The sequence below is a fragment of the Xyrauchen texanus genome, chromosome 32 (assembly GCF_025860055.1).
Source record: "Xyrauchen texanus isolate HMW12.3.18 chromosome 32, RBS_HiC_50CHRs, whole genome shotgun sequence".
NCBI classification, from domain to species: Eukaryota; Metazoa; Chordata; class Actinopteri; order Cypriniformes; family Catostomidae; genus Xyrauchen; species Xyrauchen texanus.
Window position 1 is genome coordinate 34,639,308 of NC_068307.1, and position 288,358 is coordinate 34,927,665.

Consider the following 288,358-nt stretch of genomic DNA (forward strand, 5'->3'; position numbering starts at 1 on the left):
AAGTAAACATAATGAAGCGTGGCATGTTAAATGAGCTTTCGTTTCCTGAAGAAACGCTGACCGTCTTCTGATGGTCATTAACCTCTGAGAACATGAATTAATGTCACACGCACCTCTGCATTACAAATGTATGGTTTGAAACTCGTTACAGTGTTTTGTCTCTTTTACAGGAACAGAAAGGTGGTGAATTACTCCCAGTTTAACGAATCTGATGATGGAGGTAATCACTCAGCAGTTCGAAACATTTAAATATGTGTTGAGAATGCGTCTTTCAAGTTCATTCGACTTTCACAAACGTTTCCATTTGCTCAAGTTGGGCTTTATTCATGTAACACCATTTTTAAATTGCTTACAAATCAATTCTTATGGTTGTGGAAAAAGTCATGGAAATTAATCAAATCTCAAAAGTCATTATAAAATGTTCTACAAAATATTAAACCAATATACAGTGGCTTAATATTGCTCTTTTATGATGTTGTGATGTCCAATAGTGAGTGAATTATCCATTAGATTCAGTTCTATTCATTCAATAAATTTGTCAACATTTATCAAATGGGTCTAAATTATTCATTTGCAAATCATTCAGAATTTTATGCAATAAAATGTTATGCAATTTTACGTCAATTAAAAGCCCCAATTAAGTATCCTACAGAAACTTATTGTTCTGTGATAAAATCATATTCTCATTACTGTAATGCAAAAAATAAACAGACCAAGTATAACTGAAGGTATGCATCATGGAAGTATCTGTTGTACTGATTTTAATTGATGCTAATTTTCATAAAAATATTTTGTGTGAATTAAACCGTAATGAGAATATTGTGATTTCACAATGCAAAAAATCAGATTAGTCCTAATTTGGCTTCATTATGCAAAGATTAAAGCCATTAATCAAGTGTGCAGCAGGCCAACTTGGTGACTTTTTATAGACTGTTTGGTTAAGAGTCACAGATTGTGCAGTTGTGCATTTCATTGTTTGATCCATCTAGTTTCTGTTTCCAGATGAGGGCTATGGCAAAGACAAGGAAACTGTAAAGAAGGTTCGTGCTCCCCCTCGTGAAGTCAAGCACAAGAAGCCTAAGATCTCGAAGGATGACAGGCAAGAATCTCCAATTTCAGAACTATGGTGTAAAACTGTACTTGACAAACATATTGGAAGTAATGTATTTAATATGATTTCATGTAGATTAAATAGTGTGTGTAAATCTCAAGAAAACACGTCAAAGTCATATTTCTACCCAAAAGGAAAGAAAAAAATTAAGACCACCATTAGGACAATTGTCATTATAGTAATTGTTATTTATTTTACTTTTGTAATTCCCATTTGTCAAATATGATTCTCATTAGAATCCTCATAACTTAAAATACTTCTTATTTAAATAAATACTACACCAAATACTACCATTTTGTGTAACTATTTTAAATGATAATATTTTGCATTATGATCTGATTCTCATTACCATAATGCAAAAAAAATACTATGATGTGAATTTCTTTTAAATAAATAATTATGTAGATTTAAATATTTAATTGCAGATTTTGAAAGTGTTGAAATTTGACACTATATACGCAATTTTGGTGTAGAAATACATTGTTCCTATTTGAAAAGAAAATGCAACAATGTTTTAGTAACATTTTCTTAAAGTATTCAACAGTATAAAAGTAACATCAAATTTTTCCCAAAGTCTAAGTAGGAGAATGACTAATTGAAAGTGAAATGGGCCGCCATCTTGGTTGTTTTGGGTTGAATGTATCACATGACCGCATCATAGGACAACAAATATAGTTTTCAGATATCTCCGTCTTCCCCGTCCACACTACAACGTGAAGACGCCATTTTCAAATATATCCACTTGGCAATGCGTTTTCAAAAAGCTCAGTTTTCGCTGACAAAAAACGCTGTCTCTGGGTGGACGGAAAGACATAACGTAAAGAAAAAGATGAATTTTCAAACGAAAACATAAGTGTGGACGTAGCATTAAATTCAGTTGCAGCTTTATTTTGAGAAAATACTGTAATAGTGGCTATCCGCTTTAATACAACAAATGTGAAACCACAATTCAATTATTTGCGACACTTTCAGCTCCACATAAAAGCACTAGCAATGAACGTCCTGTTTTGCTTTAAGCAACTGGCATTGATGGGGAAATGCTGATGCTTCTCTCCAGCGGGTCATGTGTTTGTGTCTATCATAAGTCCCACCAGGGTTTGTTTTGTACCAAAAATTACAGTTAAGAGTTAATTTGGTAATTGACATGGAATTGTGTAGTGACTGCTGACACATCACAAAGGTTCTGACTTTGCTGTCAGTCGATTATTTTTTTTTGTAGTTAATCACGTTTAATACCAGATTTAGAAAGTGCTGAAATTTGACACTATAGATCTGACACTATAAGTCTCGTAAACTCTCATCCTCCACAATATTAATCTGCCAGTAGACTGTGACTATTCACTTTGCTACAATCGTGAAGCCACGTTCATGATTCGTAGAAGGGCAGCAACATTACAAATGTCCCACCCTTCAAACCAGTGTTTATGCTGTATTAATGGTAAATGTGTAAATCACGATTAAGAAAAATGTTCAATGGTATGTTCTTACAGGTTTAATGAGATTCACCAGTTTGGTTTGTTGATCTCCAGGGATAGTGAATCTTTTTGAGATAATTTCCTTCTAATGACCCACATAAGTGGCGGTTAATTATAACTAGCAAATAAATCCCATGTACAAGGGTGTTCTTTTGACAAAATCAATCTGACGTTTCTGATAACCTACAATTGAGTCTTTCTCTGTTGTTTTGCAGTGAGGATTCAGATGACAAACTCTCCAAATCCAAAAATGATTCTGCGGGTAAATTGCTATTGTTTCATTGAAATTTAATCCATAAAGATTTGTAAAAAATTATTCAGTTCTAAAGTTATGTTGTCTGTTAGATGACTTGGGTAGTGATGAAGACAACAACTTTGGAGAGGAGGAAGATGGAGGAAGTGACTATGATGATAAAAAGGCCAAAAAGGCAAAGAAAGCAAAGGTGGAGAAGCCTGGCAAACGGTCACTGAAGAGGAAACGAGGTGGAGGTAAGCAACAACTAAAATTATGACCATAACTTTTTGCTATTAGCTATAAAGGAATGGTTCACCCATAAAGTCACCATTCACTTTCATTATATGGAAAAAGGATGTAGTGATGGTTACTTAGGATATCATTCTTGCTAACATCTTTTGTATTCCACTGAGGAAGAAAGTTACATAGGTTTAGAACTATCCCTATTAAGTTCCAACTGTTGGGGTGCATGTTGTTGATGTGCATGTTTATTTCTCTGCAGATGACAGTGATGATGATGATGATAAAGAAGTCAGCAGGAAACCCAGACAGGTGAGGCAGGCTGCGTCGAAGGCTGTGTCTAAACAGAGAGAAATCCTGCTGGGAGACGGAGGCAGTGAGGATGAGGATAAAGAAGAGGAAGAACAGCAGTTTGTGGACCGTGAGTGTCTAGCTTTAACTGTAACCTCGCAAATAAAAACCCTAGCAACTAGGGCTGGGTATTGATACAGATCTTTGGGTGTATTTTGGTTATAATGTCAGTTTTGCTTGCATGGAATATAAATTCTCCCTCAGCTAATGTTTTTAATGGTACAGGAGACAACTTTGTCCATTACAAAAATATGAATCTTCCCATTCTTATTTTATCATTAGTTTTTCATTTGTCACATTTTAGCTTTCTAAAATGTATATATTCCATGTGTGCCATCAATAAATATGATGTCTTAAAAGTTTCATATACAGTATTATATTGCATACATATAATATATATTACATGTTTATTGTACACATGCATAATTTGTACCATTTACAAGTATTTACATTGATTTGTAGAACAAGGTGTGTGAAATCTGAATATTTACCAGCCAATGTCTCATGACAGACATTTTTTGTCGCATAGATCAGAATTTGGTCCCATATAAGTCAATTAACTTGCATTGTAGAGGGTTAAGTAAAAAATCATTCTTGGAGTTTAGGAATCAATACAAATATTGTGATGCATCATTAAATCAAAATTTTTAACCCAGCCCTTCTACCAACACCCGAACAAGCATCTTCTCATCAACAAATTTTGCATGGTCAGACTACCGCTCCCTTATTTTCTACAGGAAAAGTAAATGTTTTCTTCACATTCACTATTTTCTCTGTTGCAGAAGAGTCAGGCAGCGACGAAGACTTCATGGTTGATGACGATGATGACAGTGACTACGGACGTTCCAAAAAGAAAGGCAAAAAAGTGATTCAAAGAGGAAGGAAAGTGGAGAAGAAAGAAAAGAAGTCTCCTAAACCCCGTCTTAAGGCCACAGGTAGCTACTGGCACTTTAAAGATAAAGGAGTTACAGTGTCCCCAAAACAAAGTATTTGAACACTTAAGTTACACTTAAAATGTCTGAATGTCATTGCATTCGATAACAAAATACTGAACCAAGTGACATCTGCAAACAAAGGACTCAAGCTTTTCTCAACTAGCTTCACTTTCCTGTGCCATTTTTGCATTAACTTTTAATCGACTGTTGTCAAGGTGATTTTTAGTGTGTCCTTTGTGTCCAAATACTTTTTTGGCCACTGCGCATGCATTGAGTAAAGAGAGTGTAATCTTTATGTACTTAGTTTGTTGGTTGACTCACATTGCATGTTTAAAAAAAGTTTGGTTGTTCTGGGAATACTTGAGTACTATCAGTGACATCTGTGGCATGCTGACGTTTACACACAGAAAACTAGGACTTGGTTGAAATATAGATTTTCCAAAGAATCCCGATCTTCATAACTTATTTTTTTATTAATATTTTTATCAAAAGCTAAAATGCAAGATGTATAACTAATGAAAATATATTCAGTAATTATTTTGTATTATATGTAACCAAAATATACACACAAGTCGATATCCAATCGAGAGCTTGTGAATTGGAATAGCAATACCCAGCCCTACAGAATTTTTTTAAATATATATATATATATATCGGCCACCCTGCTCTCTAGATATCAGAATTGAAGATTTCAATTCGATTATTGGTCGACCACTAATTATGTTTGAGCGTGATTTGTAATTATTAATTAGCATTAATTATGTGACTCAAATTAAATTAGAGAGCATTGGTGGAAGGAAAGATTTTCAGTGAATAACTTCTATTTCAGTCTGTTGCTTTCACAAAACTATAGTATGGCTTCAGAATATTTAATTGGAAAATATAATATAAAAAAACATCAGTTTTCATTCTATGGAAAAGAGTGGCTTGGAAATTATTAGGGGTGTAAATCGGACGTTTCATCACGATACGATCTTATATTGATTCTCTTGGCTTGCGATCCGATATTTGCAGATACTGCAAAGTCTGTCACAATTTCGGCAATCAATGTTCTGATATTATGTGCCTATTTTGCACATTCAATTAAAAAATATAAATTTGAATATTTTATTGAGCTCTCTGAAATGTGTATCCTGATGGGATACTCATTTTTTTAATGTGGGACATCTTCAACAAACCAAAGGACTTCAGATGTTGAAAAATAAAAATCTCACAAGTGATCATCAGTCATTTGATTACAGTTGAATCCAGTTAAAAGTACTTAACCATGACTTGTTTCCAACTTCCACAGTTGTAGTAAATAATTCTGTTACAGTTAACTGGGATAAATGTTAGTAAGGGTGTTGATGTGTAGATGTATAAACTCTTATAACTGGAAATAACTTATATGCTGGAGCATAGAAGTTGTAGTTTAATACTCAATCTTTAAACACATCTTGAGATCCTTTAGTTCCCATTTGTGCTCCTTCAAGTGTTTTGAACTTAACATGTCTGTTGTGGGTTGTTTTCTTCACTGTATAAACTGTGCGTTGCTCATACAGCTGAAATTTCACTTACTGCCCTCAGGAGTAAACGGGTGGTATTTAGCTTGCCGTTCTTATTATGGTGCGATTTAATTGCGTAAATTTTTTAACGTGTTATTTTTTTTTTGTCAAATTAATCGCACTGAATTAAGGCGTTAAATCGACAGCCCTAATAAATATATATATATATGCGCGCGCTGTAGTTCTATTTTGGAGAATATAATTATGACAGTCCAGTGTGAGATAATAGATTAATAAAGTGCAGTGCTGGTGTGTATTGATCATGAGAGATGAAGTGTTCAAAAGTCTGATTGCTTGGGGGAAGAAGCTGTCATGTAGTCGGCTGGTACGGGTCCTGATGCTGCGATACCATCTGCCTGATGGTAGCAGTAAGAGCAGCCCATGATTCGGGTGGCTGTCATCTCTGATGATTCTCTGAGCTTTTTTTCACACCACCTGTTATAGATGTCCTGGAGGGAGTGAAGCTCACCTCCGATGATGTTACTGGCAGTTCGCACCACCCTTTGCGGTTGTTGGCGGTGCTATTGCCGTACCATCAATAGCATGATGCTCTACAGTACTAGTGTAGAACCGTGTGAGGATGTGGTGGTTCATTCCAAACTTCCTCAGCCGTCTGATGAAGAAGAGGTGCTGGTGAGCCTTCTTCACAATGGCCTCAGTGTGGACTGTCCATGTGAGTTCCTCAGTGATGTGGACACCGAGGAACTTGAAGCTGTTGATTCACTCCACCGGTGATCCATTAATGGTGATGGGGCCGAATTAATCACACATGTGAGCTCACATTTTAAGGAGCATACAGTTGATGTGCTCGCACAGATCTTGTCACTGGTCTGGAGCTCGAGTTTCATGGGAAGCATGGTTAACGCGCGTGCATGTATAGCATCGCGCAATTTGGCTTCAAAGACCCGCGTTCATCCGTGTCCCACATGAAAAGCGTATTTAGCACTCGTAAAATTAAATGAATGTAATATGGTTGCTTCATCGCCTGATGGAAATGCGTACGGACATGGCTGACCGAGTATTAAAATAAAGGTGCATCTTAAAAGAAATGTATATCGAAATTTACCTGTTGTATCAATAACATTGTAATGTTGGTTATTGGATTGATGCATCGATCACAATCGATGGATCATTACACCCCTTTTGTGTTCCACGATAGAAAGTCATACATATTTTAAAACAACTTTTAAGGATAAGTAACTAATTAACAAATGTAAAAAAAAATCTGACCTGTATCTACATTTCATTTGTTTAAATTATCAACCATATGAACGAAACCCCCCCTTTTTGCTCTTTGTTTGTCCTTCAGTGAACCCCAGCCCTGCAAAAGGTAAAGGGAAGGGTCGCCCCAGCGCAGCTAAAGCACTGGAGAAATCCTCGCCTAAAGACGATGAAGAACCTGAAAGCCCTCTGGAAGACGAGGAAGATGATGAGGTGGAGAAGAAAGAATCTCTGCCCAAAAAGACAAAGGAAGATGCCCATGAGGATGATGATGATGAAGAGGAAGAAGATGGTTCAGAGGAGGCTCCATCCGGGGAAGATTAGCCATGTTATTAACAACTTCCCCTTCTCTTTCTCTTAACACTTTTTTTCCTTTTTTTTTTTTTTTCTAGTTATATTCTTTTGTGTGTGTTTCTTGTGGCCTGGCTCAATAGTTTGAACTTTTTTTTTTTTTTTTCTCACATTGCCTATGATTTCCATATCACAAAGGACATTTCCCCAGAACTTGTGATCATATATATCTATATATATTATTGAGTAAAATGTGTCCGAATGTATTGATGGGTAGCATATATAATCTCATGGGAAACCCATTTTCCAACTAGTAGGGTTGGTGCTCGCCCAGGGAAATAACGATGATCTGCTCCCAAAAACTTGGTCAGCCTTTGCGCAAAAGCTCATATATTTGTTTTCATAACATTTTTAAAACTTATCGTCCACTGTCATTGTTGTGACCAATCATTAGGCCTTATTCATGACAAAGTCAATTTGTGCTGTCAGTTCAATGTGGCAATTTAAGTAATGCACCTCTTTCATGAAAATCTGTATGTAAATCTTTCATAATACCATTCTTACGTGAATTGCGTAAAATCATTTGTAATACGATTTCTGTGTGAGTTGTAGGTAAAACAGACAATTTTGCATAACTGTGGTTTATGAACAATTTACACAGAGATTTTTGTTACATTTCATGAACAGGCCCATTGTTACATAAATTGTCTTATTTGATTTGTTAGTTGCATTCTTTATGTAAAGTTTCTTTTATTTTTATGTTGGAACCTTATTCTGAACTATTTCTACAGGAATTTTCATGCATGAGGCCCAATTAGTTTGCTGTGTCGTGACATCTCTAGAAAGGCATTTGTTACACAATTTCACAATTTAATTTTTTTTGTTCGAATTTGAGGTGTTTTTTTCTGTTACTGTTGGCCAGGGTTCTCCCTTATCCCAGGACTTAAGTCGTTTTGTATTTATTCAATGTGCGCTACTAGCTCCTTTTTTAACCTCGATCAACCGCTGAAGATGGAGAAACGCATCTACACCGAGAACTAATGCTCATGGTTTGAGAATAACTTGTACCATATTACCCTATCGATCCCCAGTTTGAACTATACCATTATGCATTTTGATATTTCAAAGGAATATTCCAGGTTCAGATCAAGATTTTGGTATGCTGTTGATTACCACAGAAATTATTCGAAACTCATTCATAGTTAGCACTTATAATGGAAGTCAATGGGGCAAGTGCACAATGGTTGCCCCATAGACTTCCATTGTAAGTGTTTCGACACTTGTTTTGTTTGTTTTTACAAACTGAGCTACGAATCCAATTTTCAGTGGTAATCAACACTTTGCTGCAAAAAGAGCTTAACTTTAAGGAATTGCATTAATTTAGCTCTGTCCTCCTATAATGTGGGTTTGTTTGCCCCTTTTTTTCTTCTTCTTCTCCTTTCTTTGTCCACTGTCATCTCGTATAAAGGCTGCAGTACGAATGCTATCATCTCTTTTGTCAAAGGAGGCATGCATGAGCGTGGTGAGACCGGTCCTGAAAAGCAGTTAATTGTACGGAATGTGAATTTGAGGTCGCACGCACTGTTGCCACCTTACGAAGCCTTTTTTAATTTTTTTATATATATATACATATATATATATATATATATATATATTAGTGCACCGCAAAGTTAAGCATTACAAATCAGTGCTAGCTATGACACATACCTGATTTGTCCGGAGATTGTATTGCCGAATGTTGGGGGGGGCTCTTCAATTAAGCAAATTACGTTTCAAGTCAAATATTGTTGCTATTGGATCGCCCTGGAACAAATACATTTGTAATGTCATGACAGAGATTGGCATATTTGCGCTGTGATGATGGAGAAGAATTGTACCATTCATACCTTATGTGTGTTTGCTCGTAAAATATATATCTGTTGCTGCTTGTTTTTAATTTTCAGACACACATGATGTGTATCCTGTGATGCATTTTAAGGGGCTTTTCCGTCTGCAGTGCATAAATGGCATCCTGACATGGGTCGATCCTTCTGCCAGGCATCTCTGAATATTTTCCATTTATGCTGTCTAAATTGGTTTTTAACCTTGCAGTCCAAAAACACGTATGAATGTTTTGTTTTGTGCTTTTAAATTTTTTTTTTTTTTTTTTCTCCAGATTTTTTTTTTGTAATGTTTGTTTTTTTAAGAAAAGAAATAAAATGTATCTTCATTTTAATGACAAACTTTGTGTGTCTTTTACTGGGATAGACTGCCTTTCTTCTGGACTACATTTTTATATATTAAAATATTTACATTTTAAATTATTATTATTATTTAAGCACTTATTGTGAGTTGGCATTTCACTGCTCACAATTTCAAAAAGAAATCCGTTATCATATATGATACAATAACCATTAGTTCTTAATCAAAATGTGTGTTCATTGCAAAGGTCACTACTATTAGTTCCTTTAGTGGTTATACTGTAATTCCTGTTTCCACATTGTTAAATGATAACATTATTGAATCACTGATTTAGCCAGTTTTAGGAGGTTCTTGATGCTTCTGTATGCTTGTCTGACTCCTATCTGTTCACTGGAAAACACTTTTGAGAGGAACTTTTTTCATCATGAAATGCACTTTGAAAAATCTGTAGAATGCTGTCACTGGCAGGCTCTGCATGCAATGACACCAGATAACACTAAAAATAGGGTCTCTATTCAATGCAGGAAAATGCCAGTCACTAAGTAAAGCAACAACATTTTTACACCATTCTACCTGATTGGTTGTGATTCACATTTATTTTTATCACTCATTTCATCATATATGAACAGTTGTTACTGTATGCCTAACATTCATACACATGGTGTCACTGTTTTCACAGTTTAAAACCAGATTGCCTTGAGCACATTTTTTGTTGTTGTCTGGAAGTCAGTGATTTAATGCAAAGATATGTTAAGCATATTTTATTAAAAATTTCTAAAGATTAAGCATCTTTTGAAAATTCACTATTGTAACTAGTTTCTGTAAAATACCATTACAAAAGTTCTTGCTACTACAGTAAAACTAGTAGGACCGAGTTAGACTAGAGTTGTGCATTTTGAGTGAGTTTTTGGGTATTTAGACCTTTTTACCAATCCTCATAAATCATATACGTTTGAAATCATAAAGTCTCAAGAATCAAACTTAGGTGTGCATTTTTTAAAATATATGAAAACCAGATGAAATTACAATTATAAACTCTAGGTGGCTGCAAAGAGCTTCTTATTCATCCCTGGTTGAAGAAATTATTTCTAGGTTTTGTCAAGTTCTGCATTTAGATTTATATGCAGAACTAGGGCTGTCGATTTAACATAAACATTAATTCAGTGTGATTAATTTGATTAAAAATAACGCGCTAAAAAAATGTACGCAATTAATCGCAATGCCCCAGACCCTAAAAAAAGGATTCCTGAGAAATGCAAGCTTGTAGTTCCACCTGTTTACTCCAGAGGTCAGTAAGTGAAACTTCAGCTGTATGGGCAACATGCAGTTTATACAGTGAACAAAACAATCATCCAGCAGCAGCACAACACAAACATGTGTTATGTTCTTGTGTTCAAAACACTTGATGGAACCACTGATCTATCTATATAATATATATAGATAGATCAGTGGATGGAACAGAAATTCGAACTAAGGGATTTCAAGATGTGTTCTAAGTATTAAACTATATTTAACTTGACACAGTGACCTAAAAACTTTTATGTTTATGACGCAACACTTTACGGGAAGCTACACAAGCATGTCTGACACAGGTGTAAATTAACAGGTCCTTAAACAAGCCCTCATAATAAATCTCAAACTGATTGACAAATTCACTTGTGAAATGGATTGCTTTGAACTGTATACCAATGACTGACTTATGATCAATAATATGGTAGTAAACAATACATTGTATTCTAAAGCCGCTTTTTGTATTGTCTTATCAATGATTAACTCTTCTGCCACAATAATGTAATGCATTTTAATTACCTGAATATTTTTTATTTTATATATATATATACGTTTTAAATATTTAAAGATAACTACGTATAATTATTTCATCATTATCTATTGAATTATTGTTAAATGAGGGGCTTTCTCAGCAAATATTTGTATATGCGATTAAATGCGATTAATTAATCGGGACAAAATGTAATTAATTTGATTACAAATTTTAATCGGTTGACAGCCCTAATTTAAACATTATCAAATAGTACTTTTGTCAAAGTTTAGCATTTTGTTTGGTTTGTTTGAGGTTATTATTTCAGTTTTTGCAATAATGCCATATTATTATTACTGTCAACCCTGAATAAGGACCAAATGTCTCCACAAGGATAGTAAAACCTGAGATCACCTACCTTGTGGGCCCCAGCCAGCGGTCCCCACAAGGGAAATGGGTTATTAAACATACTAAACAATGTCTTTTTGAAAATGCAAAAAGGTTTCTGTGAGGGTTTAGGGTTGAGGGGATAGAAATTATCGTTGGATCTATATAAAGTCCAAAAAAAGCATGGAAGTCTATGGAGAGTCCCCACAATGATATAAAAACAAGTTTGTTTGTGTGTGTGTGTGTGTGTGTGTGTGTGTGTGTGTGTTTTGCACTCTTGATGTTTGCTAGTCTCACCCCTTCATGTCTGTGTGTGCTTTGTGGCTGTTGTTTTAGATTATATATATAATTAATTATGCAAAAAATAAATTCCCATTCATTTCCATTCAAACTTTAGATTTTTTTCTTCTTCTACCACTTTGAATGATCAAATCACATGTTTTGTTTGTGTGTTCAGATATGAAATGGACGAAAGTTCTTGAAAGAAAATAAAATTGAACTGCCCACTTCATTTTTTGTGTCTATTTGTCTGTTCTTGTCCTTTGATTACCATCCTTTCACTTAAGACCTGTTGACATGTCGAGCAGACAGCGGTGTTCTGCAATGATTTTAAATATTTGTACTGAATAAATACAACTTTATTACACAATGATATACAACTATATTTCCACATTTATTGTCACAACCTTCACCTGTCACAGAAACACTATCAGACTTACATATTAATTAATATTTTAAATGTATTAAACATATTACTTTAGTGCAAATAATGTACTTAAAAGTAATTACTTTAATCAAAATTTTCAGTTACACTACTTTTTGATTCAAAGTATTTAGATTACAGTAACACATTACTTTGTAATCATATACAATCAACACTGGTAGAAACCATGTTTTTGTTTTTTGGTGGAAACCATGGTTTTACTGCATCAACCCATGGTTAATTTTGTGGTCACTATGGTTTTACTGCATCAACCCAAGTTAATTTTGTGGTCACTATGGTTTTACTGCATCAACCAATGGTTAATTTTGTGGTCACTATGGTTTTACGGCATCAACCCATGGTTAATTTTGTGGTCACTATGGTTTTACTGCATCAACCAATGGTTAATTTTGTGGTCACTATGGTTTTACGGCATCAACCCATGGTTAATTTTGTGGTCACTATGGTTTTACTGCATCAACCAATGGTTAATTTTGTGGTCACTATGGTTTTACGACATCAACCCATGGTTAATTTTGTGGTCACTATGGTTTTACTACATCAACCCATGGTTAATTTTGTGGTCACTATGGTTTTACTGCATCAACCCATGGTTAATTTTGTGGTCACTATGGTTTTACTGCATCAACCCATGGTTAATTTTGTGGTCACTATGGTTTTACTGCATCAACCAATGGTTAATTTTGTGGTCACTATGGTTTTACTACATCAACCCATGGTTAATTTTGTGGTCACTATGGTTTTACGGCATCAACCCATGGTTAATTTTGTGGTCACTATGGTTTTACTGCATCAACCAATGGTTAATTTTGTGGTCACTATGGTTTTACGACATCAACCCATGGTTAATTTTGTGGTCACTATGGTTTTACTGCATCAACCCATGGTTAATTTTGTGGTCTCTATGGTTTTAGGACATCAACCCATGGTTAATTTTGTGGTCACTATGGTTTTAGGACATCAACCCATGGTTAATTTTGTGGTCACTATGGTTTTACGACATCAACCCATGGTTAATTTTGTGGTCTCTATGGTTTTAGGACATCAACCCATGGTTAATTTTTGGTACGGCATCTACCATGTTATTGGGTCTTTGTAGGACATCAACCCATGGTTAATTTTGTGGTCACTATGGTTTTACGACATCAACCCATGGTTAATTTTGTGGTCTCTATGGTTTTAGGACATCAACCCATGGTTAATTTTGTGGTCACTATGGTTTTACTACAAATACCATGGTTAAACTAAGGTTACTGTTGTAAAACCATTGTTAATTTTTGTAAGGTTGTTATATATCTAAAAAATATTTTCTTCTTAGCTTCAATGTAGTTCGCTACTTTTTGTTAGTACCTAGAGTGTAGTTACTTTTATTAAAGTGGAGCTTGACTGTAGTTTACCCACTTTAAGTTATGAGTAGCTTGAAGTTTGGGAAGCTACAGTTTCAAAGTCACTTCCCCATCACTGCTGAAATAAACGATTTCTTTCTTAAATTTAGGGTTAGGTTAAATACGACCCAGACATGTTCTTGGAAGGTTTGGCTATAAAATGTACACATTCTCTTATACATATAGGCTATTTAATAGAATATTTGTATTGGGTATATACTGTAAGCTATTTAATATACATATCATTTTAACATAATTTATTATTGTTGAATTTTGATTTAATAAAAGTTAATCTATGGATAATTTTAGAAACTTGTTGATGTAGCAACATAATTATGGACCTATTATTGGTACCATTAAAATACCTTAGCTTATATAATATATATAGCCCATACGTGATATATATACATAAAAGGAAATATTGTATTAAAAAGGAGACACACCTTTTGTGACGTACTCAAGTACACCAACTCATTATTAATATGGAAAAAACTCTTTAAGAATGTGGAATGGCAAGCAATGTCTTTACGATGAGGCTTTCCAGTCGCATGTGTGTTCACACTGTTTACCCTCCCACTTCCTGCTACACAATTGGAAACTGCTCCTCAACACCGTAATGATGTCAGTACTGTGTTGCACATGTTCACATGGGAACCAAGACAGACAATAAATTACCACAAAAGAGGAATATTGAGATTTGACTTTACACTGTATTTACAGAAGGAAGAAAAACGTATGTATTTCAACTTTTGTATACTGTTAACTTTTACGACAGATTATTTCATGACATAAGACTCAGTGCACCTGTGGTTGTCAAACAAAAAAATTATTTATTGATATTGGTAACTGATGTTGGTGCAGTACATACCATGTATTTCTGAGAGCTAAAATAGTTGACAAATAGTTGTGACTATTTCTGTTCCTTTACAACAACAAAATAGAGAGATAGAGAAATAGGTATTTATAACTTAACTGTAAAAGTAAATTAATAAATAACTGTTAAAACTGGTTAATTTGCATATATTAATTGGGGATTCTTTAAATAATAAAACTAAACAAAAGGTTCAATGAGACTAATTCAGTTTATCTTAGGTGTATTCGTACAATTACCAGTGCTCTCAGTACCTGAAGTGACAAACGTCGTGTCAGGTAAGATGTGGCTTGCGTGAGTGCTTTTACCTGCCTTAAACATGTTTTATACAACACAGGTTATCCTAACGACTTTTTTACTTTCAAGCAAGGCATGTGTCAAATGTATTGAGTTAACAGGAAAATAAAAGGGAGTACCTAAATTCAAATGTATTTGTGCATGTTGCATCTAAAGATATGACTGCTTCCTTCCCGTTAATCTCTCAACGTGCTGTTAGAAGAGGAATTTAGCGGTTAGTCATCTTAAAAGTTCACAAGAAAACATTGTGAACTTAAGTGACCTCACAGTATATCTATACAAAATCAAGATTTTAGGATTATAAATTAACTGAGCTCTGCAACATATGCAAATAGTGTAATAGTGTCTTAAAAAGACAAAACTTTTCTATTAGAGGGAATCTCACAAAAACATGCATAATTAAGCACATCTGCCACCAAATTATCATTACTGTAATGCGTGTACGGTCGGACATTTTACTTTTGAGTTCTTTGTCATTTCCATTAGTTTTAGTGGTGATAAGCAACTAACTCATTTTCAGAGGTTCCATTTTGGCGTGAAAAACAAACCTGCCATTTTCTTGATGGGTTTTGTGAGATTCACCTGTTAAGTGAAATGTGAGACTTACTGTATGGTTTACTAAATGGACTACATTTAAATGGGCGTCAATTCCAATGTATCTGTAGTTCATGCCAATGTGAAGTTTATGGGGATCTCACATTTCTCCAACCAATGGAGAACGAAAATATCACTTAAGATCACCAGTCACTTAAACTGGAAATGACTAAAGAGAACAACGTACATTGTCTTCCACAAACGGATGACTTGATTGTTGTAGGCTACTTGAAATCAAAAGCAATGCAAAAAGTGAAACTGGCAAAGTGAAGAAATTGCACACACCATGGGAAAATCATGTCACATATGGTGTTTGATGATATTAATGTCTATTAAAATTTTTATAACAATCAAGATGATATTGTTATCGGTAATATTGGATCGTTTTGAATAAATGCAAATTGTGTTCCTGTAGCCAAGGTTATGGGTTTGATTTCCAGGGTATGCACATACAAGTCAAATGTATAGCTTAAATGCATTTTAAGTCACTTTGGATAAAAACAACTGCCAAATGTATAAATGGAAATGTGGTACATCCACCATAATCTATGAAAAACCTGCTTTAATAAGATTTGCCGTGATTAGCAAATAGACCCACGTAAAATAAAATGCATGATCTCTCTTTAAAGTCAAAGATGATCGGTTGTAGAGTGTTAAGAAAGTCATTATTACTTTATATGTACAGAACAAACACAGAGTATGTGTTTATGCCATCTGCTCTGTGTTGACTAAAGGGGTGTCATATTATGTACTCACACATCCTGGTACTCAGTGGACACAATCACATGCTTGAAAATCAGCATCAGCAAGTTTAGTTGTTTTATATCCCACTAAAATGTAGTTATGGTCAAGCATAAACCTAGCAATGCAAGGTCATGGGTTCAATTCCAGAAAACACACATACTGTATAGACATAATGTTGGATATATGCATTAATGCTGAGAGTATTTAGGGAGGTCAGATGGCTAAACAACTTGTTTCACCATTGAAGAGGAAAGAAAAAAAGAGATAAAAGAGTGGAAAATCTGGACATGCATGGCAGGATCTCGCAGTTGTTCTTGATTAATGCATTAACGTTTGGCCTGGAGGTATGCCTGGCTGCTGGGACCATCTACATCCCTCCAATGCTGCTGGAGGCAGGAGTAGAGGAGCACTTCATGACCATGGTTCTGGGTAAGTGACTCAACAGGTGGGCTGATATAATGAACATTTATTAGTGGTGTTTATGCAAAAAAGTAAAAAGGAAAGCACTGCAATTATTATAACAGCCAATATCTAAGTGATTATATCACAAAAACAGTTTAAAGCGGAAACATAACTAAAGAAGGAAAAGTTTGTTAAGACAAACTTTGATGTTGGCTTGACAACGCTTTGTCTAAAGGTTAAAGTTTGATGTTTATGCAGTCATTACAATAAAATAAAAAGCCAGAAAAGCTAGCTTGCAAGAAAGATAGTGAGACAGACTGATCTTGATAGATAGACAGACATATAGCAGTGTTGTAGTCAAGACCACCTTAACTGAGACCAAGTCAAGACCAAGACCAGAGTGTATCGAGACCGAGACAAGACCAAGACTTTGAGGGGTTGAGACCAAGTCGAGACCAAGGCAGGGTGAGACCGAGACAAGACCAAGACTTTGAGGGGTTGAGACAAAGTCAAGACCAAGAGTCCCACACTGCATGACACACTTACGATATTATGTGGAACACACGCAAAACATAGGCACTCCTCAAATTGATCTTAAAGATCCACATTCTGTAAAATCACCCACAGAAAAAAAATTAAGTTTCCTCTTCATTCACCTCTTTTATTGTCATGTGTGTGTATCAGTGTACCATGAGAAATGTCTTGATAAAATAATCAAAACGTATTGAAGAGATGAATTTTCCTTAGTTTTCTATGAGCAAACAAATACAAACAAACACTAAAGAGCTAAAATCAACTTAACCATCTTTATTCAACACTCCTTTTCCAAGTTTTACCATCCACCTAAAACAATAACATTTTTGGGCAAGCATCACATCAGGTTTTCTGGACGACTCTTACCCTAGAAACCAACATTAAGTACAGAATATATCAAACAATTATTCAATACTCAAGTCTTCACTTTTCTCTGTCTTTTCTTATACAATATAGTAAGTTTTTGTAAGCCTTGTATAAATGTGTGCAATTTGCTAACCACATAGCTAAATCTAGAAAATAGAACAAAGAATACTAAACATTAGCAAAGCAGCTTATTTCAAATAATAATATATAAATAAGTCATATTTTCATAAAAGTGGAGGCATATTACTTGATCTCCACTCTCTGCTGTCCCATCTCTAGCTCTCTCACCCAAGTGAGGGAGTGTTACCCCGGCGTGTAGCGTTTATGTCGGAGCTGATATTAGCTAACGCTGGTGTAACATAACTTTATATACATTAGCTACATAGCTTTATGTGGACTGTCTTGTCATTGCTTGTCAAAGGTCATTTGGGAACAACAATTTATCACTACATGCCGTGTCCCCTCAATCTGTCATAAAGTTAACATTCCAGTGTCAGATGCTCGGAAGATGACGTTAAAAGAAACAAAACTGCAATGCTCCCGATAGCTTAGCGGGTGTTTGACTGTCACCAGAGATGTGTTTAAATTTCCACACGACTTTCCAAGTTGTAATTACGACTTCATGTGGCATTCCATTGCACTTTTACCAGTAGGAATTTGGAAAATCCCACTTTCAGAATTGAATGGAATGGAGCAAGAGGCAGATTGCTAACGTTAGCTAGCTAGCTTTGCTAACATCGCTTACACTTAGCTTACCTTTATCATGCTTTACTATGTTTGATGTGGTCCCAGCCATCTCTTTAAGCATTGCATTGCATAATTTACATACTGATGTGTGTTTTAATTTGGACACTTTTTGACAGATGAATTCTCCATGTTTTCTGTCTGTCTTAGTAGTGTGAACTCGTAGTGTTTGAAATTCGGCTATGCAAAAACGCAAAAAACATAGTATGAGGTCACAGATGCCAGCGCTAATTGGATAATGAAAGAAACAGCAAAGTTGTGTCTTTTCCGATTTGTAGATTTGTTCTTGCAAATTAATTCTTTCAACAACACAGCAAATCCATTTTTTATCATTTATTTATTTACTGCATTTTCCGGAAATAAAGTCACACCGGGTCAAAATCGTGTTGTTGATAGAGAAAATAAAAGCATGTTGCATTGACAGAGGTTGGATCCAGCAGGCACTATGACCCGAGAGCAGCCGCCCGGCCGGTTCAGATGTCAAACATGCTCCTTGAAGATTACAGTACCTTAGAATCTACACATCGAATCACAGAGTTTTTGGACATATTTAAAACAGTTTTAGTAATCGGGTGTAACAATTTCTCATATTCGGTTTCATGAGATAAACATGACAAGTAAACCACATTTGTTCATAACATCTGTAACTCTATGCTGTGCACCAATACACAACTTTTAGTCTTTGAGTAAAACAATAGACCTGTTGTATTCTATACATGCATTCGGTTCACTGACTGAATGTTTTTACTACAAGTGTGATGATGAAGCATAATTTTGTGAGCATGTGAGGAGTTGCTTTTGACAGCGGACTAGTTTGTTAGAACAATAATGTTTTCATAAAATACTTTATAATGGAAAATATACTGAATTGGTAACTTTAAAACTCTTCTACCGTCTCTATCCCTTCACTAAATTCCATGGCACACCTGACAATCTTTCATGGCACACTAGTGGGCACATTGGTTGGGAAACACTGGTTTAGGTATGCCAAATTGTATTACAGAAGATTTGTCTGACATCTCTCAGACAGCCACAGTTTCTACTCCCTTTCTTGGAGTGCGTGTGAATGCGGGCGGTGGAGTGACAGCCTTTAACAGTAACAAAAATAGTCTAATAATATAAAAAATGAGTCACGTTATTGTTCGCATTTGAAGCAGGAAGTAATGATGTTAACAAATAAATCAGACAATGCACAGGCAATTTAGTGATATCCCTGCAGTTGTGGTCTTGAAATAAAATCCTGAGTCCTCTTTGCTAAGACCGAGACAAGACAGGGTAAAAATGGTCTCGAGACCAAGACCGATCTCGAGTACTGCAACACTGATGGATGGATGGATGGATGGATGGATGGATGGATGGATGGATGGATGGATAGATAGATAGATAGATAGATAGATAGATAGATAGATAGATAGATAGATAGATAGATAGATAGATAGAGCAACTTAAAGCAGATCAAAGGCCTTGTGTAGGTTTTTAATAGAGAGTGTTCTCAAAAGTCTCCATTTTTAAAGGAGGAATACGCTGTTCTAGTGTGGATGAGAGGCGTAAATGTAGCCAAATTAATGCATTTTCAAATGAAAATATATAAGTGTGGACATGACCTAAGTCAGAAAAGTCTGAAGCAGGTCTATGCCAAGCTTGGTGGATGGAGCTTGTAAGCTCTAGAAGAAGTTACAGTTGATCTAGGTTTAGGGATTTTGGAAAAACCTGAAGAATAACAGTATATTGGCTTAATTATATAATTAGAAAGTCGAGACTTTCCCTTTTGCTTTATTGGATGAAACTCAAAATATGTTTCTTGGTTAAACTGACTCAAAATGATGGTCAGGTCACATTCTATTCCAGTATATTCTTGTTATATAGGTAACATAAGCAAAGTTGATGATCACTGAGGAATTAGATTTCTAACCCTATTTATGTATGCATATTTATAAATGTTCTACGATTTCATTTTATTTGTTACATTTTTCAGGTTTGGGGCCTGTGCTGGGGTTGATCTTTGTTCCATTGATTGGCTCGTCAAGTGATAGTTTGAGAAGTAAATATGGTCGTCGACGACCCTTCATCTGGGCATTGTGCATGGGTGTCCTTCTTGGACTCTTGATCATCCCTCAGACGTCCACCCTCGTTACCCTGTTTACAACACAAGAAAGCCATTGGCTGGAGGTCCCACTACTGGTTCTTGCCATCTGTTTGATGGAATTCTGCGGCCAGGCCTGCTTCACTCCTTTGGAGGCCCTGGTATCAGATCTCTTTCCTGGTGAAGATGAGAGCCACAAGGCCTTCTCTGTGTACTCCCTAATGCTCAGCCTGGGTGGATGTGTGGGCTACCTGCTACCCGCAGTTGACTGGACCACTTCGGATACTGTGGTCTACCTGGGTGGTCAAGAAGCCTTCATTTACGTTGTGCTTACCTTTATCTTTCTTGGTTGTTTGATGGGTACAACCTTTATCTCTGAAGAGCACACTGATAGAAAAACGGTCGGAGAAGTGGAGGTATCAAGAAAGCCTGCAAAAACTAAAAATTGTTGGAACCCCTGTGCAGGATTCCACAGGGTTCTTTTCTGCCGAAGAACTCTCTCTAGTGTCCTATCTGTGTTTCCGCGACTCTACACGCTCTGCAGTCATATGCCAAAAGTCATTGCAAGGCTGTTTGTTGCTGAGCTGTTCAGTTGGATGGCCCTTATGTCCTTTATGATGTTTTACACAGACTTCATCGGAGAAGGACTGTATGATGGGGTGCCCAGTGCAGAGCCTGGTTCCCCTGGAAGGATACGCTATGACGAAGGTGCAGTTATACCTATAATATTTACACTTACATATATTTTAGCCTTTTCTTTTAGACTTAGACTAAATTTAGATGTCTATTGACCCGCTCCCCCATTCAGATACCAAACATCCCGTATAGAAGGCACTGTGTCCCTCAATGAAGCGGCAAAAAGCTCAAGCATTGCATATTCACATGATGAAAAGTTGTCAACCTTACAGTGAATACAAATGCTGATAAAATATAGCTGGAATGCACTGTAAGTGATTTAGACATAAACAACAGCGAAACGAATAAATATAAATGTATTGCTATTTTTTATGGAAAATTATTTGTGTTACATTGCATTACCTTATCTCGCCATCATGCTCTCTCTCTTAAAATTGGTAGTGCCCGTTATATTTTTTTTACCGTAGACAACTGTTTGTTCGCATAGTTTCCTTGCAAAGTCTACACCCCTGTATAGACATCATGCCACTTGCCGTGTGCTTAAAGGTCCTGTAAGCAATTTTAGCTTTTCTGGAACTTCCACGAGACTGAGCTGTAAAATTAGACATGCCCACTTTTTCCAAAACACCACCCTCCAAAGATAGTGTTGAGACCGTCACTGAACAGTAGAGCAGTGCATCTCCTCAAGGTTGTCAAACACAACAGAAGCAAAATTGTAAAACATTACATTAAACACTTCTGATGATCATTTGATTAAGTTATTTACAGAATTGTGTGCCTCTTTGCCACTCCAGGTGTACGAATGGCGAGTCTGGGACTTTTTCTGCAATGTGTGACGTCTGTGGTCTTTTCGGTGGTTATGGAGCATATGGTGTTGCAGTTTGGTGCTAGGAAGCTGTATCTGAGCAGCGTGGTGATCCTGGCAGTGAGTACAGCTATCATGACCGTCTCTCGCAACATTACATTAGTCACCATTATGGCTGCTGCAACAGGATACACCTTCTGCACCCTGCAGATTCTGCCCTACACGCTAACATGCCTTTACCACTCTAACACACAGGTAAGGGGTTTAATTACAAGTGATAGTTTCTTCCATGTTTAGGGATGATGATCATAAGGATTTCATACACATGCGTTTGCAAAGATGCAAACGTTAAGTACAGGGAGATGTACGTTTTTTAGCCTCTCTAGTCCTAAGCAATGTGTTTATAGGAGTACATTAGTTAAACATAGTTTGAAACTTTGAAAACCGTGTATTGAGATCCTAGCATGGTCTAGATGTTTTTAAGCACAAATGCGCATCTGCTGCATGCTCATTCATTTGACAAGGTGTGTTGCCTTTTCAGCTAGGGTGCTGAATGCCCCCTACTGCATCAAGGTGGTACATCAAACTTGATTGCTCCGACAGTCTGACAATTCTTTATTACAGAATTACGTACAGGTCGGGGACATGATTAATTGCGTACATTTTCTAACACATTATTTTTCATATAATTAATCACACTAAATTAATGTATTAAGTCGTCAGCCCTAGTAACAACACAACTCTGTTCCGTGATGCCGGCTGGTCCATAGGGGGGTGCTGTATCGCAAACTAAGTTAACGCTTAAAACTTTAAATTCCTCAGAGTCAGGCATATGTGGTATCATTTGAAATCTTAGAATCTGAACTTTTCATAGAACAACAACATTTATGCAATTTTGTTACATTAAATAACAAAATTAGAGCTGAAATAATTCGCATTGCAAATAAGCAGCATCTAAAGATAATGTGGTAGAAATATTAATCTAATATATTCTTTCACGTAGCACTTACTTGGACAAGTCATACATCAAATGAAAGCTCTCATTCTCAGAAATGTTAAAATATTTTGTTATCCTTATTCCACAGTTCAAATTGTTTCACAAGAATCACAAAATGAAATATGATTTTTGTAAGACGTCAAATAAAATCGTCTCTTTTATTTGCCAATAACTGCTGCTTTCAAACCCAAGTAGCCACAAACTTCATATCTGCTCTTACGTAAGGCAGTTTTCAAAATTATTATTTTTTTCATGCTATTTCTAAGATGTTCAGAACAATATATGCAGTCCAGCATGAAAAGCATGCTAAACAAATCATCTGGAAAATATGTTATTGACTATTGGTGATAAAACCATCTAGTCCAGCTTCTGAGCTTATAGTCCACTCAGAGGACGAGATATTCGACGAAACAATGGGGGTGATGAATTAACTGAAAATTAGACTGAATATCTATGGACGAGCACATCTGTGAAGGCTGAGATCCGTTAGAGCAGTGGTTCTCAACCTTTTTTTTGATGAACACCTCCTTCATTCCCTTCATCTACAGAGCCATACAGGTGCATTAGCGGAGGTTGTGGATCTTGCCTGTGTATTTGATGCTGCTAAACCAGATACTTCAGATGCGTCGCTAGACTTCAGATGAACCAACCCGTATAATTGAGAACCAACTGATATACACCAAATCTAGATAAACTTTTTAATGCAAAGAGGAACTTGATGATAGATTTGATTATTATAACTGATAAACGCCCCCCATTTGTAACCTAACGCACCACTTTCTTCTTTGAAAGTCCCCATTGAGAACCCCTGCATTAGAGCACCACCTACATTTCAGATCTGCATATCGTGATGGAAGTTGATAGAGGGAAAAAAAAAAAATCCTAGTACTTGCTGCCATTTAGTGGAAAGAAATAACACTTTTTGCATGAAGATAGAGTGAACTGAATTAGAATTACATGCTTACAAAATTAGTACAACACATTTTCTGTTAATCAAAAGATTGTAAATATAAAATATTATTTCTGAATAATTGAAGGGTTTTTTGTGTTGGGTTGCAATATACCACAGTATGTGTGAATAAAGAGCTTTTAAATTTGAATGTGAAAAATTGCAGGCAGCAGCAGAAAAATGCACCAGAGTTTAAGGTAAATGACTAAAAAATATGTTAGTGGAAACTTGTTCCATTGAGTGATAAGGACACAGTATTTGAATCAGAAATATTTCATAAACCAACCATATTTTGTTTAATCATTTCTTTGCTTCAACAACTCTAAAACAAATATTTGCACTTATTTTTCAGGTGTATTTTTCCAGTGACATACGCAAACATTATCTCAGTAAAGATGATCTGCGTTTGATCAAGTCTGCAGGCATACAGTCCTTGACCAAGCAGAAAAGGAACATCAACGGCTACCACAGTGACACGCCCAATATGATACCCTTCCAAAGCAATGTAGCAACCTCAAAACCACTTGATCTGCATGTGTCTGTCTCCATGGAGTCACAACCCACACCCCTAGCCCTCAGAGGCATGGGTACAGACATAGCCATATTGGACAGTGCCTACCTGCTCTCTCAGGTAGTGCCATCTCTTTTCATGGGCTCCATTGTGCAGCTCTTTAACAGTGTAACTGCCTACATGGCCTGTGCGTCTTTGATGAGTATGGTGGCTGTGTACTTCTCCACTAAGATTGTCTTCGAAAAGGCTGATTTAGACACAAGATGACAGTGATTTCACCTATAGAGACAAGGACTCTGGATTGTGACAGGAAGCTTAAAAGGCCACGTAAGGCTTCAGAAATGTACAAGGCATCTGGTTCTGTTTTCACTGATATATACATTTATATGTGTCTAAAAAAAAATGATAAAGAACTTAAAATGTAAATGCAAGCACTTTATTTTAAAAGCATTGCTTGTCAAATATTTGGGGAAAAAATTTGGCCTTTAATTTCAAATGGCGTTGGCCTAAATTATATTATCATTCTTATTATTAATAGTGCACAATTAATTTGACAAAATGATAATTATTTAACCACTAGTGTCTTGTTTCATTATGCTTCTGACATTGTAATTGCAATTTTGCACAATTTTATACCCTTAAAGGAGAGCAATTACAAAATTTACGATGAAGGTATTAATAGATGTGTGTGTGTTGAACTCTGCAAGGGGTTAAAAGAGTAAAACATTTTGCTCTTTATCATGATTTGTGCTAAGTTTAGTGGAAAAACAGGTGTCTATTATGTCTCAATAATTTATCTATGCATTTCATTTCATGTGTCTTAAACAAGTTATTCTATTGTTTTATTATATATTAAGTACATTTACTATTTGTTTCAATTGAGATAAAGTTGCTATCTCTCAAAATAGCAATGTTATCTAAAAGATAAAAACTATCTACAACACAAATATTGTGTCTTTGAAGTTGGTTAGTTTGAAGTTGCGGATTATTGTTGATTTTATTAAACACTATGTTGACTACGGTATGTTAATAATGTGTTCTCCAATGATTTTGGAGGTAATCCAAATATGTTTAATAAAAGTTTCTCACTGCACTGAAGAAATCCTCTGCTCGCATGTCACCAGCTTCAACCAGGGCGTCCAACTGCTTTTTAATGTCAGAGGCAGGCACGGATTTAGAAAGCAGAGGCCCCTGGGCACCAAACCTTGGAGCGGCTTCCGAAGCGCCTGCTTCGGGTTTGGTCTCAAGCGGAGTCGGAGACTGTGGTGGTGGGGGGGCACTTGAACAGGAGCCGACTTTTGAAAAAAGTGAAGATGGTTGGAATATTTCTCCTAATGAAATCCTCTCTGCTATCCTTCTCCCTTTTAGCTTTCCGTTTTGTGGTTCCACTGCTCCACTGTTTTTTATCCATGTTGTTTGTTTTTTCGATGTCCTCAATTCTCTTTTTTCTCACTATCTTCTACCGCTGGTCTTGCCGCTATCAACAGTTTCCGCGGTAACCTGACTCATTGTCATCATCAGACACAGCCGACACAGCCAAAAAAACTGATCATGATACTTTTTTGTGAGCAAATAAATTATTGTTAACACACATACACACAAACATTAATTAATTTTATTTTAATTTAATTAAAAAAAAAAAAAAAAAAGGTCTTGCAGGCCCCCTACAGGTCGGAGGCCCCTGGGCACTGGTCCAATCGGCCCGGTGGTAAATCCGACCATTTGTCAGAAGGTATGAATTATTCCTCCAGCATGGCCTGCAAGACTTCTCTCAGGTCATGAATGTGCAAAGCTAGGGCCGTGCACAACAGAATGATAAGTAAAAAGTCTTGTCAGATTCGGAGCTTTGCTTCACAAAAAAAATCGCTAACACTTGGTGTGGCACACTTACTTTTAGCAGCATCCACATGCTTTTTTGTACGAACATGCTTTGTGATGTCGGTGCGGCCTCCATGAGTGATGGAAAAGCAAGCTCCACAAATCTCACAACTCACTTTTACTAGGCTCTATCTATCACTCCTTTTTGAGAAATGTAAACTCTTTTTGGAGATCCTCATAAAAAAAAAAGTACATGCAAACTTCCTTGACATTTTCCAGCCGCAATTTCATCTGTGTGCTCTTTCAGACTGACTCTTCAATCAGTTCACTAACTGGACATCTATTGATAGGGGATTTTATTGGCTTTACAATCCGTATCCATGGCTACCTTTGATTAGAATACTTACGTGACTGAGAAAGCTGCATAGTCGACAGAGACATTTTAGGAGAGGGGAAATACGGGACAAAACATGTTTTTTTCCAGAATTAGCTGGGACACAAGAAAAGTGCTTAAATACAAGACTGTCCCAGAAAAAACGGGATCTCTGCCCACCCTAATACTACCATAGCTATGCAGTATTTTGCACATGCAGTTTGCAAATGTTCTTTTAAACATTTGCCAAAATGCCATACTCTCGATTTGAACTTCTGAATGGAATACTAATACTAGTTTACTATCTTGTCAATATTGTGCAGAATATTCTGTGTACTAACCTATTTTTTTTTATATCATAATAATGTCATTATGCAACTATAAATGTTTAACCAGTTATATTTGATATTGTTGTCACATGACCATCACATCGCATATGAGCAGTTTTCTTGCAAACTACAACAGATATTTAAATGTAAAGTCTCTTTACTTTTTGGTAGTCTGATAGAATAATGAATAAAAAAATTAAGTTAAAACATATTTTACAGCAGATGTATGTTCAATAGGCTGCAGAAATAGAAATAGTATGAGTAGTAGGTTGTTTGCTATTCTGAAAATAGGCAAGTTTTCCACTGTCTTGGAGGATTACTAGGTTCTTTTTTTAAGCTACTGCCATCTTGTGGTATTATAACAGCAGTTTTCATTTATGCAGCTATTGCCAAAACTGATAGATTTACACTCACATAAGCTTATCGTTGCTATTATCTATTTAAAGCATGGCTACTTTGAGGAAGCTAAAATATAAGATAAAATATTTATGTATTTAAAAAATATAAATATAAGTGTAATACCCATACTACCATTTGTGCTATTTCAAAGTTTTGAAGACTTTACTATTACTCTAAAATGTGGAAAATAGTAATAATAAAGAATGAGTTGGTGTGTCTTATATAACTTTTATAAATTTTGATTGGTAGTGTAAGTTCTAAGACTTGTTATTCGTGCATTCAAAGATAAAATGTAAAAAAATGAATAATTCAAATTATAAAATGGTCAAAACACCATATGCTTGTTCAAAACACAGCAACATGTTAGGCCTACTTTTAGAAATCTGTAGAGACTAGAAAAGAAAAACAAATTACAATTAATGTCTTTAGGAGTTACACTTTTTTAATGAGAATGTTCACCTTTAAATATGTATATTTACACTTTTTAAATATTAAAAGTATAATAATGAAGAAACGCCTGTATTTAAATATGCACTGCAGAAATGCATAGTATCGGGGTATTGTTTTTAATTTTTTTTTTACATATCTTGCTCTCTTTTGGATGTTTTTCGAGTGCTCATAAATAATTCATGATTCGTTTACTCCAACCACGTACTTAGTTTCGGAGCGAGCCCCCGTCCGCGCCACCAATCAGAGGCGAGGAATCGGATCCGTGCCCTCGAGTGCATTTCGATGCGTGTCATGTGACAGGCCTCGCTGAAAAATGCCAACATGGATCCGTGGCAAGGACGATGTTCTTTCCAGCAATAATAGCGAAAGGGACATCGGGACTCATCCTATGTCGCATATCCACAGTTTGGTCGTTTCAATCCATATTAACTCAAGGTAATGTTCTAGAAATATACAAATGTAATTGTTGGCAGGCCTGTTTTCCTGCCCCGCTGACGCACTTATCTCAAACACATGTCTTGTGCCTCGTGTATATGCACGGTATAGTTGAGAATTGGTGTAATATACAGTCAGTTTCTTTTTGGGTATTTGCTTGTGCAGTTTTCCCGTTGCGTACTGTACTAGTGTGCACGGAAATCCTGAGTGTTTTTGTGTTGTGATGGTTTTTTAAGCAGCCCCTCCCCTTTTAGCGATTAAACCTCTGTGGTTTAATCTCTGAAAGCATGGCAATGTTTCTAATAGGTACTGGGATTGTGTATGCAAATGCTGGCCCCAAAAAGTATTTGGATACTTATGACACACTTTTGAATATGCATTTTCATTGCATTAGTTATATACACAAAATTTAAAATCAAGTGGCACATGCAAAAAAAAGTGATCCTTATATTAATTTTAATAAAAGGATCACAACTTGGTTTGATAATTAGTTATGCTATTTTGAAACCTTCATATTTCACCACGTAATTAAAATAAATATGTTGTGGTATTATGTTCATGACAATTTAAAGCATTTATAAGTCATGCTGTTTAAATAATAAAAAAACCCATTGTATTACAGTATTGTTTTCTGTAATGCAGTGTAAAAAATACTGAATTACAGTTATGAGAATCATTATTGAAAATAATTGTAATTACAAGAAAACGTTTAAAACAAGAAACGTCATAAATTTTGTATGAAAAATATAATTTCGTAGTTTTATTCTTTTGAGTTTGGGGTGAAACTACTGTGGAGAAAATGTTTTTTGTGAGATGAACTTTAAAGTGTGGGTAAAATGTAGACACATTTTGGTTCCACTGTATATGAATACATTTTCCCATTTCTTACTGTCATTTTGTTGTAGTGTTTACAAACGTGGCGCTCGTTGGTGACCCCTTCACCCTTCTTCTGAGCTGCACACCAACAAATGGTCTCCATAAGCGACAAAGCGGTGGCTACTGCTAATGAATTGTTTGCGGACCATGTCTTGGCCACCATACCCTTCATAGAGGTGGGTGGCAGCGACAGCAGTGAGCAGGGCAGTTCCTTCTCTTGCTCCAGTCCCGAAACCATAGATGCTGCAGCTCAGCTCAGCTTCAGCCCCGTTGAGGAGTATGAGGAAGGGCCGCTGCAAATCTTTTTTGACTCCACTGAGGACTGGTTGGTCCAGCCACCCAAGCTGCCTGATTTTATATCGCAGCTCCCCAGCACCTTCTCTCCAACCCTGGAGGACATTGAGGAGTTCCTATTGGAGAAGATGGAGCCGGTGAAAGATGCTCCTCCAAGTCCAGAAGAAGGGGCGAAGGACAAAGTCCCTCCAGTGCAACTGTCTTTCACTAGTGACCACAGCGATGCAGGTCCGAAATCTTCTACACCAACGCCACCTGCGACTCAGAGTGTTACCGCCACATCGAGTGCTGCTCCAGTGCTTGTTGGGGCTCCATTGGTGCTGCAGTTGCAACCTCTCCAGCTAAGCCACGCCCTTCCGCAGCCAGACACTCAAAGTGGCGTCTCTAATGGGATCCGATTGGCCCACCTGGTGCTTGGTTTCCATGGGGCACAGAACATTACCCTACTTTCACCACAGGTGCACTCTACTACTTTCTTCCCCATCATGGGTGAGGTTGTGAACCAAGACCAAAAGTATGTGAAGATCGCCCCCCTGCCGATCACAGTAAGGGCGGTTGGAATTGCGGGCACAAGCCTGGTCAAAGCCATCACACCGCGTCCATCCAGGTCCTCCACAGAAACCCTGAGGGTACATAAGTGCTCTCACCCAGGGTGTGAGAAGATGTACACCAAGAGCAGCCACCTGAAAGCTCATTTCCGTAGGCATACGGGTGAGAAGCCCTACCTGTGCAGCTGGCCAGACTGTGGGTGGAGGTAAGTATTGTTGATACTTTAATTTTGTCATAAAATGTAACTACTTGAAAGTCAAAAGTGAGTCATTTACTTGATGTGAACTCTAAATGTGTTATTTTTCAGCTTCTGTGTCATACTTTTATGATTATGTATCCCTTCGCTAAGATTTACCCATCTTGTTTACTTTTACTTGCTCTGAAAAGTTTTATAGAATGTCTCAAGGAAATAAATTGGAGATTTCCATAAAAGCGTTAATTTTCGATTAAATGTGCTGAAAATGTTAAAAATTTAATGTATATTACTTATATGTGGGCTGGAAGGAAGTGTGACATTGTGCAGCATTTTATATCTGCTCTTTTTCTTTAAACAAATTACGCAGAAAAAAATACTTCATACATTCTCTCTGAGTGTCTTCGGTGAGTTCGGTGGCAGGTGGCAACAATATTTTACCATATTTTGGGGTAGTTTCTGTAAAATTCAGTTTCAAACATTCCAAAAACACAGGACTTTCATAGTCTTCACGTCATGTCGTAATTACGAGATTCTGACTTGTAAAAGCAGTTCACGTCATTTCGGAATTATCGCAATTGCAAAATTCCGACTTGTAAAAAACATTCAAATCATGTCGATTACTGTAATTACGAGATGTTTAGTTGTAAAAACCATTCATGTTATGTCAGAGTTACTGTAAGTATGAGATTCCATATTATAAAAACATTTATGTTTTTGTAGAAATTATGATTACAAGTTGTAAACTCACAATTCTATGAAAGTTGCAACTTGACCATTGTGACGTCATATAAAGAACCTCAACATTAAAGGTAGTTTAGATTTCTGTTTGATGTACAAAAAAAAAATAGCAACTGTTACTTAAACACTTTGCGAAAACATATAGAGGTGAATTCATGTTGTGATTTAAATATTTTGCTGTAATCAACAACAAAGCCACACATGGATAAGTTTTGGGGATACAGTGCATCCGGCAAGTATTCACAGCACTTTTCCCACATTTTGTTATGTTACAGCCTTATTCCAAAATTGATTAAATTGATATAAAAACAATACCCCATGACGACAACGTGAAAGAAGTTTGTTTGAAATCTTTGCAAATTTATTAAAAATAAAAAACAAAAAAAATCACATGTACATAAGTATTCACAGCCTTTGCCATAACTCTCAAAATTGAGCTCAGGTGCATCCTGTTTCCACTGATCATCTTTGAGATGTTTCTACAACTTGATTGGAGTCCACCTGTGGTAAATTCAGTTGATTGGACATGATTTGGAAAGGCACACACCTGTCTATATAAGGTCTCACAGTTAACAGTGCATGTCAGAGCAGAAACCAAGCCATGAAGTCCAAAGAATTGTCTGTAGACCTCCGAGACAGGATTGTATCGAGGCACAGATCAGGGGAAGGGTACAGAAAAAATTCTGCAGCATTGAAGGTCCCAATGAGCAAAGTGGCCTCCATCATCCGTAAATGGAAGAAGTTTGGAGGCACCAGGACTCTTCCTAGAGCTGGCCGCCCGGCTAAACTGATCCTGGGCCTTAGACAGGGAGGTGACCAAGAACCTGATGGTCACTCTGACAGAGCTCCAGCATTTCTCTGTAGAGAGAGGAGAACCTTCCAGAAGAACAACCATCTCTACAGCACTCCACCAATCAGGCCTGTATTGTTGAGTGGCCAGACGGAATCCACTCCTCAGTAAAATGCACATGATAGCCCGCCTGGAGTTTGCCAAAAGGCTCCTGAAGGACTTTCAGACCATGAGAAACAAAATTCTCTGGTCTGATGAATCAAATATTGAACTCTTTGGCCGCAATGGCAAGCGTCATGTTTGGAGGAAACCAGGCACCGCTCATCACCTGGCCAATACCATCCCTACAGTGAAGCATGGTGGTGGTCACATCATGCTTTGGGGATTTTTTTCAGCGGCAGGAACTGGGAGACTAGTCAGGATCGAGGGAAAGATGAATGCAACAATGTACAGAGACATCCTTGATGAAAACCTGCTCCAGAGCGCTCTGGACCTCAGATTGGGGTGAAGGTTCATCTTCCAACAGGACAGCGACCCTAAGCACACAGCCAAGATAACAAAGGAGTGGCTACGGGACAACTCTGTGAATGTCCTTGAGTGGCCCAGCCAGAGACCAGACTTAAACCCGATTGAACATCTCTGGAGAGATCTGAAAATGGCTGTGCATCGATGCTCCCCATCCAACCTGATGGAGCTTGAGAGGTCCTGCAAAGGAGAAACTGCCCAAAAATAGGTGTGCCAAGCTTGTAGCATCATACTCAAAAAGACTTGAGGCTGTAATTGGTGCCAAAGGTGCTTCGACAAAGTATTGAGCGTTCAAACAAACTTTCACAATGTCATTATTGAGTATTGTTTGTAGAGGAAAATAATTAATTTAATACATTTTGGAATAAGGCTGTAACATAACAATATGTGGAAAAAGTGAAGCGCTGTGAATACTTTCTGGATGCACTGTGTGAGTGCTGCCATAGAAACAAATGTCAGTGGACATGAATCCACCGTGAACACGTAAACGCTTCACGATTTTACTGTTTTCAATTTCCAGTCTCCGGTGTTTTCACTTGCATCGTTGTATATATTTAGTTGGTTGTGAAAAGTTTAAGGTGTTATATTTGTAAAAAGGGTCAAAAAACAGAGTCGAGATGACCATTTCTTTAAAGACAGTGCCTCACCTGAGTGTGTGTATTACATGAAGGGATGGTCCGAGTTTATTTATATTGATATCATTAATTATTCTGAATATGTCAGCCAACAACTGCAAAAGTTGAGTTTGAAGTAACTCTTAAATGGTGGTTGTTCTCCTCTGGATTGCTCGTTTTAGCTGTTTTTTCATGGTGTCTCAAGAACAGAAATAGAAAACAGGCAATTAGAATCATCATGGCGCTGCCCAGTGCTTAGGAAAACTGTGGATAGCTCTTGAGTTGAATCTCAGAGTTGGCATTTCGTATTTACTGTAATTCCGACACGACACGAACGCAGCATAACATTAGAAAAAGAGAATAAGTTTTTAATGCTGGCTTAGTGAAGGGTCAGTTTAATATACGTAGTGCACAAATTAACATCAAAGACTGTAATTGCGCCCTTAATTAATTAAACAAACAAGCAAGAGTATCTTCCAGCATGAGCTGATGTTTGTGTTTTCCACTTCAAAGGTTCTCTCGCTCTGATGAGCTGTCTCGCCATCGGCGCTCTCACTCGGGAGTCAAGCCTTACGAGTGCACAATGTGCGACAAAAAGTTTGCCAGGAGCGACCACCTATCCAAACACACCAAGGTGCACCGGGGTCCATGTGCCGGCAGACTGGTTCGGGCAAACATCTGACCCTCGGATCAACTGACAAACCTGGAGTCTCTCAATCGTTCAAGTTCTAGACGGAAAGCTATGGTATCGAAACGGGCTCACAAGCTGTAACCCTTCGCCTTCATTTTTGTCTCTCTTTCCTCCACCACTTTTTATAGTTTATCCAGATGTTTGTTTTTCTTGGTGCTGCAGTCAGCTAACTTGAAACTCAGGGATGTGATTGTTAAGCTCAAAGCGGATATCTGGCTTTAGCGGTGGGCTAAAGTCAGGCTCACGTCCAATTTCATCACATTTTCGTCCATTATTTGTGGAAAGCTACAGGTTTAGCTACAGCAGATTTTGGGATTTGCCTTTAAATAGATGTTACAGAAATTGTGGAAATGTAAAGGACAAAATGGAAAATTATTGGAGAATGTCTTTTAGTGTATATTTTGTGAATATTGTGTTATAGCCTAGGTCTAACCAGGTGGAAATCTAAACAGTTCAGTATTTTGGTTGGCTTTAGTGTGTTAACTAAAGACAAAACGCTGCAGAATTTCCCTTACTTTTCAATTAAATTGAGAAAATATGCACTTTGATTTAGGCTATGATAATATTCATTGTCATGCATAATATTGGTGTCATTATGCGCTGAATCTCTTGAAAATGGTCAAAACATGCTCGGGTCATATTTCACCCCAAAATCGAATGAAGTTAAATTTTTCTTTAAGAAAATTAATCCTGTTTTAGGACCATTAGATTATTATTATTTTATTTATTTGTTTGCATTGATTTCATAAAAATTCAGTATATGTTAGGGTTAGATAAAATAGAGAATTCTCATTACTGTATTGTGAAAAACAATATTCTGTAATGGTTTTTTCTATTAAATAATTTTTTCAAATTAAAGTACATTTTTAAAGTAGAAATATACGTGTAAATCATCATAGTATTTGTTTTACTGAATTTAATTTAGCTGATCTTAAAAAAACACAAAATTGTGTCCTGACAGTATGATTTTTATTACTGTATTACAGTAACGAGAATGAGATTTTAATCCACATTGCGGTAATGAGTTTGAGCAAAATGTGCTTAAAGAAATGAAGCCTTGTGATGATATGCAAAATATGTTATTATTTTATTCTATTGTTTAAAGAAAATGCAGCCTTTTTTTTAGCACTGCGAAGATTTTTTTGCTTTCGTAAAACTTAGCATATGTAAGGGTTATGCAGAAAAAAATATCGTAAAAAAATTCTCATTACTGGAATGCGAAAAACTAATTCTGTCAATTCTTTTTATTTTTGGATTATTTCATTTGTAAAGTAGATTTGTAAATTACAGTTATTAAAATATTCAGACAAGATGATTTATGACTTTATTACGGTAATGAGAATATTTATTAGCATTAATAACAATGAAAATCAGATTTCGTTAATGAGAATTTTGATGGAAATGTACTTAATTTCACAATGCATTTTTTTTTTAATGGTTCTAAAAATAAGCTCTTAAAATATTTATATGAATATTTGGGGTTATCTATAACCTGGACATTTTTTCATTTGATTCATTATAGGTCCTTCTCAAAAAATTAGCATATTGTGATAAAGGTCATTATTTTCCATAATGTAATGATAAAAATTAAACTTTCATATATTTTAGATTCATTGCACACCAACTGAAATATTTCAGGTCTTTTATTGTTTTAATACTGATGATTTTGGCATACAACTCATGAAAACCCAAAATTCCTATCTCAAAAAATTAGCATATTTCATCCGACCAATAAAAGAAGTGTTTTTAATACCAAAAAAAAAGTCAACCTTCAAATAATTATGTTCAGTTATGCACTCAGTACTTGGTCGGGAATCCTTTTGCAGAAATGACTGCTTCAATGCGGCGTGGCATGGAGGCAATCAGCCTGTGGCACTGCTGAGGTGTTATGGAGGCCCAGGATGCTTCGATAGCGGCCTTAAGCTCATCCAGAGTGTTGGGTCTTGCGTCTCTCAACTTTCTCTTCACAATATCCCACAGATTCTCTATGGGGTTCAGGTCAGGAGAGTTGGCAGGCCAGTTGAGCACAGTAATACCATGGTCAGTAAACCATTTATCAGTGGTTTTGGCACTGTGAGCAGGTGCCAGGTCGTGCTGAAAAATGAAATCTTCATCTCCATAAAGCTTTTCAGCAGATGGAAGCATGAAGTGCTCCAAAATCTCCTGATAGCTAGCTGCATTGACCCTGCCCTTGATAAAACACAGTGGACCAACACCAGCAGCTGACATGGCACCCCAGACCATCACTGACTGTGGGTACTTGACACTGGACTTCAGGCATTTTGGTATTTCCTTCTCCCCAGTCTTCCTCCAGACTCTGGCACCTTGATTTCGAATGACATGCAAAATTTGCTTTCATCCGAAAAAGTACTTTGGACCACTGAGCAACAGTCCAGTGCTGCTTCTCTGTAGCCCAGGTCAGGCGCTCTGCAGCTGTTTCTGGTTCAAAAGTGGCTTGACCTGGGGAATGCGGGGATGTTTCTACTCCAGACTCAGTCCACTGCTTCCGCGAGGTCCCCAAGGTCTGGAATCGGGTCCTTCTCCACAATCTTCCTCAGGGTCCGGTCACCTCTTCTCGTTGTGCAGCGTTTTTGCCACACTTTTTCCTTCCCACAGACTTCCCACTGAGGTGCCTTGATACAGCACTCTGGGAACAGACTATTTGTTCAGAAATTTCTTTCTGTGTCTTACCCTCTTGCTTGAGGGTGTCAATGATGGCCTTCTGGACAGCAGTCAGGTCGGCAGTCTTACCCATGATTGCGGTTTTGAGTATTGAAACAGGCTGGGAGTTTTTAAAAGCCTCAGGAATCTTTTGCAGGTGTTTAGAGTTAATTAGTTGATTCAGATGATTAGGTTAATAGCTCGTTTAGAGACCCTTTTCATGATATGCTAATTTTTTGAGGAATTTTGGGTTTTCATGAGCTGTATGCCAAAATCATCAGTATTAAAACAATAAAAGACCTGAAATATTTCAGTTGGTGTGCAATGAATCTAAAATATATGAAAGTTTAATTTTTATCATTACATTATGGAAAATAATGACCTTTATCACAATATGCACATTTTTTGAGAAGGACCTGTATATAGCCTAACACTATTAAATGACTTTTGTGGAATATAGCTCTTATAATTCTTACTTATTGCAAGAATAGGTCCAAGGCAATTGTTTGTGAGACGTCACAATATTTAAAAATATATTTAAGGTTTTTATGCTCTTTATAATATTTTTTTAGTCCCCGCCCCCTACCCTGCGCAAATCCAATCACAATCAGAAATGTTCTTGGCTCAATCACATCCCTGCACCAGCTGAAAAGTATTTGTGCATCAAGTTGCTTTCCACATTTACTTGTGCCTCATCTCTCTCATTGTATTGAGAGTAAATGCCAAACCAGAATCCTGCCTGTTTATGGGACTATGGAATACTTATGGATATAGACATGGATGGATATTGTGGATAACAATGTAATGGATAAAATCACTACATGTAAGAACGAACTGATGTTCTGTAAAACATAAGCTAGAAACAATTTTCTCTAAGATTTGTAATCACGCAAAGAAAATTGTTTCCTTTATGACTTCGTAATATGCTTTGCATAAGATCAATGCATTTTCTACTTAGTGCCGTCACAGTTGATAAGCTAAATCACTGGGGACATGTGAACTGGTCGCAAAAAAACTGGCATCTTATCGCTTCCTGATGAAATGCAGCTATCTGGACATCATATAACCGATACGTCATTGAAGACTTCATCCTTGGAACAATGCTCTAGTGTCCAATTTGAGAAGTTTCAAATTAATCTACCACATGGAGGTGAATTTCCTTTTTCCTGTCAAACTCTTGACATTTTGCCTTTTAACATCTGGTCTTAAAGAGAGAGTTTACCCAAAGATGAAAATTCTGTCATCATTTACACACACTCATGTTGTTTCAAACCTTGTGCCACTATTTTAATTGCCTCAGTAAGAGTGTTTTACTGTATTTTTGGACCATTTCTGAAAAAGACTTCGATAGTACATCCGTAGGATTACCGTAATTACGAGATTCTGACTTGTGCAAACCATTAACATTATGTGTCAGATTTACTGTAATTCTGATATTCTGACATGTAAAAACCGGTCAAGTTTTGTCGGAATTATCATAATTGCGAGATTCCGATTGGTAAAAACTGCTCACAATATGTTGGAATTATCATAATTACGAGATTCCGACTTGTAAAAACCATTCACATCATATCGAAATTATGAGATTCCGACATGTAAAATCCATTTACGTAATGTTGGAACTACCATAATTACAAGCGGGGTGGACTGGGAAGAGAAATCGTCCTGGGATTTTACATAGAAACTGGCCCAAAAGTTGTTGGGTGGCGGGGTGGGGTCTCTTTTCTGCATATCGCTGTCCCCTTAGGCATATAGCGGTGCCGTTTTGTGGCCCATTCTGCATAACACGGCGGCCCATTCCGCGGATGGCCCACTGGCCCTCCCGGTTCTCCCGATGGCCAGTCCGCCCCTGATCGGCCCCAAAGTGGGCCGGCCCAGCGGAAAAATGCCCAGTATGCCAGATTACCAATCCAGCCCTGATTACAAGATTCAAAACTGATCATCGAAATTACTGTATTTACGAGATTCCGACTTGTAAAAACCGATCACATAATATCGTAATTATGAGATTTTGACTTGTAAAGACCGTTCACGTCATGTCAGAATAATTGTAATTACAAGATTCTGACATGTAAAAAACATCCATCTCTTCATAGAACTCATAATTACAAACTCAGAATTCTATGGAATCTTTGACGTGGTCATCTGGACATCATGTAAAAAGAACCAAAATGGCAGCGGCCTCAACTCCTGTTGTTCCAAACCTGAACATAAAAGTTTCCATGGAACATAAAAGGTGCATTTTTTTTCAAGTACTGTATAATTAATAAAAAAAAAGAAAATGTACCACTTCTATACCACAGAAAGTCATACAGGTTTGGAACAGGTGAGTAAATGATGACGGTATGTTCATTTTTGCATGAACTATTGCTTTAAGTTCAACTACTATATGCATTTTATGTTCTGTTTCCGCAGATAACTGGGTGCTCTACACTCTACTTAGTATCTGGAATCAATAATACTCTAACATTTGTAGCTGTTGTAAGATTTCTGAATGATCAAGTAGGAACATCATCCTTTTCACACCAAGAAAACTAGTGTTTCAACTAGTATTATCACGCACTCCTGTTTTTATATGATATTTTCCTTGTTCTCTTCTTTTTTTAAGAAATCTGTCTGTTTTGGGAATTATGACAAGGGCTCATCCTTGATTCTCTGCTGTCACCCTCATCTCAATAAAAACTTTAAATTATTTCCTTTACATGCAACATCATGTTAATGCATTAACAGGTTTTATTTACCAGCCCATCCAACTATAGCTGCTCTCATACCATATAGTTGGTCAAATTTAGGCTATATATTGGAATGAAAAATGCTATTTTCCTATGTAAGAAAATAAAGTAAAAAAAAAAAAAAGCAATCTTTTGAATAAGCTGTGACATGTTGCTTTTAAGGTCTGGATAATTCTAATCAGAAATATTAAATTCATATTCAAGATGTGTGACATGCTATTTTTACCCATCTCTCAATTTGTAAAAACATGCAAAAATCGAATTTGCTGAAATCTACTTACAATGGAGAACTGAAATAAATGTTATAATGTTTTGGTTTGTAGCCACAATATTTTAACCTTATCCATGTTTACATGAGACTAACGTAAAAAAAATAATCGCTTACTAACTTTGTGTAAAGTTATGTATAATTTCCCTGTCATGACCATGTAAGTACAGTAATTTGGGATTAAGTAAGGGATGTGCAGTATGATACCAGACAAAAACCTCTCTGCAGGAAAAGAGCGTAACACTCGGGTTCCTGAAGTAAATATCCCATTCCATTTTGCCATAGGCGATTCATTCTTAACAGTAACTTATAAACCTTTCAAGATGGACTTGCTATGAGCTCAGAGGTCGTTGCTTCTATTGGTATATGCTTCTATTATAAAGTGAATTGTTCCAGTGCTGGATGCTGATTAGTCAACAGCTGTGCTTTATTCACGATAAAGCATCTCTCTAAATAGTTTCTGAAAAAACCTACAAAATCTATATTTTTTTAATGAATATTTATGAACCCTTAATATTTTGTTTGACGTGAAGTGGAGCACGACCTCTCATGCCTTATTGCTTAATTAAAGCCATCTGTCCATGTTATTTCAACTTCAACTTTTAGAAATTGTGTTTAATAGCAGAATTTCTGGTGAAGAACTATACTAGCTATGATCCTGAAGAGAGTGATACACCAATCAGAGAATTGCAGCTAAACAAAGCTCAGTAAAGATGCTGAGACTACCACACCTGGAGTCACAAGTTCGAATCCCGGGCATGCTGAGTGACTCGTTAGGCTTCCTAAGCAACCAGTTGGCCTGGTTGCTAGGGTGGGAAGAGTCACATTGGTTTAACATCCTCGTGGTCGCTATAATGTGAGGATCTCGCTCTCGGTGGGACGCGTGGTGAGTTGTGCTTAGATGCCGCAGAGAATAGTGTGAAGCCTCCACATACGCTAGGTCTCCGCGGTAACGTGCTCAACAAGCCACGTTATAAGATGCACAGATTGACTGTCTCAGACGTGGAGCAACTGAGATTCGTCCTCCGTCACCAGGATTGAGGCGAGTCACCAAAGCGAATTGGGCATACCAAAATTGGGGAGAAAAGGGGAGAGAGAAAAAAATTACAATTTAAGTGATATTTTTAAGTAGTCAAGTTTGAATGTACAATGCAGTTATTTCCTTACAAATGCATATTGTTAATGTTAGAACACATTTTTGGCCGATAAACACACAAGAATGTTCCAGAAAATGTTACGAAAGCATCCATCACAAATTTTGTAAGGCAGGAATGTTGGCTTTTTTCTGTATGTTTTTTTTCTTCCCCCCCAGTGTTGGAATCTGTTTGGAAGGCGTGGTCACAGAAGACTGAATTAATTTACACTTTTATACTGCCACTTTTTCCTATGCACTTGACAAGAGTGTATCAATGAGATCGTTATAAATGAATGGATGTGTAAATGGAAATGGTGCCCTGAGGGTTCTTCTGCATATGTCTGTCTATATGTCTGTCTGACTGTGTGTCTGTCTGAATGTCTGTCTGTCTGTCTTTCTGTTCACTGCACTTCACTGGTACCAGTTAGTCGCTCATGAGCTGCAGAACCTTCATTTAGAAGATACTAACGCTTTAACCATCTCATACTGCTTGGACCTAATTTATGAACCCTCAGCCATTATTATTCAGTGTGTCTATGCTCTGTCGGAATGAAAGTGTTCTAATCTGGTGGTCTTGATTCTTGTTGCTTCCTGTTTTTGAGGCTGCAGCTAAAAATAAGAGTACGTGAGATGGAGAGACAGTTACTTTAGCGTTTCCTTTGTCTCTTTCTTTGCCTCCTTTTTGCGTTTTCGTTTGTAAATACACCAAATAACGTTTTAAACGCGATTGAAATCAACTCGTTCAATGCGTCTGAACTTTGATAAGACTACGTTAGATAGCAGGCTAGCACGCTAAGCTAGCTGACCACTACATATCTTTACACGATGTAAACATACGGTTTTCGGCTTCTTATATGAATGTATATATTTTTTCTTTCTTTTTTGCTTTGATTTGTCGGAAAACTGCCTATGAAGAAAACAAAGCCTCTCAGGTGAGTTTGACAAACATCAGCTCGATGCTATTGTGCTAAGTTCTAGCAGGTTGCAGTTTACTTTTTTTGTGTGGGTGTGTGGTACATTCAGGCTTGTTTTTTATCATTTTGTGGTTTATTTGAATTTGGAAGTATAGTTCAGGATTTGCGGACTACTAATATTCGTAGATTTTGTACTTTGACCCGCCTGCACGATTAAAATTTGACTGAATTGACGTGGAGGTCTTGTATTAGCAGCTCAAAATGATTTTACTGCATGATATTAATTTTTACAGATAAACCTTACCCTTGGACTTTAGAAAGACATACTGGTCTGAAAGTCATAAATAGTCAGATTTTTACTGTTCTGCCAGCCTCTGATTTTACAATGCTTGTTTGCATATACTTATTTAGGATGATAGATCTGGAGTATAGGCTATGTAATTGTAGACTAAATGTGGTCTTAAACTTGGTTTAATCCTTATGCATCAATACACATTTTTACTCAGAGGTCCTTAGAGGAAAAAAATGTTCACGTTAAAAAAATGCTATCATAATATTATGTATTAATATTATTTTCTACTTTCAATGAGAATTTTTTTTAACCAACATCAGTCCTGATAATAATGACCAATATTCATTCATTTTCAGGATTTTAACCCTTTGAATTCCAGTTTGTTTACATAATGCGACTGTTGTACACACACACACACACACACACACACACAGCAAACAGAAAATATGAATAAAGCTTGTATTTGCGGCGTAGGTTAAACAGGAGAAAAATGGCGCTATCTGGTGGAAAATATAACATTTTTAAGTTTGGGCTCCAGAAAGAAAGTATAATAGAATAGAATTCATGATATTATTCTTTATGGCACTGGGATCAACTATTGTAGTTTCAGTGGGGACAGTTTTGTCCTTAAGGTCCTGAGTGTAACTATTTTGTGTACACAGGAGATGTATTACCTAACCTTTGGCAAAATGTATGCCGTTGGCATTAACACAGCCAAAATTATTGAAAATAAATAAATGTCCCGAAGGTCACACAAGGATTAAGAGATAAATGCAAAAAAGTGAGTTTGAGAGGTCTATAACTAGTGTCATAGATTATGGATTATGCAATGAATATCAGCATGCAACATTCCATAGTTTTGAACTGCAAGAGAAATGATAATACAGTCAAGATGATAATTCAAGGCCAAGAACATTCAGGTTTATCTGTAATTTCATTTTTTTAAATGAAAGATTTAGATGGTAAATGAAAAAAGTTGCCTACATTACCCAGAGGTGAAAAGACCAGTGTGATTTGTTTTGTAATTGAATGACATATTTAAGTGGTAAATTAACTAAGGTTTAGATACATGTTTAACTACAGTATAAAATGGGTAACGCTTTGGATGTTTTTGTTAACATTAGGTAACAACTACATTAGTTAATACTTGTACAGCACTTAATGATGTTGGTTTTTGTAAATTTAAACACTAATAGTTGTATTAATTACAATTTGTGTATGTTAACATTAGTTAATGTATTATAAGCTAACATTAACTAGTAATGAGCAGTTGTATTTTCATAAATTAACATTAACTGAGATAATTAAATGCTGTGAAAATATATTGTTAATTATTCATTTATGGAATGTAATGCATATGTTAATGTTAACAAAAATCACCTTGTTGTAAAGTATTACCATAAAATGTGATAATATTTATTGCAATGGTTCTGAGCATGCAGCAAGCCAGAATATTGAACTTAAAGAAAAATCTAGGATCAATTTTGAATACTAAAGTATACTATAAAATGTGACAATTGTTACTACATGCATTATATAACTCACTTCATACATTTTGTACCACCTTTACACTGTTTGTAAAGACTAAAAATACATAAAGTACATTTAAGTGTAAAGAAATGACTCTTGAATGGTTTTCAGCCTGAATTCAATGACTGTAGGCATGCAACATCCCACTGTTTTTAACTTAAAATATAATTATTGTGACGATATATATAGGGTAACTTTGCCCTAAACTCGTATATTTTAAAATTCCCAAACCCTACAGTCTGAAAGTAGCTTTCATGTCTCGCCTCTGTATTTCTATATTTGTTCTGTTAGATTGTATGTGGGAGAATGTTTTTTTTTTTTCACTCTCACAACTCCCAGCTGGATATTGGATGAGTCAAGGCAGATTTATATTTTATTTAAGCTGCTCTCACACACACACACACACACACACACACACACACAAACTACAGTCAGTAGTACTCATCAACATGTCAATACCATTTGCTATTGAATATGGTGTCAATATTTGACATGTTTTTATGGACTCAGGCACTCTGTATTTGGTCTGTTAAGCCCAAATGTAGTAAAAGCCCATGTCTTTGATGACACATTTGGCCTTCGCAACAATAATTTTCATAAAGTCAGTAATGGTTGTTTGCGTATTCTCCATGAATGCGTTGACATGCACATCAACACACTACTAAAAATCAGCATATTTCAAAAAATTAGATAATGCAATAAAAGTGTTTACATGAGATTTAAAATCATCGAGTTGTTCTCTGCTATTGATGTCAAACCATATGTCTTGCACACATTGGATGAGCTGGTCAGAATGGTGGTAAACCCAACTAACAATTTTAGGTTGCCAGAACGTTCTGGGAACGTAAGGTTTTCTAACATTAACTTTACTGTAACTCCTTATGTCCCAGAACCTTTCTGCAACCATGCTGCGACGTCAATAAACAGAGGAGCCATCGATAGATAATTAGTTATTGTAATCATCAATAATGATTATATAATCAACTATAATTGCTTATAGCAAATCAACATCAAGTATGATAGGAAGATAGAAGGCACAAATTATATGATTCTTGTATGATTTTCAGAAAATTTACATTCAAATGCATTAAGAACTGTGATCTTTATTTCTACATTTAATTAAATGTTTAAATGATCAAATATACAGTATTATAATGTTTTGTAAAAATGTAAATGAAAAATAAAAACTTAATAACCATTAGAGAACAATTCTGTATAAGTTTGTCTTGGTTGTCTCACAAAAAACTCCCTGCAATGTTCTGGGAAGGTTAGTTTATGGTTATATAAAAAAAAAGAACGTAAAGAGAACGTTCATAGAACATTAGGAATTGGTTCCCAAAAAAATAACCAAAGGGAACCATATGCTAATGTTTGTTAAAAAATTTTTGTTTGCTGGGAAGGTGTTTAAATTCAACGCAAAATCGTGATAAAGGACAAAAATATAAATGACCTTGATCTACATGATCTAGATGACAAATTGTCGGCTTATTAGCCTAATTTATGTAAACATGCTTGGAGCAGCACAGCATTTTGAGTGACCGCTTAATAAACCAATAACATGTAAGGTCATATAAACCCCTTAAACTGTTTTCCTTTATCAGGGTTGGGTCAAAACGGTTTAAGCAAAAAACAATCGGCACATAGTTTTGCCCTTTGCTCTGATTTCGTGGTGCATGTAAAAGCCTTTATCGTGATCTTACCAGCTTATCAATGTGCACATGACTCTTTATGCTTTGACATCAAAAGCAGAGAATAATGTAAACACAAGTTAATACAATGTCAGGTTTTTTAAGCTGATCAGCATATTGCTGTGCAAGAAAATGCACTGATAATAGCTCCTGAATATAATGCCTCTCCTTTGCTAGCATTATCTGTTTATTTGGTGAGTTTTTAATGCAGTAAATAGAGATACACTGGTGGACAAAAGTTTGGAATAATGTATAGATTTTGCTGTTTCGGAAGGAAATTGGTACTTTGTGATCAGCTGAATGCCACTTTGCTGAATTAAAGTATAGTCAGGATATTAGTGATGTAACAAACAGCACCATTACTATTTGAAATAGTGGGTTTCACAATCATTTTTGATCTAACCTAGACAGGCCCCATTTTCAGCTGCCATCACTCCAACACCTTATCCTTGAGTATTCATGCTAAATTGCTAATTATGTACTAGAAAATCACTTTCCATTATATCAAACAGTTGAAAGCTATTTGTTTCGTTAAATGAAGCTTAATATCGTCTTTGTTTTTTTTGTTTTTTTAGTTTATGACTTTACAGTATGCAATAGACTAGCATGTCTTAAGATCAATATTAGGTAAAAAATTGAAAAAAAACTTCTTTCTCTAGAAACTCGTCAGTCAATCATTGTTTTGAGAAATGAAGGCTATACAATGCTTGAAAATTCCAAAAAACGGAAGATTTCTTGCAGAGGTGTACACTACAGTCTTCAAAAACAAAGGACAACAAGCTCTAACAAGGACAGAAAGAGATGTGGAATACCTGATATACAACTTAACGAGAGGATAAGTACATCAGAGTCTCTAGTTCGAGAAATAGATGCCTCACATGTCCTCAGCTGACAGCTTCATTGAATTCTACCCACTCAACACCAGTTTCATGTACAACAGTAAAGAGAAGACTCAGGGGTGCAGGCAATATGGGAAGAATTGCAAAGAGAAAGCAACTTTTGTAACAAAAAATCAAAAAGTAAAGGTTAGAGTGGACAAAGAAACACAGACATTGGACAACAGATCATTGGAAAAGAGTGTTATGGATCTTAACCCCATTGAGCATCCCACACCTTGTGGGATCAGCTAGACTGTAAGGTGTATGAGAAGTGACAGACAAGACAGCCACATCTATGGCAAGTGCTACAGGAAGCGTGGGGTGAAATGAGTATCTGGAACAACTGACAGCTAGAATGCCAAAGATCTGCAGAACTGTCATTGTGGAGTATTTTTTTTGAAGAGAACTCTTTGAAGTGGTTTAAGAAGTTCTGATTTTTTTTTTTAATTAATGTAATAGTACATTTTCACGTTAATAATGTCCTGACTATACATTTTGATCAGTTGAATGCCACTTTTATGAATAAAAGTTCCCATTTCTTTCAATAAGAGTAAAATCTACATTATTCCAAACTATTGGCCGACAGTGTATTTTAATATAATATCTATAAAGTAAGTTGACCTATATAAACCTGTTACAATTTACTTTTAGCAAGTAAGATGCACACATCATTGCTGAATTAAAATGGCTCAAACTCAAAATTCAGAAAAAGAAATGTGCTTTGTTCTGTTGAATATCCAATGCGTTATATGGCATAGTTATCAGCTGTTGACTCTCATTCTAAATGGCCAAATCAGGCCGATTAACTGGACAAAATTTGACCATTTTGAGATTATCATTCACATATTGCTCTAACCTTGATCATTTTATCTTTCAGACTTTGTCAGGAAATTTGCTGCAATATGACGTGACGTGTGTTCCTGGCTGTGAGCATAAAAAGAATCGTGCAACATTTCCCACATCTCTCAGTCACGGAGAACATGGACAGCTCGGTGACCTTGTGGCAGTTCCTACTGGAGCTGCTGTTGGACTCCAGCAATGACCACCTCATCTGCTGGACAAATGAGGATGGAGAGTTCAAACTGCTGCAGGCAGAAGAGGTGGCCAGATTGTGGGGTGCCCGCAAGAATAAACCCAGCATGAACTATGACAAGCTCAGCCGGGCTCTGCGTTACTACTACGACAAGGTGCGTAATATCATCTAGCACAGATTTCTGAAAAGACTCGTTAGGGAAAACGTCACAGTTCAAGGAATAGTGTACACAAAATTAAATTCAGTCATCATTTACTCATCTGTATGAAGTCTTCTGATGATACGATAGTCTTGTGTGAGAAAGTTGTTATTTACTGAAATGTTTCTCACCCTCCACCTTAGCTCTCAAATCTCATTTGCACTTCTGTTTACTCAAACTTGGTGCTTTATATTCAAGACAAGACACCTAACAAACAATTCCAAACTTGGTGGGATGTATGATTTTTGTTAAAACTAACACTTTTATTTTTTGTTATATGAATATCACAGTCAAACTGACTGAAACGTATTTAAAGCTTTAATTGTTTAGCCTGGTCCCGGACCCAGACTTTCAATATTAAACTTTGAAAATTCATTATATTAGAGGTCAACCGATAGTGGATTTTGCCGATACCAGTAATTAAGGTAGTGGGAAAGGCAGATGACCAATTAATTGGCCCTTAGTTTTTAAAATCGATTTATTGAATCGAAAGCTACAATGTGCTGTATTAGAACACTAACATTAGCCCAAGGCTAATTTAAATAATTTTTATAGCTTAATTTTGAAACATATCGTCAGCATTCTCTGGGTTTGATCAATTAAATAAATTGCTAGATGCAAAAAAACCCACAACATTAAATAAAAAATATAAATTAACAAACAAAAGAATTATATAAATTACCAAAACAAAACTTAAAATTAATATATGTCTAATGTAGGGCTGCACGATTTGGGGAAAATGTCATATTGCAATTATTGAGGTTAATATTGCGATATGCGATTGCGATATAATAAACAAATAGTATCATGAGTCACCTTGCTTGGTTATCAAGGAAAATGCAGAAATAGATTACTCATAATGCTGAAATGTGTATTTTTCCAACTCAAACATACAAACTAGCAAAAACAACAACTATAAATGCACAGTGTTTTCAAACTAAAATATTTTTACAAAATTAAATAATATCTTTGCATTACTGCAAACTTGTTATTTTCTCAATATTACACCTAAATAAAATAGAACAATAAATAAGAACATACAAATTTTCACTAAAATAAAATTGTCTAAAACAAACAGGGACATTTAAGCAGGATGTAACATGTACTTTGTATAAACTCTTTTGAAAAGGAAACTGGATATAAAAGTGTGGTTCACTCAATCAAACCACTAAAATTGTTGTTGTTGTGTGTGTGTATATATACACTCACCTAAAGGATTATTAGGAACACCATACTAATACTGTGTTTGACCCCCTTTCGCCTTCAGAACTGCCTTAATTCTACGTGGCATTGATTCAACAAGGTGCTGAAAGCATTCTTTAGAAATGTTGGCCCATATTGATAGGATAGCATCTTGCAGTTGATGGAGATTTGTGAGATGCACATCCAGGGCACGAAGCTCCCGTTCCACCACATCCCAAAGATGCTCTATTGGGTTGAGATCTGGTGACTGTGGGGGCCATTTTAGTACAGTGAACTCATTGTCATGTTCAAGAAACCGATTTGAAATGATTCAAGCTTTGTGACATGGTGCATTATCCTGCTGGAAGTAGCCATCAGAGGATGGGTACATGGTGGCCATAAAGGGATGGACATGGTCAGAAACAATGCTCAGGTAGGCCGTGGCATTTAAACGATGCCCAATTGGCACTATGGGGCCTAAAGTGTGCCAAGAAAACATCCCCCACACCATTACACCACCACCACCAGCCTGCACAGTGGTAACAAGGCATGATGGATCCATGTTCTCATTCTGTTTACGCCAAATTCTGACTCTACCATCTGAATGTCTCAACAGAAATCGAGACTCATCAGACCAGGCAACATTTTTCCAGTCTTCAACTGTCCAATTTTGGTGAGCCCTTGCAAATTGTAGCCTCTTTTTCCTATTTGTAGTGGAGATGCGTGGTACCCGGTGGGGTCTTCTGCTGTTGTAGCCCATCCGCCTCAAGGTTGTGCGTGTTGTGGCTTCACAAATGCTTTGCTGCATACCTCGGTTGTAACGAGTGGTTATTTCAGGCAAAGTTGCTCTTCTGTCAGCTTGAATCAGTCGGCCCATTCTCCTCTGTCCTCTAGCATCAACAAGGCATTTTAAGCCCACAGGACTGCCGCATACTGGATTTTTTCCCTTTTCACACCATTCTTTGTAAACCCTAGAAATGGTTGTGCGTGAAAATCCCAGTAACTGAGCAGATTGTGAAATACTCAGACCGGCCCGTCTGGCACCAACAACCATGCCACGCTCAAAATTGCTTAAATCACCTTTCTTTCCCATTCTGACATTCAGTTTGGAGTTCAGGAGATTGTCTTGACCAGGACCACACCCCTAAATGCATTGAAGCAACTGCCATGTGATTGGTTGATTAGATAATTGCATTAATGAGAAATTGAACAGGTGTTCCTAATAATCCTTTAAGTGAGTGTATATATATATACAGGTGAAACTCGAAAAATTAGAATATCGTGCAAAAGTTCATTAATTTCAGTAATTCAACTTAAAAGGTGAAACTAATATATTATATAGACTCATTACAAGCAAAGTAAGATATTTCAAGCCTTTATTTGATATAATTTGGATGATTATGGCTTACAGCTTATGAAAACCCCAAATTCAGAATCTCAGAAAATTAGAATATTACATGAAATCAATAAAAAAAAGGATTTTAAATACAGAAATGTCGGCCCTCTGAAAAGTATAATCATGCATATGTACTCAGTACTTGGTTTGGGCCCCTTTTGCATTAATTACTGCCTCAATGCGGCGTGGCATGGATGCTATCAGCCTGTGGCACTGCTGAGGTGTTATGGAAGACCAAGATGCTTCAATAGCGGCCTTCAGCTCTTCTGCATTGTTTGGTCTCATGTCTCTCATCTTTCTCTTAGCAATGCCCCATAGATTCTCTATGGGGTTCAGGTCAGGCGAGTTTGCTGGCCAATCAAGCACAGTAATACCATGGTCATTGAACCAGGTTTTGGTACTTTTGGCAGTCTGGGCAGGTGCCAAGTCCTGCTGGAAAATGAAGTCAGCATCTCCATAAAGCTTGTCTGCTGAAGGAAGCATGAAGTGCTCTAAAATGTCCCGGTAGACAGCTGCGTTGACTCTGGACTTAATAAAGCACAGTGGACCAACACCAGCCGATGACATGGCTCCCCAAACCAACACAGACTGTGGAAACTTCACACTGGACTTCAAGCATCTTGGATTGTGTGCCTCTCCATTCTTCCTCCAGACTGTGGGACCTTGGTTTCCAAATGAGATGCAAAATTTGCTCTCATCAGAAAAGAGGACTTTGGACCACTGAGCAACAGACCAGTTCTTTTTTTCTTTAGCCCAGGTAAGGCGTTTGACATTTGAAGCCCATTTCCAGGACCCGTCTGTGTGTGGTGGCTCTTGATGCAGTAACTCCAGCCTCAGTCCACTCCTTGTGAAGCTCCCCACACATTTGAATGGCCTTTTCCTGACAATCCTCTCCAGGCTACGGTCATCCCTGCTGCTTGTGCACCTTTTTCTTCCACACTTTTCCCTTCCACTTAACTTTCTATTAATGTGCTTTGATACAGCACTTTGAGAACATCCAACTTCTTTTGCAATTACCTTTTGAGGCTTTCCCTCCTTGTGGAGGGTGTCAATGATGGTTTTCTGCACAACTGTCAGGTCAGCAGTCTTCCCCATGATTGTGAATTCAACTGAACCAGACCGAGAGACCATTTAAAGGCTCAGGAACCCTTTGCAGGTGTTTAGCTGATTAGAGTGTGACACTTTGAGCCTACAATACTGAACCTTTTCACAATATTCAAATTTTCTGAGATTCTGAATTTGGGGTTTTCATAAGCTGTAAGCCATAATCATCAAAATTATATCAAATAAAGGCTTGAAATATCTTACTTTGCTTGTAATGAGTCTATATAATATATTAGTTTCACCTTTTAAGTTGAATTACTGAAATTAATGAACTTTTGCACGATATTCTAATTTTTCTAGAGTTTCACCTGTATATATATATAATATTTTCTGCCTTTTTTCTTCGAAATTTCGGTGCATCCCTAATATATCTATATATATATTAGGGATGCATCATATATGTATATATATTAGGGATGCACCAAAATTTCGGCCGCCGAAAATGGCACTTTCGGTTTTCGGCCGAAAGAGAAAAAAGGCAGAAAATATGAGCCGAAAATATATACCTCCTCGCCCCGCCCCTCAGTGCTCTGATTTCAATCTGGATCGATCTAGCCCTTATCACAGCGCTACCCAACAAAGGCCGATCATGTCAGCGGTGTGGAAATTCTTCAAAGTTTCTGATAAGGACATCAAATTTGCGATCTGCAGTGTTTGTTCAGCAGAACTTTCAAGATATATATACACAGAGCTCAGCAAGAGATTCTACAGGAAAGTGCCCCGATCCACAGCAGTGCCACACCTAGCGCTGCTACAACACAACTTGAGACGTATCTAGCTGAACTACGCCAGAAGCGGCAATCCCCTTGACTACGGTCGCATAAACAAAGACCACTTTCCTTTGCTTGCGCGGATTGCGCACAGGTATTTATCTGCCCAAGCACCAGCACAGAGAGTGAGAGACTGTTCAGTGCAGCATCTCATGTTCTTGATGAGCTTTCTGACAGGAGAGACTGTCAGAAAATTTAGCAACTTTTGTTCTTGAAGAGAAACCTGTCACTTGTAGTTAAATAGAAAGCGGTCCAATATGATGTGTATAGCAATTACATTACACTTGTTCTTCACTTGAGGATACATCTGTCGTTTACAGTTGCCTTTGGATTTAGTTCAATTACTGCTGTTTTGCACTGTTGTTTTGCACAATCATTTTCACTTAAAGTGTACATATGTTTACATAAACAGAATAGAGCACTGATCTATATATATAATTATATATTATAGTTATATATAGATCAGTGGAATAGAGGCCCTCTGCCATTCTGTGTTCTGCCTTTTGTTTTAATTAAAATTACGGTTGCATATTAAACTTTTTGAAAGATGCTAGCTAAGTTCATTACTTGACTGTTGTTTTTCATATAATAGTTTTCTAAAACTTTACATTATTTGGATAATTGTTAATAAAATCTGTAAAATTAGATTTTTACAGAACTGAAAGAAGAATAATATTTAATATAGATTTAATATGTTTTGTCCAATTTTGGTGTTACTTTCAATAAAAGTGTGATTTATTTTATTGGTTTGTAGTTTTTCAATTCAGATTCATTAAATTCATGAAATTAATGAAAAAGTATCAAATTAATACAATTATACACAAATGTTTTTTTTTTTTTTAAATAGGTAAAAATTTCGGTTTCGGTTTTCGGCCAAGTGCATCCTGGATTTTCGGTTTCGGCCCAGAATTTTCATTTCGGTGCATCCCTAATATATATATATACACACACACACACACACACACACACACACACATTTTATTATTTATTATTTTTCACATAAGATTGATCTTATGATGATATCATCAATGATGCAACACGTTGCGAGCTGCAGACAGCGGGAGTGAGAGACGAGCGTCTTGTGTTAGAGTGTGCATCAGCTGGCGGAACTTTAAATCGAATCGGTTACCTAACGTAACCTCGGTTCTCTCTAGATGAGGGAACGAGTATTGCGTAAGCTAGCTTACGCTACGGGAAAGATTCATCTTTTCTGAGATATTGAAGCCAAAATATTATCCTTAATTTTGTATCATTTGTCAACGCAGTGCAGCAACTGCAGACCTTGAGCGGGCTAGCTAGCGAGCTCATTGGTTGCTCTGCGGCAACTGCTGCAGCCTATAGAGCGAACTTGAGCGAACTCGCGTCCAATGAGAGGTGTCAGCGCTTACTGCATCAAAGCCCGCCAAAATGGCCGTGGCTAGAGTGCATATAAGCGTGGTTAAGTAAGCTGGAACCCTGGTTTTCATTGAATGAAGCGAAAGTAAGCTGGTAGGCGCGAAGCACGGCGGCTACGCAATACTCGTTCCCTCATCTAGAGAGAACCGAGGTTACGTTAGGTAACCGATTCGTTCTCTTACGAGAGGTTCTCTCGTATTGCGTAAGCTAGCTTACGCTACGAGAACCCATTGTCAGCGCCGTCGCGCCAAGCATCCACTGCATGAGCCCGGGGTGGGGGGACCGGGGAGCCCTTGTGAGTGGGGAAATAATATTTGGCGGCCAGAGTGCGGGCCAGTGTGTGTGTAATACATAAGCACATAGTGGGAAGGAGCGACAGAGCGGCGGTGCGGTCTGTGTGGAATGAGTCCCATCAGTGCAGCTCACCAGGGGAGCTGTAGCGTATTAAACCGCTAATAGTTTTGCCTGCAGGGCGGGCACTTCCAGATTGTAAAATCTGACAAAGGTGGAGGAAGCCCAGCCCGCTGCCACACATATGTCGTGAATGGAAATCCCGCTGGACCATGCCCACGATGAGGCCATGCCTCTAGTGGAGTGAGCCCTAATGCTCAACAGGCATGGCAGGTCTTTTGGCGCGTATCGCGGCAGCAATAGCGTCCACTATCCATCTAGACAGTGTCTGTTTCGAGGCGAGACCTTTGAGTGCGCCCTCGAGCGAAGCAAAAGCTGCTCAGAGCGTCTGAAAGAAGCGGGCGCGCAGTGTACAATCTCAGTGCTCTGACTGGGCAAAGGAGATTGGCGTCGCGTTCAGCTATCGGATGCTGGCAGCGCCGATAGGAAATGACCTGTGCTCTGAAAGGAGTACCGATCACCTTGAGAACATAGCCGTGTCTAGGCTTTAAAATGACCTTGGAGTCACTTGGTCCGAACTCAAGACGCATGGCGCTGACAGACAGCGCGTGAAGGTCTCCCACGCGTTTGACTGATGACAGGGCAGTCAGAAAAGCGGTTTTGAGTGAAAGGTATTTCAAATCCACGGATTGAAGCGGTTCGAAAGGGGGCTTTCATAGTTTCGAGAACTATAGAAAGATCCCAGATAGGAACCGATGGAAGCGCGGGGTTCATCCTTCTAGCTCCCTTGAGGAAGCGGATGACCAGCTCGTTTTTCCCAGTGACTGGCGTGCAGGGGTTCAGCGAGCGCCCGGCGGCCGCCACATACACTTTGGCGTGGATGGGGATCTGCCCTTATCCAGCAGCTCTTGTAAAAACACGAGCAGCGGCGACACCCCACATGTCCGTGGGTCCAGGTCTCTGTCGGTGCACCATTTTGAAAACACAGACCATTTTGGCGCATAGAGTCTTCTGGTGGAAGGGGCTCTAGCGTGTATGATGGTGTTTATTACCCCTTCTGGCAGAAGCGGCGGGTAGTCGTTGATCACCCAGCGTGCAGCCCAGCGCTCTGGGTGGGGATGCCAGATCGTGCCGAAGCTTGAGAGAGGAGATCTGCTCTCACTGGGATGGGCCGCGGCTGTCAGTGACAGCTGCGTAAGCTCCGGGAACCATGTCTGATTCTCCCAGCGGGGCTATGAGGAGCACCGGTGGCGCGTTCCCTGATCCTCTGCATTACCTGTGGCAATAGCGAGGCGGGAGGGAAGGCATAAAGCGGCGGTTGGGCCAGTCCTGGGCCAGCGGCGTCCTCGCTTCGAGAAAAATATTGGGCAGTGAGAGTTCTCTTCTGGCGCTAAAGAGGTCTATCTCTGCTCTGCGAATATGCGCCATAACTTCTGGACTGTTTGGCGTGCAGGGACCATTCCCCTGGAGGAATATTGTCTCTGGACAGTCTGTCTGGGCCGTCGTTCAGGTGGCCTGGCGCGTCGCGTCGCCCTCAGCGGCGCAGGTGGCACTGGGACCAACTCAGTATGCGTTTAGATCAGATGGAAGAGGTTCCTGGATCTGACACCGCCCTGGCGGTTTAGGTAGGATACCACAGATCTGTTGTCGAGCGGACCAGGGCGTGGTGACCCTGAATGACCGGGAGAAAGCGCTGGCGTGTACTCGACCGCTATCATTTCCAGACAATTTATGTGAAGGAGCTTTTCCTGAACTGACCATAGGCCAAAAACCGGAGAGCCCTCGCAGACCGCGCCCCAACCCGTGTTGGGCGCGTCTGTCGAGATGACTTTTGGCGAGATACAGCTCCCATCGTCACTCCCGCTGATACCATTCGGCCACTGTCAGGGCTGCAGAGCTGAAATACAGGTCTGAGTCACCTTGATCGGCTGGCGGCCTGTGGCCCAAGCCCGGCGAGATGCGCGGGTGTTTAGCCAATGCTGAAGCGAGCGCATGCGCAGTAAACCCAGCTGAAGTACTGCTGCGGCTGAGGCCATGTAACCTAGCACTCTCTGAAATTTTTTCAGAGCGTGAGGCTGTTCATCTGAAAGGGCGCGGCTAGTCAGCTGAACACGGCCGCGGCGCTGTGTAGATAAGCGAGCCGTCATTGCCACGGAGTCTGGTTCTATTCAAGGAAGGAAATTGCCTGACTGGGCTGTAGTGAGCTCTTGGTCCAATTGACTGCAAGACCCAAACTGTTCAGATGGCTGAGGAGAACTGTTCTGTGAGACAGAAGCTCCGTATGTGACTGTGCCATAATCAGCCAGTCGTCCAAATAGTTCAGAATTCGCAAGCCCTGACTCCGCGGGGAGTGCGGCGCCGCATCCATGCGCCGTGAAAGTACGAGGTGCTAAAGACAGGCGAGCGGAAGGGCGGTGTATTGATTAACCTGGCCGTCGAAGGCGAATCTCAAGAATGGCCTGTGGCGGGGATTTATCTGAATCTGAAAGTAGGCATCTTTCAGATCGAGAGAGATAAACCAGTCCCCTGGCGCGTATCTGTGAGGAGTTTCCTGATTGTAAGCATTTTGAGCGGTCTTTTTGCAAGCACCTTGTTCAAACCCTTGAGATCTAATATTGGTCTGAGGCCGCCGTCTTTCTTGGGAACAAGAAAATAGCGGCTGTAAAACCCTGACTAAGCTCAGTGAAGCGGCACTTTCTCTATGGCCCTTTTGCACAGAAGGTTTGCTATTTCTGAGCGAAGCATGCAGGCTGCTTCCGTGTTCACAATAGTTTCGAGCAGCGCTCTGAAGCGGGGAGGCGGCGATCGAACTGTAGCAAATAGCCCTGTTTTATTGTGCTTAACACCCATTTGGATATCCCTGGGATAGCTTCCCACGCTTTGAAGCGTAGCAGCTAGAGGGTGAATGGCCAAATCGCCCTGATTGCTGCACACAGCGCACTGAACAGAATGTGTGGCGGCTTACTGTGCTTATGCATGACTGCTTCGCAGACAGCAGGGACAGGCTGTTCTGTGAGTGACTTCCGATTGAGGTGAATGGGGAAAGAGTCACATCTGTTAAGTGATCTTGTGAGCATAGTCACGAAGCACGGGACTTACATACAGAGAAGTGTTTGCTGGCCCTGTGACAGAGCGGGCAGAGAATGGGTGCTGCCGCGTATTCGTGGCGCGTTTATTGACTCTAACACTCGGCGGGCTGTGTCCGCTTTATGTGAGTGGGCTCTGATCGGGACACGGGAAGTGTAATGCTTGTGTGTAGAGGTGAACACTGGATTGTGGGCACATTTTCTACACATAAGGCATGTTTGCTCTTTACAAGATTTCTTTGGGTCGCCGTGAAAGCGGCATTTGAGTGCAGAGCAAGCGGGCAGTATCACCCGGCTTGTTGGCTGCTGAATCCACCACTGTAGTAGCCTGAGAGAGGGGACTGACAGGGGCGAAGCTTTGGCGGTGGTCGGCGCGGCGGGACTGAGCCGTCGTTTTTTCAACAAGGCTAGGAGGACTTCGGTTGCTCAGGTTTCAGCGCAACCTTAGACCGAGGCCAGCGAGCGGCGGTCTGCGGCGGCTGTCTGAGCCTGATCGAGGCGGCCGCCCTGTCGGCGCTGAGAGTCTGACTTTGTTGAGCTGGAGCTGTGAAGAGGCTCGTGCAGGAGGCTGGTCACGTGGGCGGCCTGCAGAGGAGCTAGCGCGACGCGGCAGGAAGAGGTTCATGGCTTGGGTGGCTTTCTGGACTTCTGGCGGTCAACAATGCCACTCACCGCGAGCCGAAGAGACCGGTCAGAGAAGGCGGTGCGTTGAGAGCGTGGGCGCTCTGCTTCTCCCATGTCGGCTAGCGTTAGCCACAGGTGTCTCTCGGTCACAGTCAGCGAGGCCATGCACTTCCCTAGAGCTTGGGCTGCAGCTTTGGTGGCCTGAAGGCGAGGTCCGTCGCGCTTCTTAGATCTGTAACAGCCTCTGGGTGCCTGCCTTTCTCATCCCACTCCGAAGAAGGTCCGCTTGGAGGATCTGTAAGACGGCCATGGAGTGCAGAGCAGATGCGGCTTGGCGGCGGCGGAATAGGCGCGACCAACATAGGCGGAAGTCAGCTCTGCAGGCCTTAGGCGGGAGCACTGGCTTAGACCGCCATCTCGCGGAGGCGGGCAAAGGTGTGCTGCTACCGAATCCTCGACCGGGGGATGGAGGAGTAGCCCTTCTCGGTGGCGCCGTCCACCGAGCGAGAGAGGTGGAGGCGTGGGAGCGGATCCTGGCGAGAAGCGCGTTCCACGACTTTTCAAGCTCAGTGTGGAGTTCCGGCAGGAAGGGAGCGGCCGGGCCGCGGGTGTTCGTGGCGGCGGCTCTGAAGAAAGCAGCCGTCGAGTCTGTTGGGAGCCTGCTCAGGGGCGGTGACCACTCGAGCCCGAGGCGGTCGGCGGCCTGTGTGAGGCGTGTTAGTTCCCGCCGACTCTGGCGGGTCCTGCTGGATTCCTGGGCGAGGAGGGCGTGGGAGCCTGACCACTCCTCGCTGTCGAAGCCATGATGGAACAGCCCTTATCCTCCGCCTCGTCCTCCGAGATGGCGCGAGTCGCGGCCGCTGAGCGGCAACTGCGGCGTCCGGGGCGGGGAGGGTGAGGCGATGCTTTCGAGGGAGAGGCTCGGCGAGGCAGTCGCTTCTATCACCGGTTCTGGCAGCCTTTGGGGCGGCGCTTTTCCTCGCTGTGCGAGCGGAAGGTGGCGGCAGCTCGGTTCTGGCGCCGAGTCGAGCCCGCAGGGTCGTCATCGGAAGCTCCTCGCAGAGGTCGCATCCGCCTTCAGCGAGGGCGAGCTCTGCATGCCCCAGTCCCAGGCAGAGAGCGCAGATGATGTGGCGGTCCCCGGCGCTGAGAGTGGCGCGGCATCTTAAAAAAGACGCTCGTTACTCTTTTGTGAAGTTCGTTAAGAACTAGCTTGCTCTAAAAAACGATACGTCGCCGGATGGCGTAGCTCGCAGGATGGCTGAAGGTGGCGGAGACGGCCGGCTTCTTCGAGCACTGTCCAAGCTTGCTAGATGCCCCTCGAACGGCGACGCGGCTTCCAGTTCAGAGATGCGAAGAGCTTCGCTGAAGAGATGAAAATCAGGGTTCCAGCCTACGAACTACGCTTATATGCACTCTAGCCACGCCCATTTTGGCGGGCTTTGATGCAATAGCGCGGACGCCTCTCATTGGACGCGAGTTACGCCAAGTTCGATCTATAGGCTGCAGCAGTTGCCGCAGAGCAACCAATGAGCTCGCTAGCTAGCCCACTCAAGGTCTGCAGTTGCTGCACTGCGTTGACAAATGATACAAAATTAAGGATAATTTTTTGGCTTCAATATCTCAGAAAAGATGAATCTTTCCCGTAGCGTAAGCTAGCTTACGCAATACGAGAGAACCTCTCGTAAGAGAACTTCTGGTCTCGACTCCCGCTCAGATTTGGTCTCTTCCGCGACTGGTTGAAGCAGCTCTGACCGCACAGAGAATGACAGTTTTGGAGTTTGTGCTTATTTACATGTCACACTCCCGTATTATATTAACTTTAATTATTGATCAAATAAAGACATATCGCCAAGCTGTGATCTGTGTTTCTGTGTTATTTATTCTGACCACCAGTTCAGTGTCGGTCTCCTCGGCTTCCATCTTCACCTGATTTCCATGCTGAACACCGGAAACTCGCATGACCACACGTGCCACTCCCTAAACTGAGACTGACTGGTCATCTTTTTATTAGCGGTATAGAAAATGGGCAAACAGCTCTCGGAGAGAATGGGCTGTCACGTCCACACATGCACTTATTTATTTAATAAAATCGCAGCATTTGCCGTCATATAATCGCACAGGCTGAATTTGCAATTGCGATATGATTAATCGTGCAGCACTAGTCTGATGCATAGTTCAATTTTTGAAATAATTGCATTTAAGATTAATTAAGTTAAGATTTTAAATCTTCCTCTATTCCCATTTGCGGAGCAGCTTCATCAGCAAATATATAACGCATAAATGATCCTACTGCTCTAAAATATATTTAGGTGGCAATATTAACATGCGTCGTTAAAGGTTCAGTTCTATTTAATGCGGGACACAATAACCTACAGTTAAGATTGTGATGCATTCGATTAGAATGTTGATATGATTATTCAAAGTATTTAATAGTGGATATCTGTTTTACTGACCTTTTTAGATTTTTTTTCTCCACATGTGAACGGATAATCATCGTGTTTTTTTGGACACGTCTTATAGGATTTCACAACAAACATTTCATCTTGGCAATCACCTCACCACTCGTGTTCTCCTTCGCTGTCCCTTCATTCATTTTCACTATATGCCAGTTGATGTAAGAACAAAGAGACGAAACACAAGCATGTAGTTAAGTCAAGCTTTACCGCAATCTTAACTCAATAATAGGAAGCGTGAAAACAAAATGTGAAAGTAACCGTCGCATTGGAGATCGAACATTACTGCTAATGTGCTGCTAGATTTGAAATTAGTATATTCTTTCTGGTTATATCAGAAATTTCATCTTTCATTCATTCCAATAGTGTTTAACACTGCTTAACATGTGGTGAATCATTGCATTAAGGTCCGTTAACAGGTGTTTTGCCCTTGATGGAGCGTTAGTGGAGCACTTTTGGAGCGAGAGAAAACAATGACGCTCCGATTTTTTAAAAACACGCTCCTCGCTCCATGCAAACTCATGCTGCTCCATTCCTCGCTCCGCTCCCACTCTGCTCCGCTCACATACTCTGCTGTAAACACAGACACGAAGGACAGGCTGGGAAAGCTGCAGCAGTTTCAACAGCGGCAGGACATCAGTCTCTGGATAAATGTTTTACTGTTATCTCTTTGGCAAAGTTGTTTGCTTCCTATAATGCTTGAAAATGTTTTCTGGTAGGTTTGTTGAACCTTATATTGGTTATGTTTTAATGAATCAAACATTATTTACCAATTGTGATTTGATATGCTACATTTTCTGGTGAAGATACTGTAACATGTATACTAATATTATTGACTTCCGGGTATTTTATAACAGTGCTGTAATTTTGAGGTTCCATAAATGTGTGTAAGTGTGTGTGCGTGTGTGTGTGCTGCACACTTCATTGGATACGGCATCTTACAAATGTGAGTTGAATGCTTTAACATCACCCCAAGCTGTGTGAATATGTACGTTATTTGAGATACAGGGGTTGAACTGAGGTTTTCTAATGCGCTAAAGCTAACGGCAACATATCACATGCACTAGAAACATCACGTCCGTCAGCTGTTAAACGGCGAATGCTTCTGTGGCGTGTAGTAAAAAAAACTTTAAGTGTTCCATTTGGGAAAATACTACACTTTGAAAATTCATACACCACATGGCTGAGTGCATAGTATATTTTGTAATTGCGTAGAATATAGTGTGTCCAGGGGGTCTGAATACAGAGGAAAAACTCACCAGGGAGGCAAAGGGCTTCTGTGAGAACAGGGCACACAGATCCTATCACGCAATTAAAATCTACACCTGAAACAACACAACCAACAGTGAAAGGGCCATAAAATTAATTCATTATTGTTCCTTCACATCTGCATTTCTCTGTCCCTCTCTCCCTCCTCTACACTCCAGCTCAGAGTCACCTAAGACTCAACTAAACCCTGTATGTATAAAAATATCTCATTCTATGTAAACAAAGAATTTAACTAGAATGGTCTTCATACCACATCTGTAAAATGCATGATAGCACTGTTTTTAGAATTTAGAGGAATTCTGACCACTACTGGGGGGCGTCTCCCTCCTTGGTCTTTCATCAGTGTTATCTCCTTAATGCAGATAAAGTGTGACCCTGGGAATGTAAAACCTATACACACCCAAATCCTTATTGTTAAACCATTTGGTCTTTAATGTTTGGGTATTTAAGGAAGGTTGACAAAGACATCAGGGAATCTGTCATTCAGATCTCCCACACAATCGCTGTGTGTCGTTTTGCTGTCAGGTATGCTTTTGATTTTCTTACTTACATTTTTAGATGATTAGTATTTTATTGATGAAATTGATTTGATTTATTCTAATTGAATTGAAATGTATGTTTTACCTACCTGGCTAATAAATTGTTAAACTTGGTTTTATTTTGACTTATTCTGAAATTCCTGGCTTTAGTAGATTGTTAAATTACTGACACCGCAAATCTGTGATCAGGGTTAATACATAATAAGACACAGCATTTGATAGAGCATGTAGCACATCAACTGGGATTTTAAGCTTTCTGATTAACCATTTGGCTTTAGTTAAGTGTAATAGAGTGTGAAGGCTAAAGAAAGTACTATCTGGCACAATGTAATTTTGATCGACCAGTCCAGATAGCACTAGTCATGACCCCTGTTTAATGCTAATATTATTCTAGTCAGGTGTGATAGGAAACTATAGAACTAAAGAAAACTACTATTTGGGTAATGGTATGTTGGTCAGCCTTAACAAACTAGTATTATTCATTTACGTCTGTCTAGAGATATTACATTAAATGTATACAGATCTATAGAAACAAAGCAAAACTTCTCATTAGAAATAGATAATCTGCAATCATTAGTAATCATTCATTTTAGTATAAGCCATTTACCTCTGGCTAAAGATCAAACTGACAAGTTTGTGACCGTTGGATCCATATACACGGCCGGCATGAGACCCTAAGCGACAGCATTGCGAATAAACAAGTGTAATTTAAAAGTATAGAATTAACTAGAATAACCAAGTGTCTAATACTAAGTTCTACTAACAATGATCAACATAAATAAGATCTCTGTACAACAGCGAGATTTGTTCATAATTGGAGTCAGATGAAATTAGTAAGAGAATCAAACAAACTTTTATGAACTAATTGTAATACTTCAAAATGTTACTACAGCGTATCAGAAAAAACATTAACACGCAGAATCCCATTGGATACTGATGTTGGACTAGTGGGTGGTCTTTACAAGTGTGTCATTTGGGACACAGCTAAGGTCTTCTGGAAAGGTGGGAGAATGATCGCACATACAGTTGAAGTCAGAAGTTTACGTATACCTTAGCCAAATGCATTTAATCTCGGTTTTCACAATTCCTGACATTTAAATGTAGAAAACATTCCCTGTCTTAGATCAGTTAAGATCACTACTTAATTTTAAGAATGTGAAATGTCAGAATAATAGAAGAGATAATTATTTATTTCAGATTTTATTTCTTTTATCACATTCCCAGTGGGTCAGAAGTTACATACACTTTGTTAGTATTTGATAGCATTGCCTTTAAATTGTTAAACTTGTGTCAAACTTTTTGGGTATCCTTCTACAAGCTTCTCACAATAAATTGCTGGAATTTTGGCTCATTCCTTCAGAAAGATCTGGTGTAACTGATCAGGTTTGTAGACCTCCTTGCTCGCACACACTTTTTCAGTTCTGCCCTCAAATTTTCTATCGGATTGAAGACAGGGCTTTGTGATGGCCTCTCCAATACCCTGACTTTGTTGTCCTTAAGCCATTTTGCCACAACCTTGGACTTGTGCTTGGGGTCATTGTCCATTTGAAAGACCCATTTGTGACCAAGCTTTAACTTCCTGGCTGATATCTTGAGATGTTGCTTCAAAATATCCACATAATTTTCCTTCCTCATGATGCCATCTATTTTGTGAAGTGCACCAGTCCTTCCTGCAGCAAATCACCCCTACAACATGATGCTGCCACCCCCATGCTTCATGGTTGGGATGGTGTTCTTCGAATTGCAAGCCTCACCCTTTTTCCTCCAAACATAACGATGGTCATTATGGCCAAACTGTTAAATTTTTTGTTTCTTCAGACCAGAGGACATTTCTCCAAAAAGTAAGATCTTTGTCCCCATGTGAACTTGCAAACTGTAGTCTGGCTTTTTTATGGTGGTTTTGGAACAGTGGATTCTTCCTGGCTGAGCAGTCTTTCAGGTTGTGTCGATAAAGGACTCGTTTTACTGAGGGTATAGATACTTGTCTACCATTTTCCTCAAGCATCTTCACAAGGTCCTTTGCTGTTGTTATGGGATCGATTTTCACTTTTACACCAAACTACGTTCATCTCTAGGAGACGGAATGATGGATGACTGGTCCCATGGTGTTTGTACTTGCGTACTATTGTTTGTACAGATGAGCGTGGTACCTTCAGGCATTTGGAAATTGCTCCCATGGATGAACCAGACTTGTGGAGGTCCACAGTTCTTTTTCCTGAGGCTGATTTCTTTTTGATTTTCCCATTATGTCAATTAAAGAGGCACTGAGTTTGAAGGTAGTCCTTAAAATACATCCACAGGTACACCTCAAATTGACGCCAATTAGCCAATCAGAATCTAATTGACTAATGGCCTAATGGCTTGACATCATTTTCTGGAATTTTTCAAGCTGCTTAAAGGCACAGTTAACTTAGTTTATGTAAATTTCTGACCCACTGGAATTGTGATATAGTCAGTTAAAAGTGAAACTGTCTGTCTGTAAACAATTGTTGGAAAAATGACTTCAGGTCATGTCATGCACAAAGGAGATGTCCTAAACGACTTGCCAAAACTAGAGTTTGCTAATGAAATCTGTGGAGTGGTTAAAGAAATTTGTTTCAATGACCTGTATGTAAACTTCTGAATTCAACTGTAACTTCGTTATTCCAGCGTATGAAATGTATTCAAAGTCAAACCAGATTAAAACATACACGAGCATCATCTTCTCTTCCCTGTTGTTCAACGTGCTTCTTTGGGGTTTTGATTTGCAGAACAAATCATTCACACTACTTTTTGAATCTGTTTGACCTATTCCAGGGAATCAAATTTAAAAGAAAGGACTCAAAAAAATTTTTCACAAATCAGACATCACTGTCACCAGTCTGCATGCAATTTACACATACAACAATGTTATTTTTTTTTTGCATTCTTTAGTTGCAAAAATAATATAAGCGTCTGGAAATATTTATCAAAGTATTAATTTTCTTTTAAAAATGTTGTGAAGTAAATGTGAAGTCAACAGAAATATTAACAGTATACTCAAGTAAAGTACAAACTGTACTTAAGTTCAGGAAGAAAGCATTTGTAATTCGTTTATACACACCTCGGATTCCACGGAAGACAGAAAGTCATGACAATAGGGAGAGTTTACTGTACATTTTTAGGTGAAATAGTCCTTTCAAGCTTTTCTGATTGATCAGATGAATAGTTTTATGTCCTGTTGTCCTATATTTAAATCAGTGTTTATTATAATTGTTAGCTTTCGGCCCTCTCACCTCTCACCACCTACACACACTCTCCTCTGGTTTCGATGTTGTTGTAAACACACCGCAATCAAGTGTTCGCCGCCAGAACTAAAACAAAAGGGTCAGGTGCATCTGTTACCGCAGTGGGCAGTGTTAAGGAAGTCAGTAGGGGTTTATTCCTGAGTGGGAGCCGCATGTTTATGGGTTTTGAAGAGCTAATGCCGTCTTTAAGCCTCTTCTTGGCACCCCAGGCAAGGGCTATCTTTTTTTCACATTCCTCCTGTTCTCTTAAATCGGGCCTATTTACTTAATTGCATGTTATTTTGTTTAGTCAAAAAGGAGAACACCACTGATTGGCTGTTAAAAATGAACATGTGTGGGTGTGCAATGAGGGTTTTTTTTTTCAGTTGATTTGTACAATTGTTTGTTTTTTAAGTAGATATATCATATATTTATAATGTATTTTGTGCAATACATTTATTTTAATTGTGTTTTTTCTAATTCCTCCCACAGAATATCATCAAAAAAGTGAACGGTCAGAAGTTTGTGTATCGATTTGTGTCGTACCCTGATATCTTAAAGGGGGACATCCTTTTTAGAACAGAGACTGTAGATGGGGGCTCTGGTGGGCCTCTGCCCCATTCCGACAAACCTGCAAACATCTCCAGAGATAAAGAAAGCAAACTAGCCCCGGACCGGATCAACGGACTACAAGGCCAGTATAAACCATCCAATCGGAATGACTACATCCACTCCGGCTTGTACACATCCTTCACTCTGAACTCTCTGCAGTCAGGAACACAGCTCTTTAAATCCATCAAGATCGAAAACCCAGGAGAAAAGCTCTCAGAGAAAAAGCCAGCCCAGGATTTGCCCCAGCCGCACTCAGTCATCAAGTTTGGGACCATGAATATGAGCAGACCAACCATACAGTCCACAGCAGAGAAGTCTGAACTTCCAGGTCACCCTGCTCAAGCCCAGCTGCCCACTCCAACAGACTCCGAGATAAAACAGACAGGTGTGCCGCAAGTAGTGTGTGCGTTTGTTGATGCTCCGTCCACAGAGAATGCCATGATCGACTTTCCGCTCTCAGGAATCTCATCTTCACTGCTCTCTCGTTCCGAATCACCCTCTTCTTCTCAGATGACGGATTCACAGGAGCTGGTGATCGACAGTGAAATTGATTCCATCTCTTCTCAGCCTTCAGATTTACAGCTGCAGGTATTACATACACACAGCGCTGATGCCAAAATGACAAAAAATATTTTCTTACTCCGTATTTTTGTCTTGTTGTCCAGTAAAATGTCTAAAGATCTTTAGATTAACTTGAGACAGAAAATGACGTTTAGTCTTGTTTCAGAGGAATCTTAACAAAATTTTGTGAGGTTTTTGCTTTAAACAAGAAAAAAATATTTTCCAATGGGGTTTTTAAAAATATTTAATTTTTTCCTTTTGAATTAATATATATTTTTTCACTCCGATGGCAAAAAGCACCAAGTGCACCAGTCCCTCCTGCAGCAACGCACCCACACAATATGATGCTGCCACCCCCATGCTTCACGGTTGTGTTCTTCAGCTTGTAAGCCTCACCCTTTTTCAGACCAGAGGAAATTTTTCCAAAAGTAAGATCTTTGTCCTCATGTGCACTTGCAAACTGTAGTCTGGCTTTTTTTTATGGTGGATTTTAACAGTGGTTTCTTCCTGGCCGAGCAGTCTTTCAGGTTATGTCTATATAGGACTCGTTTTATTGTGGATATAGATACTTGTCTACCTGTTTCCTCCAGTATTTTTACAAGCGTAGTCCCATCGTGTTTGTACTTCCGTACTATTGTTTGTACAGATGAACGTGTTACCTTCAGGCATTTGGAAATTGCTCCCAAGTATGAACCAGACTTGTGGAGGTCCACAATTATTTTGCTCTGGTCTTGGCTGATTTCTTTGGTTTTCCCATTATGTCAAGTAAAGAGGCACTGAGTTTGAAGGTAGTCCTTAAAATACATCCACAGGTACACCTCAAATTGACGCCAATTAGCCTGTCAGAAACGAATTGGCTAATTGCCTAATGGCTTGACATAATTTTCTGGAGTTTTCTGAGCTGCTTAAAGGCACAGTAACTTTAGACTTTGTGTGTCAATTAAATGTGAAGCAATCTGTCTGTAAACAATTGTTGGAAAAAATACTTATGTCATGCACAAAGTACAAAACTATAGTTTGCTAATATGAAATCTGTGGAGTGGTTAAAATGTGTATGTAAATGTCTGATTTCAAATTTATTTCACTAGATGAGGTTTATTGATAAGGAATAATAATAATATTGTTTTTTAGAAAAAACAAACAAACTATCGATATATTTTTGTTGATGACTGATAGTTCCAAAAAACAGCTATCGTCAATGATTAACATCATGCACTGTTTGGTAATTTTTGACCAAAATCAATTTTATTTCTTCAATAAAACTGGTTTCCTTTATCTGTCGGGAACGAGACTTGGTAACATTTCCTCCATTTGATATCCTAACACAGACTAAGAATTAGAGTTGATTCGATCAGACTAAGTGGTAATAAAAAAAGAATTTACACTTTTACGGTTCCTGGTCAAAAGTGACTGCCATAGGAAATGAATGGGAAACACTAAAATTACAGATTTGTTTTTTCATTATTTATTATACAAAATCTAAAAAACAGCCACAATGCTGAAAAAACACACACAGACACGAAGGGGTGAGATTACCAAACATCAAGAGTGCAAAACACACATACACACACACAAACAAACTTGTTTTTATATCATTGTGGGGACTCTCCATAGACTTCCATGCATTTTATGGATTTTATACAGATCTAATGATAATTTCTATCCCCTAACCCTATCCTTAAACCTAACCCTCACATAAACCTTTTTACATTTACATTTTACAAAAAGACATAGTTTAGTATGTTTAATAAGCCATTTCCCTCATGGGGACCGCTGGCTGTGCCACACAAGGTAGGAGATCTCAGGTTTTACTATCCTTGTGGAGACATTTGGTCCCCACAATGTAATATAAACATGCACTCACACACACACGCACACACATTTCAGGTATGCAAAAACTGACAAAACGTATCCTCAAACAAAATGCTAAACTTTGAGAAAAGTAGTCTTTGATAATGTTTAAATATATATCTAAATGGAGAACTTGTGTAAAAAATCTTGAAATCATCTCTTCAACCAGGGATGAATAAGTAGTTCTCTGCAGCCATCTAGTGTTTCTAATTGTAATTTCATCTGGTAAAATCATTCCATTTAATTCCCAAAATGCACTAGTGTTTTTACATAATTTAATTTAGAGTTGTTACATGTATTTCATAATAATTTAAATAATTACACGTTTATTGTTTGTTGTCACTTTTGAAGTCAAAAGATTTAACAAAAAGCTGTTTTGTTGCCATGAGACAAAAAAAAAAAAACAACATTACATAGGGTCTCAAAATTTCATGACTCTTTAAAAATATATATTTATTTTTTCCTTGAAAAAACATGTTTAAGTTAATTAAAGTAATTCAATATTTTTTCTTTCTTTCTTTTTTTTTTTTTGTAGAATATAAATAACACTAAAAAATATTCCAACATTTATGAAACCAACATGGACACACAGATTACATTTCTACAAACTTGACATGTGTTTTTAACAAATGTGTTTTATCACCTTGGACAAACTTGTTTGTGAATGATCCATGTATTCACCTGAGGATAATAATGTGTCTTCTACATTAAGATTCACCTATCTAGGTGTGTTAATCTGTCATCCACTTCAATTTCATTAAAATACTGCAGTGTATTAAAAGAAAACACTCTCTCTCTCTCTCTCTCTCTCTCTCTCTCTCTCTCTCTCTCTCTCTCTCTCTCTCTCTCTCTCGTGTGTGTGTGTGTGTGTGTGTGTGTGTGTGTGTGTGTGTGTGTCTCAGGTCCAGCCCACATCTGTTTTCAAGGACATAGTTTCATTTTCTGATATGTCACAGTCTTCACCCCACAAACATAGCGGGAAGTCTAAGAAACCCAAAGGCCTGGAGTTGATGCCTGCGCTGCTGGTGACTAGCTCTGACATGAGCCCTCTTAATCTGTCCAGCCCCTCCCTCCCTACAGCCTCTCTGACCCCAGCATTCCTGCAGGTCAGTGCTCTCCTGACCTCCCCACTCTCAACAATATGCTTGATTTTTTGCTATTGTAAGATTTTGATTTGTTAGAATCATAAACCATCATCAGTTTCTAGGTCACCTTTTCCATTTCATTTAAAGGGTAGCCAATCTTAGTTTGACTGTTCTTTTTTCTTTTTTTTTTTTTTTATATGGATATATGCATGGCACGTAAAACCAGGATATACAGTGGTCCCCAACATTATTTGGGCAGCAGCAAATACTACATTTGCATCCCCCATTTGCTCCAACAGAAAAAGTAAGAAAGAAAAACTGTTACGGTTCCATGAATTTAATGGAGAGATAAGGCATAAACGCACAATCACAGTCTGTGTGAAAGGTCCATTGAGTTATTTTGAGCGTTCTTACATTTTAAAAGCACTAGAGGACAGTAGTGCACCACTTTAACCAGATTTGCAGAGGATTTCAAGACATCCATTGGTTATTACATGAATGTGATCATATGGTGAGGTTTAGGTGGATGCTACTTTGATAGATCACCTCGTTAAGACTTCCCAATCTATGCATTTATTAGCACTCATTCAGCTCACCCCAGAGAATCACCCAGTGCCGTGTGTTCTGTGAGATGAAAGATGAAATATACTTTAATTTAAATCTATTATTTATAGTTTTCATGAATTACAGAACCCTTGCCCTGTGATTAGTTCTTATGGCTTTTAAAAGTCTCGTTAAGACACTTTTAATTAAACATTTATATATTGAGGTTATGCCTCTTGCTGATGCTTTGTAGTATGATGCTGATGAGCGAATAGAGAGTCACTCTTAATGAATGCGGACTGGAGACAAATTCTGTTTGTGTAAAAGTCTGTTAAAATTGTGTGTTTGTTGCAGACACCCCTGCTGCTCACCCCTAGTCCACTTCTATCCAATATCCATTTCTGGAGCACACTTAGTCCTGTTGCACCCCTCAGCCCTGCCCGAAGACATGGCACGCACACCCTTTTTCAGGTGAGTCGCTCAAATTCAAATTATCCACTGCCATGAGGATTTAATCTCATCAAACCATTCTGGGTGTTTTCACACTTCAATTGCTTGGAACAATGAAACAGAGTTTGTTTTACCTCCCTTATTTTTGGGCTTCGAATCTCCAAACGAGGGCGTGCTAATGCGTGCCAGGGCCAGTTGCATTCTCACTGTCACTTCGCACTGGCCGTTAGTGGAAAAGCGGCTAATGTGTACTTGCGCACAGGTGTTTTTTTAGGGCTGACAAGAGAAAAATGTAAATTGTTCTCAAAAGACATTGTTTCAGTTAATGGTAAAAAGCTATGAGACATTAGTTACCACCAGATTTTAAATCAACGTTGTCTCCAAATCCACAAGAGAGCATGAATAAATTAATAAATATAAACTGAACAGCACCATTTTATATTGCTTTTTGCAAAGAACATACCAGGCTGTGAACAAAAGTGCATTCCATTTTAAACTAACGTGCATAAAATGATAAAATCATAAGATTTAGCAAGATCATATTTTCAAATCTTAAGTAAAAAGTAAAATGAGAAAAGAAACACTTCAATAGACAGTTCTAAGTTAAAACAAGATGCAACCGTTCAAGACCTCCACCTACGACTTTGTCAGTGCATGGCACACATCCAAAATTTTAATGCACATTTTTAGCATTCGAATGTGCATATTTGTCTTAAATTCTATGAATATTCCTATTTTGGCACAGCTCTAGTCCAGATGAATCGTAACCTGGGGCCGGTTGCATAAAACTGTTTTAGACTTAGTCATCTAAAATTTCTAATTATTTCAGTCAGTTGCATAAAACTTTATATCGGCCAACAGACCCCTCGGCTAACTTTCTATGTTGCCATGGAAAATAACTGTCAGCTGAGCCAATGGGGGCTTCAGTTGAGGGCTGATATGGGCTTCAGTTGAGACTTTGTAGAAGACTTTGACTTAACGATGTAACAAAATGTTGTGATTTTAACCCAAATCATTCAAAAGCACAATTTTTTTTAATTACAATCAAATTTGAAGCACTGTAGCCCTCTAAGCAAATATTTTCAGCAAATGAAAACTGTAAAAACTGTAGTTCAGTGTCTTACTTTTCCCACAATGCAATGCCAATTAGACTTACTAACGTTACCCACGTTACTAAAGACAACTGTGAGCTTGTTTTATGCAACAGGCTTTCTATGGCGTCTTTAGCTAGTCAGACATATTATTAGATGCAGTCTTAAGTTAATGGCTATGTTAATGCAACCGGCCCCTGGACCATTTTCAAGTCGACTTTCATGTGCGGTTCCTTGGTGCACACCAACGTTCAGAAAACAGCTTTCACTCAAACCATATGAATTAAACTCTGAAGTCAAACAGACTTCAGTCTGCGCCAAATGCTATAGTGTGAAAACGCCCTCAGACAGACCATTTACAAATCGACTCGTGTGATTTCTTAATGCACACCACAATTTGGAAAATAGCTTTCACACAAACCAAATGAAGCAAACTCTGAAGTCAAACGTACAGTGACCGGGAGGGGACATGTTCGGTTCACCTAGTTTTGTCGTGGCCACGACATATTAACTCATGGGAACGTCATATTAACTCGTGTGAATGTGAAAATAAGTCGTGAGATCTTATGTTGAGGGAACGACATCCTTATGTCGTGGCTACCCGATGTTAAGTCGTGGCCTCGAGATCTCATGTTGAGGGAATGACATCCGTCACTGTAACCGTTGGAAATTTGTTGGCTTGAATTAAATATTCGGATTCATCATTGACCAGTTGAACGTCCCGGACGCCTCCACGGATACCGCACTGCGGTTGAGTATATAGCACAAGACTTGTTTTGGGGAGTAAATATTCAGTACTTTTTATACAGATTAAATTATCCCTATAAATATATTAAACTCAATGGTTTGACCTAGAAACATTAAACAATTGACATTAGACAACTGTGCTATATAAAGAATAATATTCTGAGTGTGTTAAAGTTGGTTTAATGTCTCTAGGTCAAACGGTCATTGAGTTTAATGGAATTAGATTATTTTAAACATTTACACCACTATATTTATTTGAAAACATATAGAATGTAAATTTCACAAACAAAGCCTTGTGTCATGAAAGAACATTTTATATTTGTTGTGATTTCATTATATCAAATGGTTAAATAGTTTAATTGATTTATAGAGCTAATACATTTATATATATAAAAAAAAATTTATTCAGCTTTGTGCTAGGCAAAGAAAACCCATTCATGCATGTTTAAGTTGGTTTGGCTTGAAAATGTGATTAGCACGGAGAGTTTAATGAGTATTGTCGCGAATGTAAAATATAAAACTAGCTCAACCGCATTGCGGTATCCGTGGAGGCATCCGGGACCATTCAACTGGTCAATGATGAATCCGAATATTTAATTCAAGCCAACAAATTTCCAACGGCAAAGCCCATTAAACTTAAGAATGCGCTTCAGGTGTCTTTCACTTATAACGTACCCATGTATTAATGCCAGAGGCCGCACTATATCTTTATATGACAGTCCTAATTCAAAGTAAAATGTTATTTCATTAGCCATCTCCATCTCATGCCGACTGCTGTAGCATATGGTTACAGTGACGGATGTCGTTCCCTCAACATGAGATCTCGAGGCCACGACTTCACATCACATGGCCACGACATAAGGATGTCGTTACCTCAACAAAATGATATTGTGGCCACGACTTATTATCACGTTCACACGAGTTAAAATGACGTTCCCACTAATTAATATCTCATGGCCACAACATATTATCACGTTCCCATGAGTTAATATGTCATAGCCACGACAAAACTAAGTGAACCAAACATGTCCCCTCTTGGTCACCGTACAAACGGTCTTGAGTCCATGCCAAAAACTATAGTGTGAAAACTCCCTCAGACACATGCCAAAAGTCTGACAATAAAATACCAATATTTCAGTAAAACTGCTTCCAATTTTTTATTCTCTCTTTTATTTTTCCATGTATCAGTTTCCTTCTGTTCTGAGTTCCACCCAGTTCTCTGTACCGGTGCATACTTTCGATGGCACCAACACGCCTGGCCCCATCTCCCCCGACCCACAGAAGACATAAAGAGGAAGAACAATTGCCACACTTCATCTTTGCCTCTTAGTCAATCAGATCAACCTCATTCTGTTAACCTGATCTGCCCCTGTTCAGGTCAAGAAGATTTATGACCATTGATTGAGCATCAAGAGTATCCGTTTGACTCTTGAACTTCTATTATGTTACAGATCCATTTGGATACTGTTAATTTGTATGTTCAATAAGCCATCGCATTATGTATTCGCATCCTGCAGGACAAAGTATTTATATTTTTTCTCTTTGTAAATATGCTAATCTTCAGGGATTGGCTTTAAGGGAATTACATTGTTGAATAATGGAAGATGGCTGTCGATTTAAACAGCTGTTAATAAGCTGCCAATATGGGAATCATGTATTTTTTTATGGCAAAACAACCAGAAATTGGTATGCTAATGGAATTTTCTTGTGTTTTGTTTCTCGTTGATCTTTTTTGGAAGGATTCGTTCAGACACGGAAGAAACTCTCGAATGACATTTGAACCATGTGTTTGTACGATAATATCCCTGTTTAACGGTGGATAAAGTGTGGTCATTTTGTACATAATCCAGCAAGTTCAACTAGCCTCAACCCATGTTTGCCTTTAGTTTGGGAAAGCACTCAAACCAACCTGCCTTGCCAAGCCAAACCGCCCCTTTTTGCCTTGTGATTTTGATAATTGTGTTTTATCTCGTACCTTTCCTCATGCTGCACTTATTGCCATGTACTAAACGTGTTTGTCACTTTAACCTCCACTTAAAATACAACCTGTACTAGGTCTTGTTAAGGACACTCCCCTCTTGTAAGGTAAAACCTTCAGTCAAGAGCCACATAACCACAATCACTGCATCCGAGATGGTTATGTATATGCCCTCCTGTTTTAATATGGAAGATCATTTAGGCCAGAAACATACTTTAATGGTATATTCTGGGTTCAGTTAAGCTCAATCGACAGCATTTGTGGCAAAATGCTGATTACCATTCAAATATTTTCAACTTGTCACTTCTTTACTTGGAGAAAAAAAAAAGCAAAAATCATGGGTACAGCAAGACACATAGAAGTCAATGGGGCCAATCTATAAATGCTAAAATACACATCATTTCATAAGTATATCCACAAGATGTAATCATGCTTTTAGTAGGTGATTTTATCACACTAAAACTGTTTACACAATGTTTAGATATTGTTGCTATACTTTTGAAACAGCGTTTATTTCAATGTTTATGGACTGGCCCCACTTCCCTTGTAAATGCCTTTTTGTAACTGCAATTTTTTTTAATAAATGAGGAACAAGTCAAAAATATTTTCTGTGGTAATCAACAATTTGCAACAAATGCTGTCCACTGAGCTTAACTTATATTAAACCTGGAATATTTCTTTAAGAATTAGTTTACAATATTGGAAAACAGACTTCTGCATCATCATAATGTGTAAGTTTTATGTTAACACCAATGTTTTTGGTGTTCTAACTAAGACACATTTTTTAGAGGGCCATTTAGTAGGCCAAATTGTCGCCATCATTGCTGCAACGCTTGATGGCAACTGTTTAATGAAGCGTGTTTCCAATCACGCCCCTAATGCCATCAAACCATAATACTGCCATATATGGAGCTGCAGCGATGCTTATCATGCAAATCTTTTCGTAGAAACCATTTACCTTCTCTGAAGACTGGAACCCATTAGGAACGATTTCAGTTGTGTGAAAATCAGAAGAGTTGCTTTACTCCTTTAGACTGCTGATTCACCATTAAGCTAATGGAGTGTACACGGCATAAAATAGATTGGAACGGCATCAGCTCAGTGCTTAAAGCAGTTCGGCCTCATTCCACCAGTAGGACAGTTCATTTGGTGGAGATTGGTTGTAAGTGTTTTCGGAACTGTACAGCTGCCTGTAGAACCCAAGCCAAATGCTTCAAACCATTCCTGCACTTATCTTGCTAAATGTCTGTACCAAATCTGTATAGAGCCATTGGATCTGATCTCAGTGCAGTATCGGTTTGTTCTATCATGGAGAGTTTCTTTTGTGCAGTGTTACATCTCCACTGATAAACCAATATAGAAAATAATTTCACAATTATTGCACAATTTATAACCCTACCTCTAAGAGTACCTATCTCTTAAACAAACACAAGGCATGATCTATAACTGACAAACATTAGATGCAAAACTGGAACAAAGCTAAAATGCTGACTCTCTTTAACAAAGCAGAAACTGAGCTCCCTGTAGGACCACTTAAAGTGCAATGATGATTATAAAAAGGGAAATAATAATAAAAACAAACAAAAAAAAAGTGTTGATATCATCAAAACAGGAATTGCATCTCATATCCAGGTCTCAGGTATTGTAAATGATTACCCACAGTCTTTTCACAAAGCGTTATGTGCACAGACTTCTCAATAACAGCAAACTCCCTATATGTGTCATATTGTGAGGTGAAATCCAGTAGAAGTGTTTACGTGAATGGAGAATTCACACACATGCTAACATGGTGCCTTGTCCTGTTTTCTATTGTTAATAAAGTGAAATTAGGCAACAGTGTAGTTATTTGTTTCACTATGCTGAAAGGCTAGCTTATTGCCCTCTGGTGCTGAAAAGAGCTATGAACTAAATGTAACTTCAGATATTTGAATAAATGTTCAGGGCTAAATAGCCTACAACTTCGGCTCGCAGTTTAAAAAACAAAACGTGCTAGTACACCCTTTCAATGGAATTCTTGTAGGTTGATTTCTCTCAACACTAAATTATTTTGGGCATGCTGTCGATAGTCCAAGTTGTATTTAAAGGCTAGGGCATACTTTGTTTTTCCATGTGCGGTTCTCTCTCTCGCACAGCCTTTCATGGTAGGCCTATACTCATTTTACCGCAAGCCCATGCGGACGTGTTTAATGCATGCAGACTGCGTTACTTTTTGCGATACTATTTTAGTACTGACAACGTTAGGTGAAAAGACACAGACTGCATGTGTCTAGAGAACCTCGGCTGCATGTGGACAGTTCGCGATTACTGTGCTGATGACGAAATTTGCATTGCGTTCAATGTGCGCGAGGTTTAGCGGCACGCGGAAACTTGAACAATGCTTCGGCTTTAACGTGGAACAATTCTTCATCTCTTTCTTTTTTTTTATAGTACTTTTTAATAATATAAGATTAGTATTTTCAGGCTGTACTCGTGGATCATATCAAGCATAGACACCTTTACAACAATGTTAAAGCCACTCGTGATGCAAAGCGTGCAAATACCTTTCCAACTGCAGCACTCATATTTAAATTAATTAGTAATTTTGCGAGATGTCAGAATTAGCTGGAATTAAATGTTTTTTGATTTGCATTCCTTTTAGCGTTTAGAATTGTGAGCTCTGCACATGCAATTGTTTTCTAATTGAGGGCATATCTAGTTGCTTAATGCCTTTAACATTTTTAATAATGGATTTTGTGCAGTATGCAATGTTGTTTTTAACCTGTTTTTTCACTCCCTTACTCGCTGTGTGTCTTTGTGTTTGGGGATCTTTTTACTTTAAATAGTCGTTTGTTTAAATTGTTCTTGTAATGGATAAAAATGGATGTGTTTTATGTGTTTAGCTTACAAGCAATGATGTTTTGTTTTATTCCTACTCAGTTTTTTTTTTCCCAACTTGAGTGTATTTAACTATTATAGCCATACCGAACATATGTTGTACCTAATGTGAGTCTAAAGCACTTACATTTTTTTTTCTTCCTATTTCCTCTTACTGGCACTTTGTATTTTGTAGAATCGTTGAAAAATTAATATCATTTTAGTAGTGATTTTCCTTACCCCAAACACACACAACTTTATTTTCTGGATAAAACTTTAGAAAACTATGCATTCAATAATTTTGCTGCACATAGTGAGACTTAAAAATCATTTCCAGACCAATTTTAAACTCTTTTGTGGTCATTTTAGCTTTGTTAATCAGTTTTTTGTTTTCATTAAAGATTCTTACACCAAAATCAAGTCAGAAAGCCCTATATTTTACATTTACAGACACTGCCCTATAACTGTATTATTTTTATTTTTTTTGCCAAGTGTAGACACAAATCAAGACTGCACTGTATTTGGAACACAATGTTTGTTTCTCATTAGCAAAAATAGTATAGTATTTTGTAAAAGAAAAACAATTCTAAAATCAATTGTGTGAAAAAAGTGTTACTTTTATGGTACAAGATTTACACCAAATGTTTTATTCAATATTTTTGTGCAAAATGTATTTTTGTCTTTAGCAGCTCAAATGTTTACAAATGTTTATTGGCATACCTGTTGTACTAATCTTTGGATGTTTATAGGTATGGAAGATTTCTAAAAAAAAATAAAATAAAAAAATTATAGTTTGGCTTGTGTTTCCTTAAGCAAACGGACCAAATGTATGCTGCAATTGTGTTAACATTAATGTGCTAGATACCTGCATAAATTAGAAAAACAAAATTAGCTGACAGCAAACCTCCAACAATCAGGTTTGCCCACCTGTACATTAAGGTCAACATGCAAGAAAACTTTTAGAGGATGACAGTAGGATGTCCATTTGACTTCAGTTTATCCACCACAAAAGTGTTGTGGATGTTACTGAATTTGGCAACTGATGTATGAACAAGACAAATAGTCAGGCGAATTTGAACGAGAATAGAAAGGAGAGTATGAGCCCAGTAAAATTCCAAACTCTTAGATTTACTTTAGAATAAAAAGAAAAATACAATATTAAAAATTCTGCCTTCTTAGTATTGACAATTTGATCTAATGAGAAACCATTTTTTCAACTGATATTAAAGTGATGATTCTTGGAAAAATGCTGACCAATGAGCACAAAACAATTTCCATTTACTTCAAGTTACTGTATTGCGCATATTCAGTGACATTGGATCCATTAAACATGATTAAATTGCGATGTTTGTGCAATAACAAATGTAATTGTTCATTTATCAAAAATAAATCTTTTTAACATTCTGATATGCTGTCCTTGGTGGCCAAAAAAGCTGTACATTCAAAATTGTCATTGATTTGTATCATTGTCCAAGAATATATTTGGTTGCTGCTGTTAGTTTAGCAATGGGAATGTCTCAAGTGCCCTGAGTCAACGACTCCATCCCTTTACTGCAGTCCTCTCTGCATCCATGTTCTCTCTGGATACCCTCAGACTGTCATTGCTCTGGATCGATTGATGCTTTCCACTCTGAGATATCCCATGAGTTCAGTACTGCACTAGAGCAGGTCTTGATCCCATTCTCCTCAAGCCTTTCTACAGGGGGATTATTGGGTAAAACTGCACAAAGAAAATTCCAGAAGATACATTAGAAATTGACCTCTGCATCTTTTCGAGTGTTATTTGTGTCTAAACTGTATTAGTTTTAGATGAGAGACGAGAGTTAGCTAATATTACAGTCAATGTCAGAAATGTACTTTTTCATTAAGGAGCAATATTTTCCCCTTGGTTTGATTTTCAGGTGAATTTCTTTACCTTTATTTGACCTTTTTTCCCCTAACCACTTAAAACAAACAGTGTCTCATCCATTGACTTCAATATAATCAATGAATTAATACAGATTTTCAAGAATAAGAATTTATTACCTTTTATCTCAAAAATAAAGAAAATCTGCTATAATATGCATATCTTGGACTATAATGGACTGCCAGGCAAAAAAACCTGCATACTCTAATATTTCGTTGGACCATCTTTAGCTTTGAATATGCCGCACATTCGTCGTGGCGTTGTTTCGACAACCTTTTGCAAAGTCACAACATTTATTCCTGTCCATTCATTTTTAGTCGAACCACTCCACCACATCCCAAAAACTTTCAATGGGGTTAAGATCAGGACTCTGTGGTGGCCAGTTCATATGTAAAAATGATTCCTCATGCTCCCTGAACCACTCTTTCACTCAGTTTGAGCCCGATGAATCTTGGCATTGTCATCCTGGAATATGTCCATGCTGTCAGGGAAGAAAGAATCCATTGATGGGATAGCCTGGTCATTCATTACATTCAGGTAGTCAGCTGACTTCATTTTATTGCTGCATAACGTTGCTGAACAACTGACCAACTGAAGCGACCCCAGATCATAACACTGCCTCCAGAGGCTTGTACAGTGAGCACGATGAATGGCGGGTGCATCGGTTCCCTTCTTACCATGACACGCCCATCGCTTTGGTATAGGGTAAATCTGGACTCATCAAATCACATGTCCTTTTTCCTTTGCTCTACAGTCCAATCTTTATGCTCCCTAGCAAACAAAGTAATTTTTTTCCGATTCGTCTCACTAACAAGTGACATTCTTGTGGCCACACAGCGGTTTAATCCCAATCCTGTAAGTTCTCGATGCATTGTGCGTGTGAAAATGCTCTTACTTTCACTAATAAACACAGCCGTGAGTTCTACTGTTGATTTTTTACGACATGACCAAGCATTTTAGTGATCCAATCATGTTTTTTTTCAACCACATTTCTTCCGCGAAGCTGACGGTTCAACACTATCCTAGGTTTTAATAATGCGTCTCACAGTTCTTAACCCAATTCTAGTGATTTCAGCAATCTCCACATTTTCTTTGCTGGATGCAGACCAATAATTTGCCCCTTCTGAAACACAGTAACATATTTTCCACGACCACGGGATTTGTCTTCCGACATGGTTGTTTAAGAAATTAGAGTAAAGACGCTGACTACCACCACTGGAGTCTTAAGTTCGAGTCCAGGGCGTGCGGAGTGTCTCCATCCAGGCCTCCTAAGCAACCAAATTGGCCCGGTTGCTAGGGAGGGTACACTCACATGGGGTAACCTCTTCGAGGTCGCGATTTGTGGTTCTCGTTTTCAATGGGGTGCGTGATAAGTTGTGCATGGATCACGGAGGATAGCATGAGCCTCCACATGCTGTGAGTCTCCGCGGTGTCATGCACAGCGAGCCACGTGATAAGATGTGCGGATTGAATGTCTCAGAAGCGGAGGCAACTGAGACTTGACCTCTGCCACACGGATTGAGGTGAGTAACCGTGCCACCACGAGGACCTACTAAGTAGTGGGAATTGGGCATTTGGGGAAAAAAGGGGATTCAAAAAAGAAAGAAAAGAAATGAGAAGCTACACACTGTATTATTTAGGGTTTCAATCATAGGCTCTTAAATATCTGCTTATTTAAATCCAAACAGAGAGTTTGTTTTGGCCAGGCAGTGTAGAATTAAGTATGATTATAATAGAATATTAAGGACTATATCAGATTAATTACAAGGGCAACTTTGGCCCCCATACTTCGAATTTCTGTAGCATATTTATCAATATTAGTGGCATTGTTTTTAGCGGGTTTGTTTTTAGAGTTTTATTTAATATTATGTGTCCACACAGACTAGCATATTTTTCTTACACTTTCTCTGCTGCACTACAAAAAAATCATTGTTTAAATCAGTATTTTTGTCTGTTTTCCAGTAAAATTGTTGAAAAATCATTAAAACTGCATAAGATATTAAAACATGAGATAATTTTTCTTAAATAAAGATATATAATATTTTCTTGTTTTTAGCATAACTCTAACTAAATGTATTTAAGCTTTGTGCAATTAAATATCTTTATTCAAGATATAGTCTTTGAAAGCAAGTCATATCTTATAAAGTATACCGTTTATTATTTATTTGAATAAATGAAAAACAAGACAAGATTAAGAAAATATTTTTGCCAAGTGTTTGTGGGGGGAATCTGTAGAATGGATGGCCTGATTATATGAATTCAAAGTCAACAAACCTTCAGTGAAGTTTTTGTGATTTTGCTGGACAAAGAACAGCAAAATGAAGAAAATGAATGCCATGCAGCCAAAGACCATTCCACACAACAGGAAGCTGAAACTGCCATGAATGTACATCACCTGTGACAGGAAAGAATCTCAAATTAACATGGTTATAAAAACAAAGCACTGCCAGAGCAAGCAAAGCATCGATAAGCAGAGCCTTACCGATCCTACAAGCACCTGTAGTAACATCTCTCCCATCCCAGCACTGGTCACCAGGACTGTAGTGGCACAACCTATGAGACGACACAAAACGCAACAAGCTTAAGATGTGTATGATCACCCTTTAAGGCTTGTGAGTTCACCCAGAAGCCATCATGACAACTCTAAAGAGAGCTATTTTTATCTACACAACAAGCAAGTACAGCTCCGAAATGGCCAAACCTGCCTGTCAAGATTACGTTTCAAACAGGGCTGTTGATTTTACATGTTAATTTATTGTGTTAAAATAAATGAGAAATAACGTGAAACAATCATGCCCCCGGACTGTGCGTTAATTCCGTAATAGGGAATGTTCATACTATGAGAGCAATTCAAGCTTGATATACTAACATTGTGTGGCAGTAGGGGGCAGTCAACACAACTACAGCTGTACAGCCTTCCACAGATGACACGCGCAAAGAGAGCTGGACCGAACACAACAGAACGCAGGTCTCTCAAGATGCATTTTTTCATTTCTAAACTACCGGTACCTGATGAGCCAAAAACGTTATGACAACTTACAGGTGAAACAAGTAACATTGATCATTTACTAACAAGGCCACATTTCAAGGTCTGGGTAGATTAGATGTACAATGTACAATGAGTACAATCAGTTCTCATAGTCAATGAGAAATGGGCAAAAGTGACAACCTGAGTGATTTTGACAAAGGCCAAATTGTTGTGCCATATGACTGGGTCAGAGCATCTCTGAAACGGTGATTGGTGAGTACCTACTGACAGTGGTCCGAGGAGGGACAAGCCTGACAACAGGGTTTTGAACAGACAAGGCACATCGATGCATGAGGGCACTGAAGGCTATCCTGTCTGGTCCGAACCGACAGAAAGTCTACTGTGGCACAAGTCACCGAAAATTCGAATGATGGTTATGGGAGGAATGTCACAACACAGTGCATCGGACCCTGCTGCATATGGGGCTTCATAGACGCAGACCGGTCAAAGTGCCCATGATGACCCCTGTCCACAATCAAAAGTGCCAACAATGGGCACATGAGCATCAGAACTGGACCTTGGAGCAGTGGAAGAAGGTTGCATGGTCCAATGAGGCCCGTTTTCTTTTACTTCATGTGGGTGGCCTTGTACGTGTGCGCCGTTTAACTGGGAAAGTGATGGCACCAGGATGCACTCTGGGAAGACATCAAGTCAGTGGAGGGAGTGTGACGTTCTGGGCAATGTCCTGTTGGGAAACCCTAGGTCTGGCCATTCATGTGGACGTCAATTTGACACATGCCACCTACCTAAACATAGTTGCAGGCCAGGTACACCCCTTCATGGCAATGGTATTCCCTGATGGCAGGGGCCTCTTTCAGCAGTATAATGCGCCCTGCCACACTGCACACATTGTTCGGGAATGGTGTGAGGAACATGAGAAGATTTCAAGGCGGCTCCACCTTGCAGCTAACAGGACTTGAAGGATCTCCTGCTAATATCTTGGTGCTAGATACCACAGGACACCTTCAGGTGTCTTGTATAGTCCATGCCTCGGCGGTTATGCGCTGTTTTGGCAGCACACAGAGGACCAACTTATTAGGCATGTTTTGGCTCTTCAGTATGTATATATACATACAAAGCCTTTGTCTATATATATATTTTATTAATAAATAATAATATATGAGTTTAATTGCGATTAATACAATTCAATTGTCAATGTAATTCATTTGATTCAATTTAGTCAATTGTCCTAGTTTAAATACCATGTCAATAAATTCTGAGAACAATGGTATCATAAATGTAGCATCTTTAAGCGAAATCTAAGCAAAATCACTGTAAAAAAAATAAAATAAAAATGCAATCCAGACTACATTAAATACAGGTTAACTTTATGCCGATTGCAATGCCTTTTGTGTTGTGAATTATTGGCTGCTGAGAACACATGATCATCAAAATTTAAGACATATAAAATGCTAAATTGTCCATTTCTAGTCAGCCTATGTCATGGTAATTATTTTGCATATTGTTGGGCCTTTGCAGTTCAAGGTAATATTAATACATGTCTATTTTCTTTTTTTTTATAATACAGTTTGGTGCTGTGTTGGGTCACCACTTGATGTCCAAAGTCAAATCTGTGTCCTGAGGCTAAACCAGCTGAGATGCACTATTCTAGAGTACATAAAGGTGATTGGCGATTTCAGTCAGAACTTCCATTCCTAGCCGTCATATTGAGTGTTGCGAATTCTCTCATTAATTTTTCAACAAGTGGGCCGTCTCCTCATTATACCATCTCTCTGTGTGCGTTTTCCCACATGATTTAACAACTACAACCAGTTGTTTATTCAAACTCCAAACCCACAGGCACTGGTGGGACTGCTGACATTCATTCATTACTGATATTTTTATTGCTTTACCCTATCAAATCCCACAGAGCTGTAGTGTACAGAGGGCAAATAGTAATTAGCCATTTATTTCGCAATGATTCCTCCCAGTGGCTTTCACTACCGAGTTTGAAAGGATTGTCTTTGCTGCAAGATGCAAGACCTGTCAAGCAGAACGTGTAAAAGGCCAACAATGGAAAGAATTAAGGGTGCAGATGGGAGTGCCGACAGTAACAGAGGTGAGCTCAGCAATAAACTTTGAGTAAATACTGATCTGCAAAAGCATCAATGGTTACTGACGTATTGATGAAACCCACAAATAAAAAGCAAATGATTTAAAGGATTGGTAACAACAATAAATGGACATTCTGTCATCTTTATGTCTCCAAGCCTGTTTGACGTTGTTCATCCTTGGAACATTAGTGGAATTCAAGCTTCAAAAAGGATGCAAATGCTCCAGATTTATTATGTTATTCAAAAATACATTGATAATGCAATTCACACAAAACAATAACTTGAATACATATCTACAATGATGAACACGTTATACATTTATAAATGTTGGTGTAAGTAGTTTTGAATAATAAAATTTACTACTGTTTCATAGAAAGATAATCAGTGAACAATTTTTGTTAATAATAATAATAATATTTATATATTATTTATATTTTTATAACTTTTATTCGATTAATATTTAGTTAATAATTGATAATACTGTTGTTTAAAATGTTTTATCCAGAAAAAAAAAAGTCAGGTTGTGTTACCAAGAAGCAGGTAGCATTTTATTGTCATGTGACAAAAAAGCCATAAAACAGTACCTCTTTAGACCCTCATAACCAGGGCTGGACTGGGAAGAAAAAAATCATGGCAAGTGGCCCAAAAAGGGGGTGGGGGTGTGTTCTCTGTCCCTTTCTGCATATCGCAGGCGCCGTTTTGTGGTACGTTCTGCATAACGCGCCAGCTCAGTTTTGCTTATCGCGGTCCATTCGGTACGTTGCGTGGCCCGCTAGGTTCTCCCGATGGCCAGTCAGCCCCTGAATGGCCCCAAAGTGTGTCGGCCCACCAGGAAAATGCCTGGTGTGCCAGATTATCAGTCCAGTCCTGCTCGTAACTGTTTGTTTTAAAAAAAATATCAAATATTTTTTTATTTGTATGAAAAGTTGCATTTTGTTTGGGTCAAACGGAGTAACCATAACTGTGCGTTCAGACCAAAGGCGGCGAGAGCATCAAAATTCGCTCTGGCTGCCCTGCCAATAATGCTATGGAAGATTCGTGGACGCTCTGACGTAGTTTAAAAAAGAGGCAATGTTCATTCATAATGCTTGGTTTTGTGAACTCTAAAGGGGCCGCAAAACATCCAGACATGTCGACTGGTATCTTTTTGGCAGACATATCACAAGTAGCGTATGTCCTCATGAAATATTTTAATATATTATTATATAAACCATAATATCCACTTCATCAACTCACCTGTCACACCAACAATTTCAGACACCTTTGTCCACGCATCGTTTTTTAAAATTATCTATATACCTGTAAGCAAACAGGGACAGATCATATATTATAGGAAAACCCGCACGCAATAATCAGTTTCTCCTCCATTTTGTCTTCAGAACTAATGTTTGGTGGGAACCAAAGTTTCACTGTTGTGTTCTCTAGACTTCGCTAGAGCGGAGCACTTCTATACACCAATAGGTTTCCGCCGAACCACGTCAAAGCCTTAGCTGTGCCAACCGCTGGCTGCCATAGAAAATGAATGACTTCTGGTCGATTTGACTCTCTTGACGCCTTTGGTCTGAACGCACCATAAGAAAACGTTTTGACATTCGTGACTCAAACATTCAACACATTTGTATAAAAAAATATTTTTTTTACCTCAAAATATATTTACTTATAATAAAGCTGTGTACACATGTATTCAAGGAGCATGGAAAGTATTTTAATACCTTTTACTTGATGGTTAAATCACTTGAAATTTTAAAGTATCTACATTATTTGGTTGAAAATGCAATTAAAAAAAAATTCAAAAATTTATGAAACCAACATGGACACAATAATTACATTTCTACAAACTTAGCCATTGTTTAAATCTAGATTTTTAAAAGATTTCAAAAACGTATTTATCCAATGACCCATATTCCAAGTCTCCAGAATCCATACAATAGAGCTTTGTGTGAGGAACAGACCATAATTTAAGTCAATATTTTATAATTTAGGTCACCTTAGCTCTCCTCAGTACATTCAAGAGACTTCTTTAGAGAAGAAACAATATCAGAAGTGTAAATGAATCATTCTTTGGAGTCTTTTTAATGAATCAGTTGATTCGGTTGACAAAACCGATCAGAAAGATTCATTCATGAATCAAACTTATCTGCATCTCAAGTTTAATTGATTCAATGCTTCAGTTGCAGAAGTTCTCGAGTTAACAGCTCACTAAAGGAATGTAACCAGTAAATATCGGCTTAAATTTCAGTCTGTACCTAACACAAAACTATCGTATGACTTGGGAATAATACACACAAGTCATATAGACCTGCTTTCATGATACTTTTATGGTGGTTTTGATTTCTTTTAAAAAAGGTTGAAAGCTCCAGTCTTCATTCGTTCTAATCGCATGGAAAAAATGACCAGTATACTCTTGAAAATTTATTTAATTGTGTTCCACGTAAGAAACAAAGTCATATAGGTTTGGAATGACATGAGGATCCATAAATGATGACATACATTTTTGGGCAAACAATTCCTTGTACAATGCAAGAAACAATGACATTTTGTTGTTGTACTGTACCTTTGTATTCTAGGATGTCTTCGGTGAGTGCAAGCATGCAGGGGAAGACACTGCTTATGAACAGACCAAGACAGCAGGTGCCAATGAAGAGGAACACACTACTGTTAGAAAAAAACAGTAGGAGAAGTAGTGTGACTATCACACCCACCTACAAGAGAGAACAGAATGGAAAAGATTAGCAATTGGACACGCTTCACCAATGAAGCATTTGTTATTTGAGGTGAACACCCTGCTTTTTCTCCTGAGCAACGGAAATTAAGAGTCATGCTGTCATAAACTTTGAGCAAATAAAACTGTGAACTGAAAAAAAGAGCCTCAGCTACAATTTAGGCATGTCAGATAAACAAATCTGCCAACTGGCAAATGGACAGGGCAGAGCAGGATAAGGGACGAGGATGTTTGTTCCTGTCCAAAGTTTCCCTTAGTGCACTTTAATGGGTGGCACACCTTTACGGCCATGGTGACATTGCAGGTTTTGCATAGCCCATTTTTAAAGTCTAACTGAACACAAATCTGTCAAGTGTATTTGAGGTTTTCTGAGTCAGAATGGACAAAATATGTTGTTTTGCAGTGTAAATCCAGTACATAATTTTGTGTTTGTGTGTGTGTACATTAAGAACATTAATCTTTGGGTTATATTGCTCTGGCATTAAAAAAAAAAATAAACACAAAGATATCAACTTTCTTTTTGAAATTTGTGGAAACACTTTTTTGCTGTTGGAGCAAAACTAATATTTGCTGTGACCACAATAGAAATGGATCCCGCTACATTTTACTTCTGAGTTCCAAACCTGTAAATGCGAAAAGGAGTCGATTGAAAGCAAAAAATATTCAGATGAAGGACTGTTGCTTCATTCATACTTTGAAAATCAGACAGATTAGTCTAATATGTTTTCATTTAAAATTGCATTGATTCGCTATGTTTACACCTTTCATCCACACTGGAACACTCTCCATTAATGCATACTTTGGAAAACGAAGATGTTAAGAAACTTAAAACAGAGTTTTCAAATGAGAACAGACTAATATGTTTTCGTTTGAAAATGCATTAATTTAGCTAGATTTACAGCTCTCAACCACACTGGAAAGGCACTGAAAACGGCACAGAGACTTTCGAAAAAGCTGTCCATTAATGCATACTTTAGAAAACGATGACCTTAGGAAACTGAAAACTGAATTTTCAAACGAGACAGACTAGTAGGCTACGTTTTCGTTTGAAAACATTCATTTTGCTACGTTTACAGCACTCAACCACACTGGATCAGCACTGAAAACATTTTCAAACACTCTCCTTAACCAGATACTTCGGAAAACCTTGACGTTAGCAAACTGAAAAGAGTTTTCAGAGATTAAAGAATTAGTGTGGATGCGGCATGAAACATTTTTACAAATGAATACGCTTTTTATTACTGCATACTTTGGAAAAATATTAAGTTAGGAAACTGAAAATGGAGTTTTCAATCTTAAAATGTAGTTGTGGCCTAAAAACTGTTTCACGAAATTGAAAACACTCTTCATTATCGCACAGTTTTAAAATCGCGAGTTTTAAAATGAGACAGACTAGTAGGCTACGTTTTCGTTTGAAAACACATTCATTTTGCTATGTTCGTGGCAGAAATTATTAAACTACACCTGGATTAATTATTGACTAAATCCCAAAGTAATGTGCAAAGAAATGTGTGATGGAGAGGCTTGCTTCAGAATCAATCATTTTGAACAATTAAGCTTCTTCATTATTTTCTTTCTTTTTCGGTTTGGATGAAAAATAACGATGCAGATAAAATAAAATTAAGAATTGGTTTTAAATAACTAAACAGGTTATAGCCAGTGTTGAGGGTAAAGCGTTAAAAGTAATGTATATTACATAATCAAATAGCTTTTTTGAGTAACGAGTAAAATAATACAAAATTTGTTTTATTTTAGACCATAACATCAGTGTTACTCTTTAAATAAAGTAATGCATTGCTTTTGTACACCTCTACTTTCCCTGTAATGTGAGGAATCAGGAGTAAAATTGTGCAAACTTCGGGGAGACGTAGTGCATGATGGGCATTGTAGTTCTATAGAGTGTGAGGCCAAAGACTATTTAGCAGAGACGAGTCACTTTTATTTAAATGAATGGGAGAAATTGGAATGCCCTACCAAGAAGCTCTAGCACCCAACATTCAAATGCCAAAATGTATTTATAGAGCACTATTTATAAATCTGGTGTTGACCAATGTGCATTACAACAAAATCTATAAAAAACATAAAATTGTACAGTAGAATAAGACATAAAAAATAATAAAACTGTAAGCCATACACACATTAGACAACATTATAAGCCAGAGAAAATTAATATTTTTAGCAAACATTTAAAAACCAACAATTTCGGAGCAGATCTTATTTGTATTGCAAACTGTTCCAAAGCTTGGATCCAGCTATGGCAAAAGCACGTTCACCTCTTTGCTTCAGACTAGACCTAGGTATGATAAGCAGTCTTTGAGTCCTTGATCTAAGAGCTCTGGAGGGATTATATATATATAGTTGAGTTGTAAGTTGTTTAGGGACTTATAAACAAATAAGATAATTTTAAAATCAACTCTGAGTGGACTGGTGTAATGAGATTCAGATAGGTGTAATGTGTTCACGCTTCCAAAGACCTTTCAAGAGTCTTGGTCCGCATTCTGGACCATTTGTAGATAAGACTAGAGACGATGAGTTTATTCTGTAATACAGAGAATTACAGTAGTCTAAACAGGATGTAACAAACTCATGGATCGCTCATTCAATATCTCTTGTAAAAACTTAAGATAAAAGATGTAAATTAAAAAACTAGATCTAACAACTGAGGTTATCTGTTTGTCTAATTTAAGATCGCTGTCAAATAAAAATCCCAAATTCTTTTTTTGGGATTTTGTTTGGGAGGCAAGGTGGCTTAAATTATATTAGTGGGTAGCAGTACCGTCAAAGGGACCCCCCCCACTCACAGAAGATGTGCTACAGAGGACGTGAAGTTACTTGGGCTGATTGAAAACCTTCTATCTGTCAGATAAGAATGAAACCATTTGAGAACAGTTCCCTTAATACCCACACAGTGCTTGAGATGAGAAATGAGGATGTTATGGTTGACCATAATAAATGATGCACTGAGATCTAAAAAAACAAGGATTGCATTATCACCAGAGTCAACAGTTATTAAAATATCATATAAAACATTTAACAAAGCAGAGCTGTACTATGAACTGCTCTGAAATCTGACTGAAACGTCTCAAATATAGAATTTGCATTCAAGAAAGATTGTAATTGTAATAGAACTGCTTTTTCCAAAACTTTTGAGATGATGGGCAGATTCTAAATCGGTCTATAATTTGTTTAGTCAACAGGATCAATGTTCAGTCTCTTAAGGGATGTATCACTACAGCGTGCTTAAAGTGATTAGGTAGGGTACCCGTGTTAAGACATTTATTTATTATGGAAAGAAGTCTGGGCCCCACAGTGTCGAAGAGCTACTTGATAAGAAGTGAAGGGATAGTATCATGAAAACAAGACATAGGCAATAATTTCCTGAAGAGTGGATCGAGAGATGGACTCAAACTCACTCAACCAGCAGTACAAAAAGGGGGTTCAGATGGATCATAGGCAGCTGGCAGGATCTGTGATCTCCGACCAGCAATCTTATCAGTCAACAGCACCTGGTTGTCACCCACCCGTATAAATGAGGCCAAAGCCAATAGGAGTTCTGTCTTTAAGGAAAGCACCCACATCTCAACAGATGCCAATGGCACGAAAGGGGAGTTTGTGAATGCCTTCAGCACTAGATTGAAGTCCGAAGTCTGCACCATAGCAAGGCGAGGGGGGCTCAAACGCCTCCCTCCCATAAGGAACATTACGACTAGATTATGTTTGCCTATTAGAGCCAGCCTCCAGGGTGTGTTATGCTGAGATAGTCGCTATATAAACCTTAAGCATTGATGGGGTAATACCAGCATCCAGCCGCTCTTGAAGGAATGTCAAAATCTCACAGGCCTTTACCATGTGAAGAGCACTAATTTGCAAACATATGCCATTTAAGTATATTGAGGCATCTCATGGACTGTACTCTAGCCTGTAAAATAGTGTTAATCACCGACTGAGCCAATTCTGGCCCGTCCAATGTGCTCCGTTCAGGGGCCACATGTGTAGGTTCCACAGCTCTGGTTGGGGATGCCAAATTGTGCCTTATGCTTGAGAGAGCAGGTCTCGCCAAGGCCTTCTTTCCCATGGAGGGCTGTCTAGTATTTCTATCATCTCCTGAAACCAGGACTGATTGGGCCATTTTGGCGTAATTAACAGAATTGTTTCACAACAGAATGGTACCCATTGAATGTCCATTCGGACTTTGCTGATGACAGAATGGAGGCGCACTGGTATATGCATACTTGCATTTCGCCGGCCATTTGTGAGCCATCACATACACACACAGCGGGGCTTGGGACATGGAGTACCAAAGGGGACTGTGGCCATTCTCCGTGCAGGCGGATAGGTCGGCATATGCTTTGCTGAATATTTCCCTAATCCTCATCACTGTCTGAGGATGAAGTCTCGATTTCCCTGGTAATGCTCCCTGGCGTGACATAAGATCCGCTTTGAAATTCAGATGAACTGGGACATGTGTTGCATGCAATGAGAGGAGATGACGCCCACTCGATTGGAGGACGGATGCGAGATAAGATCTATTTCTGATTTAAAATTTTGAATGGGTGCTTCGCGAGCAAGCGATTCAAGCGTCTCAGATATAGAATTGGATGAAGCCCCAAGACAGCAGGCTTATTGATTCACTCTCTATAGAAGATAGAGCGCCGCTCAACATAGGGAAGCAGTTGAGCGTAATGTGTGGGGTGTATGATACATGAAGAGGAAATTTTCCAGAGAATGTGTAAGTGTTCCGTGTTTGTACATTGGGTACTTTTTTCTCTTTTGTGAGAACAATCTTTATTTGAGTAATTCACACAGAAGTGAGATTTTGAACAATGTCCCGTTACCGATGAACAGTTTTGAGGAAGAGGCGTGAAACACTGTGTGCCTCGAATCGACCCTTCTTCGGCAAGCTCTGGGCTCATATTCACGGGCTGGGCATATCAGGAACCTTTCTGCATGGTGTTCGCTTTAAGACAGCAGGTGCTTACGCTTGTGCCACAGTTTGCATGGCTTCACAGATGGCCTCAGTAGTAGCTTTCAGCTGTTCTGGGGCAGTGAGAGATGGATTCTTTGCCTGCCTTTGACTGTAATTAGATCGGTAGCATGCCGGGAAAGGAGAAGTGCTACTTCTATTTGGCAGAAAGTGTTTCATCACTTAAGACTGCTTTCGTGCCGCGATGAAGCGCTCTGAAAAGCCTTCCTTGGCGTTGCCAAAGAGACCGTTGTGCAACACCGGGGTGTCGAGATGGGCAGCTTTCTCTGAGTCATGCATCTCCATAAGCGTTAGCCAAATATGCCAGTCCAGAACCACCAGGTTGCTCATCACATTACCACTGTCCTGAGCGGTAGCTTTCGTGGCTCACAGCACCAAATCTGTACAGCTCTGGATCGGGGACTTGCTCATCCATTTGTTTGAGGAGCTTAGCTCGAAAAACCTGGAGCACTGACATGCTGTAAAGTGCTGAACAAGCTTGGCCCACTGCTGTATAAGCTCTTCCAGCCACTATGGACATCAGTCGACACAGCTTGGGATTTCCATCCCATGGAAGTATTATGGCAGAGGTACGCTGCAACTGCCTGTTCCTCCGGAGGAAGCTTTGAGCAGCCTTTTTCCTCAGCATGGTCCACTTTAGTGAGGACGGCAGCACCTCCGACCTGAGTGCGCAAAGAATAGGGAGCATGCCAGATCTTTGTGAGCTCCGTGCGGACCTCTGGAAAGAATGGTGCGCTCCTCCGACCATGGTCTGTTAATGATGGCCGGTTTGCAACCATTCATCCAGGTGAGACTTCTCTGGCTCTTCTGGAGGGGACCACTCAAGACCGAGCTCTTCAACCACCCTCGCAAGGACGTGAAGAAGCTTCTTGTCTGTGGCGTGTGCACGTTCTACAACCTCGCTGGGGGAAGGGGTGGCAACATCCTCCGTGGACCACTCGCCTGAAGCTGCAAGTGACATAGCATATCATCCCCATCGTCAGAACCGCCAAACGTAATCTGGCTGTTGATGTTGGGAAACTAAAAACAGTAAGGAAACTAAAAACAGAGTTTTCAGAGATAAAAGGATTAGTGTGGTTTTGGCCTGAAATCAGTTTCCAAACGAAATTGAAAATACTCTCCATTATCGCTTACTTTACTTAAAATGATGACTTTTCAAACAAAAATTAATTAGTGTAATGGTTTTCATTGGAAAATTGATTTATTTTGAGATGTTTACGCCACTCATCCACACTAGAGTGGCACTGAAAACAGAAACTTTAGAAAACGCTCTCAACAAACGCATACTTCGGAAAACACTGATGTTAGGAAACTAAGTTTCGGTGATAAAAGGATTAGTGTTTATGTGGCCTGAAAACTGAGTTTAAAAATAAAAACGCTCTTTATTACCGAATTATTGTATTGGTTCTCATTTGAAAATTTATTGATTTGCCAATGTTTATGCCTCTCATTCACACTGGAACAACATTCTTCTATACAGAATGTTTTTTTTTTTCTAAAAAAAAACAGCCTAACACCTTGTCTACATTAGATGCGAATAGCGCAACACGGCAACAGTAAATAGCCATTTTGTGCAACAATTGCTCCCTCTACTCCTACCAACAAGATTTTTTTTTTTTAGAAAGTTCAACATCTTTTGTGTCTGGTGTAGACAGGAAGACATTGTTTGACTGACAGTAGTTTGAAGTTTAGGTTGGTCTACTGTCTATGAAATACCACAAAAGTAAGCTAGTGTGGTAAAAACACATTTAAATAATTCCATTTAATTTAAATGAAATGCTTGACCACATTCAATTACAGGTGTAAAGACACTCAACTATGTTAGTAATTAATTATGTGATGATGTTGCGCTATAGTTATCCATTGTTATTGCGCTGTGTTGTCTGTTCTTGCCTTTTTCTGTTAATTCAGACATCACAATGTGAAGAACACAGCAGACACAAGTTTGCAATCTTGTCACTCGAACAATAAATAATATCCCATGAATATTCCATTGGTTTACACTTGTAATATCTCATCTCTCTCCTGAAATCCTCACTCGCTCACATCTCTGTCCTGTTGTCTAATCACCTGCGACACTCACGTGAAACCAGTCTTCACTCACGCATTTCAGAAGAGAAGTATATAAAAAGTGCCGAACATGAGATGAATATCAATAGCTTTGCTTTGGCTACCCAAAATGTAATGAAAAATCAATGCAGGAAAAACCCTGACTATTAAAGTGATAGAAAGCATTTAAATTATCCATTAATGTTTTTAAATTGAGCTAAAAGACAGTAATCATAGCCACTGATGTAATACAGAATTAGTGTTTTAGATTTTGTGCAGGTAAAAATCGGAGCTTCATCCGATTTGACTGCAACATTTAAATGCAATCCAGCTAAAGAATATCCAGATACTATCCGGATATGATACGCATGTTAATGCAAGGTCTAAATGGGGCCTAAGTGCTTCAAAGAAAATTGCCCATCTTTTAAAATGTTGCTCTCTAAGGCAGAGTCAAACTGCTCATTGGCTGGTTGATTATAGGGAGAGGGGAGTAACATACCTGATTGATGATTAGGAGTTTTACAGGTTTCAAGCGGTAAGACAGAGGTATGGCAGATAAGCGTCCCACGGTAATGGCCGCCCAGAAGATGCACGTCAAGTAGCCGGCTGTCTTATGAGGTAGACTCAAAGGGGGCGCCACTGCGTAGGTGTAGACGAAGCCTGTGTATGAGCCCTAAGGTATGTAAAATTAAGGTATTCATGAATTCAAGTAATTAAGCTAATACTCTTTAATTACAAAGCTTGATACAGCTGTGAAGTGATAATCCTACTTACCACTAAACCATCGTAAAAAAAGAGCACCAGACCCCCAAGGATATGGATACCAAAGAAAGACAACGGAAGACTGTGCATGTTGCCAAGGAGACAGCAGCTGAACAGTTCTATATGGCCTGCAGAGACAGCATAGTAAGTCTCGGATATACGGGGGGAAGATTACAAGAACATCCTTTTAGGCTGCTTCTCACATCTTGAATACAGACATAGTATGTACAAAGAGACTACTATGTATGCTTGCAATTTTAACATTATTTGGCATATATTACTTTCATGTCAGATCCAAAGCAGTAATTGTTTCGTCAATGTCATTGGTATAGAAGTGAGGTGGGTGTACAAGCTGAGTGGAAAGAGCTTCACATGCTCTTGCCTTAAAGGAGCAGTGTTTAATCTCTGCATCAACTGTGGCACCAAATGGAATTGCAATCTGTTTGTTTGAGCAGCTCGATTTAACGACACTGGCTCTACCAATGGCATGAAATTTGGGTGGCACTACATGCTGGGGGAGTGTTCAGGAAACCTGTTTGCAAACAATTATTAGGGGTTCCAGCAACGAAGGTCAAGTCATTTAGAAGCCAGATAATGTTTTGGCTGTGGCCCAAATCAACATATTTCTTCCAAATCTTCATCATGAAGACTTTTTTCAAGGGTGCAAGCCAAATTTCGTACAGTTCTACAACTAAAAACCAGTTATTATAACTCCACAACAGTTTGGTTGAGGATGTTAGAATCTGGCATTCATCTTCTTTGGGTCAAGTGCCAACATATCCTTAAAATACTGATTGGCCAACTCAACCAAAATGGCTGCCAGCAGTCAATAACATTTTAGCAGCCAATAACTTGCGTTGTGAATGGCTGATAATTATGAAATATGGCATCTACTTACAGGTTGCCAAAATTAGGCTGTATACCAAATTTTGTAAGAATCGGCCACAATATCTCACTATAATAAGCTAATATATATATATTTTTTTGGCATTAACTCCAAAACTGCAATACCTAGCATATTGTTTCTTCTTCTTTTCTTTCAAATTCAGCAATTTTGGTCATTTTCTCCACTTTTCCAAACTGCTTGAACCCTTATAATTGCCAAAGTATGTAATTTCTGTGCCACTAATAGCAATAAATGGAATTCCAAAATTAAATGCAGTCGTAAACGGTGCAGAAATTACATACTTCAGCTTTAATTCTTACTTTTAGGATCCTCTTTCTGATTCCCATTGTCTTCTGACTGTCCTGTGGTTCCCCAGTTTTTTTTTGCCAGAACGTCTCCATTTAGCAAACGGTGACTGGGGGAACCACATGCAAACAAACGCTCCCGATACATAAGAATGAATATTCCGATGGGTACAGGCAGCTACACACACAGAGAAGAGAAAGTTACACATGCATTTAGACATGGATGAACACACACCACCAGTAACAATTAATTATGTCCACAAAGGAATAATTTATTTGAACTGATTCTTTTTCTATTTGCAAAGCGGTTTTACATAACTGAAATGTGAAGGGTATACTTTGTTTTTCCGCGTGCTGATCTTTCTCACGTACGTTTGAGCGCTCTAGCCTTTTTAAGTATTCTTTTGATCGCATGCCATATGGATGCATTCACAGCATGCGCAGACCACGAATACATTTGTAGATTGTCTGCGTGTCTACAAAAACTGTACAGTACACACGTACTGTGCTGATGAAAAGATTTATGTCATGCACACTGTGTGTGAGACATAGTGGTACGCGGAAAACCAAAGTAGGCTTTGGACAAAAGGTACAACTTGAACCATAAACTGTACAAAATTTTATGCAATATATTTAACCTAATCAAATCACAATGATAAAAAGTAGTATTTAACTAAAATATATTTTTAATGAAATTTTATTTATTAATTTAATTTATTAAATGGAAATCGTTGAGTGATGAATCAAACAAATCGTTTTTGAATTAATTCATCAAAAATATAGTTTCAAATGGAATGTAAAGTTTTTGTACCAAATTATCAAGATGTGTGCAAAAAGTTATATATTGTAATTGTGTGTCCATTATTATGACAGTATGCTATTACTATTTATTTAATTCAGGCCAAACACAGCCATAAGACATTATACCCAATTTGTATGCAAATACTATTGGATGGAAGATGGTTGCCAAGGAGACAATCTCGATTAGTTTCTCGTATTCAAATACCCTCCCAGCTGGCCCTTAGTCTGACATTAGAGCTGACAGAACATTTAGTATGCAGACTAACTGCACACTACTTTAATATTATGTTGGCATTAGTACTGAAATCCATTGGTTACTCTACTAATGGCTCAATCAAAAATGTTTGAATATGGATTTAATAAACAGTTTAAAGGGAAAGTTCACCCAGAAATCAAAATTGCGTCAAAAAGGACACAAGAAAGACCAGCCCTACGTTGATGAGAGCCATGATCCAGAAAGCGTAGGAGACGTTGGTCACCACTTCGCCCTCGGTGTGGAGGTGGACATTGGACACATTTTGTATTTGTCTGCCTGCGAGTGTGTTCCTCAGATGACTTAATGATGTTGTATTGATGCTGCTGTTTCCTATTACACAATTGGTATCAGACAGGAAGGGGTCAGCTATAAGGGGGCTCATTAATGCCCCGAGACCGACAAAGAAGTGTAGAGCCTGTGAAGAGATCAGAGAGAACCAAGACAGTTAGGAGAATCAGTAATCCTGCTATGATACTGCTTTAAAAGTTTAAAAGCAGCGTTATAAAACTGATGGTACTGACTCTATAATATGCATATTTTATTAACTTTATCCCCAAAACCCAACCCTAAAAATTAGGGCTGTCAATAGTTTTTTTTTTTTTTAAACTGATTAATTAATGGAATTAATAACAATTAATCATAAACCAACATTTACTGAGAAAGGCCCCCAAATAAAGGTAATTTCGAATAGTTAAAATAATTATAAATATAATATGTATGCCTCAAATGTATTAATTCAGATACTTAATACAAATTCTTTACATAATATTGTGGCAACAGACAAGTGAACCAATTAGACAAAACAAAAATAGGCTTTAAAAGTGAAAATAATGTTTGTTGGATTTCCATGTCATTGAACATAACCCTATTGTTGACCTACTATCCTCTGCTCTATTTTAATTGTTGGTCTATCCACTCATGCATCAGATGGACAATTTTGGAGCATCTCACTTTTGTTGCATTGCATCTCAATAGTTTTCAGTGCCTCTTATTATAAACACTATACTTTTAAAATGCTGTGTCAAGATAAATGCAAAAGCCTATCTCAAGATCCCTGCATTCTGTTGTGCTTGGTCCAGATGTCATTGAGTGCAAGAACGTGTCATCTGTGGAAGGCTGTGCTGCCTGCTCGCTGGTTTGCGAAGGAGTGTTGCCTGTACAGCTGGAGTGCTGACTGCCCTCTACTGCATCAAGGTGGTACATCAAGCTTGAATTGCTCCGATGCAAGGAACATTCCTTCTTACAGAATTAATGTACAGGACCAGTACGGCCACTCCCTATACGCATATAACACAGTCTGTATATGGCACCAACTCCCTATATATAACACAATATTACACCCTCTCTACACTGTATGTGGGCGGCACCTTGCATTGCGTCAAAAGCAATAGAACCCTATTATAATCAATGATGCTGTTTACACTGGAATCGTCCAGTGCAGTGCGTCTGTCGCACCAACATTAAACGGGTGTTCCATTCCATTTTGCGTTGCATGTGCTGGCGCCACTACTACCAACGACACCAATAAACGGTTTAGAATGTTTGCATTGACGCATCCAGTGTAGACAGCCTCTAGCAATTACGGCACATTGTGAATCATCAACAGACAGGCCCAGCGTAAACAGGGTATAAATCTCCAATTTCAAACAACCCTCCTCTTTTTGTTTTTGTCGATTTGCATTCTTCATCACCAACTCGGCAGGGAGGAGAATTTATGGTCAAAAAGGACTTAAATATTGATCTGTTTCTCACCCACATCTATCCTATTGCATCTGAAGACATAGATTTAACCACTGGAGTCGTATGTATTACTTTTATGCTACCTTTATGTGCTTTTAAGAACGTAAAGTTTTGGTCACCATTCACTTGCATTGTATGGACCTAAAGAGCTGAGATATTCTTCTAAAAATCTTTGCTTGTGTTCAGCAGAAGAAAGTAAGTCATACACTTCTGGGAAGGCAAATGATGAGTAAAACATTTAAATTTGTGGGTGAACTACCCCTTTAAGCCTTGAATTATCCTTAACCAGTGTCGAGAAACCATCCCGCTGACCACGTAGTGAGCCAGTGCCCACCTGCAGGAAAACTGTAGAGTCTTTCTGGTAGATCTTCACCAACTGCAGGTTAGATATGGTGTCAATGATGCCCATGGCAAGACCAGACACCGCCATGGCGAACGCCAGCAAGAGTAACTTATGGCATAGTGGGATGATGGCAAAAACCACAGAGATGATGAGGGTGGACACAGCCAGAGCTGACAAAGAGCTCACAAGCCTACGACAAAGGAGAACAAGTCATTATCCTTTAACAATGATGCGTTTCACAAAACTGCATCAAAGCAAGAGCACAAAGTCATTTTATGTTTATGTTTCACTTTTATTAGGCTACTGATATGACTGGATTCGTCACTTCATGTTCAGTGTGAACATCATTTTAAACACATTTGTCAAAAGCACAATTCATATCCTTGGGGGGGAAAACTTAATTACAGTGGAAGTTATTTGCACCTTTAATTTGCTGTGGTGTACAATATACTGGTAAAGAATAGTTACAAACAGATCACACCTAAAATGGCCTCTGGTGAGTCTTTTGAAATAAACTGGTTTCTGTGAGGCATTTATCTGTGCCGCCCAAGGCATCAATATCACTGACTTCATTTTCACCTTGGCCCAGTAAAATTCTGTTTACATGGCTTATCAAATATTGGTAATACAGCCACATGATAGTGCGTATGTAATGCACCTACACTGGAAAAAGGGAAAGCAGCTCTATTTAAAATACTAAACCAGAACACTTAAAATCAACTCAATACATTCACGTGTGAGATGAGTACATAATTATATTGTGTAAAGTCCAAGTGATATGTAATAGTCATCAAAAAGTAATATGGATCACATTGCTATGCGATTATTTTTTTTTTTCATGGATTCAGATATCTAATGGATGTTGTTCACTCAACTGAACTTTTACTGCTTGCTCAATTAATTTATTTAAAATTAGTTAATGCAACACAATTCTTTAGCATTTGGTCTCAACTTAATTTAATTGTGTATAATCCATCTATGTTCACTACATTAAATTGTGTTAGGACTATGTGAATATTTGCTGCATCAATGTATTGTTGAAACCAGGCAGGGGAGTTCCAGTTCCCAGCATGCTTTGCTTTGCATTGGACTGGAGTGGGAGAGTACATTTTAAAATAAAGTGTTATTTAATAAAAATAATATATATATATTTATTATTATTTATTTTTTTGCTACCTAGCAATAATCTGCAAAGTTCAATAGTTATTTCAGATAAAATTTAAGTTAACTCAATTAATTTAGGTTTTCGCTACAAAGATTTTCATTGTGTGGAACCAATGCCCACAATTTAAGTTAAATCACAAGTTAAACCAACATTATATAATAAATTTCAGTGTTTCAGTTTTCTTTTTATTAAGAGATAACATCTGCCCCTGGAATTGATTTTGAGGGGATTGCAGAGGGCATTTATTTTTTCTAACCATATATATATATATATATATATATATATATATATATATATATATATATATATATATATATATAACCACACAGCATGCAACATATAAAAAAAGAGAATGCACAATGGAGGCATTTATTGCCACCCACATTTTTAATAAAAATAGCATTTTTGCCATGAGCAAAATTTCTTGCATTTTTGCCTGGCAAATTTCTTACCCTGTAATGCACTATTACTTTCATGCCAGCTTCCTCCTCGCATAGTGCATTGGTAGGGAATGCAAATATGTTATTTTTATGTTGTTACAACTTGTAATTTGCATGTATCCCCACACACACACACACACACACACACACACACACACACACACACGTTGTGTTTCCATGTTTTATGGGGACTTTCCACAGACATAATGGTTTTTATACTGTACACACTTTATATTCTATCCCCTAACCTTAACCCTACCCCTAAACCTAACCCTCACAGAAAACTTTCTGCATTTTTACATCTTCAAAAACATTCAATTTTCCTCATGGGAACCAACAATTTTCTCCCAAAACGTCAAACATTTTGGGTTTTACTTTCCTTGTGGGGACATTTGGTAAACACACACACACAGACACACATAGACACACGCATAATCAGAAATATTCAAATCCCCAAAGTAAGGAAGAATTTATAACTTTAAATATTTCTGCAGAGCTAGATTTTGCTTTAAATTAAGTCTTTATCAGTTGAATGATAGATCATATGAACAAATACAATGAATGATGTAGTATTTTAGAGTAGCAGGACATTTTGTTAATACTGCCTTGTCACAATTATTCAACCCCTAAATAATATTGCTGATTTGAAAACCTACTGCTAGTCTGTATGACCTAAAGTTTAGTTAAAACATGATTAACCCACTGGGAACTGAATAACGACTCTTAATTTGCTATAGCTGAGAGGTGTTTAAATAAACACGACCCAGGGATGTGTTCAAGGCGTGTTGCAATCATGGTGAAGACTAAGGAGCCATCACAAAAGCTGAGAGCGGAGATCATTTCATTGCACCAAAAGGGCTATGGGTAAAAGAAGACTTCTAAGACCTTGAACATTCCTAGAGACAATACTGGGAGCATTGTACGGAAGTTCAAATCCTATGGCACAGCAGCAAACCTGCCTGGCCATGGGAGAAAGCCCAAAACTTCGTAAAGAGGCCTTAGCCATCTCATCGGGACAATGAAGAAAAACCCCTGTGTTCCTGCAAAAGACAGGATGACCTGATGAAGGCTGGGAAAATGTGTCAATGGCAACCAAAAGAAACTCACTTAACATCCAAGGACTTCCTGGCTTGACTCCACAACCACGGCACTCTTGACTAAGAAGCACAAGAAGGGTCGACTGGAATATGCCAGAAGGAATTTGGACTCTCCAGCAATGCAGTGGCTGTGTCTGATTTCGAAGGCTAGGTAGGATGCGTCCTTTGAAGGCTGCAGTATACCGGGCGTCCTCTTTTAAACAAATCTCATTTAAACGAGACGGCCTTCGTAGGACAAACGGAAACGGAATGTAACATGGTTGCTATGACAGCACGCCACTCTTTAACAAGTGCGAGCGCTTTGAGTGAGACTGTAACAAAGTTCCTTTAGAAGGGAATGTAGGCCTATGAGGTACATTTTAGGAGAGATATAAAGATGTAAAAAGAAAATAGATTTTACAGGTGTACTTTTAGTCTAATACTTTAATTATATATTAATATAATAATGCATATTATATACTTTGCACTCATCTACTGAGGTACTTCAACTTAGGAATTAAAAATACTTGCGTTTGAACATCATATTTACTAGCAAATTGGCATTTTTTTTTAGACATTTCCATTGAAGCAAAGAATTGTGGGTTGTGAGTGCCCACAAAGGATACACCTCATGCATCCTCTGAATTCCTGTAAAAGAAGGTCGCATTCTAAGGCTGCATTCAAAGTGTGCTACTCGCTGTTATGAAATGAGACAGCCTCGATGACGTATGCGGCCGACAAATGCAGCCCCCGGAGGATGCAGCATTCCAAATGAGGCACAGCCCGTGATCCCAAGCACACTTCCAAGTCAACCAAAGCTTGGTTAAGGAATAAGTCCTGGAGTGGCCTTCTCAGTCTCCAGATTTAAATCCCATAGAAAATCTTTGGTGGGATTTAAAGAAAGCAGTTGCAGCACGGAAGCCATCAAACCTCAATGAGCTGGAAGATTTTGCATGAGAAAAATGGGCAAAGAATGTCAGCAATTACTGAAATTAGAGTTTATCAAGACAAAAGGATGTTCCACCAAGTACTGAGGTTGGGGGTTGAATAACAGTGCACAAGTACATTTGTCAAGAGAACTAGATGTTTTTCATTTAAACTCAATATTATCTTAACTTCTGTATCAAAATTGCTTGTATGCATCAAATACTCTTTATGTGTTTACCGAGACTTGTTGTATATATCATAAAATTATATTCACATCAGCATAACACTTTTTAAGGTGAGGGGGGTTGAATATTTTCGATTGCAAGTGTATATTTCTACACACAACACAGTGGAAGTATCAGTCATACAAAACAAACCGTACACTAAATAAGATACTGATTATCAGTAGAAGTAACTATGTCAGGGACGTATTTCCTCCTAAAGATAACCATAAAATTCTAAGCAAATTAAAACAGTCATTGAAACATTTTTAAAGTTCCTGTCCTGGAATTTTTGATCTCTAAGAAAATAAGCACAGATGCCAAAAAAGAAAATGTTTAATTTGTTTATCATATTTTCCATGCAAAAGAACAACCAGCATGTGTTTATATGGCTTGAGGACCAGACTAACTGAATAAGACTTGAATTACTTTAATGAGCACATGACCACAACAGGGGTTTCCAAACAAAAACAGTGGCCATGGATGGGTCAGATCTTCTTTTACTTAGAAACTCTACAAATTACGTCTTTTTTGATTGGTTAGCAGTTATATTTAAATTTCAGGAGGAAACATTAAGATGCCAAAACAAAATGCTTCATGAAAAGACAAAAAATTAACAACTCTACAGGATAAAAGACAGTATCAAACAAAAACAAGTTTGAAAAGTATTTGTTTTCAGTTGTCATACTTTTTTTTGGCATTAAGATTACTGTAAATGCCACAAGCACCAATAACACTGAAGGGGACAAATCTTTCCCAATGCTGAATATTTGGTTACATAATTGTATGCTTGTATAAATATCTATGTATTTTTCTCTAAAGTTGTCTGAGAGAGGGAAACAAATACAGATAATTCAACTTTTAAATGTATTTGAAATTTTATTAATAATTTAATTGTATTTCGTAATAAAAATAACGTCTCTTATCATCAATGGAATCACATTAAAAGCTTAATACACTGAATTTAACTAAATATAGAAAACACTGAAATACTGTAAACAACATTAGTATTAAAGGGAAGTATTTATTTTGAATGACAATTGGCTACTTTTTAAAGAAGTAACTGAATAGTTCACAAATGTAAACAAAAGCTGTAAAGTCAAATATAAAACCTAATCAACAACATAAATAATATAATGTTATAATTAAAGGCTAAATATAGTTTTTGTATAATCTTTTCAAAAGTACTCACGTTTTACTGAAGAATCCTCCAATGGTGCTTCCAATAAAGAGGAAAAACTGCTGGGAGAAGAAGACCAGTGTGATCTCCTGTAGGGTGGACTGGGTCTGACATCTCAGGTCCAGGATGGTCGGACCCAGAAAAGCGACACACAGTCCAAAACTGAAGAACACACTCCAGTATGTTAAAGTATGCTGCCAGTTACTGCGGAATAAAGAGCAGGTCCGTTCATTCAGCAGCGGCTTCATGCTGGAAAAGTTTCGCGACGCAGTTTTCGACCTGTTTCTTCAGCATTCCACAGTTGGATTCATACCAAACGTGAAAAAACTCACTCACGGAAAGACAAGCATGTGTGTGAGTCCAATGAGTTGAAAGTGTGATGATGTTTGTCTGGTTCGCGAATGAATTATTCCGTCGAATCGGTTCTTTTTAATGATTCGGCCGAATCGATTCTCACAGCGTTTGTGAATCACTCGAATGTTTGGTCATAGAAAGTTACTTCTTTCTCTCTTGTACACTTCTCAGCAAAACATTATAAGCTTTGAAGTGTTACTGAACAGTAAATAGTTTAGTTATTGTATGAAGTGTGTCTTATTAATTGATAAAAAATATAAATACTTTTTAAAAAATCCCATTTGTGGCATTCACGTGCCTAAGGACAATTCCGAAATTACTTATGTATTTCTGAATACATGAAATATTAAAAATGTTATCGAAAACAAAGCCGTAGTGGTAATCGGTAGTTTTAACTAAAATGTACATCGAAAAAGACAAGTAGCGGTTTTAACCACCACGCAAACCACGCAATTGCGTGGGGCCCCGGACGTCGGGGTGGCCCCTGCCCCAGTAGGAAAGCTCCGCAAAAAATGCTTGAGGGGTGACGTGGTTCTGGGTTCATGTGCGAATACGCTGTTGTCAGCACTCATGGAGCGATTCACGTTAGAAGCCGCTGGGGTCGGGACAGCTGAGTTTTTTAAGTAGGGTTTGAGTTAGTAATTTATTAAAAATATATAAAGGCCATACAATGACTAAATAACAACTGAATTCAAAATTTAAATTTATTTTTTTTTTTTAATTCATTAATTATCTTTAACTAGATTTTTATTTCATTAAACATTTCTGAATGTACTTGGCTACAAATGGTGATAGGATGAATTTATAATGATTATTTAAAATACATTTTGTGTAATTTTTAGGGCAACATTTTCAAAATGGGGCCCCAGCCTGGTCGTTTGCTTGGGGCCTCAGAAATCGTAAACCCGCCCTGTAAAAGACGGAAACTGCCATATGAGCATACTGAGTGACTCAAAGTGGTGAGTCGTTTTTAGATTCAATTCTTTGAAACGAACCGATTCGCTAAACATTGTCGAAAGGAGATTAGTGTTTCACAGGTGTGTTTGCAACGGGTTAATCCTCCCACAGAATGCATTAAAGCAAAATTACACTTGAGGGTAAGAAATCACGTGCGTGTGCCTGGGATGACTACATATTTGGAGTCGTTTTGTTATATATTTCATTTGCAGTCTACCGTTGCAATTTACAGGTCTAACTAGTTCTCGTATAGCTTATCCTTTATAGACATGTTGACATTGCGTTTTAATCACAGATAGACACCTTTAAACGCACTTAAACACGTTTTTCTGGCTGTGTTATCGACATATCAGAGGACCAAGGCTATGTTCGAAATTGCATACAACCATCTCTATTGACTCATGTGATCTGACTGCCAAAATGAAAAACATTTGTACACAAAGTTGGATAAAATTTTTTATCTTTTTATTTCCAAGTTCATCGCACTTGCTGAATCAAACATACAACATAATGAGGTCATGTATCAAACTTGTGTTTGGAACATGTTTAATAAAATATAAAGTATACATACTGCACTTTAGCCTATATACTGCGTAGTATTTAGTAGTAGCCTAAGCTAGTATTAATTTTCGAACAAAGCTCTCGAGACTACATCATTTAAAATGTACTTTGAAGTGTACTAATGACAGACATCTCCATGCAAGACAGTAAGACTATTGTTTGAGATGAGGGAATTATTCTCATGATGAGAAACACTGCATTGGCCACCATGGTCCACCCCATTGCCAAAGAATAAACAAACTCTTTGCAATTTGTGTAACTTTACAATTTATTTAGTTGAATTACTGTTTAATTACTTTTGGCATTTTCCCAGTCACAATACATTCAGCTTCGGAATATCGTAATAGAATAGACAAATCACACAAAATATTTAATGTCACATTTCATACAAAAATCTAAATCTTTTATAAAACATTTAGATGTCATCTAAGATCATGTAATACAGTAGTCTCTTTTTTTCTGGCATAAACACACTGAGAATAAAGAAAACACTTGTCAAAATACATATATTTATATATTAATTATTTTCAATAGAGTATTTAATATATTTTAATTTACCACAAACCACATAAATTAGTGCCACTGCTGCAGTCAAGTGCGTAGATTGGGGAAGTGGGGGGTTACAGTGTGAACAATTTATATGTTTCCATTAATCATGGTATACATAGTATGTTGTTCTTGCTTGTTTTTTTATTTGTATTATTTACCCCATTCCCCCTGGAGTCTACACCCCTGGCTGCAGTCATGTCAAATAATGTATTACAGAATTGGCTCTGACCTCTCATTCTCTCCATCAGTCATTCTAGCCTAGAAAATATCGGACTTTTATTTTCGTCAACTGCAAAACTAGTATATTTTGCTGCACAGCGTCATTAACAATAAAAATTCATAGTGCTTTATTTTTTAAACTACAAGGTACAGTAGGAGAACAATATAAAGTCTAAATTCAAGAGGACACTTGCATGCCATGTGCAAATACAGTTTAGCAATTAATATGTGCAATTATACTTGAAAGGAACAAAATAATTGAAGTAGATTGTATTTTCCGAAAGTCTAATATTTATCTCATATGGTCTTCAAAAGGCACCTTTTGATGATTTCGTAAAATAGTAACTAGAATGTTAAAGATGCCGTAAGCAATTTTAAATACGAAACATAAAATGTCACTATTACCTGACAAATATCAGTGAAATGGGTGTGAAAAACACAAGGAAAACATAACCAATCAGAATCACTCTCTGCCTGTCTATCATTTTGGATGCTTGGATTTGCAGACATGAGGTCTATGCTAAAATCGCATACAGCACCTTTAATATCTGAAGTTCAATGGCAACATGGCAGAATTCAAGTAATTCTCAAGAAGGGTTCTCTACTCAATGGCTCAAATGTTTATGATGGAATTTAAATTTGTAATACATCTCAACCCTTCCAAATATTATAGTATTGAGCAAATGCTTGCGAAATAAACTGTTATATGAGCTTGTGCAATGACTCTTTAAACACATATGGCAAAACAAGTTCAAACAAAAAGGAAATGAATGAAATTTCAAGCAATGGGAAAAGTGAGACATGTAGCTACCATGTTTCTTATACATATACTGCACACACGCACACACACTTAAAAATACTAAATATATAATTCTGAACACCTGAAAGTACTACAGATCCAGTTGAACTTGAGTTCAACTCAAGTCTCTCTTATGGATAAATCTCATGGCAAGTTCGAAAATAGCGTACTACCATACTACTCTAAATATTTCTGGTGTATCTTCTGTATATACTGCAGAAATAGTAAGTGTAGAATGCTATTTCAAACATAGCACCAGTCAGTACTGTCTTGGGCCATTTTAAATATCAATTTGATCAGATTTTGTGTTTTGTGGCCTTCACTTATAAAATATAACTGAGGCTGATTCAGATTTATTCAGTCAGTTGTCCGAGCTACAGCCAACAGTACTCCATGTTTTTGGAGTGTATAGGAACTGATGCATGTATGCACATTTTGGGGTGATAAATAAATCATTCTGTAACACAATAGGCATGTACAGCTGTTTGCTTCAAAGTGATTTTGTTCTGGTGATGTGATCTTCATATACACCACTATGATTCTTTCCTCAGAATATGCTTTGTCTGCGGTTCTTCCCTCGACCTGGAGAAAACAACCCATTGTTAGACAGATCCACGGGTTAACGGGTAGGTATGTAATGTGTGGTTATTAGAGACTATGCATGACTACACAGGATCAAATTGCGGTCTGCAAATAAAGAGACTGACTGAGTCATGTCAAAGCAATGGAACCGAATACCTGGAGGCTGGAATACTGAACTCCTATGTCCTGGATCTTTCTGTAACTGGATCTCCCTCAGTGAAAACACTGTCGAAGCTAGAGAATTAAAGACAGGGAGGTTAAAAGACAAATGGGTGAGGAATAAAGCTAAACTATTGTCCACGTTGTCTCTTACAGTGACCTACAACCTTGACTGTGTTTTACAGGTAAAAGGTAAAAAACAGATAAGACTCGTGTAGAGCTGATATTATACGAGAAGACTTTCTATACATGTAAAAACTGTATTTAGCGATGAACTCACTGTCAGGTATAGAGTGGATGTTCTCGCCCAGACTTAAGAAGTAAGAGTGTCTCAGAGACAACTCGGCTGAAATCCTTTGTCTGGTGTCGAACTGAAGAGAAACAAAACAAAAGAGGAAGGGAAAACACATCCTTAAAATATGCTTATAACATAAAGTAGCCCATCCGCCTCAAGATCCGACGTGTTGTGCATTCTGAGATGCTATTCTGCAATTGTACAGAGTGTTTATCTGAGTTAATGTAGCCTTTCTGTCAGCTTGAACCAGTCTAGACATTCTCTGTTGACCCCTCTCATCAACAACGTTTCTGTCCACAGAAATGCCGCTCACTGGATGTTTTTGCAGCATTCTGAGTTAACCCTAGAGGCTGTTGTTTATTAAAATCCCAGGAGATCAGCATGTACAAAAGTACTCAAACCAGCCCGTCTGGCACCAACAATCATGCTACAGTCAAAATCACTGAGATCACTATTTTTCCCCATTTTGATGGTTGATGTGAATATTATCTGGAATTTCCGACCTATATCTGCATGATTATATGCCACACGATTGGCTGATTAGATAATCACATTGAAGTACTACTTGTTTTTCAGCAGGGGGCAGTAAGCGGAACTCCAGTTGTATAGGCAACGCACAGTGGTACAGACAACAAAAACTACTCAGGCTTGAGCGCAGTTCCAAATGCGGTGACCTCTAGATGTGTTTTTCAGTTTCAAACCACATTTAACTTGACATAGCAACCTGAAACCGATTTATGACATGACGCGACCAAAGTGAGACGCTCCAAAAGCGTCCGTCAAATGCATGTGTCCTTGGAAAAGCCCTTGACTTACTGTGGACTATAGGCCAATGATATATTCATATTTCCAATAATATGAAAATAATATATTATTTTCATATTATTGGAAATATATTGCTTTCTCAATAAAAAAAACAATATATTGCTTTCTCAAGCCACTTTTTGTGTTGTCTTAGAAATGCTTTATCCGTTTGCCATAATGTAATGCATTTTAATTATAGGAATTATTCTATTTATAATATACTTACTATAATACTATAATTATTTTAATAATTATATTGAATAATTCTATTTAAATGATTGTTATTTGAGGGCCTTTATCAGCAAACATTTATATATGTGATTAATTTGATAATAATAATAATGTAACATTTAAAAATAATATAACATTTAAGATTTATGTTCAGATATAATTAAGAATTAATACAATTGTCATTTCAGAACAATAGAAGAAAAATTCAGTGGTGAGTTCAGGGTTAGAAACGTGTGTTCACTTAAATAGTTCACCCAAAAATGAAAGATTTGTCATTTTTGGGTGAACTATTCCTAAAAATCCCTACGCGTTTGCTCATGCGTAACGCATCACTCGCTCGATTTTGCGCAATACAACAAATACAACTTGCTTCCGATATTTCTTGTCGTGTATGCTCTTCACTATTGTGTCGATTTCAGCATTACTCCTCTGACTTGTTGATCCCTGAGCTATACAATCTTTTAAATAATGAAGCACCCATCATCCTGCTGTTGTCATCTCACACAAAGTTATAAAATTGTCTCCGGCAAAGTTTGGCACAGTTTCATGCAGGCGGAGCGTTGAGAGTGAATTGTGTGCCTCTGACAGCGCGATCAGTCAGCGGGGTTTGATGAGAAACAGGTGTGCGGTTCGGACTCATTAAGGGCGCTGTCACCATTAACGAATCCAGTGCTCTGCGGCGCGCCTCGGTCTTTCATCATAATGACAGGTCAGCGCACTCACGCTGCGTGCGCGCCATCAGAACGCACAGAGAGTAGAGAAATGCGCTCACATTTCATATCTGCACACAAAAATCTATTTTCTCAACATGCACGCAAACCTATATATCTCCATCTGACTTCCTTTGTTCTTAATTTAAGCTTGGTAACTACACCCAAAGACATCTTTTGGTATTTTCACATTTACAAAAATTTGTTTTGGGGCATGTATCATGGCATTATGTAAATTAACTTCATTTATAAAAAAGATAATATAAAAATACTATCATATATGTATATGGTAATTATTCAGTAGCTTCCTGTGATACTGTATATCAAAGAACCATAGTATTAACATCTGATTCCACCAGGCCTATTTTAAATAGGACAATATGATATCATAATTTGATCATAAGACGTTTCAGGTGGTTTTATTGTATTTCTGAGGAAATTCTCATATGTTTTGCTCTCACAAGTAGCCTACAGTTTAGTGAAAAAATACACCCATATACATTTACCTATCAAACTGGAGACTTTATGTGGACCTTATTGCTCTTAAATTAAATTAATTAGAAGTAGACTACACAAACAAAAAGAATCATGATGCTACTACCAATGTTTCTGGACATGGTAATACCATGGTATACGATTATTAGTACCATGTTGTATAGTTTATCAAGTACTATCTGATCACTGTACCATATCACCACTGTACTTTTGTAAGAGTAACTCTACCACATACAGACACTTTTGGGCACTTTTAGATTTTAATAAATGTTGAATAATTATTTATTTATTTATTTTACAAACGAGGACCATCCAAACTGAATAAATAAATATATGTTGTGGTGAAGTAAATATAGCAGAAAATATTAAGTACTTTCTACGTTGAACAACTCAGTTGAAGCGTGAACTTGAAAATATTAAATAAATTCTACAATTTTACAATATATACTTATAAGTAAATAATATTTATGATTGTTTGTCATCTTTACAATGCATCACCATGTATCAATCTTAAAGTAGAAAACCTTGTCATATTTATTCACTAATTTGAGGATATTTCACACGTAAGTAAAATAAGTAAATTGTACCAGGCTTTAATCATTAATGAGCTTGCACTGTTTGCAAGTTTATATACACAGTTTTTATTGTTTTATTTTCCTGTTATGTTTGAGGACTTCTTGCGTCGTGAAGTTCATTTTGCATTTAAAATTACCTGTTCACAATAAAAAAAGAAAATCTGTTGATTGTTACCATTATCATGTTTTGCGCATGTTTTGTTGTACATTGTTTAAACATTTCATTGATTAAAATTACATGATTAAACATGTGTTTATAAGGAAAGTTAAAAATGTGAAGTGTTCCAGTAAAATGTTCATTTAAATTTTACTAAATGTACATCAGATTTGTAAGTAAAAGCTATCATTTAACTTAAATGTTTAAGTAAAATTTACTCACTTTAATCAATATTATGTTATGAAGTTGAGTAGATTTTACTTAATTTTATAACATAAAAATGTTATTAGAAAAACTATGTGACTTAATTTTATAACATAAAAATGTTATTAGAAAAACTATGTGTAAAAACTTTTAAGTAAATCTTACTTGTAATATTTTTAAGTGCACAAGTAGGTTTTATTGTATTTCTGTGGACATTCTCAGACATTTAGCCCACACAAGTATTGTAAAAAATAATATTAGCATAGATGCCGTTCAATTTTGTGCAGATTTATAGATCATGATAGATGTTTCTGTTCTTTGCTGTAGAAGATGACATAACAGTACATCCATCGAGAGTCAAATAATATTTTAGCGGCTTATTTTTAGAGGTTTTTGGTCCATTAATTAGTACCTCTGTTTTGTCGGAATTGAGCAGAAGGACATTTCAATCTTCAATCAGGCCATCCAATCTTTGATTCCATTGATACTTTCTGCTAATTTGGAGAATTGTGAATTTTCTTTGGGTTTAGAAGAAATATAAAGTTGGGTATCATCGGCATAACAGTGGAAACTTATTCCATGATACCTGATAACATCTCCCAGGGAAATTATGTATAAAAAGAAAAGAAGAGGCCCTAAAACTGATTCCTGTGGCACTCTTTTTTGATTTAACAATTCCTCATTTACACATACAACGTGGTAGCGGTCTGATAAATATGACCTAAACCATGCTAATACAAGTCCACTTATGCCAGCATAATTATTCAGCCTATTCAAGAGAATGTCCTGATCAATCGTGTTGAAGGCAGCACTAGGATCTAAAAGCACAAGAAGAGAAATGCAGTCGTGATCAAATGATAAGAGCAAGTCATTTGTAACTCTAATAAGTGCAGTCTCTGTACTGTGATGGGGCCTAAATCCTGACTGAAATGGCTCATATAAACAATTTCTCTGTAGAAATAACATAGTTGGGAGGACACAACCTTTTCTAGTATTTTCAACATAAATAGTAGTTTTGAAATCGGTCTGTAACTAGCCAATTTTCCAGGATAAAGCTGTATAACTACCATTTAAAAGTTTCTTGGGACATGTCCTAAGGATAGCGAGAAGTTAATAATATTAAGAAGTTGTTCTGAGATTACAGGGAATACCTCTTTTAAGAGGTTAGTTGGTATTGGATCAAACATACATGTTGTGGCTTTTGATTTTTTGATAAGATTTGTTAGCTCGTCATGACCTATGACAGCAAAGGATTTAAGTTGCTCGTGAGGAAAATTATGATACTGTTTTCTGCAGTGCTGTGACAGTTGATTGCATAGTTCCAATTTAATTTCTGATTAGTAGATGCTTTATTCCTAACCAATTTAGCCACAGTACTGAATAAACACCTAGGATTGTTATGGTTATTTTCTGAGTTTGCTAAAATATGTTGACCTGGCAGCTTTTTGTGCCTGTCTGTAGCTACAGTCACTGTCCTTCCATGCACCGCAAAATACATCTAATTTTGTATTCATCCACTTGTACTTCATTTTCTGAGCTGCTCCCTTGAGAGCATGAGTGTGATAATTTTATCATGGTGTGGGGCTTTTTTCTTGAATTTTCTTTAATCGAAGGGGTGCACCACTATCAAGAGTGATAGAGAAGACTGTATTTATATTTTCTGTTTCATCAAGTTCTTCTGGACTTTTTGCTTACCGAATATGTGAGAAAATTCTGGAAGATTATTAGTGGTTGAAGTGGTCAAAAGAATTGTGGCTTTATTGGTCGAAAGAATAGTTCTACCTGAACGTTTGCGTGACATTTGAGTGACATTTGCTGATCACAGCAAACAAGAGACAAGGTAATGATCTAAGATGTCATCACTCTACAGTAGAATTTCTATATTATCAACATCAACTCAATATAACAGAATTAAATATTGTGTATGATTATAGCGATGAGTTGGTCCAGTCACATTTTGTCTGACTACAAGAGAGTTGAGAATATCGCTAAATGCTAATCCCATTGTGTCATTTTCATTATCTATGTGAATGTTGAAGTCACCAACAATTAAAGCTCTATCTACATTTACTACTAGATCTGATTGAAAATTAGCAAATTCACCAAGGAAACCAGAGTACGGCCCGGGTGATCTATACTCTGTAGCATGGGCAAAATATGACAGAGATTTTTTATTTGTATCTGATGGTGTCACATTAAGCATTTTTAGTTCAAAAGACCTAAACCTATTTTCTGTCCTCTGAGAAACACCAAAAACATCACTGTAAATTGTAGTAACACCTCCTCATCTACCCTCCAGACAAGGGTCATATTTATAACAATAACCTGGGGCAGTAGATTCATTTAAACTAATATATTCATCCAGTTTAAGCCATGTTTAATGTTTCAACAGAGAACATCCAAACTATGATCTGTAATAATTTCATTTACAATTAGTGTTTTGGTAGAAATAGATCTAATGTTTAGTAGACCTACCTTTATATGATTTTTATCTTAATTCTTTTTTTTTTAATAAAACATTTTAAAAATTATTTAGTGAGAGTTTTGTGTTTGGTAGTTCGGGGAACAGACACAGTCTCTATATGATATCTAGGTAATACAGTCTCTATGTGTTATAGTTTATGTGACCTGTGTGAAGTCTCAAGGCAGCTAGCTGACGTTCGGATTAACCAGTTTGTCTGCTTCCTGACCTGGGCCCCAGTTAGTCAAATAATATAACTTTTAAGTCTATGAGCCAAATTAATAAAGAGGAGAGCGGCACCTTCCCTGGAGGGATGGAGTCTGTCTCTCTATAGTAGGTCAGGTCTACACCAAAAATTCTTCCAATTGTCTATAAATCCTATGCTATTCTCCGGAAGCCACTCAGACATCCAGCGACACTAATCTACTATAAACCAAAAGTACAAATCTATATTTAGCATTAGCCAGCACTAGGGCTGGGCATCCTTCAAAGAAATTAGATATCAATACCAATACCGATACCTTGACTTCGATACCGGTTCCTAAACGATACTTTCTTTGATACCAATTTTATGAAATCCATTTGAACAAGATTACAAACATTACACATTACCTCAAAAAACTTTGGTTTATTTTTTTTACAGCCTTCTGGTCTCCTCATGCCAGAGTCGGCAGGGGCAGAGGCTATAACTTAAATGTGAAGAGGAAAAAAAACAAGAAAGCTAAACTGTTAATTCAGCCAACCCTAAGGATAAGTACGATTTAACAAGATAACTAGTTTAATGTGAGTTAAACTTGACCAGTTACTGTCAACCTTAAAGCATTTTTAGCATCGATTTAGCTGTTTATAGCCATACATCCAAACAATATCTAACGTTAAGTAGGTTCTAGTTTATAGGACTATGTCACCGCACACAGAAACTTTAATTTACAAGTACACAAGCATGGCTACCACTACAAGTTAGCCGATTTTGTTTGTTGGTTTGTTTACTAAACGTTAACATTACCTGTTTGAGTCCCAGTCATAGCGCTGCTTCATTCATCAGTAGTTTTGGAGGAGGACTTGTGTGGTGGGCATGTTAAAAGCTCTGTGACAGGACACTGAGAGGATGACTGCACCGGCTCGGTCTTCTTGCAGTTGAAGACGGAGAAAACTTTTTTATGGCGTTAAATGTTGGACAAAACAGCGCAAGTGCATAAACACAGCGCACAAGTGAATTACAACAGTGTGAGCACCTTGACAAAGCTTGCACGTAAAATTTAAACCTGCAGAACTTCGAGCTCGAGCACAAAAAATAAGATTGTGCATACAAATTTTGGTTCCTAATTAGCAGATGTTTGAGATTGATGCAATAATCCATATAAAACACAGTGGAGGAAATGAATGCACGCAGTCAAGACGCGAGATGTAGACCAACGGAGAAAAAAGAGAGAAAACTGATGTGTGCGGTAAAACACACACAGTTGAAACAGTAGAAAAGTGGAAAAACCCGAAGCATAAGGTATCTTTCATTTTCATTTAATTTTTCATTTATTTATTTTACACATCCCATTAAACATTAACAGTTCTGTGGAAAAGTGAACCCTTGGATTATGCTGCCTTCACATGCTATCAGAATTATCGTAAATATCGTTTCGCACTATGAAGTTGCACATGAATGACCACTCAAATCGTAATTACGACTTGCTAATTGTTAGCACTTGCCATTTTGGTCATATTCATTTATGTATATAAGCAACCATTCTATGCATGTTGTATGTTTTTACACTGTGAAAATAGCTTGTATTACACCAAAATTCCATTATCGTCAGCAAGCTAATGAGTAATATGTATTATGGTGTCAAATAAAAGTTGCTTAAGAATTATGTATGAATGAACCTGGCATCTTCCATGTTTCCTGTTCTTTCCGACAACAAAGCATGTGAACACAACATACTAGTAATTACCACTTCAGAAGTGGGAAGTTGGATATATTATGATAGCACATGAAGGCATCATTAATATCCAAGCGCTTCTAGTAGCTGTGGATTAGACCTGAAATACATTCAGAAATCATTTTTGACCATTATTCCTTACAGAACTGTTTCAACTCAGCCACATTCTTAGGATGTCTGGTGTGAATGTCTATCTTGAGATCATTCCACAGCATCTCTATTGGGTTAAGGTCTGGGCTCTAACTGGGCCACTCCAAAAGATTGAATTTTCTTTTTTAATACCATGATATTATCCTGTAGGATATCTTGATAAACATGGAAATACATTTTTCCCTCGATGATGACAAGTGGTCCAGACAAAGCAGCCCTAAATTATGATCCTTCCTCCACTGCACTTCACAAACAATCCAACCTTAGTTTCATCAGTCCACTGAAAACTTTCCCAGTAGCATTGTTGAGTGTCAAGTTGGTCTTTGGCAAACTTCAGGCACATAGCAATGTTTTGTTGGAAAGCACCTGCTTCCTTCATGGTGTCCTGCCATGGACACTATGCCTATTTAAATGTTTTCCATGTAGTAGACACATGAACAGAGATGTTAACCAGTTCCACTGATTCCTTCAAATCTTTTGCTGTCACTCTAGGGTTCTTTTTTATCTAATTGAGCATTCTGTGGTGTGTCCTTTGAGTTATCTTGGCTGGAAGGCCACTTCCATGGAGAGTTGCCACAGTACTAAATAGTCTCCATCTGTGGACAGAAGAATATCTAAGCTCTTCGAGATAACTTTGTTACCCTTTCCGTCTTTATGCAAATCCTAGGTAATCTGTGATCTCTTTTTTGCAAGGAATGATCCACGTTAGCCGATGCTTATTGTGAATAGCAAAGTTAAAATGTTTGAGTGCTTTTTATAAGTCATAGTAGCTCTAACACACACCTCCAAACTAGTTTCATTAATTGGAAGCCAGGTTTGTGAACTCCTGACTCTAATTCGCTTTTGTTGATGTCATAAGCCTAGGGGTTCACATACTCTTTTCAACCTAACTGTGAATGTTTAAATGATGTATTCAACATGTACAAGAACAATACAATAATTTGTGTTATTAGTTAAAACAGATTGTGTTTGTAACTTAGATCAAACAGATTTTAAGACACATTTACACATAAATGCAGGTATTTGAAGGACATATTTGTCCAGTAGTTCCCCCAACATTATCTCGAGCAATATTCCTCTGAAAAGTTTTTACTCTTGTCTCTTCCTGAGTGAAGTGCTGTTGTGTCAGCCTGCATTTGTTTACCTGTGTTTTGATAACGCCATAATGCTCTGCGCCTGACACCTCTAGCTGTATCAAACTAATTGGACCTGGAGGAGAGCAGGCAGAGAGGAAGTCGACACCATAATTAGTTTCTGAGCTCACTCTGGCTTGGCAGTGGAACTCTTAACAAGGGCTTTTTTCACCTGGGGATTTCTGGGAGCCAAGATAGTTGTAGTTCCATGGTGTTATACCACACCTCACTGGCCTTTGCACATGTGGTGTGTGCTTGTTTGAAATTTTACAGATAAATGTGTGTTCATGCAGTTGTAAATGCAATTGCATTCATGGATGCATGCATGGCTTGCATCGTTGCATGTACTGAAGAGATGAGCAGTATGAACAAAATCTTATATCATGGTATGAGTAATTTATTTTTATCAATCATTTCTATAATCATTTAAATCATTTGATTATATTCTCTTTTCTGAAAGAATTTGAAAATTCTGGCATCAGTGCAAAAACAAGATTCTAAACAATAAAACGATGTAAAACAGGTAATTCTACCCAGAGACGGGCCACTTCTATTTAAATTAATGGGTGGAAATTGGAACGCCCAACCAAGAAGTGCCCAACGGTCAACAGATATAGATAGGAAGTCCCGCCTTACAGTTAAAAGTTCCAATCACCTTTTTGAAACAGACATATCAATCATCTTGATACTGTGAATGCGCATTAGTTATACAAGCAAAAAATATACTATTTTTTGTGTAATCTGAGGTAAGAAAGCACAATTTATGATTCCAGTATTATAAAATGTTATTGCTGATTTGAATGTTCTTTTGATGTTCTTTGATCGTAATCTTGACCAACCATTTTTGAGATTTCAGTCCTTCACCATTAGATAGGAGCTGAATGACTGTAAATAGCCTCCTGAGAGTGTTACAAAGATGGCCGACTGTGGACAGACTAGCTAGAAAGACTTTGTTCTAACACTAATTTAGGATTAAATGAGCCACATTTGAAGCCATTGTAAAATATAGGATGTACACAGCCGTTGAATCCTATTAATGCAAAGTTGCTCAACAACCATAAACACTTAAAGCCCGCTATGCATCATGCCTAACACAATTCATCTCACGCACAGTGCACATGGTTCGAACGCACCTGTATGGGCTCATGGTCAAAAGAGTATAATTTGAAAGGCTGAACATTCAACCGTGCATGAGATGGAAAAAAGTGTGTCCAATGGGAATGTAAATTTGCAATGTGTTGCCCAGACCACATCTGCGTTTGTGTACTTGCGTAGCATATGTTATTGCCCTGAGTCATAATGTTGCACCATTTCATGATGTTTCAAATGTTCACACTCACCAGTAATAGAGCTGTGAGAAGGTCTATCCCCTCTGTGTCAAGCCTTAAAATAAAAAAAAAACATACAAAAACGTATATTAATTATGACCGTTCCAGCATCAGAATTCTTCATATTTTTTAACTTTATTTTGCTTCTACTGTAAAGCTTGCTAGTGTTTTACAATATTCCCCATCAACAATTTACACTCATTCATTCTTTGTTGTTGTTTATAGATATAGGTGTGTTTTTGTTTGTACGGTTTATACACAGGAGCCAAAGGCTTTTCCATTTGCTTGTTGGTCAGTGTTTGTGTTGTTCTGGTACCTGGGCACATGATTAATGAGCGTTTGTGCTCGATACTGAGGAAATAGGTACGATTTGAACTCCTCATTAGCTGTGATTCCTGGCCAAGTCTCTTCAGTTGGGGTGCCTGGTTATAAAGAAACAAAAGATGTGTCCTAAAGTTAGATAATTAAAGGATTTATTCACCCCAAAATGACAATTATATAATCATTTACTCACCCTCTTGTCATTCTAAACCTTTTCAGATTTTTTCCCCTCAGAGAAACACAAAAAGTAGGCTTTTTTTAATTGCAACTTTAGAGCAACTTTTTCAGTAAATAAATCATTTTAATTTCAGCCTGTTTTTCAGACAAAGCTATTATATGGCTTTAGAAGATTTGGAATATTGCGCATGAGTCATATAGACTTCTTTATGGAGCTTGTCACTGGTCACCATTGGGTGATTCTCACAAAACCTGTCAAGAAAATGTTCTGGTGCTATTTTACTCCAAAATCAAGAGAATCACATAAGAAACACGTGCGCATGCACACACGCACGCACGCACGAACACACACACATATGTGTTGGTGCAGCTATCTCCATAGACATAATGATTTTTATACTGTACTAACTATAGATTCTATCCCCTAAACCTAACCGTCACAAAACATTTTCTGCATTTTTACATTTTCCAAAAAACATAATTTAGTATGTTTTTTAAGTGATTTGAATTATGAATTATTTAAAAAAGTCCTAGTAAACCACCTAAACATGCCAACCCCCCCCTCCCCCCCACACACACACGCAAATAATAATAATAGTTATTATATGTTATATTCATAAAAGATTTATGCATTTCAATTTCATAACGAAACTCCTTAAAATTTAATTTAGTAATCTTTCACAAAATAAAAATATATATATATACATATATATATATATATATATATATATATATATATATATATATATATATATATATATAAATAAACATTATTTTGTTAATAATAATTACTTAATTCAATTTGATGAAATTTTGTTATGATATTGAAATGCATAAATCTTAAAAATCTGCAAAAATATTTTTTGAATGTAGGTTTTGCCCATAAAAAAACCCCAAAATAAAATAATTAACCCTATTTGTAGGGCCTTTATGATATTGTGATTACCGCAACATAAATATATACACTCACCTAAAGAATTATTAGGAACACCATACTAATACTGTGTTTGACCCCCTTTCGCCTTCAGAACTGCCTTAATTCTACGTGGCATTGATTCAACAAGGTGCTGAAAGCATTCTTTAGAAATGTTGGCCCATATTGATAGGATAGCATCTTGCAGTTGATGGAGATTTGTGGGATGCACATCCAGGGCACGAAGCTCCCGTTCCACCACATCCCAAAGATGCTCTATTGGGTTGAGATCTGGTGACTGTGGGGGCCATTTTAGTACAGTGAACTCATTGTCATGTTCAAGAAACCGATTTGAAATGATTCGAGCTTTGTGACATGGTGCATTATCCTGCTGGAAGTAGCCATCAGAGGATGGGTACATGGTGGCCATAAAGGGATGGACATGGTCAGAAACAATGCTCAGGTAGGCCGTGGCATTTAAACGATGCCCAATTGGCACTAAGGGGCCTAAAGTGTGCCAAGAAAACATCCCCCACACCATTACACCACCACCACCAGCCTGCACAGTGGTAACAAGGCATGATGGATCCATGTTCTCATTCTGTTTACGCCAAATTCTGACTCTACCATCTGAATGTCTCAACAGAAATCGAGACTCATCAGACCAGGCAACATTTTTCCAGTCTTCAACTGTCCAGTTTTGGTGAGCTCTTGCAAATTGTAGCCTCTTTTTCCTATTTGTAGTGGAGATGAGTGGTACCCGGTGGGGTCTTCTGCTGTTGTAGCCCATCCGCCTCAAGGTTGTGCATGTTGTGGCTTCACAAATGCTTTGCTGCATACCTCGGTTGTAATGAGTGGTTATTTCAGGCAAAGTTGCTCTTCTATCAGCTTGAATCAGTCGGCCCATTCTCCTCTGACCTCTAGCATCAACAAGGCATTTTCAGCCCACAGGACTGCCGCGATACTGGATGTTTTTCCTTTTCACACCATTCTTTGTAAACCCTAGAAATGGTTGTGCGTGAAAATCCCAGTAACTGAGCAGATTGTGAAATACTCAGACCGGCCCGTCTGGCACCAACAACCATGCCACGCTCAAAATTGCTTAAATCACCTTTCTTTCCCATTCTGACATTCAGTTTGGAGTTCAGGAGATTGTCTTGACCAGGACCACACCCCTAAATGCATTGAGGCAACTGCCATGTGACTGGTTGATTAGATAATTGCATTAATGAGAAATTGAACAGGTGTTCCTAATAATCCTTTAGGTGAGTGTATATATATATATATATATATATATATATATATATATATATATATATATATATATAAAATTTACATTTTAATGGATTTATACATCAAAGTGGTACTCTCTTGTTATTCCCTTTCATTTTCGCAGATTTTATTTTAGAAATTAATTGTACAACATCATCTATTTAATGTTATATACAGTAAAATCATGACTGAGTTAAAGTAACTAGAATCAGCGTTGGAAACAATGGGAATAGTAAAAATACAAATGACCAGACGCGTTACGGTAATGAGAATTGGGGGCTAAAATTATTTAAGTGTCCTGAAAATAATGTCTCTGTCACGGAGCGCTCAGCTACGAGGCGCGCGTGGAGGCCTGCTGGTTTCATCCGCTCCCTCTCCCCGGAGTTTTAGAACTGCACTTCCCATCTTTCCCTCTGGCCATTATCTATCTCCATCCCTGCCTGGTTTACCTGATTATCCTCATCACCGTCACCTGTTCATCATTATCTCCCCTATATCTGGACTGCCCCGTTCATTGTCACTTTGCGAAGTGTTGTTTTGCTCAGCTAACATTACCAAGCGTTATTCCCTTATCCCTGTTACTGTCTGGACCTTAGATCTCTGCCTGGGCTCTCGACTCTGTGAACCCTTGCTGCCTGCCCTGACCCTTGCCTGTGTCTGATTACGAGTATTGGATTGTCCCTTCATCAGAGCCTGTTTCTGTTTATGTCTGCTTCTCTCTGTTTGATCGCTTGTGTTAATAAACTACTGCAAATGGATCCAAACGCCTCTGCCTCTGCACTACAGAACACTTCGTCACCACAGGATCCAGCAGATTTGTTCCGCCTAGCCCACAAGGTTTCTTCACAAGCATCGGAGTTGGTTACACATTGTCAGCAGCTGGTTAAACTGACTACTCTCACTGAGGAACTAGTGAAATCTGTACGAGCACTCATCCCAACGATCACGGCCGCCAATCAGGCTCCATCGCCCGCCGCACCTGCTTCTTCACAGCCTGTTGTGAGTACCCCTTCCAGCAATCCCAAAATGTCATTCCCCGAAAAGTTCACTGGATCACCCATCACGTGTAAAGGTTTTTTGATGCAGTGTGAGATCTATTTTAACCAGTCACGGGAGCATGCCACCGACGAAAGCCATATCTCCTTTGTGTGTTCGCTCCTCACTGGAAAGGCGCTGGAGTGGGCAACGGCGATGTGGTCAGGAGGTCAGCTCTCTACTCTCTCTTATGATATGTTTGTTACTCACTTCAGAGAGGTGTTCGAAAACCCAGCGGGCGGAAAGGATCCGGGGGAACTCCTGCTTTCATTACGCCAGGGAAGCTCCACAGCGGCCGATTACACTCTCGCCTTTCGGACGCTCGCTGCACAGACGGGCTGGGGTGAGGACCCTCTCAAGCTCTTATACCGAAAGGGAGAGCTAGCCTGCCGCGATGATGGAAAGACTTTAAACCAGATTATGGAGCTCGCCATTCGTCTCGATCATCTCATCCGGGCTCGCCGCTCATCGTACAAGACTAACTACTTTGTTAATCCCCCAGTAAGCACAGAACCCGAGCCTATGCAGATCGGCTTCACCCATATCACTACGGCCTAGCGTGAGAGAAGGCGGCATAATCTGTGCATGTATTGCGCCCAACCTGGTCATCTGAGAGCTGCCTGTCCAGTGAGACCTCCTGGGAGACCCACATCCACAGATTTGATTGCGGTGAGCCCTCCTGTTTCATCTCTAAACTCACTCATTTTGGAGATTTCGCTAAATTCTAATGGAGAGTGTGTCAAAACTGAAGCATTAATTGACTCAGGAGCGGCAGGGTGTTTTGTTGATCTTACTTTTGCCAAAAGTCATCATCTTCCTCTCGTCTCTTGTGATCCCCGGATGGCAGTTGCAGTGCTGGATGGGCGCCCCCTGGGGACCGGGAGAGTGCAGTACATCACACAACCCCTCACGCTTAACATCGGCTCTCAGCACACCGAAACTATACAGCTGTTTACCATTAATTCACCTCTTCATCCAGTAATACTAGGATTTCCCTGGTTGGAGAATCACAATCCCCAGATTTCCTGGTCAGAGAGGAGGATTTCCCAGTGGTCTTCCCGTTGTCAGACGAACTGCACACCCACTGTCCAAGGTCCTGAAGCATGCCTCGTTTCATCTACGGAGTCGAATCTTCATAAGGTACCGGCAGTTTATCATGATTTAAGCCGGGCATTCAGCGAGAGAGAGGCTGATCAACTACCACCACATCGAGCGGGCGACTGTACCATTGAACTCCTACCTGGGGCTGTACCACCATGCGGGAGAGTTTACCCGTTGTCTCAGCCTGAGACTGAGGCCATGCAAGCATACATCGACAAGCAACTATCCAAGGGCTTCATTACTACCTCTACATCCCCTGCTTCAGCTGGATTCTTTTTCGTGAGGAAGAGGGACGGTGGTCTCCGGCCGTGCATAGACTTTCGGGGCCTGAATGAGGTGACTGTGAAATATCGATATCCTCTGCCGTTAGTTCCTGCTGCCTTGGAGATGCTTCGCACAGCCCGGTACTTCACCAAGCTGGATCTACGGAATGCTTATAACCTGATACGCATACGCAAGGGTGACGAGTGGAAGACAGCATTTTCTACTACTTCCGGCCACTATGAATATCGGGTTATGCCGTTCGGACTTTCCAATAGTCCCTCCGTGTTCCAGGCTTTTGTCAACGAGATATTCCGAGACCTGCTTAACCGAAATGTCATAGTTTACATGGATGACATCTTGATCTGTTCTGAGACTCTCGAAGCGCACGTTAGGGATGTGCGAGCCGTCCTGAAATGCTTAATTGACAACCAGCTATACGCCAAGATTCAGAAATGTGAGTTCCATCAGACCCGAATCTCTTTCCTGGGCTACATCATCAGCGCCGAAGGGGTCCTTATGGATGATAGCAAGGTCCAAGCTGTGGTCAACTGGCCTCAACCCTCATCTGTGAAAGAGTTGCAACGCTTTCTGGGGTTTGCCAACTTTTACCGCAGATTCATACGGAATTTCAGCATTATCGTGGCTCCCCTCTCATCCCTTCTCCAGGGGGGAGGGAGGAAGTTCAGGTGGTCTCCCGAGTGCACTTCAGCGTTTGAACGGCTGAAAGAGAGATTCACCACAGCCCCATTCTTCACCACCCTAATCCTGAGAGTGATTTTATCGTGGAGGTGGATGCTTCTAACACAGGAGTGGGTGCGATTCTTTCACAACGCCATGGCAGCCCGGCCAAAATGTTCCCCTGTGCGTTTCATTCTCGCAAGCTCAATTCAGCAGAACGTAACTATGATGCTCTCTCTCATCTGTTTGATAGTCCCCATGAACCATCCAAACCCGAGTCTATTCTTCCCTCCACGCTAATTGTGGCACCCGTGCAATGGGATATAATTGCTGAGGTAACTGCTTCACAGCAAGATCACGCTGCCCCGCCAGAATGCCCTGCAGATCGCCTCTATGTTCCTCTCGAGCTTCACCATCGTGTCCTCCAATGGGTTCACTGCACTCCCAGTGCGGGACATCCTGGTATCACGGCTACCACTCAGCTTGTCTCCAACCATTTCTGGTGGCCCACTTTGCAAGCCGACGTCATCACTCTCATCCACCAATGCGTTATTTGCAACACCGTCAAATCCTCTCATCTCAAGCCTGCTGGTCTATTACAACCTCTGCCCGTTCCTCGGCGCCCCTGGTCCCACATTGCCATGGACTTCGTCACTGATCTGCCTCGGTCCCAGGGGTTCACTACCATTCTATCGGTAGTTGATCGCTTTTCCAAGTCATGCCGCTTTATTCCTATGGCTGGATTGCCTACCACCCTTCAGACAGCTGAGGCTCTCGTGAATCATGTGTTTCGTCTCTTCGGACTTCCTGATGACATTGTTTCTGACCGCGGTCCCCAGTTCACATCTAGAGTCTGGAAAGAGCTCTGCACCAAATTAAACATCAACGTAAGCCTCACATCGGGTTACCACCCTCAGGCCAACGGTCAGGTGGAGCGGCTCAACCAGGATCTCATCCGTTTTCTGTGCACCTATTGCCACCAGAATCAACACGACTGGAGTCGCTTCTTGGTCTGGGCAGAGTACGCACAGAATTCTCTGTTGAAACCAGCTACAGGATTAACCCCATTTCAATGTGTTCTAGGCTTTCAACCCCCGCTCTTCCCATGGGCTGGAGAACCATCCGATCTCCCCGCAGTGGACGCATGGCTACGGTGCAACGAGGCTACCTGGGACTCCACCCACGTCCACTTACAGCGCGCTATCCGCCACTATCAGCAGCACGCAGATCGGAGATGGCGCAGCGGACCTCAATACAGGCCTGGCCAGTGGGTGTGGCTCTCCACCAGGGATCTCCGTCTTAAGCTTCCCTGCAGAAAACTTTCTCCACGGTTCATCAGGCCATTCAAAATTCTCAGCCAGATCACTCCTGTCTCTTTTCGTTTGGCACTACCAGCTCATTACCGCATCTCACCCACTTTTCATGTGTCTCTTTTCAGACCCGCTACTACTCCCAGGAGAGCGGTGGTCCAGGAGGAGATCACCCCAGTGCAGGCTCCCCCCATTGAGGTCGGCGGCGCAGAGGCGTACCGGGTGCGAATGGTCCTGGATTCCAGATGCCGAGGCGGGGTACTACAGTATCTCATTGTATCCTCTCCCCGGAGTTTTAGAACTGCACTTCCCATCTTTCCCTTTGGCCATTATCTATCTCCATCCCTGCCTGGTTTACCTGATTATCCTCATCACCGTCACCTGTTCATCATTATCTCCCCTATATCTGGACTGCCCCGTTCATTGTCACTTTGCGAAGTGTTGTTTTGCTCAGCTAACATTACCAAGCGTTATTCCCTTATCCCTGTTACTATCTGGACCTTAGATCTCTGCCTGGACTCTCGACTCTGTGAACCCTTGCTGCCTGCCCTGACCCTTGCCTGTGTCTGATTATGAGTACTGGATTGTCCCTTCATCAGAGCCTGTTTCTGTTTATGTCTGCTTCTCTCTGTTTGATCGCTTGTGTTAATAAACTACTGCAAATGGATCCAAACGCCTCTGCCTCTGCACTACAGTCACAATGCAAAAAATCATAATGGTCATAGTTGTAGGCTTTATTTTCTTAATGCATTTTTTTTTTAATCGATTAGGGGTTAAATATGACAAGCACATTTTCACAGGTTTCGTGAGAATCACCCCATTAACTTTCATTGTATGGAAAAGAGCACCTGGGACATTCTGCTCAACTTCTCCTTTGAGGTTTAGAATGTCATGAGGGTGAGTAAAAGATGTCAGAATTGTAATTTTTGAGTGATTTATCCCTTTTAACCTCCATTCCATTAATGAAGAAACACTTGGAAACTAAACAAACACTAGGCTTGTAAATCACATAAAATATCCCAATAAAGTGATTCAAAGGACACTTTCTGATGTTAAAGATTTTTCCAAATGTTTCCATATGACAAAACTCTGACATTTAAATAATGACATGAAATGTATTCATACCCATAAGCCGAAATACCAGGTGTAATTCCTCCTTCACTGTTGATCCAGGAAACATGGGACGCCCTGTTGCCATTTCATACAGGATACAGCCAACACCCCTAGTCATAAACAATTATCCATCATTTTACTGCAGGGATATCACTCTCTGTTATGATCATAAAATATAAGTTTAATTTAATACTGTTATTTTATATGTCAAAACTTCTTAATGAAAACAGCGAGCATCATTTGAATACATCAGACTGGAACTGTCATAGATGTTTTGGATAAGCCATGTTTGAGAATATTTTCCTATCACAATCTGACATGTGCTTGACTCGAGGGTACACTCGGGAAGTCTGCAAGGTCGAGATATGGGAAAGACACATGTGGCGTCTGTCAAACACGGATTGATTAGCCCACTGGACTAATCCTGCAGATTTAAAGTGACTGTATTTTTATTGAGCAGTATGTCTTAACTTTAAAATTGTCAGAGTACATGTCAGCTATCAGAGGTTGCCTGAGGACTATGTCAGGGCATGCATGGTGTTAAAAGGTTGTGCCAGTAAAGACACAATTCAGAACTTAATGTTTTGTCTGGAGGACTGGCTGAGAGTCAAGAGCTCTTTGAAATGATCAGAAGGCAGTTTAATGTGTTTTATAAATTGGATTCATTTTTATAAAACAAAGTTAAATGAAGTCGTATGCATGCAAAATGATTTACTCTGATGTACAGCAGATTTTAAAAGTATCTGCTGATGTTGACTAAAATTCTACGAATTTAAAAAGCATATTACCAGTATGGGGTCAATATATCATTTGTCATATCATTTGGGTTGGTTGCCCATAATACTACTGAGTTAATTATTTTAAGTTTGTGAATTTCTTCTTCAAATGCAGTACATACTGTGAAAGTACACAATTTTGGATGCACGGTAGGTCAAATGATCTTTAGCTGAAATCTGTCTTTGCTTACTAAAATTCAAAGCAGTGTCTGTTAAGAGATAGGTCAGGTTTAGGTTAGGATTAGGTACTACTAACACTTACCCAAGCGATACCCCAGTGGCCGAAACTGGAAGTGTTATTAACGGATGTCCACATAGTGGCGCCAAAAGCAAGTTGTATTTTTAGTTGTAAATGATGAATTGCAGTCAACGGCATTGCATGTTTTATTAACTCTAACCCCTAACCTAAACCCCAATCCTAAACGGTCAATGGAGTAAAAATGTAATTTTAGAGCGAAAATGCAAACACCGATTTATGAAAACCTCAATGCGAACGTAATTACTTTCTTGTTCCCACGGGACCAGAACTCATATCTCAGAGATTGCGTGTGCAACAGTTGTTTCTAAGGAAATGGTAAGCAAATTTGAGTTGATGTAACAATGTCTGACAGTAGATGGAGATTTCAGGGTACTGGAACATTCAATAGCAACATGTCGCTTTCCAGTGTGATCATGTTGGTATTGTATAGCATATACTGATTTCAGGTTACTGGAACATTCGATAGCAACATGTCACTTTCCAGTGTGATCATATTGGTATTTTAAAGCAGCAGGTTTCTGTGAATATCTTACCACATGTCGATTGGTGTGGAGTACTCTGTGGAACCCAGTAAAACATCAGGAGGTCGATACCACAAGGTCACTACCTCGTTCGAATAGGTTTTTGTTGGGACTGATTTTGCTCTGGCCAAACCTTATCAAGCAAGATAAGACACATGCTTAAGTCAATGAATAAACTTTGCTGAGTAACTCAGAATCTGAGAAAAGAGCTGATTTAAAATAGAGTCGCATGGGAGACCACCACTGGGAAATGTTCTAAAAACAAGCCAAATATTCTTTGTGGATCACACTAAAGGAAATTAATATTTAGGTCTTTTGAGGGAGACTCACCAAAGTCTGCCAGCTTGAGTTCTCCCTTGTCATTTATGAGCAAATTCTGAGGCTTCAAGTCCCGGTGGAGAATCTTTCTTTTATGGCAATATGATAAACCACGAAGAAGCTGGAACATAAATATCTACAAAGAGGGAGAAATGGTGACTCATTTAAAGGGATAGTACACCCACAAATGAAAATTCTGCCAACAGTTACTCACCCTTATGTCGTTACAAACCTGTATGAATTTCTTTCTTTATCAAACACATAATAAGATATTTTGTAGAATCACCTTACAGCTCCAAAAAAGATTTATAAAAGTCTCCTGAAGCCATAAGATAGCTTTGTGTGAGGAACAGACTAAAATGATTAATGAAAGTTGTTAATCACTGAAACTTTTTGCCCTTTGTCGTAGATAATTTAATTTGCGTATGCACATTTTCAAACTTGGCGAATTAAGATGCATCGCTCCAGTTTTGCAGTCAGTACAACCAAATGCAATTGGTTCCCGAATGTCTTTTAACCGAATATGCGCGAATGAGACTTTGAGAGATACGACACTTAAATTTCAGTATGTTCCTCACACAAAGCAATTGTTTGGGTTCAAAAGAGTTGGAATATTGCGCATGAGTTCTATAGGGCAAATAATACTCTATGTTGCCTTTATATCCTTTTTGGGGACTGAAAATGCCTGGTAACAAAATAATATCACTGTTTGGTAAAGAGCAGCTTGGAGAGTTTTGAACGTTCCTATTTTGTGTTCCACAAAAAAAATAAAGAAAGTCATAAAGGTTTGGAATGACACGGGTGAGTAAATGATGACAGATTGTATTTTTCTGGTGAAATATTCCTTTAATTAGTAAGCTGGTGATGTTTTTGACTGACAGAATTGAAAAACTGTTACCTTCACATTGTGCATGCTCATTAGATTTCCACAGTTGTCGAGGTACTGCTTCAAGTCACTGTCCTGCAAAGACAGGAAGTTATATAGTCACAACACCACTTAAACTCAGAATGGTCCAGTCACTTTTTAAGGTTGCTTACATACTTGAAGTGTTTGGAAATGTAAGTTTCGGATGAATACTTTAAATCCCACCCCACCCAATATAACAATGAATCATGGAATGGACACTAGCCTTCTGACTATAGCAGACAACAGATTGGGGTAGGAGCTCGCCTAAAGCCTGCTTTTTTTCAAAGAGTTTCAAAAGAAAAGATGCTGTCAAATAGCTGTGCAATGTGGCTCACCAGATACTCAAAGACCAGGGTAAGGCATCGATCCGTATGGATGATGTCATGCAGTGTTACGATGTTGGCGTGTTTCAGGTTCTTAAGCAGGGACACTGTTGAAACACAACAAGAATACAACAATGAAGCCTTCCTCCGAATTACAAAATTGTAATTCAAATTAGTATTTAATGGTGCGCTCAGTCACTTTTGTCTTTGTGTCATCTTGGACTTACACTGACACCTAGCGGCTTGGATGCAGCATCATTTAAAATCAAAAGTTTTCAGTTACAGATGCCATTGTAGAAATGTAGTATTCACAGTCAGCCATGATTACTTTAATGAGTGAAAGTCTCAAGTAACTGGATGGTTACTGAGATTAAGCGAGTTGTATTCGACTGGTCATGTGATTGTATCATGGCAGCCCCCATGTGCGGACCCCCTCAATGTAGAATAAAACAGTTTTTATATGACTAGTGGTCAGGATTTCCAACATATATTGCACAATTACAATTAATGTCTTTAAGAGTTAAACTTTTTTAATGAGGAAAAAAATTACTGAGTGCACCTTTAAGGACGTAGAATTAAAATTGCATTGCATTGAAATAAAATCAGCGTTTCTAAATCTTTGGGCACGTTCATGTCCCAGGAGTTTTTATTCAAACAAACAGATTTCAAATGTATTTCTTTTTGTTTTATAAAGGTCACACTAAAACTGACTTGAAAACTTTTTACCAGACCGTCATCATTTATTTTTTGTACTTTTCAAATTTAAGAATAGATTTGACTATTTTAGCCTTATCTTATTCTCTGGGGCATGGCCAATTCAATTTAAACTCTTAAATTCTGCATTTCTCCAACCTACACCTCCTGTGATGTGTTTTGGAATGCAATACATCATGATATAATGTTATCTCAAGAGCCCACTGTTAGTATGAACTCCATCTTTTTGTGTTCATCAGCCACTGGGGGGCAGCCTTGCTTCATGCAGGCGTCTGTCATTAGCAACCCCGCTCACGTACTCAATCTCATTTAGATGGAGTGATTCAGGCTGGGTGAAGATGATGCCTGTTGCTCGCTAGTTTAGAATGTATACTCTTCGTGACAATCTGGGTTTTGAACAACTGGGGATCATAAGTAATTCAGGTGTTAGTTGTGTCTGAGAGAGAGGACGCTACCTTCCCGTATGGCTGTGCACGGGGCACCCTCCTCATGCTCGAGACGAATTTCTTTCAGGGCGACCAGGTTTTCTGTGAGTTTGCTGCGACCTTTAAATACAGTCGCATATGTACCCTGTATGACAGACAGAAGGAGAAAGAAAAAAGAAATCACTCTTTTGGGAAATGGTGAGGATTGTGGTGTGAAATATCAGACTGTTTTGAAACGTCAATCAATCTGGGGACAAAAGCGTTTTGGTCTATTTTTTATATAATTTTTTCTATAACCATGATGTCAGATAGGACAAGCTAGGAACTTAAAACTGTTCTATACACACACCCTTATAAGAAAAGTACTGTGGCGGTACCATGGTACAGAGATTGTATCAGATGGTTTTACATGGTATTCGTAGTTACAGTGGCCCCGAAATATTATTTGGACTGTAAAGTCACAAATAAAAATTTTGCAATGTCATTGCATTAGATAAAGAAATATCAAAACAAGTGGCATCTGCAAACAAATGATGCCATCTTCACATTCCTGAGCTATTTTTCCAATGACTTTCAACTGGTCTCAAGGTGATTTTTACTGGATGTGTCAAATCAGTCAGTTGACAAACACAGGGTGTCATGTTTGGAATGAAAAATGTTTTATCCCACTTATATTTTGTTATTTAATGCAAAGACATTCATACATATTTAAGTGTGAATTATCTACATTCATATAGCACTTTACATGGTCTTCTGCTGTTGTAGCCCATCCGTCTCAAGGTTTGACGTGTTGTGCACTCTGAGATACAATTCTGCACTGAACTACAGGTGTACTCAGAGTGGTTATCTGAGTTACCGTAGCCTTTCTGTCAGCTCGAACCAGTCTGGACATTCTTCGTTGACCTCTCTCATCAACACGGAATTTCCATCCACAGAACTGCCACACACTGGTTGTTTTTTTTGTTTGTTTTTGGCAGCATTCTGAGTAAACTCTAGAGACTGTTGTGTGTAAAAATCACAGGAGATCAGAAGTTACAGAAAAACCTAAACCAGCCTGTCTGGCACCAACAATCATGCCACTGCCGAAATCACTGAGATCACATTTTTTCATGATCATCTGCATGATTTTATGAATTGCACTACTGCCACACAATTAGCTGATAAGATAATTGCATGAATAAATAGGTGTACAGGTGTTCCTAATAAAGTGCTCAGTCTCAGTGAGTCTATATACAGTTGAAGTCAGAAGTTTACATACACCTTAGCCAAATACATTTAATCGCAGAAAACATTCCCTGTCTTAGGTCGGTTAGGATCGCTAATTTATTTTAAGCATGTGAAATATCAGAATAATAATAGAGAGAATGATTTATGTCAGCTTTTATTTCTTTCATCACATTCCCAGTGGGTCAGAAGTTTACATACAATTTGTTAGTATATTGTAGCATTGCCTTTAAATTCTTTAGCATGGGGCAAACGTTTCAGGCACAAGCTTTTCACAATAAGTTGCTGGAATTTTGGCCCATTCCTTCAGACAGAACTGGTGTAACTGTGTCAGATTTGTAGGCTTTGTGACGGCCACTCCAATACCTTGTTGTTTTGCCATAACTTTGGAGGTATGCTTGGGATCACTGTCCATTTGGAAGACCTTCATGGCTGACCTTCTTTCCTTCTTCATGATGCCATCTATTTTGTGAAGTGCACCAGTCCTTCCTGCAGCAAAGCACCCCTACAACATGATGCTGCCACCCCCATGCTTCACAGTTGGGATGGTGGTCTTCGGCTTGCAAGCCTCACCCTTTTTCCTCCAAACATAAGGATAGTCATTATGGCCAAACATAACATTTTTGTTTCAACAGACCAGAGGAAATTTCTGCAAAATGTAAGATCTTTGTCCCCATGTGCACTTGCAAACTGTAGTCTGGCTATATTATGGCAGTTTTGGAGTAGTGGCTTCTACCTTGCTGAGCAGTCTTTCAGGTTATGTTGATATAGGATTAATTTGACTGTGGATATAGATACTTGTCTACCTGTTTCCTCTAGCATCTTCACAAGGGCCTTTGCTGTGGTTCTGGGATTGATTTGCACTTTTCGCACCAAACTACATTAATCTATATGAGACAGAATGTGTCTCCTTCCTGAGCGGTATGATGGTAGCATGACCCCATGGTGTTTATACTTGTGTACTATTATTTTCACAGATGAATGTGGTACCTTCAGGTGTTTGGAAATTGCTCCCAAGGATGAACCAGACTTGCAGAGGTCCACACATTTTTTATGAGATCTTGGCTAATTTATTTGGATTTTCCCATGATGTCAAGAGTCACTGAGTTTGAAGGTAGACCTTAAAATACATCTACAGGTACACATCCAATTCAGTACAGCTTCTATCAGAAGCTAATTGCCTAAATGTTTGGCATCATTTTCTGTAATTTTCCAAGCTACTTAAAGGAACAGTTAACTTAGTGTATGTAAACTTCTGACATACTGGAATGTATGTGGAGTGAAATCGTCAATTAAATGTGAAACAATTTGTCTGTAAATAATTGTTGGAAAAATTACTTGTGTCATGCACAAAGTAGATGTCCTAAACGCCTGTTTATGTTCTTGTGTTTTTATGCCTGTTGCGAAAGCTGCTGATTTAATCAAGGTATCATTTTTTATTTGGCCAAGGAGAGGTTTTGTCGAAATTGTGAGAATGACCTGTAATAGTCCTAGAGGCATCACTATGAATGGGATTAAAATGATAAACAAATGTTTTATGCCATTGTTTCTAGCAAAAATATGTCATGGTTTTAAATATTAGCTGTATAATGCCCAGTTATTACGGCAAATTAAATTGTTTCAAAAATATTTTTGTGAAGACAACATAATATGTTTAATGAAATTAAATTATATACCTTATTTGGATATATAAAACAGCTTGCTTAAAACAAATTATATATTTTTTTTTGGGTTGTGGTGCCAGTGCAAATATTGGCAGATTTCTTTGGATCACAAACAGCAAGGCCTGTTTGCTAAATGCAAACACGTCTAAAAGTGTTATGAAAATTTTTATAAATGCTGATGCTAAAATATAAAATTAATTGGTAACCACAATAAGGTTAAATTTGTTAACATGAAAGTAATGTTCTGGGAGTTTAACATTTTAATCTCAATGACAGCATTGTAGCTCAATGTTGATTACCACTCTTCTTAAAAAAAATAAACTTAGATTACAGTGAGGCACTTATAATGGAAGTGAATGGGGCCAATTTTTGGAGAGTTTAAAGGCACAAATGTGAAGTTTATAATTTTATAAAAGCACTTACATGAACTATTCTGTTAAAAACTTGTGTATTACAGTATTTGAGCTGTAAATGGTGATTTTTACAGTAATTTGGGGGTTTTAAGTTTGGTTAACATCACATCATCCTGGCAACAATGTTGTAAAATTGGCTATAATTTAGCGATTTTATCACACTAAAATCATGTTAAAACTCATATTGTTTATTTCTTGTGGATATGCTTTTGAAACAGTGAGTATTTTATTGTTTATGGATGTGCCCCATTCACTTCCAGTAATGTGCCTCACTGGAACCCAGATTCTTGCTTTTTTATTTATTTTTTTAAAGAAATGTAGGAAAAATTCAAATGTATTACATTTTTTTGTGGTAATCAATATTATGCCACATATGCTGTTGATTGAGTTTAACTTGTATTAAACCCAGAATATTCTTTTAACATGAACTAACACAGAAAAATACTTCTTTATTTATCTTGGTTAATGTTCATTTCAACATGTAGTAATGCATATTTAAAATCAAAAGTTGTAAATGTTAACAGTTAATTCACTATTTATATTAACTAACATTAACATAGATTAATACATTCTACAAAAAAATATATTGTTCATTGTTAGTTCATGATGCCTAATGCATTAACTAATATTAACTAATAGAACCTTATTGTAAGGTGTTATCAATGAATTTGACTGTTGTGTGGTATCACTGTGCAAATTCACTACGGTTCAGTATTTTTTCCCCCAATACTTCAGATTTTGCTCACAGAGATATTAGATATGGTATTCCTCATGGTTGCATGTAGTCCATTATTTCTCATAATTTGCGATGTGAATGCTTTGCTGCACTTAATGGAAAATTGATGTGTTTTTCGTAGTACAGCTTTAAGCATATTGGAGACTGATGTCTCTTCATACCAAAGAGAAGTCTATTAAATCATAGTCTACATTCGACATACAAGTACATGTACTATAATCATCTGCAGGGAATCACATGTTGTAATGAACAGATTTGATTCTTGATTTTGAATGCTGTAGTTTTGTGGAGTAATTTGCGCCCTAGCCTGTAGCCTATTTATTTTGTTTATCTGAGCTCAAAGAAGAGAAAATATCTGACCTCTCCTAGTTTGCCCAACTTCACGTAGGTCTCCAGTTTCCCAAAGCCAATGTCCGACTGGAAGACAAAAGCATACTGTGTCAGACTGTTTCTTTTATTTACATATTTTATGCCATTTTATTTATGTGTGCATATACATTGCTGATTTTAAGAGGGTTTGGAAAAAAAACACGAGGGTGAGTGAATGATGAAATAGTTTGAATTTTTGGGTGAACTATCCCTATAACAACCGGTCACTCACCAGTGAAGCTCTTCTGGACACTCGGCTGAGAGGTTTGCATGGTGGAGGACTCTCCATCTGTAACTTCTTCAGAAATTCTGGAGGGAGACGAATATCCATGGGCAGAGACATCCTCTTAGATACGTCCTACACACAGAGAGAAGCACAAAACATCAAAGCGCTGTCAGCTATTAATGTACAGCTAGAAAATACATAAAAATACAGAATGTCAAGGTGAATATGACAGCTTTCTCGACTGTGGAACACAGCTCTACGCTTGTTGGCAGAGCTCACTATTCTTACCATGTAAGCCTGGCATGACAATAAGAAAAGATGTCACTTTTCTCAAGTGTGAAGATTCGCACTCAATAAAGGATTCTGGCAACAACAAGCTAAAGCAGCATAACACAATATACCTTTGTGTAATCTATTACAAGCTGGAAGACAAACAATATACAGTATATTCACATTGAAAGGAATCTTTCAACCAAAAATAGAAATGATGTCATTCTTTACTCAAACACGTGCAGTTATTTTTTTTCTATGGAAACCAAAAGTAGACATTTTTGAAGAATTGTTGCGCAGCTCTTGCCAAACAGTGACCATTTATATTCGCCTAAATTTAAATTATCTTAAAAAACACCATAAAAGCACCATAAATATAGCAGAAAAGATTAAATACTTTCTAAATTAAATATTATTATTTTAAGCGTGATCTTGAAATTATTAAGACAATATTTTTGACAATATTATGTCATGAAGTTAAGTTGAATTTACTTAATTTTATACATGACAATTTACTTGTAAAACTGTGTGAAAAATGTAAATTAAGTCAAATGCAAATTTTAAAAAAATTAACTAAATCTTACTAGTAATTTTTATCAGTGCACATAAAACTTGTGCACTATATTCCGATTCTTCTGAAGCCATATGGTAGCTTTATGTGAAGAACAGATTTAAAATCTGACTTTTAAAGAATTATTTACTGAAAATCTGCATAGCTCGCAGCTGGCTTACACGTCCATGTCCATATACGAAAAAGGGTTCTAAAATATCAGTCTGTTCTCACACACCTATTGTATGACTTCAGGATACTGAAAATATAGCATAAGTCATTTTGACTACTTTTACAATGCTTTTATGGTGTTTTTAAAATACGTCTAATAAGAAAAAAACAACAACAATTGTGTGCCTCAATGGAAAATGGTCTAAAAATACTTTTTCTTGGGGGGCCTTGGTAGCTCAGCGATTATTGACGCTGCCCACCACCCCTGGAGAGTAGAATCCAGCCAGGTCTCCTAATCAACCAAATTGGCCCGGCTAGGGAGGGTAGAGTCACATGGGGTAACCTCCTCGTTGTTGCGATTAGGGGTTCTCATGGTAAGTTGTGCATGGATCCAGGAGAGTATCATGAGCCTCCAAATGCTGTGAGTCTCCACGGTGTCATGCACAGCGAGTCACATGATAAGATTCGCTGATTGACTGTCTCAGAAGCGGAGGCAACTGAGACTTGTCCTAACCACGCCACCACGAGGACCTACTAAGTAGTGGGAATTGGGCATTCCAATTTGGGAGAAAAGGGGATACAATTATATCATGCATTTTTTAATATTGTCGAATATCACTGAATTTTCCTTTCTATAAAACATTGTCATGTTAATTTTTGTCTAAAAATAAGAAAGGCAAATCATGATTGTTTTATTTATGCATAAATGTAATTATATTATTTTAAACATACCCAAATAAATGAATAAAAGCAATAATATAATAGATGCACTTATCTATACAAATTCCTAATTGGAAAATGCATTGGTCCCTTTAAAGATAATAATGCAATAATGCATTAAGTTTCAGCTTTTTCTAAAGTGTGAGACAGTGAAAGAAAATAAATTGCTGCCATATGGCTACACTGTACCACACAGGGATAATTCAAGTAATTTGAATATAGTTAGGTGAGACACAAAAATAGCACAGAAATGAGAGGAATCGTATGTGCCTTAAAAAATAAGAACACTCCCTGTGAATTCTCTCGTTTTGCCTCGTGGCTGAGTTTGTACGGTTGTGCAATGAAACTAGCTAGCACTTAAGCTGGTGAATAAAAAGTCTTCGCCGCTCTCCTGTCAAGCCTGTGGTAATAAAATAAGGGTCCACGGTGCAGATAAAAGGTTTGCGAGCGCAGACAAAACTCGGATTTAAAAATGGGAGAGGGCATTCATTCCAATTTTCACCCTCTAGATTCATGCCCACTGAATATGAAGGCTGACAGGCGAGACAGAGAACATTGTGAATGTGGAGTCTTTTTTTTGTGGCGCTGGACTAACTTACGGGTAATACTTCCACTCCATTTAATGATGGACTCTTTCTATGGCATCTCCAACTGAGGCAAAAGGTTTTTTCCTGTTCACCCAATATAGAATCACATGGATTATTATGGAGGAAGAGCAGAGCAGCAAACAGAGGGAGATGATCAAAGCCGCAGCTTTGTGGGGGTTCTGAATAATCAATTGTTTTCATACAGGAGTCCAGTTGGCATGGTTTATTTTAAGCTTGATTTTCTAAGAGGTGAAATGCACCCAGCCTGGTCTCATGAAAATGATGCAACTGTGGTGGCATTTTTGAAAAGTGATATTATGTTGCTCGTTTCACGTATTGAGATACGAGGTGAAATGTCCACTGAGTGCCGCTAAAAACAAGTAAAATGTTCTTCCAAACAGGTAAAGTTTTTAAAGTTAATGCTCTGAGTTTTAAATCAACAAAACCTGCCTTCATACCCTAAACCTTAAACCTAACCGATAGTGTCATCAAACCAAATGTTACATAGAAAACGCAATTGCTCAAGCAACCTCTTCATTTAGTGGTGCTTCAATGCCGCTTTTGAATACCGTGTCGACTCTCGTGATTGTCAGGACTTGTATTTTGGTCCTTTGTATTGCTAGTACAATGCTCTATCTGTTGAGCTGTGATTATGGATATGTCCCTTACAAAAACTCACCATGGTAACCATAGTTTCTGCTGAAATTACCATAGTTACCACAGTAATATCGATACCACTGCCATCAGTAGATGAAGAGAAACAAAATAAAAGATTCTGAAAGCTTCTTAGGGGCTGTTCACAGCACGTTTTTGCCTCTGTCTGTGCAATGTTTTTTAAATGTTTTCTATGTTAACATGCTTTAGACGGACATCCTTGGTCATTGCACCACACATCTGTTTTTTCAGCATTGCGTGCAGAAGTGCCGCATTTTTAAGGCACAGTGTCAAGCTACAAATAACATAAACCTTTAAACCTTTAAAAATGCATCTCAAGACACCCGTATTCTATTCCATTCGTTGCAATGTGTCTACATTTTTTAAATACAAGTATGCATTCTGGCTGAACGACCCCTTGAACCACCTCCACATTAATCAGTTTTCACTTGTCTCCTAACGTTATCATTTACCTGAGTATGTGGTAATGGAGAGCATTTTCGAAATGCTGTTCCGTTGTGAATGGGAGGCATGATTGGAGCAAAATCAATGTGTTTTCAAACAAAAAGATATTAGTGTGGACATGGCCATAGACTATACCTATGACATTTTGATTACATTAGCTCAACTGGTAGATCATACTTCTAGCAATGCCACGATCATGGGTCCGATTCACAGAGAACACAGATTGATGTACACTTTGAATACAGGTGTACCTAAGGCATACAGTTCATGTAATTGTAACTATTGTATGCTTACTATTGTACAGTTTTGTAGGAAGTGTTTTACATACTGTGCAGTATGTTTATAACAGTCAGACTCAAATATCACATTGCTTTAGTCTTTGGTTTGAATTTACCTGCTCTCACCTTTAAGCTAAAAGAGATTTCGTTTATACTAAACAAAGCATTTGATAACAAGGCATTAACACCTCTGGCAAGGACATTATCAAGGTCTCGGATAAGACTTCCAAGCAGAGCTTTGGCACAGGCTATTCTGTAAAAAGTCACTACTAAGGTTCTGAAAAGACCTCTGTCTGGTGATTGTAAGAAAGAAAGAAAGAAACAAAGAAACATGAATAGTCCTAAATATAATTACGTAAGGAGTATTTTCCATTGATAGACCTTGAGCAATTGAGAGTTTTTTAGAATCCCTTTCAGAATAAATTTTAGATTTGCTTTGGATAAAAGTATCTGCTAAATTAACAAATGTAAATCAATCAAGGTAAGATTTTAATAACCTTAGGTTTCAAAATCAATCACAAGGACTCAACACCCTGGATTATGTAATCATGAGCGGCAAAATAACTTCCTTAAATTTACTTGCTTTTGGTTTGTTTTGGGAAGGAACATTGCCATGTTGATAACAGGCTCATGGCCAGTTGGTCATGGTTTATTTTTAAATTATTATTATTATTATGTTTATATTTACAATTGTATTTACTCTATAGGGGGCCTGGGTAGCTCAGTGATTAAAGACGCTGACTACCACCCCTGGAGTCATGAGTTTGAATCCAGGGTGTGCTGAATGACTACAGCCAGGTCTCCTAAGCAGCCAAATTGGCCTGGTTGTTAGGGTGGGTAGAGACACATGGGGTAACCTCCTTGTGGTCACTATAATGTAGTTCTCGTTCTCTGTGGGGCATGTGGTGAGTTGTGTGTGGATGCCACGAAGAATAGCGTGAAGTCTCCAAACGCACTATGTCTCTGCGGTAGCATGCTTAACAAGCCAAGTGATAAAATGCATGGATTGATGGTCTCAGATGCAGAGGCAACTGAGAGTCGTCCTTCGACACCTGGATTGGGGCGAGTCACTATACCACCACAAGGACTTAGTGCGCATTGTGAATTGGGCATTCCAAATTGGGGAGAAAAAAAAACAAATGTATAAAAGAAATACAATTTTTGATCTAATTTGTATTGTTTTTTTTCCACCTGTTGTTGTAGAGTTGTTTTTAAGTCACTACAAAAATAGCCCGGTGGAAGAAGTTGCAGAGGATAACGTTTATATTTAGTATGATTTTTTTGATGACTTCATTATTTTGATTATATTTTAATTTAGTTTGAAGTGTAATTTGAATTTAGAAATATTTTTGGTTGAATTTTTTGTGTTTCAATAAATGAATAAAAAAATTTCGAAATCAAAGTCGACAGGTAGAGGTGAAGTACGTGCCAATACAATCACCGTTAAAGGGTAACTAAACCCTAAACCAACTTTTTTTAGTTAATGATCTGTAAGCATGGGGCTTTATTAGTACTGGTCATTGATTCAAGTTGACCAAAGACATTTGTGTATAAAGTGTTTTAATTCTACAATATATGGTGTAAAAACGTCTGAGTGCTGCCCTCTTCAGGTTGAACGGTGGCTACTGCAGTTGAATTTTCCTATTGGCTGTTGCGGTACTCGTGGCGTAGCTGATGACAGCTGACGTAAGCAGGTTCCAGCTCACCACGCCAGATTCATGTACATGTCGTCTTGCGACCGTGTGAGGAATAATAATAACATAGAGTCTGACAGCAGCTGTCAATTAATCCGTCACTACGAGTCTCAGGTGCCCCCCCCCGCTCAGCCCCGCACTCGGTTCGTTCCCTCTATCCCCGCCGGGGTCTGCCCACTTTTCCAGCATTTTCAAATATTTCTAGTGGGTGGAGTCAGACTCTGAGCAGGTGTTTAGTTACCCTTTAATACAAGCCATGATTTGTGTGTCAGTAAATTTAAATTATTAATAAGACCTAGCCCATTAGCGCCTCCTCATTAATGCACGATTTCGCCTAACCCAGCTGGCGCCTAGACTTAGTCCATACTTGCACGAAAATACCAAAACTTCATGACCATGCCCATTGACTTTGTTCTTATGACTTATGGCATAGCACTGAGCTTAGCGCTAACTCTCTTAAAATATGGCCATAAATGTTACTCACCTCCATGGAGAACCGGCGATGTTGGACTTTGTTACAGTACTCCAGATGGGTAGGGGACTGGGCCTCACTGTCTGGTGCCACTGGACTTGGTTGCAGGCTGTGCAGACCAAGACTATTTGGCACCACACCTGTAGGGTAAAAAGCAGAATCCTTCTATTTTCTTTAATTGCACCTGGTTTAACACATTAGTTCTCAGTTCTAGGATCAAGTTATCATTGATTCTTGAGACATGGGACAAAACATACCCCACAACTTAGTTTTGAAAATAGCACATTTCCATTTTAAATGAACCAGAATGATCACTAAAATGTTCATAATACAAATGTATCATTTTGTTTTATTTTTACCATATTGTCCCTACATGTCGTTGACACTGTCAGATGTTTATAAAAACATGAATAAAAGTATGTTTCTACAGCTTAACTGAAAAAAGAAATGCTTTGGCAGATGAAACATACTGTAAATCCAATAAATATAAGATTACACTAAAAAAAAAAATCATTTTTGGATTTTCATATAATTTCCCTCATTTTAATTAGTTCATATTAATAGCTAGCAATAACAATAGAAAAACAAAATGGTCAATGCATTAATACACGCGTGATATTCAAAATATGGTATTAAGATATTCAAATATAATGGATTACTCAGTAAATATTGATCCACAGAATTTAATATTTTCACTTTCATCATCCTTTATGTTTTTTTATCTTTCTTCAGGAAATAATTAAATTTAAAAATGTAAAAATCACAGCCAGGAAAGTTTCAGAAATTTGGTTGATTAAGTACAATCATTTAGTACATATATTCATAGTCCTGCGGTGCCTTGTTTGGTTGTTGCCTCCATTACTTGAAACTTCAATGGTCACCATGGCCTTCATTAGTTTCTAAGTGTTGTTTTGAAGAGATTCAACCATCTCTTGTAGCTCTCTCAAGTGTGAATGAGCCATAAACTTCCCACCTCTTCTCTGATTAGCCTGCTAACTCAATAACTGTGAGGTCAGCGCTGACATATGCTTATGACGGGAGCCATCATTAATCAAGCCAACCACAGTAACAAGACTGATAGCAATTATCACACAGAGTTTCATGCATATATGATGTGGCCATCTTAGTGCGTGTCAATCCAACCTGCCCAATTAATAATGTCTGTGTCAACAGACTGTCAGCACAAATCCAATTACGCCCATATATGGCACATCTGATGGGGACCCACCGATGCTACGCCTGACCCCCTTTGGAAGCGCACGGCAGATGCCCACAGCAGCCTGGCATTATCGCTGCCAAACCATGTCTTCAGAGGTGAGAAGGAAAATCAAAATGGCTTTTCTGCTCCATCAGTTCAATTTGGATGAGGGGGCTTGAAGGCCCTCTGGAGGCATTGGGGTGGGAGCACTTGGTCCATTTCACAGCGCTGTAGCAGCATAATTGAGATCCACCTCATTACTGGGCCAAGCTCGTCGCTGAATGAGAATTGCCTGCCAGGCTCATTCGTTCTCATTTATGCTGGTCTCATCTTCTCCAGACCGCCAGAATGAAATCTTTATCTCGGGTATTTAGGGAGAGAATGCCGCAAAATGCCACATCTGGCAGAGACGGCCACTGACGTAGCTGAATTATCCACAGCTGTCTTTATCCTATCGTCGGAGATGATCGAGACAGCTGTTTTGTGCATCTCTGATATGACCCTGAAAGCTCAACAATCAAGCCAGAGATGGTCATAATATGAGCAAATCTGATTCACACTGTCATTCACACTGACAGCGATTTTATCTCTCAAGGTTGCCACCCAAGGTCCCCTAGACAGCAATGAAATGAAATCGAGATCAAATTTGGCCTGTTTCACTTTATCACTATTTGAATTCCTTCTGGTATATCCAGGTTAATATCGAGCCTTAACACGCAAGGTGGCGGCTCTAATCTTACTTGGCATTTCCTGTTGTCCTGAGTTTTGCAAGGATCAGACACCCTCCTTCCTGACAGACTGAGGGTATCCGAGGGATTGGAACCCGGACCTCTGAGCGTGTGGGTCAGAAATTGGATCTGAACTGCTTGAGTGACTCAGGCCCTCACCAAATATCAAAGACCATCTCATCTGATCCAGTCTGGCACACTAACTACCATCCAAAATCACAGTCTCACTATACCTCTCTGCAAGGGCTAACAGCGACATGATGAAAGGTAAAGATGACCACCTGCATCGACTCGAACAACCACGTGAGCCCAGGCTGTCATGACTGTGTGCAGTTGCTGTGTTCTGACTGTCGAAACACTGCAGGATAGATGTGAAGCTTTGAAAATCATCAAAGCTGAAGGGGTTGTTCAGACTGAATACGTTTTCGTGGATGTTTTTGTGTCCCTCTGCACTGTTTTTAAGTTGTTGTCCTATGTAAACTTACACTAAATCTACAAAATTTTGGATTGTTGTGTCTCGCTCTTTTCCAGCAGTTTGTGCAGGAGCCCTGCATTTTTTGCAGCATTTGTACACGTTCTTGTGCTAACCTAAGATCAGTGCAATGAATTGAACAGAAGCAAAGTGTTTCTAGTAAGTATGTCCACTGGCAGCCATCTTTGGAATGCTCTTGGGCATGTTGGACAGCTATTTTTCTAGGTAAACAAGTTGCATACAATAGCAGCTCCTATCTACTTGAATGGGGAAAGACTGAAAACTCCAAAACAGTTGGTCAAGATTACAATCAAAGAAAATATATCAAATCATTGTATAGCTAATGCACACATGCGTTGTCGAGTTGATTGACAGGCGATGTCTGTATCTTAAAGGTGATTGACTCTTTTACCTGAAAGGCGGGAATTACTTTTCTACATCCGTTGTACATAGGGCATTCTAATATCTCCCATTAATTTTAATAGAAGTGGCCCATCTCTGCTAAATAGTCTCTGAGAGAACTCGGGCATCTTGAGAAGTGTTAAAAATTACCGTTCTTTGTAACCTGACATGGCGGCTAAAATACACGCCGCTTCAGTTCAAGACACAGTGCAATGGTAAAAAATTACAATTTCACGCATGTTGACATAGAAAAACAATAAAAAACAGTGCAGATGGATGAAAAAACATCCTTAGGGGCCCATCAGACTAAACAATGCCCAAGCGCATTCTCTAAAAATTTTTTTATTTTTTATTACCTGACATGCCGTCTAAATTACATGCCACTGCTGTGTGAGACACTGAAAACATTAGATGCAGCACAATGGTAAAAACAAATGCCCAAACACTTTAAAAAACAGCGCATATGGACTCTAAACATCCTAAGAGGCCATTCAGACCAAATGCATTTTTGCACAAAAAAAAGGAATGGAACAGGATACAGGCGTCACCAGGTGCATTTTTTTTTTTTTATTAAGTTGTTTATGAGAACATATAAAATACAAATGTATATATTTTTTATTTTATAAAATACATGCCTCTCCTGAGTATGTTCATCACAGTACATGTTCACTTAGAAAAACGATCAAAAACCAGTGCAGACCAATGAAAAAAATGCCCTAAGGAGCCATTCAGACAGAACAAGTAATGGCACTAAAAAAAGCTTAGTGCAATAAATAGAAAATAACACAGGTGTCTTGTGATGTATTTTTGAAAATCACCTGTCTTTTTAACCTGGTATGGCATCTGAAATACATGCGGCTCCTGTGCAAGGCGCTTTAAAATTACTTAAAGGTGGGGTATGTGATTTTCTTTTTTGACCATTTTTTCAAAATAACTTGAAATCCTATTCCTAACCCACTTACTGGCTGTAAATTAGAAGCACTGAAATGAAAATTAAGCAATTTAATCATCTGTGGAACGGGCAGGACTCGAAAAACTCCAGCCAATCATTTTCAAGACCATCTAGAATCATTGGACAGAAAATGTGTCAATCAAGCGAGTCGTACCATGCCCCCTCCCCCACCACCCTGGCCTGGCGTGTCCCGTTCGATGCGCATACTCAAAGCTTCGTGACCCAGTAACAGGAAGCGATTGTATTTATGTATGGAGAATAGAGCTTTTATAGTGCTAGTGGGGTTGTTCCACATTTCTATGAATCCTGTTTTTAATAGAAGACAGCTGTACAGGCGCCAGGGCTGGCTATGTTCTTTTTTTTACAGTTATGAGAAAATCAGCTCTACACCTTTCAAGAGTGGTATCCGAACCCCTCCTCCTGCTGTGTCAACAATTTGCTCTGAAAAATTGTCTGACAGGTGAATGCACTGTTTGACTAGTGAGTCTAGAACACTGCTAGAACACTGCGCATCTGAGTTTTCGCTAGTGCATGATTCTGGCGTCCATGTTTTTCGAATGGGTGGAGTCAGGGCCAGCGTTGGAGGAGAGAAGGTAGGACCTTAGAGTTGTGTATTTTCAAAATCTGCCGGCCGTTTTGCAAATCACATACCCCACCTTTAAGTATGTTTTAAAAAAACTTATGTCTAGTGCTTGTTTACATAGAAAAACGTCTCGGTTACTATTGTAACCTCCATTCCCTGATGGAGGGAATGAGACATTGTTGATGTAGTGACACTAGGGGTCGCTCTTGGGAGCCCCAAACACCTCCAATCTTTGAGAAAAGGTCAATGAGAATTGGCGAGTGGAATTTGCATGCCACTCCCCCATACATACGGGTATAAAAGGAGCTGGTATATGGGCATGTGTTGTGCTGAGGAGCCGAGACAAGGTCCCATCCATTTCAGTGGATATTACAACGTTATGGCAAGAGGGACACAACGTCTTGTTCCGTCAATCAGGGAATGGAGGTTACAACAGTAACTGAGATGTTCCCCTTCTGTCAATCACTCGTCGTTGTGTCAATGTAGTGACACTAGGGGTCCCTATAGAAAAACGCCAAAACAGCTGAACCGTGTTACATTGCGTGCATAATAGCAGATGCATCAGTCTGCACATAACCTCCCCCAATGCCCCACAAAATGTCATGAAGTTCCCCTCACTCCTGAGGTGGGTGGGGGTGACGAAACTAGCATGGGAGCAGGACAGCCATGACAGCCGTGGCCTTTTCTCTCTGTTTTATCTCCACAGAGTATTACATTCGGCTAGGGCCATCTAACGCTATTATATGCATCAGGGAAGGTGTGCTTTTCCTCTACTATTCTTTCAGGGGGAAAAGACCCTGCGGAGACCACATTCTGTCCAAAGGGGAGGTAACATGTGGCAATATGACACGTGGGCTCATCCGCCACACATGGAAGAGGGGTGGTAGGTCCTGCCTCGAAGGGGAGGAGCTGTACAAACACAGCGACCGGGGCAGAGAAAGCTCTGCCCAAGGGAGATATGGGTCTGCCGACAGGGACACCGTACAGCAGAAAATACATCACAGAGGGTTACTGGAGTAGTCGGCACCTGTGGAACACCTATACCATTACAGGACTGTACAGAAGAAAATACATCACAGGGGGTTACTGGCGTAGTCGGCACCTGTGGAACACCTATACCAGTACAGGGCATATTAGTACCCGTAGTTGGTCTGGCTGCAAACTCCTCTGCCAAATTCGTGACCACAGGGCTAGGGAGAAAGGCATCCAAGGTTCACGGGTTCGTGAACTCATATGGGAAAGAAGTGCACTTCTTCGCCTCATGGAGGGGAAAGGAAATGTATGCAAGTGGTAAACCTGGCCAGCTGTCTGAGAAACCTAATGATCAGGTCGTGCTTCCTCAAGGACTTACCGCTATAGCGGCCACATACACCTTCCAGCCTCTCCAGCAGGAGGGAAAGCACTGACCGACTGAGCATCTCCCTCAGGAAGAACACCAATTTGACCCCAACAAACGCCACTTCAGGGCATATTGCTGCCTCATAGAGGGAGCTTTGGCCTGAGTGACGGTGTCTATCACGGCCAGTGGTAGGCCACTTAAATCTTCCACAGGCTGACGAGGGGCCAGACATGGAGATTCCAGAGGTCTGAGCACAGGTGATAAGAGGTCCTTCCTCAGGGGAATTTGCCAGGGAGGCGCTGTCACGAGGGGTGTGAGGTTCGAGAACCAAGTCTGGGTGGGCCAGTATGGGGGCCACGAGAGTGACTTGTTCCTTGTCCTCCCTGACTTTGCACAGGATCTGTGCAAGTAGGCTCACTGGGGGAATGTGTATTTGCACAGCCCCCGGGGCCAGCATGTCTGTCCTGAGGGGGGCTCCCATCAGGAAATACCAGAGCGGGCTGTGGGAGGATGCAGTGGGACCGCCGTACTATAATTTCTCGAGAAAAGAGATGCTCTGAACTGGGCAGAGCTTGCTCTTTTTCCAGTTGACCTGAATCCATCAGGTCCCTGTGTGCACACAACAACTCTCGAGAGTGTGCTAGAATAAGCCAGTCGTCGAGGTAGTTGAGTATGCGGACGTCCATTTCCCTTAACAGGGCAAGAACTTCCTATGCAACCTTCGTGAAAATGCGAGGGGATAGGCCAAAGGGGAGGACCTTTTACTGATACGCCTGGCCGTCGAAAGCAAACCGTACGAAGGGTCTGTGACGAGGTAAAACCGAGACGTGAAAGTACGCATCCTTCAGATCTACCACAGTGAACCAATCTTGATGCCGGACGCATTGCAAAATGCATTTCCGTGCACGGGAAGTCTGTTTGGCAGACTTCAAAATTGGCCGCAAAACACCGCCTTTCATTAGCATGATAGAGTTAGGGCTGTAGAACCCTTTCCACATTTCCAGGGACAGGCTCTATCGTGCTCTTGCGCAGAAGGGTCGTGATCACCACACGCAGGGTGACGCCATCTCACCCTGCACCGAGGTGAAGCGGATTACGCTGAACCAGGGTGACAAGGGAACACAAGATTTACCTCCTGGCCCTCCAGCAGGGGAAGGGGTGGTCTGGATACCAGCTGCAGGGTTCCAGCGGACGATTCGCTCCCTGGGTCGTCCGTCACAGGGGCGCTTAGGAACCTTCCTGGGGGTCCTAGTGCCAGCCTTCCTGTGGGGGAGCTCTACGCTGGGGCTGAGGACAGGACTTTTGCCACCGTAGGTGGATGCCCTCTGTGAGCAGATGGTGTACGGAATCTTGAGCCGTGCGGGGGCAAGGTGTGTTGTATCACCTCAGTCTGCTTCTTCGCCGCCAGGAACTGCTGGGCAAAGTCGCTCGATGGTGTTGCCGAATAGGTTGATCTGGGAGATGGGCGCGTTGAAAAAAGCGAACCTTGTCAGAGTCCCTCATGTCGAACAGATCCAGCCATATGTGGAAATCGCCTTCCCGAGTGCTCGCACCGTGACCTTCATGGCATTGAGAGCGAGGTCGTTCACCGAGCACAGCTCCTGCATCACATCGAGATCAGTACTACCCACGTGCAGCTCTTTCATTGCCTTGGCCTGGTGTATTTGGAGGAGGGCCATTGAAGTCTTTTTACTCAGTTTCATTTGTTTTGTAATCTTTCATGTCTCCTCCCTTTGCCTTTCTAAAACCTTTTTAGGTGCAAAAAAGATCACTAATGCTTCTTTATGTCAATAACACCCTTGCAGTAGGTTTTGTTGGGTGATCAAAAGCCCTGTCTTGCCCCTCCCTCTTCATACTTAATGAAACTAACACTTCAGTCTGTTCTGTTCTTTATTTGGCAAAAACTGTATATCCTCATTAACACGGCTAATTGTGCAGATGAATCACTGCGATACTTGAGGTTTCAGGTAATGGTCTCATAAGCTTCTGAGTTTTCTTCTCATTTTCTTTCAAACGTAATAGCAGATCCTTGTCCATTGGTAGGCATGACTCCAACAAGAACCGAATACCAATACAGTATAATTCAGTAAGAATCAAAATATTACATGTATTGCCACACTAAACACTTGTTCAAAGATGCCATCATAATTCCCTCTCAACCAACACCTTGACGGCACATCCAAAGCACCCCATTGGACTCGATTGTTACTGCATGATTTGGTAAGAGATTCATAGGGAAAGTACAAACAGAGATTATTTAGCAGAGATGGGTCAATTCTATTAAAATGAATGGGAGAAATTGATATGCCCAACCAAGGAGCTTTGTGCCCAATGGTCAACAGATGTAGAAAGAAGTCCCGCCTTACAGTTAAAAGAGCTGATCACCTTTTAGATAAATATATCACCTGTCAATCAACTTTAGAACATTTTATACATTAGCTATACAAGCCAGGAAAATTGTGTTTTTTTTTTTTTTTTATCGTAAAATGAGGTAAATCATCATAGTTTATTAATCTAGTATTGTCCGATTTTATTGCTGATATAAAATATGTTCTTTGAGCTTAATCTTGACCAACCATTTTTGGAATTTCGGTTTTCTCCCATTCAAGTAGATAGGAGCTGCACAAAGATGGCCGACAGTGGACTGACTTGCTAGAAAAACTTTGGTACAAAGTGATTAATAGTCCAAATTTGACAAAATCGACGAAGTTTACTAGCTGGTGCAGAACTTGATTACCCGTGCACATCCCTACCAGATACAACGCAGTTTTACATGATTTATAATGACTAATTAACTTTATTGGTAGGCTAACATTATGTTTATGCTTTCTGTCACACACAGCAAACTGATTTAAGTGCTAATATGCAATGTTATGATGGGCTGACTTGATTTTGATTGTTCATTTGTTGGCTAATATCAGCACAACAGTAGGCCTACAATGTGCTTAACCACATTTTTGGGCTGCCACCTGCAATTTTTCACACTCAAATGTAAAAGCTCACTATTAACACATAATGTGGACTAATTGCCAAAAATGTGTCTAATTTATTTAGACAATTTTATTTTTAGCCTTTGCAGATGTGCCCATCCATAGACATTCAGTCTTATTTTCAGTTCATGCACCACCCCCATTGTTTCATCGAATATCTTGGCCTCTGAGTGGACTAGAAGCTCAATGATGTATAACATTTTATCATCAATAGTCGATAATATATATTTCCATTGATTTGTTTAGCAAATATCGTATTTGTTATTCTTTTGAAATCTTTCAAACTGTAGTATTAGTGTAACAAAATAAACTGTACAGTCACATTCCTGAGAATTAAAGCTTTCATTTAATATATTATTAGTCTATTTAAGTGCTATTTTTAAGACTTTTATATTTAAATTAATATTTCTACCGCATGACCTCTAGATTTGCAACACAAATGTTTTCAGGACTTACTTTGTTATTTTATGTTATATAAATGCATAAGTGATGGTTATCTTTCAAAAGTTCCGATTCAAAGCTTTCAAATGATACCCCATATGCCTGACTAATGTATTTAGAGACCTTAATGTTTTAAGCATAATCTTTTTTTCACAACATTGCGCCCACCTTTTGGACCCGTTGGCATGTCCACAGAGCTCAAGAAATTATAATAATAACAAAGTTTTATTAGGTAAATACTAAATTTGGTTTACTAAGTGCTTTAGGCATAAAGGAAATAGAAAGTGATACTGAAAAAAAAGAGAGTACTGGAAAAAAATAAATGAATAATAATTTATTTTTCAGTAGGTATTGTTTAGAAACTCAAACTAAAACTTCTCTTCAAACTAAATTAAAAAACTGATTTTACTGATTCAGTTTTTTCTGATTCAAATGCATATTGGAACTGTTAACCTGTGCAGCAATCATTACAAATTATATATATATTTTTTCCAATTCAATTTCATAAATCTTAAAATAATAATTCAAAGATTATGTTTGACATTATGGCATACAATTAAATTGCGGTAGGGAACACATCTATTTTTAGTCTAAATTTAGATATAACTGAACATTAAACTGGATTTTATTATATAATCCCTCTGTAGATGCTTCCAGATGTTTCCAAATGTTTCCTAATGTGCTTTCAGTAGTGTGATTTCTGATTGGAGGATGACAAATACCTCAACCAATCATACACTGTATGTACTTCTAATTAACAGTTTTATAAACAAACATAGAACCATATCATCTCCTAAGACAAAGGCTGAGTTTGAAATGTCATATTACCGTAATACTCGTACTATATCTGCCGCATAAAGATATGGCCTGATTAAAGTGGTACAATGCAATAGAGCGCAAAAGTGCCTGCACACATTTTCAGCATTTTTTTTTTTTTCATAGGGATTTCATAAAAGCCGAGGTGAATCACAACATTACAAACTTTGATTTGAAGCAAAAAAGTATTTGTAAATCTGACAAAAAGACAAAGGTACAAGGCTGTGTTCTTAATGTTTTTAGAAAATTTGACTTTAAGCTCCATTATATTGTTACACATAGAGGTAAAGAGCATTTATAATCCTTTTCTGTACCCTCAATTCAGCTGTACCTCACAACTTTTCTCTCTCACTTTGAAATATTTTCCAATTCCCCTAGAAATCACACACAGTCTGCGTTTTTTCTACTCTATTGTTCGCCATAAAACTCAACTTGTCTCTGATGTTTAAATGCATGCTGCTATTTAATTGCTTGTTGCTATGGTGACAAGGGCTGTTAACAAAGGCAACGTTGGGATCTGGATAACAAGAGATTGCTATTCTGTCTCTCAGGTAGCCATCTGATTCATCAATATTTATAACACATCATGCTTTTCAGCAGACCTGAAATTCAATACCAGGTCCCCCACACAGCCTTAGATGTCTACCTCTCTCTCTTTCTCACATTGATTTAATTGCATTTTATGTTCACACCTGGCCTAGGAACACCTCAGGGCATTGTTTTTCTCAAAACAGACGTTTGCTTAATGTTTTGCTATCCTTGATTTGTTAGGAGAGAGGTAAATGTCCCCTTGTCCACATGTCCTTAATAAAGGGACAGTTCACCCAAAAATGAAAATGATTTCATTATTTACTCACCCTAATGTTGTTCCAAATGCGTATGACTTTCTTCTGCGGAGCTCAAAAGGATAATGTTTTAAGAATATCCTGGCTGCTTTTTTCCAAATGAAAGTGTGACAAAACAATGATAAAAATGCACCATTGAAATATCATATAAGGAGCTTATATCACTTGTGCATTGTAGTTCAAGTCTTCAGAAGCTATATGATAGATTTACGCGAGGAACAGACAGAAATTTAAGTCGTTATTCCCTGAAAATCTTCACTTCCGCTGTAGTTCTTGATCAAATATAGTGCCATTGATATCAATGACGTTTGGTCATGAGACATGCTAGCACCAACAGTATTTGGTGTCAATGAAATCAATGTGCCATTTCTGTAGTCCATACGACTTTTGTTGTTCATTTTTGGTGGAGGGGAAGATTATTACTGACTAACGACTTAGTCAATAATAATTGCAGTCCAAAATGCACTTTGACTTTGAAACTGTCCATTTCTAAGGTGTTTTCTCTTTCTAGCCAACTTCTGTTATGGTGGAGCAACAGTTTGAAAAGAATATTGCTGAGCATGTAAGTTAAAGTCAATATATTTATAGCAACTTACCTGACTATAATGCATCCAATTTATTGGCACAGACTTTTGAAGGTAACTCTATCGCCCCCTTGATTACTGGGGTTTGTTACCACCACAGTAACGCAAGAACACACGTTAAGAATGTTCAACCGGACCACGTGTTGGCAATGCGTTGGCCAAGTGTACGCATTTGCAGAAATGTATGTTTCTGGTGTTAAAATTCAGCTCTGTTCCTCACACAATTCCTCACATGCTATTGTATGAATGTTGTGCACAAGTTTTTTTTTAGTTTGGAACTAGACTGACCCAGTCCCCAATCACTTTCATTATATTAAACAGATTGGTTAGGATGATCTTTATAAAAAAATCACCTTTTTTGTTCTAATGAGGAGAAAAAGGTCAAAGCTTTGTAACAAGATGAGGGTAAGTAAATGAAGACAGAATTTTCATTTTTGGGTGAACTATTCCTTTAAAATCGGGGGTGACTGGCATTCTTTTTCATCAATATTCCAAGGTAGGCGAAAGCAATAACTGTATATTGCTTTCAAACACAGCACAAAGGCACAGTGAACGGGAGAGAGGGTGGCAATGGGCCTTGGTTTCCTTCATTGCAGATATGAAAAGCGAGGTTGTATCCAGGCTCATCATTTAAATATCACAGTGGCAGCGAGTGCTTTGATCTCCTCGGCGGTAATTGGGGTTGTAGCAGGCGAGTCATTTTCCCGCTCCAGTGCTCTATCGCACTCTATCGCAGAGACTGTCCTCTCCAGGATATCCTGTTGCGATCTGGACTCCCCACGTATCTTTCATATCCTGCCCAAGCCTTCATCTACCTACTGAATGTGTCAAATTACACCCACGCTTTCTCTAGAATTGAAATCCTGCAGTAAGAATAGACACCGCAGAAGGTACGAGCAAATAACTTGTGGGGTAATCATATAAAGTAGAGTCACTCAGTTGATTTGTCTTTCCACTTTATTTTTAGGTGTCTAGACTCTAGGGCAGGGCTACTCAACTTCGGAAAGGTCAGGGGCTGCAAAGCTGGATCCCTGTATCCACGAGGGCTGCACTCTTATTTAATTGTAATAATGTACATATTTTGCTCTTATGGTAAGAAATTGGTACTTTTATTCACCAAAGTAGCATTCATCTGATCACAATGAATAAACTAAAACTTAAAAATGTACTTAAACTACTTCAAAGAGTTCTCATAAAAAATCCTCCATGTGCAGTAATGACAGTTTTTGCAGATCCTTGGCATTCTAGCTGTTAGTTTGTCCAGATATTCAGGTGACATTTCAAACCACGCTTCCTGTAGCACTTGCCAATCTCAGTGTTGTACTCCAGACCACCTAAACCGAGAACAAGTCAAGACCAAGACCAGAGTGTATCGAGACCGAGACAAGACCAAGCCTTTGAGGGGTTGAGACCAAGTCGAGACCAAGGCAGGGTGAGACCGAGTCAAGACCAAGACCAGACCAGTGCGAGTCCCACACTGCATGACACACTTACGATAAAATGTGGAACACGCAAACCATAGGCACTCCTCTAGTTGATCTGAAAGATCCACATTTCCATAAAAACAGCAGCAGAAAACAAATTGATTCCTCATTTATTGCCATTTGTGTGTGTGTGTGTGTGTACCATGAGAAATGCCTTGATAAAATAATCAAAAGGCATTGCAGAGATGAATTTTATGTGTGAATTTTCCTTTGTTTCCTATGAGCAAACAAATACAAACAAACACTTTGAAGCTGAAATCAATTTAACCATCTTTATTCAATACTCCTTTTCCAAGTTTTACCATCCACCTAAAACAATACAATTTTTGGGCAAGCATCACATCATGTGTTTTGGATGACTCTTACCCTAGAAACCATCATTAAGTACAGAATATATCAAACAATTATTTAATACTGAAGTCTTCACTTTTCTAACAATTTTAGAAAAACAATATAGTACGTTCTCTTACGAGAGGTTCTCTCGTATTGCGTAAGCTAGCTTACGCTATGGGAAAGATTCATCTTTTCTGAGATATTGAAGCCAAAAAATTATCCTTAATTTTGTATCATTTGTCAACACAGTGCAGCAACTGCAGACCTTGAGCGGGCTAGCTAGCGAGCTCATTGGTTGCTCTGCGGCAACTGCTGCAGCCTATAGATCGAACTTGGCGAACTCGGCGTCCAATGAGAGGCGTCCGCGCTATTGCATCAAAGCCCGCCAAAATGGGCGTGGCTAGAGTGCATATAAGCGTAGTTCGTGAGGCTGGAACCCTGATTTTCATCTCTTCAGCGAAGCTCTTCGCATCTCTGAACTGGAAGCCGCGCGCCGCTCGAGGGGCATCTAGCAAGCTTGGACAGCGCCGAAGAAGCCGGCCGTCTCCGCCACCTTCAGCCATCCTGCGAGCTACGCCATCCGGCGACGTATCCTTTTTAGAGCAAGCTAGTTCTTAACGAACTTCACAAAAGAGTAACGAGCATCTTTTTAAGATGCCTCGCACCACTTGCGCTTCATGCCGTGCCCCTCTCAGCGCGGAGACCGCCACATCATCTGCGCTCTCTGCCTGGGACTGGGGCATGCAGAGCTCGCCTCGCTGAAGGCGGATGCGACCTCTGCGAGGAGCTTCGATGTCGACCCTGCGGGCTCGACTCGAGCGCTCAGAACCAGCCGCCGCGCGCCTTCCGTTCGCCAGCGCAGGAAAAAGCGCCGCTCTCAAAGGCTGCCAGAACCGGTGATAGAAGCGACTGCCTCGCCGGAGCCTCTCCCTCGAGCATCGCTCTCACCCTCCATCCAGCGGCCGCACTGCTGCCATCTCGGAGGACGAGGCGGAGGATAAGGGCTGTTCCATCATGGCTTCAGACAGCGAGGAGTGGTCACGCTCCCACGCCTCCTCCTTGGCCCAGGAATCCAGCAGGACCCGCGCCGGAGTCGAAGGGGAACTAACACGCCTCCTCACACAGGCCGTCGAGTCTGTTGGGAGCCTGCTCAGGGGGCGGTGACCACTCGAGCCCGAGCCCGGCTGCTTTCTTCAGAGCCGTCGCCGCGCAACACCCGCGGCCCGGGCCACTCCCTTCCTGCCGGAACTCCACACTGAGCTTGCAAAGTCGTGGAACGCGCCTTTCTCGGCCAGGATCTAAGAAGCGCGATGGACCTTGCCCTTCGCGCCACCAAAGCTGCAGCCCAAGCTCTAGGGAAGTGCATGGCCTCGCTGACTGTGACCGAGAGACACCTGTGGCTAACGCTAACCGACATGGGAGAAGCAGAGCGCTCCACGTTCCTCAACGCACTGCTCTCTCCAACCGGTCTCTTCGGCTCCACGGTGAGTGGCATTGTTGACCAGTTTTCAGAAGTCCAGAAAGCCACGTCGCTCGAGGGCTGCCGCCCTGTCGCGCTAGCTCCTTTGCAGGCCGCCCACGTGACCAGCCTCCTGCATGAGCCTCTTCACAGCGCCCAGCTCAACAAAGTCAGACTTCTCAGCGTCGACAGGGCGGCAGCCCTCGATCACGCTCAGACAGCCGCCGCAGACCGCCGCCCCCCCCCCGCGGGCCTCAGTCTAAGGTTGCGCTGAAACCTGAGCAACCGAAGTCCTCCTAGCCTTGTTGAAAAAAAAAAAAAAACGACGGCTCAGTCCGCCGCGGCGGACCACCGTCAAAGCTCGCCCCTGTCAGTCCCCTCTCTCAGGCTACTACAATGGTGGATTCAGCAGCCAACAAGCCGGTGATACTGCCCGCTTGCCTGCACTCAAACAGCGTTTTCACGGCGACCCAAAGAAATCTTGTAAAGAGCAAACATGCCTTATGTGTAGAAAATGTGCCCACAATCCAGTGTTCACCCCTACACACAAGCATTACACTTCCGTGTTCCTATCAGAGCCCACTCACATAAAGCAGACACAGCCCGCTCGAGTGTTAGAGTCAATAAACGCCCACCGAATCCATGCGCGCGCCCTTCTCTGGCCGCTCTGTCACACGACCAGCCTTATGTGTAGAAAATGTGCCCACAATCCAGTGTTCACCTCTACACACAAGCATTACACTTCCCGTGTCCCGATCAGAGCCCACTCACATAAAGCGGACACAAACCGCTCGAGTGTTAGAGTCAATAAACGCGCTCACGAATACGTGCGCGCAGCCATTCTCTGCCCGCTCTGTCACACGGCCAGCAAACACTTCTCTGTATTTAAGTCCCGTGCCCGTGACTATGCTCGCGCATCACTCAACAGATGTGACTCTTTCCCCATTCACCTCAATCGGGAAGTCACTCACAGAACAGCCTGTTCCTGCTGTCTGCGAGCAGTCATGCATAAGCACAGTAAGCGCGCTCACACATTCTGTTCAGCGCACTGTGTGCGGCAATCAGGGCGATTTGGCCATTCACCCTCTAGCGTTACGCTTCAAAGCGTGGGAAGCTATCCCAGGGATATCCAAATGGGTGTTAAGCACAATAAAACAGGGCTATTTGCTACAGTTCGATCGCTGCCCTCCCCGCTTCAGAGCGCGGCTCGAAACTATTGTGAACACGGAAGCAGCCTGCATGCTTCGTTCAGAAATAGCAAACCTTCTGTGCAAAAGGGCCATAGAGAAATTGCCGCCTTCGCTGAGCGAGTTGGGGTTTTACAGCCGTTATTTTCTTGTTCCCAAGAAAGACGGCGGCCTCAGACCAATATTAGATCTCAGGGGTTTGAACAAGGTGCTTGCAAAAAGACCGTTCAAAATGCTTACAATCAGGAAACTCCTCGCGCATACGCGCCAGGGGGACTGGTTTATCTCTCTCGATCTGAAAGTTGCCTACTTTCAGATTCAGATAAATCCCCATCACAGGCCATTCTTGAGATTCGCCTTCGACGGCCAGGTTTATCAATACACCGTCCTTCCGTTCGGCCTGTCTTTAGCACCCCGTACTTTCACGAAGTGCATGGATGCGGCGCTCGCACCCCTGCGGAGTCAGGGCTTGCGAATTCTGAACTATTTGGATGACTGGCTGATTATGGCACAGTCACATACGGAGCTTCTGTCTCACAGAACAGTACTCCTCAGCCATCTGAACAGTTTGGGTCTTGCAGTCAATTGGACCAAGAGCTCACTACAGCCCAGTCAGGCAATTTCCTTCCTTGGAATAGAACTAGACTCCGTGGCTATGACGGCTCGCTTATCTACACAGCGCACGCGCTGTGTTCAGCGACTAGCCGCGTCCTTTCAGATGAACAGCCTCACGCCTCTGAAAAAATTTCAGAGAGTGCTAGGTTACATGGCCTCAGCCGCAACAGTACTTCAGATGGGTTTACTGCGCATGTGCCCGCTTCAGCATTGGCTAAACACCCGCGCATCTCGCCAGGCTTGGGCCACAGGCCGCCAGCCGATCAAGGTGACTCAGACCTGTATTTCAGCTCTGCAGCCCTGGACAGTGGCCGAATGGTATCAGCGGGGAGTGACGATGGGAGCTGTATCTCGCCGAAAAGTCATCTCGACAGACGCGTCCAACACGGGTTGGGGCGCGGTCTGCGAGGGCTCTCCGGTTTTTGGCCTATGGTCAGTTCAGGAAAAGCTCCTTCACAGAAATTGTCTGGAAATGATAGCGGTCGATGCACGCGCATGCGCTTTCTCCCGGTCATTCAGGGTCACCACGTCCTGGTCCGTTCGGACAACAGATATGTGGTATCCTACATAAACCGTCAGGGCGGTGTCAGATCCAGGAACCTCTTCCATCTGACGAAACGCATACTGAGTTGGTCCCAGTGCCACCTGCGCTCGCTGAGGGTGACGCACGTGCCAGGCCACCTGAATGACGGCCCAGACAGACTGTCCAGAGACAATATTCCTCCAGGGGAATGGTCCCTGCACGCTCAAACAGTCCAGAAGTTATGGCGCATATTCGGCAGAGCAGAGATAGACCTCTTTGCGTCAGAAGAGAACTCTCACTGCCCAATATTTTTCTCGAAAAGCGAGGACGCGCTGGCCCAGGACTGGCCCAAACGCCCGCTTTACGCCTTCCCTCCCGTCTCGCTATTGCCACAGGTAATGCAGAGGATCAGGGAAACGCGTCAATCGGTGCTCCTCATAGCCCCGCGATGGGAGAATCAGACATGGTTCCCGGAGCTTACGCAGCTGTCACTGACAGCGCCGTGGCCCATCCCAGTGAGAGCAGATCTCCTCTCTCAAGCTCGCGGCACGATCTGGCATCCCCACCAAGAGTGCTGGGCGCTGCACGCGTGGGTGATCAACGACTACCCATCGCTCTGCCAGAAGGGGTAATAAACACCATCATACATGCTAGAGCCCCTTCCACGAGAAGACTCTATGCGTCAAAATGGTCTGTGTTTTCAAAATGGTGCACCGCAGAGACCTGGACCCACGGACATGTGGGGTGTCGTCGCTGCTCGTGTTTTTACAAGAGCTACTGGATAAGGGCAGATCCCCATCCACGCTCAAAGTGTATGTGGCGGCCGTCGCGGCGCTCGCTGAACCCCTGCATGGCCAGTCACTGGGAAAAAATGAGCTGGTCATCCGCTTCCTCAAGGGAGCTAGAAGGATGAACACCCCGCGCCCCCCATCGGTTCCTATCTGGGATCTTTCTATAGTTCTCGAAACTATGAAAGCCCCCCCTTTCGAACCGCTTCAATCCGTGGATTTGAAATACCTTTCACTCAAAACCGTTTTTCTGACTGCCCTGTCATCAGTCAAACGTGTGGGAGACCTTCACGCGCTGTCTGTCAGCGCTGCGTGTCTTGAGTTTGGACCAAGTGACTCCAAGGTCATTTTAAAGCCTAGACACGGCTATGTTCCCAAGGTGATCGGTACTCCTTTCAGAGCACAGGTCATTTCCCTATCGGTGCTGCCAGCATCCGATAGTGAACGCGACGCCAATCTACTTTGCCCAGTCAGAGCACTGAGATTGTATACTGCGCATTACAATTAAACACTCCCATGGCACACCACTATCCCACATCATACAGTGTAACATAGGTACACTGTATGATGAGGTCACAGATACCAAGAATGCTAATTGAATAATGAAAAAATAAAACATTTGTGTCTTTTCCAATCTGTACTGTAGAGGTTTTCTTGCAAATGAATTCATGCAATAGCACAGCAAATTATTTGTTATTTTGTATTCATGTATTTACTTACTGTATTTTCCATAAATAAAGTCTTAGTATTATACATGCAGAAGAATTGCAGCAACAGGATTTGAATCTAGGAAAAACTCAATCTTTATCCTGGAATTCAACAGCATCATAAATTAACAGACTTAGGTGTCAGTGAGTCTTACATCTGGCCAATAAAACTAACAAAGAGACTTGTCAATATCCCATATGACTTGAAAACTTCTTTGCAAAGAGGCTTTAAGTTCAAAGGTCAAAGCAATAAAAGACAGAGAATGCACACTCTTGGAGTTCCCGAGAGACTCGGGACACTCAAGATTCTGTCCTCTGATATAAACCAATTTGCTACACTTAGACTCATCAGATCACATGACATTGTAATCATTGTTCAGCAAACAGAATCTTAAAAGGACATTCCTTAATCCAGAAACATCTCACACAAAGTCACACAAAGAATCAATCCTATAAAATATACAAGACTGCATGGACCCACAGGATATCTAGCCTTGCTAGGTAATTCTGACAATTGTTTTGATCTGTGATAACTTGTATAACTGACCAATTAATGATTATAGCCTGATGTACCTCTTTAAAATGTGTGTAATGTTTTATCCTTGTTGTATAACCAAGGAATTAACCAGTATGATTTGTAACCAGGGATTTTCATGTTTTGTTACCTACACGTATGATATTCATGAAAGAATGCCAAATTTGAGCGGGAGATTTGTAAGACTCCGAAACAAAACATAAAATCTACTGTCGGAAAGGACAGCCCTGTTGACCATGTGACTCTGAAAAGACACTTCTGATTGGCGCAGGATACCTTTGGGGATGTGGCCAATTTCAGTTCAAATGTTTCCAAACAGGAAGAACACACTCTCTTCTCTTCGGCTCTCTTCTCTGGTCTCTTCTTCTTCTGCTCTTCTGACTGCTCAGGCTTCGCTCTGATTCTTCCCTCGTGGTCTTCTCTGGATCTTGTTGGAACCAGATCCATGCCATATGAGGTCCATAGACTCGAAGTCCCGAGGAAGCCCCTCACTCTCTAAGGTTCACACACCCATGAGAAGGCCTTGCTTCAAAGCCAACCTCATCATTCATACAGACAATAACTATCTGGTCTTACAGAGGTCCAAAAAATTGATGGAACAAACTTTCGACCAAGTGCCAAGAACCAAGCAACACAAAGAACGCAAGGAAACACAAAGACACGCAAGTACATCTCTACACTTAGTGCTATTGTATTAGTTAAATACTTTGGGTAATCCAATAGCAAATCAATGTAGACTCAAAGAAGGATAAATGGTTCTTAAGGCATTGTCAACAGACTCCATAAAATTCCTTTTCACTGTATTGATCATTTATTTCACATTCTGTCACTCTTCTCACCAACCTGTCTCATGTATATAAGTGTTAGATTAGATTTATGTTTAGAATAGCAATAAAGTTTGTCTGTATTCAAAGATGATTTGACTGTGGTATAATTTGATAAATAATCTCATTCTAGTTTCTAAAAAAATTCGCTTCAAAGCTGTACCTAAATAAGTGTGATATTATTTTCAATAAGCCATGAGAATAATATTACTCCAATAAGTAAATTAATCATATTCCCTTATTAAAGCTAATTCCTTAGAGTAGAAATTGTGAGCGGATACAACAAGATGTTGTATTATGGTTAATGGTGGAGACTTTTATTCAGCCTAAATAATGTAGTTATTTGTCATTTATCTCATTGTGGTTTATAATGTTTGTCGAACACGTCTAATTTCATTATACATTGCATTACCTAATAATATAGAATAAGGACAGTTTAATTTAGTTCATAGATCACATATTTCAAGGCCCTAAAATTCCCTTACATATAGTGGTGTGAGTATGAAGGCACTTTAATGGTTCCCTTCTAAATTTATCATACCAAATACCATTACAAGTCGCACTTGACTAGTAATTCCGGGTCAAAATTGTGTTGTTGATAGAGAGAATAAAAGCACGTTGCATTGACAGAGGTTGGATCCAGCAGGCACTATGACCCGAGAGCAGCCGCCCGGCCTCCATTCACTGGTTCAGATGTCAAACGCGCTCCGTGAAGATTACAGTACCTCAGAATCTACACGTCGAATCACTGTGTTTTTGGACTTTGTGGCAGGGTGGAGGGTGGGGTCGGGTAATGATGCTTCACACCTGGCCCATAATCAGGCTAATCAAGCCTCCAAGATGGATAAAGGCTTACCGGAGACAGCTGCCCGATACCTGCGTGTGTGTGTTTGTCTTTTTGGTTCAGTTTATTATTATTTATATTGTCAAGCCGGTTCTCGCCTCCTCCTTTGTCCTTTTATCCCTTTACAGACTTGTTTAAAACAGGATTTTAGTAATCGTATGTAACAGTTTTTCATATTCTCTTTATGTTTCATGAGAGAAATGCGTCAAGTAAGCCAGATCTGTTCCTAGCATCTGTAACTCTATGCTGTGCACAAATAAAGAGTTTTAGCCTTTGAGTAAAGTAATAGACCTCTTATATTCTATTCATTCATTCGATTCACTGACTGAATGTTTTTACTACAAGTGTAATGACGAAGCATCATTTTATGGGCATGTGAGGAGTTGCGTTTGACAGCGGACTAGAGTTTGTTACAGCAATAATGTTATGATGGACAAAATATTTAAACTGGTTGCATAAAATAATGGAAAATATACTGAATTGGCAACTATAAAACTCTTCTACTGTCTCTATCCCTTCACTAAAATACAAGGGAAAAACTGTTTATTTATTTTGTGGAAATTTATCATTTTCCATGGCACACCTGACAATCTTTCATGGCACATATCCCCACATAGTGGGCATAGTGGTTGGGAAACACTGGTTTAGGTAGCCAAATTGTATTACAGAAGATTTGTCTGACATCTCTCAGATAGCCACAGTTTCTACTCCTGTTTCCCGCATTCACTTTATTGAAGTGCATGTGAAGGGAGGCGGGGAATGATGACAGCCGTTAACAGTAACAAAAATTTTAATAGAAATAGAATAGAAATAGAAATTAGTCAAGTTATTGTTTGCATTTAAAGCAGGAATTTTTTACATCCAATCACAGTAATGATGTTAAAAATTAAATCAGACAATGCACAGGCAATTTAGTGATATCCCTGCAGTTGTGGTCTTGACCGGTCTTGAAATAAAAACCTGAGTCCTCTTTGTCTGAGACCGAGATAAGACCAAGTACCGAGATAAGTCTCGAGAACTACAACACTGCTTGCCATAGGTGTGGCTCTATTGTTGGGCACTTCTCACTCCCTTACAGTCTAGCTGATCCCACAAAAGCTCCATGGGTTTACGATCCATAACACTCTTTTCCAATGATCTGTTGTCCAATGTCTGTGTTTCTTTGCCCACTCTAACATTTTATTTTTGTTTTTCTGTTTCAAAAGTGGCTTTTTCTTTGCAATTCTTCCCATAAGGCCTGCACCCCCTCGGTCTTCTCTTTACTGTTGTACATGAAACTGGTGTTGAGTGGGTAGAATTCAATGAAGCTGTCAGATGAGGACATGTAAGGCATCTATTTCTCAAACTAGAGACTTTGATGTACGTATCCTCTTGTTTAGTTGTACATCTGGCCTTCCACATCTCTTTCTGTCCTTGTTAGAAATCTTTAGTTTTTTGGCATTTTCAAGCATTGTTTAGCCTTGATTCCTCAAAACAATGATTGACTGAAAAGTTTCTAGAGAAAGCTATTTCTTTTTTGCCATTTTTGACCTAAGAATGACCTTAAGACATGCCAGTCTATTGCATACTATGGCAACTCAAAAACAAACACAAAGACAATGTTAAGTTTCATTTAACAAACCAAATAGCTTTCAACTCTGTTTGATATAATGGAAAGTGATTTTCTTGTACCAAATTAGCAATTTAGCATGATTACTCAAGGATAAGGTGTTGATTGTGATGGCTGCTGGAAATGTGGCCTGTCTAGATTTAATCAAAAATGACTTTTTTTAAATAGTGATGGTGCTGTTTTTTACATCAGTAATGTCTTGACTATACTTTGTGATCAGTTAAATGCCACTTTTGGGGAATTAAGGTAGCAATTTCCTTCCAAACTAGCTGCTCAGAATAGCATTCTGAGATTATATTCTTCTCACCACAATTGTACAAAGCAGTTATCTGAGTTACTGTAGACTTTGTCAGTTCAAATCAGTCTGGCCATTCTCTGTTGACCTCTCTCTTCAACAAGGCATTTCTTTCCGCAGAACTGCCACTCAGTGGATATTTTTTGCTTTTTTCACTATTCTGAGTAAATTCTAGAGTCTGTTGTGTGTGAAAATCCCAGGAAATCAGCAGTTACAGAAATACTTTTTTTTTTTTTTTTTGCTGATTAGTTAATCGCATGGATGTTTGTTGGTGCCAGATGGGCTGGTTTTAGTATACAGCGCATCTGCAAAGTATTCATAGCACTTCACTTTTTCCAAATAATTTTATGTTACAGCCTTATTCCAAAATGTATTCAATTCATTATTTTCCTCAAAATTCTACAAACAATACCCCATTATGACAATGTGAAAGAAGTTTGTTTGAACTCTTTGAAAATTTATTAAAAATGAAAAACAAAAAAAATCACATGTACATACGTATTCACAGCCTTTGCCATTACTCTCAAAATTGAGCTCAGGTGCATCCTTTTTCCACTGATCATCCTTGAGATGTTTCTACAACTTGATTGGAGTCCACCTGTGGTAAATTCAGTTGATTGGACATGATTTGGAAAGGCACACACCTGTCTATATAAGGTCCCACAGTTAACAGTGCATGTCAGAGCACAAACTGTCTGTAGACCTCCGAGACAGGATTGTATCAAGGTACAGATCTGGGGAAGGGTACAGAAACATTTCTGCAGCATTGAAGGTCCCAATGAGCACAGGGGCCTCCATCATCCATTAATGGATGAAGTTTGGAACCACCAGGACTCTTCATAGAGCTGGCCTCCCGGCCAAACTGAGCGATCGGGGTGATGGGTCTTAGTCAGGGAGGTGACCAAAAACCCAATGGTCACTCTGACAGAGCTCCACCATTTCTCTGTGGAGAGAGGAGAACCTTCCAGAAGAACAACCATCTCTGCAGCACTCCACCAATCAGGCCTGTATGGTAGAGTGGCCAGACGGAAGCCACTCCTTCATAAAAGGCACATGGCAGCTTGCATGTTGTTTGCCAAAAGGCACCTGAAGGACTCTCAGACCATGAGAAATTAAATTCTCTGGTCTGATGAAACAAAGATGGCACTTTTTGGAATGAATATCAAGCGTCATGTCTGGAGGAAACCAGGCACCGCTCATCACCTGGCCAATACCATCCCTTCAGTGAAGCATGGTGGTGGCAGCATCATGCTGTGGGGATGTTTTTCAGTGGCAGGAACTGGGAGACTAGTCAGGAGTGAGGGAAGATGAATGCAGCAATGTACAGAGACAGCCTTGATGAAAACCTGCTCCAAAGCGCCCTGGACCTCAGACCAGGGCGACGTTTCATCTTCCAACAGGACAACGACCCTAAGCACACAGCCAAGATAACAAAGGAGTGGCTATGGGACAACTCTGTGAATGTCCTGGAGTGGCCCAGCCAGAGCCCAGACTTGAACCTGATTGAACATCTCTGGAGAGATCTGAAAATGGCTGTGCACCGACGCTCCCCATCCAACCTGATGGAGCTTGAGAGGTCCTGCAAAGAAGAATGGGAGAAACTTCCCAAAATAGGTGTGCCAATCTTGTAGCATCATACACAAAAGACTTGAGGCTGTAATTGGTGCAAAAGGTGCTTCAACAAAGTATTGAGAATGCTGTGAATACTTATGTACATGTGATTTTTTTTTTTTTTTATATATTTTGTAATAAATTTGCAAAGATTTCAAACAAACTTCTTTCATGTTGTCATTATGAGGCATTGTTTGTAGAATTTTGAGGAAAATAATGAATTTTATCAATTTTTGAATAAAGCTGTAACATAACAAAATGTGGAAAAAGTGAAGCGCTGTGAATACGTTCCGGATGCACTGTATATTTTAAACATAAGATTGTCAACCAACAAATACCATGAGTGTTCAACATCGCAACCATCAACATCACATATACCAGAAATGTGTTAAAAAATAAGAGCGATTATATTCAAAATTGGCAACAAAAGTCCTTCAGTGAGTCATAAAGATTTGTCTTAGCGTTTTGCGCTGAAGTAAATCACTAAAAAGCATTTGCTTGAAGAGGTCTCAACAAAAATGTTATTTGTAAATACTGTTGTCATGACTAGTGCATATTTCTGTTTAAGAGATTGGACAAATTTGCGCCGTGCTGAGTAGCTCCCAAGTGAGATTGCAAGCACGTGTGTTTGACAAGTGTTTGACATGTGCGCAGACCGTCTGCTATTCTCTATTTTATTTGTATGTATTTGTAACTCATTCTTGCAGTTAAATTCCCTCTGTTATGTGATTTAGCAATGTAGAGAACTAGCATAAATCATCGTGAAAATGGACACCTCAAAATTCATACAGATTTGATAGGCTGCTGATATATTTGTGATGATGATATCATAACGCGGCCGCAAAAGATTGCCAGCCGCGTGTTGAATACTCAAGGGTATTGAAAAAGAAGAAGAGTAGTTGGGCTTTTCTTCAACTATGGGCACTTTTGTGTCTGAGGGGTTCTTATTAAAACTTACTAGTTTTAACTTTTGGTTTTTGTTATATGAAGGTCACTTTAAAACTAGCTTGGATCCTTCATTTTATTTTTGTTACTTTTCAAGCACCTTTCATGTATAGATTTTATTACTTTACCCTTGTTCCAGATACAGACTTTCAAAAATAAACAAATTAATGATTTGGAACATATAAAATATGAATATTACATATACAAAATCCTTCATTAATAAATTTTTAAACTGTTAATATAAAAAGAGTGAAATAAACATCAGCCCTTTTAATATTTATGGCATAAAAAAAAAAATCATTTAAAAAGTTACGACTTGTAGCCTCAATTGTGATGCCATTTCTACCACGACTAACGATTTTACTTCTGTTTGAATCCTCTGTTTCCATGGGTGAGATTTGAGATGTCATGTGTGAAGAAAACAAAGAAAAATTTAAGTAATTAAAATAAGAATATTTTTAATGGTGCATCATTTCCAGTCAAGCAGAAGCGTCAACTAATTAAAATGTGCTAATTTGCATACATTTGACAAGGCACTACAGGTGAATAGGATAAATAAATTAACTATATTATTTCAAAGTTCAAGACCTTTTTTGTAATAATGTCAGTTATGTTGCTGTATTTTGTCAATCATTATTTGCAGTGTTTTTCCTGTAAAATTAACAAAATAGCAGCAAAAGCCTTTTTAAGTTTAGTGTGAAGATTTGTATTGATTTTGAAGTGTTACGTATTCCAATAACACCAAAAGAATTAAAACAATTTATTGCCTTTTGCAAAATAAAAAAAAATATTAGTGAAACTATGTCCCTCTCCTTGGTGCAGTAATTTATTCTAAATTTACACTTGAAACTAGTAGCATAGAAAACATTCACTTTGTGACATAGTTTCCTTTGCTGTTGCCTGCTCTTGTGATAAAACTAGTGAATAATAAAGAAGACCATGGTCTAATAATACGGATTATTTTCTAGTATGAAACAATTGCGTGTGTGTTAGAGAATTAATATAATTTGGTAAGGAAGTCAGAGTTGTGTTAATATATTTAATGTTTTGTTTAAATTTTTTTTTTTCATAAATAATTATGAAGAGTGCCCTTTTTTCCACTTGAGCCCCTGCCCCCGAAACTGTCTGTGCACATCCCTGGGCAGAAGGGTTAGTAATTGATGAGATAATTTTTTGTGAACTGACCCTTTAACAAGAACTGTTGCCTTCTGGCCGGCGCTACAGAGCACTGAGCACCAGAACCATCAGGAACAAGAACAGTTTTTTTCCCTCAGGCAATCCATCTCATGAACAGTTAAAACTGCCCCATTGAGCAATAATTATGTGCAATACACAGCTTAGTCTATATATATTTATCCAATATATGCTACCTCCTCTCCATAACGTTCCCTGTAGGGTTGTGCCGATGGACGATATCATCGTCCATCGTGATGGCTGACCAACATCACGATGTAGAGCCACCATCGTGATGCCACGCCCCCTTTTGTGAGTCTTGCTAGCGTGACTCACTAATCCTAGTCTCTTCTATAGTTAACCTAAAAACTTTGCAGGGATTGCTCTGTAAATTAAATTGAGAATATAACTAATGCATATATGCTATTTTAAATACTGTAGTATATGCCAGAGGCGTGACGTGTTAGTCTGTGAAAATACCGTGTCAGGCAGGCTACACAAATATTGATCTTGACATTGTTAGCTTCTTGTCTTTTTTTTACATGTCTTACACTGTACATTTAGATTAAAATATGTTATGTTGTAGGCTACAAGAAAATAGCCTTTATTAATTAATTATTAGTAGTTGTAGTGTCTCAGAAAATCTTGCTCATTGTCACAAAGCTCTTGTATACACTGAAGCGGCAGTTTAAGATAAACCCAGACCAGCGAACATCAAATAACTTTTGTCTGGTTAATACTTTTAAAGAAAATTTTCCTTGGCCATAAATCCATAATGTCAAATCAAATGAAAGGAACAAGGTGAATATGAATAACACACATTTATTAAAACATAGAAGAACAACAAATAAAGAACAGGAAAACGGAACAACACTCAGACCGAAACTCGGCATTAACATTTCACTTATAATTAGCAGCACAATTAACTTCAGCACAGGCTACAAAATAAATTATGTTATTGAAATATTGTAAAGTGGTCATATGAACTACACAAATGAACGTTTAAAAAATAATATGCAAAATCGAATAGCTCCAGAACGGATGGCTGAAAAATGCGTAAAGAAGTCTAATATCTTTCACCATAGACCATGTTTAAATTTCGATGTTTCTGGCCAGAAATACCAACATATTCACTTTATCTGGTTTTAATAAGCTGCGGATTGGAGTAACTACACTACCTGCTGTGCTGAAGACCCGCTCTGATGGAGTACTGGTAGCACATATGCACAGATATTTCCGTGCTAATCTTGCCATGAACGGAAACCTTTTGTCGTTCGCTTTTCCACCAAGTCAGCGGGTCCTCTTCCCCATCAATGGCCATTTCCTGCAGGTACATGGTCATTTCTGCCTCGACCTTTTGCTCATCAGTGAGTAAAATAACGAAATTATAGTTTTTAAGTGGAAAATAGTATTTATGTAAAGAGATATATTAAAATAAAAAGTGCACAACTCTTCTTAAGTGAAAGCTAAAAAAAATGCTTCACGTGTCGTGCAACCTACTGATAAAGCGCCGACGAGTCATTAGTTGGGTTAGTAAAATAACGAAATTATAATTTTTCATATAATTTTTGAAAATTATATGAAATTTTCCCTGTCAACATCGTCAACTGCCAATTTAGGGGACATCACCCAACCCTAGTTCCCTGTATATAACAGATATGTATTTTGTGGAATACATTTCAAAAGTAACCCTCCCAACCCTGCATATATATATATATATATAGTCTTATTGTGTATTTCTATATAATTTTTATTTTCTATTCACTTTATATGTTTGTTGCATTTTCTGAAATACACAGGGCCAAAAGTGCCCATAGTTGAAGAAACTCACAACGGTGAATCTTAAAGACGAAAGTGCAGAGAGCGATTGCATGTTACATATCAGAAGAGTTTACTGTCAGATAGTAATATTGGAGAGGTAAAATGGAAAGTCCTGCAGTCTGACCTGTTGTAATACATCCCCAGTGTACTGGCACAGGTCAAAAGGAATAATAGATATAGAGATGTCATATAACATCTCGATGCGAGTAGCTGTTTTTTTGCCAGGTTGAGTTTCCTGCGCTTTGTTCTGAAATGACTATCCGTGAAACCTTATTCAGCTGCCATTATTTGTGTTTGCCATCTCAGAGAGTTTGCTGTCGACCCTTAATATCTGAGTATTTGTGTGCCCTACTTTTTGGAGGCCCCGAGGCCCATACATCTCTCTGCCTGAGCCACTTTCTCCCACCGGACTCCAGCAGAGTCTGTCTGTATGCCTAATACACATATATCAGGTCTATTATTAACGTACCAACTTCTCTGTGATCTTCCAAGAGCTCATACGTAAGTCCCATAAGGAATTGCATTTGAGGCTCACTACCTATTTAAAACTTTTAAAGGTTTTTTAAAGCTATTATATAAAAGCTACTTTGACTCACATGAGGGCATAAATCAGTTGGTGAACTACTTGCTGCTGTGGGAATTTGGATTGGTATGGGAGATAGTATTGATATGATATTGCTAGGCAACCAAAGAATAATTAAGCTTGAAAATGCGAAATTAAACATTGCTGTCCTGAATCGAAGGCACCCTACTTTCTGCCCAGACAGTCAATGACTTAACAGATAGCATATTTGCGTGAAGGTACCTACAAAGTTTGAACTTTCCTAATGTCATCGTTTTCCAAAGTATGCGTTAATGGAGAGCTTTTTCGAAAGTCTCAGTGTTCAGTGCCGTTCCAGTTTGGTTAAGAGCTATAAACATAGCAAAAATAACGTTTTCAATTGAAAACGCATTCGTCTATTTTTGTTTGTTTTAAGGTTCCTAACATCTTTTTCTAAAGTATTATTTAAAAGAACGGTTTTTTTTATATATATAGTTTGAAAACTCTACCAAAATCGTATTAGTATGGACTTTTCTTGCAATGTGCAATTAAAAGCTATTTGTGCAAACATACAGTAGACATTTAAAAACCTGGTTCTTTGTTCCACTGTTCGACGATTAGTTTTCATTCTTATCTCTGAGCAGAACTGTCCAGGCACAGCAGTCCTTGACGTTTTTCATCAAAAGTGAAAACACATTTCATTCATGCCTGGCCAGAGAACTGCACAACAGCTGGTGATTATTTTTATGACTCGTAATGAGATGCATCTCTTTTCAGTTCTGCCTAACACATTTTGCAAACTGCTCAATGAGCTTTTTGGTGTGCTTGTAAAAAAGGTCTGTGTGTGTGTCTGGGTGTTTAATTATGTTAGAACCTCCAAGGAATCTGTTGAAAAAAGCCATTTTGGAAGAATTATCATTAAATATAGCTTACATTTCTTTGGTAATCAAAAAGCACTTGTTAACCAAAAGAGTGCCTCCGACATTTGCATGATGACTTCATCATGGGAGGCACTCTATGGAGAATTACTTGCATCGCGATTAGCGATACATCACAAATATAATGAGAAAATGAGGGAAGACGTGCTGCCAGGAGGAAATATGAGACTTGCCTCTGTAACATGAATCAGATCGGATCGCCACATTAACCTTGCCAAAATTGAGTTATAATAATCTAAGGTTGGGAATTATAAACTGGGGTCCAAGGACCATCAGGGCTCCACAAAAATTACCAAGGGGTCTGTGGAAATTTTGGAGAATTGTTTTAATGAGTTAACATTTACCAAATGTGATATTACTGATTTGCTCATAAGTTTAACATGCCCCTTGCAGAATCTGCCAGATGTTTTTCATTTTCATAAAAAAATTAAAAAATAAAATGTATTATTGCCCTGATGTAGCTATAGTGGCACAACAGATATTTACAAACTAATAATTGAATTTACACAAACTTTCCTTTTTAATAGTTTACATACCCTTGTTTCTCATACACAACTATAATGCTACAAGCAAGTGATACTAATTACAACATACAATATTGGGAACCAAGCATGTGTAAACAGGATAATTTGTGTAATATAAGTTTATTATTTTGTCTTGTGGAATATACTCCAATATATGTTATGCAGCTAAATGTCTTACAGATTCTGCAAGGGATAGGTAAACGTATGAGCACAGCTGTACATAGGGAAGCAAATTGGAATCGAGTGTTTGATTTCAAAGTGCTTTCAACCGCTGCTTTTTCTCCCTGACCAGGTTGGTGCACACTTGCCACGCTTGGCTTGGAGGTTCATTTGCAGCTGGAGGGAAGGTGACGATGTAAATCTATGACAATTGCTTGCAAATCTCCTCCCTGTCTGTCTTCAAATTCACTCCCTCCTTCCAAACTCCATCCAGCTACAGCTGTCACTGTCGCCTCTCTTGGTGGAGGCAACAGCATACCGTCCTCTGAGCCAATCAGTGTAGCTGGCCCATGATGGGGAAAAATTGGTTGTTGTGGAAACAGCTGCCTCAAACAGACAGCTGAGGAGCCTGAATGCTCCCCAAACAAATGTTTCATTCCCAGCATGCACCTAGGGCTAAATCCCTGTCCTACCACTGACTGAAGGTTCAATGCACAGTTTCATTTCTTAGTATGTGTTTATTTAGCATGCCTCATGTAGCCAGAGTTTTGACTTTTGACAAAGTCTGGTGCATTTCGCAAGCTTATTTTGACCAAGAACCTTCAAGAATCTTCAGAGTAGTAATACTTTTCAAATTGTTCTATTTATATAATTTATATACATGTAAAAAATGGCACTGTACATATTTTTGCAGTCAGTAAAAACATCAAACTCATCAAATAGCCATGTGTAATATGTTGTTGGAAAGCTCTCAATGAGTAGAAGCACAATGTTACATATGGCCACCAAGAGATGGTGGCAACTAAATGACACAGACTCAAATGATGCAGTCTCATTGAGTCAAGTGGCACTAATTCTGTGAAAATTACTAAAGTCATGTGTGCTTGCTATGCAAACCTTTAGTCATTGTTTTGTTTGCATGTGTAATTATTTGTTTGGAGGGGCTTTTGGGCACATGGTGATGTTTTTAGACACTATGAAAAATTATTCTTGTAATGCTATAACTTTTGATACAAACATTTTCTCAGATACAGTTGAAATGATTGGAAACAAAACAAACATATTTTTTCAGAGCCACCTTATTTACACCCAGAGATATATAATGTAAAATAAGAAAAATAAGTAAACAAAAAAGTATATACAGTTTATTTGTGATATTTCAGAAGTTCTTAGGCTGAGAGTGTCAGAATGTATCATAATCTATATAATTGAAAAACATTTTTTTTAATGTTTTCTTCACAATGATACCAAACACTTGACCCTCCATGAGTTATAAGCCTTTTATTTTGGGGTATGCCATTGAAACAGGAAATCTTTAAAAACATCTTCAGCGCTTAAAGGGTTAAATGGTAACTTTAAGGGTTACTTAAATTTACTTAGTTACTTAAATTTAGAGAAGGTTGTAGCTTTGCAAGCTACAGTATCCCAAACACTGCAAAGAATAATCTACATGATGACACGGGAAATTGAAATAACACTTCCAAATGGTCATTTACCTTGAATACCCATTCTGCCTAACTACTGTCAAGCACCATCCACCATCAGACATTTTTGCAGAAATTAAAATGTGTTCACCTTTGTGGTGCTTCTTGGACAATCTCCAAGACATGGGTTCTGGTCCCAGAGAAACCAGGAAGTAATAGTAATGCACATAACCATGGTGAGTGGAATTCAGAGGCTGCAATTTCGCTCTAAAATACAAATTTTACTTCACTGACGTTTAGGTTTAGGTTTAGGGTTGGGGTTAGGGTTAGGGAGTAAGAGTAATAAAATATTAATTCCTGTTGACTGCATGACATCATTATAACTGAAAATATAACTTGCTTTTGATGCCACCCTGTCACATTTCATTAACACTTCCAGCTATAAATTTCAGTAGGCAAAGACCGATTTCAGGAGCAGAATTTTTGAACCTCTGTCACAGAATTCACAGTGTGATCTAGCAGTATACAGTTCTGTTTGCTGATATCTAGTTTACTTGCTTCTAAGTGACCCAAACAAAACTCTGCTTATGTGTTTAAGATTTGATGCCACAAACTTGACAAACTTTGGCAAATCCAATGATTCTTTCCAATACTGTTTACTGCAGACTGTTTACAAAGCCTATGTGCCCTCACTCTCAGAAATTGCGTAACGTCAACCAATCCCATTGGAACTAGTCATCACTTGCAGTTTTTTTAAACAACATACAGATGGTGTGCGAATGGACTGTAGGCTTAATCATTAATTATGTTCACTTTCAAATCCCAATTACAAAAATATGTTGTGTTCTGTGACTTGTTCACATGGAGATGAATGGAATTTGAAATAAAGAGAGTCTTTCTTTTGAGTTATAAACCAGCATTATCGATTGTCCCCAAAATAGATATGTATTTTTGTTTTATATTGCAACACCACAGGTGTGCGAAACCCCCCTGAAGATCTTCACGGAGTCTTAAATTCTTAAAGTGGTTTTGCTTGTACTCTTTTACTTGAAATTCGATTTAATATTGACTTATGAAGGCAGTAGCACCATAGAGCCAGACAGGACAGCAGAATAGTGTTATTACCTCTGTATTAATAATGTAGGCACAAAGATAACCACAACCGCAATTTAAGTTGAGACGTTTGGTCATATGAGCGCAGATGCTGGAGGGCCAGGAACTTGTTTCCTCATCATCTCCTCTGGAGTAACTCTGACCCCTGGAGATCTACACAGGCTGGTAGATCCACCAAATCCCCTCACATTACTTTTCCATCTCTTAGAAGCACTTATGAGCTTCTAACTCTCCATGTGTCTTTGTGATATCCTACTCCGTTTGAAAAGAGTTGGCTTCCAGCAACCCCACTCAAGTCAACATGAAATCAAAATTGACCCCATTTAATTTTTTAATACATGTTTATGGTCTTATTGCCAAGATTCATATGTGCATGTCATTCTTAAGCAGTCTGTTTTCCATCCATCCATCCATCCATCCATCTTATAAAGCCGCTTATCCTATACAGGGTCACGGGTAGTGCTGGAGCCTATCCCAGCTGTCTCGGGCCAAAGGCAGGGAAACACCCTGGACAGGTGGCCAGTTTGTTTTCATATTTCTTAAATCAAATTAAATCACTTTTCCATTTTGGATGACATCACCAAGCCCTCTTGTTTTTCAGCCACTCCCTTCCAAAAATGTGGCTCCATTCTGATATGTAACAGCCCCTTTTCCAGACTGATCTCACGCAAATTCGACAACAGTATATTTAACAGTATTAAATCAAAATTTAAGCTGCTAAATTCAGTCTTTGCTTACCAAAATTCATACGACTGCCCCCAGTGGCCAAAGCTAGAAATGTTGTTGAACATATTGGCACATGTAAGCTCTAGTTTCCAGGAGACATGTCCACAGAGTGGTGCCAAAAGCTAACTGCATTTTTAGTTGTAAATGATGTAAACAAGAATGGATATTTTATTAAGCATTTTCCATAATTTAAACCTAATGGTCAATGGAGTAAAAATGTAATTCTAAACCAAAGGTATTCTTCTAATTTAATGCAAAATCTCAGCGTCTCTTGAGGAGTTTAGAACCATACAGATATCTTATCTCCTGACCTCCCCACTTATGCGTTCTTGACTTGCTAATTCACTGTTGTTGTTTTTACCTTCGTCTCCTGATGTTTCCTGGTGATTACATGTTCTTCTATTGCTTCTTTGTGACAGCAACAGCTTAAATGTGAGTGATGCCACATTGTTGACACTCTAGGTGCATACGCAATTCATGTCTGACCAAAGTATACTTTAATTCCTGATTGATAAAATCAAGTCTTGCCATAATTTTTTCTCATCGAAAATCCTGTTTCACTGTGAAATACGTTCCACATTATGGAAGTCAAATTTATTGAGAATGCCATTTCATGGTCACTTGAAATAATAATTAAAAAAAAGTTTGGTTTTCATAATCTTTCATCAAAACAATAATTTCTGTACCTCTGAATGAGTTTTCCTTTATGCTGATGTTACCAAGGCCATGTGGGTGGGTAAAATATTAACCAATAATATCACAGCCCACTTTTCGGCATCCAATCAAATGGGGATGGATAAAATCAAGTCTGCTTTACAATAGGTTTTACTGAATATACTGTTACATTTTCACTCAGAAGTATGTCACATTCCATTGTAAATGCTGTTTCATATTGTCTTTAGGAACCTAACAATTGTACCACTCATATTCACACTTTATGCCTGGATTTAATGATTTTAAAAGACCGGAACAGATGTAACAACCCACCAAAGAATTATACGCAATTGTTTTGCACATCAGTTTCAAGTAAAAGTGTCTAAATCAAGTTGAAATGTGTTTTTGTATTAGATTCTGTAATACAAGCTATGAGCACACTTGATTATGCACACCTATAATACAAAACAAACCATTAATACTGTGTAAATTAGATTAGTGTGTATGACAGAATAAGTTCTAAATTAGTTTGGACATCTTGCGCTGTGAATTGGAGAAAATTGAATATTGAGAGAAACGTCGTACCATCATTGCAGCGGATGTTGAGCTGGTTTATCTGTTCCGTAAATTCATTCTCCTCTATTGTCTCTGTTCGTGGCACGGAGAGTGAGAAACGCCTCTTGAAGTTCTTCATCTTGTTCATCTCACTTGACCAGAATTCCTGTGGGGATGCAAGAACAGTTTGAATTAATGTCCACATGTGCTATTTTTATTTATTTCTTTCGAACTTGAGAAGAGGTCATTCATCTTGTTTTGTGCAAACACAAGTTGTTAAAATATTATGTGCCTCTCACAGTGTCTGCTCTCGTGCTCTTGTTGTTTTCTCTCTTTCAAATGTCAATGAATTTAATATGAAGTGGTTACATTGAGTCGTGCTGCAATTAATGTTTACAGATTTTCACCATGTTTTGCCTCTGTTCTGTCATCACTGGCTGCTTTTACTTACAGTAAAAGTGCTAAATTCAGTGTTCATTACACAAAGAATTACTTCATTTTAAACAGTACATTTCATGGAAAACAGAGGGGCGAATTCAAAAGACAGTTGCTCCATTTTTGCACGTGTTATTTCAGTCTTATTCACTAACCACCCCATTTATTTTATTGTCTTAAGCAGATGTTTGAATCCACTGAAAGACTTTCTTGTGATGCTTCACAGCTCAGTAGGTGGTGCTAATGCACCAAAAGCTGGATTGCCAATTGCCAATAAACATCACAAGAAGAAACACTTTCTTACATTTGACAGCACTATGGATTATGAAGAAAGCAATTCATTATTAGTGAATTCCCCCCAGAATGTTCTTTGCGTTTTACCAATAAAATGCTCCTAAACAAATCCACACAGTCGTTTTATTGAAACTGCAGAGTTGTTCAGAGGTTGTAACGCTCATAATGTCATAACTATGAGCCCATATAGGGTGGCTGTGGCTCAGGTGGTGAGTGGGTTGTCCACTAATCACAGGGTTGGCGGTTCGATTCCTGGCCCACACGACTCCACATGCCGAAGTGTCCTTGGGCAAGACGCTGGACACCAAGTTGCTCCTAATGGCAGGCTAGCGCCTTGCATGGCAGCCCTGCCGTCATTGGTGTGTGAATGTGTGTGTGAATGGGTGAATGAGACGTAGTGTAAAGCGCTTTGAATACCACTAAGGTTAAAAAGGCGCTATATAAGTCCAGACCATTTACCATATAACCACTCATATTTACATAACAATGCTAATTCAGTATTCACTAACTAGGCCAGCCCTGATGATCGACAGTGTGATCTACGTTGGTATGCTAAGATTAGCAAATCAAATCTTTTAGCACTTTTATGCATAAAAAATCCAGCAAACACACCATAAATATATGACTAATTGTATACAAATGTATACAAATTTTTGTCCATTGAAATACTCTCTAGAGTGAGAAGATCACCTCCCCCTAAATTGTAAATACCACCTGCCTCCTACTAGCAAAAATGAAATCATATTCTGCAACATGTCTTCATTTGCGTTAACGCTCATATTACATTTCCTTTCCCAACTACTAGTTCCCCTTCTGTCGCTCTCTCCACATTGTGTCGGAGAAGCGACACTAGGGGTCTCTCTTCAGCGCCGATATTCACCTCTGACCTATTGAAAAGGGCCAATGAGAGTTGGCAGTCAGTATTTGCATACCCCGCCCCCACATACGGGTATTTAAGGGGGGCAAATACGGAAGTTTAGTCAGAAAATTTCTTCGGAGCCGATGGTCTGTTTGCAGTCTGCTGCGAGAATACAGAAGCCTGAACATTCCCGTTTCTCTGACGATCTGCCTGCTGTTGGATTTGACGGCGCACAACAGCGGCTTTCTCCTACTTTGCACGGCGTGCATTGTTGCCCCTGAGCGCTTCGACAGCGCAGACACACACACACACACACTGTGTATTAAAAGAGCAAATTTCCCTAAAAGAGCAAATTTCTCTAAAAGAGCAACACAGCGGCGTTGAACGTCCTTTTCAGGACGCGTCTTTTTCAAGATGCCCTTCCGCCCCTGTGTTGTTCCTGGATGCGGTAGAAGCCTCTCTGCTTCAGATGGCCACAGGCACTGTCTCGTGTGTTTGGGCCGCGATCATGCAAAAATAATGATCGTGGCGTTTGTGGATGGTTCATGTTCTCACTGCGAGAACATGACCATGACCATGTTGCGTTCGCGGCTTGCTTTCAACAGAAGGCAAGCCACCCCAGCTGCACCCCGCATTGCTCCTTCTTCCCACGGGATTGAGGACGATGCGGTTGGCGCTGGGGGCGATTTGGGGGCGGCAGCGGGTAGCCCCCCGCGAACCTCCCGTTCCCCGACACGCTCGCTGGTCCCCGTCCAAGCTCGCGGCGATAGCGGCTCGCCTCACGGCCTGGCCATCTATCCTCCCGAGTCCGAAGCAGATGAGCTCGCCGCTGCATTGGAGAGTGTGATGTTTGATGCCGAGGACTCCCCTGGACTGCCGCCTTCGGGCCAGCAGGCCCAGGCTGAGGCCGACGCTCAGATGTCCGACATGCTTTCCCGGGCCGCCGCGAGCGTGTGGTTGGACTGGAACCCTCCGTCCTCCCCACAGCCTTCGCGGTGATTGGTTCCTGGGGGCAGCGCGCCGTTCGCGGCCTCGCATCCCCCCGGTCCCGTTTTTCCCGGAGGTGCATGATGAGCTGACGTCTACGTGGAGAGCCCCGCTCTCTGCTCGTCTAGGTGCCACCCGCTCCACTCTCTCCACCCGCGACGGCAGAGAGCGCCACGGATACGGCTCGATTCCCCAGGTCGATAGGGCAGTTGCGTACCATCTATGCCCCGGTAGCCCTACCTCTTGGCGTGGTCGCCCCGTACTCCCATCCAAGCCCTGTAGGACAACATCCTCGCTCAACGCGAAGGCCTACAGTGCGGCTGGACGCGCTGCCTCCGCCCTGCATGCGATGGCCCTCCTGCAAGTCCACCAGGCCAAAGCTCTCAGAAACATGCACGGGGGTGGACCTGATCCTGATGTGCTGCAGGAACTGCGCTCAGCGACCGACCTCGCCCTGAGAGCGACGAAGGCCACAGCGCAGGCACTCGGACAGACGATGGCCACCCTAGTGGTCCAGGAATGCCATCTTTGGCTTAACCTGGTAAAGATGCGTGAGGCTGATAAGAACCGCTTCCTGGACGCACCTGTCTCCCAGATTGGCCTTTTCGGCGACACCGTCGAGGACTTCGCCCAACAGTTCTCCGCGGTGAAGAAGCAGACGGAGGCCATCAGTCACATCATGCCCCGCCGCAGACCTGCCGCTACGGGCCCCGCCCCGTCTGCCCGCCGAGGGCATCCCCCTGCGAAGAAACCAGCTCCTGCTCCGCCTCAACCCGGGCCCAGCTCTCAGCCCCAGCGTGGAGCACCCCGCAGGTGGCGCACGCCCCCTGTCTCACGAACCCCCTCTAGGACCCAGAAGGCTCCCAAGCGTTCCTGAGACAGCCGACCCAGAGCCGAAGACGTTAGCTCCGGAGGTGGTAAGACCGCTCCGTCCCCCGGTGGAGGGCCGGGAGGAGAATCCTTTGTTTTTTCATTTGCCACACCCCCTGACGGGGCTGTGGTACCCACATTCTCAATAAAAGAGCTATTTCCTTTGCCCCTGGGTCACCTGGCCCGAAAATGCCGTTCTCACGGCAATCTGCTTTCAGATTACGACAGTCCCGGTACACCGGACGCGGCGATCCTGCCTTCCGCCTGCCCACGACTGTCCCCCGGCCGGCCGGTTCAGACGAGTCCAGAGGACGCCAGCATCAGACCTCCTCCTCAGTCACGAACCCGCCCACTGCCGGGTGCGCGGAGCAAGGTAAGTGCTTTGAGTCTATTCTCAGCACCTCAGCCTCAGGCCGCAACGAAGCCACCCGACGCTGCACTACCTGTTCTGCCCCGCTGCGAGGCCCCGCCGGGTACGTCCAAAATACTCGTCCCTTTGGTGCCCCTAGCGCAGAGCTGGGAAGCATGGCTTTCGCTTCCCAATGCATCATGCTGGCTGCACCAGACCATTCGACTCGGTTACGCAATTTAGTTTGCCCGGCTCCCGCCCCCCTTCAGGGGCGTCCGCTTTTCCGCAGTACACGGCGAGCATGCCAGTTCCCTGCGCACGGAAATCGCGACCCTCTTAGCCAAGGGTGCGGTGGAGCCCGTCCCTCCAACAAAAATGAGGAAGGGTTTGTACAGCCCTTACTTCATTTTACCCAAGAAAGGCGGCGGCTTACAACCAATCCTGGACCTGCGAGTTTTCAATCGGGCCTTGTTAAAACTCCCGTTAAAAATGCTCACGCAGAGAAATATTCTGGCTGCCGTTCAGCATCTAGATTGGTTCGCAGCGGTAGACCTGAAGGACGCGTACTTCCACGTCTCAATTCTGCCACGACACCGACCCTTCTTACGGTTCGCGTTCGACGGCCAGGCGTTTCAGTACAAAGTCCTCCCCTTCGGCCTGTCTCTGTCCCCTCGCATCTTCACGAAGGTCGCAGAGGCGGCCCTTGCCCCGCTACGAGTAGCCGGTTGCTGACCGTCCTTCTTGCTCTCAGGAAGTTCCTCTCGTTAGTTCGGGACAAACATGTCCTCGTGAGATCGGACAGCACCACGGTGGTGGCGTACATAAATCGCCAAGGCGGCGTACGCTCCCGCCACATGTCACAACTTGCCCGCCGTCTCCTCCTATGGAGCCAGCAGCGACTCAAGTCGCTGCATGCCACTTACATCCCCGGCAAGCTCAACGTCGTAGCAGATGCGCTATCACAACAACGCCTGCCCGGCGGGGAGTGGAGGCTTCACCCCCAGTCGGTCCAGCTGATTTGGGAACGGTTTGGCAAGGCCCAGGTAGACCTGTTTGCCTCCCAGGAAACCTCTCACTGCCCGCTCTGGTACGCCCTAACGGAGGCTCCCCTCAGGACAGACGCGCTGGCACACAGCTGGCCCTCGGGGCTGCGCAAGTACGCATTTCCCCCAGTGAGCCTTCTTGCACCGGTGCTGTGCAAGGTCAGGGAGGATGAGGAGCAAGTCACGTTAGTGGCCCCCTACTGGCCCAATCGGACTTGGTTCTCGGAACTCAGACTTCTCGCGACAGCTCCTCCCTGGCGAATTCCCCTGAGAAAGGACCTCCTCTCTCAGGGCCGGGGCACGCTCTGGCACCCGCGCCTAGACCTCTGGAACCTCCACGTCTGGTCCCTGGACGGGATGCGGAAGAGCTAGCCGGCTTACCGGCGACCGTTGTGAATACAATCAACCAAGCCAGAGCCCCCTCTACCAGGCACCTTTATGCCCTAAAGTGGCGCTTGTTCGCAGATTGGTGTTTTTCCCAAACTGAAGACCCGCAGAGATGTGCAATCAAGTCAGTGCTCCTGTTCCTGCAGGAGAGGCTGGACAGGAGGCTGTCCCCGTCCACCCTCAAGGTGTATGTTGCCGCCATTGCCGCCCACCACGATCCTGTAGACGGCAAGTCTTTGGGTAAGCACGACCTGATCCTCAGGTTCCTGAGAGGTTGAATCCCTCCCGGCCAGGCCTAGTTCCCTCCTGGGATCTCTCGGTAGTCTTGGCAGGACTCCAGAGACCTCCCTTCGAGCCGCTTGAATCAATTGGACTCAGGGCCCTCTCTCTTAAGACGGCCCTGCTGATCGCGCTCGCCTCTATCAAGAGGGTCGGGGACCTGCAAGCATTCTCTGTCAGCGACACTTGCCTGGAGTTCGGTCCAGGAGATACGTCTGTGATCCTAAGACCACGACCGGGCTATGTGCCCAAGGTTCCTACCACACCCTTCCGAGATCAGGTAGTGAACCTGCAAGCGCTGCCCCGGGAGGAGGCAGACCCAGCCCTTTCGTTGCTATGTCCAGTGCACGCCCTGCACATTTACCTGGACCGCACACAGAGCACCAGACGCTCTGAGCAGCTCTTTGTCTGCTTTGGGGGACGGCAGAAAGGGAATGCCGTCTCTAAACAGAGGCTCGCCCACTGGGTTGTCGACGCCATCACGCTGGCTTATCACACCCAGGCCGTGCCCCTACCCTTGCGGGTCTGAGCTCACTCAACAAGGGGTGTTGCGTCCTCGTGGGCACTGGCCAGGGTCACCTCCCTAGCAGACATCTGTAGAGCCGTGGGTTGGGCAACACCCAACACCTTCGTGAGGTTTTACAACCTCCGCGTTGAGTCGGTTGCATCTCGTGTTTTGTCAGGTCCGAGCCCGTGGAACTCGGTAACACGTAGACCGACCAGCCGGTTGGATCGCTTGCGCCCAGCGCCCTTTTCCTGACGTCAAGGTAAAGTAGTGCGCCTTCTTCCCAGGGCGCCCCACTCTGAGTCGGGACCCTGGTCGATTCCTCCCCAGCCCTCTGGGTCCGCGGTTCAGCGGAGGAACTCGCCGACCCAAGCCACTGTGGGTACCCTGATGGCTACCCTGTACTGGTATAGGTGCTCCACAGGTAAGGCCTCCTGCTCGGACTCCCCCTGTGTGTAATTCCACGGTTCTGTCCGCTTACGAGCGGACCCCCGTGTCTCCCTTAGGCAGTTACAGCTGCCCCGGTCGCCGTGCTGTAGCAACTCCCCCCTTTCGAGGCTGGATCTACCACCGCACCATACTTTCCACACGAGCTTTTCCTCCCCGAGAAAAAGGGCAGATGTGGTCTCCGCAGGGTCTGGGATAAGACCCCCTTCCCTATATGCGTGTAAGGGCCCCGGCCGTGATTGCTCTATGCGAGAAACATAGAGAGAAAAGAGGCCCAGCCAGGCTGGCCCGTTCCCATGTTGGCAAACATCGCCTTGTTCCCCCCCTAGGGTAACTAGAAGGATTCCGATGTTCTTATGGGGCATTGGGGAAGGGTACGTGCAGCCAGGTACAGACGATGCGCGGCACTGGATGAAATCCCTGCCCGCCTCTGTATCGGCGGTTCACATACACGGTTCAGCGCATGGCAAGATTGGAATGGGTCCCCTAGTGTCGCTTCTCCGACACAACGTGGAGAGAGCGACAGAAGGGGAACGTTTGGTTACGTATGTAACCTCCGTTCCCCGAGGGAGGGAACGACACGTTGTGTCTTTCCTCCGCCATGTCGCTGAACCGAGCCACTGTTGTGGCCGGACCATTTCCGGCTCCTCAGAAAAATCCTGACTAAACTTCCGTATTTGCCCCGCTTAAATACCCGTATGCAGGGGTGGGGTATGCAAATACTGACTGCCAACTCTCATTGGCCCTTTTCAGTAGGTCAGAGGTGAATATCGGCGCTCAAGAGAGACCCCTAGTGTCGCTTCTCCGACACAACGTGTCGTTCCCTCCCTCGGGGAATGGAGTTTACGTAACCAAACGATTTTTTATTATATCCTACCCTATTATATTTCCTTTTCCACATCAATTGGTTGTGAAGACAGTGGCTGGAATATATTGATTTTGAAATGTGGTTTTAGGCCCCTTCCACACTAATCCATTTTTGTCTGACAATTAATTGATATTACCACATTTACGCCTACTCATACACACTAGAGTGTTGTTTTCCTCCACTGAAAATGGAGACATTAACAAATGCTGTCCATACAGTAACTGCAAAATTATGATGTTTGGAAACTGAAAACCAAAAATGAATAGTGTGGACATGGTCTTAGTCCATGGTTCAAGCTGTGTTTTTTTTTTTGTGACTGTAAAGTAAACTACAGGATATTGGCTATTTAAGAAAATTGACATTATGTCCTGCCCCAAAATCCTGTTTCAATAGGTCCTTAAAGGTACAGTAGCAACAACAACTCTATATAATCAAATGACAGAATTTTACATCTGCAGTTCTACTCAGTCTCACTACAGCTTGTCAAACTCTTTCATTCTTTTTCTCCATTCCTACGTTACCAGGCAGTGTGGTTGCTAAGGGCTCCACTGCCGTTCGTTTAATTCTGGGTGTGAGATTGCACTGTCTGCTTTACTAATTAATTTGAAATCAAAGTGGGAGACTAGCCAATACTCTTATTGCAATTAGCATCAGCTAACCGCAAAATAACTGTTTGTCAAAGCACCCTGTGAAACAAAAGTAGAAAACTAAAAAAGTTCCCTTGTCCTCCGTGCTGGTTTTGTCTGTGCTTTTCCCTCAAACTAATTTCCTTGCTTGCTTTCGCCTCCACTTATTAGGGTGGGTGTTTTTTGATAAGGATAACAATTTAGTCTCCCTGTCTTTGAAACACGACTCTCTTAAGACAGTAATTGTTTCGTGCAGTCCTGTCATTAAGTTCATGATGCGCAGACCCCAATCTGTCTGAATAATCTCATCTACTAGCTTATAATGGTAGGCTAGTGGCTTTGATATGGAACAAAATTTGACACAATGTTCTGCTAAAAATCCAGTGGTGTTTCGGTTGTTTGAACAAATCTTTTAAGTAAATGAATCGTTGTTGCTCACTTCCATGCACTCACTCATAAGTCATTTATTTGGCTATGTTCAGAATAGCTGACTATTTTCATATACCCTGTAATCAAACTCATTTTGCCAAATTACTGACAAGCGCATTTCCCCATCAGACGTTTTTACATCAGATCAAATCTGTTTACCTCTCCCCGTGGGAGAAAGGAACTGATAGTGTGTTGTACGAGCAATCTCAGAGACAAAGATTTTAGCCACATAGAAACCAGGAAGTAATGGCATTCACATAAACAGTGGTGAGCACAATTCTTAGGTTAAAACATTTTTCACTCCACTTACAGTTAGGTTTAGGGATGGGGTTTTGGTAAGGATGTATGGTTAATAAAAAATTGATTTCTGTTGACTGTATTAAATAATTTACAACTAAAACAACTCACTTTTAGCACCACTATGGATATTTCACCTGGAAACTGGTGCTCACACTTTTCAATTAGTTTTACATCACTTCCAGCTTTGGCTACTGGGGGCAGTGGTTCGAAGTTTGGTAAGCACAGACTGATTTCAGCTGATGAACTTTCGACCTATCCACATGCTGCGAAGCAGAAGTCGTCATAGTTGGCTAAACTTGAATTTCGTTGAATGGGTATGCTTTACAGCTTTGCTAAATAAGATATAAATATACAGTTCTAGATAACATCAGTAAGAAGAGAGAAACAGTCTGAATTGTTTGATGGTAAATGGTAAATGGTCTGCTCTTATATCAGCGCTTTTTTCTAACCTCAGAGGTTACCAAAGCGCTTTACACTGTGTTCCAATCACCCATTCACACACACATTCATACACCAATGGTGGCAGTTTGACACTCCCTCAGATGCCGTTAGAAGCCTCATCGCAGCTATGGTAACTGATTTTTAAAAACTTATTCTAGGGTAATATAATACAAAGTACAATGTTATAAATTTACACTAAGTATTCTTAAAATTGGAAATATAAAAAGTTTGCTACATTTACTTTGTTAAAGAAGGCGGAAACGCGTCATAACAGGTCTGTGAAAAGGGTCCAGTGTTGCCAAATTCTCAGTGCGAACACAGTGTCTTCTGGTAAAGTCCAGTGGTATTTCGGTTGTTTGAACAAATCTTTTAAAGGTGAATTTATGTCAAAATAAGTACTACTATCACAGTTTATTGTTCATTGACAACTATAAGTAAGCCACTCGTGGGTTTGCCTTCATCAAAAGTATAAACATTGAGACTACCTCCAAACGTTGATGTTTATATTTTCTGACCACCCTTACAAAAAATTGTATCTAGCTGCAAACTTGCAGCAAATTTGCTGCTCAATATTTTAACATGCAAATAAGCTTTTGATTCGCCGCAATTGTTTGCCAGAAGTTTGTAGCACTTCGCTGGTAGTGGCTGAACTCCGGGAAAAATGTCGGCAAAAATGAACAGTTTGCCGCAAAGCTCAGTTGCATGTAAATATTGAAAGTGCCGAATTCTACCAAAATGGTCAGAAACAGAACTGGCCTTATGCTTTCTAATTACCAAGAAGAACCATACTACCTCCTGTGCTGGATCCCCTGCACCGTACACACAGCTGCCTTTCAATCCGGCAATGTTATCGGATGACCCGATTCCTCTGCCATGCTTTCTGTCCGGTGTTTTTATGTTATAGTGGTCTTGTTCATTATGACGTTAAAGGTTTATCACCTTTATTTGGTGATAAACCTTTAACGTCATAATGAATGGCGTATTTGTTCATAGGGAATCAGAGAGCGTGAAAGTTTTGTTGGCAAAGGTTGTTTGAAAGCATACTATATTATTGTAATTCCATTTGGTGCCACTAGTAGTGCAGAAATTACACATTTCACCTTTATAAAATTTACAATGCATTTGGCAGACGCTTTTATCCAAAGCGACTTAAAGTGCACTTATTACAGGGATAATCCCCCTGGAGCAACCTGGAGTTAAGTGCCTTACTCAAGGACACAATGGTGGTGGCTGTGGGGATTGAACCAGCAACCTTCTGATTACCAGTTATGTGCTTTAGCCCACTTCACCACCTCCACTCCTGAATCGTTTTTTTGTACTTTCATGAACTTTCACTCGTAAATAATTTATTTGGCTATGTTCGGAATAGCATACTATCATACTGCTCATACTATTTCATATAAAGTTTGCACAAGATAACTGGATGGAAAATACATTTTCAGAATGAGTCAAAATGGTGAACAGAATCAAAAGATTCAAGTCACCGAGATGACTCAAAATCTCCACTGTTAAAGTCCAGGGTAGCACAGAATGTAAGGAAAGATTATTAACTTGATTTTAAAGAGGCGTCAGCATTTCATAGCTCACTCGCATTAATCAAACACAGTGGCAATATATTTTATTGATGCTGTCTCTCAGAATTGGCTCTTCTGTATTCAATCCAAAATGTAATCCATGCGTATGACTGTAATTACATCTTGAACTCCAGGGACACCCCCAAAGATGTGAGGGTGTCAGAAACAGAAATTAACCGAATTATTCACAGAAGTGACCTACAGTATTCTCTGTCAAAACTTCTTTGGTGGATGATTTACCATTCATAATTTATTCCAATTCTTCTTTTGAAGGTGAATCTTTCTAATTCTGTTGCTCAAAATAAGTTTGCATTTATCTGACTTTGCCTATGTGCTGCCAACTTACTTGCGTTCAGAGATGCTTCATGTACTCTAAACTTGTTCCATTTGACCAACTCTGTTCGTTAGCCAATTGGCCTCCCAATTTTTTCTTTTTAATATTTTTTTTTGCTGCAAAAGTTCCTTCGGTTCAGTGGGGATGGCGATGACTCAAAATAGAGATAGCTATCCTATGACTGATGCAATCTCCTCCATATGCGTCTGAGGCGTCTGTGGAATACTCAGCATGGCTTATTTTGCACTTTGTAGACACTATGCTCAGTGGAGACATGACTTCTGTTTGACAGGGAATCTATTAATAAGTTTTTTTGTTTGGTCGGTGGGTTGGTGGCGTATGAAGGCCGAGGAACTCTGTGTTCCTGGAGTGGGCTGGTTTTTGTGGATCTGAGACACCAGGCCCTGCAGAATTTTACAGAACCTACATATGCGAAAAGTAATTTAAAAATGACCGGTGCATTGAGTTCTGTTATTGTGATGTCCCTCAAGAAAGATAAAAACACTAAAGAGATTTCTTTAATAGTAATAATTGTTTCTCTCAGACAACAAAAGAATATTTGGAGGGCAACTGCTCTTTAGTTTGTTTATTTTTTGCTCCTGAATATAAGACTACAGTAATTTCAAGTGTCTTTCTAGTCTAGAGTTTCAGAAAAGATCCAACAGTGTCTCAAACTGTGTTCAGATTTTCCAAGACGCCAAAGTTGGCAATTAAAAGTCAAAGACTTTAATACAATCTCTAATATAAACATTTCTTATTAAATTCCTCCATGACCAAATTATCTGAGATATAACATACATTTTATGTCTCTATATTCTTACTCTACGTTAACGATTGTCTGTCTATATTTAAATTTCTCTGAAGGAAATGCTAGTATTAACACAACCTGGATAATCTGGTCAATTTTGCCCAAATTACAGTATACATACTACATACTTATACTATTAACCAGTAGCATTCTCTGGTCATTTAAGATGATCACAATCTAAAGAATTGTAGTTTTAGTGTCTAGGCTTTTTTAAGCAGGGTTGGCTTCTACAACAGCATTTTGAGCAGCTGACATCTAGTTTTAAGTCTAGTTTTTGTGTTTATGCAGTCATCTACAACTAAATGCATTGATGTTTAATCCAGATGTCATATTAACCAGCGGATTATGATTGCTCAGGTCGCTTATAATCCTCTAAAATAACTAAATTCTGTGTCAGTAGTTATGGCTTGTTCTGGATTCTCTTGGCTGGAGGTCTTAATGGGTGATATACTGTAGCTGTGGGCTCAGTCACTAGAATTAAAATCCAATTAACATGATGATCCATTTACATTTTCACTGGACTGTTTCACTAAGTGCACTATAAAGTAGTCATGCTAGCAATATAGAAATGTGAACTGACATGTCTTACAACATTTAATCCTTTGTATTATCTGTTTGTTTTCTGGTATTGTAGGTGGTTTGGCCTTAAAGATCCACATTTACATTTATTCATTTGGTAGCTGCTTCAAAGTGACTTTTATCAGTGTATAGTCTCCCCTGGAAATTAAACCCATGACTTGGGCATTGTTAGTACCATACTCTACCAGTTGAGCAACAGGAACCTGGAGAACTGAGGAAAAAAAATTAAGTTGTTATTTTTTTCAAAGATAATCTGTCCCTTCACCGAAGCTTTTCAGTTGAACTTGTAGTCGTGCTCGGATGAAAAACACAGGTGCAATGGACACATTGCACCTGGTTTGACATCTGTTTTCACCTGCACAGTTATGTGTCAAATTCAAAAGTTTCCAGATGCTTAAATTACATAAAATTAGAGCTGTCAGTCGATTAAATATTTTTATCGTGATTATTCACATCATTTTTCATAGCTAACCGCGATTAATCACAGATTTTTGAAAGTGCTGAAATTTGACTATATATAATTGTTTTCTTGTGAAAATGCATTTATTTCTTTTTAGGAAAGAAAGCAAAACAATATGTAATAATATAATCCTTAATTGATATTTTCCAAACAAAGCCTTTGCTAACAAAGCACGATTAAGAAAAATTAATAGCATGCGTTAACGTGTTAATTTTGACAGCTCGAATAAAAATAAATTTAAGTACTGAGATAATTCAGGTACCTATCATGTAAGCACCATGGTGTATATCAATACCCTTAGCCCCTGACGTTGTGGCTCAGAATCCATTACTTAATTAACCAGCTAAATACACATCAGATCTAAGTACATTTCAACTCAGCAATAAATGACACCCATATCTTGAAGATTCATGCTCTATTTGTCATTTTAATCGAACACCCACTTTCCCTCTCTCTCTCCAGCTGTTTTGTTGCTTAATACTTGGTTTTCCCTCAGTCACAGCCATCTCTGCTTATATTCACCAAATGATTTAATATGTAGCGATAATCTAAATTTAGCTCTCCATTAAATTTAGCACAGCACAAAAACTACTGTCTGATAATGTACGTAGTGACCCCTGAATGAGGCTGTTGATGATCGAGAAGCAGCGAGAGAGAGAAATAGAGAGAGCCCAGGCACAGCTGTGCAAATACGCCAACCCCTCAACCAAAAAGCCCTTGATGTCCTTGTCTACCTCTCCTGCCAGATGCCAAAATCAAAGATCACATTAACATTGGAAATATGTGCAAAGACAATGGGGAATGTTTGGCCTATGTTGGTGTTTGTTTCACAAAAATAAGTCACACATGAGCAAATACAAATAGTTTTTTTTTAGATTTGTGGTTGCTAGGGGTTTTTGGGTGGTTGCTAGGGGTATTGTAATGCAGTTAATAAGGTAGTTTAAGAGTGGTTTTATTACGCTGCTACGCCGTTTCTAGGGTATCTACCACCAGCAGCATATAACCCTGCAGCTCTTGTCTGGTTACCCACTGAAGCTAAGTGGGGTTGAGCCTGGCTAGTACCCGGATGGAAGACCGCTTGGAAAAAACTAGGATTGCTGCAGGAAGTGGTGTTAGTGAGGCCAGCAGGGGGTGCTCACTCTGTGGTCTGTGTGGGTCCTAATGCCCCAGTATAGTGACGTGGATACTATACTGTAAAAAAAAAAGCACTGTGTTTCCGATGAGACGTTTAACCGAGGTGTTGACTCTCTGTGGTCATAAAACATCCCAGGGCAATTCTCGTAAAAGAGTAGGGGTGTAACCCTGGTGTCCTGGCTTCCATCTATCTTGGCTTCCAAACAATCCCCTATATATAGTAATAGGCTACATCACAGTACACTCCTCTCCACCAACAGCTGGTGTGTGGTGGGTGTTCTGCTTTTCTGCCGTCGCATCATCTAGATGGATGCTGCACACTGGTGGTGGTTGAGGAGATTCCCCTTATACTATATAAAGTGCTTTGAGTGTCTAGAAATGCACTATATAAATGTAATGAATGTAATAAATGTATAGATGTTGCTAGGTGGTTGCTAGGTTGTCCTGGGGGATTGCCAGAGCTTTTGAATGCAGTTGGTAAGGTGTTCTAAATTGTATTTATCACATTGCTGTGCAGTTAACAGAGTATTGCTTGGTGATTGATAAGGTGTTCTTAGTGGTTTTTATCGCATTACTATCCAGTTGATAGGGTATTGCTTGGCACTTGCTAGGGTGTTCTGTATAGTTACCATGCCAGAGTGTTGCTATGTGGTTGCCAAAGTGCTTAGAGTGTTTTTTTTATCACATTGCTTTTTGGTTGCTAGGGTGTTCTGGATGGTTGCCAGAGCATTGCAATGAACTTGCAAAGTTGTTCTGAGTAGTTGCTAGGGTGTTCTGACTGGTTGCTAGCTGATTACTTAAGTTAAAACAGCTCACCCCACACTATGATATTCTGGTCCCTCGGTTAAATGTCTGTGGGATTTTTTTTCATCCGTTTTATCGTCTGCACCTCTTGAAATTTGAAGTCAGTAAAGTTCTTTGAAAAGTAATAGCACACCTCTCTTTTAAAATACTTTTTTGTTTATTCATGCCCATAGCTCAAACAGTGTGGGATGATTTATGCAAGTTTAATACTTGCGGTTAAATGTTAGTTCAAATCCCTAATTCCAAGTATGAGCAATAGTAATAGTGATGTTTTCCTATAGAACATCTAAATATCTCTCTTTGCAAGATTCTGCACTGAAAAAAAGACAGTTTAGACACTTTAACTTTATCCACCTTTTCACCTCTCTCGTTTTCCTTCTTTTTTCCACAGCAGCTTAATTGCTTTTTGCCATGAATGCATTCCAAATCAGGATGTGCCCCATTTGTCTTCTTTACAGACTACCGCTCCGGCTCGGCACGGAGCAAAGAGCACACTGGCACAATGTGCGCCTGGCCAAAAGTTCAATATCCACGCAGTTCTCATTCATGGCCGAGAACAACCTCGCATACTGAGCAAAAACTGCAACTAGAACCCCTACATGGAGAAACACACACCAAAACAAACATGTAGCTTGACTAATTCTGTTTTCTACAGACTGTGGCCTGGATGCTCTGCGGGGCATGGTGGTTTTTGATTTGGAACACAACTTCCCACATGAAAAGATGTGAGAAAATAATGAGATGATTCTGATCTCTCTGACAGAGTTTGGCCGCCCCATCTCTGGCTCACCATCATCAAATGGCATCTGCTCCCGTTGCTTGTGCCAAATCAACTTGGCTGAGGGCTCAGAGTGGGAAAACCCATCATTTGGCAGTTATGCCCTTGATGGTGCAACAGTCATGTCTCAAGCTGCTTTCTCCATGGTAGCATGTCAGAACGTCTTTTTCTGAGTTCGTCTAAACTAGAGAGAAAATATTAAGGAGTTTTTTACTCATATGGTCATTAGATTCCCACTTATTGCCGGTTGTGACAGCTGCATTTTGTTTGATGTTGGGTTTGCCCTCTATCCATTTTTGTTTGAAAAGCATTGATGAAGAATCATCCAACCACAAGGTCATTGTAACGTATGTTGCCATTTTTGAAAGAATGGACAGATCTGATAATCAAATCAAATTTAGTTAGAACAGACCCTTATTGATCTTCAGTTCTGTTTGTCCCTCAATGTGTACCATATGCCTTTATTCTGTGTTCTTCCAAGAAGAGAGAAAACAGAGTTTTTATTAATCTATCCATTAGAATTACACTTATTGCCAGGAGTGACTGTTAGATTACATTTGATGTTGGGTTTGCCCTTTGCTCCTCCAAAGCAGTGGTTCTCGATCTACGAATTGGGGCACTACTAAGAGTATTGATCCAATAAATCCAAAACAACTGATGCCCCTACTACCCACTGCACGATTAGGAGGTTGCGCATTAAAACACAGCTGGTATTTGTCAACATGTATGACATGCATCGAACATCTTCGTTGCAGATGTTAAAATGTGTAGTGCTAATTTGAAAGACGACATACATAAATTAGCAAATCATTTAAAATAAAAGGGGTACCTATTTAATCTTCTTTTAACAACTCTAAAACTTCAAAGTTTGAAGGACCATTTCCCTTTAAGGAACACTTACAACTTGGTCACTTCATGCATTTTTACTGATTGGGGTTACTATCAGATTGAATAAATCCATTCCATTTACACTTGGCCAAATCAGTGTGTCTCTGGATATAAGTCCAATCTTCAATTCCCACACTAAATGCAAATAAAACAAGTTCACTTCCGTGATTATGCAAATGCTGGGTGGCAAAATAAAAAGATGTGATTTATTATTTGATTCAAAGTTACTTTTCTGTGTGTGCCTCTCTCTGTGCAAGCTGTGTATTTAATTATTTTTTTCTCCCCTTTTCTCTCCAATTTGGAATGCCCAATCCCTAAATCCTTGTGGTGGCGTAGTGACTCGCCTCAATCCGGGTGGCGGAGGACATATCTCAGTTGCCTCCGTGTCGGAGACTGTCAACCCGTGCATCTTATCACATGGCTTGTTGAGCGTGTTACCATAGAGACACGCTAAGCTCTGCAGCATCCATGAACAACACATCACGCACCACACTGAGAGAAAGAACCACATTATAGCAACCACGAGGAGGTTACCCCATGTGACTCTACCCTCCCTATCAACCGGGATAATTTTGTTGCTTAGGAGACCTGACTGGAGTCACTCAGCTCGCTCTGGATTCAAACTCGCGATTCCAAGAGTGGTAGTCAGCATCTTTACTCGCTGAGCTACCCAGGCCCCCCGCTGTGTATTTTCTTGTACTTCATGTAGGTAAGATGTGTCATGTGCATCAGCTGCGCTCATTTTTGTTTCAGTTTCTGCATCACATACACCTTCACACATAAAAATTCCACGGGCGAAGACAGTGTGAGCAGACGTTGAGCATGTGTAAAATCAGCAAAAATATCATTAAAAAAATTGCCTCTTTTTAATGTTGCACTTTATACTCTTTGAGACTTTAGTTAAAAGTAACTCACTGCTAAAATGATATCCTTGTCCAATGTAAATATTCAGTGTAGCTTTGTACGAAGCACTGCCCACACAGAGTTCACTACCAGACCAAGCAATTTCCTATTGGTCTGCAAATTCACCTGTCGATGTTAACCAAACTTGAATTCCAAGAGAAACTGACACGGGGAAATTCTTCGCCTCGGAAGGCCATTGCACGAAATTCGTGATCGCATTTGGCAACATTTTATTCCTCTAATATGAGTTGTTCCATGTCTTACATTTCATACCATGCAGTGCCAATACGACTCTTACTAAAGACAGCCGTGAGCTTGTTTTATGCAACAGGCTTTCTCCGGTGTCATCATTATATGGCCATGGTTCGAAAAATGGACAGATGTGATAATCAAATCAAATAAAATTTATTAAGAACAGGCTCTTAATGTTTTACAATTCTGTTTATCGTTTTCCGTAAATATGTACCAAACTACCATAACTTTTCTTGTTATGACTTGTTACTAAATACCCTATAGTGTTGGTATAAAAGATAAAATCAGATGATTTTTCTCCATTCCATTTAGCTTTTTTGCTGCCATTGCTGTACTGACATTAATGCGCAGATGTCCATCCACCAATTCCATTTATTGAACAATGAGAAAACTACATGACATTTGCCTCCGGCAAACCAGGCTGAGCCCTCCAGCAGAGCAGCGCTGAAGCATTGTAGAGGCTGAGTACTCTGTGTACTGAAATAAAACTAATTTCACCTACGCTTTAATTGATACTTCGCCGCCTGTGCGTTGAGTTCATTTTGAGTTCAATTCTGCAATTGATCAAATACTAGTTTTTATCCAGGGTTTGCCACAATGCAGGGACCCGAAGAGAAGCCAATGGTACTGTTCCAGAAAAGTATTGAGATTTGATTGAAAGCCGAAAGAAGATATTATCTACTCATGCACACAAAAGGTCTAGAAAGACAGCTTGTTGCTTTTATTTATACTTAGGAAATGTCACTGTTAAATAATAGCATCTTCCACTTTTTGTGTAATTCCAGGGTTGCATTTTAAAGAATTCTTTCAGTTATCTCAAATATCTATAACTGAACATTGGAGGCGCATTGTGTTCCAATTTAATTTTTCTGTAATCTGACATTTCCGGCAATTCCGAAACACAAGCTCTCGATTCAAATATGATTTGAATCTTATTCATGTTGAACTTATTTCAGTTAGAATGCCCAATTTGATTATATATGAAATATTATATTCTCTCTCAGCTAACACCATGTCCTAACAAGATGCGACATGATAAGATTCCAGTGACATGAAATCTGTCCAAACTTGACACTTTCTACGGCAAGCCCAGAGGGGATAAATATACAATAACACATAGACAGAGTTACTCTGAATGGCATCCTATTTCAGTCTGTTACCATTGTCTGACCCTAACCCTAAATGTTCACTCAATATCCTGGGCCCGGTTTTTCAAAAGTAATCCACTAGGATTTTGGATAACGGATTGGATCAAATCTTGAAAATGGGTTTTTCAAAAGAAAAAACGGATTACATAATCGGATTAGATCACGTAATCCAATCTTGGTTTTGATCCGGATCAAACCTTTAGTTTGGGTTTTTCAGAACTTTTTTGTAGGATTTGGATCACTTTGATCCAAAAAATCTGGATTAAACTGATCCCATCAGAAGGGTGGATTCAGCGTGGATTTCATTCCCAAAATGTAATGAAAACTTTAAAAATGTATCAAATAATACTATATTTGGATCATGCAGTATCTTACAAGATATCCTATTTATTCATAAGGTTTTAATTTTATTTGTTCATCCGTCAGGCTACAGTGATTAGGTAGGCTTTAATGTATTCAGTCTTTCAGTATAGGCCTACATCAAAATAGAAAGAGTTTGGCCTCATAAAATAATCCCCCAAACAGCTGTCAAAATTGACCAAAAACAATAAATTTTATTCTGTCACTAATTGATATATATATTCATCACAATCGAAAATATTTTTGTTTTTATAATATTTATTAGTGATGCATGCAATGATTACAGAATAACCAAAAAAATGCAAAGAATGGCAATCACTGATTTTTGAAATCCAAAACAAATCCAAATCAGAAATAGTGTCTAACTATTGCATCCCTTGTTGCACGTCCTGTTTGCTCGTTCTGGCAGAATGCAGGAGGTTGGTTAGGGTCTCCAAGGGGCTCAGAAGCATCATTGTCAGCACAGAGAGGGACATTGCGCTTAGTAGCGATGTTGTGCTGGACAATACAGGCAAGGGTTATGTTGCATGCTTTCTGTGGTTCCGCTCTCAGGTAGTTAAGGCATGCAAAGCGCCTCTTAAGAACTCCATTTAAATGCTCAATTGCACATCTTGCTCTGCAATGAGCAGTGTTGAAGCGTGCCTGCGCCGGTGTATTTGCTGTTAGAAAAGGAGTCATCAGCCATGGTAGGAGTGGGTATGCACTGTCTCCTAATATTATGCCATCCGGTCGGTTGGTTTGGAGGTCTCTATATAGAGCGCTCTCCCTCAGGATGCGTGCATCATGGACAGACCCAGGCCACTTGACAACGCAGTTGGTGATGATGAGGTCAGCATCACACACAAGTTGGACATTGATGCTGTGCCTCCCCTTTCTGTTTATAAACTCCCATTCATTCTCACGAGGTGCTTGTATATGCACATGTGTGCAGTCGATTGCTCCTATAGTATTGGGCATATTCCCCAAAAGAAAAAAGCTGCGCTTAGCCTGGGCAGTCTGGTTGTCCTTTGGAAAAGAAACAAATTCATTGACCAGGCTGGCCAGTGCGATTGACACATCTCTCACCACATCACACACAGCTGATTTCACCACTCCCATATACATGTAGTCACCAACAACTTGATAGAAAGTCCCACATGCATAAAATCGGAGAGCAATGAGGATCTGGTCTTCCACAGACAGACCGTGACTCCTTTGGGTTCTGTGTTGAAGTTTTGGCCTGAGAAGGTTCACAAGGTACTCTATATCAGCCTTCCCAAAGCGAAACCGGACATACTGCTCCTCAGTGGTGTATTGCTCCAGTGGCTTGGTACGTTCAACATACACCCTTTGACGGTATCCTCTCCTGGCAAAGTGGTGGTGGCGGTGGACAACACCTGCCATTTCACTGTCTCTCTGTGAATCCTCTGAGAAAGGCTGATTTATATGGCTGTGTAGTTGGTCTTTTCAAACACACCTATTACAACTGATCAGTTTTGGCTTGTGTTCAATTGAGGCAATTGGACCCAAGGCCTATAATTGATGAACAATGTTCACTATAGTAAAGCAACGGAACCATGGACTCAAGAAGCTGTAACTTCACTGCTGCTGAAACCAATGCACTACTAGATGGTGTTCGGTGCCATTATGGAACAATAGTGGGAAGTTTTAATTCTGCTAAGGATACCAACAAAAAGAAAAATGATGTTTGGATTTTAATCACAGAAAATGTGAATGCCATAGGGTCTGGCCAGAGGAGGACCACAAACCAAATCAAATTGCGGTGGAAGAATCTTAAGGCCAGGGCAACAAAGGACCATGCTGAAGCCAAAAACCCACAAACAGGCAACAGGCCATTTAAGAGGGGAGATTACACAGATGTGGTCCTCGACATCATTGGAGGTGAGAAGTCGCAAGCTCTCCATGGTATTCAAGGTGTTGTAGGGGATGGCGAGCCTTGGATTGAGGAGGAGGAGAATCTGCCAGTTCCTCCTGAGGCTGATCCAGAGAGCGTATTTATATTGAATCTCAGCTCTGTTCCTGTGGAAGAAGCTGGATCCTCACTGGTTGAGCCAGTGGTAGTTGAAACAGGATCTCAGAGGAAAGGCTTGAAGCGCCCTTCATCAAACAAAGATGATGATTACAAGGCACTTCTGCAAAAAGAGACTGAAAGGGCAGACGCACAGCTTCGTCTGGCAGAGGAACAACTGACTCTGACCAAACTGCAGCAAACCAAGGCCAGACTTGAGATCCGCCTCCTAAAGGCTACGCTCAGACAAGCTGGTCTCTCCACATCAGATGAGGAAGTCTGAAATTATTGTGGAGTATTTGACATTAAGTCTTTTTTTAATTCAATACATCTATATTTGAAACTTGTTATAAATATCCTCAATGTACAGTGTTTGTGTTGTAGGTCTCAGATGAGCGGACTGCTGGAAGAGGATGGGGTGGGGTTTTTCTTGTTTTTAGTTTTTTTAAATGTGTGTGTTTTCATTTCAAATAAAAATAAACTTATATTGACCCCACACTGGCTATTATACTTGTTGCTCTTTACATATCTATAGTTCTACATTGTGATTTCCTATCCTGTTTGAGCACTGGTTATCCAGATTTGGTGATCCTGAAAAGTTCCTATCCGGATCAGATTGATCCAATCCTATGTTGCTTTGAAAAACTGGCTCAAAAGTAAGCTGGATTACGTGATCACGGATCGCAAAAAAAAGGATTACTAAATCCGGATCAATTTTTTCCAGATTAAACCTTTTGAAAAACCGGGCCCTGTTGCACACAACGTAGCAACACAGTGTTGCCCCAAATTTCAAAGCGACAACTCTACAAGCAGCTGCATTGTATTCCTCCAGAAAACATTCCTTTATCCTTTGGTCTACTACTGCCTGTCTGTTTTTGGGAAGCTAAAAGAAAAGTAAAACATTTGGACTAGTTTGTTTAAGGGTTAGGGTTTGGTTTTGGGTTAGGGTTGCTTTCACACTTGGTTCGAACAACAGTTCAATTCCTCACCCCTCACCCTGTCCCTGCTGGTCTCTGTTCAGATCATATTATTGGGGTCCAAACCGCAGTACGATTGTGCCATCAACGTGAGGACTAACGGCAGCTGTTTACCTCTTCAACTATAGTTCTACATTGTGATTTCCTATCCTGTTTGAGCACTGGTTATCCAGATTTGGTGATCCTGAAAAGTTCCTATCCGGATCAGATTGATCCAATCCGATGTTGCTTTGAAAAACTGGCTCAAAAGTAAGCTGGATTACATGATCACGGATCGCAAAAAAAAGGATTACTAAATCCGGATCAATTTTATCCGGATTAAACCTTTTGAAAAACCGGGCCCTGTTGTTACTTCACGTGACAGGAAAGTCGAGAAAAAACTCAGTGCGATCCAGGTATCACCTCTCCTCCTTTCCAAATAATTGTATATGTGACAGATCTCTGACTGAAGAGAGTAGGTCCTCAGCAAAACAGTTGCTAGGTGCGACATCCAAAATCGACATGAAAAGGCTTGTAAAATGCCACTTTGATATATTGTTAAGACAAGGACTTTAAACCCACGAGAGTTCATTTGTGGACGTGGCATCCCAACACTACATCGTAGAAATATAAACAAGTCAAAGATAGAATGCCCTGTCACTTTATGTGTGTCGCAGCTGGTTAGTACAAAAATTATGATTAACATGAAAAATATACCTTTTATCGCATGTTGCAGTGTTGCGTCTAGTTAGGACACTGTGTAATGCAGTAATTAAACAGGAAAGCTTCTAACTTGATACATGAAAATATTAATAAAAAAATAACAACAGGGCCCAATCTATGCAGTTTAATTTCTATTTATGTATTCAAATAATCAACACAAAACTAAAGTAAACTATAAAGTAAACGTTGAACATCGATCTTATGAATTTAAGCATTAATATCGGGATCGGTGATTGGAGGGGATAAAAAAAGAAGATGTGCACTAATTAATAGGATAATAAGATTGGTAAGGAAAAGTCACATTCCAATATCTTGTTGACATAAATGTAAGTAAATAAGGAACAAAAAATGAAGAAAGGGAAAGAAAAAACAAATGAACAAAAGAAAATAAAGAAAGTTTCTAAGTTCATTTGCACAAATATTTCGAAACTTTTGTATATGATTAAGCTCTTAAATACTGCAGTTTTTCCCCAAAAACAAATCATCCAGAAACAATCACCATATTTTGTACAAAACCCCTGATTCTGGAAATATGTGCCTGTAAAAAGATGACCTAGATCCTATCAGATGCCCAAGGGACTTAATGAGTCATTCATCTGAAAGTGCACTCCTGTAATATCATCCCTGGAGCAAAGAAGGTGCTAGTCTACTAAAGGAAAGACTGTCAGGCTTCAAAATAAAGGAACTCAGTATACATTGTTTCAAAAGCCACTTCCTTTTGGTTTTAAATTCAACATATCTGTGAAACAGTAGTGTTTAAATTCTTAAAATCATTCAACCCTGAAATATTCAAGCTGTTTTTAGGGTAGGTAAGGGAAATTAAAAGCCAGCAGTGGATAACATGTTTTATTTCAGATTTACCAAAACTTGCTGTTTTTCGAGTAAAATCAATAAAGAAAAGAATCACTAACAAGGGATAGTAACTCAAGGAAAAACAATCCTGTCTCTCTCTTGCTCTCTCTCTCTCTCTCTCTCTCTCTCTCTCTCTCTCTCGCTCTCTCTCTCTCTCTCTCTAATCTCTCTCTCCTTTTTTCTCTCTTTCTGTTTTGGGAAGTCATGAGGACATATTGAAAGTGAAATAAACAGGGACGGCTGGGGGTCTAGACAGATTAATGAGTAGAAGAGCACACTAGGCTGTGCCTGTCCACTATGCCCTTGCCTTGTCCACATTCAGAAAAATAAAATGTGTTTTACATTTTTTTTCTGAAATGACCACCAAAATATAATGGATACTTTCTCAGAGAGTTACAGGATACTCTCCTATAATCTCTCTATAGAATTTCTCTATATTTAATAACAGACATGTCTCAAACAACATATGTAAATGTGCCCAGAGGAAAATTATATTTCTCAAGAGACACAATGTTCTCATTTAAACTATAGTAGAGTTTAAATGATTCTTCACTTGAGAAGCAGACGAGCAAAAGTTTGAATTTGCTGTATATTTGATCATTTTGCTGTTTGGGGGAAACAATTGAGATATTGAGGAGATCTCATTTGTGATTTTTTTTTTTCCTACAGGCAGTTTCCAGAATCATTTCCATTCAATAAATTAGCCTACCTGTCCATTAAAATGTTCAGTGTCTATTGTGTCAAGATGGTTTGCCTCTGGAATAATATCCGTATGGCTACATTAGCAAGTAACCCTAATTTTCAATTCTGACTCAATAAAGACAGTAAAGACCAAATAAAGACAGGCCAGCCTCAACCCTGTGGTCAGATTAGCTTGCGCTCCAGTGGTGTGCACGCTAGGTTGGAACATTCATTCAAGTGCATGCTCTGTTGGGGTTTTACTCACAACGTAGCAACACAGTGTTGCCCCAAATTTCAAAGCGACAACTCTACAAGCAGCTGCATTGTATTCCTCCAGAAAACATTCCTTTATCCTTTGGTCTACTACTGCCTGTCTGTTTTTGGGAAGCTAAAAGAAAAGTAAAACATTTGGACTAGTTTGTTTAAGGGTTAGGGTTTGGTTTTGGGTTAGGGTTGCTTTCACACTTGGTTCGAACCACAGTTCAATTCCTCACCCCTTACCCTGTCCCTGCTGGTCTCTGTTCAGATCATATTATTGGGGTCCAAACCGCAGTACGATTGTGCCATCAACGTGAGGACTAACGGCAGCTGTTTACCTCTTCAACTAGGTAACAACTCAGGAGAAGACACCAGTTCCACTGTGTCATAGAAGTATTTGTCTCTTTGGATTTACCACCAAAATTTTACATGCATAGAATGGCACAGATGCATAGAATGCATTGAATTTGTAAAGATGTGAATAATGTGAGCTGCTCTCTGAAGGCGTTTATTTGAAGAGCATGCAAATAGGCAAATTTTTTCATCATCAATAGTGGTTCACATCCACGTTTTAGGATTATTGCGTTCATTTCAGCGGCAAACCGTACCAGAGTTCACCGCATACATTCTTTTCATGCAGACTAGGGTTTCTCGAATGCCTTCGATGGCACCCAACTACGACTTCAGTGGCTGCTCAAAATACTTCCACAAAATTCGGCCTAAATTTTCAAGGGACAACATTATTGACCTTTAGCCTACATTTTCTACCCATGGAAGGACATGACATGGCGCTTCTCATCCGGTGTGTGACCGTTTTGGGGGGTGGAACATTCTCTTTGTAGAGAGCATTTTATTGGGCAAAATCAGTAAGTGCAAGATGAGTTATCAATAGTTTTGGTGTATGTTTGGTGTATGTTAAGAGAGAAACTGTACATTTTAAATGTGAATATCTGACAAATTCTTTAACTATGAAGTATTTAGCAAAATACTGAATTATCCTCAGCTGTTGTTTTCCATTGATTCCATTTCCTTGTATGATGCCCCGTCCTGTTCCAGTGCTTGTGTAATTGAGACGCCCCCCTTAAGATGGATGGCAGTGCCTTATGCGTGACCCAACCCCCCGAACAATATTCCTGCCTGTCAAGCTGAAAATCGGCAACTAAACGAAGATAAATGGATTCCATGTGGACGAGGACAGTTCAATATACGGCAAAGCCGCAAATGACATGACAGGAAGGGCTATTTGTCATCCCTTTTGGCTCCCTGGCATGTGTGGACATAGATAAAGATGCATATTACATGGACTGCCATATTAATGTGTCTTTTTTTGAAAAGGAGCAATCTGTGAATGATGCATTAGTAACGTTGTTAGTGCCAATTCCATATAATTTTCCTACATTTATTTGTATGCTTGTTATTAATCATCCCCCAGATTTATTTGTGTTTTGAATCTGAACCCATGTCAAGTGTTTACTCAACTAAATCTGGGGGATGAAGTGATTGTATATTTAGAAAGAAGCCTTGCAGCAAAAATGCCTTTAATTCTTGCCTCCCTATTTGATGGAGCAAAAAAATGACCTTTTGTTTTCTCAGTCTGTATCCCTATGACTAGCGAGATGTCTTGTACCACTACAAGGAGCTCTTTCTTTAGATATGTAGATGCACGAAGAAGAATCTTTCATCCATAAGCTAAAACAATGGCCCCAGTGTTTCTCTTAGTTAAAATACAGAACATCTGATGACAAAACAAAAGAGAACTGCCAACTAGCAGCTAAACATTTGAAATGGCTGTATTAGTTCTTCTGGCTTTGTGTAAAGAAACCTGGTGAAGACTACATGGTCATTTTGTCATTTTTTTGTATCTACAGAGATATATCTGAACAAAATGCAAATGAGACATTCGTTGACAAAGTAACAGTACAGTGTTTATATATCTCAACTGGTACAACGCTAGCAAAGCTAAGGGACTCCAGACTATGGTCTAGCTATATCACAGAATAAAGATCTAAACAGCTTAATAACTAGCAAATATAAAAAATGCTTTTCTGTGGAGGATTTGACATGGCAGTATGTTCTGTGCTAAAGGAACTGGTGCCATGCTGGTTTGCTGGAGGCCGCGTACAAGTTTATGACCCATTAATGGCCTCAACGAGATATGATTTATAGAAATAAATCTGTGGTGACTTTCTCAGTGCTGCTGGTTGACTAGCTCTGTTTGTAATGTTGGCAGAATGTCATCATCCTGATAATCGCAAATTGGTCTAAGTTTGTTATTCTTTAAAAGTGACAAAATTAAACACAATACATGCAACACAAAGGGGATTTACTGTGACTAATATCACTGTTATTATTACAGATTCTTGTGAGCCACATTGCACGGATATATGAGTCATCATACAGTACATTCCATGGGTCATTTTACAAGGCTTAACCTTCACACCCAAAGGAATCAGAAATCAAATAGCCTATAAGAAATTAGTAAAAAAATTATTTAAAAAAATACATTAATTTGCCAATGTTAAGCATTCAGTGAATGTGGGATATGGACTTCCATAGATGAATCTAGGACAGCGAGATCAAGTTACATACAAAATCAAAACTTTATCTTGTAACAAAGGAGTTTAAAGCTCTCTCTTTAAATTTATTGTTCTTGCATCTAGATTACTCTGAAAGCAAGACTTTTAATATACAAACATGTAGGAACCTCAATTATCTATCTCAATTATTCTACTTGATAGAATAATATACCAACTTTGTTGGTATAACCTATTTTGTTGAGTTGAACTTATTTGAATTGAATAAACCAATTATTTAGATGTTCGACATAAAACACATTTCTTAATGTTACTCGGAAAAAGTTGTTACAGTCTATCTTATGTCCTTTTGCTTCTCAACTCAATTTATCTGCTTTTAATGATGTTTAGATAATTTTACTGAAAAAATTTTTATTAAGAAAATAAAGTTTTGCAGAACTTGCAGAATAATAGACAAACAAAGCGGCTTATGTATATCCATTCTGCAACAGAAGCAGCATTGAGGTTAATACAATGCTAAGCTATTTGTATAGATAAAACCTCTGTTCAAATGCACAGCATAAAATAGCCAGCCTTTGCCCCTTCTAGATGAAATTATGCAGAGCTGAACAGACCAATTTGCCAATTTTTTTCCCTTTTGCCATATGCTGTGTAATAAATAACTGTGGCAGCCATGGGTTAAATTATGACGGGCTAATTATCTGTCTAGTTAGTAGTCCATTAATCTACTGTAATGGCTCACATATTTATAGTGATGCCATCAGGCCTGCTCTAAAGCAAAGATCAATAAGCACTCAGTTCTATAAGTTATTTGTAGTAAATCAATAGTTGCCCTATAGAGACCTTTAGAGCCATAATTGGTATTTGTAGATCGATAGTGTATCTCTCTGTCTCTCTTTCTCTATGTCTTGCCTTGACTATATTCAGGGTGTGAATTACAGGGGAGTTCAAGTTTAAAAAAGAAGTGCTCAGTAAAGAGTTTTAATTTAACTTAACGTAAATTTATTCAAGCATATTAATCTTGGTTAATGGCATTTTCAACATATACTAATTCATTTTCAACAGTAAAAGTTTACCTGTCTACAGTGAACAATTTTATTTTTATAGATTAACCCAAAAAAGTATAATTGACTTTTGGTTAACTGTGCTCAGCACTTCAAAATACAGTTTGTGTTGTGTTAGATTAATTACTGCAATCAGTGGTGCACTGAAAATTAGCTATAGCAATTCCTTTAAAAAAGTTGAAGTGAACGCCATCCTGAATACCATCTGAAATCCATCGTATAATTTGCACACAGAATGTGTTTCTAGAATACATCATGTCTCTATGTGAATTTAATTAGTAGTCTTAATTACTCATTATTTCAATTGCACATGAATTAAAGTACTAAGCAATAATCACATTTGCTTAAATATCAACATATTGTACACATTACTGCTAAAGTATACATATCAAACTAGAGCTGTGGTACAGTATGATTGTGTTAACAGTGTGATGGTAGAAATCTTAACATTATATACATATGAGAGTGACAAATAAACTATGAGAAATGTCAAAATACAGAGTGTAACATACCCCAAAAAGTAAAGATGTGGAAGAACTTGTTAGTAGAGGGTGTAACACGCCTCTATTACTGATGTAACGTGGTTCCCTGAAAGGAGATAATAAGATGCTGTGTCAGTAGCCGCTGCTGTGGGAGCTCTTCTCAGGAGTATCGATCTCTGAAATCCTATTAAATCATATTACATTTCTCCACCTTAATAAGTCAGGCCACAATACCACATCAGATTTTTTAGAATGAAAGCACAACTTCCTTTCAGGTGACAAAGGTCCCTTTCAAGGTGGTCACTTCTGTGCTAATGCTGTGGGAGCCGTATACCATAACAGCGTGCTACTGATCTACATGCACGTGGCAATGACTACTAGCCAATAATGTAGTAAAAATCACTGAAAAGTCCTCCCTGTCATATTTAAAAATAATTTAAAAAAATAAACCATTTTTGGTAATAGTATAACAATGATACTAGCCAGTCAGTGTAGTGGAACATTGTATGAATAGTTCTGTTTCACACACAGTGGGAATAGAAGAGACAAAAACGGTGACTGGAATTTGATACAATGGCACTAGCCAACAGGGTTGTGGACCAATGAAAATAACTCTCTTTGCAATATAATTCAGAAAAGAGAAGATGACATATTTAAAACCAGTATGTCAACATAAGAAATGACTGTAGCCATTTAGGGTAGTGAAATATTGCAGAAAGCTCTACTTTGCACATAGAGGTAAGCGAAGAGAAGAAAAGATGTGTCATAGACCATTATTCTAATGCCGTGACACTAGCCAACAGGGTAGTGAAACATGACATGTATCAATCCTCTCTCGTAGCCAAAACCTGGGAAGGTAGGTGGGAAACATCCAACTTATAAAACTGGCAAAGGTGTTCAGGGAAGCCCATCCTGCAGCCAGACATATATCCTCTAAGGACATGCCCTTTTCCCATGCCCAGAAGGAAGCCAACCTCCTGGTAATATGAACCCTAATACCAATGGGACACTGTGTGCCTTGCAACTTAAAAGTGAGTGCAAAGGCTTCCATAATCCAGTGGGAATTTATTTGCTTGGATATGGTCAAACCTCCAAAGCATACAAAGAGCTGTTCAGACTGAATTGACTCGGTCAAAGCATATACAGTCTCTTCACCTCGTCCGACTCTAAGGGAGGAGAGAATGCTTGCAGGGTAACAACCTGAGCCCTAATAGGTGTGGCCAGCACTTTTGGTACATAACCCTCTCTGGGCTTGAGAATGTCTTTTGACTGACATGGCCTGATGTTCCCAACACCTTTGACTGATGCCAGAGTGAGTAGCAGCACAGTCTTCAAAGAGAGAATACGTAAGCTTGAAGCTAATTTTGGCTCAAATGGGAACCCGTGAGCATATTTATTACCAGAGATGTCCAAGACCGGGACTGTAGCGGGGAGATTGGGTCTAAGCCGTCTCGCACTATGTGAATATTTATTGTGTTTGGCTACAGACAAACCACTCAATAGTAAAAATCAGTAAAATATGCATCCATCCGCTCTTGCAAGAAGTAGAATATTGTTTTTGCATTTTTGAGCTAGTGCATCCAAGTCCTGCAGAGCCTGGGTCATGCAGTACCAGAGGCGACAATGGTGGTCTCCGGGCCAACAAACTGCAGTGTTGTCATTCTGGATCAGACCATGAACCTGCAAGTCTGTCAGTGCAAGGAGGATTGCAAGCAGTTCTAGACAATTTATCTGGTATTTATGTTGTTCAACTGTCCAGGTGCCGAAGGCAGGACGACCATCACAAAGTGCTTCCTGGCCTATGTTTACATTTACATTTACATTTCTGCATTTGGCAGACGCTTTTATCCAAAGCGACTTACAGTGCACTTATTACAGGGACAATCCCCCCGGAGCAACCTGGAGTTAAGTGTCTTGCTTAAGGACACAATGGCTGTCGGGATCGAACCAGCGACCTTCTGATTAACAGTATGGTGCTTTATCCCACTACGCCACCACCACTCCATATGTTGGATGTGTCCACCATGACAACTTTGGATATTGCCACTTAGCCTAGCACAATGCCCTTCTGATAGGATGTGAGTATTCTCCACATAGCTAGCACGGCTAACAACAGTGCATCACTGGGAAATGAAAGTCATGAGGTACTCTCAAATTTCACTCAACATTGATGAGGCTTATGTAATAAGCTTAGAGGGATTATGGCAGTCATGGTGGCTGTTAAACCCAAAACACACTAGTAAGTTTGTAGCAGTAGGGCAATCCTGGCTTGAATTCGTCAAGCACCAGAGTATAGATTGAGTGTGTTCCAAGAAGGTATCTTGCAGATTGGGAACAAACATGCTTTTTCCAACAACTGACTTAGAGGTCTAAATGCTCCTTAAGTGTGAGCAGCAGATGTTTGTCCCCAGAATTGTGCTAAAAGCAATATATCTTTGAGGTAGTATTACACCAACACTGCTCAGCCTCAGCGGAGCAAGCACTGTTTCAACACATTTCATAAATGTGAGGGGTGCCAGGGACAACCCGGAGATCAGGACATTGAACTGGCGGTAAATCTCAAGAATGGCCTGTGACGAGGCACTATCTGCACATGAAAGAACGCATTAGTCAGATCGATTGACACAAATCAGTCCAGAGTACGGACGTGAGACATTATTGGTCTCTGAATAATCATCATGAACGGAGACTTCCTGAGTGTCCTATTCAAGCTTCTCAAGTCCAGCATAGGCAATAGCCCACTGTCCTTCTTGGTGCTGGCAGAAAATAGCAGGTTTAGAAGCCCTATATAAATATTTGGGATGGGGACATTGTACCTCTGAGTGCAAAATTGACATGCCTGCAGCCTCATGAACTCAAGCCCACCTTCGGCTTTGGTCATTGTTTTCCAGTTTAAATTTAATTTAAATGTGTGTAGTTGTGAGCCCCATGCAACAACAAAAGGGTTCAAAAACCTTTTTGGAAGGTGATAATCATGACACGGAACTAACAGCAACGATTGGCTGTGTTCTGCTTTCCTGCTCGGCTACAGTGGGGAAGCAAGAAGGCTGCTTTACTGGGCAATCATGAGGCATGAAGAAAGCACTGAGTATGCCTTAATTCCCCATGCTGCGACATACAGTAACAATGGTCTGACATGTCGCCAACAACAGCGAAACAGGCACTGAAAGTGACCTGCATCTTGTCTCCAACCTGTTTCAGTCTCAGAGGCCGATTTGTACCCTTTTCCTGCCCCAAGGTGGAAATTATAGTAGGTGCTTACCTGGGCATTCATGTCTCACTAATGCAAATCTGCAACAAAATATCCCTGACATCATCATCTTCGCTGAATGTGAACGTTAACAGCACAGTGGAGTGAGCCGCAAATTGCCACAGGTGCGCTGAACAGGAAAAGAATGTTGAGATGGAGAAGAGGAGAGACCCATGGCTCAAGCAGGTGACAAATCATCTTAAAACTCTTCCTGCTCAGTATCCCCACCTGGCTAAACATAGGGAGGGGAGGGGACTGGCATCAGCTTTCCCAGAAAGCAAGCTGAGAGCAAAGCGTTTTTAGTGTCATGCACTCACAATGAACACAATCAAAAATCAGCTAATTTATTTATTTTTATCCCTGATATGGGATAATCGTTTTATATATAGCATCCACCTCATCATAATCTCAGCAGAACGTGATTGTATCATGCACGCCAAGTAAGGCTTACATCATCATGGCTGTATTAAACAGGTGAAGCCACTTGAAATGGAGGAGAGACACAAGGCTCAATCTGTGGTAAATCATCCTCAAACTCGCCGTACTCTATATCCTGCCCTTGCTCACCACATAAAAAATATGGTGGGAGGAAAGTGCTACCTACAAGTATGTAATTTCCTTGATTGAATATGGTTTCAGAGATTAGTACTCCAGAGAGTAGCTCCCACTGTGTCAGCTACTGACATAGCATCGACGTGACTGAAGTTTTGTTGTTTATGATTGCAGATTGTCGCAACTTAAAGCAAATAAACATATGTACAGTGCTGTCACAGGTGTGCATATATCAGCTGTTGTAGAACTGCTTTGAACACGGCTCATCTGATCAAAATTTAGAGTCAGAACAATGCTAGTTTTACCATTTTTCAACTCAAATGTTATGCAATGCAAGGCTTGTCATTCATATGTTATGAATAATCTTAACTTTTGGTTCATCAATTTCAAAATAAAAAGTAAATAATATTGCTTTTAATCATTTTAACAGGTTTTAATTATCTGGATTATTAAAAAATTGGCAATACCGCCTGGTTACTTAATATAAACCATATTTTCATTGAATTATTAGAGAAAAATAACTATATTGTGATTTATAATGTTACCGTCATAGGTGTTTCTTCAACTTCAGGCAATTTCATGTCAATTTCAAGTGTATTAAAAGAAAATGTTTTAAACTTTTTTTTCACAATCACCGTCTATCACCACTGATGGACAGCATCTTTTTAAATCAACCATAAATCAGTAAATGCTGTAAACGTTACTGAGAATTTCTAGCTAGCAGTGTGAAGAGAGGCTATTAGTTCACAGTGCTGTGAGAATTGATGCCAGCGATGCAAGATAAAGAGGGCAGATGGTGAAGAGGTTGAATCAAGAGCCTCTCATTGCCCCAGATCTGTACCCAGGTGCCCATGTTTGGTTGACCTTCTTCCTGTTCCCATCAAAGCACAACAGCATTTTGACTAAAAAGAATCATCCACTATACAGGGTGGCGTTTGTGTACATTAATTATCCTGGTGTGTTATTTCTTGTTGGACTGGGAATTTCAGGTCATTTACACTGCAAATGCTGAGAAGAAAGGCAGAGAAAACAACTTTATAATCGAGATGCCTGAAATGTGGGATATGGACATTCACAGATGAAGTTTTAAACAGTGAGCTCATGTTACTGTACGTACATGCTAAACCCAAACCTTTTCTGTTTTGCTCACTTATTCTGACCCATTAGCATCACCAGACCTGAGCACATGATATATTGCCCTTCCTTTATCCTGAGGAAATGTTTGATATGAATCCACTCTTCACAAATGCCTCAATGGGAGGCACAGTTTATCTCAAATGAGCAATAAAACCCCTCATTTGATGCTCTCTTCCAAGGCACAGTTGCACAATTATCTTCAGTAGCCTTCGTGAAGTATGTCTGCACTGCCAAGGAATGAAATTAACAGAGTTATAAGACCAAAAAAACAGCAGTTTCCCTTCCTGAATGCACTATTTGCCATTGGGAGAAAATGCGAGCTGTCTAGACTTTGGCGATAATATCTGTCATACTCTCTACCTAAAAAGGAACTCATAAACAGGCAAAATAAAATTATCTTCTCTACATTACAGGTTTGTCCATATATTTTCTATGTCTATTAAATTAAGGTTATATTCCCACAAATGGAATCAATTTTATGGAGCAAATTATGAGGAAACTGACTGTTCAGTATGACTAACTCATAAAAATAACCTTTTCATGTACTGGACTAAACATTTCCACAGTTTATTCATAGCAGTAAGCTTTTACTTTGCTAAAGTCTCAACAAAGTAACGTGACAACTCATAGTTATTCATATGAGATGGGTAAATCGTAATATATAAGACTTAGCTTGTATGAAAAAGTATGACATTTATTCCCATAGAGACCAACCAATCAACAAAAATAATTTAAAATTAATTTAATACAGTTGACAAATTTTAGCTAGCCTTCTATCCAACACTATATTTTAAGAAAGGAAGCATCAGTGAACATATTTGGCTACTCATTCCATAGTTATTTATGCAATAAAAATGATGATGTCAATATGTCAGTATGTCAATAACCTGTAATATGCGTCTCTTGTTCTGTTCCAAACCCAATGTTACTTCCCCTCTAGCAAACAAACATGTGTCTTTCCATGTGCCCTCACTGGCTGATCCTTGTGATATCACATGTTCTAAGTATTTTGAGACCTGCAAAGTAAAAAAGTGCAGTTGCTGTTTGAATGTTAGATGTTTTGTTGTTTGATTCACACGTTCTCTGATCACATCTATTTAGCCAGGCATACACCTAATTTATCCCACAATTAGGCTGCTTTAGTTGGGTCTGCCGGAACCAGAAACCAGAAACATTGAGCATGATCTCTAACTCTGCAATAAATTCAATGGCATCTACGCTTACATCTTTTTATTTGTTTCCCTGTCTCAACCTCGGGACTCCTACCCTGAGGTCACCAGAACCGGCTGGATCCAGCACCATTCCTGCTTCATGTTGGACTCCACTGCTACGTGTCGCAGAATGATGATGACTAAATGCAGCCGGTGCCAGCCAAACATCACTTCAATCTATTATGATGGACTTCAGAGGATGAAATTATGCCAACTCCAACCTGCATCACCTCGGTCTATTTATGGACTACGATCCTGAAATGAAATGCTTAGACTAACAATTGCCAACAAAAGCCTTCATCAGCCAATTAACAAGGACAATTGCATCTGTGAACTTCTGCAATTAATCTAGATGAACTTCAAAGACTGTGGTCATTAATCTTACAGTTCAAACACAATCTATGTTTAATCAATGACCCTTATCACTTAGTTTAATAATTTTAAACCATGATTTTACCTATACATAATTAATATTTACATTATATTCATAATGTTAGCCAGAGGGGAACTGGCCCCCACAGTGAGTCTGGTTTCTCCCAAGGTTATTTTTCTCCATTAACCAACATCTTATGGAGTTTTGTGTTCCTTGCCACAGTCCGCCTACAGCTTGCTCACTGGGGTTATTAATACAATTATCATTTAATTATTTATAAACACTATTAAAATTCGTATTTTATCTAAATTACACAATGATGATTAATCGACTTTATAGACATTACAGTTCTTATCGTCTGTTAATGCTAATATTCTGTAAAGCTGCTTTGAAACGATGTGTGTTGTGAAAGGCACTATACAAATAAAATTGACTTGACTTGACAGGGTACCAAATCATGGTATAAAGGTATAGTTTACCCAAAATGAAATTCTGTAGTCATTTACTGACCCTAATGTTGTTCCAAATCACTATAACTTTCTTTCTTCAGTGGAGATGTTAGGCAGTATATTAGTTTCAGTCACCATTGACTTTCATTCAATCTTTTTGCCATACAATGAAAGTGAATTGTGACTGAGACTCAGATCACTTTTTGCAACTCAGTAACATGTCTCTTGTCAAGTCATAATGATAGATGGCAAAATCATACTTTTAGTTGTCTCGTACAAAACCCCTAACCCCTTACACAAACTCTAAACCTAACCATGGTTTTAATTGGAAAATAACTTGCATTCCATGGATGAAAGAAAAACATGTATTTCCTTATGTTTAAAAGTTAAAACTAATTTTGGACTGGCCCATAGGACAGTGTTATTGCTCAGAAGTTGATCTTTCATATCTCAGGAGATTTAGAGTAGTATTGAGTAGTATTGACTTAGTTTCAGATGATTCTGACACAGTTCTTTTGGAGAAACAAAAATGGACACAAATGAGTCAATTGTTTACATACAGTAAGAGTTTAGAGCTATACAAATGAATGTGGATAGCAAAGAGCACATAATCTGGTGTTGGTGTGAAATGTTTGAGTTCATATTAAAATCTCGGACTTTTGATTGCATTTGATTTGGTATCTTGGCAAATCTAATCATAGTTTGAGACAATGTAGAGATCTCTTCTTAAACTCTAGAAGAAACGCATGTGAAATTACTGGATTCTTTTTCTCAGGAGAAAAGTCTGAGAAGTAAGAGACTTCCTGCAAGTTGGCTCCTATGAAAACGTATGACTATTACTCCCACGGAGAAAAATAAACACACTGATGAATAATGTTATTGCGATTTGTCCTAAGTTTAACACCAAACATCTTTCCTAAACATATCCATGATTTTAATAGGAAAATAACTTTTGTTTTCCAGAGAAGAAAGAAAATATCTGGGTTTGGAACAGAGCGAGGGAAGCGTATTACAGGTTATTGACATATATCGGTCATTTGAATTGTGTCAATAAATAAGGAATTTGTAACCAAATTTATTCACGGATGATTCCTCTCTTAAAATAAAGTTTTTGATAGAAGGCTAGGTAAAATGTGATGCCTGTATTGAAAATCTGTTTGTTGATTGGTTGAGCTCTATGGGAATAAAAGTCGTACCTTTTCTTACATGCCAAGTCAAATTATATCTTACAATTTTGCCATCAGAACCTTCCAAAATTCTACAGAGAACTTTTTATTCTCTTAAAAAACATCTACCAGTGGTTTAAAGACCCTGGAAACCAATACGCAAGAACTAATAATGCAGCAACTCCAAACAACCATACAGCCAACTTAAGAATCTTATATGGCAAAAAAAGTTATCTTTCCATTAAATAACCTTTATTTATGTAGAGTGTATCCACAACCAGTGAGCTGTCAGACTGCCTTTTACTCTAAAATGCATGACTACTTTATTAATAGCTTCTCTAATGAAGCACCACCGACCGCCTATTGTGGCTTCATACTGGTCCTGCTTTAAATACGTGTTATTGAGTGACTATGTGTGCATTTGCGGTTTAGTGGTGTCAGATAGAGTGTAAGAAGCAGGCATGTTATGAAAACATTGCAATGTGTCACTTTAAAGCATCTCGCCACTCTCAGGATGCCGGTGGCTGAGAGCACTCTACAGAAATCTATAGTCCGAGCTGTATACACGCAACCATGTATCATGTGCGCATCAAAGCCCACGTCGTCAAGCACACATGACCCCAAAGCCGCATATGTTGCATCAGTACACGTCAGCACTAACGCCTGCGTGTGGGTTTATAAAGATGAGTAAATGTGTGGAACAAGCCTAAGAGGACAAAAACAGCACATATATGCCATTATACAAGGATTAAAAGCAAAACCTGCAAAACATGCATTCGACTTCATAAAACAGTATTAAAGTGTATAACTTTATGCACAACTGAAGTCTAGCTTGAGATGATAACAATGGCAATACATTTCAGTGCCTATACAGTCTTAATTAGTCCGCAATTAGTAATGCATCTAAAACTCATAACAGTTCTTAACAGTTTGTACCATTGAACCAATGCAGAAAAGACACAGATATGGTTGCACGCACAGCTGCATACTCACAGAAGTGTATGGAGTCTGCAGGAGGCAAACAGTAGACTGTGTCTCTACTCTCCTTTCAGTATGAAAGGGAGGAGAAAGAGAAGTGGGGTGGCGGCCTCCGGGTCTCAGGCTGCGAGCACACCGCCAGACAGATAATCCAAGACTGGAGGTGTCTTATTTAGCATGCATGCAGTAGACACAGGCACAGCCGCTTCTCTTGCCTTTCCCTACTCTCTATGTTCCCTCCTACCTCTATTCATGAGAGACCTCCTGACAGGAGGAGATGCACCATGACATAACAGAAAAAAAAACAGGAAGCAAATGTCTAAAGGATTTTATAATCAAGCTGGGTCTCCACCCCCCCACATGGCTGTCTCTCCTCCCCTATTGTTATAGCAACGGCCAATCGGAGCACTTCATAACGCAAGCCCTCTGTGCCTACAGAGAGACCGTGATTCTTTCATACTAGGTCTTGTTGATTATGGCTATAGTGTTTGTGTGTTTGTCATGGTCCTGGATGCCGTTAATTAGCTGATGTGACCAGTGGAAGGTCACAGTACTCTGCGTTTCCCTGCTATATGCTGTCAGACTGGTTAGATTATCTCCTTTGTGGTTTACTTTTTTTACTCACAGCTCCTAGTGTGTGTTATTAAGAGAGATATCAGACATCTGAATAGACTAATTAGGCATTTTGAATGCCACAGAGGACAAAAGTATGCACAGTAAAGGAATAGTTCACCCCAAAATGAAAGTCATAAATGACTTACCCTCATGTTGTTCCATGGAACCACAAACTGAGATATTTTGCAGAATGTCCGAGCCACTATTTTCCATACAACAAATCTATTTATAGACCAGGGGCTGTCAAGCTCCAAAAAGGACAAAATAAGCACCATAAAAGTAGTCCAAATGACTTGTGCACCATATTTCAAGTCTTCTTATGCCGTACGATAGCTTTGTGTGAGAAACAGACTGATATTCAAGATGTTATTCACAGGAAATCTTCCCCTTTGTCATTAATCTGAAGTCTTATTTGCAGTCACAAACATTCAGATATCCTGCAAAGTGTTGGGGAGAAGTTAACTAAAAGTGGAGATGCTGCAAACTTAAAATGTTTCAGTAGGGTGACAGTTGTTCAGCTATTTTCAAAATGGTGTAGCTTTTCCAGTAAAAGTTTTTTTTAATAATAAAAATACTAATAATTAATATATATATTGTTCATTGCTGCTGCTTTATGAAGAGTGATCTGAATGGTGTACACATGAGATAAAGACTATTCTCATAATAGTTTTCTATAAAAAGTTTTTTTATTATTTATTGTACGGGTGACCTCTTCAATGTGTTTTGCCATGTTGAAATGACATGGTCCTCTGTGTTTCACTAAACATCTAAGAAGAAAATCCTCACGCTCATTAGCTGCTGCCTATGTAGATACGCTTGGTATGCTTAGTGCAGTGTTGTTTGGTGATGCAAAGAGCAAAAAGAATACAATGGAACGTACTTATTATCGTGCTTTAGAAGCGGTGACAACACTTGATTCAATAGCTGTACTGTCAAAGAAGTGAAAAGGTCAGAAGAAAGAAGACAGAAAGACAAAAAACTAGAATAAACATCGGTACGGCATACACAAGGTGGACAGATTTGATGACGGAGAAAAACACGAGTAGTGATGCCCAGTGTTGGGCAATGTTAAATTTAAAAGTAACTTGTTAGAGTATTGCATTACCCCTTAAAAAAGTAACATTATTAAAAAGTACTATTTATGGAAAGTAAAGGATTACTTGACTTTTGTGTTACTTTTGCATTACTTTTTTCTCACAGCAACTTTTTCTTCTGCTTTGCTATGCACTACATACAAATAAGCCATGCATTGCAGACAAGATACATTACAGGTCATGCTAACTAATGTACAACACTCATGTCAAAACAACATAGTAAACAAACAGATATTTACAAAGTTGGTCTTCATGGATCAATAACACTTGTTACAGTCTTCATTCGTTTAGTAGCTTGGCTCAGCAATTGTTGTGGATTTTGAGTAAACCATGACATTGGTTAGTTTGGAAACAAAACAATAATAAAGGTAATAACTGTCTTTAGAAATAATGTGAAACGTTGACAGTCTCCAAAAATTATTGATATGAGGGACAATAATAATATGTCCTTTACTGTAGAAGTCTGTTCGCTTGAATTCTGACATTTGTTTTTAGGCAATGCAATTATATTATATTAATAATAAATGAGGTTATAAATGACCTCAAACTCCGACATTTTCCAGAAGCAAATTATATTTCAAAGCTGGAGGGGGAGCAGAGAGGATCACGCTTATCCACATTGATAGATGGCAGTACATCGTCTAACACCATTGTTGTATCGGTACTTAAAGCACACGAAGAAGAGCAATGCTAAAGCTAGTTTCATGTTATAACTCCTACAAAAATTAACCATGGTTTTACTAGTAATATTGTAGTAACCATGTTGTTTGGTGGGAACCATGTTTTTAATACAATTAGCCCTGGTTTTACTACAGAAATACAGTAGTATCCATATAGTAACCATCATTTTACTATAGTAGCATTGTAGTTACCATGACTGTAGTAACCATGATTCATTTTCGTTAAGTAATATCACACTATTTAACTAGCAAGTGATATTATTGATTTCTGAATTAAATAATATCATCCGTATGTATAGATCTTTTAACTATCTTAAAATAGTTTCAAGAGTAGCTTCACTGTTGTTTAACTACTTTAGATAATGAGCAGTTTGTCGCTTGGGAAGGAAAGTTTCAAAGTAGCTTCCCCGATACTGATGGTGGGTCACGCTGAGTCACCCAAGGTTTGCCATCAATAATGCCGAATGCCATTGGTTCTTGCGTATCTTGTAATAAAAACTTGACAATATGCGGAAGCACAATTGAGATTTAAGAATTATTATGCCAAACTGATCCAACTGTTAATTTGGAAACAAAAGTTTAGCTGCTGAAATCAGTCAGTGCATTTAAAAATGTAATCACTGCCCCCAGTGGCCAAGGCAGGACATGTTGTTGAATGTATATGGGCACGTGTGGGCTCCAGTTTCTGAGTGTTATGTCCACAGAGTGACACCATAAGCAGGTAGTATTTTAGTTGTATGTGTTGTAAGACAGTCAACAGGAATGCATATTTTATTAACCCTGCCCCCTTACACAAACCTCAACCCTAAACTTGTCAGTGATGGAAAAATTTCATTTTTGAGCGAAAATACTTTGCTTATGTGAACGCAATTACATCCTGGTTTCCACGGAACCAGAACCCATGTCTAGGAGGTTGCTTGCACTATGTGCAATCAGTAGCGGTAGAGGTAAATGCTTGAATCAGGCTTGAAATTATGAAAAAAACGTCTGATATGGGGATGCCACTTGGCAGTAGTTCAACTGAATGGGGTTGATTTTAGGGTACATGAACATTTAAAAGAAACATGTTGACTTCCAGTGTAATCATGTTGATGTCGCAAAGGAAGATTTTGAAGTGAATAAAAGCTATTGGTCACACAAAGCTATCATATGGCTTTAGAGTAAAGTGCACAAGTCATATGAATTACAGCAGTTATGGCGTAGCCTGGGCCGTAGCCAATCATGCACGTCTAGAAAAAATTAACCATTCGTAGCATCAAGGCAGACCACAACAGTTGTGATTGGCCCAATTTGTAACCAGAGACCATCCCCCAGGATTATATAAAATGCCTTATGTAAGCATCGCATTTTCTCAAAGATTAATTTAAGATCTGTGCATATCCACTGATCAGTGAATGTCACTTTGTATTTCGACCATGTTGGCCAGAGCAAAGAGCCTATGGTGTAGGTTCAACGTAGAAGTATAAACCGGCCTTAAAGGTGCTGTAAGTGATTTTAGCCATTCTGGAACTTCCACGAGGCTGTCTCATTGAATTAGACACACCCCCTCTTTCCAAAACATCACCTTCCAAAGATAACAGATAACAACTGAGACCGTCACTGAACAACCAAACTTCTCACAGTTGTCAAACACAACAGTAGCAAAATAGTGCCCTCAACAGAGTCTGAATATGACACTAAACCTGAACGTTCCCTTTCAAATACTACACTATGAGAATGTGCATTGATTGACAGGCAGGCAAATGATTGACAGGCAGAAAGCACATCAAAGTCTTCTCATTGTCTGATCAAAGAATGTGTCCCCTGCCCACAATATCTTTCAGTTAGAATTAACATTAAAAAGAAAATCGCTTACAGCACCTTTAAGTCATATGGGTTTCATACAACATGAGGGTGAGTAAATTATGACAGAATTTTCATATTTAATTGAACAACAATTTTAAAATGTGTCTTAAAACACAAAACAGTTTATTAAAACATATAAGTATGCACAAAATTGTAGATCTTCTGCCCCTCAAACTCAGTCAAAAGATCCTGTTCATCAAGTGAGCAGTTCAGATGTCCAAACAAGTTTTAAGGATTGTTTATGTCTGCATATCTGTGTTTGTTTATACCCACAGTATGCTCAGCACATTACCTTTAGCAGGTGAGTCAGTCACCTGACTAACATTACATACAGATAATGCTTAAAGTAATAATAAGCATCCAATTTATGTTTTCAGACCTGAATTAGAAAATGTACAGTAAATGTACAGACACATTGAAATTTCATGAGTCCCAAATGGCTGTTAAACACCTGTTGAGCTACACATATAACACATAAGCTACACGTATGTCTTTTCTCAGGCAATTTTTGTGTTACACTTGTTATAGCTTACTTCCACGTATCTTCGCCATCAAATAGCAATCTCAGATATAAATCAACGAAATTGTAGCGCCACTTTGGTTAAGAGACAGCTTGAGTCAAAATATTATGACCAACTGCCTAATATGCTTCTAGTCCTCCGCCTGCAGCCAAAACAGCACTGAGCCACCGAGGCATAGACTCTGTAAGACTCCTGAAGTTGTACTGTGGTATCTGGCACCAAGACATTAGCAGCAGATCCTTCAAGTCCTGTAAGTTGCGAGGTGGAGCCACCGTGGATCGGACTTGTTAGTCCAGCACAGCTCAAATATGCTCAATAGAATTGAGATCTGGGGAATTTGGAGGCCAGGGCAACACCTTAAACTCTTCATCATGTTCATAAATCCATTCACGAACAATATGTGCAGTGTGGCAGGGCACATTATCCTGCTGAAACCCAGGGTTTCCCAACAGAACATCTCCCAGCAGATCATCTTCCCATAGTGCATCCGGTTTGTGGTTTGTCCCTCCTCGGACCACTGTCAGTAGGTACTCACCAATGCTGACCGGGAGCACCCCACATGCCTTGCCATTTCAGAGATGCTCTGACCCAGTTGTCTGGATATAACAATTTGGCTCTTGTCAAAGTCGCTCTGGTCTTTACTCCTGTCCATTTCTCCTGCATTCAACACGGTGACTACGAGAACTGATTGTTTGCTGACCATCTAATCTACCCTGACCTTAACATGTAGCCTTGTTAGGAGATGATCAATGTTATTCGCTTCACCTGTGAGTGGTCATAATGTTTTGGCTCATCAGTGTATGTGTACATGCCTATGGAATACTGATAATTCGCCATTGTCACAGAAAATCAATGTCATAAAGTAGTAATTTGTATGAATATTGTACTTGTCTTATAATAAAAAAAGGATTATACATCCTGTCATAGTAAACTATTTTTAGTTTTCTCCCTTGGTTTTAATCACTTCTGCTTGTATTATTCACATCTACATCAATTTGGTTATACAGTAAGCATCAACTAAATAAATAAATGAGATGGCATACAGGTGAATAAGTGATCATCTTGTGGTGAACTATTCCTTTAAAGTCTTAATCAGGCAGTGTTCAATTCACAATAATTAAAATTAAAAGAGTTGATAATCATAATCATGTCATATGATGTGATATTAGAATTTGAGAATGTTTACCCACTCTGACAGCTTTGATATCTTTGATCATTTGTCAATTTTGTTGATAACAGTAGAGTGAAAGTACAGCATTAGTGAACCGTTAAGATGTCTGGCCCCCTGTTGAAGCTGTCAAACGCTTTGTGCTCTCAGGATTGACTTGATTATAGTATCACATGCTCTGCTCAGATGGAAACCACCAACAAACATCAAACAATATTTTTGCAAAACAGCCCTCCTCACTTTTCCTCTGTCTGAACATGATCAAAGCTTGTGTTTGCCTTTTAACCTTGTTGTTCCAGTGAGCACTACAAATTAGTTTTTTATGCTGAAGTTCATTGTAGCATTTCCACCTAATTTCAAAAGGAAAGACTTTGTTCATGGGCAGAACAGCACCAGTGAATTGGCTAGAAGATATGGGGCATGGTGGATTCTGTGGTGATTTGGATTGTACAAGATTATAACGTAAAGGCTTTGTTGGCATAAAAAAGGGACCAGTGACCCCTAATTGTTCCAGAAGGTCATTGTAACAGGGGGGTTAAAATGGGAAAGGAGGCTGGAACCGGCTGAACAGTCAAAGTAATATTTAATGTAAAATGAAAACTTAAAGACAAAACACAAATGCACTCACGGCAGCTGCGTGTGGCTCTCTCTCTCCCGAACTGCTGCATCCGGTTGCCTTTATCCCTTTCCTTGGCTGATTAGACGGATTGGGGCTAGGCGTGCATACTCATGGCCCAGCCTACCCTCCACCTCGTCACAGTCATATACAGATGATGTTCATTTTGCTTATTAGATTAACTGTTCTGAACCGATGTTAAAACAGAAACATGTTTAGCTCATTCGGAATAGCAAATTTACATAACTTCTCTTTCTGCAGTGTATAGTATTATACATGGCAGTAAGCAAATGTTTTTGTTTGAAGGAAAAAGGTATTTTTTGTATTAGGAAGATTTTGCAAGATGATCTACTTTTAAATGGCAAACTCAATAAGATCTACCAACTAGATCTTATTGAGAGATCTTATTGTTTCATTTTTTTAAATGCTTGTTGGGACTACTGTATGTATCCCTACATGGAATTAATCTTGTAATTAATAAAAAAAAATATATATAATAATGTTCAATGTTGATATCATTCAGTTTTAACACTAAACCCAAAACACCTACAGCACAATAGATTACAATAGCCAGTGCATTTACCTCATTCTGATGATTTGCACTGAATGAAATCAGACAGTAGCTGCTGGTAGCTAGTCTCAAACACTGCTAGCTTCGCAGTTTCGCGCTCTGTTCTCAGAAGCCCTTGGAAGGCCCGAACCTAGTTGTCATGGCAACTGAATAAACAAAAATCTCGCCTGGTCAAAATGTACTCGTCAAGTGCAAGTCAGACAGAAACTAAAAGAATGAAAGACATTTATATATATATATATATATATATATATATATATATATATATATATATATATCTAGTGCAATGTACCAGCATTGCCTTTGCGATCGACTGGTAGATCGCGTTCGACGTATTGGGCACCCCTGCTTTAAAGGTACACAATAGGTCCCTAATGTAAAATTACCCAAAATGAGTCATACATTTTAATTAGGGAATGGGTCCGATACCATGCTCATGTACTTGTACTTCTGCTTGTAAAAATGCCATCTGATGTACCATCTGACGTACAAATGTCGACATATGAGTAAAAAAAATTAAATAAAATTGTTTTAGAAGCACCAAAAAATGGCATGGTTGCTTCTGCCATTATTACACAGTTTATTTATCAGTTTAGGTTTAAGGTTTTGGGTAGAGAAGTAGTTTTTATTGATTTAAATCTCGATAGAGCATTACATTTAAAACCCTCATCTGTTTATGAGAAAATTTTACTTGCTTTCAGTGCCACTAAGTGGGCATTTCACTTCAGAACTGCTGCGATACGTGTGAGAAACCACGTAATATCCTTTTGCAAAAATTTTGTCATAGCATGTTTTTTTGTCATGGGATCTGGCTTGAAAAAAGATGCATGAAAGTAAATGGTAACTAACATTCTGCCTAACATCATCTTTTGCATTCCACGGAAGAAAAAAGTCATGTGAATTTGACATAAGGGTGAATAAATAATTTTTGGGTGAACTACAGGATCCCTTTGATCTTTGATTTTTTTTTATATATAAGTAACAGAAGTGTGTTGGTCATGTTAAACCTTTTCTCCTGAGTCACTCAGCCGGCCAACCTGGGAAACTCAGCTGACAAAGAAAAAGTAGCAGCCAATTGACCTTGTCGAGTGACAGGAGAGAGATTAAAAAGTAGAGGGACAGCATTCTCTCCCCACAGGCAACACTGTGCAATCTGATTAGATCAGTGATGCCCTTCATAGTGGATTCTAATCCTAGTAGGGCCAAACGAACATAGATGCATAGAAACCAGGAAGTTATCGTGCTCACGTAAACAATGGGGAGCGCCATTCATAGGTCACATTTTCACTCTAAAATTAAATTTTCACTCCACTGACTGTTAGGTTTAGGGTTGAAGTTTGGGTTAAGACATTTGGTTAATAAAATATGCATTCCTGTTGTCTGTATTACATCACTTTATGTTTGAGCGGCCCGACATAGAGTGACATAGTGGTTTGACCAATGGCGTGTGTTTGGGTAGGAACTACTTGTTTGTCTTAAATCTATCCAAAAGTTAACAGTTTGCCATTTAACATTAATGTACCACCCCGACAGTAGAAAAAGGGTAATAAAAACAAAAAGGGGTGATTTTTAAATTATCTTCACGCTATGCTATATTAAAAGCAATACAACTAAACATTATAGGATGTTTTACCTAATTGCATTATTTATTTATTTTGTGGTATGTGGTTTCTGTCTGCATTAATGGTGCCCCCACAGATGTGCAAGTTACCCATGCCATGGGCAGTGACCCACACCTGGCCCATACAGATGCTGGCTTTTGGAACTGATGCTGATAACAGCTTGGAAGGTCCTTTTCCTCTTTGGCCTGGAGAACACAACGGCTGTTGTGTTCTCAAAACACAATAAGCAAAACACAATAAGTTAATAAGCAAAATATGATTGCTTATTAAAGCAAAGTGGGTTGCGATTACCACGTTGACTTTAGATAGAATTATTGAACTTTACACAACCACTAAAACAACAAAAAGCAAACTACACTTGTTTATCTTGTCCTTGATTGCGAGAAATGCATGATTTCTCTGCACTCCATGGTACAAGAAATATAATCACACCTCAAGGTCACAAAAATAAGAGTGATTACTCTCCTGGTGGAAATTTCATTTGAATCCAACCGTGATGTGAGCAGATGAAAAAGGAGCCAACTGTGTTCCTTACGTTTTTCTGAATTCAAAACTTTTGAGAACTCAGTCAGGGTTAATTAGTGATGCTCTTTATTGGAGGGCTGCATACACGCTGTGTTCAGGCAGGGCCTGTTGCTACTTCTCTGATGACCTTGGTGGCAATAAAAGCTCCATTATCAGACCGTGATGTCATCATTTCGTTACACTGCGGTAAGTTGATATATTGTCACTGGTCGGAACAAAAGAGATTTCACAGAAAGTGTGACTACTGACCTCAATGTTCTGGGAATACTCTTTGAGTTTATTCACCCTTTATTCTCAGCGGGAAAAAAAGAACCAATCTAGCCTTTGAATAAATATCATCATGACCTTTAGAGATATTATCATCTGTTTTTCAGACATTTATTTATTCAAAAAGAAAGTTAGCTGTGCTTCCTACAGAAAGCAACACTATAACTATAATTATAATTAACATTATAATTAAATAAAATTTTTGGCTTTTCAAAAATATTCAGTGACCAATGTAGCCACCCTTCTTTTCAATAACTGCCATGAGCCTTCCATCCATGGAGTCTGTCAGTTTCTTGGTCTGTTCACGATCAACTTTCACTGAAGCAGCAACCACAGCCTCCCAAATGCTGTTCAAAGAGCTGATTAGATCACTGTAATGGGAACTCCCCTCACATTTGAGAAGGGCCCACAAGTTCTTAGTAGGATTTAAGTCAGGTGATGAAGGGGCCAAGTCATTTTTGGGCATATTTGAGGCCCTCGCTGGCTAGCCAAGCAGTGGAGTACTTAGATGCATGTGATGGAGCATTCTTGAATGCCTTCTTGAATGCTGAGGACTTCTTCCTGTACCACTTCTTGAAGAAAATACGTTCCAGAAACTGGCAGTAGGTATGAGAGTTGAGTTTCAGTCCATCTTCAACTCGAAAAGGTCCAACTACCTCATCCTTAATGATAGCATCCAATACCAGTACCCCTCCTCCACCTTGCTGGCGCCTGACTCAAAGTGGTGTCCATTAGTGAAACAGCCATTGGCCTATCCATCTGGTCCATCAAGAGTCACTCTCATTTTATCTGTCCATAAAAACTTTGAAAAATGGTTTCAGGTATTTCTTTGCCCAAACTTGATGCTTCAACTTGTGCATCTTATTCAGTGATGGTTGTGTTTCAGCCTTCTTAACCTTGGCCATGTCTGTGAGCACTTGACACCTTGTTCTTCTGGACACTCCAGGTAGGTTGCAGTTCTGGAATATGGTGGCAGTGGAGGATAATTGGTTCCTGGTAGCTTCACGTTTAATTCTCCTCAAGTCTTTTGTGGTTAATTTGTGCCTTTTCTTCTCCAAGCATGTTTTTGTGCCACAGTTGACTATTTGCAATAAAAAGTTTGATTGTCCGGTGGTCACTCCTCAATAGTTTAGCTATTTACAGAGTGTTGCATCTGTCTGAAAGACATTTAAAAAAATTTTACTTTTCAGTGTCAGTTAAATCTCTTTTTTGGCACATTTTAGGGTTATGAATCTGCTTAATAATTATGCACACCTTGATATAAGGTGTTAGTCACTTTTGCTACACCCTCCTTCATTACACAAATACATATCACCTGAAAATGATTGAATCCAGTAAGCATTCAAGTTTATATGAGCATGGAAATAATGATAAGATCTGAATACTCACTTGCCTAATAATTGTGCATATATATATATATACACACCGATCAGCCACAACATTAAAACCACCTGCTTAATATTGTGTTGGTCCCCCTCGTACCGCCAAAACAGCACCAACCTGCATCTCAGAATAGTATTCTGTAGAGTGCAGTTATCTAGACTTGTAACGATGCTAGCAAGGACGAATACGATGATGAAGGAGTGAAGAACCCAAGTGCAGTTTTATTAACTAAATGTGATACCAAAACCCTAACTATAAATGAGAACTAAACTAGACATAAACATGAATATGACTAAAACATGGCTAAACATAAACGTGGCTTGGTGCCCCAAAATAAGAACACATACATTAAACATGACATAATCCCAAAGTTCTGTAGGGAGCTGGGGCGGTGGGTCTTGAGGCATGGGGCGTGACAGGGCGTGGAGCATGGGATCAAGGCATGGGGCGTGGGCTTGGCTGAGACAAGGCATGGGGTGGGGGCTTGGCTGAGACATGGCATGGAGCAGTCTGGGGTTTGGCTGAGACATGGCATGGAGCAGACTGAGGTTCGGCTGAGACATGGCATGGAGCAGACTGAGATTCGGCTATGACGTGGCGTGGAGCAGTCTGAGGCATGGCTGTGACATAGAATGTAGCTGGCTGAGGCATTGCTGTGACATGGCATGGAGCAGGCTGAGGTGTTGCTGTGACATGGCATGGAGCAGTCTGGGGTTTGGCTGTGACATGGCATGGAGCAGACTGAGATTCGGCTATGACATGGCATGGAGCAGCCTGAGGCATGGCTTGGAGCAGACTGAGGTGTGGCTGTGACATGGCATGGAGCAGGCTGAGGCATGGCTTGGAGCAGACTGAGGTGTGGCTGTGACATGGAGCAGGCTGAGGCGTGGCTGTGACATGGCATGGAGCAGGCTGAAGCGTGGCGGTGACATGGCCTGGAGCTGACTCTGGCGTGGCTGTGACATGGCCTGGTGCACACTCTAGCTTGGCGGCCATGACGTGGAAATCAGTGGGATTTGGAAACGACCTCCATGGTCGTGAACATTGGCATAGACTTAGAAATGACCTCCGTGGTCGTGAACATGGGCAGGGACTTGGAAACGACCTCTGTGGTTGTGAAGATGGTCAGAGACTTGGAAACAACCTCCGTGGACGTGAACATGGGCAGAGACTGAGACTCGGGAATGACTTCTGTGGTCGTGGGTGTGAACAGAGTCTTAAGAGCGATCTCTGTGGTCGTGAACATAAGCAGAGACTCAGGAGCGACTTCTATGACCGTGGGCATGAACAGAGTCACGGGAATGACCACTGTGGTCATGGGTATGGCCAGAGTCTCTGGAGTGACCTCTGTGGTCGTGGGCATGGACAGAGTTTCGGTAATGTCCTCTGTGGTCATGAACACAGGCTGAGACTGAGACGCCTCCTCCTCCTCTGTGAGGCCGAAGTTGGCTGTGCTGGCTCATTGACCAGAACGTGGGACGCTGGCTCAGCATCCGCCTCCCTCAAAGTGAATGCAGAACCTGCAATCCGCAGGGATCTTTTCCCCTGACGCAGGTAGGTGCAGGTGCCGAATTGCTGGGTCCATTATGGGCGGTCTAGTATTCTGTAACGATACTGGCAAGGACGAAGACGATGACGAAGGAGGGAAGAACCCAAGTGCAGTTTTATTAAATAAACATGAAACCAAACCCCTAACTATAAATGAGAACTAAACTAGACATAAACATGAACATGACTAAAACATGGCTAAGCATAAATGTGGCTTGACATAAACTAGACTTGGCATGGTTTAAACAAAACATCAAAGTTACAATTACAAACATTACTAGACAAAGGACAATGGTAAAAATGAGGGCTTAAATACATGACATGGGGGAACATGATTATTGGTTAACATATATTATAATATATACATAAATTATTTGTGTTTAGAGCCCCAGTGCGCAATCCAAAGGAACACAAAACTCCATAAGATGCTGGTTGATGGAGAAAAATAACCTTGGGGAAACCAGGCTCACTTGGGGGGTAATCTGAGTAAATATTGGTGGTCAGTGTTTAAACAAACTGATTATGTACGAACTGTAAGATTAATGACTAAAGGTCTTTGAAGGAATTAACTGCGAAAGTGCACACAGATGCATTGTCATTTGTTATTTGGCTGATGAAGGCTTTAGTTGTCAATTCATTTATTTACATTTACATTAATGCATTTGGCAGACACTTTTATCAAAAGCTACTTACAGTGCACTTTTTACAGGGACAATCCCCCATGAGCAACCTGGAGTTAAGTTCCTTGCTCAAGGACACAATGGTGGTGGCTGTGGGAATCGAACACGCTTACCATTTCCTTGCTTTAGCCCACTACGCCACCATCACTACAAATGTATTGTCTATGTATTCCAATTTAAGAGAGTGCAGTCCATCCTTTGACCATGATGATGCAAGCAGAGGTCAGTGAGGTTCATCTTAGTCTGGCTGGAAGCTTGTGTTTTTGTGACATTTGTGCCATCTCAAGGCAGCTAGCAGATGGACGGATTAGCCAGTCTGTCTGCTTCCTGACTTGGGCCCCAGTTAGTCAAATACTATCACAATAAAGAAGACTATGATCCAAATTACTAGTGGAAAGTGGCACCTTCCCTGGTGGGATGGAGTCCATCACTCTTTAGCAGGTCATCTCTAACCTAAAAACTTTTTCTATTATCTATAAATCATATGCTAATCACTGGACACCAATCAGACAGTTACACTAATCTACTATAAACCTCATCACCACAATGAGCAGGGAGGGTGTCAGAGCATAATACAGTGTCTGACATAGTTTTTGCAAGTTCACCCACTTTAACGTTATCTTTAGTGATCTCTGACTTACGAAGCTGGACATCATTAGTGAAAATGTGAATAACAATCTTAGAAAATCTATGTTAAGCATTAGCCAGCACTTGTGAATTTTATCTGATGGCCCTCGTTTGACACCATCTCCCTGGCTAGCTTTTTTAAAGCAATCACCCATATTATTTTTAATACTTTTCAAAGCAATCAGGCATAGAATTTACCCCTAGAAAGTGATAAAACAGGCGAAAAAATCCCATAGACTTGAAGCAGGGACCCGAGCCACATCTAGAGAGCAGAATACCAGACTTGGGGGTGGGCTCTTTTGACTTGTGCCAGTAAGCAACCACCTAAAAACACAATAGCAACTACATAGCAAATAGCTAAAAACAACTCTGGCAACGACCCAGAACCAGTGTCTCTGAGGTTGCTCATGCATAAGGCTGCCAGTAGTACTAGTGTGAAAGATGATCACAGTTGAATTGGTGCTTGTCAGTAATTCGGCTGAATTATTTTGGTTGGGATGATTTCAGGGTACATGAATTTTCAGAGCAACATGTCAATTTGCAAATGTAGCCACACTGTAAAAAATGCCATCATTTTAACTGTAAAATGATTAAAAAATACTACAATTAAAAAAATTAAATTGCTTAATGGGTTGTTACCGTAACATATGAGGTAAAAAAATATTATTCTTATTTTTAGATATAAAGAGTAGGATTTTACAGTATAATTACAGTCTTGGTTACTTTCGTAACCTCCGTTCCCTGATGGAGGGAATGAGACATTGTGTTGATGTAGTGACACTAGGGATCACCTTTGGGAGCCCCAAACACCTCTGATATTTGAAAAAAAGGCTAGTGGGAATTGGCGAGTGGAATTTGCATGCGATTTACCCGGACAAACAGGTATAAAAGAGCTGGCTCTCAACCACTCATTCAGCTTTTGTGCTGAGGAGCCGAGACAAGGTCCTGGCCATTTCAGCGGGTAGTTCAGTGTTGTGGCAGGAGGGACACAACATCTCATTCCCTCCATCAGGGAACGGCGGTTATGAAAATAACCAAGAAGTTCCCTATCTGTCACTCAATCGAAGTTGTGTCGATGTAGTTACACTAGGGGCCCCTATACGAAATGCTGCGACTAGCTGAACTGTGTTACATGGACTGTCGCTGCAAGACAGGCAAGCTGTTGCATGCCTCATAGCAGTGCACCTGGCCGTCTTGTAACCTCCCACAATGCACCTACGAGCGTTGTACGGTGCCCCTTGCACCTATGGGCAAGTCGACTGCCCCAAAAATGGGGACAGGTTGCCCCAGCCATGGCCTCTTCACTTTTTTCTCCCCAAAAAATATGGAAGTCGTTCATCTGGGGGCCATCAGTGTCCGCGTCGGTGAGGTGTCTCTTCCCAAGGGTATGACACCGCGGAGACGACACCATGGTAAATGTGTGGAAATACGTCACATGGTCTAAACGAGTTTTATCGCCAGTGCTGCACATGGAGAAGTCCACATGGTAGGTCCTACCCAGAGGGGAGGAGCTCTACAAACACAGTGACCGGTGGCAGAGGGGAAACCTTCTTGTGAAGATACATCACACAGGGTTACATAAAGTCAACCAGCACATGTGGAGCACCTACCACAGTACAGGGCCTATTAGCACACGTATTATGTCAGCATCAAGTTTCTCTGCAAACTCGCCTGCCACAGGGTTAAGGTGGAATGACATCCAGGGTCCACGACTTTGTGAACACGGCTGGGTAGTAAAAAGCGCACATCTCCCCCTCCAGGAGGGGAAAGGCACTATACGCAAGTGGTACACCTGGCCAGTTGTCCTGTAAATTTACCTATTTGTACCTGACAACACACGAGGAAACCGGCTCAACCCAGAGATTCTAGAACCTCGCAAAGGTGTTGAGTGTTGCCCAGCATTTCTTCTAAAGAGGCATCATTGGTCAGAGCCCAGGAGGCCGCCACACTCCTAGGAGAGTGTGCTCGTTGCCCCAAGGTGGGCGGCACGCCCTGGGCTTGATATGCCAAAGCAATGGCGTCAATGACCCAGTGGACGATCCTCTGTTTGGAGACAGCGCTCCCTTTATGTTGTCCTCCAAAGCAGACAAAGATCTGTTCAGAGCTAAAGAGACCATCTTTAGCACAACTGACTACGTGGGGGGGGGCTCCTCGCAGGTCCTGTAGGACCACGGAGAGATCCTATGAGTGAATGAGGCACGATCAGGGAGGATTCAACCTCCCAGCGGCTCTAAGGAACCTGATGATCATGTTTTGCCCCCAGAGATACTTACCGTCAACTGCATCGTGGTGCGGCGCTACAGCGGCCATAGGTGGATGGGACAGCAGCCCCTCCAGCCTATCCTGCAGGAAGGGAAGCACCGACCCGACTGCGTATCTCTGGGGGGTCTTTGTGTCGGGTCAGAACTACCCTCATGTAGATCTCTTAGCACCTTGGCATGCCTGCAGGAGAGCCATGGTGTGCAGGGCAGAGGCGGCCTATCCAGCAGCACTGTATGCCTTAGTTGCCAGTGACGATGTATGCTTACAGGCCCTGGACGGGAGTCTCGGATGGATCCTCTAGGTGGTGGTGTTTTGTGGGCACAGGTGAACTGCAACCACCTTATCCACCTGGGGAATCGCAGAGCACCCCTGGCAGCCCCACCATCAAGGGTAGCGAGAGTGGAGGAACTCAGAGATTGGGTCTGGGCAGTAAAATGTGCCCGCCACGACCTTGTGAGCTCCTTGTGCACCTCCAGGAAGAAAGGAACTGGGGCAGGGCGCAGCCGTGAGCGGCGCTCCAAGCCCAGGAACCAATCATCAAGCCATGAGGGTTCAGGGCAGGGTGGAGAATTCCACTCTAGCCTGATGCTCGCAGCCGCCCAGAACAGCTCAGCTCCGAAGAGAAAATCTGAATGAGTGGTTGCGAGTCAGCTCCTTTTATACCCGTATGTCCAGGGGACTGGCATGCAAATTCCACTCACCAATTCCCATTGGACTTTTTTCAAAGATCAGAGGTGTTTAGGGCTCCCAAGGGCAACCCCTAGTGTCACTACATTGACACAATGTCAAGGGAACAGAAAAATCTGTTAAAATTATTGTAAAAAAAAAAACAATAATTGGCATTCCCACAAGTCCTTACGTGACCCATTACATTTATGGGTATAGTTATGTTTCTTCTTAATTTTAATATGAGTTATTTGCATTGGGGTGTTCTGTTTTCTATTTTATGTAGTTTAGTTAATGTTTATTTGTATAACTTTAGTGTCACACGTTACCCAAATGGTGTTGTGTGCTTGTGTAAGTGACACTGTGCACTGTCGCTACATGTTTATTAATTATTTCTCCTGGAAGGGCCACTTTTGATTAACTTTAAGTCACCATGTTGCCTTTTCTAGTTACTACAGTGATTAACAATACACTTTAAACTTTACGTTTATAATATTTTATAATATAAAAGGCAGTGAACCGTAAGATATTCAGGCAAAAAAATGACATCTCGTAAAGCCTGAAACATGGGCACCATATTTTTACAGTACATTTCTAGTAACCACAGCTGCCAGTATTATACCGTAAGTTTCATTGAATTGATTCTAAAAGGTTTTATATGAAAGTCTACACTTTGGATAAAAAAACTTCTAAACTCAAATGTTCCTGATGACAAAGCAACAAAACTATCACCTTCACAATCTCATTCTGTTCCTTTCTTAAAAGAAGCTCACTTATGTGTCTCATTACAGTGTGAAAATGAGACCAAAACTTTCCCTCACATCCACGCGTCTGCTCCTTAATCTGCAGTGTGGCGGCTCTCCAGGTTTCATGATGGCAACATGCAGACAGTGAGAGATGAAAGGCGCTAGTCTCTCTCAACAAAAGCATCGGCTGGCCTTTGAATTATGCAAGTTCCACACTTAGAGAAGGTGCTTCAAATTGATATGTTTTAAGTCAAGGAACAAAAGAGAAAAAAGGCAAATGCGGCCCTGTGAAGACAGACGTCCACTCTTTCATTTAGACTGTGCATCTTTATTCAAAGATGAGGCTCCTCCACCATTTTTGTCTTGAGACAATAAAAACCGGCACAATATTTTGCAGTTCTTTGCCTGGGATCCCTTGCATCTTTGTTTGAAGATGAATGGCCTATAACACTAGAAGTGAACTATAATTTTCAAATAGCTCAGATTCATACAGTACGTCATAAGGAATATACAAGGATGTGTTAACAGACCTCAGTCAGTATAGATGCCATATTTAATTTGACTAAAACGAAAACAAGCGTGTGAGATATAGAACGATAACTCAATTTCTATCGTTTGAATGATTAACAATAGTTCCTTTACCATCTTTCAACTACTTTAGCATATCCCGATTTTTTACTGTCATCAGATGCTATGTTTTGAAAAGCATACTAATTGTAAGGAATACCGGGATACCTTTTCTACAGTGGGAATCCAACCAGAATGACCCTTTCTATCACAGGGATTAACGCAGCAATAAAACTTTTCACACATGAGAAACGTTCGCAAAATCTCTGCCACGAGGCACAAAGGGACACTTTTAACAGCATCGTTTTTTGTTTTTGTTTTTTTTTGTTTGCGCCATCATGTGAATAAAGCAAATTATTATGATTTACATTGTTAATAGTATTATTTGTATTATATTTTTTACATTTGATGTGCTTATTGAAAATAAGCCACTCAAATATTTTTTGACTGTCCAAGGATGTACTGTTACATCATCTTCAACAGTGAAGAACTTAGGTGTTATATTTGATACCAATCTGTCCTTTGAAAATCAAATTACCAGTGTTTGTAGAACAGCATTCTTGCAGCTAAGAAATATTGCTAAATTATGGCACATGCTCTCTGTTGTTGATGCCGAAAAACTATTTCATGCGTTCATGACCTCAAGACTAGATTATTGTAATGCATTACTGGGAGGATGTCCAGCAAGATCAATAAATAAACTTCAATTGGTTCAAAATGCAGCAGCCAGAGTGCTAACAAGAACCAAGAAATATGATCATATTAGCCCCATTTTATCATCGTTACATTGGCTACCTGTTAAATTTCGTATGAATTTTTAAATTCTGTTAACTACATACAAAGATTTGAATGGTCTAGCGCTGCAGTACTTAAGTAACCTTCTACCACACTATATTCTATCACGTTCATTATGATCGCACAATTCTGGCCTGTTAATAGTTCCTAGAATATCAAAATCCACAAAAGGAGGTAGATCCTTTTTGTATTTGGCTCCTAAACTATGGAATAGTCTCCCTAACAATGTTCGAGATGCAGACACACTCCCTCAGTTTAAGTCTAGGCTAAAGACTCATCTATTTAGCCAGGCATACACGTAATTTATCCTCCAAACCAACAATTAGGCTGCTTTAGTTTAGTCTGCCAGAACCAGAAACATTGATCATGATCTATAACTCTGCAATAAATTGAGTGGCATCTATGCTTATATTATTTGTTTCCCTGTCTCAACCTCGGGACTCCAACCCTGAGGTCAACAGATCCGGCTGGATCCAGCTCCATTCCTGCTTCGTGTTGGACAACACTGCTATGTGTCCCTGTGTGATGATGACTAAATGCAGCCGGTTGCAGCCAAACATCACTTCAGTCTATTATGATGGACTTCAGAGGATGAACTGATGCCAACTCCAACCATAAGACATGGGATACTTCATATGCCATTGTCTGAACCTTGAACTTAGGATGGACCAAACCAAACCTCACTGAAATTACCTTCCAGGTTGAACTGCGATGCTCCTCACTGATCTCTGCCAGCATCCGTCTATTGATGTACTACACTCTTATAATGGAATACATAGACAAACAATTGCCAACAAAAGCCTTCATCAGCCAATTAACAAGGACAATTACATCTATGTGAACTTCTGCCGTTAATCCAGGATGGACTTCAAAGACATTAGTCATTAATCTTACATTTCATACAAAATCGATGTTTAAACACTGACCCCCTAACACTTACTTAGATTAATAATTTTAAACCATGACTTGAACGATACATAAATAATATTTACATTATATTCATGATGTTAGCCATAGAGGAACTGGCCCCCACAGTGAGTCTGGTTTCTCTCAAGTTTATTTTTCTCCATTAATCAACATCTCATGGAGTTTTGTGGTCCTTGCCACGGTCGCCTTCAGTTTGCTCACTGGGGTTATTAATACAATTATTATTTAATTACTTATTTTTAAACACAATTAACAATCGTATTTTATCTAATTACACAATGATGATTCATCGACATTATAGACATTACAGTTTTATCATCTGTTAATGCCTGATCTTCTGTAAAGCTGCTTTGAAATGATGTGTGTTGTAAAAGGCGCTATACAATAAAATTTATTTGACTTGACGTGTATAAAACAATATAACAATGTAAATTTAATGCCAGCATTAAAGTTATAGACCTATTGTTCCGAAAGACTTGTAGACTTACATTTACATTTATTCATTTGGAATACTCTTTTATCCAAAGCGACTTACAAAAGAGGAAAACATAAGCAAATAATTGACAGTGGTACAAAAAGTGCCATATTACAACATTTCACTAGCATCAGAATAGTATTCAAAACAGATTAAAGTGCAACAAGAATTTATTTATTATTATTATTATTATTGACTGGTTAAGTGCTCATGGAAAAGATGTGTTTTTATCAGTTATTTGAAGACAGAAAGTTAGTCAGCTACACGGATGTAGTTGGGAAGGTCATTCCACCAACGTGGTATGATGAAGCCGGACTTCAGGCTACCCTTCAGGCTACCCTGAAGTCAAAAAGTGTTTTGGTGCCTCTTTTTGTTGGTACAACAAGGTTCCTTTGCTACATCTACATGATCTTGCACTCTTTGAGATGTGGTCTGTGAATTTTGTTTTTGATGGTTACCCCATTTCTGGGGTATGTTGTGTTCAACAGCAAGGTTTGCTGGAAAGACAAGGAGATTGGTCTTGGGTGGGTTTAGTTGCAGGTGGTGTTCCTTCATCCAGACTAAGATGTCTGCCAGGCAGGCAGAGATTCGAGCAGTCACCGTGGTGTTATTGGGCTAGAAAGACAAGTAGAGTTGCAAGTCATCAGCATAGCAGTGGTAGGGAAACCATGTGCCTGAATGATGGGTCCCAGTGATGTTGTGTATATAAACAAGAGAAGTGGCCCAAGCACTGAATCCTAAGGGTACCCCAGGCTACCCTGAAGGATCTACCTGAGAGATAGGAATAAAAGCACAGTTCCTGTGATGCCCATCGAAGAGAGGGTGGAGAGTAAGTTCTGATGGTTGATTGTGTCGAAGGCTGCAGAAATGTCCAGCAGAATCTGGACGGATGATCTGGATTCAACTTTCACCTGTCTCAGCGACTCAGTGAGGGCAGCAGGGCAGTCTCCGTGGAGTGTCCACTTTTGAAGCCTGACTGATTGTCATCCAGCAGCTTGTTCTGTGAGAGATAGACAGAGATTTGATTGAAAGCTGGCCTTTCAAGTGTTTTTGCCATGAATGGGATGAGAGAGACTGGTCTGTTGTGTTCTACTTGTGTGGGGTTAAGTGTGGGTTTCTTCAGCAGCGGAGTTACTCAAGCCTGCTTAAATGTAGTGGGAAAATTGCCTGTAAGTAGAGATGTGTTAATTATGTGTGTGAGTGCAGGAAGGATGGAGGGAGAATGGCCTGGAGAAGGTGAGAAGGAATGGGTCAAGATGGTTCAGTTAAATTGAACAACAGAATATTTTTAAGCCCTGTCTGTTGGTCCAATGAGATTGCTACTCGAGCCGTCAGTGTTGGCACACTGAAACAGCAAAGAGGTAGATTGAAAGCAGGCTTTTAAAGCAATGGCTAAAGCATGATTGGCTAGGATCTAACTAGATAATGGCATGATGATGTACAGCTGTGAGTCTTCTGCTAGGATTATGTTTACGCCGGGTTCACACATCGTCCATGAGCGTGTTGTGAGCATGGAGCATGCAAGGTGTGAGCGTGTGGCACGTGAGTGGGGCGGTTGCATCGGATGATCACATTGGCCGCGTCTCTTCCGCAAGAAACAGCAGCACCTCTGCACAGGAAATAAAGTTATCTATGGGGTCCTATGCCAAATGTTTTCTTTAATATGGTTGTTAGAAGCTGAGGTTGTTGCTGTTTCAAGGACAAAAACAGGCAGTCATTTGCACTTCATCTTCATCAGCACACTAGGTTGTGATTGGTTAATGTTGTGTACACTTATATACACAGAATGGTAAAGCGTCCGGCAGTTTAATAATTCCTTATTTCTTGTATTTAATTTACTTGTATGCAGACATATTGTAAAGGGATCAATGGAAAGGAGGAGGCGAGAACTGGCATGATAATATAAATAATAGTTTAATTTCAAACTTAAACAAAAGACACAAACACACATGACGGACATGTCTGTTAACGATCTCTCTCTCCCGCACGATCCTCTGCAGTCGACCGTTATCCCTCACGGAGGCTTGATTAGCCTAATACGGGACCGGGTGTGTAGGATAACGACCCGGCCCCGCCCTCCGCCCTGCCACACATATAAGTTGTAGTCTACTGTAGGTAGACTATAGTTGCTTCAGTGTCTTTTCAATAAACTCCTGATTATTTTAGTGTTGTACTGCACCCAGAGCCACTGAGCTCAACGTGAGCCACGTGGAAAAAATAGGCGAAACTATCTGCTTGCAGTGTAAACGGTGTCATCTGTTTATATGGATGCCAAAGCGAAAATACACCGCTCAAGCCTCACTCACAGAGAATGTGTGAACCCGGTGTTATGCTTACATTTCTTTGATTAAGCACATGTGGACTTGGATGGGATCCAAGATGGCGGCGCGGTAGCACGCAGCGGCCACTCCGGATCCAAAATGGTGCTATTTTTGTCACTTAGCCCGACTTTTAAGGCACATGGACATCGGAGCAACTGGTGTTCGTGTCTACCATTGCCAGACACTGTTAAAATATAAGATTAATGCAACAACCAAGCTGCATGATGATCTGCAGATGTTGCTACGTGAACTTGGCTTGCTGCAGAGACCAGGCCTCCAGTCCTCGGCGTCGCTTGATGCCGGTGCCCGGGGGAGGGGACGTCGTAAGCGGTGTGCGAGTAAGTGAAAGCGCAGCAAGATAACAGGGGTCCATGCTAGGCTAAAAACAAACCCTAGCCGGCCGGCTCTCCCGACTATCCTGCTCTCAAATGTTTTCTCCCTGGACAATAAACTGGACTACATCCGACTCCAGCAGACTACGCAGCATGAGCTTAGAAACTGCTGCGTCTTTGTTTTCACGGAGAAGTGGCTCAGCGACAGAGTTCCGGACGCCGCCATTCAGCTAGACGGGCTCGCCTGTGCAACTGGATTCTGGACTACCTGACTGGGAGACCTCAGTCAGTCAAGATCGGGAACAGCATCTCCACCACCACCACACTGAGAACTGGGGCTCCCTAGGGCTGTGTGCTCAGTCCACTGCTGTTCACTCTGCTGACTCACGACTGTGCAGCAATGCACAGCTTGAACCACATCATTAAGTTCGCCGATGACACGACCGTCATCAGCAAGAACGACGAGTCAGCATACAGAGAGAAGGTGCAGTGGCTAACGGACTGGTGTAGAGCCAACAACCTGTCTCTGAATGTGGACAAAACAAAAGAGATGGTTGTTGACTTTAGGAGAGCACAAAGTGACCGCTCTCCGCTGAACATCGATGGCTCCTCTGTGGAGATTGTCAAGAGCACCAAATTCCTTGGTGTTCACCTGGTGGAGAACCTCACCTGGTCCCTCAACACCAGCTCTATTACCAAGAAAGCCCAGCAGCATCTCTAATTTCTTCGAGGGCTGAAGAAAGCACATCTCCCACCCCCCATCCTCACTACATTCTATAGAGGGACTATTGAAAGCATCCTGAGCAGCTGCATCACTGCCTGGTTTGGGACTTGCACCATTTCGGACCTTAAAGCCCTGCAGAGGATAGTGAGGACAGCTGAGAAGATCTACGGGGTCTCGCTTCCCTCCATCAAAGACATTTACAATAAACACTGCATCCGCAAAGCAACCAGCATTGTGGATGACCCCACTCACCCCTCACACAAACTCTTCACCCTCCTGCCATCTGGCAATAGGTACCGAAGCATTCGGGCCCTCACGGCCAGACTGTGTAACAGCTTCTTCCCCCAAGCCATCAGACTCCTCAATACTATCAGACTGGACTGACACACATGTGTCCTGAGTTGCACTTTAATTATTTTCACTTTATACCTGGCTGCTACCTCAATAACTGCTATGTGCATAGAACTCTCATCTCATAGTATGTTATGTATACATTTGGCATTTTTAGAAACTGTCATCTTTTTGCACTTCTGTGTACTGGTCGGCGCTGCACTGTCTCTCACTGTGCCTATTGTCCTGTTCATTTTTAGTAATTTATTGTACTGTCCCGTATTTTTTGCACACGTTTGCACGTGGACTTTATATAGGCATGTTATTTAGTCTGTGTAGTCTCATGTGGTTCTGTGTTTGTTCTATGTTGTTTTATGTAGCACCATGGTCCAGGAGGAACGTTGTCTCGTTTCACTGTGTACTGTACTAACTGTATATGGTTGAACGACAAAAACCACTTGACTTGACTGATAGCTGAGGGGTTATGAGCTCGGCTCTCAAGCAAAAGGACGTTGGATTGAATCTTTCTTTTCTTATCTTATTGTTTGTTTGTAATAAATAAACATTTGACCATTTAAAATAACATTTGATATTGCTGAAGTGTATTTCAACATTTAAAAATAATGCAGACATTATTTCAGCATTGCAAGGGTTTTATTTGCATTTCGTAGATGCCATTCAATTTATTACAGAGTTATAAATCATGATCAATGTTTCTGGTTTCTGGTTCTGGCAGACCCAACTAAAGCAACCTAATTGTGGGTTGGAGGATAAATTAGGTGTATGCCTGGCTAAATAGATGAGTCTTTAGTCTAGACTTAAACTGAGGGAGTGTGTCTGCATCTCGAACAGTGTTAGGGAGACTATTTCATAGTTTAGGAGCCAAATATGAAAAGGACCTACCTCCTTTTGTGGATTTTGATATTCTAGGAACTATTAATAAGCGTGATGGAATATAGAGTGGTAGAAGGTCACTTAAGTACTGCGGAGCTATCATTCAAAGCTTTGTAAGTAGTTAACAGAATTTTAAAATTCATACGGAATTTAACAGGTAGCCAATATAACAATGATAAAATGGGGCTAATATGATCATATTTCTTGGTTCTTGTTAGCACTCTGGCTGCTGCATTTTGAACCAATTGAAGTTTATTTATTGATCTTGCTGGACATCCTCCCAGTAATGCATTACAATAATCTAGTCTTGAGGTCACGAACACATTAATTAGTATTCCGGCATCAGCAACAGAGAGCATGTGCCTTAATTTAGCAATATTTCTAATGTGGAAGAATGCTGTTCTACAAACACTGGTAATTGATTTTCAAAGGACAGATTGTATCAAATATAACACCTAAGTTCTTCGCTGTTGAAGATACATCCATCGAGGGTCAAATTATATTGTAGTGGCTTATAGTGAGTTTTTTGGTCCAATAATTAGTACCTCTGTTTTGTCAGAATTGAGTAGAAGGAAATTTCTGGCCATCCAATCTTTTATTTCATTGATATACACTGCTAATTTCGAGAATTGTGAAATCTCATCAGGTTTTGAAGAAATATAAAGTTGTGTATCGTCGGCATAGCAGTGGAAAGTTATTCCACTATTCCTGATAATCTCTCCCAGGGGAAGCATATACATGGAGAAAAGCAGAGGCCCTAAAACTGATCCCTGTGGCACAGGGGCGTGTCTAGGGGGTGGCTGGGGGAGGCAGTGCCTCCCCTAGGATAAGCTCTGCCTCCCCTGAGAATTTGAGTAATAATCTGTCCATCTGATCAGAGGCGGCGGCAGCCGATTTCCTGGGGCTTCAGCCCCGAATGTTTTGAGTGTATCCCCGAATGTATTTTGAATAGTTGACTGACAAATATGAAACCGGACAAAGGCCTATGTAAACCCCCGAAATCATAAGTTGCCTTATTTCATTGTGCTTTGGCTTTGCACATACTGCATACAGCCTGTAAAAATAGACATAGGCATAATCTAGCCTATAGAATAAGTTCCTTTGCTGTCGGTAGCCTATGGGCGACTCCGTTTCTTCCTCTCTGTTGAATATGCAGCAGGTAGAGGAGGAGCTTGCACAGTCGTTGACATCAACTAACGTTACTTAGTGGCGAGGTAACGGCAATTAGCAGGAAAGACAGCAAAAATTAAGCAAATGAGGCTTTGGGGATTTTTCCGAAAGAAGTCAGTGGGTAAGAATTCACATTTGTTTTTGTCCTTAAAGTCTTAAGATCATCATCTAGCTGGCTTTCACCCACAGTAGGCTAAACCGCAAGAGTTGTAGCCTCTAACCTCCTTGTTTAGATTGATGCAGCTTGGTAGCTCCGAGTTAATGCAGTTGCCTCTCACGCTGGAGACTGTGGTTTGAGCCCCGTTCGGAGCATACTTTTCTTGTTTACCAGGTGTTGTTTTCGCTAAGGATAACCAATAAGCATTAACATAAAATGTGTGACTTGTTTTGTGATATTAGTTTGTAGGAAATATACACTTTGATTTGATTAAATGGTTTTGTAGAGTGTAGCAAAGATGAGCAACAGACTGAGGAGCAGAGGCAGCAGCTGTGCCAGAATCAGGTATGGAAACTGGTAACAATTAATAAGTCACTTTACTTTAGAGAAAGTTAAAAGTGAAACATTGTTTATCTCAATGATCCTAATGAAAGGATTTTGACAGATGAATTATTCTCATAGAGATGATGAGAATTATATACACTTCGATGCCATAGTGTGTCAATGAACTTAGACTAAAGTCATTCATGTATTGCTTTAACTTAGGATCTTATACATCATTTTGACTATTTATGTCAAAAAATATAAATTATTTATATTCAATATTTTTTTTTTACCTCACTTTAAACTCACTATAATATAACTATTTTGTGATGACTTTATGTTAATGTACATGAAAATTCAAGAGTCATGATAGAACTTAGGGCAATCCCACTGATCTGCTCTTCCCAATACATTTACTTCAATGGTACTGGTCCACAATTTGACATATGTAGCACTTGATGAATTAGTTGTTTGAAGCTGATTTGCAATAAGTTATGTGCTGTATCTGTTCTTTTGGATCACAGATGATTCAGGGAGGAGAGAGGATGTTGAGGATAGTACTAGAGTGGAAGATTTAGGAACTGTAGAAACAGGCCCAGCCAGAGCAAAACTCAAAGAATACCCTCTCACCAGCTTTGGACTACAGGGAAGTGGTTGCTAGTGTGAAAATACATTTGTCTGGGCTAAGCCCCAGATGTCCTTCAATGCTGGAAACGCCTCTGCATCTGATGATAAATTACAATTTAAAAGTGGATTGTTTTGTGCATATTTTTCCATCGCTAGCAGATGAGTGAGGTCTGACACAACAAAATCCAGTTTAAGCCCTATAGTCTAATAGGGGCCCTGTGCTTAGAACCCATCTCTGGGTTCCTGGCTTAGAAAAAGATATGCACTAAAACAGATTGTGTGTAGTATTGCTTAATTTTGCGCCGAGTTTTTCAATTGTTTATGTTGCCCACCCAAACAAGCCAAATGCTCCCCCAAACATGATATCCTGGTAACCCCTCTGCTGTGGCACTCCATATTTTACTTTTGTTTGGTTTGACAATTCCTCATTTACATAGACAAAGTGGTAACAGTCTACTAAATATGACCTAAAGCATGCTAATGCAACTCCACAAATGCCAACATAATTCTCTAGCCTATTCAAGAGAATGTCATGATCTATCGTGTCGAATTCAGCACTAAGATCTAAAAGCACTAGCAGTGAAATGCAGCTGTGATCAGATGATAAGAGCAAATCATTTGTAACTCTGATAAGTGCAGTCTCTGTACTGTGATGAGGCCTAAATCCTGACTGAAATTCTTCGTATGTACTATTTCTCTGTAGAAATTAACATATTTGGGAGGATACAACCTTTTCTAGTATTTTTGACATAAACGGGAGATTTGAAATCGGTCTATAATTAGCCAGTTCTCCAGGATCAAGTTGTGGCTTCTTAAGTGGTTTGATAACTGCCATTTTAAAGTTTCTTGGGACATGTCCCAAGCATAGCGAGGAGTTAACCCTCTGGGGTCTGAGGGTGTTTTGGGCCCTGGAGAATTTTTGACATGCCTTGACATTTGTGCTTTTTTCAGTTGCTTAGAAACACATTAGTGGCTAAAGTCTGATAACACTGTATTTAGCACAAACTGTGCTACAATACTATGTGAGCAACATGTGTGTACATTTTTGTATTTTTGAGAAAATAACATTTATGCATGGTTTTTGAAAAAAAAGTTTTTTAAGTCATTGAAATTAGGCCATATAACACATACTAAACATTTGTCCACAAACCTTTTGAGAACTCATGAGCCCCCGGCTGAGCGCCGCTACGTTGGAGTTTACCCCGGTGGACGAGAGGGTCGCCTCCCTACACCTACGGGTTGTGGGGGGAAAACACTGACTGTTGCCTGTGCATATGCACCGAACAGCAGTTCGGAGTACTCAGCCTTCTTGGAGACCCTGAATGCAGTCCTGAATAGGGCCACAGTAGGGGACTCCATAGTGATGCTGGGTGACTTCAACACACACATGGGAAATGACAGGGACACCTGGAAATGTGTGATTAGGAGGAACGGCCTCCCCGATCTGAACTCAAGTGGATGTTTGTTATTAGACTTCTGTGCTAGTCATGGATTATCTATAATAAACACCATGTTCGAACATAAGGATGCTCATAAGTGTACGTGGTACCAGAGCACCCTAGGCCGAAGGTCGATGATCGATTTTGTAATCATCAGGCCATATGTTTTGGACACTCAGGTGAAGAGAGGGGCAGAGTTGTCAACCAATCACCATCTGGTGGTGAGTTGGGTCAGGGGGTGAGGAAAGACTCTGGACAGACCTGGGAAGCCCAAGCGAGTAGTGCGGGTGAACTGGGAACGTTTAGATGAGGTCCCTGTCCACGAGATCTTCAACTCACACCTCTGGCAGAGCTTTTCAGGCATCCCTGCAGAGGTTAGGGACATTGAACTGGAGTGGGCAATGTTCAAAGCTTCCATTACCGAAGCCGCGGTGGAGATCTGCGGCCTCAAGGTTTTAGGTGCCGCAAGGGGTGGTAACCTGTGGTGGACACTGGTGGTCAGGGAAGCCGTCCGACTGCAGAAAGAGGCCTTCCGGGATTTGTTGTCCCGGAGGTCTCCGGAGGCAGTTGCAAGGTACCGACAGGCCCGAAGAGCTACGGCCTTGGCCGTGAGGGAGGTAAATCAGTGGGTGTGGGGAAAGTTCGGAGAAGCCATGGAGAAGGACTTTCGGTCCTCACCAAATTGCTTCTGGAAAACCGTCCGCCACCTTTGGAGGGGGAAATGGTGAAACATCCAAGCTGTATACAGCAAAGATGGGACGCTGTTGACCTCAACTGAGAAGGTTATTGGGCGGTGGAAGGAACACTTTGAAGAACTCCTAAATCCCAACACGCCCTCTATGCTAGAGTCAGAGCCGGAGGCTGATGGGGATCAGATTCTATTTCCCTGGGGGAGGTCACTGAGGTAGTCAAACAACTCCGCAGTGGCAAAGCCCCGGGTATTGATGAGATCCGACCAGAAATGCTGAAAGCCTTGGATGTGGAGGGGGTGTCATGGATGTCACGCCTCTTCAACATTGCGTGGAAATCTGGGACAGTGCCAAAGGAGTGGCAGAAGGGTGGTGGTTCCCCTCTTCAAAAAGGGCGATCAGAGAGTGTGTGCCAACTACAGGGGAATCACACTTCTCAGCCTCCCTGGAAAAGTTTAGTCCAAGGTGCTGGAGAGGAGGGTTCGGCCGATTGTCGAACCTCGGATTGAAGAGGAAAAAAGCGTTTTTTGTCCTGGCCGTGGAACAACGGACAAGATCTTTACTCTCGCAAGGATCCTGGAGGGTGCCTGGGAGTATGCCCATCCGGTCTACATGTGTTTTGTGGATCTAGAGAAGGCGTATGACCAGGTCCCCCGGGAGAGACTGTGGGAGGTGCTGCGGGAGTACGGGGTGGGGGGGTCCTTTCTTAGGGCGATCCAATCCCTGTACATCCAAAGCGAGAGCGGTGTCCGGGTCCTCGGCACAAAGTCGAGTTCATACCATGTGGGGGTTGGTCTCCGCTAAGGCTGCGCTTTGTCACCAATCCTGTTTGTGATATTCATGTACAGAATATCGAGGCGTAGTCGGGGTGGGGTTGCAGATGATGTTATCTTCATGTCATCATCATTCCGTGACCTTCAGCTCTCACTGGATTGCTTGGCAGTCGAGTGTGAAGCGGCTGGGATGAGGATTAGCACCTCTAAATCTGAGGCCATGGTTCTCAGCAGGAAACTGATGGAGTGCGTATTCCAGGTAGGGAAGGAGGTATTGCCCCAAGTGAAGGAGTTCAAGTACCTCGGGGTCCTGTTCACGAGTGAGGGGACAATGGAGCGGGAGGTTGGCCGGAGAATCGGGGCACTCGCTCTATCGCACCATTGTCACTACCGGTCAATTTTTGTTCCTACCCTCACATATGGTCATGAAGGCTGGGTCATGACTGAAAGAACTAGGTTGCGAGTACAAGCGGCCCAAATGGGCTTCCTCAGAAGGGTGGCGGGCTTCTCCCTTAGAGATAGGGTGAGGAGCTCAGTCATCCGTGAGGAGCTCGGAGTAGAGCTGCTGCTCCTTTGCGTCGAAAGGAGTCAGTTGAGGTGGTTTGGGCATCTGGTAAGGATGCCCCCTGGCCGCCTCCCTAGGGAGGTGTTTCAGGCACATCCAGCTGGGAGGAGGCCTCGGGGAAGATCCAGGATTAGGTGGAGAGATTACATCTCCACACTGGCCTGGGAACGCCTCGGGGTCCCCCAGTCAGAGCTGGTTAATGTGGCTTGGGATAGGGAAGTTTGGGGCCCCCTGCTGGAGCAGCTGCCCCCATGACCTGACTTCAGATAAGCGGTTGAAGATGGATAGATGGATGGATGACTTACTTGTCTAAAATTGTATCCTCGGCTGGATCAAGTCTCTCTTCAAAATAAAAACATTCATCGGAGTCCCGCTCTTCTTCTGAGGAAAATGTGAACTCTTCACCACTATCCAGGAGATTTGTCACTTGTGTATCGTGCTGACTTTCAAACGCGCAAAAAAATTTATGAACTTGTTGTTTTTAAGACAAAGTCCGGGGCATTTACCATTTGATTTGATCATCTCAGCACATTAGCGTATGAATGGCGCACTCTGCTGGTGGATGGGATGACATTATAGATAAATTAGCTGAGCCAGGAAAACTGTACATCACTTTGTTTCATACAGATTACATTGCAGGAGAATATTTGTTTTAGATTTTAATTGTTTTATTTAAAAGTAGACATGTTAAACTTTCTTTAGACATATATTTCATGTTTGTGTGATAAGTATTCGAGGAGTTTCAGTTCATTTTTGTGACGTGTTTCAGATATATCCTCGCAAACCCAGAGACTGCTTACAGCTCACCCTTTTTATTTTCTTTATTTTACAAAAGCACAAGGTTTTGTTGTTATTGTGAGTGTACACAAATAAAAGTAGATCCTTTATAATATCTAATGATGTCATACACTTATATGTATGCCCATAAATGACGGAGAATTTTATGTTGTTTCCTGTAAGGATGACGTCGGCTGAGTGGATTCCATTTGCAGATATTTATTGAAAGGTTGAACAAACAATTCAAACAGTATTCCTTAAACGTAATCGGTCCACAGGCAAACATATCCAAAACAGTAATCCAGAGAGGTAAATCCAGTAAACGTATGCAATGGTCATAACAATAGTCAAAAGGCAGAGAAACAAACGCTTGGTAAGGCAGATAACTGGCAATACTTTGCATAGATAAACTATGAGCACATGGCTTATATACACAGTGAATGTTCAAACAGGAACTGATGTGGCAGGAACAGGAAGTGACAAAAGTTAAATATTCAGGTGAGGGCTCCCTCTGGTGGACGGGAGCCTGTTCAGATGTTACATTTCCGCTGTAATGACGAAAAGATCCAGCAGGCCGCGCCGGCGCGTCCATCGAACACAGAGGGTTAATAATATTAAGAAGAGGTTCTGATATTACAGGAGATACCTCTTTTAAGGGCTTAGTTGGTATAGGATCTAACAAACGGCTGTGGCTTTTGATGTTTTGATAAGTTTTGTTAGTTCTTCATGAACTATAATGGAGAAGGATTAAAGTTGCTCATGAGGAAAATGATTAGACACTGTTTTCTGAGGTGCTATGACAGATGATTGCATAATTCAAATTTTATTTCTGATTATTTCAATTTTATCTGTAAAGAAATTCATGAAGTCATTACTCATGTGCTATGACGTAATATATTGGTTCTGTTGAGGCTTTATTCCTAACCAGTTTAGCCACAGTACTGAATAAACATCTAGGATTGTTGTGGTTATTTTCTATGAGTTTACTAAAACATGCTGACCTGTAGCTACAGACACTATCCTTCCATGCACCACGAAATACTTCAAATGTTTTATTTTTCCACATGTGCTCCATTTTCCGAGCTGCTCTCTTGAGAGCATGAGTGTGATCATTGTACCATGGTGCAGGGCTTATTTCTTTAATTTTCTTTAATCGAAGTGGGGCAATATCAAGGGTGAAGTGGAAAACACGGAGCAGACAAGGAAACATGACATAAATGTGATAGTGCGACAGAGAACACAGGGCAGACAACAGGTAATCGTGACAGAATCCCCCCTCAAAAGGACCGGATTCCAGACGGACTTAAGACACTGACAGGAAACAATAGAAGGGATAAACAGATGTTCAAGGCGAGAGGGGCTAGACAAGGGGAAAAACAGACGGACCAAAGGGGGCACAAGGGACACAGACCAAGGGGGCACCAGGGACATGGAGACAGACTATGGGGGCACAAGGGGAAATTAGGCAGTCCAAGGAGGCAAAAGGGGCAAATAGGCAGTCCACGGGGGCACAAAGGGCAGACGGGCAGACCAGGGAGGCCGAGAGGGCAGGTGAGCAGTCTCTGGGGGTGTGTGCAGGGAACCAGGTCGGGTGGCCTGGGGAACGTCCCCCGGGTAGGGACAGGTTTAGAGGGCCTGGGAGCTGGCCACTGGGCAAGGGCCGGTTCAGGGGACCCGGGAGGTGGCCACAGGACCGGGACAGTTCGAGGAGGCCTGGGAGGCGGCCACAAGACAGGGACAGGTTCAAGAGGCCTGGGAGGTGGCCATCGGACAGGGACAGGTTCAAGAGGCCTGGGAGGAAGAGTGACCACTAGGGGAGCTGGCGGAGCCAAGGAGGACTTCTGAGATGGCGCAGTCGAAGACTTGGGTGGTGGCGCCGAAGGAGGAGCAGGCAAGGCCGCAGGAGACTGTGGGGGCGGAGCTGCGAGGGGCACTGGAGATGAAGCTGAGGGAGGCTCAGGAGGCAGAGCCGTGGGAGGCTCAGGAGGCTCAGGGGGCGGTGCCATGGGAGGCCCAGGAGACAGGGCAGAGGGAGGTGGCGCCGCAGGAGGCTCTAGAGGCGAAGACGAGGGAGGCTCGGGAGGCTCTGGAGGCTCTGGCGTAGGAGGCTCTGGAGTAGGAGGCTCTGGCGTAGGAGGCTCGGGAGGCTCTGGGAGCAGAGCCGTAGGAGGCTCGGGAGGCGGAGCTCTAGAAGGCTCTGGAGTCTCTGGTTGCAGAGCCATAGGGGGCTTTTGAGGGGGGATTCTGTCACGATTACCTGTTGTCTGCCCTGTGTTCTGGCTAATGCTAAACGTAGATTTTCTAAAATTTTTGTCCATGTCGGCGCTAACGATGTCTGGCTTCGCCAGTCGGAGTTCACTAAAGATAATGTTAAAGAGGTGTGCAAATTCGCAAAACGATTTCAGACACTGTAATATGCTCTGGCCCCTCCCTGCTCATCGTGGTGACGAGGTTTATAGTAGATTAGTGTCACTGAATGGCTGGATGTCTGAGTGGTGTCTGAAGAATAAAATAGGATTTATAGACAATTGGAAGAGTTTTTGGGGTAGACCTGACCTGCTAAAGAGAGACAGACCCAATCCCTTTAGGGAAGGTGCCGCTCTTCTCTCTAGTAATTTTGCTCATAGTCTTAATAATGATAGTATTTGACTAACTGGGGCCCAGGTCAGGAAGCAGACAAACTGGTTAATCCAAACGTCTGGTAGCTGCTTTGAGACATTGCACAGGTCACATAAACTACAACACATAGAGACTGTATCGCCTAGATATCTCATAGAGACTGTGTCTGTTCCCTCGAACAACCAACACAAAACCCTCACTAAATAATTTAGAAAAAAAATGTTTAAGGGTTAACTTAACACAGAGGGTAAACACGGGGATAGCTGGAGTGAAAACGATGAAGGAAGCATGGGAACAGGCATCTACATACAACAAAGACCGACAGGGGAAAGGAGAAACAGACCAGGTTAAATACACAAACACAATGAAGACTAAACGAGACACAGGTGAGAACAATGAAGAGTGCAGGCAGTGAGAGAGGCCAGGAATTGTGGGAATTGTAGTTTTGACAAGGACAGTGAAACACGGGGCGAACAACAAGGAAAACATGACATGGAGCGTGAACGGTGACGGGTGAAGTGGAAAACACGGAGCAGACAAGGAAACCTGACATAAACGTGATAGTGCGACAGAGAACACAGGGCAGACAACAGGTAATCATGACAATCGCTCTACTGCAGAATTTCTATATTATTGTCACGATCCCCTGTTGTCTGCCCCGTGTTTCACTTGTCAATTGTCATGCACTACACTTCCCATAATTCCCTCATCACTGTGTTATTGTGCTCACCTGATTGTCGTTTTGTCATCACCATGTCTGTGTATTTAAACCCTGCTGTTTCTCCATTCCTCTGTCGATTGTTGAATGTAGATGTTTGGATTTGTCTGTTCACATTTAATGTTACCTTTGCCCTCCGTGAATGTTTCCCGTGGATGTTTCTCTGGCCTGTGTACCCCTTGGATGTCTTTCGTGTTTTTGTTTTATTTTCCCATTGTGGATTTTTTATTTGTTCCAATGTTGTTTGTCTAGTTATTTTGTCAATAAAACTGCATTTAGATCCGCACCCCTCATCTGCCTTCACCTGCCTTCGTAACAATTATCAACATCAACTCCATATGACAGAATTAAATATAGCTTATGATTATGGTGATGAGTTGGTCCTGTTACATTTACATGTCTGACTCCAAGAGAGTTGAGAATATCAATAAATGTTAATCCCAATGTATAATTTTCATTATCTATGTGAATGTTGAAGTCACCAACAATTAAAGCTCTATCTACAGTAACTACAAGATCTGATAAAAAATTATCAAATTCACCAAGGAAATCAGAATAAGGCCCGGGTGATCTATACATTGTAGCAAGACAAAAGACGACAAAGATTTTTTATTTATATCTGACGGTGTCACATTAATCATTATTAGTTCAAAAGACTTACATTTATATCCTGTCCTCTGAGTAACACCAAAAACGTCACTGTAAATTGTAGCAACACCTCCTCCTCGACCCTTCAGACGAGGCTCATGTTTATAACAATAACCTGGGGGAGTAGATTCATTTAAACTAATATATTCATCCGGTTTAAGCCAGGTTTCAGTCAAACTGTTGATCTGTAATCATTTCATTAACAATTAGTGCTTTGGTAGAAAGAGATCTAATATTTAGTAGCCCTATTTTTATATGATGTGTATTTTTTATTTGTTTGTTTTGTTCAAGTTTGACCTTAAACATTTTTTTTCTAAATTATTTAGTGAGGGTTTTGTGTTTGGTTGTTCGAGGGAACAGACACAGTCTCTATGAGATATATAGGCGATACAGTCTCTATGTGTTGTAGTTTATGTGACCTGTGCAATGTCTCAAAGCAGCTAGCAGACGTTTGGATTAACCAGTTTGTCTGCTTCCTGACCTGGGCCCCAGTTAGTCAAATACTATCATTATTAAGACTATGAGCAAAATTACTAGAGAGAAGAGCGGCACCTTCCCTAAAGGGATTGGGTCTGTCTCTCTTTAGCAGGTCAGGTCTACCCCAAAAACTCTTCCAATTGTCTATAAATCCTGTTTTATTCTTCAGACACCACTCAGACATCCAGCCATTCAGTGACACTAATCTACTATAAACCTCGTCACCACGATGAGCAGGGAGGGGCCAGAGCATATTACAGTGTCTGAAATCGTTTTGCGAATTTGCACACCTCTTTAACATTATCTTTAGTGAACTCCGACTGGCGAAGCCAGACATCGTTAGCGCCGACATGGATAAAAATTTTAGAAAATCTACGTTTAGCATTAGCCAGCACTTGTACATTTTATTTGATGTCAGATAATTCGATTGTGTCATCAGAGAACTCTGTCATCTCATCTTAACTTGAAGTAAAATGTCAAATGTACCCAACAGATATGTGAAATGCCTATTTTGCATATTGTGGTCGGGTTGAGCAAGAGGCAGACACAGTAGGTGTGGTGTCAAGCCTCGGAGAAGCATTTATTGGAAATGATAATAATCATACATTGTCCATAAAAGGAGAAAATAAAGTGTTCAGGGACAATGGTGTTCAAAATAAAAGGGGAATCTAGCATCCTTGTGGTGAGAGGGGGCTCCGTGAAGGTAAGGGGAAATGTCCAAGGAATGGCCCAGGCTTGAGTGAGGTCAGACCACACGCGCTCCCCTCCTGGATCCGTGGCATGTGGGGGGTGGCATCCTTGGCAGCCTGTTAGACACATCTAACTTGCGCCGGGGGTCAGAGGATTGTGTCCGGCAACTCATCTAATTCGGCCGAACCCTCCCCGCTCTGGTCCTGGGCATGATTGCGGTGGTAGAAAGCCTATTCTTGTTGGATAACTTCTGTATATGTGCCAAAATATGTAGTTTTCAACAAAACAAACTTTGCTTAATGTTATATGGTAAGTAATAAAGTGCCGTTTAAGGGCAGACAAATCTGATATCAATGATATCACAATAAAGGCTCCGATACACTTATGGCAAAGTTCTGCATTCTTTTCTCAGAGTTAGAAGAAGGTTGAAAAAGCCTATGTGTTTAACAGCAGGCACAAAGTTTCCATGAATGTTTGTGCTGGCAAGGTTTCGAACCACTGCAACATACTCTAAATCACCTTCTTTTTGGCCAGATTTTGTTCAAAACAACGTCACACATCACACAATGATGAGAGGGCTCAGTCCAGGTAAAAGGGTGGGGTCCAGGGTGTGAGGGGCAGCCCCCCTCCCCTTTAGCTCTAGTTTGCAGACAGTGATTCCACAAGTTAAATGTTAAACCATTTAAATATCAAAGCATCCCAAAAAGGCTAATAAAATGCAGTAGTATAACTCTAGCATATGACAATATGAGTATTCGCTGCCACACGGAAATGTGAACCTGCCCAGGCAGAGCACAGTTCAGGTTTAGCACTTTCATTTGTGAAGAATACATTGTTCCAGGCAGAGATGTTTTTTAAAATGTTTGTTTTGTTGTTGTTTTGTTTTGATTTATATTTGACAATAATGTGAGTGATTTCATCATTTGATGATGATTTAATCTATGTGTTGTGCTGTTTAGGCTCAAAGCTCACTTTGCACTTTATTACGTGCTATTTCGAATAGTGTTTGATGCATATTTATTGAAATAAATATTCTTTGTTTCAGAGTCCCGACAAATAAATGAATTAACATTTGTGAATCCTTGCGTTTAATGGAATATTACAAATGGTTGCCATGCACATCTCTAATTGTGGCCTGTCAGCTGTAGCGCTCGCTCGAGTCCTCAGTGACACATCTAACTCCCGCCAAGGGTTCAGAGAAGTGAGTCTGGTGATTTTTAATTCCAGAGGGAGAGCTGGAAATGCACCCTCTTCAGCCATCCAAACAGGAATATTACCTCCTCAACGAGGCCCTACTGTTGTAGTGGGTGTGTGGAGGATACCAATTCAGGCAGCTCTCCTGGTAAATGGCAATTAAGATGCAACACTTACCCTTTTGCCTGTTGGGTGGCCATCCCTGTGAATTATTTGTCCCCCTCTATGATTTTCTAGAAAACTGTAGAATTAGAGGGCAGATGATGTCATTATTGTTCCCCAACTCCGCTCATCCTCTTCCCACATTCTCCACTACTGTGGCTGGATGACAAAATTTTTTGGTCTAGGTAAATGAGTGGGGTCTGGTGGCCACACACATCACCCTCCTTGTACAGGGCATGAGAAGAGGTGGCTTGCTTAGTGGCTCAGATTTCATGGGCAAGCAGTGCAAGAGTGGAATGGTGGCCGGGATTCTGATGCATTGGCCGCATTGCATAATTTAGTCCTCTGCGACACATCTAACTCATTAACAACTTCAATCTTTTCTACAGTCAAAGAGAACTGTTTAAGTCAGATGCTTCTCTGAGAAAATGGAGGAACAATTGTATGCTGGAACAAAGTTCTTCCACTCCATTGCTGCGAGCCCCAGATACCAACCCCAAAAACAGTGTGCTCCTCAACCAAAGGCTGTGGGGTCAACTCGTCATCCCTCTAAAAAAGTTCACCAGTCGCTGCCACAATGCCAGGGCACACATTGTCCTTCATCTGCTCTAGGTGAACAACATACAACTGATAACAGCTCTGATTGATATGTTTTGGGACCCCAACCTCCATAAATGCTCACAGAAAAAGCAGGAACCCAATTTGCCTGTAGCTTCCTCTATATCTGTTATTTTAAGTGATAAAAAGAATTAAGGCACGTCACACATATATTCGTGCAGCGAAATTCCGCAGGTGAAATACAGCCATCATAATGCCTCAATGACACTCTGAATGTTTAAAAGTTATGTCCAGTTCTGTCCAATTGGAAGTTGCTTGGTTTGACAGTGACCTCTGTGTGGGCAGTGCTTCGTATACAGCTTCAATGAATATTCAAAATGGACAAGGATATAATTTTAGAGGTGAGTTTCTTTTTAGTCTCACAGAGTGCAGCATTAAAATGAGGCTGCTTGACAACTATATTTTAGCTGGTTTCTCTCGTGCTCAATGTCCACCCATGCCATATTCGTGGAATTTCGCTGTGCAAAGGTATGTGTAACCACGCCTTAAAGCCTTCTCTGTTTTCTATTAGAAGTCAATCTGAGATTGATGTGGGGCTGAAAACAGATACTGTCAAGTAAGTGCTTTTAAACGTCAACCAAACAACCTGGATTTTACACTTCTAAATGAAACTAGGTTAGATATCATCTGCAGTGCAACAGTCCTCATTGAATCAGCCCCTCCATACTTTACTTTTATTAGTGTCTGCAGAGCTGTTAGCAGATGTTGAGGAATAGCTGCTCTTTTTAAAGATGTATTTCAATGCAAGCATCGTTTGGGGATTTTCCTATCCATTGAATATCTATGTATTGTGCTAAAAGTTGTTCCAGACATTCTATTTATGATTATTTATAGGCCTCCGATATACTCTCCAGGCTTTGTTGATGTTTTTACAGAACTGGTATTAGCAACTTCCACTGAATTTGACTTTTTGTTTTGTTATTGCTGGGGATTTCAATATTCATATAGATAATCCTGAATACAACTCTGTAAAATAACTCATAACAGTTTTAAACACTTTTATATACACAACATGTAGATGGACCCACACAGTGGTGGACATCCTCTGAGTCTGCTCATTAGTAAGGGTCTAAATATTTAATCCACTGCTATTAAGGACATAGCGCTATTTGACCATTTCTGTATTTTCTTGATATATTGATTTCTACTTCCACTGATGCCACACTCTGTTAGAAAGAGGTACATACATGAAAATGCTAGCATGCTATTTATGAAAGCTACAGTACATCTATGACAACAAGTATATCTGCAGACTTGGTTGATGTTCTCCACGATAACTCAAAAGTAAAAAATTTTATTTATGATATTGCTCCTTTAAAGGTCAGGAAGATTACTGGTAGGCGTAAAGCACCTTGGAGAAACAACAGAACTACAAAGCATGAAAGAAAATGCAGGAAAGCTAAGTGCATGTTGGGGAAAACATAACTTGAAATCCATTAAAATATCTACAAAGACAGCCTTCATGCTTTCATTGTGAAACTAGGCACAGCTAGATAGACCTTCTCAGACAACATAAACAGCAACATTAAACAACACCCACAATCTTTATGCTACTGTAGAGAGACTAACTAAGCCCACACCAAAGGTTCCTTGTGAATTGATCTCTGACAGCAAATGCAATGAGTTTGCATCTTTTTTTCTTGAAGAAAATCAATAACGATTCATTTCAATGGTGATCAGCATGTCCTCATGTTTCGCTGAGGTCAGACAGCCCCCGCCACAACAACTTCAGAAATTAGTCACTATGTCTTATTACTAGGCATTTGATGGCCAAACCCTAGTGGAAGGAATACAGCATCTTAAAACGTTGATCACTGCCTCGACACACTCCCCACATCCTATATCAAACATGTGTTTAACTGTCTAGAAATAGATCTCCTAGAAATAGTAAATGCATCTGTGACAGGAGACCTGACTTTTCATGTTGGTGTCCTCGAAGATTCCCACACCCCGGTGTGAATGTGACGCTGCCGGGCTCCAATTCCCCACACATGCTGCTGCCCAGGGAAGCCACCGCCCCTCGCGCCTGGACCAAGGCCATTATCCCGGACCCTACACATTTTTCAGTCCCCGCCTTCACATAGCCCTATTCACTATATATCTTTTAGGGTAGGAGACAAATAATAATATATAATCTGCGTAGAGTAGAAGGTTATGCACCACACCTCCCGCTACAATTCCTCCTTTCTTATTGCAGCTGCTAATGGTTCCGGGGCAAGACAGAACATTAAAGGTGAAAGAGGACAACCTTTCCAGGTTCCCATACCAAGAGAAAAGAATTCTGAAATTAATCCATTAGTTTGCACAGTTGCTACTAGTTGTTTATAAAGTAACTTAATTGAATTCTACCCTTTCAAATGACTTCTTGGCATCAAGTAAGATTGCAGCAATCAGGGTCTGATCATTCGCTATTGACCACATAATATTTATAAAAGGTCTAATATTATCAGAAGAACTATGACCACGTATAAACCCCACTTGATCTATAAGCATAATCGTTGTAATTACTCTGCTTAATCAGTTAGCCAGAGTTTTATACAATATTTTTATATCTAATTGGATCGGGGAAATAGGACAATAACTTTTACATTCATTTGGGTTTTTTATCTTTTTCAGAATGAGATTTATCAGGGCTTGCATCATGGTTGGAGGTAGTTCACCATTCTTTAATGACTCTGTGTAAACTTATAACATACAGTAAGTGGAGCCAGTTCTGTGACATAAGATCTAAGAAATTCTGTGGCAAAACCATCTGGCCCGGTGCCTTACCTTTTGACCTCAACAAGCTCCTCCAAATTAATATGTGAGTAAAGAAAGTAATTTTGATCATTCATCAGTTTTAATGGCTCTACGAAGTTGCTAATATCCTTATCTCTGATAAGATGTGGAACTATAACGATCTAAAAATAATTCTTTAAATGCTTTGTTAATATCTGTGGAAGAAGTAAATATATTTCCTCCAGAAGACTTCACTGAAGGAATGGTGGGGAAAATCTCTCTCTGTTTTATGTATCCCTGCCTTGTCCCCAGACTCAAAACATATTTGTCTTACCCATAATAACCAAATCTCTACCTTTTGTGACAAAATAGTATTGCACCTATACAAGAGAGTCAACTCTCTAAGACTACTGGATGAGATTCATCACTTCAGCTCTATTTCAGCACTTGGTTGAACCAATTGGCTTCTACATAAGTATTAACTTCAATCTTTAACATTTGTTGAAATTCTGGGTCCTGCAGAAGGGATGTATTAAAGAGCCATCTATATGATTTCCTTTTCTCTATATTGGCAACATCTCTAAACACACCAAAGCATGATCTGAAGCTAAAATGTTCCCAATTAAGCAGTCAGTGGCAAATGGAATAAGTGACTTAGATATAAAAAAAATAAATAAACTATTTTAGAGTAAATCTTATGAACTGATGAAAATTTATTTAGTCACTCCAAGATGGGTTCAGAAGTCTCCAAATATCTATAAGACCAAGAATTTTACACATCCTCTGTAGTGTCAATGTTGCTCTAAATGGTATTTTAAACCTTTGTATCACTATGATCAAGGACCGGATGCAGTAAAAGATTGAAGTCTCTACCCAAAACCATACCATGAAGGATCCCAGCAGCTTGTAGCTTACCCTTAAGAACTATAAAAAGTTCTGATCATCAGCATTGGGTGCATAAATATTTGCCAAGATCTGATTTTGCCCCTGAATTTCAGCCAAAACAATGACTCTTCCTAAATGATCTTTAATCTGTTTGAGACATTTAAATTGTAAATGCTTACTTATCAATATGATGACTCCCCTGCTCTTACTCGAACAAGCACTAAAAAACACATGCCCACCCCATGCCCTGCCAAGTTTTTCAGCTTCCTGTGAAGAAAGGTGCCTTTCTTGAAGGAACACCTTCCTTCTATTTATAGGGTACCCCAGCCCCCCAGACATGTAAAGATAAATTGTGTACCCAAGGCTAAATTACATAGACCACTATCCAACACTGATGTAAAAAAATATCCTTAATAATCCACAGATCAGAAAAAATTTGTTTCAGCCTTGCGCATAACAGCTTTCCGTGACACTATCGCTACAAGATTGCTCAAGTCTGATGATTTTTACATATAGTATATGTATATATATATATATATTATTTTTTTTTTGTCCCCTTTTTTCTTAACATAAACCATGCCATTAAATTGTACATAAATATGTTCAATAATATGAAAATAAAACAATTAAATTGAGCCCTGTAGACAATAACATCTAACCCATAACATGAGTTAATGAGCTCTAAAGCACGTTAACAAAGGGAGAAAAAAATAAAAAGGAAAAAAGAAGTCAGTCAGGAGCCAGTGGGCAGACAACAGAACAACAAACCCTCTCAGGCTGCATCAGTATAATGCATGATATGTAGTCTGTATTGTTGATTGAGTGCAGGCAAATTATCTTAATTGATTTAAAGTCCATAGCTTGTTGTGGGCATGTAAAATGGGGAAGCTGACCCTAAACTCTGTGAGCGCACTCTATCTTAAGGTGGTGGCCCGCTGTGTCGATAAAATTCAGAATAAGCCCAACCAAAAATGTCACCATATCCTGACCTTCCTTTCCCTCTGGGATTCCAACAGAACGAACATTATTATGCCTGCTCAGATTTTCCATTTACTCTACACACGCGTTCCACATCAGCCTTGGAAGCAGGCAGGATAGCATGTAGCTCTCTTTCGGCCGACTCCAGAAACTTGACCCATTTTTCAACATCATCCATTCTTGTGAATATGGTGGAAAGTTTCACCTTCATATATGTGATTGCTCGACATAACATGCGTATGGCTCGGCTGCCACTCGAGAAGACAAACCCATCCTGCAATCGAATGGGGACCTCACTCCACTCAAAACAAGAAGGACCTCACAGCGGTAAAAATGGGAGAGACCACGATACAATAAATGTGAGTAAGCTCACGTGGCATTCGCACAGGAGGACCCCAGCGCATTTCAAATAGGAGAGCCCTTGATGTATGTGTGTGGGAGGGCCTTCGCAGCAGTATGGTTGGGAGGGCTTCCAGGCTTGCCGGGGTGGTCCCTCGCAGCATCCGAACTGCAGGACCCTCCTGCATTTTGAACGGGACAGCCATTGGATATATGTATGTGGGAGGGCCCTCTCAGTGGTATGAATGGAAGGGCTTCCAGGCTGGACCCTCATAGCATCTGAACGGGAGGACCATTACTGTGATTTGAACAGGAAAGCACTTGAATGAATGTAATTGGGAGGGCTTTCGCAGCAGTACGAATGGGAGGGCTTCCGGGCCAGCCGGGGTGGACCCTTGCAGCATTTGAACAGAAAGGCCATCGAAATATGGACAAGGTAGCGCGCGTGGCCCCATCCTTTTATATTTTATTAGGGAAAGGTGCGCTTTCTTGATTTGGAAATGGTTTGTACGGATGTAACTTTTGAATGTGTCAGATGACCACCGGCCTAGAAAGTAGATTTGGTGCTCGGGCAGGACTTTAGGCTGCTGTGGTTGCGGTGCCGATATGGAAGGAATGTCTTGAGTATAGATTTTTTCTGAGATGCCGGATTTAAGTGGGATCCTCTGTAATGGAGGTAGTGTGCTAGCGATTAGAAGGGCTGGATGGGTGCTGGCAGATTGAAAACGAAATAAATGCCCTCATTAGAGGCAATGTCAGGGTATATGCTTGCATGTGCGTTTACAATATGAATGGGCTGAATTCTCAGGTGCGAGACCGCACAGCCTTCAATGGGAGAGCGTGCTATTCATGTGAGAATTTTTTAATTGTATTATACTGAGCTTAATCAGAGCTGCGAGCGGTTGATTCAGTAGGCATCGACCTGCATGGCATATGACGGTAGGACACTAGATTCTTGTGGAAGTGATATATGATGCATTTAAGGAAACTCCCTTTTGTGAAAAGGGCTGAATCCTTGAGCATTGATCACACGCCGTTAACAGGAAGAGCCCGTGTTTTCATGTGAACATAAAAGCAAGAACTCTTTCGACATTGTCGTCGTGGCATTCGACGTGAGGGCATATAGGAGGCAATGTTTGAATTAAATTGATTAATGCGGAGATGCCGGCTTGTGGCTGTCTGTTTTGGGATGACCTAAAGCGGAATGATTGTCAATCACTAGGTGGTGATAGTTCATTTAGAATGAGTGGCATAAAATGGGTTACAGAGCCATGGGGGCTGAGACGCATGGTCTGAAAGACATGCTGAATTTGTGGCACGTGAATAGTTGTGTCACTTGTAGTGTGTAGTGTGTTTGCGCTGTTTGCTGTGCAGTAGGAGGTTTGGTCGCACAGCCCAAAATATACCGCAGTTGCGGCACTTGGACAGTGTGTGCACTGTTTGCAGTGTAGTGGCAGTCTGTTGTCGTATGTCCCTAAATACACCACAGTTGCGCTGTTTGGACAGCGCATTGCACTGATTGTTGTGTAGTGGGAGGTCTACATGCACGATCCGAAAGATACTGCAGTTGCGGCACGTGGACAGCACATTTGTGCTGCTTAGGGATGTGTTGAGTCAATAGAAAACATGGTAAATGTAGTGACTGCGGATGCCTGAATGTAATTGTTACTAGATTAAATGTCGGGAGCATATGTGAAACAATGTCAGGAAACATGCTTGTGTATGCATATGAACTACATCATTTAAAGTTGGTTGTCATGAAATTAGAAGGCACCTGCAACCCGGAATGCCCAGATGAATACCATAGTCTGATGTTTTAAACTTAAGAATATGGTTTGGAGCTTTGTAGATTGTTTCCAATGTAATGCGAGTCATTTCATGATTCTGTATTATTGGAATTTGGTGACTAGTCTCATTTTGATGAGGACGTATGAAATCGTAGGAGTTTGTTCTTGTATCTTCACTCCAGGTGTATAAGGACAAAATATCAAGTCAGGAATCTTGGTGTCATTTTGGAGTCAGAACTTAGTTTCAGTTGTCACATCAAAACAATAACTAAATTAGCCTACTATAATAAAATTAAAACAAAATTCCAGTTCATCACCAGCAGGGTCAACTACTACAATGGACTCCTCACCAGCCTTTCCAAAAAGACCATTAGACAGCTGCAGCCCATACAGAATGCTGCAGCCAGGATTCTGCCCACGAACCAAAAAAACTAAACTGAGCATATCACTCCAGTCCTCAGATGTTTACACTGGCTTCAAGTTACATTTAAAATTGATTTTAAAGTACTATTACAAATAACTAAATGGCCTTGGGCCTAAATACACTGCAGATATGCTTGTTGAATATAAGCCTAACAGACCTCTTAGATCCTTAGGATCAAGTCTCAAAAAAAGGTCAGGCAGTGTTTAGCTATTATGCCACCTGCAGCTGGAACCAGTTTCCAGAAGAGGTCAGATGTGCTCCACATTAAAATACAGACTGAAAACTCATCTGTTTTGCTTTGCATTTACTGACTAAGTGCTGCACTTAGTGCTGTATTCTTTTTGCTTCCGAACGCACCAGTAAAGTGATGGGGACACTATACTGCAAAAAGGCCTTCAAACGAGACATTCAACTGATGTCCTGCCTCTCTGTTGTCATTAAAAATCCCAGTAAAGAGTAATTCTTGTAAAGATTAGGGGTGTCCTGGCCAAATTCCCCCATTGGCCTTTTTATTTTAATTATGGTCTCCTAATAATCCCCATCCATGAATTGGCTATATCACTTCTCTCTCTCTTCTCCACCAATAGCTGGTGTGTGGTGAGCATTCTGGCACACTTTGGCTGCTGTAGCATCATTCAGGTACATTCTGCACACTGGTGGTGGTTGAGGAGAGTCCCCTTCTATCTATGTAAAGTGTGTGGTGTCAGAAAGAACTATATAAGTTTAGAATTCATTCAAAATAAATTTTCATTCACTTAAATCTAAATTATGGTGTCTACACTCACCTGGGTCTAAAGTGTTCGTTTGGTATTCTCTAGAAGCAAATAAAATGTTTAATGTCTCGCCACACATTTATAGGATGACATATTTCACAAAAATTGCTTAGGAACTACATAACTAGCTTACACACATGGTAGCCACATTGAAACTCTTTAAGGCAAACGTGACACATTGGATAAACTGCTATTTGTCAATTTGTGCTCACCTCCTACCTTTTTTAACACTAAATGGCCATTCTAGAGTTATCTTTAGGGTTTAAATTCAGTCTCAACTAGAACTCTTTAGTATTAGTTTGTGTGTGTTGGCAGCAGTCCTCTCATTAAACTGATTGAAGCTTAAAATAGTCTATGCAGACACTTCCCTAGCAGTGTGTGAGTTGCCTTTACTCCGAGATAATTATGGCTGTTTTCAGTGTAACATTTGTTTGCAGTTTTTCCACTTTTATCTGTGGAAAGACGAAGCGACACCTCAGGAGATGGCGAGACGTTTATTTTCTTCTGTAGAAAGTTTTGCTTTTTGAATCCCCTCACAGAATGGGACGGATGTGGAAGTGATGGGAGGATTTGTGGTGCGCAGGTAACAACCAAAATCAAATCTGTTGTGCAAGTGCGTAGGGTTCACTGAAGTGAATGATATACTCTGATCTAAAAACAAACCTGAGTAGATATTGCTCGCTGGGAACTTAACTGTATTACACCTAGTTTGTCTTCATTGTACTGTTCTATCATTATGCCTGTCACTTTGCGCTATCTTCTTGTTTTCTATAACATAGTTTACTCCTCTCTTTGTAATGCATGTGTATTCTTATGCCCTGGAGCACTAAACTCATTTCCGCAATACATTTTTGATGTTTTATGCATGCATCTCTTTAAAGCTTCCAAAGTGAGCAGTACACCCCACTAAGGCATTTTGAACAGGAAACTCTGGACTAATTTCAAAACAGTTTTTTAGTCCACAGGAAAAAAAAGAATAACAAAGGATATTTATTTAATATCCGAATTGTTTCTCCTATAGCAGTGAGATTAAAAGGACACTGCTTAAGTTTCCTGCTTCTTAGATTTGTTTCTGTTCAGATAAGACAAGTAATCTCAAATGGTCTCTTTAGAGGTTCAGAAGAGATCTATAATGTATTTCAATCTGCAACATGACAATTTCTGCTAAACATCTCCTTAGGTGTTCCATGAAAGAAATAAACTCAGACTGAAAGTCAAAGAAAGATTGGAATGGCACGAGGGCAAGTATAATGACAGAAATTTTCATTTTCTGTGTCTTTAAATGAAACATAACATAAATGTAGAATCCCTTTAAGTCTCTCGAGCAATTAAAAACAAAAAGACATTTGAGCAGTAAATTGTCCTTTGGGAGTTTTTCTTTTTATTATTATTATTTATTTTTATCTGTCCTCTAAATACACCTATCCACCTCCTTCATGCATCGACAGGCTGTGAGTTCTTTGGCTTTCTCTCTCTTTCTCATTTTACTCCTGTACCCTCTCTCTTCCACATCTTAAACCCAATCAACAGCTCTCGCTCAGACAAGCCAGCAATATGGCTGACCTCAGAGGGTGAAAGAAAGAGAAGGGAGAGGATTAGAGGATAGATGAACAAATGATAGAAAAGAGGCAGAGGTTGAGAGTGCTTGATGGATATCAAAATCAGAGAAAGCAGGGGAAGGGGTGAAATAGGGTTTAGGAAAATGACATGATGTTATGGAGGTGAAACAGGTAAAAGAGGAGAGAGGAAATACAAGCTGTGGACTGGAACAAAAAAGGGAAGACTTATAAAGGTTTTCAAAGACAGAGAACAGGTAATATGTCCTCTAGTCTAGATTTACGTGTCCTCTGGTGATTTAGCTGATTTCAGTTAATAATAAAGACCAAACTATCTATTAACTAAAATTCAATAAGATTCAAAAATAAATCCCAGATATCACAAGATAAAGATTTATAGTCTCAGATAGACAGACAGACAGACAGACAGACAGAAAGACAGGCAGGCAGATAGAGTTGACATTCAGAAAGACAAACACAGACAGAAGGTCATTAGACAGATGGAGAAACAGACAAACAGCTAGATAGTTGGACGGATGGATGGACAGACAGACAGGCAGGCAGGCAGGCAGGGAGATACAGTAGACATTCAGAAAGACAGACACATACAGAAGGTCATTAGACAAACAGACAGACAGAAGGATATACAGACAGATACATACTGTGTAGGTAGTTAAGTAGGTAGGTAGATACAGTAGACATTCAGAAAAATAGAAAGACAGACACAGACAGAAAGGTCATTAGACAGATGGAGAGACAGATACACAGACATCTAGATAGATGGACGGACAGATGGACAGAGAGAACAATAGACACAGACAAGTTCTGTGTTGGTAGGTAGATAGATGGACAGATGGATGGAGAGACAGACCAACAGATAGACAGACAGACAGACAGAAGGATATACAGACAGACACATACTGTGTAGATAGATAGATAGACAGACAGACAGACAGACAGACAGACAGACAGACAGAAAGATAGAGAGACAGATAGACAGACAGGTCAAAAGAGACAGACACTGTACATTTATTTCAAAATCTACAAAACACTTCTTAAGGGACCTTAACCATTGAGAGTTTAGTCCTGCATCAAAATAGTAGCACTGTAGTGCTATATAGAGCAAAATAGGAGCCACCACTGTGTGTGAAATGGCATCTCCACTTGAGCAGAAACGCCATTTTGTGCTCACAGTGAGCCAACGTGAGTCTTTTCCACTAGATGGCATACCAGTGTCATGTGCCTTTCCTTATGGAACAATCCAAATACCATTTGCTGAAAAAGGCCATATAGCTTCACATTCCTATAAAAGACAGTGATTTTGTCTGTATTACAGTGTAGTGAGATATTGAATTCTTTTTACAAAAAGATGCTGCAGTGCCTTTCTGATGATACTGAATATAACAGACCATCTTTCTAATGAAATCATGTGGTAATTTAGAATGTGCAGCCTGCAGACATATTGAGTGTTGAGGTGATGTATAAAAGATTTGAAGTGACTCTTTTATGTGTTTTGTGTTTCCAAAACTAGAACAAGAATTGATTCAGAGACAGCGGGCATTGTAAATCAAAACTCGATGAATGTTGTTAATGCATTTTTCGTCATGCATGAGTGCTCTGCGATTTTTGAGGGCACAGACAGGAAATTGCGGTTTGAAACAGGACAAAAGTCCTTTGATTCCTCTGGACGCAGAGGTCAGTGCATTGCAAACAATCTTCCAACAATAGTCTTTTTATGAAGAGTGTTTCTAGCTTTCCGCACAGTTGGTTATAAGATTGGATATCTAATGGCGCCACCCCCCACTTTTCCATAACCATAACAATTCTCATCTGTCTGTTTGAATAATTTCAGGGTTGCAGCATCTCGCTAAAGGCTATTTAATTTCACAGCGTATTCTCTGTTTAAAATTGATTCATCTGTGTGTAGGAATACAAATGTAGGCTTTTGGCTGTCATCAATAGAGTGCCACACTAATTTGAGAAAAGCTGTTTCATTAAAACAAGACATTTGAAAAAACCTTGGCACTTGATTCTTTGAATCTGCTGAGGCTTGTTGCCAGTTTAATAACTAACAGATTAGAATTAAGAGCACTGGGATGCATTAATGATATGATATACTCCTGAAGCTCCTGAAGTTTGCAGATGACACTACTGTCATCCAGGATGACGATGAGTCTGCATACAGAAGGAAGGTTGAACAGCTGGCTGTCAGGTGCAGTCAAAACAACCTGGAGCTGAACACGTTCAAAACAGTGGGATGATGGTGGACTTTAGGAGGAACACCCCAATACTGACACCCCTCACCATTCTGAAGAGCACTGTGGCAGCAGTGGAGTCAGTCAAGTTCCTGGGCTCTACCATCTCTCAGGACCTGAAGTGTGAGTCATACATTGACTACATTGTGAAAAAGGCCCAGCAGAGGTTGTACTTCCTTCATCAATTGAGGAAGATCAACCTGCCACAGCCTCTCCTTACACAGTTCTACTCAGTAGTCACTGAGTCTGTCCTCTGCACTTCAATAGTCTGGTTTGGCACAGCTACGAAATCGAACATCAGGAGACTACAAAAGGACAGTTTGGGCTGGAAAAATCACTCTGGACCACACTGATCTGTTCCACTACCTTTTTGATCTGTTGTCTTCTGGCTGGTGCTACAGAGCACAGAGCACCAGAACCGTCAGGAACAAGAACAGTATTTCCCTTAGGCTATCCGTTCAAGCGTCCCCATTGGGCAATTATTGTGTGCAATACACAGCTTAGTCTATTTATATTTATCCAACATATCCTACCTCTTCTGCCATTGCATGAAAATCCCAGGAGATCAGCAGTTACAGAAATGCTCTAACCAGCCAGTCTGGCACCAACAATTATCCATGCGATTATCTAATCAGCCAATCATTTTGCAGCAGTGCAGTGCATAAAATCATGCAGATACGGGGCAGGAGCTTCAGTTAATGTTCACATCAAACATCAGAATGGGGAAAAATTAGGCAGGTTGTTTTAATGTTTATTTTTATTCAATTTTTTTATTATCTCTGTCTTGTTGTTCTATTGTTTGTGTAGTGGAAGCTTCTGTCACCAAGACAAATTTCTTGAATGTGTAAGCATACTTGGATATAAAGCTCATTCTGATTCTGATTTGTTGTTGCTATTTTCAAAATGCCTTGACGTAAGTTCTAACATGATGGAGAATAAGCATTTGGACTGGACCCAGTTTGAGAAAAGTGTCCACAATTTTATGTTGCACTTTTACAATTTAGGAGCTTTTATTTATGTTTCATCATATAAGTTTGGTAGTAACACTTTACAGAAAGGATTTATTTGTTAACATTGGTTAATATATTAGGTATCATGAACTAACTATGATTAGCATGCATTTATTAATTTGGTTAATGTGTATTAATATAAATACAATTGTTCATTGTTAGTTCATGTTAGTTCATACTGCATTTACTAATGTTTACATTCACCATTTTTTTATTTTTCATATTTAATTATATGTTGAAATTAACATTAATCCAGACTAATAAATGCTGTAAAAGCACTGTTTATTGTTAGTTCATGTGAACTAGTGTAGTTACCTAACACAACCTTATTGTTTAGTTTTACCATATTGACAGGGTTGGGAAGGATACTTTTAAAAAGTATTCCACTACAGATTACAGATTACTTGCTGTAAAACGTAATTTGTAACATATTCTATTATATTACTCCACATCCTCAGAGGTTGGTCCCCTGTCAGCGCCTGTGTTCATGATCAAGGAGGTTGCTCCCTTGCTGCTGCAGTGCCCTCGGCCATGGAGGCCGTTCCTGTTCCTGGATTCCCGGTCCTGTCACACTGTCAGTCTGGGTTTTTGTCTGACAGGACTGTGACATCATTGTCCCATGTCTGTCTTGGTGTGAGCGCATGGTTTTGTTGATTTCCCTGCCGAGTGCTCTTCGGTCGATCTTGGACATGACTCTGGAGCATGGTATCTGGGTACTGACTCTTCTGTCTGGTTCGGTTTCGGTTTTGCTGTCAGGATCCAGACACTCATGTTCCATGTCTTGTCATGTATTGGCATGAGTGCATTGCACTTGTCACCATGCACTCACATCAATAATCTATATCTGTCTCTTGTGACCATGGACGCGCGTTGCACTCGTTTTCCGCTGCATGCCCAGGTCATGAGCTGTTTTCACATTGTACTGAGGTATGGTCACTTCGTTCTGAGGTTTTGGGTTTGTATGTGGCTGAACTCTCGTGGCAAACTCAAGTGGCGTTTGCCTTGCGATGAACGCTCAGGTTTTGTTTAGTTTGAGAATGCGTTGCATCGCTTTGTTTGGTGTGGCTACGCATTCCCTCGTATTGTTTGTAGGTTGGCATGAGTGGATATTGCCTTATTGTCTGCTGATATGCTCTCATGCATTCAGGTGTTTTGTTTCTTGTGAGAGCACGTGGCTTTGCTTTGTTTTGTTTCTGCATTGCTGCGTGTCTCTCTGTCTTATGTCATACCCTGCCTCCTTGTTTGCCCATTATTAGTTTATTAGTCACACCTGCCCTGTCTTGTTAACCTGTTGATTTCTCTCCCTATTTTAGTCTTCATTTTGTGTTTCCAGGCAGTCTTGTCTTTTGGAAGGTTTGTGTTTATGCTATTCCCCTGTTCCTGCTCAGTCCGGTTGATCCTGGTTCCCCATTACCCTCTGCCCCAGCCATGGATTAGTTAATGTTTGTTTTTTCCCCCCATTGGGAGTTTTGTTTTGTTTTGCATTTACATTACATTTATGCATTTGGCAGATGTTTTTATCCAAAGTGACTTACAGAGCCCTTGTTACAGGGACAATCTCCCCGGAGCAACCTGGATTTAAGTGCCTTGCTCAAGGACACAATGGTGGTGGCTGTGGGGATCAAACCAGCGACCTTCTGATTAACAGTTTAGTGCTTTAGACCACTACACCATCAACACTCCACTTTTTGCCCTTTTTGTGTTATTAATAAATCTGATGTGCTGATAAACTCTGTGCTTGGGTCCTGAGCCTCTCATTCTCTACACTTTGACAACAGTTTGAGACATTAATTTGTTTATTCAAATGAGTTTATTAAATAAATCCAACAACGTAAGAAACCCAGATTTTACCTGAGCTTTGAAATCAATAGATTATTTTCTGCTTTTGATCTCAAAAGGCAAGCAGGCATGTACACATTGGATAAGCCAGTAAGAATGCAGATAAAAGTGTTTACATGCAACACAAATGGGCTATAATCTATGTTTGCCATTTAGTTTATGATAAAATAATTTATTAACTTACAACAATATTGAAAACCATTTAAAGTGTTTATGTGACCATGCACATTGTCGATTTAAGCATAATCTGTCTAAGACTGTGCATGTTAACATTGTAATTGTTAAGATCTCTTCTGAAACTTTCTGCCTGATGTCATGATAATTACGTGACTGTGGCAACATTTTTGCAAAATGACATACATGGTTCATTACACAAATTGCAACAATTCTGAGCTGAAATGTCAAACCTAACCCCAAACCTAATGTCATAAAAAAGCAAATGCAACATGCCAGACACAATTGCTGAAGCAACAGTGTCATTTTGTGTGACACTTTCGGCTCAAAAGTCAACTCGAGTGCTCTTCAGGTCTCATACTCCAGTCCTTTGCTGCATCGGAAGTGCAGTGTTCCATCAGTTGAGCTACCGTGCAATTTAGCTTGTAAATTTATTTGGTTATGTAATGCAAACTGTAAAATGTATTGCCTTAAAATCATGCACTATGATACAAATATTTTGCTGTTATTAGAGTGTATTGTGTAAAATGTGTTTTTGAACTGATAATCTGCCGAGTTACTCGATATTTGTGTGAAAGGGAAAAAAAGTAACTGTTGTTTTAGTACCAATAGAATTCATTTAACTAGGAAACCGCTGTGATATGTACAAAAAAGCCACATAAAAATTATTTTGCAAAAATGTAGGGCAATATATTGCGATTCTATGAGACCAAATTGGAAAAGAGGACATTGTGAAATTATTAGTGTCTTTTTCTCGGGAGGAAAATCTGAAAAGCGAGACACTTAAGCAAATGTCTCCATTTGCTCTCCATTTAGTCTCATTTCTGTCTAGGAGAAGCAATTTAGATAGTAAAAAGATTCGTGAATTTTCCAAGTATAAAAACATGTTCATAGAGAGAAAAGGAAATGTAATTTTAAAGTTAACATGAAATGGCATTCAAAGCTATTTTTACTTCCATGTTGTTACATATTTTCATATTTGAAACGGTATATTTAACCCCAAATAAAAGGAGGACGGGACTTAATTTTATTCATTGGAAAAGGCTTTATTACTAAAGAAATGCCTAAATAGCTATTATTTATATATAATGACATCAAGGAAAGTTGTTTCAATGACGGGGGCTACTAAGACCGTGCGCAACTTCTCAGCCAATTCTCGTGAGTACGCTAATTCTAAGTACAATTTTCATGCCAGCGCAAAGCGTAACTGGGCATGGGTGGGAGTTTTTGCGCTACTCTGTGTGTAGGCGTGCAAACTGTGGGTGTAATGTGTGTAAATGAAGTGGTGCAAAGTGCAATTTGGTATTTTCCTAAGAATTTGGTAGATGCGCTAAGACTTTTCAATACCACCTCTTAACATGGTGCACAGTCCAAATGTTGTTCCTGCATTTGCAAATTCTGAAAGTACAGAACATCAAATAATGTCCCTTCAATCGCTGTTGAAGCCTTTTCTGGACCAAAATTATGAGATTTGTATTAAACTTTCTAGAGGTCATTGTTTATATTTTCTATTATTATTTGTATTGTTCTGTTTATATGTGTTATTATTCTTTTATATTAACAGTTGCATTTATGATGCAATACAATCACTGTTTATACTAGATGAAAAGTATTAATAATAATTACTTAATTTAACAGCCCATACATCCAAATTCTGACGAGAATCACATTTTCCATCTGTATAAAAAAGCATGACTGTCATAGTGTGGCAGCGGGGGCGTGGTCAAGCGCCCGTCCGGGAGAGGAAAGCGGTAAGGGCGCTTACACCTGAGCTAAATTATGCCTAACACCTGTCTCTAATTCCAGTGAGCACGAGGAGAGCGGCATAAAAGCAGACACAGAGCCTCCAGTCAGAGAGAGAGACGACAAGCAAACTCAGTGTTTGATATTGTATTGTATTGTATTGTATTGTATTGTATTGTATTGTATTGTATTGTATTGTGTGTGTGAAAGTAATACTGTGAGAAACTAAGGGAATTAAAAAGCTTACCTTGTGGTGAAGACCTGTTTCCTGTCCTCCTTCATCTGAGAAGTATTACACATAGAAATATGCCTGACATTCATCAAGGATGCAGTTAATGGACAGAAAAATTTAAATTCTTCTAATTCATTGCATACAGTCCATTTACACTACTTCTTACACATCTTATGAATGTGCTGTCTTTGTTTAAATCGTTGGTGCTTGAGGAAATGGACTATATAATAGATATAAACGCAGATGCTGACCGGAAAACAACCTCAGCATTTAATTGCACGTGGTTTCGCCTTGTGCAATGTGTGGGTGAATTTGCAAAACCCCGGACAAAAATATTTTCTTTCTACAACAGCAAAGACCACTATTCAGAGACGCTTTAAAGGAGGAGATAATTCCAAATGGGAAATATTGCATGCCTTCCATTGCCTGACAGTCCCAGAGAACTGGAAAACAGCTAGCATTCCAACAGCAGCACTCCAAGCTGTGAAGAAACTGTGCCAGTTCTACAATATTGAAGATGAAGACAAATTGCAGACAGAATTGAAGGTCTTCCATACGTCATACTCATGCCCAACACCAGCCAATGTGTCTTCTATTCTGTCAGTGGTCAAGGAAAACAATGCACATCTAGTTTTCCCCAACATGACTCTGCTGCTGAAGACATATGGCACACTTCCGGTGTCCACAGCAACTGTGGAATGTTCCTTCTCAAAACTGAAGCTTGTGAAAACCAAACTTCGCAGCCTTTGCAAAGAGGAGAGATTGTCTGACCTTGTTCTGTTGGCCATTGAGAAGGACATTCCAATAAATGACAATAATGTCATTAACATTTTTAGGGACATGGCCAACAGGAAATTTCTGTTATAAAAGTCTACAACAACTCATCCTCCACTTATTGGTAAGATTAATGCTACACTGTGATTTTTAGTAGGTGCCAACAGAATGAACACACACACAAACATTTTAGTTTCTTTACTTATATTTTTGATTAGACATAATCAATCAAAATCCAACTACATCTCAGAGTCACAATGCAACTTGAAATCATGGTCACAGTATTGTGTACTGTAGACAGACAAGCACACACACCTCTGTCTATATAGATGTTTGTGTCTCACTCTCACCCCTGCCATGGCCACCGTCATCCTATCCCCCATTAATGTTTTTTTTTTTTTCTCAGATAATTTTACTTTTTTGAATCTTATTTTCTCTACCTGCAGCTCTTGGTGTGCAGCAGCCTCTGTGAGCATCTCCCTCTTATTTTCTTGGAGCAGTCAGCCTTGGCAGATCAGTGAGCCAGTTCCAAACACTCAGCAATCTTTACATCTTGTCATGGTAACATAACAATTGTTTAATCAGCTAATATATCTCCTATATGTTTGTTGTTTTAATGTCTACCGTCTCTCAGATCAACTCCAGTATTAGCAGCAGCAGCAACAACAACAGCAAAGGCAGCATACTCACTCAAGGAATTTAGTAAGATTTTACCAGAACAGGTATCACATTAATGTAAAAAAATCTGTTGTATTTGCTGTAAAATAAAATTGCTGTATTTTTTCTGTTTGTTTTTTTTATTATATTAATGGAACTCTTGTATTTTTGTAATTCAGTTTTTGCCATCAAAATAGCCACAAATGCTGACATGGCATTAAATAAAACGTATCGGTTACCTAACGTAACCTCGGTTCTCTCTAGATGAGGGAACGAGTATTGCGTAAGCTAGCTTACGCTACGGGAAAGATTAATCTTTTCTGAGATATTGAAGCCAAAAAATTATCCTTAATTTTGTATCCATTGTCAACGCAGTGCGGCAGCTGCAGACCTTGAGCGGGCTAGCTAGCGAGCTCATTGGTTGCTCTGCGGCAACTGCTGCAGCCTATAGACGAGCTTGGGTGAACTCGCATCCAATGAGAGGCGTCCGCGCGCTCACTGCATCAAAGCCCGCCAAAAAGGGCGTGACTAGAGTGCATATAAGCGTAGTTCGTAGGCTGGAACCCTGGTTTTCATTGACTGAAGCGAAAAGTTGCTCGTGGCGCGAGCACGGCCGGCTACGCAATACTCGTTCCCTCATCTAGAGAGAACCGAGGTTACGTTAGGTAACCGATACGTTCTCTTACGAGAGGTTCTCTCGTATTGCGTAAGCTAGCTTATGCTACGGGAACCCATTGTCAACGCCGTGCGCGCCAAGCATCCACTGTATGATCCCCAGGGAATTAAGGGGGAACCCGGGGGAGCCCTTATGAGTGGAGAAATAAGATTTGGCCGGCAAGAATGCGGGTCAGTGTTTGTGTAATGTATAAGCACATAGTGGGAAGGGAACGACAGAGCGGCGGTGCCGGTCTGTGTGGAATGTGTCCCAACAGTGCAGCTCACCAGGGGAGCTGTAGCGTATTAAACCGCTAGTAGTTTTGCCTGCAGAGCGGGCACTTCCATATTGTAAAATCTGACAAATGTGGAGGGGGAAGTCCATCCCGCTGCCACACATATGTCGTGAATGGGAATCCTGCTGGACCATGCCCACGAGGATGCCATGCCTCTAGTGGAGTGAGCCCTAATGCCCAACGGGCATGGCAGGTCTTTTGACGCGTATGCAGCAGCAATAGCGTCCACTATCCATCTAGATAGTGTCTGTTTCGAGGCGGCGAGACCTTTGGTGCGCCCTCCGAACGAAACGAAAAGCTGCTCAGAGCGTCTGAAAGCGGCGGAGCGCGCGGTATACAATCTCAGTGCTCTGACTGGGCAAAGGAGATTGGCGTCGCGTTCGCTATCGGATGCTGGTAGCGCCGATAGGGAAATGACCTGTGCTCTGAAAGGAGTACCGATCACCTTGGGAACATAGCCGTGTCTAGGTTTTAAAATGACCTTGGAGTCACTTGGTCCAAACTCAAGACACGCAGCGCTGACAGACAGCGTGTGAAGGTCTCCCACACGTTTGACTGATGACAGGGCAGTCAGAAAAACGGTTTTGAGTGAAAGGTATTTCAAATCCATGGATTGAAGTGGTTCGAAAGGGGGGGCTTTCATAGTTTCGAGAACTATAGAAAGATCCCAGATAGGAACCGATGGGGGGCGTGGGGGGTTCATCCTTCTAGCTCCCCTAAGGAAGCGAATGACCAGCTCGTTTTTTCCCCATGACTGGCCGTGCAGGGGTTCAGCGAACGCCGCAACGGCTGCCACATACACTTTGAGCGTGGATGGGGATCTGCCCTTATCCAGCAGCTCTTGTAGAAATACGAGCAGCGACGACACCCCACATGTCCGCGGGTCCAGGTCTCTGTCGGTGCACCATTTTGAGAACACAGACCATTTTGACGCATAGAGTCTTGTGGAAGGGGCTCTAGCGTGTATAATGGTATTTATTACTCCTTCTGGCAGAGTGACGGGTAGTCGTTGATCACCCACGCATGCAGCGCCCAGCGCTCTGGGTGGGGATGCCAGATTGTGCCGCGAGCTTGAGAGAGGAGATCTGCTCTCACTGGGATGGGCCACGGCGCTGTCAGTGACAGCTGCGTAAGCTCCGGGAACCATGTCTGATTCTCCCAACGCGGGGCTATGAGGAGCACCGAGTGACGCGTTTCCCTGATCCTCTGCATTACCTGTGGCAATAGCGAGACGGGGAGGCGTAAAGCGGGCGCCTGGGCCAGTCCTGGGCCAGCGCGTCCTCGCTTTTCGAGAAAAATATCGGGCAGTGAGAGTTCTCTTCTGACGCAAAGAGGTCTATCTCTGCTCTGCCGAATAGGTGCCATAACGTCTGGACTGTTTGAGCGTGCAGGGACCATTCCCCTGGGGGAATATTGTCTCTGGACAGTCTGTCCGGGCCGTCGTTCAGGTGGCCTGGCACGTGCGTCGCCCTCAGCGAGCGCAGGTGGCACTGGGACCAACTCAGTATGCGTTCTGTCAGATGGAAAAGGTTCCTGGATCTGACACCGCCTTGACGGTTTAGGTAGGATACCACAGATCTGTTGTCCGAACGGACCAGGACGTGGTGACCCTGAATGACCGGGAGAAAGCGCACGATCATCATTTCCAGACAATTTATGTGAAGGAGCTTTTCCTGAACTGACCATAGGCCGAAAACCGGAGAGCCCTCGCAGACCGCGCCCCAACCCATGTTGGACGCGTCTGTCGAGATGACTTTTCGGCGAGATACAGCTCCCATTGTCACTCCTCGCTGATACCACTCGGCCACTGTCCAAGGCTGCAGAGCTGAAATACAGGTCTGAGTCACCTTGATGGGCTGGCGGCCTGTGGCCCAAGCCCGGCGAGACGCACGGGTGCTTAGCCAATGCTGAAGCGGGCGCATGTGCAGTAAACCCAGCTGAAGTACTGCTGCGGCTGAGGCCATGTAACCTAGCACTCTCTGGAATTTCTTCAGAGGCGTGAGGCTGTTCATCTGAAAAGATGCGGCTAGTCGCTGAACACGGCGCGCGCTGTGTAGATAAGCGAGTCGTCATTGCCACGGAGTCTAGTTCTATCCCAAGGAAGGAAATTGTCTGACTGGGCTGTAGTGAGCTCTTGGTCCAATTGACTGCAAGACCCAAACTGTTCAGATGGCTGAGGAGAACTGCTCTGTGAGACAGAAGCTCCATATGTGACTGAGCCATAATCAGCCAGTCGTCCAAATAGTTCAGAATTCGCAAACCCTGACTCCGCAGGGGTGCGAGCGCCACATCCATGCACTTCGTGAAAGTACGGGGTGCTAAGGACAGGCCGAACGGAAGGACGGTGTATTGATAAGCCTGGCCGTCGAAGGCTTATCTCAAGAATGGCCTGTGATGGGGATTTATCTGAATCTGAAAGTATGCATCTTTCAGATCGAGAGAAATAAACCAGTCCCCCTGGCGCACATGCGCGAGGAGTTTCCTGATTGTAAGCATTTTGAACGGTCTTTTTGCAAGCACCTTGTTCAAAACCCTGAGATCTAATATGGGTCTGAGGCCGCCGTCTTTCTTGGGAACAAGAAAATAACAGCTGTAAAGCCCCGACTCGCTCAGAGAGGGTGGTACTTTCTCTATGGCCCTTTTGCACAGAAGGCTTGCTATTTCTGAACGAAGCATGCACGCTGCTTCCGTGTTCACAGTGGTTTCGAGCTGCGCTCTGAAGCGAGGAGGGCGGCGATCGAACTGTAGCAAATAGCCCTGTTGTATTGTGCTTAACACCCACTTGGATATACCTGGAATAGCTTCCCACGCTTTGAAGCGTAACGCTAGAGGGTGAATGGCCAATTCGCTCTGATTGCCGCACAAAATGTGTGAGCGAGTTTAGTGTGTTTGTGCATGATTGCTCGCAGACAGCATGAACAGGCTGTTTTGTGAGTGACTTCCCGATTGGAATGAATGGGGAAAGAGTCACATCTGTTACGTGATGCGCAAGCATAGTCATGGGCACGGGACTTACACACAGAGGAATGTTTGCTGGCCGTGTAACAGAGCGGGCAGAGAATGGGCGCGCGCACGTATTCGTGGGCGCATTTATTGACTCTAGCGCTCGAGCGGTTCGTAACCGCTTTATGTGAGCGTGCTCTGGTGGGGACACGAGACATGCAGTGCTTGTGTGCAGAAGTGAACGCTGGATTGTGGGCACGTTTTCTACACATAGGGCTGGTCGTGTGACAGAGCGGCCAGAGAATGGGCGCGCGCACGCATTTGTGGGCGCCTTCATTGACTCTGACACTCGAGCGGTTCGTAACCGCTTTATGAGAGCGTGCTCTGATAGGGGCACGGGATGTGTTATGCTTGTGTGTAGGGGCGAACACAGGGTTGTGGGCACATTTTCTACACAAGACATGTTTGCTCTTTACAAGATTTATTTGGGTCGCCGTGAAAACGGCGTTTGAGTGCAGGCAAGCGGGCAGTGTCACTGGCTTGTTGGCTGCTAAATTCACCACTGCAGTAGCCTGAGAGAAGGGGACTGACAGGGGGCGAAACTTTGACGGTGGTCCGGCCGCGGCGGGATGAGCCGTCGTTTGTTCAGCAAAGCTAGGAGGACTTCGGTTGTTCAGGTTTCAGCGCAATCTTTGGCCGAGGCCTGCGGGGGGGCGGTGGTCTACGGCGGCTGTCTGAGCGCGATCTGGGGTGGCCGCCCTGTCGGCGCTGGGAAGTCTGGCTTTGTTGAGCTGGGCGCTGTGAAGATGCTCGTGCAGGAGGCTGGTTACGTGGGCGGCCTTCAGAGGAGCTAGCGCGGCGAGGCAGGAAGAGATTCATGGCTTGGGTGGCTTTCTGGACTTCCGAAAAACGGTCAACAATGCCACTTACCGCGGAACCGAAGAGACCGGACGGAGAGAGCGGCGCATTGAGGAACGTGGAGCGCTCAGTTTCTCCCATGTCGGCTAGCGTTAGCCACAGGTGTCTCTCGGTTACAGTCAGCGAGGCCATGCACTTCCCTATAGCTTGGGCTGCAGCTTTGGTGGCGCGAAGGGCGAGGTCCGTCGCGCTCCTTAGATCTGTAACAGCCTCTGGGTGCCTGCCTCTCTCATCCCACTCCTGAAGAAGGTCCGCTTGGAGGATCTGCAAGACGGCCATGGAATGCAGAGCAGATGTGGCTTGGCAGGCGGCGGAATAGGCGCGGCCAACACAGGCGGAAGTAGTTCTGCAGGCCTTAGACGGGAGCACTGGTTTAGACCGCCATCTCGCGGAGGGCGGGCAAAGGTGTGCTGCTACCGAATCCTCGACCGGGGGGATGGAAGAGTAGCTCTTCTCGGCGGCACCGTCCACTGAAGCGAGAGCGGTGGAGACGTGGGATCGAGTCCTGGCCGAGAGAGGCGCGTTCCATGATTTAGAGAGCTCGGTGTGGAGTTCCGGCAGGAAGGGAGCGGCCCGGGCCGCGGGCGCCGCGCGGTGACGGCTTTGAAGAAAACAGCCGTCGAGTCTGTTGGGAGCCTGCTCAGTGGTCGGTGACCACTCGCCCCGAGGCGGTCGACGGCCTGTGTGAGGAGGCGTATCAGTTCCCCTTCGACTCCGGCGCGGGTCCTGCTGGATTAATGGGCCGTTGAGGAGGCTTGTGACCACTCCTCGCTGTGCGAAGCCATGGAACAGCAGCCTTTGTCCTCCGCCTCGCTCTCCGAGGTGGCAGCAGTGCGGCCGCTCGGCAGCAACTGCGCGTCCCGGGGGGGCGGGGAGGGTGAACGCGATGCTCGAGGGAGGGGCTCCGGCGAGACAGTCGCTTCTAAAACCGGTTCCGGCAGCCTTTGGGAGCGGCGCTTCTTCCGGCGCGGCGAAACAGAAGGCGCGCGGCAGCTCCGGTTTTGCATACTTCGAGTCGAGCCCGCAGGGTCGACATCAGAAGCTCCTCGCAGAGGTCGCATCCGCCGTCAGCGAGGGCGAGCTCTGCATGCCCCAGTCCCAGGCAGAGAGCGCAGATGGTGTGTCGGTCTCCGGCGCTGAGAGGAGCGCGGCATGAGCCGCAGGAAGTGCGAGGCATCTTTAAAAAGACGCTCGATACTCTTTTGTGAAGTTCGCTGAGGAACTTAGCTTGCTCTAAAAAAAGGATACGTCGCCGGATGGCGTAGCTCGCAGGATGGCTGAAGGTGGCGAAGACGGCCGGCTTCTTCGAGCGCTGTCCACGCTTGCTAGATGCCCCTCGAACGGCGACGCGGCTTCCAGTTCAGAGATGCGAAGAGCTTCGCTGAAGAGATGAAAATCAGGGTTCCAGCCTCACGAACTATGCTTATATGCACTCTAGTCACGCCCTTTTGGCGGGCTTTGATGCAGTGAGCGCTGGACGCCTCTCATTGGATGCGAGTTCGCCCAAGCTCGTCTATAGGCTGCAGCAGTTGCCGCAGAGCAACCAATGAGCTCGCTAGCTAGCCCGCTCAAGGTCTGCAGCTGCCGCACTGCGTTGACAATGGATACAAAATTAAGGATAATTTTTTGGCTTCAATATCTCAGAAAAGATGAATCTTTCCCGTAGCGTAAGCAATACGAGAGAACCTCTCGTAAGAGAACTATACTGTACGAAACATGGGCCACGTTGATTTTACTATAACGTTTACTATAGTTTTTACTATAACGGCTGTTCTTAATTATTCTGTATAACAGAGAAGAAAAAGCCATCAGGTTGGTACAACTTAAGACACTTCAGTTTCTAATTATTCTGGACAGAAAATATTTTTTTAACTTTTAAACTTAAAATTTGTTTTCTGTTCTGTTTCTTTTCCAAAACTGCATCACAGCATTTGCTGGCGTATCAATACAGAATCATCCGTATCGATACGCAAATCAGCAAGGAATGTGTCACGATATATTACTGTATTGATATTTTGAGCACCGCACTATTTAAAGCCTTGTTCCATGTGCCCCTTTTATACTTTGAGCACCTGCCCTTCCAAAGGTCTCTGCACGGCTCTGGACGCGTCAGTCTAGTGTTGGCGTGTTACTAGAAGGCAGCTACAAGACAATTGAGAAGTTTATGTTGTCTGTTAGTTGTAAAGTTGTGAGCACTGCTGTGGCAATTAAAGCCTTACTTGTGAAGAGCAATTCATCTTCGCTTCCTCCTTGACCATCTTACCTCTTTACAGACACGTCTCTGCAGTGACTGCCCACTTTCAATAAAGTACTGTGAATGACACAATCGAGTCCATCTCACTACATTCTCAAAATGCTTATCTATTTATATACAGTATATATATATATATATATATATATATATATATATATATATATATATATATATATGAATGTTTTCCAATAAACTTAAAATATATTGTATTCTTATCAACTTTAAATTAACAGTTTTAAATATTTCCATAGTTTTTAATTTGATTATGTCATTTGCAATGCTTCATGAGATTGTAGTTCATTCCCCCAGGAAAGACGTTAAGTATTCAGTCTTGTTCCTCTGATTTGAAGCAAAAAAGTATTTTAAAATGGGCCAAAGTTGTGTTATGATTCACTTTGGAGCTGGTTGATTTGCTTCATGGATTCAAACTCTTTTATGAAGTACTGAATAAAAACCCTATGGAAAACAATGAAAGGAGAAATTACTTCGGGTTCTATTTTGTTTTCTTTCTTGATGTTGACTTTTAAGCAACCGTAGATGAGATTGCAATCTTTCTAGGATAATATCAGCTATGCAGGTGTTTTCCTGTAGAAGTGATTACATTTAATTAAATCAGCACTCCACATTATGGAGAAACACTGACTATATTCCCAGAAGTCCATCGGCACCAACACACACTCAAACCCTTTTTCCCATGCACACACATTGGCTCAGAGCCCAGAAATCTCACCCTGGTGTTACCACCCACCCACAAAGCCCATCAAACCCACCGCTCCCAATTCAGACCCCCACAAAACTCACCTTTTTTATCATTTGAAATCCAGTGACATTTGGGACTGGTGGCCACATCATTAGCAGCTCGACCTCTGAGGTAGCAGGTGGAGGGGGTAGACTGTGGTTCTGAGTCAGTGTCAGGGGCAACACCGTGGGCAGAATTTTAATAAACTGGCTCCTCCATGTGTCACCGCTGTCCTTCGTCGCTTTATCTCCATCTTACCCAGTAAAAAAAGGATGACACATAGTCTGAGCATCCACATGTCCCTGTCTGAGCCCGTCTTAGCCTCCCCTGCCACCCCCAGACGCATACGTTCGTCTGGCAGGGAGCGTTTTGTCAATCCTCAGAGAAATCTAGAAGTCTTAAAGCTTGAGCTGTAAGCTAGTCACATCCTGTCTGAGGGCCAGCTCCTCAGAGGTCCTTACAGTTTTTTTCAAAAGCTCAGTTGCAGTCCAAGCGTAAGTCAGTGTGTTGAATTACAAGTGAGAGAAGACCCGTCAGGAAAGATCTGTCATGTCCAAAGCCAGTCGATGAGGGTTAATTCTGATCAATGAAGCGCTTCTGCATGCTGAATTTGATCCATAAAGATTTACATCCTTACAATAATTGACCATGGATCTATATTTTATTTGATTTTTTTTGCCAGAATACCTTTTACTTGCAAAGATATAAAAGGAATACAGATTTGAAGTTGCTGTAACATGTAGTTTGTAATGTATTACGTTAGATTAGTCAAGGTCAGTTATGTAATCTATATATAATTTTGATTTATTTTCAGCACTAACAGATTTTTTTTCAAAATCTGAATCTAAATACTTTTTGAATGTAACTATTCTGATAACCTTTTAAATTGGACAGTAATGGAATAGTTACTAATGTTTTGCATTTTATATATGTTATGCCGTTAGAAGTATTACATAACTCCCCAACCCTGTCTATTACTCATACTCAAGGTTAGGGATTTAAACAATCCTCTAACCCTACTTTTTAAAACTCACCCCACACTGTTTATGCTATAGCCATGAATGATACCTCAAATCATATGGTGCTTGTTAAAAAAAAGGTGTGCAATGACTTTCAAGCAATCAGAAAATCGGACAATTTTTACCTGGGTTGTGGGGGTGCATGTAATAGAGTTAGGAGGGACCAGAGTCATATCAAGGGAATAGTCGGAGGTGTCAAACTCATTTTGGGTCACGGACCTGATTGGACCTAGCTTATAATGACATTGCTGATATGTTTATATTTATAAATTATATATACTGTGTGTATGTGTATATATATATATATATATATATATATATATATATATATATATATATATATATTAACTTTGTTTAAGTAACTTTTTTAATTATGTATTAAAATTATTAATTATCTTTAACAAAATATTATCATATTTTATCAACTTTGTACACAAAACTTCAACACTGAGAGCAACATGCAGGAAATCATCACATTTGCCATGTTGGTGGGTACTAATTTTAAACTCTGAACAAAAGGAAAACCACGGAATTTACTAATTTCATTAACCAGAGGTTGCATCACAAATATACACACAATTAGTTTAAGTGAATCAAGCAATAATATTTACAAGAAAAAGAGAGAACCGCTCACTCTTTAGCTGGAGCTTTAGCCTCAATAAACCATCTAAAACCAAACACAAATGCCAATAAACTAAAACCTGCTTAAAATTAATAATAGTTCAATGGGATGAATACAATGCAACAGTTATTACATATAATATTTATCCTTGGACCTGTCCATGTTGTCATTATTTAAGTGAGAGAAACTTCACTGTGGGAACATGTGGCCATGTAACTTGTGTCACCCTCAGACATGTGTGGCGTTCGCTGATACGTGTGAGACGCATGACTGATACTCCGAATGTCCTGCATAATTAAAAGAAATTCCACTAATCATGCAAGCTATAACATAGATACATGCAACATCACTCATTTAAATGTTTATCTGTTTGGCTGTTGCTAATAAAATAATAGTATGAGAACATCTTACCCAAGTTACTGGCTAAATCAACGTGAATGTTTTCAAATATAAATCGTTTTTTTTCCCGCAAATAATCCCGCAGGCTGGAGATGTCTCCTTGGTGGACCGGATCTGGCTTGCAGGCCGTATGTTTGACACCCCAGTTTGACAGCCTTGGAGATTGGGCTATTTTGACTTGGGCCAGAAAGTAATCACCTAGCAACAAATCATGTCATCCCAGCAACCAAACAGAAACACCCTGGCAAGCACCACTCATATTTTCTACTTGAAATGTACAGATATAGTTGTTACTATAAATTTATATGGGATTTCTTTAAACAGTATATGAAGCTTTCAGAATCTTTCTGTTTAGGCACTCTGCTTTTGGAGCATATACTGTACCATGAAAATGGCATAACATTACTAACATGGTTGCAGTTTTGAACCATTTGGAGCTACAGGCATAGTTGTGGTATTTTCTGAAGGAGGAAACATTGGGCTTTAATGTCCAAAGTAATACAAGTGAAAAGCTAAAAAGCTCTAAAAGCCTAAGTATATTGGAGATGAAGTGTTTAGCACAGAATGTTTTATTATGTAAAAATATCGTCAGTCGATTACATTTTTAATCGTGATTAATCACATATTGTTTGTAGTTAATTGTGATTATTCGCAGATTTTGAAAGTGCTGAAATATGACAATGTCATAATAAATTTTTTTCATCTTGGGGGGAAAAACAATATGTAATAATATAATGCTTTATTAACGTTTTCCAAACAAAGCCTTCCGCAATATAAATGCACTAAAAACGCACTAATATAGCACAAATTCAAGTATTATCAAACGTTTCCCAAAGTCTAATTGGGAGTTTGACAAATTAAAAGAACTAGTTTCCACATTTTGTTTTTGTATTTTTATTGAAATGGACATTTAATATCTTAAACTTTCATCCTCCACAATGTTAATCTGCCAGCAGACTGTGGCTTTGATCTGCTTTGCTACAGCAATCGTGAAGCCGTGTTCAGGGACGTCAGGTCGTCAGCGCCAGTGTCAAGTGCCACATTAAACTCCACAGTCTCATTCTACATTTTGGTGATAGTGATAGTGAATGCTTCTGTGGTAAATAAAATGTGCCTTACTTAGGCTGAAAAATAAGTGATTTAAATCACAATTCCCATCTGTTCTTGTTATGTACATCAAATAGCGTTAAGATGTCCTTTCTCCGTCATTTTATGACTAACACGGAAGCGCTGTTGTTTGTGTGTTTTTGGTATGTGCGTCAGTGTAATGACTCTGGGCTGACATATTGTAAGTTCCGCCCATCCAACCAGTGTTTATGCTGGTTTATGCTTTATTAACGTTTAATGCGCTAATTGCGATTAAGAAAAATGTGCGTGTTAAACTTCTTAATTGCATGCTTTAACGTTAATTCAGACAGCTATAAATATATATATATATATATATATATATATATATATATATATATATATTAAAAGTGGCACATTAACCACGAAAAACAATGGTCTCAAAGCCTTAATTCTCAGTAAGTTATGTTTTAACCTCTTAAACCAGTGGCCTGGTACTGAGCCAAGAGGGGCACTAATCACTATATATATATATATATATATATATATATATATATATACTGTATATATTATGGTATTATTCAACATCCACTTGCTTCATCTGCACAAAATATGTGTAATTTAAAAGCTTAGAATTTTATCTTTACAATAATAATAATAATATAGCTGATCTGACCAATTCTAAAACACTGCTTTTAAATTAGCTGACAAATTAGAACTTTCATTACTTGCACGTAACTTTCATTACTTGCACGTTTACAATTACAACAATCATATTTAGAACCTGTAAAAACATCAAAATATCACTTGGCCAGGGGTTATATAGCTTTGGAAAGGTCTTGATTAGTATAATACATCTAGAAAATTAGTTTCACTCAGAGACCAAACTACATTGAGTATTAGAGTGAGAAATCCATATGTATAGTAAACAGATAAACAGAATTTGTCACATTTTGTTTTATAACTTTATCATGAAAAATTAACATGATATAGAAAATATCATATCAAAACTTACAGCAGATGATTCTGAATCAAACAAGCCTACACTCCACCTAATATGATGTGAAGATCCTAAAATATTTCTAAAGAGTGTGATGACAAGCTATGGTGGCTAATCGCTAATGGCATCTCGATATCGACGGTTTCTCTGAGATCAGTTTACTGAAACATGATCCTTTGCATCATGGATGTGTTAGATTGTCATCTTTGAATGTCTAGAGAAAGTGAAAATCCATATTCGGAAAGAGGCACTATCCCATATGGGTACGCAGAGCAGGGGAAAAACACATATACAGACTGCGCACAAAAGGACGCTCAAAACATTTTTGGAGTGATGAGAAAATTTGATGATATTAATTGATTTTCATTATTGGGACATACACTCACTGAGCACTTATAGAAACACCTATACACTATACTTATTCATGCGATTATCTAATCAGCCAGTCATGTGGCAGCAGTGCAATGCATGAAATCACTCATATACGGGTCAGGTGCTTATGTTAATATTCTGTTAATGTTCACTGGTGAGTTTTCTCAGCAGTGTCTAAAACTGAAAATCTCAGAAATGTTCCAAATAAATTATATATATATATATATATATATATATATATATATATATATATATATATATATATATATATATATACTACAGGTGAAAATTTGAATATCGTGTAAAAGTTCATTAATTTCAGTAATTCAACTTAAAAGGTGAAACTAATATATTATATAGACTCATTACAAGCAAAGTAAGATATTTCAAGCCTTTATTTGATATAATTTTGATGATTACAGCTTATGAAAACATATCGGTTACCTAACGTAACCTCGGTTCTCTCTAGATGAGGGAACGAGTATTGCGTAAGCTAGCTTACGCTACGGGAAAGATTAATCTTTTCTGAGATATTGAAGCCAAAAAATTATCCTTAATTTTGTATCCATTGTCAACGCAGTGCGGCAGCTGCAGACCTTGAGCGGGCTAGCTAGCGAGCTCATTGGTTGCTCTGCGGCAACTGCTGCAGCCTATAGACGAGCTTGGGCGAACTCGCATCCAATGAGAGGCGTCCGCGCACTCACTGCATCAAAGCCTGCCAAAAAGGGCGTGACTAGAGTGCATATAAGCGTAGTTCGTAGGCTGGAACCCTGGTTTTCATTGACTGAAGCGAAAAGTCGCTCGTGGCGCGAGCACGGCCGGCTACGCAATACTCGTTCCCTCATCTAGAGAGAACCGAGGTTACGTTAGGTAACCGATACGTTCTCTTACGAGAGTTTCTCTCGTATTGCGTAAGCTAGCTTACGCTACGGGAACCCATTGTCAACGCCGTGCGTGCCAAGCATCCACTGTATGAGCCCCAGGGAATTAAGGGGGAACCCGGGAGCCCTTATGAGTGGGGAAATAAGATTTGGCCGGCAAGAATGCGGGTCAGTGTTTGTGTAATATATAAGCACATAGTGGGAAGGGAACGACAGAGCGGCGGTGCCGGTCTGTGTGGAATGTGTCCCATCAGTGCAGCTCACCAGGGGAGCTGTAGCGTATTAAACCGCTAGTAGTTTTGCCTGCAGAGCGGGCACTTCCATATTGTAAAATCTGACAAATGTGGAGGGGGAAGTCCATCCCGCTGCCACACATATGTCGTGAATGGGAATCCCGCTGGACCATGCCCACGAGGATGCCATGCCTCTAGTGGAGTGAGCCCTAATGCCCAACGGGCATGGCAGGTCTTTTGACGCGTATGCAGCAGCAATAGCGTCCACTATCCATCTAGATAGTGTCTGTTTCGAGGCGGCCATACCTTTGGTGCGCCCTCCGAACGAAACGAAAAGCTGCTCAGAGCGTCTGAAAGCGGCGGAGCGCGCGGTATACAATTTCAGTGCTCTGACTGGGCAAAGGAGATTGGCGTCGCGTTCACTATCGGATGCTGGTAGCGCCGATAGGGAAATGACCTGTGCTCTGAAAGGAGTACCGATCACCTTGGGAACATAGCCGTGTCTAGGTTTTAAAATGACCTTGGAGTCACTTGGTCCAAACTCAAGACACGCAGCGCTGACAGACAGCGCGTGAAGGTCTCCCACACATTTGACTGATGACAGGGCAGTCAGAAAAACGGTTTTGAGTGAAAGGTATTTCAAATCCACGGATTGAAGTGGTTCGAAAGGGGGGGCTTTCATAGTTTCGAGAACTATAGAAAGATCCCAGATAGGAACCGATGGGGGGCGCGGGGGCTTCATCCTTCTAGCTCCCCTAAGGAAGCGGATGACCAGCTCGTTTTTTCCCCATGACTGGCCGTGCAGGGGTTCAGCGAACGCCGCAATGGCTGCCACATACACTTTGAGCGTGGATGGGGATCTGCCCTTATCCAGCAGCTCTTGTAGAAATACGAGCAGCGACGACACCCCACATGTCCGCGGGTCCATGTCTCTGTCGGTGCAACATTTTGAGAACACAGACCATTTTGACGCATAGAGTCTTGTGGAAGGGGCTCTAGCCTGTATAATGGTATTTATTACTCCTTCTGGCAGAGCGACGGGTAGTCGTTGATCACCCACGCATGCAGCGCCCAGCGCTCTGGGTGGGGATGCCAGATTGTGCCGCGAGCTTGAGAGAGGAGATCTGCTCTCACTGGGATGGGCCACGGTGCTGTCAGTGACAGCTGCGTAAGCTCCGGGAACCATGTCTGATTCTCCCAACGCGGGGCTATGAGGAGCACCGAGTGACGCGTTTCCCTGATCCTCTGCATTACCTGTGGCAATAGCGAGACGGGGGGGGAAGGCATAAAGCGGGCGCCTGGGCCAGTCCTGGGCCAGCGCGTCCTCGCTTTTCGAGAAAAATATCGGGCAGTGAGAGTTCTCTTCTGACGCAAAGAGGTCTATCTCTGCTCTGCCGAATAGGTGCCATAACGTCTGGACTGTTTGAGCGTGCAGGGACCATTCCCCTGGGGGAATATTGTCTCTGGACAGTCTGTCCGGGCCGTCGTTCAGGTGGCCTTGCACGTGCGTCGCCCTCAGCGAGCGCAGGTGGCACTGGGACCAACTCAGTATGCGTTCCGTCAGATGGAAAAGGTTCCTGGATCTGACACCGCCCTGACGGTTTAGGTAGGATACCACAGATCTGTTGTCCGAACGGACCAGGACGTGGTGACCCTGAATGACCGGGAGAAAGCGCACGAGCGCGTACTCGACCGCTATCATTTCCAGACAATTTATGTGAAGGAGCTTTTCCTGAACTGACCATAGGCCGAAAACCGGAGAGCCCTCGCAGACCGCGCCCCAACCCGTGTTGGACGCGTCTGTCGAGATGACTTTTCGGCGAGATACAGCTCCCATTGTCACTCCTCGCTGATACCACTCGGCCACTGTCCAAGGCTGCAGAGCTGAAATACAGGTCTGAGTCACCTTGATGGGCTGGCGGCCTGTGGCCCAAGCCCGGCGAGACGCGCGGGTGCTTAGCCAATGCTGAAGTGGGCGCATGTGCAGTAAACCCAGCTGAAGTACTGCTGCGGCTGAGGCGCGCGCGCTGTGTAGATAAGTGAGCCGTCATTGCCACGGAGTCTAGTTCTATCCCAAGGAAGGAAATTGTCTGACTGGGCTGTAGTGAGCTCTTGGTCCAATTGACTGCAAGACCCAAACTGTTCAGATGGCTGAGGAGAACTGCTCTGTGAGACAGAAGCTCTATATGTGACTGAGCCATAATCAGCCAGTCGTCCAAATAGTTCAGAATTCGCAAACCCTGACTCCGCAGGTGTGCGAGCGCCGCATCCATGCACTTCGTGAAAGTACGGGGTGCTAAGGACAGGTCGAACGGAAGGACGGTGTATTGATAATCCTGGCCGTCGAAGGCGAATCTCAAGAATGGCCTGTGATGGGGATTTATCTGAATCTGAAAGTATGCATCTTTCAGATCGAGAGAAATAAACCAGTCCCCCTGGCGCACATGCGCGAGGAGTTTCCTGATTGTAAGCATTTTGAACGGTCTTTTTGCAAGCACCTTGTTCAAAACCCTGAGATCTAATATGGGTCTGAGGCCGCCGTCTTTCTTGGGAACAAGAAAATAACGGCTGTAAAGCCCCGACTCGCTCAGAGAGGGTGGCACTTTCTCTATGGCCCTTTTGCACAGAAGGCTTGCTATTTCTGAACGAAGCATGCACGCTGCTTCCGTGTTCACAGTGGTTTCGAGCCGCGCTCTGAAGCGAGGAGGGCGGCGATCGAACTGTAGCAAATAGCCCTGTTGTATTGTGCTTAACACCCACTTGGATATCCCTGGAATAGCTTCCCATGCTTTGAAGCGTAACGCTAGAGGGTGAATGGCCAATTCGCTCTGATTGCCGCACACAGAGCGCTGAACAAAATGTGTGAGCGCGTTTAGTGTGTTTATGCATGATTGCTCGCAGACAGCATGAACAGGCTGTTTTGTGAGTGACTTCCCGATTGGAATGAATGGGGAAAGAGTCACATCCGTTACGTGATGCGCAAGCATAGTCATGGGCACGGGACTTACACACAGAGGAATGTTTGCTGGCCGTGTAACAGAGCGGGCAGAGAATGGGCGCGCGCACGTATTCGTGGGCGCATTTATTGACTCTAGCGCTCGAGCGGTTCGTAACCGCTTTATGTGAGCGTGCTCTGGTGGGGACACGAGACATGCAGTGCTTGTGTGCAGAAGTGAACACTGGATTGTGGGCACGTTTTCTACACATAGGTCTGGTCGTGTGACAGAGCGGCCAGAGAATGGGCGCGCGCACGCATTTGTGGGCGCCTTCATTGACTCTGACGCTCGAGTGGTTCGTAACCGCTTTATGAGAGCGTGCTCTGATAGGGGCACGGGATGTGTTATGCTTGTGTGTAGTGGCGAACACAGGGTTGTGGGCACATTTTCTACACATAAGACATGTTTGCTCTTTACAAGATTTATTTGGGTCGCCGTGAAAACGGCGTTTGAGTGCAGGCAAGCGGGCAGTGTCACCGGCTTGTTGGCTGCTAAATTCACCACTGCAGTAGCCTGAGAGAAGGGGACTGACAGGGGGCGAAGCTTTGACGGTGGTCCGGCCGCGGCGGGACTGAGCCGTCGTTTGTTCAACAAAGCTAGGAGGACTTCGGTTGTTCAGGTTTCAGCGCAATCTTAGGCCGAGGCCCGCGGGGGGGCGGTGGTCTACGGCGGCTGTCTGAGCGCGATTTGGGGCGGCCGCCCTGTCGGCGCTGGGAAGTCTGGCTTTGTTGAGCTGGGCGCTGTGAAGATGCTCGTGCAGGAGTCTGGTTACGTGGGCGGCCTGCAGAGGTGCTAGCGCGGCGAGGCAGGAAGAGATTCATGGCTTGGGTGGCTTTCTGGACTTCCGAAAAACGGTCAACAATGCCACTTACCGCGGAACCGAAGAGACCGGACGGAGAGAGCGGCGCGTTGAGGAACGTGGAGCGCTCAGTTTCTCCCATGTCGGCTAGCATTAGCCACAGGTGTCTCTCGGTTACAGTCAGCGAGGCCATGCACTTCCCTATAGCTTGGGCTGCAGATTTGGTGGCGCGAAGGGCGAGGTCCGTCGCGCTCCTTAGATCTGTAACAGCCTCTGGGTGCCTGCCTCTCTCATCCCACTCCCGAAGAAGGTCCGCTTGGAGGATCTGCAAGACGGCCATGGAATGCAGAGCAGATGCGGCTTGGCCGGCGGCGGAATAGGCGCGGCCAACACAGGCGGAAGTAGTTCTGCAGGCCTTAGACGGGAGCACTGGTTTAGACCGCCATCTCGCGGAGGGCGGGCAAAGGTGTGCTGCTACCGAATCCTCGACCGGGGGGATGGAAGAGTAGCCCTTCTCGGCGGCGCCGTCCACTGAAGCGAGAGCGGTGGAGACGTGGGATCGAGTCCTGGCCGAGAGAGGCGCGTTCCACGATTTAGAGAGCTCGGCGTGGAGTTCCGGCAGGAAGGGAGCGGCCCGGGCCGCGGGCGCCGCGCGGTGACAGCTTTGAAGAAAACAGCCGTCGAGTCTGTTGGGAGCCCGCTCAGGGGGCGGTGACCACTCGAGCCCGAGGTGGTCGACGGCCTGTGTGAGGAGGTGTATCAGTTCCCCTTCGACTCCGGCGCGGGTCCTGCTGGATTCCTGGGCCGTTGAGGAGGCTTGTGACCACTCCTCGCTGTCCGAAGCCATGATGGAACAGCAGCCTTTGTCCTCTGACTCGCTCTCCGAGGTGGCAGCAGTGCGGCCGCTCGGCGGCAACTGCGCGTCCCGGGGGGGCGGGGAGGGTGAACGCGATGCTCGAGGGAGGGGCTCCGGCGAGACAGTCGCTTCTAAAACCGGTTCCGGCAGTCTTTGGGAGCGGCGCTTCTTCCGGCGCGGCAGCTCCGGTTTTGCATACTTCGAGTCGAGCCCGCAGGGTCGACATCGGAAGCTCCTCGCAGAGGTCGCATCCGCCGTCAGCGAGGGCGAGCTCTGCATGCCCCAGTCCCAGGCAGAGAGCGCAGATGATGTGTCGGTCTCCGGTGCTGAGAGGAGCGCGCCATGAGCCGCAGGAATTGCCAGGCATCTTTAAAAAGACGCTCGATACTCTTTTGTGAAGTTCGCTGAGGAACTTAGCTTGCTCTAAAAAAGGATACGTCGCCGGATGGCGTAGCTCGCAGGATGGCTGAAGGTGGCGAAGACGGCCGGCTTCTTCGAGCGCTGTCCACGCTTGCTAGATGCCCCTCGAACGGCGACGCGGCTTCCAGTTCAGAGATGCGAAGAGCTTCGCTGAAGAGATGAAAATCAGGGTTCCAGCCTACGAACTACGCTTATATGCACTCTAGTCACGCCCTTTTTGGCGGGCTTTGATGCAGTGAGCGCGCGGACTCCTCTCATTGGATGCGAGTTCGCCCAAGCTCGTCTATAGGCTGCAGCAGTTGCCGCAGAGCAACCAGTGAGCTCGCTAGCTAGCCCGCTCAAGGTCTGCAGCTGCCGCA

General features: G+C 40.4%; 7 protein-coding genes across 14 annotated transcripts in view; 4 read left to right on the top strand and 3 right to left on the bottom strand.

The window, feature by feature from the left end:
• The window catches only part of LOC127625946 (nuclear ubiquitous casein and cyclin-dependent kinase substrate 1-like), an 11,700-nt gene extending 2,088 nt beyond the window's left edge, over positions 1 to 9,612 (top strand). Inside the window, exons 3-9 of the mRNA XM_052101440.1 lie at positions 171 to 220; positions 1,003 to 1,099; positions 2,802 to 2,848; positions 2,932 to 3,075; positions 3,324 to 3,482; positions 4,195 to 4,347; positions 7,201 to 9,612. Coding sequence (XP_051957400.1) covers positions 171 to 220; positions 1,003 to 1,099; positions 2,802 to 2,848; positions 2,932 to 3,075; positions 3,324 to 3,482; positions 4,195 to 4,347; positions 7,201 to 7,436 — 886 coding nt within the window. The 3' untranslated portion in view covers positions 7,437 to 9,612. The remainder of the gene's footprint in view (positions 1 to 170; positions 221 to 1,002; positions 1,100 to 2,801; positions 2,849 to 2,931; positions 3,076 to 3,323; positions 3,483 to 4,194; positions 4,348 to 7,200) is intronic.
• Positions 9,613 to 14,445: 4,833 nt separating this feature from the next.
• Positions 14,446 to 25,454, top strand: LOC127626175 (solute carrier family 45 member 3-like). Of its 6 annotated transcripts, none has more exons than XM_052101779.1 (6): positions 14,446 to 14,572; positions 14,932 to 14,988; positions 16,554 to 16,774; positions 20,367 to 21,182; positions 21,905 to 22,170; positions 24,214 to 25,454. In XM_052101779.1, exons 3-6 carry the CDS (start codon positions 16,633 to 16,635, stop codon positions 24,637 to 24,639), a joined length of 1,650 nt encoding a protein of 549 aa, XP_051957739.1. In that variant the 5' UTR covers positions 14,446 to 14,572; positions 14,932 to 14,988; positions 16,554 to 16,632; the 3' UTR covers positions 24,640 to 25,454. The 6 variants fall into 6 exon arrangements, with proteins under 6 accessions (XP_051957739.1, XP_051957738.1, XP_051957737.1 ...); XM_052101778.1 differs by having other exon boundaries at positions 16,593 to 16,774; XM_052101777.1 differs by having other exon boundaries at positions 16,593 to 16,774; positions 21,905 to 22,035.
• A 2,597-nt stretch (positions 25,455 to 28,051) lies between these two features.
• On the top strand, positions 28,052 to 34,790 carry LOC127626303 (Krueppel-like factor 15). Its single transcript, XM_052102006.1, has 3 exons — positions 28,052 to 28,176; positions 29,082 to 30,100; positions 33,272 to 34,790. The coding sequence occupies exons 2-3, from the start codon at positions 29,145 to 29,147 to the stop codon at positions 33,438 to 33,440; spliced, it is 1,125 nt and encodes a 374-aa protein (XP_051957966.1). The 5' UTR covers positions 28,052 to 28,176; positions 29,082 to 29,144; the 3' UTR covers positions 33,441 to 34,790.
• Positions 34,791 to 40,545: 5,755 nt separating this feature from the next.
• LOC127625948 (ETS domain-containing protein Elk-4-like) lies at positions 40,546 to 74,320 on the top strand. Of its 2 annotated transcripts, XM_052101442.1 has the most exons (7): positions 40,546 to 41,177; positions 46,425 to 46,734; positions 64,689 to 65,396; positions 68,123 to 68,326; positions 68,532 to 68,609; positions 69,203 to 69,319; positions 72,325 to 74,213. In XM_052101442.1, the coding sequence occupies exons 2-7, from the start codon at positions 46,528 to 46,530 to the stop codon at positions 72,424 to 72,426; spliced, it is 1,416 nt and encodes a 471-aa protein (XP_051957402.1). In that variant the 5' UTR covers positions 40,546 to 41,177; positions 46,425 to 46,527; the 3' UTR covers positions 72,427 to 74,213. The 2 variants fall into 2 exon arrangements, with proteins under 2 accessions (XP_051957402.1, XP_051957403.1); XM_052101443.1 differs by lacking the exon at positions 68,532 to 68,609 and having other exon boundaries at positions 72,325 to 74,320.
• Positions 74,321 to 77,137: 2,817 nt separating this feature from the next.
• LOC127625947 (major facilitator superfamily domain-containing protein 4A-like) lies at positions 77,138 to 103,185 on the bottom strand. Its single transcript, XM_052101441.1, has 10 exons — positions 102,825 to 103,185; positions 97,795 to 97,993; positions 95,899 to 96,135; positions 94,679 to 94,841; positions 93,485 to 93,600; positions 93,210 to 93,383; positions 85,510 to 85,657; positions 80,356 to 80,426; positions 80,148 to 80,268; positions 77,138 to 77,687 (listed from the first exon to the last, which is right to left on the bottom strand). The coding sequence occupies exons 1-10, from the start codon at positions 103,058 to 103,060 to the stop codon at positions 77,566 to 77,568; spliced, it is 1,587 nt and encodes a 528-aa protein (XP_051957401.1). The 5' UTR covers positions 103,061 to 103,185; the 3' UTR covers positions 77,138 to 77,565.
• A 1,475-nt stretch (positions 103,186 to 104,660) lies between these two features.
• LOC127625724 (cyclin-dependent kinase 18-like) lies at positions 104,661 to 213,166 on the bottom strand. Of its 2 annotated transcripts, XM_052101086.1 has the most exons (16): positions 212,957 to 213,166; positions 175,157 to 175,292; positions 140,402 to 140,529; positions 134,535 to 134,660; positions 134,294 to 134,350; positions 129,927 to 130,041; positions 128,770 to 128,864; positions 128,426 to 128,488; positions 127,540 to 127,663; positions 127,222 to 127,342; positions 125,666 to 125,763; positions 117,786 to 117,891; positions 117,482 to 117,524; positions 107,273 to 107,363; positions 106,990 to 107,067; positions 104,661 to 106,833 (listed from the first exon to the last, which is right to left on the bottom strand). In XM_052101086.1, exons 2-16 carry the CDS (start codon positions 175,272 to 175,274, stop codon positions 106,799 to 106,801), a joined length of 1,398 nt encoding a protein of 465 aa, XP_051957046.1. In that variant the 5' UTR covers positions 175,275 to 175,292; positions 212,957 to 213,166; the 3' UTR covers positions 104,661 to 106,798. The 2 variants fall into 2 exon arrangements, with proteins under 2 accessions (XP_051957046.1, XP_051957047.1); XM_052101087.1 differs by lacking the exon at positions 134,294 to 134,350.
• On the bottom strand, positions 194,616 to 195,650 carry LOC127625993 (putative nuclease HARBI1). The gene has a single exon (XM_052101492.1). It carries the CDS (start codon positions 195,648 to 195,650, stop codon positions 194,616 to 194,618), a length of 1,035 nt encoding a protein of 344 aa, XP_051957452.1.
• Positions 213,167 to 288,358: the final 75,192 nt, after the last annotated feature.

Bases quoted from the DNA above. Each gene is read 5' to 3' on its own strand.
- LOC127626175 (XM_052101779.1), top strand. From the start codon at position 16,633: ATGCATGGCAGGATCTCGCAGTTGTTCTTGATTAATGCATTAACGTTT. The intron at 21,183-21,904 runs GTGCAGTTATAC...TTGCCACTCCAG, and splicing joins AAGGATACGCTATGACGAAG to GTGTACGAATGGCGAGTCTG. The intron at 22,171-24,213 runs GTAAGGGGTTTA...CTTATTTTTCAG, and splicing joins TTTACCACTCTAACACACAG to GTGTATTTTTCCAGTGACAT.
- LOC127626303 (XM_052102006.1), top strand. From the start codon at position 29,145: ATGGTCTCCATAAGCGACAAAGCGGTGGCTACTGCTAATGAATTGTTT. The intron at 30,101-33,271 runs GTAAGTATTGTT...TCCACTTCAAAG, and splicing joins TGGCCAGACTGTGGGTGGAG to GTTCTCTCGCTCTGATGAGC.
- LOC127625948 (XM_052101442.1), top strand. From the start codon at position 46,528: ATGGACAGCTCGGTGACCTTGTGGCAGTTCCTACTGGAGCTGCTGTTG. The intron at 68,610-69,202 runs GTAAGAAAGAAA...TGTTTGTTGCAG, and splicing joins CATTTGCTCCAACAGAAAAA to ACACCCCTGCTGCTCACCCC. The intron at 69,320-72,324 runs GTGAGTCGCTCA...TCCATGTATCAG, and splicing joins GCACGCACACCCTTTTTCAG to TTTCCTTCTGTTCTGAGTTC.
- LOC127625947 (XM_052101441.1), bottom strand. From the start codon at position 103,060: ATGAAGCCGCTGCTGAATGAACGGACCTGCTCTTTATTCCGCAGTAAC. The intron at 94,842-95,898 runs GTAGGGCTGGTC...CTGTGTGTGTAG, and splicing joins GGATCATGGCTCTCATCAAC to CTGCCTGTACCCATCGGAAT. The intron at 93,601-94,678 runs GTAAGAATTAAA...CTGTCTCTGCAG, and splicing joins TCAGAAAGAGGATCCTAAAA to GCCATATAGAACTGTTCAGC.
- LOC127625724 (XM_052101086.1), bottom strand. From the start codon at position 175,274: ATGAACAAGATGAAGAACTTCAAGAGGCGTTTCTCACTCTCCGTGCCA. The intron at 134,351-134,534 runs GTGAGTGACCGG...TTTGTCTTCCAG, and splicing joins TGTCCAGAAGAGCTTCACTG to TCGGACATTGGCTTTGGGAA. The intron at 125,764-127,221 runs GTAAGATATTCA...GTTTATGACTAG, and splicing joins TCCACACCAATCGACATGTG to GGGTGTTGGCTGTATCCTGT.
- LOC127625993 (XM_052101492.1), bottom strand. From the start codon at position 195,650: ATGGCAGGTGTTGTCCACCGCCACCACCACTTTGCCAGGAGAGGATAC.